The sequence below is a fragment of the Choloepus didactylus genome, chromosome 17, assembly GCF_015220235.1.
Source record: "Choloepus didactylus isolate mChoDid1 chromosome 17, mChoDid1.pri, whole genome shotgun sequence".
Classification (NCBI taxonomy): Eukaryota; Metazoa; Chordata; class Mammalia; order Pilosa; family Megalonychidae; genus Choloepus; species Choloepus didactylus.
Window position 1 is genome coordinate 71,302,459 of NC_051323.1, and position 288,358 is coordinate 71,590,816.

At 41.6% G+C, this 288,358-nt stretch overlaps 2 protein-coding genes, 1 long non-coding RNA gene, 1 other non-coding gene and 1 pseudogene across 5 annotated transcripts; 2 read left to right on the forward strand and 3 right to left on the reverse strand.

The window, feature by feature from the left end:
- The first annotated feature begins 33,970 nt into the window (after positions 1-33,970).
- On the forward strand, positions 33,971-45,775 carry ECRG4 (ECRG4 augurin precursor). Its single transcript, XM_037807194.1, has 4 exons — positions 33,971-34,612; positions 39,201-39,248; positions 41,307-41,464; positions 44,842-45,775. Exons 1-4 carry the CDS (start codon positions 34,534-34,536, stop codon positions 45,001-45,003), a joined length of 447 nt encoding a protein of 148 aa, XP_037663122.1. The 5' UTR covers positions 33,971-34,533; the 3' UTR covers positions 45,004-45,775.
- A 13,989-nt stretch (positions 45,776-59,764) lies between these two features.
- On the reverse strand, positions 59,765-155,720 carry UXS1 (UDP-glucuronate decarboxylase 1). Of its 2 annotated transcripts, none has more exons than XM_037806799.1 (15): positions 155,532-155,720; positions 125,281-125,308; positions 123,884-123,932; positions 122,727-122,770; positions 117,570-117,630; positions 111,932-112,112; positions 97,810-97,914; positions 94,042-94,101; positions 91,391-91,512; positions 80,514-80,633; positions 73,185-73,228; positions 69,383-69,443; positions 65,921-65,978; positions 63,800-63,903; positions 59,765-60,632 (listed from the first exon to the last, which is right to left on the reverse strand). In XM_037806799.1, exons 1-15 carry the CDS (start codon positions 155,623-155,625, stop codon positions 60,501-60,503), a joined length of 1,263 nt encoding a protein of 420 aa, XP_037662727.1. In that variant the 5' UTR covers positions 155,626-155,720; the 3' UTR covers positions 59,765-60,500. The 2 variants fall into 2 exon arrangements, with proteins under 2 accessions (XP_037662727.1, XP_037662726.1); XM_037806798.1 differs by having other exon boundaries at positions 123,884-123,947.
- Positions 155,721-198,640: 42,920 nt separating this feature from the next.
- On the reverse strand, positions 198,641-198,747 carry LOC119513013. The gene has a single exon (XR_005212521.1). It is a non-coding gene; the product is annotated as a U6 spliceosomal RNA (small nuclear RNA).
- Positions 198,748-203,079: 4,332 nt separating this feature from the next.
- LOC119512232 lies at positions 203,080-239,564 on the forward strand. The gene is made up of 3 exons (XR_005212345.1): positions 203,080-203,247; positions 208,737-208,818; positions 239,300-239,564. It is a non-coding gene; the product is annotated as an uncharacterized LOC119512232 (long non-coding RNA).
- A 31,894-nt stretch (positions 239,565-271,458) lies between these two features.
- LOC119512480 lies at positions 271,459-272,268 on the reverse strand (annotated as a pseudogene).
- Between the last annotated feature and the right edge of the window lie 16,090 nt (positions 272,269-288,358).

Genomic DNA, 288,358 nt, shown 5'->3' on the forward strand with positions numbered 1-288,358 from the left:
AGATACTTCTTTTTTAGTTTCTAGTGTTTCAGAACAGCCAGAAGGAAACTCCTGAAATTAAGGAACTGTAACCCATACTATCCTTTGAAATTTGCTCCATAACAACTTGTTAATGTACTTTGAAATTTATCACTTTCCTACGTATGTATTTCACAATAAAAAATGTTTAAAAAATGAACAAAAATGAAATATCACCACACATCTTATTAGAATGCTTAACATATAAAAAAATAACTGACAATACCAAACACTGGTGAGGATGTGGAAAAATAGGAACCCATTCATTGCTGGTGGGAAAGCAAAATGGTACGGCCACTTTGGAAACCAGTTTGGCAGTTTCTTACGAAGCTAAACACAGTCTTACCATATGATCCAACCATGGTGATCCTAGGTATTTATCCAACTGACCTGAAAACTTATGTCCACACAAAAACCTGTGCAAAAATGTTTATAGCAGCTTTATCAATAATTGCCAAAATCTGAAGTGGCCAATATGTCCTTCAATAGGTGGACGGATAAACAGACTATAGTACGTACATGCAATGGAATACTAGTCAGTGATGAAAAGGAATGAACCAAATAACAACATGCATGAATCTTAAATGCATACGGCTAAATGAAAATAGCCAGTCTTGAAAGGGCTGCATACTGTGTGATGCAGTTTATTTGACATTCTGGTAAAGGCAAAATTGTAGAGCTGGAAAACAGATCAGTGGGAATCAGGGGTTAGGGGAGGAAGGAGGGCTGAATGGGGAAGCACCTAGGATTTTTTTAGTCCGTGAAACTCTTGTATAACACTATCGTGGTATAGACATAGCAGTATGCATTTATCAAAACGTTTCTTAAAGACGTACAGGTTAGCAGGTCTGGTCAACTGCTGTACATTGTATACTGAGATAAAAGAAATTAGTAAATCAGTGGTAGATGGTGGGAGCCAGGTTTCTCACAGTTGGACTCGGAGGTTACAGAAAAGCAAGGGGGTGCTGAATGTGGTACTGAATGAGAATACAAAGTTCCCATATACTCTCTCCTAACACTCACACAGTTTTCCCTATTGCTAACTTTTGCATTAGTGTGGTAACTGTTACAATTCATGAAACTGTATTTGTATAACTGTGCTATTAAATTCAGCACATTGTTTATATTGTGTTGTACAGTCTATTATGTGTATGTGTGTGTGTAGTAACTTATATACAACCCCTTTTTCCCTTCTGAATATACAATTCAGCGGTGTTAATTAGATACACAAAGTTGTGCCTCCACCCCTGTCATCCATGGCCAAAACTTTTCCATCTCCCCAAAGAGGAACTCCATACCAATTAAACACTAACCCCCCATTCCCCTCCACCACTCAGCCACTGGTAACTTGTATTCTAGTTTCTGATTTTATGAATGTCTGGTTTGCTAATGCTGCCATTATGCAAAATACCAGAAATGGACTGGCTTTCATAACAGGGATTTATTTGGTTACAAATCTACAGTTCTAAGGCCATAAAGGTATCCAAATTAAGGAATCAACAAGAAGATATCTTCACTGAAGAACCACCAATGGCGTCTGGAAAACCTCTGTTAGCTGGAAGTCACGTGACTGGCGTCTGCTCCGGGGTTCTGGTTTCAAAATGACTTTTTCCAAAATGTTTCTAGGCTTGTCATTCTTAGCTTCTCTGGAGCAAACTGTGGGCTAGCATCTCTTAGCTAAACATCTCTAAATGTCCTTCTGTCTGCATCTCCAAGCTTCTCTAAGTATCAGTGTCAGCAAACATCTCTAAGCATTAGCTCCCAAGCACCCCTCCAAAAGTCTCTCTCAGTTACTCTGGGGCATTTTGTCCTCCCTTAGCTTCTCTGGAGCAAACTCTGGGCTAGCATCTCCAAGCATCAGCAAAAGTCTGGGTCTCCTGTCTTAGCATAGTCCGGGGTGTTTTTCGTCTCTCTGCTCTCTGTGTCAGCCCCCTTTAAAGGACTCCAGTAATCTAATCCAGACCCATGCTGAATGGGTGGGGCCACACCTCCATGGAAATAATCTAATCCAAATTATCACCTACAGTTGGGTGAGTCACATTTCCATGGAAATAGCCTAATCCAGCTATCCCACAAGATTGGATTAAAAGATCATTGCTTTGTGGGGGACCTAAAATATCCAGACCAGCAGCACAATGAATATGCATATGCTGCTTATTTCACATAAGTGAGATCATACAGTATTTGTTCCTTTGTGTCTGGTTTATCTCACTCAACATGATGTCTTCAAGGTTCATCAATGTAGTGCATCAGAACTTCATTCCTTTTTATGGCTGAATAATATTCCATTGTGTGTATATATACACATCACATTTTTTTATCTATTCATGTGTTGATGGACACCTGGGATGCTTCCCCCTTTTGGCAATTGTGAATAATACCACTATGAACATCAGTGTGCAAATATCTATTCAACTTCTTGCTTTTTTTTTTTTTTTTTTTTTTGCCTTTTAACTTCTTGCTTTCAATTCTTTTGGGTATATACCCAGAAGTAGGATTGCCAGGTCATAGGCTAATTCTATACTTAACTTTCTGAGGAACCACTGTACTGTTTGTCATAGTGGCTGCCCATTTTTCATCCCCACCAACAATGTACAGGCACCTATTTCTCCACATCCTCCCCGGCACTTGTTCTTTTCTGTGTTTTTAATAGTGGCCATTCTAGTGGTGTGCCCGCAATCTAGTTTAACAAGCCCTCCAGGTGAGATTCTCATTCGGGTTTGATAACCACTCATTGAGTGACTCCCAGTTCTTCTCCCCAGGTCCAAATAGTGGAGTGGAGTCAAGCCCTGAGCAGCTGTTGCCAAATCTAGTTGCACATTACAATCACCTGGGAACTTAAATAAAATTACCATTGCTCGGGCCCTTTCTCCAGAGGTTCTGATTCATGTTATTTTTTAAAATTTCCCCAGGTCATTTTAATGTAGAGCCAATGCTGAGGACCCCTTCTCCAGGGTCCCACCCAGGTCTTTCCTTATCCTTTTCTCCTAAGGACTGTGGCTGAACGGGCATCAGCATCACATGGAGAGCCTGTTGAAACACGGATGGCTGGACCCTACCCCAGAGTTTCTTGGGGGCCAAGAATGTGCATTTCTAACTTGTTCCCAGGTGACACTACTGATGGTCCAGGGGCCACACTTTGAGAATCACTGCCCTAAAGTTAGGACCTGAGTGTGTTACCGCCACCCCCAAACGCACTGTCATCCACTGCCATTCTGCCTACCCCCACATACATACAGAGGTACTTTTAATGAACACCAGACTGAATTTTCTTTGAAATATGAAAGAGTTGAAATTATAAAATGTATCTGAATGCACTTTCATATGACAGTCTTGACCTGTCCCCTTCCAATCTCCACTTCAGCTCTTCTTCCTTCCTCCATCTCACAGTGCACCCACAACGTGGCAGGCTGACAAATGGCCCCCAAAGAGATCCAGTTCCCATGGCCTGGATCCTGGGAATGTTGTTTTCTGTTTGACACCTACAAGAAATTACTTCCTTTGCCTCCTTCTCCTAAACCATTGGTCATCACTCCACCAGTTGGCAAAAATGCAATCATTGCTGCTCCCAAAATAACTGGACACCTGTTTGCAATCACTGTCCCCAGGGAACCAGATTCTCTGACATTGCGGCCACCCCTCTCCCCAACCATAGAATGCTTTTGGAGACATTTAGGAAAAAAGTTGAGATGAGAGCAGAATGATGAACAAAAGCTGCCTTTCAGAAGCCTTTGCCACTTCAGCCTATTGAGTCCAGGAGTTTTAAACACCTTCTGTCACCACTTAGTCATTGCTTTTCCCACTTTCCTGAATTCAAGAGCCCTTGAGTAGAGAGCAACTTGTCATGGATCAGACAAGGCCATTTCTGCAGTCCAGGCACTTGGATAGAAGACAGGAAGCAAATTACTCTCGAAGGTAAAGTGCTAACATACTTGCTTCCTACAGGGACACGTGTGTCTTATAAGCTGACAGGTTTGGCCACACTGCAAAGTAGAGAAATCCATTTGCCACCACACACTGTTGGAGGCCTTGGCTGAATCTCTGGGGGTCACCTTATGAATGGGGAGATTTTTGCCTGATTGTAGGAACTTGAACTGAGAGTTTGATGGAATCTGGGTGCTGTAAGAACTGTCTTAAGAACAAGAAAGACAAAAAACAAGTTTCTTCTGGGGGATGAGACCACATCACAACACCTTGTGGAGAATGCTTGCAGGCAACCCTTGTACCTAGCTTTGCTTCCCCCTCTAAGGAGCAGCAAGGAGAGAATAATAATAGAAATTCTCTGTGAAAAGGGATACGGAAAATTTTCTACAAGTTTTGCATTGAGGCAACATTTATGTTCAACATGTGGTGTTTCGTAGGCTCTATGCCATTCAAATCTGTTTTAAACTGGCCTTGTAACAGAATGTAATGGATAGAAATGCTACTTGATGGGTGTTTGTCCATCTGGGGGAAGAAAAGTAGGAGACTAAAGCATAGGTATAACAGTCTGGTGTGCTTTGGGAACTGGATTAAATGCAGATACTCTGTGAGGTTTGCTTTTATCATGGAAAGTTTTGATCCCAGGATAATCCTTACTACCAGGAGATACAAATGTGTAGTAGACTTTACATCTATTACTTGTGTTATCCCCCCGACAACCCTATGAGGTAGGTTGATTTTCCTCATTTTGCAGATGAGTTAAAGTTCTTAAGAACTTGCCCAAGATCAAGCAGCTGGTAAATGGTAGGGTCTGGATTTGAACCCCGGGTGTCTGGTTCAGCCTCCTATTTACCCCAATACACCATTTTCCAATAACAGCATAACTTCTTCCTTCTCACAACTTACCTAACCACTTGTCATCTCCCCCTGACAGTTGAGTAAGGAAATTTAGCCTCTCTGCTCACCACCCACCCACTCCCATCACCACTGTCTTTCCATGGGAAATTGTTTGCCTCAGAGAGCTAGGCAAACTAGCTGAGGCTTTGAGAGGTTAGAGAACTTGCCAAAAGTCATACAATGGTGGTCTGGCTCCAAGGCCCATACTCTCAACAGTTTTGCTAAATAAGGGATAAAAATAGAGTCTAATGTTTATTTATGTATTTATTTATTTATTTTAGTTTTAGTGACCAAAATTTATTCAATGTGCTTAGTTTAATGCCTGCCCTCAACGTAATAAGCCCTCAACAAACAACTAGTATAATTACTAGTACTAAATACTAAATGACACAAAATTGCCATGCTGAACATTATTGGGTTTTTCCTATCTTCTATCTTTGCTACATTGTGTCCCTTCTTAGTGCTATCTCTGTGTCCCTGCATTTTAATCTTTTATTTTACACATAATTCAAAGGCCTAATAGAGGAGTCACGTTTTGAGTGGTCTGTTTTAGATCCATGTTGTCTTCACTGAAAACACCCAATAGCCTACTCTGAAGGGTGAGCCTAGAAGGCCATGCTTGTACCCTGTAACCCAGGACACCCTGCCCCTAGCTGTTTGCACCAGGGGTTGACCTCTGATTCAGCCATAAATTGGGCTGAGCCAATCAGATTCTCTCTTTCCTTCTCTCTCTCTCTCTCTCTCTCTCTCTCTGGAGATCAGGATCAGGAATCTGAGACAGTGGGATAAAAATGGTTGCTTGAACTGAGAGTTCCCATAGAATTGGAACTGGAGTCAGCTCCTGGATAACTCAAAGCCACCTTTAAGCTAGTACTATGGTGGACTAGAGAAGCTACCACTCTGTTTGGAAGGCGGGTCTTGGAAAGGCGAAGGAGAAGAGAACAGATGTGGAAACTGCAGAGAAGAGAGGCTATAAGATTCCATTAAAGGTGAGGGGGCAGCTTCAATCCTCAAAGTTCAATTCCAGCCTAGGGGTGGCCTGACTATATTTTCTGTCTCTGGATTTCTGAGAGATTGCCTAGGGTAAATGTTAATGAACTTGTTTTTTGTTTGAGCTAGTTTGCGTGGGTTTCTCTTCTTTGCTATATACCTGACATTAACTGTTCCTCTCCTGCAGTGTAAACTCCTTGAGCTTTGTGATAGCTCTTCTTAGGCTCTTAGCACTTGAAGTTGGGAGGGTTATCTAGTCCACTGGATCTCCAAGAAGTTCTCAAACCTTTCAGGGGTCTGCAAAAGCAAAGCTATTTCCATAATAACACTGGAAACAACTAAACTTGTTACAAAATCATGAATGGGTAAAGATCTATTCAAAGTGCAAGATTAATCAAAGTGACAGAGTATGTAAAGTTTATTGATATGATTTAAGATTTCACGTTGCCACTAACCTTTAAGAAACCACCACTTGAACTTCCATGTACTATCAAAGAAGAATGTCCACAATTTTCTGAAAAGGCTATTAAAATCCTCCTCCCTGGTCTAACTACTTGTCTTGTGAGGCTGGATTTTTTTCTGGCACTTCAATCAAAGCAACATATTGCAACAGATGGAGTAGAGAAGGAAATATGAGAATCCAGTTGTATTCTAGTAAGCCTCATGTTAAAGAGATGTGCGAAAATATAAAACAATGCTGCAAATATGTCTCATAAATGTTATTTATGCTAACATGTAATAGGTTTATTGTTTTTAAATGAATTAGCAAATACTTTAATAATATCAGTTTTAATTTTGAATATGATAAATATTGATAGATTTAGTCTACATAACAAAAGCTCCTTGGGCTTCTCAATAATTTTTAAGAATATAAAGAGGTCCTGAGATGAGGTCACAAAGTTTGAGAACCACTAATAAGCTCCGTTAGACAGCAGTTAGGGGATTGGTTCCTGTCTGAAAATGAGAGCCCTGCTGGAACAAGTTCGATTTGGAAAGAGCAGAGGATAAACAGTGCCCTGGGGTTGGGGGGAGTGGGGGATGGGGGTGGGGGGAGTGGGGGCTGGGGACAAGGGCTTTTCCTGTCCCTCGAGAACAAGGCATGCACATCGCATGGATGTGCAGAGACGGCTGAAAGACAAGTTCCCTATGACCTTATGTTCAGAATTACCTTCTTTACCCTGAAAGACACTATTTTTCCTTCTACACTACTGGACTGAAAAATTCCCATCCCTGACACACTGCAAGGGTAACCTTATGAATTCTCTTTTCTAACTTTTGTGATTCCTGAGATTGCCACAGCCACAGAGGCCAAGCCATTTAAGCTGGATCCAAGACACTGACCTAAAAATAGCCTGTCCCTCCCAGATAGGGATAGAGGGCAAATTCAGGAATATCAGGCCCTTTTAAAGGTATGGATATGTAAAATCAGCAGTTATCACAAAAGGTTAAAAAGGAAGAGGAAGGGCAGAGAGAGTTCAGGGCAAACCCTGTTGTACAAAAATCAAGTCAGGTGTCAAGGAGATGAAAGGTGGCTATGGCCCTAGTAATGATGAGCAAATATTAAAGCATATAGACAGTCACCTAATCCTAAACTGTGAAATCTCTTACTTGCATTTATCAGTTGAGGGGAATCTGGGAACACCCATTTAGTTATTTCCTGTCATTTGCTGTGTCTCTTTTGATTTTCTCCACTTTCCCAGAATTCCATTGTAAACTCACGTCATTTAATGTCAACTAGTCTTAAAGAACAAAAATGGCTCTTATGAGGATTCCATACAAACTGCTAAAAAGAAGTTTCGTGATTGTTTGAGAAACACAAACTGCTCTCCAGGCACCTCACTCCCACCCCACCCCCAGTCTGTGATGTTCTTCCTGCAGAAATTATACTAATGACTACTTAGGCAGTGACAGGAGTGTCATGACATTTTCCTCACGAGAATGAGGGGAAGTCATCACAAACTGACCTTTCAGAAGACTTCAGGCTTGCCTGGGGGAAGAAAGCTACTGTGGCTTCGTAGAGATTGGAATATGATTTATTGTTGTTGTGAATAGGACTGTACGCCTAGTAAATATAACCTAATGTATAAATCTCTCTCCATCTGTGTCTCCTTCTGCTTGTACAATTTCCTTCAGAAAGGCATTAAAGAAGTTTAACGTAATTCAGACTTGGTTCAAAATTATTTGAAAGTTCAAACTGATTTCAAAACATCTTTCTTTATGCAATACTGGAAAAACTTGGAGTTCGAAGACCTGATGGTAATTTATAGGATTTCACTTCCTGTGTTTCTCTGTGCCTCACCTTCTTCATCAGTGAAACAGGGATAATCATGTCTTCCTTGCATAATTACTGGAGAAAGTAAATTAGAGAATATATTTTAAAATGTCTTCCACCATGTGGACACATAGAAGAGATTCTCAGTTCTTTCATTCTCCCTCTCTAAATTGTTTTGTCCTCTCTCTTGCCTTCTTTCCCTCCCTTGATTTTCCTCTTTCTTGCTGGTGATCAAATGATTATATAGCCAGATTGTTATCATTTAATTTAGTCAAACAAATGATTAGTATATCTGCTTTGCACCATGTCATAATAACAATTACTAATATTTAGATCACGCTATTTAGTTTAGAAATTGCCTTCAAATACATTATTTAATATTGAGGGATTTTGCCAAAACTAAACAAGATAAATCTTTGTGTCAATACATGTCAAACCCCATCTCGGGGCTCAGTTATATATACCAGGGTCACCTCTACATCTTGCCAATAAATCCTGTCCATACTACTTCACTAGAGTGAACATCAAACATCCAAATGAATGAGGAGTCCTGCTTCTCAGGTGGTTAATTCATTTTAACAATACCGTGGGTGAAATGTGTCCCTTGGGCCTTCCCTACCCCCCCCCAACTTTTTGAGTGCTCTCTCTCCATTTTAGTGATTAAGGCATGCATGTTATATTATTTTATACTGAACACTTTGTAACTGAATGATTTGTCCTTCCCAGGAGTATCTAAAGTTTTTAAAAAGAACCACTCTCCAGCTCCACCTCATTCTGGGCACTTGACCTTCCACCTAATACCATGTCCCTGGGTGAATTCCTCCACTTCTGTGGAGTCAGAGAGCCCTACGCATGGCAGTTCCCCCAGTCATCTCCAGCCTGGTCTCTCCTGAGCTCCATGCCTACCAATATGTATCCAACTGCCCACCGGGTTCTTCCACTTGGGTGTGGCCCTTCAGTTCAACATATTCAAAGCTTAGTTCAGGCTTCCCCTCATTTCTAACTCTACTTCTGTACCTCCCCTCCAATGAATGTGGCTCCATCCACCCAGCTGCTAAAGCCAGGAAACTAGAAAGCATCTAGCTTCTTCTCTGTACCTCAATCTCTACAACCAACCACCAAGTTTTGTTGATTCTGCCTCCTAAATGTCTCTTGAATTCTGTTCATTTCTCTCCATCCCTACTTACCACCATCCTAACCAGCCTTCCATCATCTCTCACCTGGAATAGTACAGACAAATGATCTACTCACTTCCCAACCAGGCAATTCAAAACACTATAATTTAAAAAAAAAATGCTATTTTTGATACATTTTCTTTATTCCTTTGAACTACATTTATACAGCCTGATTCCTTAGCCTGATTCTCTAGCTCTATTCACTTTTTAGCAGTTTATTTCTGATATATCTAATTAGTTCTTGTTTGAAACATTCCTTTATTACCCTGAAGCTATAAATTATATTCATTTTAAAGCTCTGTTTCATTAACTCAGTTTCCTAAGGTGTACGTTTTTCTGTTACATTTATTGTCTTTCATGGGTGTCAGTCCCTTTCAAGTTTCTAGTAATTCTTAGTGTGGGTGCACCTTTGCACTTGGGAATCTGCTAGGTTGTTTAGCTCCTTTATTCCTGGCAGGAAGGAGGGACAGAGGAATCTGCCAGGGTTTATGCTCCACATTGTTCTCAGTGAAAGCAGAAGAAGGTCAGGCCAGGTTACTGGGCTAGAGCAGCCCATTCCTTGAAGGCTTTGTCAGAAACCAAGCGATTGGCCTGTTTCGCTGATGCAGTTACTACTGGATGTGACAAAAGAACGTCTTTTTGGTGAAGCCTAGCCCTTGGCAGGGTGTGTGATGCCAAGGAGTAGTCTCCTGGTTTCTACCCCTCTGAACATGGAGCCCCCTTGGTGTGCTCCCACCTATTGGTCTGTATCCCTTCCCTTCTGGGACTCTGATTACATGTGTATTGGACAGCTTGATATCGTGCCCCTTTTTGCTGATGTTCATTTTTTTTCAGTCTTTTCTCTCTCTGCTTCAATTTGGATAGATTTATTGCTATGACATCTAGTTCACTGAACTTTTCTTCTCCAGTGCCTAATTTGCTGTTACGTTATACTCACTATACTTTTTTATTTTTGTTATTGTATTTTTCAGCTCTATTTGAGACTTAAATATCTTATATATCCTCTTAATGTTCATGTTTTCCATTATGTTATAAGAGCTGTCTTAAAGACCTAATTTGCCAATGCCATCATCTTCTCTGACATTCTTGGGCCTATTTTTATTGGCTGAATTTTTTCTCCTGGTATAGGTCACATTTTTCCTGCTTGTTCACTTACCTTGTGGCTTTAAATTGATGGTATGTTGTTGAGCATCTGGATTTTGTTGTCTTCCTTTACAGACTGATGCCCTAAAAATTCTAACCTCTTCGTCCTCACCATATTTCAATTTCTGACTCTTCAAATCAGTGATTCTGCTGTCTTCTGCTTAGGTTCCCCCCTTCCTGTTCCACAATCTAGAAAATGTCTTCAAGCAGAAAACCAGGGTGATTGCAGGGTTCATTTCATCTGTTTCCCTTCTCTCAGGGACACTGTCATTTGCGGGTTGTTGTCTAATGTCAGGAAACAATCGTTTCCTATGTTATGGCCAGTTTTCTATTACTTACAGCAGGAGAGTAAGTCCTGTACCAATTACTTCATGTCTGGAAGTGAAGGTACCTGTAGGGTTTTCTAATGTTAGGGGTCATGGATTGAACTGTTGCTGTAGCTCCCACAGCTCCATTCCCAAGGACAGAGAAATATTTGGGATCTTTCCATGTGCAAATCACTATGCCAGGCTCCATGGAACATTAAGTACTTGTGAATTGGTTGTGTTGGGTAAACGCATAAATGTGCAAAATAAGTTCTTTGACTTTACAATTGCTTTAAGCTCCTTAAAATACTAATGGGAATTAGAATTAGATGAATTACGTATATCTCTATGTAATACAGTTACAGCTCACTTCTCAACACCATTCTATACTTCTAACTTCCATTACATAAAAAGTTTTCTTACTAAGAGTTTTTAGTTGTTTTCTTTGTTCCTTTGTATATACATGTGTGTGTGTACGTGTGTGTGTGTGTAGTGCAATTTTATATGTGTGCTGGTGACTACTCCTTCTATGTTAAATCCATAGAATAACAAGTATTTGGTTGAAGTCTTCCCACTCCATCCTCACCACGTTTGGATTTTTGCCTACAACGGTGAAGGTTAAAGTGTTTGAGATCCTGTTTTGGTTCACTTCATAACTGAGGTTTTGATGACAGGCATTTTTCCACCCAGTGCTTATTTACTGGTAATATTCCTGTCCTGTATTTTCCCACTTCTTGAGTCTCTTCCTTGGTTGTTTAGTTTGTTTGGTTGATTGGGGGGAGGGGGGTGTCTTTTGGCTGCTGGTTCTACCTTGTTCCATCATGCTTGGGGATGGACGCTTTTATTTGTCTGTGTACATTCCCTGATCCTCATCCCTATGTCCTTTTGCCCCAGCTCCATCTCACTGTGAGGAAACAGAGAAGAGAAGTTGTACCCACCCATCTACTTGTTAGATACTCTTGTTTCTTGAGAATCCAAATCCTCAGTTCTCCCTGGGCTTCAGATCGCCACCACAGCTTCTAACTGGGCCCGAACAGTCTCCTTTCTCTCCAATCTTTCCCATCTCCTGTCTAGCAAATCTGAACTATTATCTATGCCAGTGATTCCAAGCTGTGCTGTCACCGCAGAAAATCAAACTGAACATAAAGAGTAAGGGAAAAAATTAAAGGATCCATTTTGGAAACTGTTCCTTTCCAGTAGTTTCTCTGTTGCCTTCTTCATCTAGACCTCTTTCAGCCTGGTAGTGATCTCAGAGAACAGTCAGAAGCCCACAGAGTTTACCGAAAGACAAGCAGACTTTTGCCTGAGCAACAACAGCGCATCTGAAAGCTTGAAATGTAGTCCTGGAAGTGGCTATTTTACCACTCTAAAGATTTTGCCACTCTAGTCTGATATGGAGTTGACTATATCAATTCAGAAGCTTTAATGTCTCCCATTTCTACAGGCAGGGAGATGGGGTAGGGGAGTTTTTCTGCAGAACATAGCTTGGATAACTTTAGTAACTGATGTCTAAATAATCTCCCAACTATTTGCATGTCTAATGTATTTGGGGGAAACTGAAAGACTTTGTCTAGTTGGCAGTAATAACTGAATGTGCAGCAACAGGGGATATTCAATGACTAACGTCTTCTTTAGAGGGCTCTGTGCATTTTTGGCATCATCAGGAATTTTGATGAAAAAACAAAATCTGATCTGGAAAAATATATTTTCAGCAAAGCTTTGTACAGATGATTAGTTTCACTCAAATCCGTATTTGGTGGCATTTAATCAGACTCCTTTGCAACAAAATGTTTGACAATTTATCTTGGACCAAACAAACATTCAGCTGATTTAGATATTAGACTTCCATGAGACTGAAACAGATTCTTTATAAACAGAGCAAATTTTAGCCAATGTAGTTTTCTCTAAAATTCCGCCAAAGCTATTTCTGTTAAGTCTCCCTCAGTATCAGAAGCAGGGGTGACTACTTGAGCAGCCTGGGGTTGGAAGGAAGTATTTTTTTCTCTAGATTTATTTTTTTTTTTATTCTTGTGGAGTATCTGAATGCTTATGGTTCTTTTACATGCTGTGCAAAACATGACTTGTTTCATATGAAAAGAAACTAATATAAGAAACCAAAATGCTTGGTATAATCAACATGAGCTGTTTCTACATGGGGTCTTAGAGGAGACTGAACTGCTAATTACATACAAGTCAAGTCTTGAGTGGGCAATGCAGACCTGTCAGTATGTGAGGGGTGAGAAGACAATTGGTGGAAGGAGACCCCCCTGATGTGTATAAAGTACACTAATGTTAAAATTATATGAAGACCCAACCCACTCAATGGGGAGCCTTGTTGCTTCTTATTAAGGGAAATTGATTCTCTTATTTTTCCTGGTCAGATTCCAGCATTCCTGGCTGTATGCTATTCAAAGTATCTGAAACCTCCCAGATGCCAGCCTCTGTGGGTGTGAGACAGGAAATGCACAGTGGTTTCAGCCCAAGGACAAAAATGTGACCCATCACAGAGAATACTCTGTGGGATGAGCTCTATTATTTTTATATCTTTTCAAGCTAGTTGCTGAATCATAAGTAGCCCATCTCTGTGGAAAGTTTGATTGATCAGGCCATTTTGGTCTTAAGTGACAAACTATTGAACGAATTGACACAGCGGCATGAACTTATTGGAAATAGAGTGGGATATCTCACGCAGGCTCAGGAGGAGCCTGGGTGCAGTAGGCTCTCAGGGCCCAACAGATTCTCTAGGATGCCCCAACTCTCATCTCTGCTTTACATCATGAACATCCTTCTTTTCCTTCCCTGCAGCCTGGCTTTCTCCCTCTGATATCTAATATGGCTACCAACACTTCCCGGACTTCATCTCTTATAGCCTCAGCCATAATGACTGATACACTCACTGATCCCAGGCAAGGGACCCATTGGTGCAGCTGGGGCCTGGTGTCCACTCTGGGCCTATCCACTGTGGCCTGAGAGAAGGCCGTCCATGAGGTGGGGGAGCATATGTTTAGAATAAGGCAAGGAGATCAAAATGGATCCATATTTATCAAAAATTGAATCGAATTAAGAGTTCAGAAATAGACCCCCAGGTATATGGTCAAATGATTTTTGATAAGGCCCCCAAATCCACAGAACTGGAACAGAACAGTTCTTCAACAAATGGGGCTGGGAGAACTGGATATCCATAATCAAAAGAATGAAGGAGGATCCCTACCTCATGCCGTATGCAAAAATTAACTCAAAATGAATCAAAGACCTCAATATAAAAGACAGAATATTGAAGCTGTTTCTTATCTTAGAAGATAATATACGGAAACATCTTCAGGACCTAGTAATAGGAGGTAGCTTCTTAGGCCTTACACCCAAAGCACAAGCAGCAGAAGAAAAAATAGATAAATGAGAACTCCTCAAAATCAAAAGCTTCTGTGCCTCAAAAAACCTTGTCAAAAAGGTGAAGAGGCAGCCAACTCAATGAGAGAAAATATTTGGAAATCATATATCTGATAAGAGACTGATATCCTGCATATATAAAGAAATCCTACAGCTCAACAACAGTAGTACAAACAGCCCAATTATAAAATGGGCAAAAGATATAAAAAGGTATTTTTCTGAACAGGGAATACAAATGGCTAAAAAACACATGAATTAATGTTCATCTTCACTAGCTATTAGGGAAATGCAAATCAAAACCACAATGAGATGCCATCTCACACCAATAAGAATGGCTGCCATTAAACAAACAGGAAACAATAAATGCTGGAGAAGATGTGGAGAAATCGGAATTTTTATTCATTGCTGGTGGGAATGTATAATGGTATAGTCACTATGGAAGACAGTTTGGTGGTTTCTCAGAAAACTAGATATCGAATTACCCTACGATCTGGCGATTCCACTTCTTGGTATATACCCAGAAGATTTACAAGCAGTGATACAAACAGACCTTTGTACACCAAAGTTCATAGCAGCATTGTTCACAATCGCCATGAGATGGAAACAATCAAAGTGTCCTTCAATGGACGAGTGGATAAACAAAATGTGGTATATACATACGATGGAATACTATGCAGCAGTGAGAAGGAACAAGGCCCTGAAACATGGCAACATGGATAAGCCTTGAAGCTGTAACGCTGAGTGAAGTAAGTCAGACACAAAAGGAGAGATATTGTATGTCACCACTTCTGTGAACTCTGAATAATGTAGAATCATTGTCTTGTGGTGTGGAGTGTTGGGGACTTGGTAGTGAATGGAAGCTGGTAGGTGGGGGGAATGTTAGTCTGGCATGTTCGGATATGTTGGTGATGGTGGGTTCAAGGGTATGGGAGTGGATGGGGTGATGATTGTTTGTTGGGATTATAGGTATCAGTGCTGTGTTGAAGGCGAATAGCATTGAGGGGGGTTGTTTAAAGGCATGTTTCCCACAGATTAACACCACAAATGTGGATAGGTGCTTGCACAATATACTTCTGGGGTGTGACACTGGTGCTAATTAAAAACAAATAAGGCAAGGAGGGTTCTTGGTAGAAGAGAGAGAGAAAGGGGAATACTAGTGGGTGAGTGCTGGGCACGCAAAGTAACTCTTCACTGCATGTGGAAAGATGGGCATTTGTCTTAGTCTGGGCTATTAATCCAATTCTGGTTGATCACAGATTTTCTATGGTGTTTTTATCACCATAAAAACATATCTCATTCTGATATGGACATCAGTTAATTGGTTTTAAAAAACAAAACAGCAAGCAATTTTCTTCCCCTTCTACAACTTTCTCCAACCATGGAAAGAGAAGGAGTATTTTGTGGTCTTGGTTTTGTGGTTTCCCACCACCCTCCAAAGCAAAGGCATAATAAAATGCATACTAAAGCTCGACTGTGAACTTTGAGGGTAGGGAGCCTGTCTTGTTCACCTTGAGTTCCCTAGCATGCCCTAGAACAGTGCCTTATACACATAGGCACTCAATAAATGCTTAGTAAATTACATGTTTGGAGATTAAAAAAAAAGTTCTACCAATATCGAGAGCGGGAAATCATCAGATCTGCTCCTGGAACCAATGTCCAATGTAGAAATGCTAAATATTGGAATAATGAGTGATACAATAAAATTCCAATATAAAAAGAATGGCATGAACCTCATTTTGCTGCCAGACCAAAGCATTTCAGAGTCAAGGGCCTGGACTCGCGGGGGGATAACCGCTGTAAAACTTCTCGCTGCAAGTCTGGGAGTTGCAAGCACAGCCAGTGGGCATCAGGCAGGCGGCCAGAATTTTGTTGGTGATTTGACTTGCTGCATGACTCTTGGAATTTTATAGAGTTTCTTTGCTTTGCACTTTCCATTACATTACACTAAACTACACGTTATCACAAAACATAATTTTAGAATGCATGAAGATTGCTGAAGGAGCAGGATCTTACAAAGGTAAGTTACCTTAGCCTGGAGGCTAGAAGTGTCTGTTCCATGGGTTGTATAGTTTTTATTTTGTATTTTAAAAATATATTCATCGGCACTAAAACATGAATTTCTGCAATTTGCTGAAGGTTGAGACACTTGAGGCTTTCCCTGGTGTGGACGCTCACACCCTCACTGCATTTCCCTCCATAAATTCTCCAAGTGCCCACGGTCACTCATTCGTTCAACAAACACTTTTCCTCTCCTGCTGCTTTGCTATCCTACCACGTTTATCACCCTTTTTTTTTTTTTTTAATTTTTTAATACATTTTTTATTGTGAAATTTAGCATGTATACGTAACAGTGATATCTTTCAAAATATGTTTTAACGATTAGAGAGCAAATTTCAAAGAAGGTTATGGGTTACAGTTTCACAATTTCAGCTATTTCCTTATTGTAAAATAGAACATATGTACAGAAAGGTGATAATTTTCAAGGTACAATTTAACAAGCAGTTATATAGGTAATTTCAAAGAATGGTACAGGTTACAGTTCCACAGTTTCAATTCTCTCCTTATGTGAAATATAAGATATATCAGAAAGGTGATAACTTTCAAAGTAAAATCTAACAAGTTGCCATGGAGCAAATTTCAAAGAATGTTATGGGTTATAGTGCCACCTTTTCATTATTTCCTTCCTAGTATTCTAATACCCTAGTATCTAAATATATATACTGAGAGAGAGAGAGAGAGAGAGAGAGAGGGATTCAGTATTCGTAGTCCTTTGTTCAATCCTATCTTTTTTTTACACAATTTTATTGAGATATAGTCACATAATAAACAATCCGCCAAATTGTACAGTTGTTCACAAGATCGTCATATAGTTGTGAATTCATCACCTAAATCTTTGAACATTTTCATTACTCCAAAAACTAAAATTAAAATTAAAAAGAATGTCCAAAACATCCCATTCTCCTCCTCCCCCCATTGTTCATTTACTTTTTTAAAAATAGTTTTATTGAGATATATTCACACACCCTACAGTCTTCCACAGGGTACAATCAATTATTCACAGCACCATCATACATTTGTGCGTTCATCACCAGAATCAATTTTTGAACCTTTTCCTTACTCCAAAATAAAAATAAAAGCAAAAAAGAACACCCAAAACTTTCCATCCCCTCCATCCCACTCTATTTTTCATTTAGTTTTTGTCCCTGTTTTTCCACTCATCTGTCCATGCACTGGATAAAGGGAGTGCGAGCCACATGGTTTTCACAATCACACTCTCCCACCGTATCACCCCTTCTTTATCCACGTGTCTTCTAGGCTTTCTCCTGCCGCTCTCCTGCCGTGTTGTGTGTGTCCGCCTCCTCCTTCTCTCCTCCCCAACTCTGCCTTGTAGGTGGCCTCAGTGACCCCCTACCTGCGACACTGCTTAGTTGTGTGGTGGCAGTTAGATCTGAAAGGGTGCTGTTGTGGTTATCCATCGCTGCATAACAAACCACCCCCAACTTAGAGGTGCAAACAATGGCAAGTTATTATTTTTCAAAATTTCTGTGAGTTGGGCAGTTCACCTGAGTGATTCTGTTGCTTTTCCCTCCCGGACTCAATCATGTGGCTTTGTTCAGCTGAGAGCTCAGCTGGGGCAATGTCACCCCAGAGGCCTCCCTGGCAGGGAGCTGGGCGTCCTCCGTGGCAAGAAGAAGGAGAAGGGGAAGCTGCCGGTCTTCTTAAGGCCAGGCCTGGGAAGCCCCAGAACCTCACTTTCACTGCCGTCTATCAGCAGGAAATGGCAAACTTTTTCAGTAATGGACAAGACAGCAAATATTTTAGCTTTGTGGGCCACTCAGCTTTGCCATGTAGGACAAACGCAGACATAGGCAATACATATATAAACGAGTGGTGGCTGTGTTCCAATAAAACTTCATTTACAACAACCGATAGTGGGTCAGATTTGACCTGAGGGGTATGGCTTGCTGAGCCCTGCTATTGGTCAAAACAAGTCACAAGGCCAGCCTGGGTTTAAGGGGAGGAAGGGCAGGTACTTACAGGAAGGAGAGGAAGTGAGATGGCTCTCTTTGGAGGCTAGCTAGCTATTTCGGATTGCTGAAGCTGCCGGAATGCAGTACACCAGGAATGGGTTGGCTTTTATAATGAGGATTTATTAACTTACAATGTACATTTCTTAGGCCATGAAAATGTCTGACTCAAAGCATCAGCAGGATGATATCTGGGCCTGAAGACAGGCTGTTGGCATCCGGGACACCTCTGTTTCACAGGAAGGCACATGGCTGATGTCTGCTGGTCCTTCTCTCCTGGGTTTTGTTGCTTTCAGCTTCTTGCTTCGGTGGCTTCCTCTCTCAGCTTCTGTGGGTGTGTCCCTGTCTCTCAGCTTCTCCTAATTTCATCTCTCTTAAAGGACTCCAATAAAAGGATTAAGACCCACCTTAGGTGGGCTGGGTCACATCTCAATTGAAATAACCTAGCCAAAAGGTCCCACCCACAACAGATCTACACCCACAGGAATGGATTAAAAGAACATGGCCTTTTCTGGGGTGCATAGCTTCAAACCAGCACACTGGCCTAGGGCTAAGCCCAGGGCATTGTGGGATAGTTGGTGAAGGGCAGAGAAGTCAGCAGAGCCCACTATGATGATGAGAGATCAGCAGATGCTCATCAACATGGCTGCAGCTCACAACGTCCGTGCTGGGAGGGAGGGGAGCTGGCATTTGGCCTTCTCGGGAGCTTAGCTCTATTCAGGGCAAAGGGAAGCCAATATGTGCAGAGGCAGTGTCTGCCAGCAGGTCAGGGGCTGTGGTCTTCCCAAGCTTATCCCACTCTGAAAGCCTACAGGTGGTCTCACCTGCAAAAGAATGACTTTCACCTGCCCAGAGTGTTTTGCTGGTAATGACGGCATTCTTTTCTCTAGAGCAATAAAAACCAGCAAAATTGAAACAGAGGTGTTTTCCTTTCATTAATCCTTTCATGAATTTATATTAGTATGGCTAATATTATTAGGACTAATTTATTTTAAATGGAGGAAAGAGAGGAGAAAAATAGGCAAGGCAAAAAGTGATCTGCCATGGCCACTCGGGGACAGACATGTCGGGGAGGGGTGGAAGTCCTTGAAATATAGAATATATTACACTTACCTGCTTTCTGCCAAGATGTGTGGTAAAGGAGGTGGTAGTGAAGAAATAAGGATGGTTCCATAAACGGTAGTCAGCGACTAAAGATCCGGGCATTAGTGGTTGGCGATGGGGCATCTCATGCTGGTGGGAAGAGTACTGACCGAGTGACTCAGGGATGCCTTTAGGAAGGCTGTAGGGTCAAAGGCTGACAGCAACGGTGGAGTGAAAATCAAGACACTACTGGAGGAGAAACCCAGGAATCCTCAGAGGAGGTGAGCCGACAAGGTCACAGACAATGGGGCACAGAGGAAGTCCTCTTGAAACGTTAACACACATGTGGTCTCGGGGTTATCACCAAGAACAGAACGTGGCAAAGAAGACTGGCTAATGCACGTAACGGAGCAAATGAGGGTCTGTCGGGATCATGGACTGGGGGAGGGGGTTGGGCTCACACCAGAAAGTGCTCCTAGATAAGAGAGAAAGGACATCAGAACTTCCTGTGGAAGAACTTTCTAATGATGAGAACTGTTCCAAGATGGAAATGGCTTCTTTATGGAGTAGTGAGTCCCTGATATCAGATATATTCATGGCAAGGGGTGAATGACGTCTGCTAGTGGTGCTCTGCAGACGATTCCTGCACTGAGTAGGTTTAACTACGTGGTTTATAAGAGCCCATTGAACTCACTCACTTTCCTTCCAGGTGATACGGCTGCCTGCTGCACTGCAGGCCCTTGAAGGCAGGGACTCCCTGGTTTTTGCGTTCTGGTGCCAAACATAGTGTTTAGCACATGGTATCTATTCAATATGCATTTGGTGAATGAATAGATGGCTTCACACTCCTATCACTGTGGAGGTTAGAAAAGGTAGGCAAACACTCGTCTATCATCTGACTGAGCCATTGCCTTCTTGGGTATTTATTGAAGAGAAACAAAATGACGTGTATCCAATGTTCACAGCAGCTTTACTTGTAATAGCTCCCAAATGGAAACAACACAAATGCCCATCAACTGGTGAAGAAATAAATCACATTGTATTTGTACAATGGAATACTACTCATCAATAAAAAGGAACATACAACTGAAACACAAAACAAACAGATGGATTTAAGAAACGTTATGCAGAGTAAAAGAACCCAGACATAAAAGAGTACACACTGTATGATTCCATTGGTGTGAAATTCTGAAAAAGGCAAAGCTGTAGTGACGGAAAGCAGGTCAGGGGGTGCTAGAGGCAGAGGATGGGGGAGGGGAATGGCTACAGGAGTGCCACGATCATGTGGTGGTTATGCAAATGTACACTTGTCAAAACTTGCTGGGTTACATACTGTGAATAGGCACAGTTTATTTTACTTCTTTTATACCTCAATAAAGTCATGAAAAACTTTAGATGTTTTTTAGACCCAATTTTCAGGTTTAAGGTAGTGAGAAAAGTAGGAAACAGTTAAATTTAAGTAACTCGGCAGATTATGTGCTGGGGAACAGGGTTCCAATACATTTCCTGTGTATGGCTTGGGTACCCCAGGCCTGTGTTTCCAGTGACTGATTCCCAGGGCCCAGGGGGTGGAGGGAAGGAGGATGACAGTGTTCACCTGCAATGGGAGAACCACCATGGGGCTGTGTCTTGTGGCACCTGCCACTCCTGTATTGGGGCCGGAGAGCCCTGCTCCTGAGACCCTCAGGGTAGAAACAGGACTAAAAGAAGGGCTTCCGGGAGCCACTTCCACTGACAAACCCCTCCAACCCCTAGGCCTGGAGCCTCTCCGACATTCAACTGGGATCCCTCCACCCCTTCCTGCACCACCAGGCAACTCTCCAAGCATGAGGATCACACATTAGACAGCAAACAATGACTCATGAGAATATATCCAAAGCCTGGAGGTTCTGACAACACAAAATGAAAAAATGACTTAAAAATACCCTTTCTCACAAGCACACACACAGGACAAAGAAAAACAAGCCATAGACTAATCTCACAAAGGGAATATTTAAATAATTTCAAACTATATGCTAATATGATACGAATGGCCTTATAACCATCAAGAGGTAAAGGAAATTTCCTGTGTAAATATTTTGGATGAGACAAGATTCTTGAGCAGAATCTTAAAATAGAGGGACGTGTTTTGGCAGAGAGAAATGACCTCATCTTTGAACTATTATTGGGAATAATGAACTCTATGTGAAGGTGTTTTGTAAACCATAAATCACTTCTGCATATCTTTATCATTGTCGTTTCTGATAATACTAATCTTGATCATTTGTAGCTCTTAAAATGCCAGTTCCAAGAAAGTTTTCAAGCAGCTTGAAAATCTAATTGCAGTCTCCTGCCATAATTTTAAATACATTTTATGGTTTTACGTACTGCTTCCCCAACTAGACTACAGCCCCCTGAGGAGGGGAGCTGGGCCTTCAGCCTTCCCATCTCTAGCTCCCAGCACATTGTCTTGTTCTCTGGACAATAAAAAGTTGGAGGCTGGAATGGTAACCTGTAAAGAGTATGGTATGAGAGTCAGAAAACATCAATGCTGATAAAAACTCTACTGATTGGGCAAGTCGCAATCTCCGGCCTTCTTTAATGAAATCTTGTGGGGGCAGATTAATTAGACATCTGATTACAGTGAAACAAACTTTTGATTGTTTCCATGTAGATGCGACTCACCCAACTGTAGGTGATACCTTTGATTAAATTATTTCCATGGAGGTGTGGACCCTACTCATTCAGGGTGGGTCTTGATTAGTTCACTGGACTACTTAAAAGAGCTGAAGAGAAGGAGCTAAGATGGCAGCATAGAGAGGAGTAGAAGACTGTTAGTCCCCCCCAGAACAATTCACAAATGACCAAAAAACTAGTAAATAACCTTGAACAACTGCGGGGAGACAAAAGTGACTGTCCACTCATCATCCACCAACCTGAATTGGGAGGAATGCCTGAGATTGCAGCATAAAATCTGTAAGTAAAACTGCGGCCCCGCGCTGAGAGCCAAGAGCTGAGAGCCCCTCCCTCACGGAAGCCTCACGGTACTAGAGAACAGCACTCTCTCAGCCCAGCTCCAAGTGGGGTTTTAATGTTAACTGCTCAATACAGACAGTGAATCCTCAACAAGTAGACAGAGGCTTTTGGTGACAACTGACCTTGGGAGAGTCAGGGGACATATCTGTCTCAGGATGGGGAGCCCAGAAGATCGGGTGCTATCTCTGGCTGACGGGTGAAACTGGGAGCTTTTCTATCCCTTTGTCTCTCTGTGGAGAAAACCTCAGCCATTTTCAGCCCTCAGCCCTTTGCAGTAAAGACAGCCTCAGCCATTTTAAAATCAAAACACTTTGATCAGCAGAGTCAGAGAAACAAAGAACTTATTGATATGCAGATGACATCTCTGGAGGGGGCATAGCTTCCCAAGAGGAAAGGGAGGGGCCCAGCTCTACTGCCCGCCTTTCCAGAACCAGACCCCAAAGCCTGGGGGAGGAGAGCCACAGGCCACACCCTCTTACATAGGCAGTGACAGGCTGACAGGTGCACCTGCCGGGCAGAAAATCACAGGTGTATCAATCCTCTAAGAAAAGCCATCAGGGAAACCAGATACTGAATATTACCTCCTTCTGTGACCTGAGCCTGTTGTCTTCTGGGAAAACCTGATTGGGGTGGCCTAGGAGGTCAGATGCCTAGACAACAGAAAACTATAACCTACACTAAGAAAAATGAAGTTATGGCCCAGTCAAAGGAACAACCGTACACTTCAACTGAGATATGGGAATTTAAACAACTAATGCTAAATCAATTCAAAAAGTTTAGAGAAAATTTTGCAAAAGAGTTAGAGGCTGTAAAGAAAACACTGGGCATACATAAGGCAGAAATCGAAAGTTAAAAAAAACAACTAGTAGAATCTATGGAAACGAAAGGCACAACACAAGAGACGAAAGACACAATGGAAACATACTAAAGCAGATCTCAAGAGGCAGAAGAAAACACTCAAGAACTGGAGAACAAAACACCTGAAAGCCTACATGCAAAGGAGCAGATGGAGAAAAGAATGAAAAAATATGAGCAACGTCTCCGGGAACTCAAGGATGAAACAAAGTACAATAATGTACGTATCATTGGTGTCCCAGAAGGAGAAGAGAAGGGAAAAGGGGTAGAGGCAATAATAGAGGAAATAATCAATGAAAATTTCCCATCTCTTATAAAAGACATAAAATTACAGATCCAAGAAGCGCAGCGTACTCCAAACAGAATAGATCTGAATAGGCCTACGCCAAGACACTTAATAATCAGATTATCAAATGTCAAAGATAGAGAATCCTGAAGGCAGCAAGAGAAAAGCAATCCATCACATACAAAGGAAGCTTAATAAGACTGTGCAGATCTCTCAGCAGAAACCATGGAGGCAAGAAGGAAGTGGTGTGATATATTTAAGATACTGAAAGAAAAAAACTGCCAACCAAGAATCCTATATCCAGCAAAGCTGTCCTTCAAAGATGAGGGAGAGCTCAAAATATTTTCCGACAAACAGACAATGAGAGACTTTGTGAACAAGACACCCGCCCTACAGCAAATACTAAAGGGAGCACTACAGGGTGATAGAAGACAGGAGTGCATGGTTTGGAACACAATTTTGGGAGATGGTAGCACAACAGTGTAAGTACACTGAACAAAGGTAACTATGAATACAGTTGAGAGAGGAAGGTGGGGAGCATGTGAGACACCAGAAGAAAGGAGAAAAGATAAAGACGGGGACTGTGTAACTCGGTGAAATCTAGAGTGTTCAACAATTGTGATAAAATGTACAAATATGTTCTTTTACGAGGGAGAACAAGCAAATGTCAACCTTGCAAGGTGTTAAAAATGGGGAGGCATTGGGGGAGGGATGCAATCAACGTAAACTAGAGACTGTAACTAACAGAATCATTGTATTATGCTTCTTTTAATGTAACAAAGGCGATATACCAACGTAAATGCAGATAAGAGGGGGTATAGGGGAGGCATGTTAGACACTTGACATTGTTGGTGTTGTCTGACTCTACCCTACTTTGATTTAAGGTTACTTTTCCTTTTGCTACTTCCTAGCTGTCATTTTTTTCCCTCTTTCTTCAGCCTCTCTACCTTCTTTGACTCTCCCTCCTGCCTTGTGGAAGAAATGTAGATGCCCTTATATAGATAGTGGTGAAGGTGGTGAACATATAAATATATGACCACACAGAGAACCATCAATTATTTACTTAGGATGGAATGTATGGTGAGGGAACAAAACAATCTTAAAAAAAAAAAAAAATGGGTTGATGACAAAATCTCAAGGGCAACATACTGAGTGAAATAAGCCAGACACAAAAGGACAAATATTGCAGGGTCTCACTGATAAGAACTAATTATAATATGTAAACTCATGGACATGAAATATAAGGTAGCAAGATATAGGATGAGGCTTAAGAATGGGGAGTGGTTGCTTAGTTTGAGCAGAATGTTCAACTTGGACGAACTTAAATGTTTGGAAATGAACAGAGGTGTCGGTAGCAAGATGTGAGAATAACTAACAGTGCCGAATGGCACGTGAATAAGGTGGAAAGGGGAAGCTCAGAGTCATGTATTTCACCAGAAGGAAAGTTGGAGGTCAAAAGACGGGAATGTATAAAACTGAATCCTATGGTGGGCAATGTCTGTGATCAACTGTACAAATATTAGAAAACTCTTCCATGAACTAGAACAAATGTATGACAATACAACTAGAAGTTAATAATAGAGGGGCATATAGGGAAGAAATATATACCTATTGCAAACTATATAATATAGTTAGTAGTATTTCAACATTCGTTCATGAACAGTAACAAATGTACCATACCAACACTATGAGTCAACAATTGAGGGGGGTTGGTTAGGGATAGGGGAGGATTCGAGTTTCCTTTTCTTTTTTATTTTCTTCTTACATCTTTCACTTTATTTCTTGTCTGGAGTAATGAAAAGGTTCTAAAAATTGAACAAAAATTAAGTGCAGTGATGGATGCACAGCTGTATGACGGTACCAGGGGCAACTGATTGTACACTTTGGATCTTTGGATAATTGTAGGGCATCTGAACAATCTCAATAAAAATTAAAAAAAAAAAAAAAAGAGCTCAAGAGCTGACACAGATGCTTAGGGAGAAACATGCTGGGAGAACAAGCAAGAATGCACAGGAGCTGAGAGAGAGAAGCTAGGAGGGGACCCTCAGATGCTTAGATGTGCAGGAGCTGAAGAAGCTCAGAAAGACAACCTGAGACATTTTGGAGAAAGCCACTTTGAAACCAGAACCCAGGAGCAAAGGACCAGCAGACACCAGCCACATGCCTTCCCAGCTGACAGAGGTGTTCTGGACACCATCGGCCTTTCCTCAGTGAAGGTATCCTCTTGTTGATGCCTTAGTTTGGACACTTCTATGCCCTTTGAACTGTAAATCTTTATAAAAGGCAATCCATTTCTGGTATTTTGCATAACAGCAGCATTAGCAAATGGAAACAGGTCCCTTCTCTGTAAGATGGGGAGCCTATTCCTGCCCCCTCTGCAGAATCTGGGGAGGATCAAACGGGAAACTGTAAGCACCACTTAAACTACAAGGCCTTGATTTTCCTGTGCAGATCAGAGGTGCTGGGAGAACTGCTGAGTGGATAAAACGCTCAGTGTGGGTGACGTTGCCAGCGCTGCTTTACTCCTGTCAGTGAATGGTTGCTATTTTATTGTTACTACCTTATCAAAAATATTTTTGCTTAAACAAAACCTCTTGGAGATACAATGCTTTAACAGAAGGAGGGCATCTCTGATGGTGATATGGGGGGTTGGAAGGGAGAGCCAATTTTAATTACCTTTTCACTCGAACTTAAGGCCAACTCTGCATTTACACGGTTACTTTAAATTTCTGTGCGCAAAATTAACAAAATAAATAAAAAGTGAAAAAGAATATATACACACGAAAGGAAATTTAGAAAGAAAGTGGGAGAAAGAGAGAGAAAAAGAAAGGAAGAGAATGAAAGAAAGAAGGAAGGAAGGAAGGAAGGAAGAAAGGAAGAAAGGAAGGAAGGAAGGAGGGAAGGAAGGAAGGAAGGAAAGAAAACTTAAAAAAAAGTTCCGGGCAGCTCTGCGGATCACTGGGGTGCTATCTGCACTTGGTTGTTGAAAAACTACCTCTACTAGTTGCTGTGAACTAGGTAGGGCCCAGTAACATGCTTAGGTAGAAAACAGCAGTGTCCCAAGATCCACAGGAGCACTGTCACTACAAGATCCCTTTCTTGCCATTTTGGGATTCAAGAGATCTGTCAAAAGCTCAAGGGGTTGTTCTGAGCCGCTGATGAAACAGGAACTAACCCGGTGCTAGGGGCACCTGGTGCTCAACCCGCGTCGCTGCCCGGCTGCAGGCTGGTCTCGCCGGCCCCTGGCCGTGGTGCCCGGGTGCGCCCCAGGGCCGCCCCTCTGACAGCAGCCGTTGGCTTTTGGTCTCGATGCCCAAAGGCTGGTGTCCGTTTCCCGTGGAGCTGCAGGCTCCCTCCAGGACACCTGCCATTTGTGTCTGGTTGGTTGCGTTGCTGCTTTGAGTCTTATGTTAAGAAATCCACTGTGGTCCTCCAACCCACAGGGCAGGAGAATTCTGGAAAATGCAAGTGGGGAATTCCAGGACCGTTCTAACTTGGCGGGGGGCTGTTCCGCTCTTTGACAGAGGCAGTCTGGTGTATGTCTTTGATTTGCCTCAGCCTTTTAGTACCTTTTTTGTTAAAATGCTGCAAATTCAATTTCAGAAGAGACTGGAAACGGGCCTCATTCAACATGTCCATCTGTTTTAACCACATCTTACCATCTCACCAGCGGTCCCTTATGGAGAAGAAGGCCATTTCTTGGGGGCCTCCTTGGCCATCTGCAGGCTGCCCTGGCTGGGGATTCGCCCTCTGCCCCGGCATCCTGGGCACCTCCCGGTGAGCCCTGCACACAGAACCCTTCAGTGAACTGGGGCTGGGTATAATAAAAACTCTGTGCTTCTTAATATTTTTTTAGCCTGAAGGGAAACTTTCCCCCTTTCCCTGCCTTTGGCTTCAGTTCGTTATTTCAAATGGCAAAAGTTATTAAAATTCCGATGTGGCAACTTGCTTAATAAACAGGAAAGGAGGTTTGAGGACCCACCACTGAGCACAAAAATTAACCCTGTGGCTGCTGGTCCTTAGGTTTAAACAGTTTCTACTGCTGCCGTCTGGCAGGGTTCTCCCTGTGCAGTAGGCCTTCATCATTACTGTTGTGGGCAGCTGCTCTGAGTTTTTGTTATGTTTAGCATATATTTTCCTAATATCAAACTTTAAAAAGCAACCCAGGATCATGCAGAGTGATCTCATTTATGCAAGATCTGGGTAGCTCTAGATCCACTTCTTGGATAGCAATGTTTATTTATTCATCAAATATTTATAGAGTGGTTGGTTCTATGGGGTAATACAAAAAGAGAACAAACAAGTTGAGCCACCTAAAAGCTTAAAATCTAAGGGAGAAAAGAAAAATAAAGCCCACAATAAATCTAAGGTAAAATGGGGAGGAATAGAAGGGTTGTGGAAATTCAGAAGTAAGTGAACTCCTGGCCCGAAAGGGGGAAGTAGAGAAGACCTCCTGGGAGGAGGCAGCCTCTGAGTTTGACCTTGAAAGATGGGTAGATGTAGTGGCATAAAGAGGGCCACAATTCTTTGACATCCTCCCATTGAGAAATGGGATCTATGTCCCTTCCACTGAATCCTGGTGGGTTCTGTGACTGGTTTGATCAATAGAATACAATGGGATTGATTCTGTCAGTTTCCAGGTGAGACCTCAAGAGATTGGCAGCTTCCTCTTCTTGTCTTTTGGAACACTTGATCTTGGAACACTCTTTCTGGCTATCCCAGAGCCCTGAGTGGCCATGCTTGAGAGGCCACAGGTAGGGACTTGAATTGAGAATCTCAGTTGTGCCTTGCCTACCAGTGACCCCCACCAGAGCACCAGATTTGGGAGGAGAGCCCTTGTGGACTCTCCAGGCCAGTCCCTCTGTCAGCTGAGTCCCAGTGAGGAGTCTGTCCACACCAGTGGGACAGAAGAACCACCCAGCTGAGCCCCACCCAAAGGCCTGACCCACACACTCATGAGCTATAATAAAAGGTGGTTGTTTTAAACCACTAAGTTTGAGGTTGGTTTTTACTGCATGATAGATACCCAGAGCAGAAGAGTTTTGACTAACAGATCTGAGTGCCCAGTGGCATCCCAGAGAGTGGAAATAGTATGCACAGAGCCATGCAGCTGCAAAGGGGCAGAGTATATATTCAAGAATTGACTTTTGAGGGAAATGGGGGAATATATAAGGAAATATATAAGCCCTCTATTTAAGGGCTAAATAGAGAGTCTGAATATCATGTGATACTAAGATTCTATATATTCTATATTTTTTAAACTTTTGGGTATGAAAGATATTAAATATATGCAAACAGAGAATAGTGTAATGATCCCCCTGTACATGTCACATTTTGGAGGTCAAAAATGTGTAAGTGGCTTCCTAGCAAAAGAATTATCAATGTTTGCCAATCTTTTCCCCTGAAATATTTTAAAGTAAATCCCATAAATCATATCATTTTACCCATAAATACTTCAATATGTAGCTCTAACAGATGAGGGCTTCAAAAAGTAACCAGCATACCATTTTCACATCTGGAAAAATTAGCAGTCTTCATATATAACCCAAGCCATTGTCAAATTCCTCTGATCAAATTTCTCGTTGTCTTCTTATTGTTGGTGTGATTCTGAATGCAAGCCAGGTCCCATACTATGTTGGGCTGATGCAACTCCCTGTTCTCTTTTAATTAGTAACATCTCGAACCCTCCTGCCCTCTTTTGCATGCCATTAGTTGGTTCTGTAGAATTCCCCCCAGTGTGGATCAGGCTGATTGGGCCCCCATGATGAGATGTCACTTAACATGCTCCTCTGTTGCCATATTTCCTGGGTTGGAAGTTAGATCAGGAGGATTGCACTGGTAACTGTGGAATTTTGAGTTGGGGGACCGCATGTCACAGCTGTGTCTGAGAAGGTCAATTTGATAATGCTGTATGGGGAGGATGGGAATCAGTCCAAAATGAGCGCCAATGAGCACCTGGCCCAGGCTGGAGGGCAGAAGGAAAGGGCAAGGGGCAAGTGGATGTCCGAGTACCATAAATGGAGAGGCTGGCTGGGGTTTTTTGATAATGATAACCATTGCTAACATTTGCTGAAGTCTTACTATATGCTGGGCTCTGTACTTGTAATCTATTAACCCGACGTGCTAGATAATATTTCCTTCATCTAACAAAACCAGTTCTAGAGAAGACAGAGGGTTTACATACACAAACTAGTAACCGCAGGACCTGGAATTTGAAGCCTGTGGAAATGAAGCCACTTGGAAGGGGTGGGTTGATATGGTATATGGGGGAGAAAATGTGCATTACCGAAGTGAGTGAAGGCAGCAAAGACCGGGGGAAGCAGGTGAGTTTGGCTTGAGGGCCAAATGAATTTCTCAAAATGTACCCTGAGTACTACTTACTTGAGACCCTCCTAGGAACTGCTTTTAGTTATTAATTTTTTTAGAAAAATTCAGATTCCTGGGCCCCACCCAAGACCCACTAGACCATAATTTCAGGGGGGGATTGACCCAGGAATCTTCATTAACAAGCACCGTGGAATTTTTAGATGAAGTTTGAGACATGCTGGGATAAAGAATCTGGCCAGATTTAGAAAAGGGAGAAAAGAAGGAGGCCTTTGCCACTTGAGGGGGAGGAAAAACTTGAGTGAAGAGAAGAAAGGGCCTTTCCACAGTGCCTCACAAGCAATTGCATTTTATAAGTAAACACTGTTGAACAAATAAATGAATGGAAAGGAAGTTTTTGGCTCCAGGACTTACATACTGTCTCCAGGTAGAATGAGCTTACAGTCCCCTGTGATGGCGGAGGGAATGGGTCCGTGGTACAGGACACTCATTGTTATGACAAGAGCTGTTTCTCATCTTCCATCAAGTCTCATAAACTCTTACTGAAAGAACTGGCTATGAAATCATCACAGGTGTTAATGGCCAACTGGGGCTGATCAAGTAGCCTCTCCTTTCCTGGCTCTGCACTACAATTTAGCTCTTCCATGTTTGTATGGGAGAGAGAGAATAAAACTCCTGATGAGTAGTTTCAAAATAACCATAGACCCAACATGAGTGAAAATGGATAAAAGATTAAATGAGATTGGTCTATCAGAGAGCTCTATACATTGTTTTGTTAGTGGTGGTAAAAATATTGCTAACAATGTATAAAGCAGACAAGAATATTGGAGCTGAAGATATTTCTCTCTGGAATATTTGGGTGGCAAAGAATATCCACTGGGCATTTTGAGGAATAGGTATATACAGGGTTGAATTGAATTGAATAGAACTGGATTACATTGATTATGCTTTTGACACTTTATTAACTAGTATCTTCCAGTCAGTAACCATGAGTCTTTCTTTTTGAGGTTGTTTTCTTTTTAAGGAAATGAAAATAAATTACCAATGAAATGCCAAACTATTATGTTACATGGTGGGGGGGGGGCGTGAGTGATGGAACAGTTCGGGCAGCTGATAATGTTTCTTGATAGCTATGTGGTACACTTGATCTCTGCACTTTTCTGTATTATGTTTTATTTCAATTAAAATATTATATAAAGAGATTGCCTCAACTATTGGCAGAAATGGGAGTGCAGTAATTATTTAGAATGGGTAAACTTCCCCTTAGGGCCAAGGGCTGAAGGGGCACCAGGTCTAGGGTTTTGCAAAATCTGCTGGAAACCATTCTTGTTTCACAACTGAAACTTGACGGTCTTCTGTATTACCAAATGGGCCCTTTAGGTCAAATGGTAATCATTTTTGTCTTCTTAGTGAGACACTGTAAACTTAGCTTCAGAAGAAGATTTATAATCATACACTCTTCTGGCCATGCCTTCAAATCATTGCCCTTCATGTAAAAAAAGCCGCTGCTCTCTTCTCCACCCACCTAAGGGTATCCATGCCTGGAAGGGTGTGTGTGAATGACCCCAACCCCGTCCTCTCCTCGGCAAGAGGAATCAAGGCCTAAGTCTCAAGAAACGTTTTTCTCATCATCTTACTGGAAATTATTTTAAAATCATTTTCTGTAGGATCCTTGATTTTTTCTCCCAACTTTGTACTTAAAAGAATAATCGAGGTATTCTTTTTAAACAGAAACCCATAAACAATTAGGAGTCAATATTTACTTTTTCTTCAGTTCCTACAACTGTATGAGTTGATCAAAGCAGACTTGTTCCCCCTTGGAATCTTTGAATTAAAAATATATATAAAATCTCCACAATGCTTTTTTTTTTTTTTTTTTTTGATTTTTTAAATAATTTTTTTATTAGAGCAGTTGTAGATTTACAGAAAAATAATGCATCAAGTACTGAGTTCCCATTACACACCCACCCCCATCTCACACACAGATTTTTCCATATTATTAACATTCTGCATTAGTGTGGTACATTTGTTTCAATTGATGAAACAATATTATTATAATTATATTATTAACTACAGTCCATAGTTTACATTAGGGTTCATTATTTGTATTGTACATTTCTATGGGGTTTTAATTTTTATTCTGGTAATGCATATACAGCCTAAAATTTCCCATTTTTACCACTTTCAAGTATACTACTCAGTGGTGTTAATTACATTCGCAATTTTGTGCTACCATCACCACTATCCATTATCAAAACTATTACATCACTCCAAATGGAAACTGTTCCAATTAAGCATTAACTCCCTATCTCCCTCTTCCATCCCTGCCCCGTGGTAACCTGTATTTTAATTTCTGATTCCATGAATTTGCATATTCTAATTATTTTATATAAGTGAGATCATACAATATTTATTCTTTTGTGTCTGAGCTTATTTGTCTCAATATGATGTCTTCAAGTTTCATCCATGTTGTCACACATATCAGAACTTCATTCCTTTTATGGCTGACTAATATTCCATTCTATGTATATATCACATTTTGTTTATCCATTTTTCTGTTGATAGACACTTGGGTTGCTTCTACCTTTTGGCTGTTGTGAATAATGCTTCTATGAACATTGATGTACAAATATCTGTTTAAGTCCCTGCTTTCAATTCTTTTGGGTATATACCTAGGAGTGGGATTGCTGGGTCATATGGTAATTCTATACTTGACTTTCTGAGGAACTGTCAAACTGTTTTCCACAACGGCTGCACCATTTTACATTCCCACCAACAATGTACGCAAGTTCCTATTTCCCCACATCCTTGCCAACACTTGTTATTTTCTGTTTTTCTTTCCTTAATTATTCTCGTGGGTGCAAAATGGCATTTCATCATGGTTTTGATTTTCATTTCCCTAATGGCTATTTAATGTTGAGCATCTTTTCATGTGCTTATTGACCATTTGTGGATCTTCTTTGAAGAAATGTCTATTCAGATCCTTTGCCCATTTTTAACTGGGTCTATTTTTGGGGCACAATGCCTTTTTAACTGTAAATGTAAAGGGATGGGTGAAAGGGTGTGACATGTAAATCTGCCAAAAGATGGAAAAAGAAAATTATTCGATGGTTACATGAATTCAGTTCTGATCAGATCCGAGTTCAGTGAAGAGAATTCAAATATTGTATTAAGAGCAAATACTCCTGAAGAGTCAGGTGGACAGGAGTGATCCTCAGAAGATAAATAAGAAATTATAATTAATATGTTTAATTTATGTTCTAAGCCAATCCAAAAGAACATTGGCTTTTCATTTGCTTTGATTTTCTTCCTAATGATAAACTTCTTGTCTGAGCAAAAGTAAATAACTGCCTGGTTGCTTTTTAAAATTCTTTCTCCAATTCTAGTTTCCCTAAGGGTTTACAAGCATCTCCCTAAGGCAACTTGATGTATAACATCTGTCTGATACCCAGTGGTACCTGGCTGCCCAAATCATTGTTATTTTCTCAGTGCCAATTCACACCTTTTTCTTTTCTCAGCAACCATCTGCCTTTTCTCCTTCAATGTTAAAATCATTTTTTTTTTTTCTCACTGCCTGATAAGAGAAATCCAACTGGATTACATGGAGAGCTAATTACATGGTGAGATGGCAAGCACTTAACACTGGAAGGTATAACACGTGAGAAACGGGATCCAGAAAAGAGAGACAATCAGCTGAGTTCAGTTCAGATGAGCTCTTAGAGGGGAAGGGCCCCTGAAGGTAATCTCACATCCCCACCATTTTGTAGAGGAGGTCTAGAGAGATCAGCCGGTGACTCGCTCAAGGTCCGCTCCGCCGGGACCAGCCTGTCTTTTTCCTGATTTACCACACCCTGCTGCTCTCGTGTGTCCTCTGCCCCCTGTATCCCAACTGGCCTCCGTACTGGGGTGGCAGTTTTGTGTTCTCACCAGGCCTCACTTCGGTATGATTTACATGTGCACGGATTACAGGGAGCACCATGGGGAACCGTTTCTTTTCCCAACACCGACAAAGCGCACCCGTTCCTTGGTTTCTGAAAGGCTTTTCTATGGGGGTTATGTGGGGCCAGATGTTTTCCTGGACTGCAGTTCTGAAGCCAGACTGTGGAGCCTTTCAAAGTGGGGCCCAGCACAGCCCTGCCAAAGGCGGCTTGAAGGGCAGTGTGGGGAATTAAGGAAATTCCAAAGGCCGCGGTGTATACGGAGCCAGGCCCCGAGCTGGGGAAGGCGTGGGATGGAGAGAGGAAAGGGAGGGGTACTGAGGCAAACGGGAAGAAAGTGAAGGCAGTAAGGAGAATGGGGTGAGAGGAGGAAGTGGGGTCGAAGGAAGAGAAAGGGGGCTGGAAGCCGGCAAGTCGCCCCCCACCGCCCTCCCGGGGCTGGAAGGCCCTGTCCCCTTTCCTGCATTCCTGCAGCCCTTCCTTGCGCAGCGGGAACCAAGCTTGTCCGCGCTTTCTGCAGCCGGCGGCGCCCGCTCCGCTGCACTGTGTTCCCGGAGATTTTCTGTGCGCTCCAGCGTGGAGAAGGGGCCCCGGGGCGATGCCCCTCTGTTGAGCCGAGGGGCGTGAAGCTGGCGGGGCCCCGGGTGGCCGCGCGTGGCAGGAGGGGCCCAGCGGCGCCCGCCCTTGCGCTCGGCACGGCCGCGCTGGCCGCCTGCCCCCTGGCACCGCGCCGGGGCCGAGAGGAGCGAATTGCGCGGCGCCTGCCGCGGGTGCCGGGGGAGCCCGCGGCGGGGTAGAAAGGGCCGGCCTCCCCGGCGAGCCCGCCACTCCCGCCGCAGCTGCTCGGTGTGCGCGCATCGCGCTCCTGCCCCTCGCGCCCCGTCGAGCCCGCGGCCATGGCCGCCTCCTCCGCGCGGCCCGCCGTCCTGGCCCTGACCGGGCTGGTCCTGCTCCTGCTGCTGTGCCTGGGCCCAGGTGAGTGGGGTGATGCCAGGTTCGGAGCAGGCCCCCTCGGAGCAGGGAGATCGGTGACGGGAGATGGGTTAAGGGCCAAGGATCGAAGCGGCACCAGGTCTAGTGTTTTGCATTTGCACGGGTGCGAAGTGGCCTTGGACTTGTGGGGGCCGAGGCTCCAGCGCATCGTCTCAGGTCTGCAGGGTAACTTTGGGAAAGAACGAGGGCCCGGGTCCGGAGGGTGGCGCAAGAAGTGTTTCGGGCCTTAATTAAGGGGCTAAGGGAAAGCGAGGGCATTTAGCGGGCTGGTGCCCTCCTGGCATAACCCGATTTCCTTGCGGGCAGTATCCAGGCAACAGAGTTGGCGTGGGCTTCCCAGCAGGGTCAGCTCCAGGTCTGCTCCCAGCGAGGCCTTACACCCCAGGTGGGGGAAACGCTTGACAAGGAGTATTTTAGCCTTTTCTGCTTGATGGAGCCCCCTGCCAATCTACTGAAAATTCCCTGTTTGTTCCTGGAAAAAGTGCATATTCACCCTTGCACCCTTGGTGGGCTCCCAGATCTGAACCCTGAGGGTCCACAGACCCCATACCTTAGGAATCCCAATCTGAAATCACTAGCAGGCTTTCTCCTGATAATACCACCTTACGTTTGTTTAATCCTTTGATTAATCCCTGAGCACCTTGGGTCCTTCCATCTATATGAAGCGGATATTACTGTGAAGGGTACTGGTGCTGGAAGGGGTTAAGTGACTTGCTCAAGGAAACTCATTTATGAGGCCACCAGATCCCAAGATTCCTGTTTTTTCCACTCCCAAGGATTTGGGCACTGTATGATGTAAACTGAAGGCAAACTGGGCCTCTCTGCTCCTGTGTTTCTTCTTCTCACATTCCAGCTCAAAGATGATGAGATTTTAAGTTCTTGGTATGAATTTAAGCTTATTCAAAACAGACTTGGAAAACCCAACCTATGCAGCGGGAGCCCTGGGTCCACTTGACAGGCAGGGGGCCTGTTGGGGTGGGGTGGATGGCACAACCACAGGCAATGACAATCAATCATGACCTGCCTAGCCCCCCACCCCCTCCTGCTTTAGGCAGTACATTCACGCAAGCCATATGAGCCTTGGCTGTGAGCTGTTCCTTCCCACGACCCATATTCTATTAGGTTCATACCAAGAACTTAAAATCTCATCATCAGTGAGCTGGAATGTGATAAGTTCCTATGATATAAAATGAAAATCTTTATATCTATGTCGAGTCCCAAAGGCACTCTCTGATACCCAAAAACATTTAATGGAGGAAGATATCACCACCTCTTCTTGATCAGTTTTTAATAGTTGGCATCTACAAAAAGGCATCTTGCAATTCTGCATCTGTTGGGAGATCACACACCAGGTAACCATATTCAGTAAATTAGGCAGTGCCCTGTCATTACAGCCTAAAAATGGTACGAGATGATGTTGGGGTAAAAATCCATAATGCAGAAAAAATGTCACAGCTATTCGCTGGTTCTTGGCTCCTTTACTCAAGCAAATTTAGTTTAGTTTTCAATGATATATATTAATAGCTATAGTTAAGTGTGTAGTAACTGGCACAGTGGCAGCATTAATAATTCATAATTTGGGACTTCCCTATGCTTTCCAGTGGTATAGCTGAGATTTGGTGAGCCTTGCATTTTGGGAGCAGTAGTTACACATATTTGCTGCAAGAAATTGCAGCCTCATCACTGAAGTCTTTGCCTATTTCAACATCAAAACCACACTTTACTCATTAATTGTTAAGCTCTTTTACAGAAGGCGAACAGATGGAGGGATGGTACTTAATTCTGTGTGTGCTACCCTGTGAGTTGTTAGAGATCAGCAAACGTTAAGATATTAGTGAATGCTAATATTAGTGGCAAGGAGCTTATCTTCTTTGGCAAATGTTTATAGATTTCTTCATTGACTCTTAAGGTTTGAAGAAAAGTTAAGAGTAGCTACACCCCCATCTAATTAAACGATCCCCTCTTGTCCAATGCTTCTGTTCAAACACTGCCTGCAAGTCTGGATCAGGAACCTCTTGGGGCGACTCATTTCCTTTTTGGGTGATTGCCCAGCTGTTGGAAACCTTACTTTCATGCCCTAATCTCTGGCCCAATGGCCCCTTAGAGCCAAACTTTCTTCCCAAAAGTTTCATTTCTCTAGGTTAAACACCCAAATTCCTTCAATATTTTTTCTTACATAACAAATGTTTGTGCTCCTGTCCAACATTTGCTCTCTTTTGACCACAACTCCCGTTTTTCTAGGACCTTGTTAAAGTGAATATTGTAAATTGAACAAAGTAGTAGAAGGATAGTCTGTTCAAAGTAGTGTTGGAACAGAGACGGGACAATTGTTTGCTTTCCTTCAAGATGCTGTCCCTTTACTAATGCAGCCTAAGATTGCCGTTGCTTTTCAGGATCTCCATCACCATAGACTGCTGCTGAGCACAGCCCGTGGACACCACTGGCTGCTGCCAACTGCACTAATCTGTCCAGCAGAAACCCAGCCTTTCAATGGAAGCCACCAGTCCTTCAGCGTCTTCACAGAGATCTGGAGGTTCTTCCCAAGTCATTTCTGGCTGTGCCATTTGAACCTCTAAAAATAGGGTTCCCATATAATTTATCATCCAAGCTAGAACACTTCAGAGAAGGAAGGGGCACCATTGTTAATTACACCAGGAAGAGAGGCATAGACTGGGGTTGCCCTGGGAGAACCAGAAAGTGTGGTCACCTGACCCACGAGTCATGAGGGCGGCACTTGAGGGATGGATGCCTAGGCTTGGTGAGTCCTGGCAGGTTTCCTGTCCCATCTCAGAGACGCAGGCCTGCCAGCTCCCTGACCCACACAACTACTCTAAAGGCACTTGGTGAGCACGCAAAGGGGTTGCAAGTTCAAAGCCTCCAGGGGGCTAGGCAAGCAGCTGCTTGTGGGCCATGGGGTATGCTGAGTGGCTCTGGACCAACAGCGTTCAAGTTCATATTTTGTAGACCCTGGGCTCGCTGATAAAAGGCGTCTGTATTAAGCTCAGGTGTGAGTGGCCAGTTTGTGACCCCTGGCGGTGAATGCATTTTCTTTCCCCAACTGCAGAGTAAGGGGTTCTTAATTTTGGTTGGACCACAGGCATTTTGGAGATTTTGGTGAAAGCAATGGCTCCTCTTCCTAAGACATTGTACCTTTACAGATGCAAATACAATTTTCAGTAGCTTTTCAGATCCCCTCAGACTGTCCGTGGACCCAGGGGGTGCCAGCTGACAATTGCCTGCGCCACCTCAATGCATTTCTCCGTCCAGGGGCCAATTCTAGTTCCTGACCTTTGATGCCCAGGGTTTTCCCCAGGGGTTTTGGGCTCACTCTTCATGAGACAAACCTTATGTCTCATTTAGAGGTGGTTCTTCTTCCTTGCGAGTTTTGAGCAAACAAACTAATAGGTCCTCAAACCCAAACATGTTTATTTTCTATTAAACATGTTATTTTCTATTAAAATGATTGGATTGATTAGAAACGCTTTCAGAATTGCATAAAAACAACAGCAAATGGGACAGGATGACCCGGGCAAGCTACGATATTGGGCTGAAATTTTTGAGAGCTAAGATATATTTCTTCCCTTTGGTATATCATCCCCTCGCTTGCTTTCACCCTCACCGGGTGTCTGTAAGCGAGTGTCCCCCCCCCCCACCTTAAAGAGAGGCCCCAGAATCAGCTCTAAGTCTGTGAATGAGGATATTAAAAAAGTTAACCCAGTTTTAACCACTCTAAATGTGAATGAAATGTTCTCAGTATTTGAGCCCACTTTTCAACTGGGAGAGAGTGAGGTGGTGAAAATAGGTAAATATTTTGACAGACAACACCTCTTTAAAGCTTTTGACCCCCCACCCTTGGGTGGCTTAAAACAATAGAAGTTTATTCTCTCACGGTTCTGGAAGCCGGAAGTCTGAGCTCATGTTGTCGGCAGGGCCCACGCTCCCTCCGTAGTCTCTAGGGAAGGATCCTTCCCGGCTCCTCCAGCTTCTGGTGGCCCCAGGTGTTCCTTGGCCTGTGGTGGCAGACTCCAGCCTCTGCCTTCCTCCAGCTCCCCTCTGTATCTGGGTCCCTGCCTCTTCTTATAAGGAAGGACACCAGTCACTGGACTTAAGGGCCCACCCTTGGTCAGCCATGGTCATTGTCACCAGTAGGAGCCACGGGCAGCCTGTATTTTGTTTTCCTGCAGGAAAGAGAATGCAAGCATTATTAAATACTGCATCTTTGATGACTTAGTGCCACACTGTTGCCTTGGTTAGAAAAAAGGGTCATGGGGTGGGGCAAGGCCAAGGCAGGAAGGGTAGTTTTCCATGGAGTCTGAATACAGGAATGAGGGAAGAGTGAAAGGAGAGGATCCCTGCATTAGCTGTGACCTCATCTCTGGGGCTGTTGCAGAGGCCGGGGGCTGCTAATGGGGAACCCAGTCCCTGAGCTCAGTCAGCACTTTGCTGACAGCCAAGTTGCCAAATCAAGGTGGGGACATACAATTGATTTTTTCTGACTCAGATTTATGCACTTGAGAAATTGAAGGCTACAGTGCAACTCTGAAACTGAGTTCCATTTTCATTCCTTTAGGTGGCACAAGTGGAAATAAACTCAAGCTGATGCTTCAAAAGCGGGAAGGTAAATATACCCCAATGTCCACGGGTTGCTTTCTTAACTGAAATGAAAGAGCAAGGTTGAATGCTCCCGATAGAGCCTTGTATTTGGATAATCAACAGTGTTTACTCCTCACAGAGTTTAGCAGGTCTGAAGGGCTTATTCTGTGGGTATGTGGTGGAGTATTTTATTAGGTAAATATTATTACCGGTAAATGTTTGAAGATTATTTTTCTGAAAGCTGAAAGCTGTCAGTGCAGATTCAAAAATGAAAGAAACAGTGTTATAGTGTTAATTGAATGCTGTTTATTTTAGAACGATGAGACACTTCAGAGCCCATCTCTAAATTTAGAGCGCATCCTTTAGAAGACATAAAACCTCAATTGGTGGCTGCTGGGAATGCCATTGTTGAGATACTCTGTATCCAATTAGCTATACACAGAGCCTGGTGGCTTAACCAGAAAAGCCTTGTTGCAAATGGCCCCTGTGCTGAAAATATGCTTCTAAGATAAATGTGGTTAGGCAGCAAAACCAAGTGGAAATAGAACAGTCTGGGAGCCACAAAACCCAGTTTCTGGGCCATCTCTAATGTTAGAGCCACCAGGTCAATTAAGTCAATTGGGAGGGGTCTTGTGAATGCCATTTTCCCCTCTCTGAACTTTGATCTTCATCTGTAAAATGAAGAAGTCATCTTTCCCTTAGAAACTAAAATTTTGGCTGCATTTCTGATGTGAACATTGCAATCACTTATTCTTTCTTCTCCTGGTTAAGGGGGGACCCCAGCAGGCTGAAGTCTTTTCTGCAGAGGGGCCCCCAGCGTGCAGCTAGATCCCCCAATGGATTCCTGGAGCGCAGGCGGCCTCTCTCGGGGGGGAGAGATTTCGGGGGGAGCACCCCCTCCTGTTTCAGAGCCCCTGGCGTCTTTCGCAGTATTTGCAGCCACTCCCGAGGCCTGAACACCCCCCGTCTTGGAGGCAGTCCAGGATGCCCAGGGGTGACCGGAAGCTCTCAGAGGTCCAGCCCGCGCGAGGTGGGGCCCGAGAACAAGCAGTGAGATCACAAGTCCCAGGTGTGCGTCCCTCGGCCTTTACTCAAGAAACATGTAGTGAGCACCTGCTGTGCACAGACCCTTGTAAAGGCCTGAGGGAGGTGCACAAGCAAACCGTGCTTCATCCGGTGATCAGCAAAGACGTCAGGCACTCTACTTACATTGTTCTGTTCATTCTTCCTAATAACACTGAGATCGGGCTCGTCCAGTTTTATAGATGAGAGGACAAAGGCTTGGGGGGTTCAGGAACCTATTCAGCACAGGCAGTGTGGACAAGCCCCACGGCACAGCTGTGGACAGGGCGGGAGCAGCCGTGTGCTCTAAGCACATCCTGAGAAAGCAGTACCTTTTAGTGATAATGGAAAGATGTGAGAAGAAGCATGTCAGAGCAAGGGTCAGTACAGGTCCACGCGTGGCCGGATCAGCTGTAATCAGCCTTGGAGACTTAGGGATGGGAGCCCAAGGTGGTGCCGTGCGTTCCAGCCACTGCAGAAGAGAACTGGGAAATACCACCAGGCTGGGCAAGTCACTACCCTTACAGGGCACATCGTTCCGGGTCTCCCTTCTTTGTCTTCTAAGTAAGCACCATCCTCTCTTATCTCACATGTAATAAACATACGCCCTACACATGGTGGCACCAGCCCTGCTGTTCTGTGTCCTGAATGCGGAGACCATGGGGTGAGCCCCTGCCCCCCTTCCTGGGGCCTGGGGTCTGGCATAGTGAGTGGGCTGCAGGGATGAGCTGACTCTCACTTCTAGCCTGGACTCTAGGAGTTGGAAAGCTGAGCGTTAGCCTGTGCCTTTTTCCATGGCTGTGCCCCAAATAGGAGAGCTTACGACCAAGACACATGGGAAACGTGACGACTTGAGGCTGTGTTTTATTATTGCACATCATGGAAAGAATAAAGCCGAGAGTCAAAACCATCTTACGTGTGGACGGGGAAGGGCAGGATCTATTTATTAGTAGTGCTTCAGTCCAGTAAGAAAAAAATGATAATTCTTTGGGCTTTGGGGATGGGAAATTGATCGTTTCAGCATCGGCTCCAACTAAGACCAAAGTGGCCGTCGACGAGAGCAAAGCAAAAGAGTTTTTAAGCGGCCTGAAGCGCCAGAAGCGCCAGCTGTGGGACCGGAGCCGGCCAGAAGTCCAGCAGTGGTATCAGCAGTTCCTCTACATGGGCTTCGATGAAGCCGTGGGTATCCTCTCCTGCTGGAGAGCTCCCTGTCTGCGGGGCAGCAGGGTGGGCATGGAGGAATGGCTGGGAAATAGGGTCCAGAAAATGTAGGTTTCATTATGCATTTCAAAAGGAAGAGCCCCCATTGTCTGCAAACTGCTACTGGACAGTGGCAATGGTGCAATGCCATCGGTGCATTTTCCTCCCCTCACATTAAGCTCAGCTTGGAATCTCTCTGGGAAGGACATGTTTGGAAGGCAGAATTCCAGAGAAGCCAGAGGCTACAAGAATCTCATTTTCCTAGGAACACTTTTAACTTATCTGTCCATTTTTTTTTCCTGGGTGGCCTTAAACTAACTCAGAAACCTTGAAAATTTTCCAGCTTTACTTTAATACGTTAGAAACAACAAGACTGATGCAAGCATCCATATGATAATGGAAAGAGATGGAAAGTGACTTTTAGAGAGAGACAGGTCTTTGCAGATGTTTCTGAAAAAAAGTTGCAAATGCATTGGAGGAAAAAGATGATTTTTCATTCATGGGCCGAAATAATAGCTTTAATGGACAAATTCATGGAATTAAGGACACAAATGTTTATAATCAGAGACTCCCTCCCAACTGGAGTACAGGTATAGGTAAGGGAGAGGAGGACAGTTAAAATCTTATATTCTGCTGTCCAGGAGTATTTTTAGAGTGACAGGCAGGATGAAAGCAGCGCGTTGTGAGAGCCTCACGTGAGATTGAGCAGAGGCAGCACTTCGTGCCCCAGCCTGAGAGCAACGAGTGCTCCAGGGGCAGCATCTTCAACTGGGGCAGCTGAAGGGTTCTCCGAATGGGCAAGCGATTTGTACTGCGAGTGGAGAGTGCATACAAAATACCGCAATAGGTGGGGGGAAAACCCTCCTCAGAAACAACCGTTTTAATGACTGCATAAAATTAATCATGTGAATGGATCACAATTTCCTTACCATGCCCCACCGTTGGACTTAAATGTTGTTCCCTAATTACCTTTTGCTACTAAAATATGTATGTATTTGCTGCTCAGATAGCTCAACTTACAGCTAAACTCTGTGCCGGGCCTGGTTCTAAGCCTTCGGCAGCATCTGAGTCTGCCAGGGCTGCTGTAACAAATCCCACTGGCTGGCTTCAGCAACAGGGATTTATGGCCTCACAGTTTTGGAGGCGAGAAGTCCAAAATCAGGACTCCTCCCCGTGGTCTATAGCGTTCTGGGGGTGGCTTGCTAGCAATCCATGACCGAATCTGCCTGCGTCACCCGGCCATCTGTCTCCTTCCTTCTGTGCCCTGCTCCTCCACTTATAAGGCCTCCAGTTATATGGGATTAGGGCCCACCCTGATTCAGGTTGGCCCCACTTTAATATCTTTGAAGATCCTATTTAAAAATGGGTTCCCATCCACAGGTTAGGACTTGAACATGCTTTGGTGGGGGACACAATTCAGTCTGTAACAGGAAGGGACAATTATTTGCGTCTTTGTGTGTAGCCAGCGGAATTACTGGGGCAAAAGGTCAAACCCTGTTTAAGGGACTTTAAGTATTTTCAAAGCACATTTTCTCACGTCAGGTGTGAGAACACCAATTTTCTAGCACCTTCAGCAGCATCGGGGTATTCTCATTGAAAACCAAAAAGGTAAATTTACTGCCTTCATAGATGAAAACGATGTGTCGTCTTTTAGTAATTTGTCTTTCTCTGACTAGTAGTATTTGCTGGGTATTAAGTTTAACATGAAGAAATGGCTACAGTAATGTCTGGTGACAAAAACAGAGCAAATATGTATGTAAAATAAGATTTTAACAACAGCATAGTATACAAAACTAGAAGGAAATACAACAAAATGCTACAAGTACTTATCTTTGGTAGTAGATTTATGTGATCCTTCTTTTTCCTTGTTTCCCTCCCAGAAACAGATCTTAAAAATGAGTTTGCATTATTTCTGAATATATAAAATTTTCAAATTTTATTAAAAATATATATTCTAAGCCAAAATCTCAGATAAGTTTAGGAAATAACAAAAGCCAAGGAACAAGATTATTTCACAAGGAAAAAAATGAAGTAATTGTGAGAAAAGGAGGTGGGAATAGTTGTCAGTGTCCTCCTTTCAAAGGCAAAGAAGCAGAGGTCAGAGTTCAGAAGGGTCACCAAAGACCCCAGGTTCAGCAAATGGAGGTGAGGAACTGAACTCGGCTCTTCAGCATAGCACAGGGTGGCTCTCCTTTTTATGTAGCTCACCCAAAGTGGACAGCCATTGTTCCATGCACAGAGTTCTCCAACATTAGGGTTCACTGACAAGCTTATCAAAATAAAAATCCAGATTCCTGGGACCCAACCACGAGACAGCTCGATCCAGGAGGTGCCCATGAATCTGCATTTACAGCATCCTGGTGATTTGGAGGCCAGTGTGCACAGGCCACACTCGGAGAAACACTGGTCTCAGAAGCCCAAAGTCCTTGACACACTCACAATCTCCCCAGTCCGTCTTCGTAGGCTCACACGCAGATGTACTCCACTCCTGTTTGCCTTCACACTAAATCTCTCATCTTGCACCTTCACCACCAATGAAAGAGTAGTCTCAGATTTAAAAAATGGAGTAGTAGCAAAACCAGTTGAACAAGAGATAAATCTGAATGCCATTCTGCACTTCTTCTTAATCTTCAGTCCTTCTCCTCCCATTTGATTAACTGCAACTGTCTGTTTTCATCTCTCTCTCATGAACTATTGGCTTCTTGAAGGCAGGGAAGATGTCTTTCTTATTTTCGGCCATCCACCAGTGCCTAGCACAAAGCCTGATGTGCTGGGCCCCTTGAACCAATGTTTGCAGCATGAATAAACACATCTGTGCGTGTTCTTACCAAGAACACAGGCCTCAGCCACCATTAGGGGTACCCCAAATGTTCTGTCCAGGAGCTGTGAATAATGCAGTGATTGATTTCATTCAGCCAACATTCACTAAGCACCTACTGTGTGCAATGCAGTGCTCCAGGCACAGGAGCGGAATGTGTCTGCCCACAAGAATGCGTGCGGCTCTTGACAGCCAGGTTCAGTTGTTACTGTATCTGGCCAATGTCCATTTTGCCTACTAAAAAATAGAAAATAATGTTTGCATCTGGGGCACAGTTAGAACTCATACGATGTAAGTTTTCAAATGTATGGACATGCATTCCTTTGGAGAAGAGCTTTTACTGGTTTTCTTTAGCTGGCTGATACTGACTTCTAAGCACAGGAATGCTGTGGCAAAGAGTTATTCTTGTAAGGGTTGTTAATTATTGAAGAAAAACCACCACAGAGAAAAGTCTCAGAAGGAAGCCTGTGGTTGGGGAGGGGTTTGGGGGGTGAGGTGTGTCCTTACATCAATTATCATTATTTCTCTTTTCCTTCAGAAATTTGAAGATGACATCACATATTGGCTAAATAGAGATCGAAATGGGCACGAATATTATGGTGATTACTACCAGCGTCACTATGATGAAGACGCAGCCATCGGTCCCCGAAGCTCCTACAGTTTCAGGCACGGAGCCAGCGTCAACTACGATGACTACTAGCTCTCGTTTCCGCACGAGAAGCCAACAGTGATTTTCTCCACGGATCTCACAGAGCTACACACCATTGGGTTTCTGTTTTGCTTTACTTCAGCAAATCTTTTCTACCTACCTTTTTAGAGCCTTCTGTGACCAGAAAGGAAGAGTTAAACAAAGGAGAATATAATAAATGCCTTTTGATGTTTCATGCAGGTACCTAATGGTGCAGTGCATTTCATTTAAAGATAGAAATAAAAGCATTTGGTTAAAAAACAAAACAAAACAAAACAAAACAAAAAAACTCTGTGCAATCATTTGGGTGAAAATTAAGCTGGCAACAATTTTCGTTCCCTGGATGTTTCTGAGGTTGAAGCATGGCCTGAGGGGCAGCTCTCCATTATCATCCCAAACGTTACACCCCAGGCAAAGAACTGTACCAAGCAAGGGGTCTTCAAGTGTGTGAAAATTCAGTCCACACTAAATGCAGGATAAAATCAGGAAGATGATTTAATTGAAAATTATTTAAGGTTACAGTAAGTGCTTTGGAGAATTCTAAACACTTGACAGGTACCTGAGGCCTTTCTGGGTTCTAGGCATTCAGCTGGAGCTGCACATATTTAATATGATCATCCAGGAAATGAAGAGCAAAGGAAAAAAAAAAAGAAGTTTGGTTGATTCCAGAGCCTCAGTCATTTTACAATTAAAACAAAACTTTAATCTCTGAATTCAGAAAGGATTTATAAATATATTTCACATCATATTTAAACAACTTGAGTCATTGGAGGGAGAGAGCAAAGATAGCAAAAAGTTGGTGCTGGGTTGGGGAGATGGAGGCAAGGAAGAAAGGTGGGAGGAGAAGGGGAGGTGGGGGAGGCTGGGAGGGAATGAGGGGCTCTGAGCCATTCCCCACAGTCTGTGGGGTGCTTGCAAGGTGGAGGCAGAACTGCAGAGGGGGTGGGGGAGAGGTGTGTCAGAAAGGCTTTTATGCTTTTGTGGGTCACAGATTCCCCGGAGTCTAAGGAAACTTTGTGTTCTTTGCGTCAGAGAAAGATGACATACAATTTTGCATATAATCTCTGAAAACAAGTCCCCGGTCGCAAACCCTAGGGAATAAATAATTCTGGGCTTAGTAGAAGTACTGGATTCAGGAGAGCAGTGTTTAAATAAAATCATTCCTTTGGAGTTGTTTTAGCATTTTTTTTTTTTTTTTTTTTTTTCCTTTTTTGACTACTACTGCCTTAGTTAGGAACCTAGGGCAGTGTTAAAGAGGAGGTGAGGGAGGGCACCTTGGTCTCGTTCCTAATCTTAACAAGGAGGGCTTGCAATGTTTCTGTATTTGCTGGATGTTTTTGATAGATGTCCTTTAGGAAATTATGAAACTTTTTTTCTAAAAATTTGCTAAGGACAACTTTTTTTTTGGTGGGGTGTGGTTTTTTTTAATTCGGTTTTATTGAGATATATTCACATACCATATAGTCATCCATGGTGTACAATCATCTGTTCACAGTGCCATCATATAGTTGTGCCTTCATCACCCCAACCCATTTTTGAACATTTTCTTTACACCAGAAAGAATAAACATAAGAATAAAAAACAAAAGTAAAAAAGAACACCCAAATCTTCCCCCCATCCCACCCCAATCTTCATTTAGTCCCTGTCCCCATTTTTCTACTTATCCATCCATACACTGAGAAAAGGGTTTCACCATCACATTGTCACCCCTTGTAAGCTACATAGTTACACAATCATCTTCAGGAGTCAAGGCCACTGGGTTGGAGTGTGATAGTTTCAGGTATTTACTTCTAGCTATTCCAATACATTAAAACTTAAAAGTGTTATCTATATAATGCATAAGAATGCCCTTGAGAGTGACCTCTCGACCCCATTTGAAATCTCTCAGCCATTGAAACTTTTTTGTTTCATTTTGCATCCCCCTTTCAGTCAAGAAGATGTTCTCAATCCCATGATGCCGGGTCCAGTTTCATCCCTGGGAGTCATATCCCATGTTGCCAGGGAGATTTACACCCATGGGAGTCAGGTCCCATGTAGGTAGGAGGGCAGTGAGTTCACCTGCTGAGTTGGCCTAGCTTGGGGGAGAGAGAGAGAGAGAGAGAGGGCCACATCTGAGCAACAAAGAGGCTCTCAGGGGGAGACTCTAAGGCACAATTATAAGCAGGTTTAGCCTCTCCTTCGCAGTGACAAGCCTCAAGGGCAAGCCCCAAGGTAGAGGGCAAAGCATACCAAACCCTCAGTCCTCAATGTTTGTGAGAACATCAGCAACAACCCAAGTGAGGAAGTCCGACACTTCTGCATTTTCTCCCAGCTCCTCAGGGGGGCCCTGCATATATATTTTTATTCTCTGCCCAAATTACTCTGGGATGTGTCGCTATTTCACACTAACCTGTGCAAATCTACCAGATCTCACTTCCTGTTCAAAGTTCCATGTAATGGTGGTGATTGAACTAGCTGACTGTACAAGTTAAATTGTTTAGTGTGCTACAGAAAATATAGATCCTGCTCCAGACAACCATCTCTTCTCTTGGTCTCACATGGAAGTTGAAGTTTTAAAACACAGGCAGTATCGTCCTTTACCCTTTGGGCCAATTTGCCCTAGTCCTAACCAGATCTGCTTCATTCATATCTCTAATTGAAGTCGAGACTCTTTTTCAGCTTTTTAAACAGTTGCTGTACGCTAAGCACTATTTTTAATATCATAAACTAATGTTGAATTGTTTTTTTCTTTATCTGTTGAAATAATATAAATTTTCTTCTTTAATCTTTGATTAATGTGGTGAAATCTATTAATAAAAATTCCAGTATTAACCAACATTGAATTCCTCCAGTAAACCTAAGTTGATCATGATGTATTATCTTTTTTATTCGTTGCTGGGTCTGGTTGGTAATATTTGATCAGAATTTTTGCATGGGTAAGGTTGGCCTGTAGTTTCCTTTCTGGTTCTGTTCTAGTCAGTTTGGGAGTCAGGGTTAGACCAGCCTCATAAAACCAGTCGGGAGTGTTTTCTCTTCTCTGTGTAAGAATGCAATTAGCTGTTTCCTCATTGTTTGGTAGCATTCAGATAAAGTCATTTAGAAACGGTGTTTTGGCAGGGGCAGAGGGATTTTCACTATGGCTTGCATTCCTTTTACAGGTAAAGGATTATTCTGATTTTCTGGTTCCCCTTGAGTCTGTTTTGTGAAGTTCTATCTTTCGGGGGAGTCACCCATTATATGTAAGTTTTGAAGTGTGTTGGGGGTTGTTTTTAATATCCTCTTATCCGTTTATACACTCTAGCCTTGATGATTATTTCCTTTTTCCCATTCAATTTCATTTGGGCCTTTTAAAAATATAAATCTTACCAGGGTTTTCTTTTCAAATACACAGCTTTTGCTTTGTTGATCTCGTCTTTTGTATATTTTTATTATTTCATGAATTTCTGTTCTTTTAATTTCCTTCCTTCTCTTTCTGTGGTCCTTTGATTTATATCAGATCTTAGCTCTACTAAATCTTTGCTCTTTTTTTTTTAAAGGCAAGTACTTAATGCTCCAAGTTTCCCTCCAAGTATAGTATCCCATGAAATTTTATGTGAAGTATTTTTCTTCCAATTTCAATTGCGATTTCTCCCATTGACCTATGAGCTGGTTATAAGTGAAAATAGATTTCTTAGGCAATGAATTTATTGGCTGTGTTTTCTAACTTAGTTGCACTGTGGTAAAAAATGTAATTTGGCTGATCCCAATCCTTTCACGTTTACTGGGGCTAGCTCTAAGTCCTAGCATGTGTCAACTCTGGCAAATGTTCCATGTGTGCTTGAAAAAAAGTGTGTCTTCTCCAATGATCATATGCAATGATCATAAGTCCGTGAGTTCAAGCTTGATAGTTGTACTGTTCCTGTTTTCTATTTTCTTACTGACTTTGATAACCTGGATTCGATAATTTCTCCATGAGTTCTATCAGTTTGGCTTTATATTTTATGAGGCTATGTTATTAGGTGGACACAAATTTAGATTTGATATAGCTTCCTGATGAATGGAAGCATTTTATCATTATGTAGTTAATTTCCTGATTTCTAGTAATGCTTTTTACTTTAAGCCTCTTTTGATGTTAACGTGGCTTTCTTCAGCTAGTATCTGCTTGGTGTATATATTCCATTGTTTGGCTCTTAATCTCTCTGTATCTTTATACATTAGATGTATCTTTTGTAAGAAGTACATAGTTAAATTTTGTTTGGAAAATATGGCATAGCAATTAATGTTTTAATTGGAGAATTTAGTCCACTTATTGTTATTGCAATTAGTGATTTGATTTGATTTCTAACATTTTGAACTTTCTATTTGTCTCATTTTCCCTGTTCTTTTCCCCCTATCTTGTCTCCTCTTTCCCATTCATTTGGTCTCTTTTGTTTTCTTCTACTTCCTTCAAAACTATACATTGGGCCTATTCTATCAGTGTCTACCCTATTTAATATGTATTTAACAAGTTACAGGTAATCTATAGTCACATTCTTCTGAATAATACATGGAACTCAGAATCCTGTAATCTCCAATCACCCCCTCCTGATTTATATACTCTTGTAACTTGACATTTTAAATCTAGCCTGCTTTATTCCCCCCACAAATAGACATTATCCCTGTTTCATATTATGGTCATTGATTTTAGATGTAATCACATATTTACTTTTGCTTACAATTTCACCTTGCAACTCAGACAAGATCATTTTCTACATCTGAATTACATCCTTCAGAATGTAATTCAGAATTCTAGGGTCATTTGACGGTAAATGCTCAAGTTTGACAATTTCCCTTGTTTTATTTGGTATTGGATTCTAGGTTGACAGTTATTTAATGAATTCATTGAAGAGATTAGTTTACCATCCACTGTTGATATTGAGATTAGTTGATACTGAACAACTTAATTGCCATTACTTTGCAGGTGATACCACCCTCTCCAACTACTTTTTTAAACCTACTCATTTTCATTGGCATCTCTATCTACATATATGTCTATATATGCTTGCTGCTTGGTTTGCTGAGTTTGTTAATCTGAGGATCATTGTCTTTCAAGTTTGGAAAATTCCCATCCATTATTTCTTTAAATATTGCTTCTTACCTATACTGTTATTTCTTTCCAGAACTTTGATTCAAGTATGTAAATTTCAATTATATTTTTCCTTTCTTTTTGACATATGCTTGGTTATGTTTCTTGTCTGCTCAGATTTTCAAGTTTCTCTTTTATTTCTCTGGGTGTATCAAACACTTCTTTTGTAGTCTTTGTTACTCCCAGTATCTGACGTCTTTCCAGACCTGTTTCTGCTGTCTGTAGTTTCTCACTCATGGTGTCTTCGCTTCTTGGTTTCATGTAATTTCTAGCCATGACTTGCTCATTTTCTTTGGCACTTTATTTCAAAGTTAATTTGAATCCCACCAGGTACCGTTTGTATTACCTTTTGCTAGGGAGGCAGGGACAGGGGATTGGGCGTCTACCAAACTGGGAACAGTTTAAGTTATTGTCCTTTTTTGGATTTATTGACCTCGTAAGGACACTGGTGATTTCTATACCCACAGGTGATGGTGCCACACCACTCATCCACCTACCACTCCAAGTTTGAGTGAAAGAAATCATCTCACAGTCTCTTTCTGTGTGATGGGTTTATCATTGACCCCTACCCAAAGGTGTAGCCTTTTGGGGACCTCAGTCTGATATAGGGTGGAGTGACCCAGGCTTTCCCTCCTGTTCCGAGCTCTGCACAGCCTTCAGAGAAGTTCACGTTCTGCAGGGTTCACCAGAAACTCAGGCAATAGCTGGCTTTCCCGTCATTTGGCACTATGCCGATTCCTTACTTTTGTATCATTTGAGGGATGCATTTAAAAAGGTACTACTGGAAACAAAATTTCTATTTGGTCATTTTTTATTTCAAGAAATATTCACGTCAGACCTTCTTTGCCTTTTCTGTGTCTAGGGATCCCTTCTAAGGAAGTTTTAAATGTGTAAAATAAAGCACAGGAAAGCAAAGGAAACCAATTATATTGAAAAAGTTGTCAACATTTTAAAAGACAAATTTGTGATATAGTAATAAATGTGCCTCTTCATGTAATAAATAAGATTTAGTGGCTGGACTATACAACTAATATAACTTCAAAGCACTGAAAGTAAATGATATTCTGACACATCTGCAACAATGTAACGTGATGAAATACCTGATTTCAATGGGTAACAAAGTCACAGCTAAGAGCTAATTCTATTGCAGTTTTGGGTCTATATTTACAATAGGCAGCAATGCTAAATTTGAGTTAGTTTAGTGAAACTAAAGATGTAATATTTTTCCCATTCAAGAAACCCCTTAAAGGGGTGACAGTGTGATTGTGAAGACCTTGAGGATCACACCCCCTTTATCTAGTGTATGGATGAGTGGAGGAATGGGGATAAAAACTAAAGGACAAATGGGGTGGGATGGGGGGATGATTTGGGTGTTTTTTTTTTCACTTTTCTTTTTTATTCTTGTTCTGGTTCTTTCTGATGTAAGGAAAATGTTCAGAGATAGATTGTGGTGATGAACACATAACTATGTTATCATGCTGTGGACAGTGGATTGTATATCATGGATGATTGTATGGTGTGTGAATGTATTTCAATAAAACTGAATTTAATTAAAAAAAAAAAAAAAAAAGAAACCCCTTAAAGGGAATGCCAGTCAAATCCTTATAATACATCCAGAGTGAAAGCTTCTGATTGTTCTTAGGATAAAGATGAAAATACTTGATGTGTCCTAAAAGGTCTGGCCCTTCCAATCTCTTCAGTCTCCTCTTGTTCCCTGTGCTCCAGTCCCTCCACCCTTTCAATCCCTGCAGCATGCCATGCTAGTCCCTTTCTAGAACGCTCTCTCCACTTCCATTTGCTTAGGCAACTCTCAGCCGTCTTCAGCACTCCGTGTTGTCACTTCCCTTCACAGGCTCTGATATAGCCCTGGAGACCTTCCTTAATAAACTCTAGCATGTGATTATTTGATGAACGTTTTTCTCCCTGCTAGATTGGAAACTTCTGGAGGACAGGGATTGTAACTGCTCAGAACCCAGCACAGAGCCTGTCACAGAGAAACCACTCTTTAATACATGGTGATTGCATCCTGACGACTCTCGGGGTGTTTGGAAAACCGATCCAGTTCATTTGTACATATGAGGAAAACGGCAGCCAGAGAGATTGAACGACAGACGCTTGCTGGACACGAAGTGAGTCAGGAACAGCACAGAGACCTCAACTCAGCCTGGGGGTCCTGCCAGAATTACAGTATTTCTCTCCCTCTTCCCCAGACAGGCCCCACCTCTCTCCTCCAAAGTGTGATTCCTGGGCATAGTGTTTCCTGAGCCCTGCTCGGCTTGGCAAGGGCAAAGTAACCTGTTGTCGCAAATCACCGCTGCCCTGGCAGCCAGCAACCTTCAGAGGAGCCGGGTCAGGTGGAAAGCTTAAGTCTGGTCAGAGGCCCTTTTCCAAGTGCTTTTCAAATCATACGACCTGATCCTCTGAGAGTGTCCCTTTTTAGATGAAGAAACACTGTCTTCCCCTATAGGGCAGGATTAATCTTTATTATGGGTAAGACTAGATACAGGAAGAAAACCAATAGGGATACACTCGATTACAGACAAAGAAATTAGGGCTCAGGGAAGTCAACGGATTTGCTTACAACCAGGCCAATAATTTTTTAGTAGGTTAGTGATCTACTTTGTTTTCTACGTCATGCTGTGGCAGAAAGGAAAAAATCAAACCTTGGATAAATACATCAGGGAATTGGGATTTATAAAAAACTGTGTCTTTCCATTGGAAGCATGTCTTTTCTTGTAAAAACTTAACACACCTGGAGAGATAAAGAAAAACACAAAATGCTGCTGCTGTCATCCATTAAAATGAAATTAAGGAACAGCCTGGGTAAGAAATAGAAGCAGTCGTAAAGTGCAGAATAGACTTTGCTACAATTGATGCGTGGTAAGCCTTTGATGTAATTCAGGTTTTTTTTTTTTTTAATTGCTCTCTCTTGGCCTATTCTTTCATGGTCTCCAGTTCCTTTTCTCTCCTTGCTGAGACACAAATTTAGAGAAAATAAACAGAAAATGTGAAATGGAACATGGTAAGCGTTAATTATTGAAGAAGCCCAAATGCTGAAGGGAACACAATCGAGCAGTTCCTTACTGTGCAGACAACAGACTAATTTTACCTCCCGTCACTGGGTCAGGGAAGATAGGAATGAAAAATTTGTCCATCTGTCACCTTTCTTTCCTCTTGGCCAGCTGACTCAGACATAGTTCTGTTCTGGGAAGTAATAAACACCATTATCAAAGTAGGAAAATCAAATGTTATCATTTTTACACTTTTTTTTTTTTTTTTGCATCTTCAATGACAATATTTTATTTCATCAATATTTAATGCAATTCCATTTCTAGTAAATGATTATTGATTCCTACTTAATCCTTTTTAATGCCTATTCAGTCTTACATGTATTTTCCAGCCCTTTTTTAAAAATAATCTTTCAAATTCAAGTTTTGTCTGAGAGAAGGATGTCATAGGGCATAGAGCAGGCCATGACACAGCTGGAATATTTTAATAGGATTTTTCTGCAACATTTGATATCATGTTGATTTTTTTCTTTAAAAAAGTAATGGACTATGTTGACTGATTTCTGAATACAGAAACAGTTTAACATATTTGGAATAGACTCCACTGGTTCATAAGTATATACTTCTTTTCATATATTACTAAATTCAATTTGTTAATATTTTAAGAATTTTTGCATGTATATTCATGAGGGATATTGGTCTGTAATTTTTCTTTTTTGTACTGTTTGCCTAGTTTGGTATCAGGATAATACTTGTTCACAAAATGAATTGCAAAGCGTTCTGTCCTTTTCTATTTTCTGGAACAGGTTTGGTACAATTTGTGTTAATTCTTATTTAAACCTTTGAAAGGATTCTCTAGTGAAAACTTCTGAGCTTCTTTTTCAGGAGGTTTTTAATTAAAGTCAATTTCCTCAATGGCTATTCAAATTAAACATTCTTTATTGGGTGAGTTGTGATGGCTTGTGATTTTCAAGATAGTGGTCCATTTTATCTAAGTTTTCAAATTTACGTGTGTAAAGTTTTTTTTTTTTGTTTGTTTGTTTTTGCAGTATTCCCTTATTATCCTTAATGGCTACAGGATCTGTACTCATACCCCATTTCATTTCTGAGATCAGTACTCTGCGTATTCTATTTCTTAAGTCAGTCTTTCTGGAGAGGTTTGTCAATTTAATTGCCCTTTTCAAAGAACCAGTTCTTTCTTTCACTGAGTTTCCCTGTTTTTCAGTTCTCAATTTCATAAGATTTCTACTCTTTTATTTTGAATAATTCCTTCCCCTCTTCTTGCTTTGGGTTTATTTTGCTTTTCTTTTCTAAGTTTTCAAGGTAGGAGCTCCAGTTGATGTGAGACCTTTCCTCTTATTTAATGAATGCATTTGGTGCTACACATTTTCATCTCATTGTAATAGATTGTAATTTTGGAGGAACTGGTCCATTTCATAAAAGTTGTCAATTTTATGTGCAGAATTGTTACAGATATTATCCTTTTGATGTCTGCAAGTGAGACCCCTAGTTTCATTCCTGATTATTAGTACCTGTGTCTTCTGTTGTCAGTTTTGCTAGAAGTTTGTGAATTTTATTGATCTCTTTGATGAGCCAAGTTTTTTGTTTTTTGTTTTTTTTCAGATTTTCTCTATTGCTTTTGTTTTTAATGTCATAGGGTATCTAACCTTATCCTTACTATTTCCTTCCTTCTGCTCTTTGCTCTTTTTGTTGTTTTGATTTTTTTTAGTCTCATAAGGTAAGCGTTCAGCCATTGATTTGAGATTTTTCCTTTTTTTTGATATAATCATCTAGTGCTATGCATTTTGCTCTCAGCACAGCTTCAGCTTCATCCATAGATTATGATGTTGGTGTGTTGTTTAGTTTCCAAGTGTTAGCAGATTTTCCTGTTATTGATTTCTAGTTTTATTCCACTGTGATCAGAAACTACACTCTGCTTGGTTCAATTCTTTCAAATGTGTTGAAGTTTGTTTTATGACTCAAGAGATGGTCTATTTTGGAATATGTTCTCTGTGGGCATTTGTAAAGAATATGTATTCTGCTGGAGCTGAGTAGAGTGTCCTATAAATGCCAATTAGATCCTGTTGGTTGATGGTGGTGTTGAATTTTTCTCTACCCTTGTTGATTTTATGTCTAGTTGTCATATCAGTTATTTGAAAGAGTGGTACTCAAGTCTCCTTGATTGGCAAGTTATCTATTTCTCCTTTCCATTCTATCAGTTTTTGCTTTATATATTTTGAGCTCAGTTTTCTGAGCATACAGTTAGGAATGCTATGTTTTCTTGGTGGACTGACAAACACACCCCCCCTTTTTTTAAATGATGTAACATCCCTCTCTGAACTTGGCAATTATTTTTATGTCTACTTCATCTAGTATTAATTTAACTACTCCTGCTCTTTAAATTTTTCATGGTATATCTTTTTCTACCCTTTTACTTTCAGCCTACATGTATCATTATATTTAAAGTGAATTTCTAGTAGATAGCCTGTAGTTAGGCCATGTTTCACATTTACTCAGCCAATCTCTGTTTTTTTAATTGCGATACTTACAACATTTATAGTTAATATAATTATAACAAGTTAATGCTTAAGTCTAACATTTTATATTTTCTGTTCATTCCGTTTTTCATTTCTCTGCTGTCTTTTTTTTCCCTTCTGTCTGTTAAATTTTTTAGAATTCCATTTTACCTATAGTATGTCTGAGTATATTTCTTTATGTAATAACATTTTTAGTGGTTGTTCTAGGTATTACACTATGTATATATATAAAATCAAAAGCTACTGGTGTCAATTTTTATGAGTTTGAGTGAAGCATAGACAGCTTACCTCCCTTTTTATCACTTTATCCTTCCTCCCATTTATAATTGTCTTATTTATTTTCACAGAATATAGGATTCTGGGTTGGCAATTCTCCTTTTCTACAGCACTTAAGAAAAATGTTGTGCCACTTCTTTCTGGCCACCAAGGTTTCTGATGAGAAATCCACTGCCATTCTAATTGTTTCTTCCCCTAGAGGTAATATATCATTTCCCTCTGGCTGCTTTCAAGACTTCTTTGGCTTTAGTTTTTAGTTTGTCTTGGCATGCATTTCTTTGGGTTTCACCCAGCTTCTTGAATCTGTTGGTTTATTTTTTTTTTGCCCAATTTGGGGAAGTCAGCCATTTTTCTGGGAATACTTTTTCAGCTCCATCCTCTTTCTCCTTTCTTTCTGGAATGCTGATGACATGAGTATTAGACATTTTGTTATAGTTCCACATATCCTGAGGCTCTCCATTCTTTTCCTGTTTCAGTTCATTTTCTCTCTGTTGTTCAGACTGAGTAATTTCTATTCTCTCTTCAAGTTCACAGATTTTTTCCTTTGTCCTCTCTATTCTGCTGCTGAACTCAGTCCACAGAACTTTTTATTTCAGCTATTTTTCAGTTCTAAAATGTCCATTTAGTTTTTCTTTATGTCTACCTCATCTTTGCTGAGATTTTATTTTTCTCTTTGCTTCAATTGGGCTTATAATTGCTTATGGCAGTATTATTGTGATTGGCTGTTTCAGAATCCTTGTCAGGTGATCCTGACATCTGTGTCTTCTCAGTGTTGGCATCTGTTGAATGTCTTTTCCCATTCAGTTTGAGATCTCCTTGGTTCGTGGTATGACAAATGAATATCGGCTGAAACCTGGTTGTTTTGAGTGATGTAAGACTCTGGTGTTTTAGTGGGTCTCCTCTCATGATACTTCAATGGAGGGGAAGCACCTGTCGCTGCCACCTCCTGGCAGGTGGGGTTCCCCACTAGACCTCCTCCAACACCCTCGCTGGGAGGGGAGGGGCCCTGCCTCACTGCTCCTCTCATGGGCGGGGCGGGGTGGTTGCCTTGTTGCCGCTGAGTGGGAAAGTGGAAAAAGCTGGCTCTCCACGAGGTCTCCTCTGACACCATCCCAGTGTGGAGGGAGTGGGGGCCTCGTTACCGCTGGGTGGGGGGTGAGGTGACTGTCTGGCTCTGACATGACCCCTGCTGGTGGTGGCGTTGTGGGGTGGGGATGGAGATTGGGTGTCTGTTATAGCCTGGCAAGGATAAAACTCAAGGCTTCACCAGTCTTTGCTGGTTGGGGTGGGGGCTGCAGTTTTTTGTTGTTGTTGTGTTTGGCTGGGGTAGATCCATGACTATTTACAAGTTTTCTGCCTTGTGAGGCTGCCCCTTCCCTGGTAGACTGGCAGGTTTCATGGGGCTCCCGCCACTGGTATTTCCCAGGGAACTCACCACCACATCATCCCTTGGGTCTAAGATCCCTAGCTGGACCATTTCTCTCTCTCACCTTTCAGATTCTTATGTTTGTTTTACATATAATGTTCAGTGTTTTTAATTGTACTTAGTGGGAAGAACCAGGGAAAAGTACATTTATTCTATCCTCTCAAACTTAAGTTTTGCCATTATGTTTTTCCTTGTCTTTGTTTCCTTAAAACTGGCCTCCTATAACCTGGCAAATGTTAGAGCCACGTATTTTGACTCTTACATCCTGAGCCTTCATACTGCATCACATTAGTTTTACTTCAAATAAATTGCATACGAAATACAGAAAAACAAAATTCAAAGATACCAGAATAGCAACACTTTTAAAAAACCTTAAGGTTGATAACAAAAATCCCTTTTTTTTTGTTCCTCCAACAGCTGTAGATAAGAATGACCCTTGTTCCCCAATGTTGCTGAAGTACAAACAGGAAATAATTAAGAATTTTTTATAGAGAAAACACTGGGATTAATTTTGACAATCAGAACAACAGAGCACGACCACTGTCTTTCAAGGCATGCAGATCACCACCCCTAAACACTGTATAACTGTGCTCATGGCATTGCAACTTTCCAATTCCCTACCAAAGAGAAAGTCTAGGTAAAATACAGAAACCACTACAGCATACAGATGGAAACGTTAACATTCCAACTGCTCTGCCCCAGGATGTTGCTGAGAACTTTCCAGAATTTCCAGTCTCTCTTGAGACCACATTGTAATTCACAGTAGTGGCTAGGCCAGCATTTCACTCAATACAACTTCTAGGTTGAGAATTGAGGTCAAGCTCACGCACAACCAAAAACCATTAACCAGAACGGCAGCCTGTCCCGGCCAAGGCCATGATCAAGGGCACCGTCAGGGCTCAAAGGGTTGCCACAAGGCCACGGCTTCCACGTGGGGCCAGCGGCTGGACCTGTATCCAGGAGGGAGTAGTTGAAACCGGCAATTCAGACACTGCTCTGTAGTTTGCACATTGCTTGAACACACCGTGAATGCAGTAAAAACTGAAGTAAAAGTAGTTGTTCCAGTCTTATCCCTGCAACGGTGACACCTTGGTCCAATGCCTATTCTATCCCCTTACCTGTCCCTTTCCCGGCTCCCTCAACTCCCCTCTCCTCTTCCTGGGACAACAATGTACTTACTCAAAGGACATGTATTATTTCCCTGGTTGCAAGGCATCTTTTCTTAGGATGAATTAGACACAACCCGTCTTCTTCCTCTTTTACCCTCCCATGAAAATGCAAATAATTTATGAAAATCGTGGGAAAGACAGTCAAAAGAATTATCCCATGGAAGAATTCCAGATACTCTGTCAAGTAACAAGCTAAGAGAATTCCGACTCCGAGGCCTCTGGGTACTTAACACCACATTGCACAGCTTAGCTCCACAAAACTCCCAGCTCTGCAGGTTTACGTACTTCGTCAATGTCTGTGGTCACTGTTAGTAGTTTCCAAATAAACTTCTCAGGTCTGTCCATCTCCCATTCGTCCCCATCTCTGTAAATGATAAATCACTTGGCTCAGGCAAGAATAAACAATGAAAAAGGAGAAACCATCCTGATTCCTCGTTCTCTCTCACACCATGTCCCATGGAGCACCAAAATTCTCAGCTCTAGGCTGGCTGCATCAGAGTCCTCTGGGGAACGCAGCATAACAAAGAACCAAAACCACAACTTCCTTGGCCCAACCCCTGGAGTGTCTGATTAGAAATACACATCCCATTAAAAAAAAAAAAAAAAAAAAAAACCCCCGAGGTGGTTTTGATGGACAGACAAGTTAGTTTACACTGTAAATAGTAACACGTTATTGATCACATTCTTCTCACAGGGTCTTGCATTTCTAAATGCTTCTGATCCACAGAAACAAGAACCCTGACTACCTTTTCCATGTCTTTATTGCCAAAGGGCAGATTTTTGTCTCTTATCTTGTGGAACCAATCTATTTATTTGGAAAATCTGCTACTTTAACTTACCATGTTGTTCCTCTATTTGTGAGAAAAGGAAAAACAAAATCCTAACACTAAGCCTGGAAAGCATTTTTAATGAAAACAAAAGCCATCAAAAGAAAATTTTCACTCAATGAACCTAGTTCATAATCATTATCAGACAAATGACACTTCTTTTCCCCACCTGGTCTATGTTCAGTGAGGGACATGGCATGCTTCTTGGCCTGAGTAACTTAAGATCCAAAAACTGCTCCACACAGCAGTTAATATTATATGCACAAGTTTGGCCCAAGTAGCAAATGAAAGTTTTAAAGAACCACACATCAAGTTACATATTATATGAACCCAGATGCTTTCAGAATTTTCTTTTAAACTAAATTCTTCAATATTTTTCTTAGCAATCCAATAATGTACCAAGCAAAGGAGGAGGCTAACTTTTAAAACTGAAAACTCCATGACTGGTAAGGTTCAATATTTTATTAAAATAGCATATTCAACCACTGTTAACCAAGAATACTTTAACTTTGTTTTGTTTTTGTTTCCACCAGAATATGAAGTGCAATGAAGTAGTGAGTTCAAATATCCTCAATCATGATAACCAACAGAAATATTTCAAAGTCAAGTGTGGAACTAAAACCTAGACCTTGGAAAACTTCTGAGTTAAAAGGAAACATGAAGCTTGCAAACAGCATTCTTTTATCCACCTGAAGAATAAATGCCGGTATTGCCACCCAGCTGACAATACTGCTAGTTTTTTTTTTTTTCTTTTATGCATAGTATAACGTCTCATTTGTAAGTACCCACTTCTATAAATAAAATTGGCATTTTTCATCCCATTTAATGTTCTTTTTCAGCTTCACAAAGAAACCAGTAAATAAAACTGTCAATGACAGTCACAACATATGCTCTCACAGCAAGATAAAAAACCTGAAAATACGCAAAGATGCATCTACCATATTTTACATAAAAAGACAGATTTAAAAAGTGCAAGGCAAAATCTGCAGTTTGTTGAAGGGAGTTTTTAGGCACATCCATTTCTTTAAAGCAAGCTTCAGAAGGAAATTCCAGTTTGTTCTTCATGACACCAGTTTATAAGTCTCTCTTTAAAAAAATAAAAAGAAAAAAAAACACAAATAAACCCAAAATACATCCCATCAAGTGTAAAACAGGGAGCCTCCTGTCCCAGAAAGTGAGGTTTTCAGTTATGGCGTGTTCGTCCTTTTTTTATTCTTGCAGGTTTGGGTTTGGGGATGTACTGATTATTTGCCTGGTACTCAAGTTCTTTGCGGAAGTAGTGGATTGCTTTATTTAAACCTTCCTCCAGTGGGACCTGTTTAAAGAGAAAGTGAGAATGAGAGACAAGGTCACATTAACAAAAGGTCCTTCTGGAAAAAAAATAGCTGGTCCTTTAGGTCTGGCCTCTCTGCTGGGAACACACACGGCACCACACCCTGGTCATGACAGCATCGCCGCCGGGCTCGGAGAAGCCAAGAGGGCCTTCCGAAGCTGACTTTAAACCATACTGTGCAGTGTAATAAATTATACACTTAGCTGACGCAAAATAAGTTCTGACCTCAAAGGCCCTGAACGGCCTCTTGCTGCTATGGTATCTACTGCAGTTTTAATCATAAAGATCATTTTAAACAAAGAATGAACATGTGCTCCATTCTTTCAGAAGAAGCCAGCAGGGAGGGATGATGCTTTGGGAAGGTGTTTCACCATCACCCCACCAGCCCCACTTCCACCCGCTGACTTGAGAGGAGAGCCCGAGAGGGGACTCACGGCACCACAAGGTAAACTTGAGAGGAGAGCCCGAGAGGGGACTCACGGCACCACAAGGTAAAACCAGCTTAATCTGGAGCTGCACTGCAACAAGCAGAAGTGCAAACCGCTGCCACTGAGAAACAATGACAGGAAAGTACAGAGGCTGTCAGGGGGCACAAGGAAACCTCTGGGGTGAAGACAGGTATGTTCATTATCTTGACTGTCGCATTGGTTTCACAGGTATATAAATGTCGAAACCTATTAAGTTGTACATTTTAAATACGGGTGGGTTGAATGCCAATTATACCTCAACAAAGTGTTAAAAAGTACCCATGGGGAAAAAAGTATGATGATATGACTAAAAGTTTCTTTGGACCAGATTCCTCAAAAATTACTTATGATAACTACTAGTAGGAAGGGAAAGTAGCGGTAGATGTTTTATATTCTGAGAACAGGAGAATATTGTACATCTAAACTCCAGACAGATAAAAATACTGATGATGTGCATACCTCACATAATGTAAAAGCAACAGTTTATATGTAGTAAATGTGTATTTAACTGTTTTTTCCAAAATATTTCATTTAAAATGTAGATTCTATTTACAAAGAAACCAATAGCAAATTCCTTCAAAAAAAAAAACAAAAAAATCTTATCTATGTCTGCTTGTATAATTTGTACAGATGGGATTATTATATATTAGATTTTGCTCAAGTCTGGGCACAATCATATTTTTATTTCTTCCAGCAGATTTCTGTGGCCTCAGGCAAATCACTTAAAACGTGCAGACTGCAGGAAAAAATAAGGATCGGACTTGAATTTCTAAACTCCAACCTTCTAGGACTCTACTTCTCAGCTCCCATTTCCATGTACAATTTTAAGAAATGACCTGAGCATTCGGTTGCCGTCCTGCCTCTCTGTCCTGCTGAGAGCCAGGCAGCCACATCTCGCCTGGCAGACTGGACTGAATAATGTCAATCTGGCAGCTGTGAATGTGACCTTTGTCGGAAATGGGATCATTGTAGATGTAATCAGGATAAAACGAGGTTATACTGGAGTAGAGTGGGCCCTAAATCCAATCATTGGAGTCTGTGATGGTTAGGTTCATGTGTCAACTTGGCCAGTTTACAGTGTCCAGTTTGGCCAAGCAAGCACTATCCTGTTACTGTGAGGATATTTTGTGACTTAAATCATCAGTAAGTTGATTACGTCTATGGCTGATTACATCTACAACCAACTGAGGAGACTGCCTTCATCAATGAGAGAAGCTTCATTCAATAAGCTGACTGCTTTAAAAGGAGAGGGGATGATTTCAGCAGTCAGAAGGGAAAATTTCCATCTCTACTTCAGCCAGCCAGCTTCTTTGGGGGAATTCATCGAAAACCTTCATCAGAGTTGCCAGCTTGCAGCCTAACCTACGGGATGTGGACTTGTCCATCCCCACAGTTAAGTGAGGCAATTCTTATAAAAATCTCATATTATTTACAGATATCTCCTGTCAGTTCTGTCTTCTTAGAGAACCCAGACTGACACGGTGTCCTTAGCAGAAGAGGGAAACTTAGACACAGCACATGGGGGAGAAGGCCATGCGAGGAGTGAGGTGGAGGCTGCTCCACAAGCCAAGGACTGCTGGCAGCCACCAGAAGCTGGAGGAGCTGGGAAGGAATCTCCCCTGCTGACACTGTGACCTTGGACTTCCAGCCTCCGGAACTGTGAGAGAATAAATTCCTGTCGCTCTAAGCCACCCAGTTTGGGGAACTGTGTCACAGCCCCAGGAAACAAAGACCCAGGGTCCCACTGAGGACTAGTCTCCCATTAACTGAGCACCTACTGTGTGCCAGCCACGGCAACAGCTGGCAGGGCTACCGCTGTGCACCACCCCAAGGAGGACAAGCAGAGGGACAAATAAGGGACAGGTGGAGATGTGATCGGGGGTAAATGGGGGTGGGTTTGCTGCTTTAAATGTGGTTGCCCAGAAAGGCCTCTCCAAAGAGACGGCCCATGAATTGAGACCTAAAGGAAAACTATGCACCAGCCATGCAGAGCACAGAGGACGGGTGCCCTGGGCAGAAGGATGAGCAAATGCCCCGAGGCAGGAAGGGATGTGGAGGGTGGAAGGAGCAGAAAGCAGGCTCAGCCAGTAAGGGTGGGGCCACAAGGCAGAGAGAGGGGGAGGCAGTCTCTCCACGGGCGTCTGGCAGGCCTGGCACTGGGTCTGACTTATTCTAGAGCAACAGGAAGGCAGAAGAGGATGGTCACCCACTCGTTCAACATGGTGTTGCATCTGGGGGACTCTCCACTGCGGCAAGGCCTGAGAACGGATGGGTCCTGTGAAGTTGTGCAAACTTCCTGGCCCCAGGTCACACAGAACTTCACCTAATCTTGCATGGCCAGAGACATCTTGAGTTGTCTGGAGACAGGTCACACAGGATGCTCAGGCCCTGAGTGCACGCTGCGATGGCCCTTGAACACTGTGTTCGTGGATTAAGCCATATGTATTGATTTAATTAAAACAGAACCCATTGGAGGCCAAAGCCATTTCCCCGGTAACAGAGAATGAGAGCCCAGCGATACAAGAAAAGTCACTTAATGGTGTGGAGAAAACCTATGTCTGCCTGTAGGGTCTGAGCCCTCCGCACCCCATGGGGAGCTGCTCCGACAATAGCCAATGTCTACAAGGAGACAGAATGCGGAGCTGAGGAGACGATTTCCCACAAGATGGCATTCACACTTACCACAGGCTCCCACCCCAGCATCAGCTTTGCTTTTTTGATATCTGGTTTTCTTTTCTGTGGGTCGTCCTGGGCTTCGGAGAGAAACTGAATTTCACTTCCACTGCCTGAGTTGTTGGGGGAAAAAAAAAATTAAAAAGTAAGAGACAATCATAAACCACGAGGGACATGACATTTTACCATACACGTCCAGATCATCATCTCACACATGGAGTGGATTAAGGGTACAGATTCCAGAGTGTACCTCTCATGAAGCCACTGAGAACCATGGAAGAGACCATCCTGCTCAGAAGTCCAGGGAGCACGTCTGTAATGGCCACAGTCCCTGATCTCACCAGGGGGCAGGTGGCCCAGGATTCCTTCCAGCTCCACAAGAGCTTGGAAAAGGAGGCAAGAAGAGGCCCGAGTTTACCTTCCAGTAAATGAGAGGGCCATCCCACAATACTACGAGCAGCTAACACAGTAAACCACCCCGAAGTCCATGAAAGCGGATCAATGGAGCATGTGGTCATCTGTTACATCAACAGCCCCCCAGTGAACACCTCCTGATGTGCACAGCCTGTGGAATCCCTTCCCCTGGAATCTGGGCTAGCCTTTAACAGGTTTAACCAACAGAAGGTAGCGGAAACAAGCGCCTGCTCTGAGTCCACATCTTAAGACCTGGCCAACTCAAGGCTTCTGCACTCCTGTGAGATGTTTAGCTGCCCTGCTGGGAAAGACTGCATGGAGAAAGAGAAGCCTGCCTGCCCAGCAACTCAGCTGAGCCGGACCCCCGCCAGCCTGCAGGCTGAAAGAGGCCACGCTGGTGACCACAGCCCAGACCCGCAGAAGAAACCCCAGGTGAGGACAGCTCAGCTCACAGGATCTTCCACAAATAAAATGGTTGTTGTTTTAAGCTCTTGCAGCTTGGGGTGGGCTGTAACCCAGCAAGAAACAGCAATGTGGTGGATATACTGCATTCCCCTTAAAGCTTCCCAAGCTTTAATGTGTGCATGGATCAGCTAAGGATCTCGATAAAATGCAGACTCTGATCAGAGATCAGAGATTCCACCTTTCTGACGAGTTCTCAAGTGCTGCTGCTGGTTCACAGGCCTTACTCTGGGTAGCGAGGCTTTCGATCTGCCCAGATGCCATCATAATGTTAGATGGCCACATCCTTTCTTCACTTTGGTAGGGAGAGACAAAGACTCATAATGAAAAAGATGCTGCAATGGACCTGAAAGGGGGTGCTGAGCCAAGCCAAGCCGCATCTTGTGTCTAAAGAATCCCACTGCCTCTACTCTCACAGGGACTAAGGTTCCAGATTTCCAGAGCCTATCAAAACAACGCTGGTGGGCAACAGACCAATTCCAGGAAGGACAGCCTGGTTTTGCACTACCTTGGATGAATAAATTCAGCTAGATGTGGGATTTGGAGAGTCACTCCAGAGTATCCTGCATTGCACTTATCCTTGGCCTGCCCATCTGCAGATCAACTCTGCTTGTGCCCTGGCTTGAATTTCTGGGTCAATCCTGGAAAGCAGACACCCTCCAAGAACCTGACTGCCCAGAGCTCAAGTAAACCTGATGATGTCACAAAGGTCTCCCCCACTCTACATCTGCAAGCCAAGGCTTGGTAAAAATAAATATGTCAACCTCTACGGCTGTATGAGCCCACCGTCGATGAGGCTATAGATGTCTTCTCTACTTCTAACACGTCACAGCTGGGTTGGCCAGAATGGTCAAAGAGAATTTAAACTTGCCAACTGATTCTGCCAAACACCCAGGCTGGGGTTGCTCTCCCTTGTTTAGCTCTCACACGCCAAGCAAACAAGCCAGTATTTGGAAATTGAATAATTTTCCCCTGTTCAGGATGATTTAACCCAGTCACACCTTGAACAATACCAAGCTACTCTTCCCACACCACACAGACATGCAATCATAATGGTGAACAAAACCACCCACCCCCGCCATCTTTATCTTTCCATTAGTTAATTAAAGAATCAAAAAACAATTAAATGTTTCTGATAAAAGTTCTGTTTTTATCCAATTCAATTACTTGTATTAATTACACATTTTCTAGACGAGGTGCTATCAACTGATAAGGTGAGTGCAGGCTGGATTTCACTTGATTTATTGTACTTACCAACAAGGTTTTTAATTAACTGAGCAAATTCTAGAATTGTGTGTTCTTCTGGGTTCCCCTAAGGAAGAAATGGTTTCTGGTTACAAGAGTAATTAAGACGACAACAACCACCACCACCCAAACCACATTCCTGTCTTCAAGGATGTTTGTGGCTGACTCTGACATCAGAAAGTCACCACACTCTCCGGCCCCCTTAAATAATTTCACCTGTGCCTCGAGTTTCATTAGGGTTCTTAATTTATCAAGATGACGCTTAATCAACCTGGCAAAAGGGGTAAACTGTACCTATCATTACCTTTGTTCTCTAGATTGTCGTTTTGGAAGAACACCCTTCTTTGATAGGTTGATAGTATCTAATAAGGACATACATTCTCAGGTTGCATTATCAGGGCAGACAACTTCCATCTCTGAAGTTACTATAATTCAGTGTCACTTTGCTTGAAAGTTTAGACTTGCAAAATTAGCTCTCCTAAGACAATAAAGTTCCCTCTGGGTGCACTACTGTGTTAAAATTTTATAAAGTTATAAAGGACTTGCAAAACTTGCATGTGAAAGCCGTAAAAGAACGAAATGCACTAACAAATGTGTGTTGTGGGGGAAGCCAGGGAGACATAATCCATACATTGCATAAAGTGACCTTTTGTGGGGGGTGGGGGGTGGGGGACAGGTAGGATAGGGGGAACACTAAAGAAAAACATTTTTTTCATTTTTTACTTCCATTAAATATTATAGCAACCACTGCCTCTCTCCCCTTCCCAATGCTGTTTTTATTACCTGTCCCGTCCTCATCCTAAGGGCCCACCATAAAGTGCGGCAACTATATTTCCTAAGTACCCTTCATTCTCAATTTCCTAGTTTAGCCTGAAGCTAGAAGGTCAAAGAGGCAGGAAGGGACCTGGGACCCTGGAACTACTTATAAGCTCCAAGGAAGAACTGACTAGCCACGTGGAAGGGAGGGGAACGGGAGAAAGTAACCCCTTCTTATCAGAGCTCCTGGAGCCACAGCTTCAGGCTTTAGGGAAGGCAGGTTTCTAAAAGAGTTGGGAGCTCTCAAATGTCCCTGTGCAAAGGCCCATTGTGCCAGTTTGAATGTATTGTGTCCCCCAGAAAAGGCCATGTTCTTTGATGCAATCTTGTGGGACAGACTTTTGGTGCTGATTAGATTTGCTTGCAATGTGCCCCACCCAGCTGTGGGTGGTGACTCTGGTGGGATACTCCCATGGAGGCGTGGCCCCACCCATTCTGGGTGGGCCTTGATCAGTGGAGCCATATAAATGAGCTGGCTCAAGGAGAGGAAAACAGAGTGCAGCTGTGAGTGACGTTTTGAAGAAGAGCAAGCTTGCTAGAGAGGAACGACCTGGGAGAAAGCCATTTTGAAACCAGAACTTTGGAGCAGACGCCAGCCACATGCCTTCCCAACTAACAGAGGTTTTCCGGACGCCATTTGCCATCCTCCAGTGAAGGTACCTGATTACTGATGTGTTACCTTGGACACTTTATGGCCTTAAGACTAACTGTATAGCCAAATAAACCCCCTTTTTATAAAAGCCAGTCCATCTCTGGTGTTTTGCATTCTGCAGCATTAGCAAACTAGAACACCCATCAAAAAGAGGACAGAAGGAACGTGGCATCTAAAGAAAATGGTGTGATTGTTCAGAGATCACTGAAAAAAAAATGCACATGTTAAAGAGCATGTAGGAAAAGTATCAAGGGAAGGATAGCTTGGACTTTTAAAAAGTGTTGGGCAGCAGGAAACTAAAATTTATAAGAGACAACAATCTTTCATGCAGACATCATAGATAAGTCTTTTAATGCAAACAAATATGGGAGAAATAGCCCATTGGTTTAAAAGCACATTGAGGTAACAGTGACTTACTTATAGTCCTTTTCCAGAACAGACTTGGATTGAGGAGAAGAAAACATTAACACAATGGGCGCCTAGAGGGGGTTGGAATTGCAACTAAGGGAGAGAAATTCTGTTTTCCCGCATTTCCAGTTTGCTTAAAGTTGGAGTTATTTTTGCCTTTCTTTACTTAAAATGTGAATAATTATATCTACCTTGTGTGGTTATGGTGAAAATCAAATATGAACATTTTTGTGTAAAAAAAAAAAAAAAAGAAGTGTCAGGCAGGCAAATGCTCAAAATAACAAGCATGGTTCTGTTTTTAAATGTGTATTTCCCAGGCCTGAGGCTTGCAGCCAACCACGCAGCTGAGTCGGTCAACATTCCCATCAGGGCATGACCACTTGAGGACCCGTCTTCCTACTTGGCAAGGATTTCCTCCCAACTCGGCAAAAACTTAATGGTAACAATTGTGCTCAAAACCACTGGTTACAAAGAAAATTACAAAGGTTTTTGGCTGAGAGGACTTGCACGAAATAAGCAGGCACGGCCACACCTGTGAACCTGTGAACCCTAAAACACTGCAGGGAGTTTGGGAAGAGCCCCCGGAAACAGACTTCCAGGCTCGGTCACCAACTAGCTCGAGGTGAGGCACAGCGTGAAGGCAGCTCCCTGTGGAACCAACGGGCGCCAGCACTGGTCACCACTGACAGAACATCTTCAATGCTGAGAAGTCCACAATGAACGTCTTTCAGTGTAAAAGAGATGGAGTGAAACAATTCAGACGACAGGGACTGAACCGGTAAAGGGGACCCAAAACCACACGACATGACCCCTGGCTGACGGAGCAAGAGCAGAAGACTCAGGGGGCGAGGACTGCACCCTTCAAACCCCTGGAAGGCTGTCACCTTGCGGAGGAATCTAACTCTAATCGGTTCCCCAGATGGAGAAATAGGCAATGGGTGGGCGGGCAGAGAGCGTTATTTTGGTTCAACACAGAGAAGAATTTTCTGCCCATCAGAACTAACCAAAGACTAGAGAAAGAACTGCTTTGAGGCGAGGTGAGTTCACTTGCGCTAAAAGCACTCAAGACTGGACAAGAAACTGGGCAAAACAACCTTTGTGACCCCTTCTAACATGGAGATTCTGTGACTGCAGGGAGCAATGAATGAAATGAGGCAACGTAGAAATTAATTTATACGGTTGACTTACAGACGTGATCAGTAACTGGAAAGCTTTCTCTTAAAAACCTCCATCTTCTAAAAACTCATTTAACCTAAAGGCTTAAAAAGATTACCTGTACATTAAACAGTGAAGAAAGGAATGCACATGAAAAACATCCATCTCTCCCCTCCAAAGGGCTTTAGGAGATTTTAGACCCGTGCCCTTCAGGTGGAGGGAGTCCATTTAGCATTTTATAATGTCCCTCATCATCATTGTCTTGTGGATATTTTATTTCTTGGTGTACACTTTGTTTTTTTCTCTTTTGTACTCAGCAAGCAACAAACACACAGGCTAAGAGTGCTGATGGCAAATAAAATGTCTGCTACTTTTCATGACTGCAAAATAATCAAACTCTGACTGTGCTGGGGAGTGGAGAGGAGGGAAAAAGCACTCACCAGGTTGACGGGGCTGCTGACGTTACTGTTCATCAGAGCCACGAGTCCGTTCACCAGGTCGCTGCAAGAGAAGGGAAGCCGGGTCACGGCCGCTGGCTCCGACACAGGCGCACCCAGCACCCAACACAGGCCCCGGTTAGCTAGCCCTCCCGGAGCGAAGCAAAGAGGAAAACACAGACTCAAAACTGAACTCAAAATAAAACCCTACAGATGGAGATGGCGCAAATATTTATGGGTGAAATGATATGACATCTGGGATGTGCTTTTAGTGGGTGGGGTAGAGTGAAATAGGATTGAAGTTGAGTCACAGGGGCTCTTTCTCAACTTCTGTGTATTTGCCGAGGGTTTTAACACGTAAAAAATAAAAATAAGTTAAAACAGGCATACACACAAAAAGGACGGAAGCTCTACAAGTTTTGTGAATCTTGTTGGGCCCTACAAAAGCAGATGATTTAAAAATAATAATAGTAAGACAATCCACTAAGATTAAAGAACTTCATATGAAATCTCCATACTGGAAATCACAAAAGAAAGTCAAAATATTGATTGTTGAAATAAACTGGAACACTGTCCCCTACTCCCCCAACCTTCAATTTTCCACCACCCCCAAATCCCCGCATATGAAATGGTCAGGGATATTTGGATGTTTTAAATGGACTGTGATTGGGCCATGAAGGTGAAGAAGAGTAAGCAAATTTTCGCTTACCAAAGTTTGGTTCTTATTTTCAGAAGCTTTAAAGTGTGGCTCTGTTAAAAAAAAGTTACTTCGTAAAAATGACACCTCACTACTATACACAAATACTTTCTTTTAAGTCTATTTTATTCCACTGTATTTCTTAAAAGACTTTCATAGTTCTGTCCTGGTGATTCAAATGAAATGTATTTTAAAATGTCTCCTTTCTCCTCCATCCATCATTACCAGTCAGGAGGTTATTAAGGGTCACGGCAAAATTTCAAAAGACAAACTGAGATAGCTTCTGCTTTCTTTTAATTAAAAAAAAATTTTTTGGAGGGATGTTTAGGAAACAAACTGTTTTTGCTTTTTCATTTCTAATATATGGGTATTTTACATGAAAATGCTTACAGTGTTCTATTCTCATAGAACAATTACAAATGCAAATAACTGCTGACCTTTGATGATTTCTCTTTTATAGAAACTGGCAAAAAGTCACTTCATCACTATGGCAGAAATTATTACATCACAGTATGCTCTCTTATGGCATATGTCTGTGCATATTCATAAAAAGGCATTAAAAGCTACCATCCAGTAACATCCATACCATTTCTTAATATTGAAACTAATTAATTTGAAATCAGAAAACAACTGACTCTTATTGCAGTCATTCTCCCTGGCACAGAGGAGAGGGGACAGATCATGCATCTTTTGTACAATAAACTGGCAACTTTTAAGGTCAAAATGGTACAGATCATGGTCTTTTAACCTGAAGCTCTTTAAAAGTGTCATTTTGACAAAGTGACTTTTAAAAACAACATAGCATGCCTTTATTATGTGAATGAAGACATGATCTGACCATGAAAATATCAAACACAGTCATGCCAAATGCCAACACATACGATCACTCAAGTCTAGAAAACCCCGAATGCCGTTTCAAGGCCGCCACTGATTTGGCAAACAATTAATTTTGTACAGTACAGTACAGTAACTACAGATCCATAAAGTAAAAGTTTCACCATAAAGTACTTTCACCATAAAGTAAAAGTTTCTTGGTTTCTAAAACAGCTTATCATAAGAAGCAAAGATTTGGTTAAGTTAATTGACTTGCCTAAGGTTTGACTAACCAAAAGCCTAAGTCAGGAAAACCCATGACCCAGGTTTGGTCAAGTCATCGAAGGCTCCTTATTTCAGACTCCACCAACCTGAAATATGAGATAATCAGAGTGGGGGAGCACATATGCAGTACATATGAAGAAAGGGTTTTCCAAAAGGGTTGTCGACAACGTTCTCAGGAAGCCAGATTTAGCCTTCTTTCTAATTTGTGTGTTTGCGTATGGGGCAGGATTGCGCATGCAAACTGCATCCATTAAAGCAGGCTGACAGCATGGGTACATTTTGTCCTGAGCTGGGATCGAATGTGGCACATGAGCCACAGTGTTTTTAAAATATTTTAATCATTAGCAAACACACACAAAACCACACACATCTTTGAAGTTATTGTGAGTTTTACATGTGATATCTTTGAAATCATAAAATGGGTTCTAACTAGTACCCCTTTCATAGCACAAAGTCTCATTAGTATTTCACATGATGGTACAAATGGAGAAATTGGGGGGTGGGACACAGGTTAGGAAGTTCGAGGCAATTCCATGTAACTGAAGACTGCTAAGACTGTCTTGAAAAAGCACACAGACTGGGGTGAGTGAAGGAGAGTGGGATGAAAGCGTGTTATTATGGAAAGATGGTATTTGATACACAGCACAGAAGTCCAATTAGTACAGTCCCAGTATAGAAATATGCACAATAGTCAGTTTTCTCACAGCACACAATGTTGCATTAAGTGCTTTGAAACAGGGCAAGGTCTGCCAGAAATAAAAACAATCCTAGAGGAGGGGCAGCAGCCATTTCTTGGTTAAATCACTTCTTAGAATATTATCTACCAATCTGGCCAACAAGGTGGGGCCAGTTATATTATACCTCCAGGCTTTCTGCCTTGCTTTGCAAGATAAACCGACTCCATTAGATATGTATACTCACACCTTTCTTTTGGACTGAAAGTGAAAATTTGCAAACACTTTCAGGAAAAAATTAAGTCTTTGTTTTTAAGTTTATTATTTTTTAATCAGAAGTTTCATTTCTCAAAGGGACTTCTACCCAGAACCCTCACATAATCATACAAAAGGATATGTGGTTGCTCTGACTAAAGAGAGGCTGGGAGGGGGGTCAGCAGCCCGGATCTGCACCCCTGAAGCCACCTCCTCAGCCCTTCGGGGCTCCTGGGATACCACAAGACACCAGGCACAGTATTTCCTGATTATTAGGAGTTCCTGGGTATTTGCACTGAAGAGCAAAAATATATGGCGCCAAAATATACAAGTGGATTTTACAATGATTTAGGGCACCAAGAACTTTTACATAACACGATTACCTGTGAAATGCTGGAAAGTACTCTGGCATATGTAATTGCTCATATGGTAAATAATATTTCAGAACCCAAACCACATTTTAAAATTAGTTACCAACTGAATTAACCAACAAAGCACTAGATTTCTAAGTATTACCAAGAAAACAATAAAAAGCACTGTGTGAATCTATTTTTAAAAGTTCTTTGATTATATTTTTTTCTGCATTTAGCTTCAGCACAAAATCCAAAAATATTAGGACACTCTATCTTATCTTGTACCCTTAATGAGGACAATCTCCTCCACCCCCAGAAAGCCATGTTGAAAACGGCTCAAGTTTTGAGATTTGTAGGCTTGCTGGACTTAGATTAAGGTCATCTCCTAAATCAGCCTTTACTGAAAACAGTCAAGTAGTCCTCAGAGCTGGGCAGAGTTACCCAAAAAACACCAGGTGGCAGTAAAAGACTAACTACGGATCACCGGCTCCCGAACCAGCAACTGCTAAAACCAACCAAGGTTTAGTGTATGACCCTGAATGCAAATTTTAACTTTTAAACACAGAACTGCAAGAGTTTTCCCATCTTAAAACGAACTTGTAACCCAACCAATTAATTAGGTGATACAGCAGATAGTGAACTGCTAGCCTGCGTCCGCCTGCTCGGCATCGCTGCGGAGGCTGAGCTAGCGCCGTCGAGGTCCCGCGCAGCCCGCGCGCTCGTCTCACCTGACGTACTGGAACGCCCGCGTCTGCGACCCGGATCCGTACACCTAGGAGGAAACCGGAAGTTAGGGCTCCCGGAAACGGTCCCGGCACCAGGAAGCGGGGAGTCTCTTAAACCCCCAGGGGACGCAGACTGACCTCCCTGCTTCCCCCAGGGGAGAAGGAACTGCTCCGTCTTCTGCTCTTCCGCCCCTCGCTGCTCATCCCGTCCCCCCCCCAGGCCGCGAGCCCGAGGCCGGGGTCCTGCCCACCTGCCTCTGCGGTCCTGGGACCCAGCAGAGGCCTCGTCCAGAACGGGTGCTCGGTGACGATGTGGTGAACGAGAACCTTGTAAATTCGGTACTTTGTACCTCTGAATGAGAATGCAGAGGCTGAAACGGAAGACTCCTTTGACAGTTCCCTCACATCCTACAGTCACAGAGAACAACAGACACACATGGACTCTGCTTGTTTGCTTGTGGTGGAGACGGGGCAGCCAGAAGGGGGTACTGCCTTCTGGAACAGCCTGATTTCCAAGCCTGGTTCTAATAACACCAGTCCTTCATCCCAGCAGCCAGCCGACAGCCCTGGGGACAGCACGAGCTCCACAGGCCTCACCTCCCATCTCTCCAGATTTGAGGAGAAAAAGGAGAAGGAGCAAGCAAGGGAAGAAAAGCAGGCTGCACGGATCCAGATGCCTTTTTAAAAAAATAAGTTTCTTTTTCTTTTTAATAATCTAAGGTTTCAGAGGCTGTTTTTTGTTAGATCAATTATGGGTGCCAACTTCACAGGTAAACTGGATCAATCTATTTATGTTATGCTCTTAGGTGAAAAGCCTCACAGGGGGAAAAGGCTGCAGAATTCTGGTGGAGGGTGATTTCTGTCCACAAGACACGGAAACTGCAGCAGCAAATCTCAGTAAAAGACAATTTAGGGAAGACCCTCTTAGAAACAGACCTGCATTTCCTTGACAGTCTGTCTGGACCCAATTCTCAGGCCTTCCTGAAGCTTCTGATACATTTGGGCAAGGCAGAAATAAAGCAATGGCCTGATGAAGTAGGGAAAGTTCCATCCATTACTAGAATGCCAGTTCCGCCATTCTTGAAATCCTCCTTCCACTGCTAGTGTTCTGTAGGTGTAACTCTTGTATTACTACTCTTTTTTTTTACAATTATCTTAGAGATGAGTGACCTGCAGCAGAGTGAAACCTAAGCTCAGTTTTCTTTTCCTTACCCCACTGCCTCCATTTCAGAACTGCCTGTAGTGTCAATTGCAGACTATGGCTTGCAAGCTGGCACTGGGTTGTTCACCAACACCACTGTAATGTGGGTATCAGATTTAGGCAAGACCCATAAAAACCCACATTTCAGCAATTCCTAATGATGGGGTGCTGTTATGTCTACTCATTTGCACATATGCCTGTCATTCTTGAGTTTGCCCAGTCAAAGCTGAAAATGTACAGGAACATCTCCATCTACTTTCTCTGGCAAGAGTAGATTAGTAGGTCTGCTGGTATGAATTGGCAACATTCACGGAAAATCCACTGGGTGTACAGGCTGAAGACCTGGTCTCAGTCTGATTTAAAGCTCAGCATTAGCCCTCAGAGTTGTGATGTTCTGGAAAACCCAGAAGTAGCTTATGGTTCCACCCAAACTTGTCAATCCCCTGGTGTCAGAAGGAAAACGACTCAGGCACGATGTGGGGGGCAAGCACAGATTGGGACAGGTTAAACGGGGGCTGCCTGATTTTGATGAATCATACCAAACACCGTTCCATAAAACGAAAAACAGAAAAGTAACATAGATTCTCAGTAGCTTAAGTGTCATAAAATTCCAAAGGGAGGTTCTGAGCTACCAACCAGAAGTTCAAAAAGCTACTGAAGACTGAAATAATCTACAGTTTAACATTATTTCCCATAGCTGCCTTGTTCAAAGTGTCCTCATGGAGGGGGAGAATCATGACCAGGAGCCCAGGGAGTGAAATGCAAGCAACCTCCTCTCCCCGTCTCCTTGAGCACACTCCTCCCCAAGAGGAACCCAACCACGCTTGCGCTGCCTGGGCCATCTCCACAAGGCCTGGGTGGCAGGAACGCTGATGCAGGCACCACACCTGTCAAAGGATGCTCAACCTGGTCCCTTCAAGTCCAGTGGCAAAAGCCCCCTAGCAGGCTCCTCCTCCACCCACCCGTCTGTGGGATACCCCCCTTCGACTGAAGTCCCGACACTTGATGTCCGTGTGGAAACTGGGCTAGGGTATAGGAAGTCTCTATTACCAGAGGAGGCAACGGGGCCATGGCCAGAGAGCGTGGATCCCGGGAACCTCCACTGTGCAACTCCGTGGCTCGGTTTACAACATAGCCAGTGAAGATGTGCTCCAGGACTCACATTTACTCACAAGGCCATGGGAATGGTGCCCCTGGGGTTGTGCACCGAGGACCCTTCCCTTCTGCAGCCTGTTGGATTTCAGTTTCTAGAGTGTACCACCATACCCTTCTCATCTATATTTTAGCTGCCCTATACCAACACAGTATTTTGCAATATGAAGATTTGTAACTTACTATGTATCATGCTCACTCTGTGCTAAATGTGAAAAAGTAAAAAAAAAAAAAAGGGGGTGTATTGTAAGAGAGAAGATGCTACGTCTCCCACCCCCAAATCCCTCCCTGTCCTCTGCAAGGCACCCATGAGCCTCTGTGCAAACCGCAATCACGGCACTTCTCGGGCCACTACAGGGACACACCTTGCCATATAAGAAGTAGCCCGAGGGCAGGGGCCATGTTTTATTTATGGAAGGCACACAAAATAAGTATTCAATAAATGTCAGGACCTGCATCATTATGCAGGGATCTGCTGAAAGTTAGCATTTTGTACAGCTCCCCCAATGCCTTCTTATTTTCTTCCTAAATAAGAGTATGAAATTCAGTACCTTCTGCTTCATGTCACAGAATAAGAGACGCAATATTTACGAAAGTCAAGGTCACTATCAGGGACCTGGGTTGTTAAGGGCTGTGTTTAGTCAAAGCAGCACAGTGACTCAGAAATTACCAAAAAGAGGGAGCACGGCCAGCAGGAAACTAGCTTCTCGCAAGCAGCAACAGATGGAGAGCACGGCGAGCTCTGTTTCTCACCATCGCTACCTTCTACTGTCTCAGGGACCTAGGATGCCATCATTTTGCTCCATGAAGAAAGGCCCAATTTTAGGAATCACTGAAAAGAACAAAAGTGTCTGTAAAGCGGTAAATGTCAACCGACTTTGAATTCAGTGTAACAAAAGTATGGTTTCTCCATGATTTCCCTTTGTAAAAACAGCCAGGCTTTTAAAATGAGATAGACTGGATTCAAACCCCAATTCTGCCATATCCTGGCTGTTTCTGGGCAAATTCATCTCTATTAAGCTGTTCTCTCATCTGTAAACTGTAATAAATGACATAAACGTGGCAAAACAATTAAAACCTGCTGTGAATGTGTGTGTACATGTGTGTATTTTAACTGAACTGTGAACCAAAGTCTCCTCAAAAGTAGACTTAAAAGAGTTAGCTTCACATGAGCCAAACTCACCTATTTTCTAAAGCTACCAACCTGGAACAAAATATTTCCTACACTATTATTTTATTCGACTTAAAGTACAACTTCTGTGAATGACTTATCGAACCTGGGAATAAAGTCCCTAAGTTATCATAACCAGCATCTGATATGGCAGTGACTCAGGACACTGAGACACATCAAAAGAATTATCTTGGCCAAGTGATAAGACGGCAAAGCGTTCTGAAAAAATAAACTGGAAAGTGATTACATTAACCCAGTTTGGAAAAGAGGGAATTTAAGATACCGAGTTCCCCAGCTAGCACAAAGGAGGTCCCTCATCTTAGAAATGACCCACTGGAAATGCAGCAAAGGAAAGAGGGACACGCCTCTTTATGTCTCTTCCTTAATAAACAAAGTGTTCTCAAAGGTGGGCTGGGTTGAAAGCCATTTTCTATGACCCACCCCCCAAGATTTTTCATAGAACCATCTGGCAAAAGCTTGCAAAAGCCAGAAAAGGTATCTCAATTGGACAGAAAAGGATGAAAAAGTTAGCAATTTCGTCAAATTATTTATGGATAATAGTCTGTGTGATAAAAGGGAAAAAAAAAAAAAAACCCCGCTGTATTCTAAAAGGTCTCCTAAGGACTCAGCCCTCCTTCCCCAAGAAGGTTTCTAGAAAAGACTCCACCACGGCAGGTTTGGAAACTAACTGCGTGCACTGACAGCACCAGCGATCTTTTCCCTTCCCTCACTGGCACAGAAGCTCACTCAGCATGAAGACAGCACGTGAGTCATCACTGTCAGCCAGGAACACTTCATTCCCGTGGCAGGCCGGGGATGGCTCTCCTACCTAATGCTGTGGGATCTGGCTGCTGCCAAGGCTGCAATAAATCAAGAAGTTGTTTCCTGGAAGGCTTTTAACAGTTTATTCTACAAACAAAGCAGCTCCAGTCACATGATGGGAGGAAGAGTTACCGAATGTAGGGGCCAAAAATAGCGCCTGGGGCAGCACTGAAGCTGAGAAATTCTCAACAGAGCAGCTGGGTGGGGGCTCGAGGACCCTAAAGCCGCAAATAACAGGCAAAAGGGAAACGTGGAATGATAGTAAATTCTGCCTCATAAGTAACTTACAAACTGCTAGCTTCATGAACGAGTCACAAGTCACTTGTATTCAGAAAGTAAAGCGGCCTTCCATAAACCCGATCGTTAATTCAAACATTTACTGAATGCCTCCTAGTTCCAGCACCATCCTAGGGGTAATGAGGAAAACAAATTACTGATTTTAAAGAGTGTACACTCTAGTTGGCAAAGGGGGCCTTAAAATGACAATTTTAGTTGGTGAGCAGTGCAATAGGAATAATGAAAAGCCTGTCTGAGGAGGGACAGACTGATGGGTCGGCCTATCGGGTCCCGTCCTTTTCCACCCTATCCTATACAGAAAGGCCAAGGAAGCCACCTCTAAGGAGACGGCAACTGAACAGGACCTGGAAAAAGTGAGGAGAAAGCCGTGAGCAGCCCTGCCTGGGTCAGGACAGGTGGAGGTGGGAGGTGGGAGGAGGTGGGCGAGGGCGCGGAGGGAAGAATGGGGGCACTGGGGTCCACTGACAATGGGAAGAAAAGCCACTCAGGTCTTTGACGTCTTTTCAGAAGGGTCACTCCGGCCACTGGGCTGAGAATATACCTGGCAGGGAGAACTGGAACAGCTCGGAGGCCTGGAGCGCGCGGGGAGAGGCTGGCAATGGCCACACGTGGCGGGGGTGGGAGGGGTGAGAAGGGGGCGGATTCCGGATCTGCTCAGGGCAACGTCATCAGGATCTGCGGGTGGATCTGACGTGGGGGCTGTGAGGACGCGAGAATCCGGGTTTGACCACAAGGTGCTTGTCCCGCGGCACTGAAGGAACGGAGCTGACACTTCCTGAGAGGAGGAAGGCGGGAAGGGCAGTCCTGGGGGCACAGGGAATCCAGAGCTGGGGTGCGGGTTCACCCCCACTATAAAGTATTAATAAGCAAAACTCATCTATAAAGTGCGCCTTGCCCTGGGGGAGCCACACCATTTTTTAACAGACTGAGATTTTCATTTTAAATCGGTAGCAGATCAACTGGTTCAGAGTTTCTGCTTAGAGCGATGGAAAAGTTACGGTAACAGATGGTGGTGACGGTAGCACAACACTGGGGATGTACTTAACAGCACTGAATTCTATACCTAGAAGTGTCGGCAAATATGATGTTACCAGAATAGAACTAAGGAACACAGATGAACTCTAATGTGAATCATGGAATCCAGTTAATAACATAATAAAGTGTTTCATCAATTTTAACAAAGGCACCACATTAATGCAAAATGTGAATAACAGGGAAAACTGGGGCAGGGTAGATATTATGGAACTCTACTTTCTGCATGATTTTTCTGTAAAACTGTAAGTGTTCTAATATATATATTTTTTTTTTATAGCAGAGTAGCTAACACATATAAGAACACATAAATACCACAGTGACTAAGAGCATGTGCTATGGGGACAGGCTCTCAAGATCCCAAATTGTGCTAACCACCCTGTGGTCACAGACGCTCAGGCAATTTATTAATTGTGCTTCAATCTCCTCATCTGGAAAATGGGAGAAAGATCACCTATACCCCTTAGATTTGTTGTGAGGATTAAATGAGTTAATAGATACAAAGAGCAGAGAACACAGCCTGGCCTGTAGGAAGCTAGCTAACTCTTTATGTGTGTATGTATGTCGGTGTGGGTGTATATGGGTATAATTAGGATTTTTTCCCTCAGATATGCCTAGTTGATTAGAAAACCATTCTGCAGAATTTTCAGAATAACAGTTTGCTTATCTACTCTGGATACCCAGCAAATGCTGAGCTTTCAGGGACTTCAGACGGCTGTAGGTTGGAAGGGCAAAGAAGTTGAGCCAGACAAGTTGGAAGAGGAGTGGGAAAAGGAGGAGGGAAAAGAAAAGAGGAGAGAGGAGAAAAATAGCGAGGATTCAGCAAAAACTGAAGAAAACAAACAAGAATTAATCAGCACACCCCACTCCCTAAGCGAGCTGAGGATGCTCCTCCTCAAGGAAGGAAGTCCTGCTCTGTCCCGCAGCCATCGGGGGTGAGGGGACACGAGTAGAATGAACAGCCCATCCCGACGCCAGAGACAGCATCTGAGGGCCTGCCTGGAGCCGAATGCGGATCTGATGGCCGGAGCAGTAGCAGCCCATGTGGGGCAGATGTCCTCAACCCTCCCTGTACATGAGAACCACTGACCCCAACCACCTGAAACACAATCTCTGTTGGGGTCCAGAAGCTTCTGCAAGCTGAGAAGGCTTGGCAGAGGAAGAAACGCTTCTCAGCATTGCCAAGATCACTGCCGAGACCCATCCCACACACATCCGTCACTTCCTCCCGACTTGCTGATACTTCTCAGCCATCTGAGGGAGACGCAGAGTGAAGATACACCCCTGGCTACAGCCAGCAGGCCAGGAAAAAGTCAGGCAAGGCCTCTGCAGGCAGGGGCGACGGGGACGAAGCCTGCAGCCAATGGCACCAGGACATCTGTGGGCTCGGAAGCCGCATGGAGACTGAAGTTACATGGCTCGGTCATTCCCTCTTCCGTACTCTACTCCCAGGGCCTCCCCGCCCCTTCGCCAGGGAGGTTACCAGAGGGCAGCAGGCATAAACATAAACATCTCAACAGCGGCAACTTCAGAAATGTTGTTCTCTGACTCAAGATTCCCTCCTCCTTTATCATTTGTGGCGAATTCCCGGTTTGGTTGCCAAGGGGACCCAGAGGCTTGACAAAGACACAATTTGCGCACTGAGGCAGGTACCCACCGTGAGCGGCTCCCCCTGCAGCGCCTGCAGGATGAAGTTGCTGACCACCCGGCCATCGTTCATGTGCATGCGGGGCCCGAAGGTGTTGAATATGCGGGCCACCCGCACTTCCACTCCCTCCTGCAACACAGAGAAGGAAAAGAAAAAACGTGTTTTGCTTTGCAATCGGCACATGTCCTGCACATGAAACACGTCAGAAAACGTTCTGCTTTTCATTCCAAAATGAAAATGACTTTTTTGTTTTCATTATATAATGTGCTCGTTGTAAAGAAATTTAGGGAGACTACACAAGATTATACCAAAGAAAGAAAAACGTGTCCCAGATCTAACTCCCACAAGGCCACCGCTACTGACGTGGAGGTGGAAAACCTTGGAGACAGTTAAACAGTGCAAGGTCAAAAAATGTTTACATCATTTTTTGTCCCCAGTAAATGCCTATTTTCCCCCCATAGGATGTATGCTGTGCATACCCTTTTATTATTTTTTTCATGTAATATATTGTGCAACTTCATCTCTCAGAGATTTAAGTGTCAATGGATGTTGGGGAGCTGATAAAAAGAAAAATGAGTGCTTTATCTTTGGAAAAGGACATACAGGCATTCTCAAAAGAGCTACATCTTACTTCCACCCCCGATTTGTTCTACTTCTCATCTTCCTTAACTCAGTGCCTCCTCATGGCTCGATTGCTACCACTTCCATCAGATTTGCTGACCCCCCTCAGCTCTCCACTGCCTCATTCAATCTTGTCTCTACACATACGAGTGGTCTTTTAAGCATTTCATTGGGCTCCTCTGATCCCCTGCTCAAAACCCTCCGATTCACTTAGTATAAAGACCAAAAATCTCTATCCAAATCTGAGACGGCCCTGACAACTCCTTGTCATTGCCCCGTAGCTCACCGGGCATCACCACACTGGCCCCTTCTGTTGATCAAAGGACGCTCGGCCTTCCCACCTGCAATTCCTTCTGCTGTGACTCCCTCCCCAGGGTCACTCCTTCTCACCTGTCACCTGCCCACCTAAATGCCACCTCTTCAGAGAGAACCCCACCCCTCTCTGTCCATTCCCAACGCTCAGCCCGCTAGTCAGACTGTGAGCCCCTTGGAGACAGGGACCCTGGCTTTCCTTTCAACCTCTCCCACAGGGGCCGGCAAGGTGCCCGACACCGTGGGATGAGCCCACACCCCGTGGCCTGGGATGAGTCGGGAGGAGGGGGCAGTGCCGGAGGCCGCGGACAAACAGGCCCACAGCCTCCTGCCGGATTTTCACCCTTCTTTGGCTTCAGACTTAGGTCCCCTCTTTTTCCTAACATGCTTTCTGGCACTTTCCTCATACCTTTCTTTTTTTAATTAGAGAAGTTGCCAGTTTACAGACAAATCATGCAAAAAGTTCTCATAAACACACACAGTTTTCCCTATTAACACTACCACTTTGCCGCCCCCTTTCTTTCCCTACAGAGCACCTGGGGCCCTACAAGCTCACTTCAGGGGAGCTCAGGGCTCAGCAGCTCTCAATAATGGCACCAAGATCTGTCACCATCAGTTACAAGGTTGTCACAGTAACTTTATTACTAATCATGGTGAAAAGTAGCACCAGTGTTGGGAAATGATTTGTTTTTAAAATGAGAACAGATTCAAGGACACCCTGGACCTCCCCCTCTCTCTGTGTGTGCTAGAATTAGAAACCTAACAGGTGCCCATGTTTGTGTCTCCAGGTGGGAGGCCCCGAGGAGCTCTGTTTCTCCAGCCTATCTACTCAAGGCCATGTCAACAAGAAAGCATCCATATCTAAAAGCAGAACCTGTTTAAAAGGGAAAAACCAAACTCGTTTTAGAAATCTGCTCCACAAAAAGAGCACAAGAGAGGGACAAAGATTTATGGCACATCCACGTTTACCACAGCATAACTTATATGAATGAAATACAAGACATCTTAAGCACCCAATATAGCTAAGTAGGCAGGAAAGATACACACCAATATTGTTTAAAACGGCCATCTCCAGGATGGAATAATAGAAGTACATATACTTCTACGTATTTTGCAAAGGTCCTTTTTTACCACAATACACACGTATTACTTTTGTACTCAGGAAAAACAGGTTTTTAAAATATGTTATCAGGAAAGTATCTTTTTTAAAACCACAAAACCTTCTGCAAACTATCTTATTTAGTTACTGATTTCACAGGCTGCTTTTTCATGGATAAAAATACTACACATTTTTATCACAGATTCTGCATCAGAAGAATTTTACCATGTGCATGTTTATCTGTTTTACCCATTACACTATAAACATTAGGTTCTCAATCAGGATAACGAATTAGAGGATGAGTTGCCAGTGTCCCGAGGTCCCATGTTAGCCATCATAGTGGCTATGTATCATGGCCGGCCACCTCAGGTCACAAGAGCCTTATTGATTTCCCCGGGGTGCCAGACAAGCACAAGCAGTTTTATGTGCATTGTGATACAAAAAAAAGTTGGGAAGCATAGATCCAATGGGCAGTTAACCTTTAGAAACCAGGGTGCTATATTTTTGCTAACTCCTCTCAGCAATATACTGTAATGTCACATGAGCTGTTCATATTCTTAGGTAGATACTCTTAAATTCTCTTCAAACATGAGCTATTAATTCTAAGTCCAGGAATAAACCAACTGTTTTCACTGACTACCCAGAGAATACTAAGGGGTGGGGTGGGGGGCTGGGAACGAAGGAGATGCTGACCTCAGTAGAAAATAACTCAAAAGCAGCCACTCGCATTATACTGATAGGATGACGAAAGAATCAGATGTGGATGAATACAGCCTTATTCTAGGAAGAATCTGGAAAAACATCAGCAAATTTACAATGATCAAACCAACACGGCTGGCAGGAAGCAAGCTCAATGGGCTCTGCAAGGTTTGCAACAAGTCAGATGCTTTTATCCTCCTGACTTTCCCCTTCCTCGGGAACAATGTTCCAGAACAGACTCGGGAAAACCTGAGTTCTGCTGACACTGACTGGCCAACACTCAAAAGGGCCTGCTTTTGTTTTACTCTTTTGGTTTGGATCTGAAACAGGCAGCAGAGGTCAGTGTCTTTGGACAGGTGGACAGGTGCAGCAGTGGGAACAGCAAGGGAGCTTTTCCGAGAACATAAGCTCTCAGGCCTGGTTTATGTCAGCAAGAGCAGCTGCGTATTAAGCCTGAACTCCTTAGGTGAAATGAATAGAAATCTACAGTTCCCTCAAGCTGAGACGTGCTCTCCTTTCACATGCTAGCATATCCTGAACCCTGTACACCGATTCATCTTTCTAAGAAATGTCACCTTGGAACAATGGCCTCCACTGTTCCCCACATCCGGTACATCAGGCCCTGGACGCACACCACCTCTGACCCTTGCGGTGACCTGTCAGAGGGTACACGGATGGGCTGCTTATGGTGGCGGCTGTGCCCCTCACCATACCTTGGAGGAGGGTATAATCACTCCCCAGCTCAGACCTGAAGAAGGTCCAGTATCTGAGCCAAAGCCTCTTTTCCAAGAAGGGTAGAGCCTGAATTAAAACCAAGAGGTGCCAACCATGCCATGATGTCTCATTTAAGAGAGGATCCTCCTCTGAATGACCAATAAGTCAACACACACAAAACTCCTGACTCACTGAAAGCTCCATCTGCAAGTGACAGATCCTTGCCGATGACTACTCTAAGTCTGCTTGAGTTTCCCATCATGGGAGAGATGAAGGGCCTCTGAATTCACAAGGCAGTAATTCAGAAAACCAACTGCTGAATCATTCTTAATAATGACTGTTTTTCACTTTTGTGTTCAGTGGTTTTGTCCCTGTGGTGAACCATGAGTCATTTACATAAGACTGCAAACTTCAAGAAATCCTCATCAAGGACCAGGACAGCTCCTTCAAGTCTGAGTTACATCAGCATAAAGCAGATGGAAACCAAGAAAGGCGAGAAAGGACAGGCACTTTGTACTCCACCTAGGGACCCTTCACATAAAGGCACAAAGTCAGGTACAACATGAATAAGCATTTGAAGGCATCAGGGGGACGTGCACTGGAGTAGGCGTTGGAACACCTTGCAAGTTACCAGTCTCGGTTCTGTAACTCACTAGCCGCGTGGTTCTGGGGAAGTCACTTATGTTTCCAAAGTCTTAAGATCCTAATATTTGCAATGGGGACAATAATGCCCATTAAAAGAAGAAAACATGTGAAACTGCCTTGAAAGCTGTCATCATTATTGTGTATCTCCCAGCGATGATTCTGAATCAACTATTTCCCCCCCCCAGACCTGTGTTCTTGTTGACTGACTAAACTAATCTCATATTGAAGCACCGGTAACCACAGTTGGGGATTGGCTCAGAAACCCCTCCATCAGGCGATGAGGATTACAAGGGAAGGAACTGTGGTCTCTGAAGAGGATTTAGTAACTGGTCTTTGGAAATGGGCACCAGACTACAATGATGTACAACCCCAGCGCGGTGAGCAGGTCAGAACTCCTCCTTTTCCCACCTGTGGCAGCACAGAGAGGGCAGAGGGGGTGGGCGGCAGGTCCGAGACACCGAGCCAGTGAGTTAAGAGCCTGCTGGGGTTTACTGGCGGGCACTGGCCCAAGTGGCATGACGGAGAGATGGGGAGTTTCTCCCTCCTCCTCCTCCTATCTCCCAAGGACAGAAATATCAGCAGCAGGGATTCAATGGGCTTTTCCTCTCCATTTCTCTTCCAAAATGCAACCCCTTCCTGAAGAGCATTCCATCAAGCCACTGAACATGGTAGTGTGAACAATGTCTTCACTGAGGGGGGCAGGAGGAGGGAACAGAGAGGGGCTGTCCAGGGAGAGGGGCTGCTGGCTCGAGAAAGGGGCCTGAGGAGCTTCCCCTTCACCAAGTTTGGCTACTGCCTGTCCTGAAGGAAGTGCCCAGGTCAGGTTTATCTGCAGGGCACGGGACACAGAACTAAGAATGCTACAGAAGCAGTTCAGGAAGAGCTCTTAGGCACAGCAGGCTCAATTCTCTGATGCTTTCTTCATCTTCTGGAGGCTAAAGCAACAGGACATGGACGACCAACGGCCGCACCACTTCGTTCCCCGATGGCACCCTATACATGCATCTTGCCTGGGGCTAAGACTGAGGCTCTCACTGAACACAGAGCACGCTCTGCCGAAGCAAGATTCTCCAAGGTGCCCACCATTCCAGTTGACTTTGAGTGATGGCAGAGGGGGAAGGCCACATGAGACCAGGGGCTGGCAGGCAGAAGTCTGCTTGAAACTTCCTGAACAGCCTAGTTTCTGTACTAACAACCAGGCAGACGTTCCTAAGCATTCGCCAGGTGTCGGGCTGCACTAATCCTCATGGCAAGGCCAGGAGGGGGCAGATGTCACCCTCCCGGATTCCCAGGTGAGGCAAGTGGGGCTAGGAGAGCACAGCTCAGCGAGGGAGCCAGGGAGCAGACCCCCCAGTATCGGGAAGTCCAGAGTCACAGCTGACTTGTGCAGGCTCCTTGCTGAATACTTGTATTGAAGTATGAAAGGTATAGTATATATACCAACTATTTGAGTTTTTTAGAAGTATTTTGATGCTAAAAAATAAAATAAAAACACGCTTAAGATCATCGGACAGGATAATGATCTCTGGGTTTCCTTTCTTTCCACCAGGTCAGCCTCAGAGTTTATGAGTTGTAGCCTGTCTTGCAGGCCAGCCCGGTCAGGGGGTCATAGGACCTGGGAAGTGAAAGCTCCTCTGGGGCCACACACACACACGCACACGAGCACTGACCTCAGACGGGATGGGGTCCCCAGATTTATAAAACCACAGAGGCCAAAAGCACACAGAAGCAGCACTTTAATTCAGCTCTGAAAATTTCAAAATATTCATGAACGATTCTATGCCCTTTGATTCTACCTTCAATCTTATTCCATCCACTGGAAGAAACGACAAAGGAGCTTCTCTTTACTTAACGATGTGTTCTGAAACGTGTATGTTGAGGTGGATTTTTTCAGGAAATTAAATTCCATTTTGAATCCACTGGGATATTCCATTTTTTAAAACTCAGAATGGAATCCTTTGGAAAACGGGAAACTTTTTATAAAAAGATTATTCAGACCTGTATTTAGCTTGCTTGTATCCCCAATTCTTACATATTACATTTATCTAGAGATACACCCATGTACCACATGGGGTCTCAAAAATAAAATGAACATTTATACTTATAAGGGGATATGGTATTATGTATAAAAAATAAGAATTGAAGTTATTAAAATAATAAATTTAAAAAAATACTAAAGGCACATTTTTTCCACTGGGTTCATCCTTCATTCTGATCACTTTTTTAAAAAAATTGTCTCTAAAATAGAATAAATTGCAACCCTTGAAGTTTTGAATTTTGTCCTAAAACTTGCTACCTTCAAAGGCTGCACATTTAGAACTATAAACCAATGTCACAATGCGGCTCCTTGTTGATTAATCTCGCTGCTCTGAGCAGCAACCGATAAGTCCAGAGCCATCCTGCCATGGATTTGTGAGTGCTTCGAAGGAAACCTCAGTTCCCGCAGGCTCAGAGACACACTGGCTCCATTTCCTCTCTCGCTGAGCCAGGCTGCCTCACCCTCCAATGACCCACTGTGGACTGTCTCTAACGCAGTCCTCCTGGGACAGCAGGCACAGGAGAACACGGCACTGCAGGTGGCGAGCCGGGGGTTCAAACCCTACTGACCAGCCAGGTAGCTGGAAACGAGTTTTGGAGCCCATTCTCCCATCTGTAAAACAGGTCTAAGCAGAACCACCTCAAAAGGGGCTGAGGGTGGTTTACCAGGTCCCCCAACACCCACTGTGAGTGCACAGGTTATCCCCAAATAAGTGTCACTTCAGATCGCACCTTCTCAGGACAAGCAAATCAGCAACCTGTCCTGCAGGGCACTGGGTTCAGGACTCAAAATCCGTAAGAGTTACATTCATGGAACTGAAGAGGAATGAGAAGCTGCAAAATTGCAGTCCAAGAAAATAGCAGTTGCTTTTGTCAGAGGCCCAGAGAGATCTGGGAATTTGCCCCAGACCAGGCCATATCCAGAGTCAACCCTGATCCCCAAGACCAGGCCGCTGCCCATGGGCCAACCCAACGTAGGGAGGAGATGCTCAGACCCGCTCTTGCTGGAGCTAAATTATAAAATGCCGAGTAAAAGACTTGAATGTGTTACATCCTTCACAATTCTAAACACAGTGGTTTTAATTTAATTTTATTCTTCTCTCTTACACTTATATCTGGAGGGGATTATGGGTAACAATTTTTCTTCTTTTCTCACTTCTCTGTTTTTTCTTATTTTGCTAAATTTTAGCCAAGCATCTTGCCACAGTAGGAACTCAAACATCTCCTAACTGCCTGGAACCTGTTCCTACAGAGAGGAAAGGGCCCACAGTTGATTTCTTCCTTCGCACTGATTCAGACAAAAGAGGGTGAGGGAGAGAGTGCTCAGGTTCAATTCTTAGAGCCCAGTCGGGTTTCAGTCTTGGACCCCATGGCTGTCCAATAAGGGAGAGCAATCCTTTTATAACATAGAGAAGAGGGGACAGAAGGTGGGAGACTCATCCAATGTCTTTTTTATAAGCTGCCCTGCAGCTCCTGGCCACGTTCATACTCATCCATTAGCCACAACCTCCACCCGCCTGATTGGACAGGACCCTGCCACCCCTATGGACAGAGCATGGTCACTCCCCGACCTAATGGCCACATGGGGGACAGAAGAGAGGACTGTGGGGAAAGGAGCTACATCACACCTGCTTTCTAGGGGCAGGTCGTCCTTGGTGGTATTTCCAGATGACACCATGACAGCACAGTTTACCTGGGTAAACAGTCTCAGGTCAGTGGGCTGAGCAGAGAGATAAGCCCTAACAGAGCAACAAATTACCCAGTGCTACATGTCAGCCTGGGCTCCACGTTTCATGGTCTCCTTCCCAGAGAGCCCTGAGCCTATCTTCTGCATGGTAATTCTTTAATTTAATATTATGATGGAAAGCAATAGACACACTCATAGTTTCAACATCTAGAATCTGCAGCACTCCGATTAGAAGCCTACCACCAACCTGGCAATGGACATGACTCTTCCATCTGTTGAGAGCCCACTATGTCTAAAGCCTGTGCCCAGATTAGAGGTATAATGTCACGTCAGAAACGTCTTCACACAGATGGCTCCTTGCTCTACTGGGAGACCCTCCTGACTGGGCTCTTGTTAGGGACAAATAATAAACCACAGGCATGAGGTACTGGCTGTTCACACGAGGAGCTTCATAACAGGTACATTACTTTATGGTTTTCCAAGCAATTTCAGCCATGCTATTAAACCCCTGAAATCCCAGGAGAGCAGAGATTTAAAAACTAACAGTACCAGAGCCATCGAGTTGTTGCATTCCCAAGCTGAGATTCTATATAATGTGTGCGAGTTCAGAAGCAGGTGTGTGAAATATATGGCCTGCCTAGTCTTCCAGTGTCTAGGACCGTGGCTGGCAGTCAGAGCTCAATCAATGTTAGCCATGTTATTATCAAATGCTGTGATTATTGTGAGTTCATATCTTAAGATATGTATAGTTCTATGATCATTGGGATTACACTAATAATCATTTAATACAACTGAAAAATTCAATAAAAATGTTAAAACTGCCCACCAGCTTTACCTATGTAAAAATTCACTATGACCACAAGACTGAAAGCAAAAGAAAGCAGATGAGAACCATATTACTCCTCAAACTCATTATACAATAAAACACAATTATTTGTCCCTCCCACACTCCAATCAATTTTCATGGAGAGAACACACACCAAGATTGTCATATATCTGGGAGACTGTCTAAAACTTTTGTGTCAAGATATTCTGGCCTCAGAAATGATAAAAGCATGTCCTTTTGAAAATGATGAACGTTTCTTAGAATAAAGAGAAAATATAAGCCAACCTCCCAAAGCCTTTGGTTTTGTTTCTGGTCAAGAAATAAATCAGAGAGCTCTAAATATCTACAACACTGGGAGATTACTTTATGAATCTTTAACGTCAGCATTTCATTAAAAATATGAGAAAAAGCATCCTCTGACAAAATTGCCCAGCCCTCAAAGAAAAACAAAAAACAAGGCAACATGTGCTTGATAGTGCTGCCTATTATCTTTAGTACTCTGCAAAGGAGAGGCATAAATGACTGACTGTGAGGTGTCAGGAGCAGGGCTTCCTGGCTGTGCTGGTTTGGATCTCTTCTGTACCCCAGAAAAGCCTATGTTCTTTTATTCCAATCTTGTGGGACTGTGGGAGGGACCTTTTGATTAAGTTGTCTCCATGGAGATGTGACCCCACCCATTCAAGGTGGGTCTTAATCCCCTTGCTGGAGTCCTCTATGAGAGGATAAAAGGCAGAGACGTTTTGAGGAGAGCTCAAGACACTTAGAAAACACCCCGGAAGACTCACAAGAGAAGCTGAGACAGAAGCCCAGAGACATTTTAGACAAAAACATTCAAACCAGCAGCTACACCCAGGAGAGAAGAATCAGCAGAGCCAGCCATGTGCCTTCCCATGTGACAGAGGAACCCTGGATGCCATCGGCCTTTCCCCCAAGAAAGTATCTACCTCGTGATGCCTTAATTCGGGCATTTTCATGGCCTCAGAACTGTAAATTTGCAACCTGATAAATCCCCATTGAAAAAGCCAACCCAATTCTGGTATACTGCATTCCAGCAGCTTTAGCAAACAGGAACACTGGCCTTCTGCATAGGCTGCCACTGCTGGCTCCTCCCCCTCCGAAGAGGCACCAGCCATAAAAACTCAGAGCTGGACACCCAGAAGCCAGCACGCCCTGTCACAGAGCCGACAACTGGCTACCACACCCGGGCTCACCTGTGGTCCGTGAGCCTCGGGTGGCTACAGAGCTGGACACCCAGAAGCCAGCACGCCCCGTCACAAACCCAACAGCTGGTCACCACACCCGGGCTCGCCTGTAGTCCAGGAGCTTTGGGCAGCCACAGAAACCCACTTGTGGTGACAGAGGCCCTCTCACCTTGAACTACCAAAAAGCAGAGACCAGCTCACGGTATCTGCCCATGGGCTGTCTCAGAGCAGCATTCTGTGCCCACGTTTATTTACCCACATATTTCACACTTTCTATAGTGTGAGCTGAGAGTACTGATCCAAGTACAATAAGACAAATGCACTGAGAAAATGGATGAAATCAGCCAAGCCCATGGCCTGACACTCCTCAGAGGCCTCATCTGCATGAACTAATCTGCTCCCCATGGCTCTCAGAGGCAGACAGGGCAGGAACCATGAGCTCCATGTTACAGACTGACGGTTAGGTCTCCTGGTGACAGATGAGAATGGGAGCCCAGATCTTCCAGCTCTTGGTCTGGGGGCTCTTTCTGCTATACCATGAGGGCACGCAAATCTGTACCCGCAACTATTCCCTGTAAGAGGGCCCCAGTGCAACAACAGACAATTCATAAATTAGGAAACGGTAAATAAGCATAAATAATGCAAAACCTAAAGATAGATTCAAATTAAAGCAATATTGAATTTATTTTATGCCTATTATATTATGGAAAGGAAAGTAAAAAAAAAAAAGATCCACTGATATGGAAAACAGATGCACTTATGAAGTGCTGGTGAGCAGTTTGGCAATAAAGCAGCACACAGATCACATTCATACAACAGTGTTCTAAACCCAAGAATTTCCCCCAGGAAACTACATTTATAAAAGAAAGGAGATACACAGAAGAAGCTACTGATAATAGCATTATCCAGTACACAGCCCCCTAGCAACATTAATCATGGCATGTAATTCCTTTACAGAGCTTTACATTTGATGCTATTAAAAACATCAAATCCGTCCACCCCAGGAACAGGTGCTCTGCGTGCAGAACCCAGTTTGATCCGTACCTGCTTCATGTAGGCATAGCACATGGTCTCGGCAACACGCTTGCCTTCGTCATAACAGGCCCGGGGTCCTATCGGATTCACGTGGCCCCAGTAATCCTCACTTTGAGGGTGAACTTCAGGATCTATGGATGGGGAAAAACATGAATTTGTTTTCACCCTTCCTTTTCCTCAGGCTTATCAACAATGCACATTTATGATGTGTGCCAGTTTGAAATGTACTATGTCCCCCAAAATGACATTATCTTTGATGCAATCTTGTGTGGGCAGACGTTAGTGTTGATTAGGTTGCAATTCTCTGATTGAGCATTTCCATGGAGATGTGACCCACCCAACTGTAGGTGATGATTCTGATTGGATGATTTCCATGGAGGTGTAGCCCCACCCATTCAGCATGGGCCTTGATTAGTTTACTAGAGCACTACATAAGCTCAGACAGAAGGAGCGAGCTTTCTACAGCCAAGAGAGACACTTTGAAGAAAGCACAGGAGCTGCAGATGAGAGACAGTTTGAAGACGGCCGTTGAAAGCAAGCTCTTGCTCCAGAGAAGCTAAGAGAGGACAAACACCCCAAGAGCAACTGGGAGTAACATTTTGAAGAGGAGCTGCAGCCTAGAGAGGAACGTCCTGGGAGAAAGCCATTTTGAAACCAGAACTTGGAGCAGATGCCAGCCACGTGCCTTCTGAGCTAACAGGTTTTCTGGACACCACTGGCCATCCTCCAGTGAAGGTACCCGATTGTTGATGTGTTACCTTGGACACTTTATGGCCTTAAGACTGTAATTGTGTAACCAAATAAACCCCCTTTATAAAAGCCGATCCATTTCTGGTGTTTTGCATCCTGGCAGCATTGGCATACTGGAACATGATGCAAAAGGGAGCTTTGAAAAGACCAAAGCAAGTATTTCATAAATGCTTAAGGAGGGCCCTCAGTGTCCTAAAATCAATGCTCTAATTTCCAGTGGGATGTGGTGTTTTTATCTCTGATAGGAAGTAATGATGGCATTTTACTATTTTACAGAAAAAGAAATGAATTAAGAGATCAAAGTTTCTCAATTTTCAGTCTTCTCTCTCTCATGAATTGTTCTTAACTTTCAGGTTGTTTAGACAAACTATGACTAAATACAATCCATATGAAAAAGATTAATTTTATATTTATAACATATGTAATTTTAGTAAAACATACAGTTATTGAGAATTTAAAAAAAAAACATCTGTATGGAACACAATGACTGTCAAATATGCCATCACCAGAACAAAGCTGAGAACCATAGACGAGAGAATCAGAATACAGTGGTGAGTAAATTCTACAAACTACAACAGAAAATTATTTAAGAACCCTAAAGAAAGCTAGCTGCTGTCAAATTTGCAGATAATAAATCAGGTGGATGGTGGGATAGGGGTGGGAAAGATGTCACTGTGTCCTTTTTGGACAGATAACACAAGCATCTTCATATTTTAGACATCGGAAAAGATTCAGCCCCTCAGACTATGTCAACACTACTTGTTTTGTGACATATTAAGTCAGTCCTCAAAGAGGAACCATCCAATGCCATATAAAGGGAAACCAGCTAATCCTTTTTTGAGCCTTGATGTAGAAAGAGCAGGGAGGGGAGAAAGTAAGAGTCCTCTCAACTGCCTGTTCTAAAGCAACTGAGTAAGCATGCGGTAAGGCAGATACTTCTGCCCTTTTAGCTTCCTAAGATCTCAAAGGAGAAGCATATGATGCTCTGTCTTTTCATAGGGATTACAGAGAATATAAACTGCATTTAGTAGAATTTCTCTGTTTTGATTTTTTTCTTTTGGATTCCTTTATTTTTTTTTTAATGTATCTCCTTAGATTTTACCCCTTTACATCCTTATCTCTACTGTCCACACAATAATGTGAAGTAGAAAAAATACATCACACGTCAGAGAGTCCAGCATCTGCAGAGTCTGCTGAGTGGACTGAACAGTAATCTGAAACACCGCACTCACACTGGTTTTGGGTTTGAGTAGAAATCAATATGAACTGAAAACGGAGCCCACATCACCACTCTGTACAGTGGAGTAGTGCAAAACTGTGTCACTGGTGGACCTGGGAAAGGGGTGATGACAGTGCTGCAGATTGGTAAAACAGGTTCCTAATTTTTCTGGAACCCCCTATTTAAGGTTCTTCCAGAAATCATGGTAAGACACTTGGGGTCATCAGTGCGTGTCCCTTCACTGAGCTTTAAAGGCCAACCTGGTGGGTCAGATATGCAATACGCATTACTCCCACTGGAGAATAACATATGCCAGCTAAACAGTTAAAAAATGCAAATGAATATGATTCCTGGGGTACTTCCAGAGTAGAATGGTAAAAACAGGTTTGTGGATTCATAAACGGTGGGTCCTTCCTTATTCGCAAGGCTACATGAGAAAATACTCCGAGGGTGTGCTCCAGCAGTTCCCAAAATAGTTTCACCCCACCGGGAGGAGGGCCTGGAGACCATGGCCGGCTGAACGGGAAGCCTCTATGCTATTCTGCACGGGAAAATGAAGTGCAGTCCTGGCCTCTTTAGAAAAGGAATCTTGGCATCATCTTTCATGGCTTTTTATTTTACCTAAGACAAGATGAAAACAGTCAAATGTGGCTGGAGCAACCACCCCCAGGCAGGAGCCCCACGCACTCACCTCCATAAACCTCAGAGGTAGAGGCCAGAAGGAGACGTGCTCCCACTCGTTTTGCCAGCCCTACAGAAAGCAAACAATGTCAGAGAAAGTGTGAACTTCAGGAAAACAAAGAAATACATGCATGTGCACATTTTTATGGCCAATTTAAGTATTTTTTTTAACATTAAAGGTATCTGATTATCTATATTACCAATTATTTACTCTTATAGCATCTGCTTTAGAACAAAAATAAAAACCAAATCAATAAGAAAAACACAAATGAATCCCCAGAAGGACAGTATTGAGTTGAATACTTATAGTTGTAAACAGCACCCATTTTTCAGCCAATTTATTGGTTCAATAAGGTAGGATTTGAGGTGTTCTGTTAGGATTCTTTTTGTCCCAGAGCATCACTCATCATTCAGTATTTTATCAGATAACTTTGCTCTAGGCAGAAAGCAAGGCCCCTCTCACCGTAACTTCCACTATTCCCCCAACCCCCAAGTGGTCTACCTGCCCTTCTTGAGTGTGCCCCACTCCCCAATTTCTGACTGTGCCCATGCCACCTCCTGTGTCTGCCCCCCTCCTTCCCCATCCTCCTGCCTTCCCATTTGCATCCTTCAGGGCTCACCCTAAAAACTGCACCTTCTCCACAGCTGCCTGCCACACTCCCTCAATCCTGCTCCGAAGCCTTTTCCAGCATTTATCATTCACTCAGAATGGACTAGCTTCCCCCAATATCTATCTTTTTTAGATTGGTCGATATGTATGGAAAGCACTCCAAACACTCTCACACCGAGTCCCAGTGCACAGCAGTTTACTAAAGGCTCTGTAAAGCCCTGCACAAAAGAAACTCATTTACCTATGTTTAACCCAATGTACCCCCAATGTGTTCCATCCCAGAGTCTTCTGTGCACAGAGCATGGTACACACCCCCTTAGCATTCAGCTCTGCACAATATGTTTGCCCATGAAGTGTTGCTGGAAGGGAGAGACGAGGCGTGTGTGCATAACCTGTAGGCACTTCTGGGGGAGGCTGGGGTGGGACCAGAGAGTCCTAGCATGGCGGTACCAGGGGTGTAGGAGCATTGGGGGAAGGAAGCAGGAAGCCATGGAGACGCCCATCGAGAACGAGATACAATATACAATGGAACTTACAGGCTACCAACAGCAAAGGCGTATCTCCTTCACTCCTGTTTCATCCCATGGAAGTCCATGAGGCTGCTGACCACACCAAATTATCAAGTGGGGACAAGGGTAGCTGCTTCCAAATGAAGGACCCTGCAGTCTTTCTTCCTTAATCAAACTATTTATTTTGAGATAAATGTAGATTTAAATGCAGTCTTAAAAGTAATTGCTAGAGATACACCATGTGCTCTTTACCAGCTCTGCCTGACGGTAAAATCCTACAAAACCACAGAAGGGTATCAAGGCCAGGGTCTTGACCCGGAGCCCATCAAGAGGCACATCATCTCCATCGCTATGAGGGTCCCAACTCCCCTTCCTTCCCCTTCCTTAACCCCTGGCAACCACTAATCTGTTCTCCGTTTCTGTACTTTAGTCATTTCAACAATGACATGTAACTTTTGGGGACTGGATGTTGTCATTCCAATATTCCCTGGAGATTGACCCAGGTTGCTCATGTGTCACGACCTTATTCCTTCACATTGCTGAGAGGGATTCTGCAGCAAGGGGGTAAACAGTTTGTTTAATCATTCACCCATTAGGGGGCATTTTGATGGTTTCCAGGGTTTTGGCTCTTGCAAATAAAGCCACTATATGAACATTCATTACAAGTTGTTGGGTGAATGTAACTCTCCATTTCTCTAGGATAAATGCCCAAGAGTGTTCCCACTGGGTCATGTGGTAGTTGCATGCTCAGGTTTTTAAGAAACTGCCAGGCTGTTTTCCAGAGTAACTGTACCATTTTACATTCCTACCACTTGAGATCTTTGAAGCTTTGTGTTCTTCTCTACTATTTGGAACACTTGCATATGTGATGTGCTGTATTTCAAGAGCAAGTGAGCTTAAAGATTCCAAAACCAAGACTGGATCTGCACCATGTTGGTAGAATGACTTGTGCAGGAGTCATAGAGGTGACAGTCTTGGGGTGAAGCTGGGGAGGCTGTCCTGTGTTGCTGTAGTGACCAGGGGTCTAAGCTGAGGCTGGACAAGAGGTTTCATTAGGTGGAAGAAGTCAAGCATGGGACTGGCTAAGTGGTGAAGTCACAGAGCGGGCAGGGCCAGACTAGGAAGGACTCAGGCAAAGTTCAGTCCATCTTCTGTCAAACACAGAAATGGCCAATCACACCTCCTCTCAGTTCAGAATACGAAGTCCCATCTGGGTCTCTTTCTGGCCCAATGTTCTACCTTCTGCTGTTGTCCATGTCATTCATCCAAGACTTCCATGTCAAAATCTTACTCATAGTTCACGCCCTGGATCAAAAATCCCTTTTCACTGGAGCCTTTTGCTTCCTATTCTGTACCATGAGCTTATGCTCATATATCACCACCCCCCTCCCCCCCGGAGATGCTAAGTTTCCTGGGAGAAGAAGCTGAGTATATTCCTGATCTTGTCCCACCCACTGCAGCAGACCATACAGCACCTCGGGCACAGGAACAGCATTCAACACATAGTAGAATAAATTATATCCTCTTAAGTGTCATGCACTTGAAGTGTCTAGCTCTGATACGAGGGCAGGAGGTGGGGAGGGAGACTGAGGGGCTATCAAAGCCTGCTGGTGTCAATCACAAGAGCAGACTCTAGCTCGCAGCCCCCAAAGCAGAGGGAGAGGCATTCTGTATTGCCTGGAGACCAGGGCAGTGAAGACAACAAAGAGGAAGACAAATTCCCCTTCTAGATGAGAAGAATGGGTTATTTTTCTTCATACAGTTTGACTCCCCCAAATGTTTAGTCTAAGAGACTTAAAAATCAATCTCTGGCTGTCCTTTCAGTTCCTTGTCTCCATGCTTCATCCAAATTCAAATTTAATGCTGTATTTTTTCTCAAATCCATTTATACAGCCTGTTTTATATATTTCTATAATTTAATCCATTTTTACTTGAAATTTTAAAAAGCAGTTCCTTTCTTCTACTTTGCAACTAATAAAAAAACCCTAGTTTTTAAACCTGAGCAAAAAATTAAGCATACCTCACCTCTAATTTTCAACATTAACACTTGCCTATTAATCTATTGCTGTAACTCTAAGACATTATTACTTGTGAATATACACACACAACCACTTCAGTGATGCTCCCTCCATCTTTCACTTCTAATGTGAATCCTGCAGTCAGCCTAGAGCCAGGCCCTGAGTTTTGACACCCCCCCATGAGGACAGCTCCTCCTCCTGCTGCTTTGGGGGGCAATATTAAAACATCCCACTGGGCACGATCCATGCCAATCTATTCTCAGAATTGAAGCCACCAGTGCCTCCTTCCAACACAGATGCATACAACTTGTTCTAAGATTTGGTCAACTGGTTTCAAGAGGGGCAAGTGGCAGAATGAGGGGCAATCGCTCTGAAGAGGAGGCAGTCACTTGAAAAAGAGTTACACGGAGGTACAACAGACGGAGTTACTAAAACGCAGGAGAGTTACAGTGTCCCCCCATGGTGGACGGTAATGACAAACAAAGTCCCATAGAAACAACGGTATGGAATTGCTGAACAGCACAGGATGGGGATGCAAAGACCAAGACCAAAGTCTAAACCAACAGTTAATTAATTATGGTTGGAATTTCCTAAAATACTCCCTACAAGAATAGTTAAGTAAGACAATGACAGAAACTTACCCAACATATTTAACGTCCCAATCGTATTGGTCTTTAACGTCTTGATAGGATTATACATGTAGTTTGGAGGGGAGGCTGGAGATGCAAGATGATATATCTGGTCAACTAAAGGAGACAAAAATGGAAATACATTATTTCCAAGAAAAACACTAAAAATATTCACAACTCCTAGGAATTAAACTGTAATAACAAAAGTGTCAATGTATCCTTCACCAAAATTCTAGTTGTTAACGTGCTTTTATCACAGCAGCTAATTTACATTTAGAATTGGAAGAACTTTAAACAAAAATAGAAAGGCTAATTATCTGGAACCAAAACATGTACTGGGCTAATTATTTGAGCCTTGTTTTCCTCAAACTAGAGTCAATTGGATTACTGACTCAATTTATTTGAAAACAGAAAGAACACTGATTTTCAGATACAGAATAAAGCATGAATATCTAAAGTAAACACTATATTTAATTTGGGAAGCAAATCTGACATAAAAGCAAAGGTACAAAAGTATAAGAGAAAACAGGCTTTCACTTCATTTTTATGCATCTGTATACACAAAAGCAGGCCCTGAGTTAGGGGTATAGGCAGGTGGTTTTTAAGCCATGAATAGCAAAATAATTCAGATTCTGTATAACTCCACTCATGTGCAGAGATTAACTTTAAGACCACCCATCCACAAATCACCTACTCTCCAGGGTTGACTTATACCTACCACACATCAGAGAGGCCAATGTGGACTGAATTTCTTCCTGTGAAATGGCAATGATGGATAAATATCAGGAGAGTTGTTCCTCTAGACCAAGGCTGTGCCATTTCATTCTATTTAAGCTAGATGTGAAAGAGAACATACCCATGGTTCCCAGGAGAGCTAAGGAATAGGGATTTCAAAACACCTCTAGTAAAGTCAATCCTTCCTTGCATACAGCATCTACCCCACTAGAGCCAGCATGAACCTTTCTCAGCCCCTCACCTCTCCCCAGTTCCCAGCTTGTGGCTCCCATGCACGGCCTCCTGCCCTCTTCCCATCCTGGTGACAGGCTCTCCTTCGACGCTGCAGCACACTAGGGGATAGGTGTCAGAGATGACGGGCAAATTTGGGGGGAAAATTTTCCCGTGATGCCCTTCCAGTATAATTTTCTTATAAGCACCCCACACCCACCCTCAAAATAACCTTCCACCCCACCCACTCACCACCTGTCCTTCTGAAAATCTCTTAACCTCTAGGACAGTACCGGGAACTTGTGTCAGTTTGGATGTATTATGTCCCCAAAACGTCATGTTCTTTGATGCAACCTTGTGGGGGCAGATGTATTCATGTCGATTAGATAGGAATTCCTTGATTGTTTCCATGGAGATGTGACTCAATCAACTGTGAGTGAATCACGTTTGATTGGATAATTTCCATGGCGGTGTTACTCCGCCCATTCAGGGTGGGTGTTAATTGGATCACTGGAGTTGTATAAGGGAGTTCACAGACAGAAGGAGTTTGGAGCAACTGAAAGTGACATTTTGAACAGGAGCTGCAGTTAAGAGAGGACAAAACTCCCCAAGAGCAACATTTTGGAGAACGCCATTTTGAAATACAACCTGGGAGCAAGCAGACACCAGCCACGTGCCGTCCCAGCTAACAGAGGTTTTCTGGACGCTAATGGCCACCCTTCAGTGAAGGTTCCCTGTTGTTGGTGCTTTACCTTGGACACTTTATGGCCTTAAGACAGTAACTGTGTAACCAAACAAACCCCCTTTATAAAAGCCAATCCATCTCTGGTATTTTACATAATGGGCAGCATTAGCGAACTGGAACAGAACTGAAACATTGACTTCCAGACCTGACTACCTGACACACACTCGCGATCCTGGTGGTGAGAGCAGGATGACAATTGTATCCTCAGACTAGGGGGCCAAAAGCGCAGCCCCTCACAGAACTCTGGGCCTGTTCTCCGTTTAATTCATTCTACCAATCACGGTATATTCAAGCCTGCACGTGTCTGGGAGACTGAGTGCAGAGAAGCCACTTAAAGCAAGACTTCCCTGCAGGCCTGGGGAGAAAGATGCCAGGTGGGCCCAGGGAGACAGAATCTCTGGGAGTGGGTTATGGGCACTGCCCAGGCCCAGGGACTTGCCAAGCCAGGAACAACACATGAAAGATCAGGGGTCCCTTCTTTTGGGGTCCCGTTTTCTGGGGTCCCATCTTCTGGGGTCCCATCTTCTGGGTATCTCTGAGGCCAGTTTTCCATGACAATTCCAGTGAACTAGATGTGATTTTTAAAAAGCCTTCCTATTTGAAAAATGACACTCATGAAAGGTGAAACCAGATGAAAAAAGATTATTAGTGGAAAGCTGATTTAGAAAGTTGAAATGAAAGATGAATGTAAAACCATTTCTTCAACAGACATTTCTCCAAAGGCATACAAGTGGCCAAAAAGCACATGATGCTCAACATCATTAGCCATCAGGGAAATGCAAATCAAAACCACAATAAGATACCATTTCACATCCACTAGAATGGCTACTATTAAAGTAAAATGAATGCAATACCCCGATACATCCCACAGTATTTCAGGCAGAAAATAAAAATATATTTGCAAAGTCCCCTTGAGGGACTGGGGAAAAATGTGGAAATATTAAACTCCCCCACCTGGAGAATTCCTGATATTCTCACAAGCATTAGGGACTCCCAATTTAATAAGTCAAGCTCTCAATCTTGGGGCTTGCCCTTCTGAAACTTATCCCTGAAAAGGAGAAGCTAAACCTACTTATAATTAGGCCTAAGAATCACCCCCAGAGAACCTCTTTTGTTGTTCAGATGCGGACTCTCTCTAAGCCAACTCAGTAGATAAATTCACTCCCATCCCCTCAGGGGTATTATGTCTCCCTGGCAACGTGGGACATGACTCCCAGGGATGAGCCCGGCCCTGGCATCGTGAGATTGAGAAAGCCTTCTTGACCAAAAGGGGGAAGAGATATGGAACAAAATAAAGTTTCAATGGCTAAGAGAGTTCAAATAGAGTTGAGAGGTCATTCTAGAGGTTATTCGTATGTATTATATAGATATTCCTTTTTAGTTTCTAGTGTAATAGAATAGCTAGAAGGAGATACCTGAACCTGTTGAACTGTAATCCAGTGGACTTGCTTCTTGATAACGATTGCATAACTATATAGCTTTTTATCATGTGGCTGTGTGATTGTGAAAACCTTGTGATTGACACTCCTGCTATCCAGTGTATGGGCAGATGAGTAACAAAATAAAGACAAAAAATATATACAAATAATTGGGGGGATAAGGGGTATGGAATGTTTTAGATGTTCTTTATTATTTTTATTTTTTTCTTTATTTTGGAGTAATGACGATGTTCTAAAATAGATTGTGGTGATGAATGCACAAGTATATGATGATATGGTAAGCCATTGATTGTATAAATTGGATGGATTAAATGGTATGTGATTATATCTCAATGAAATTGCACTTTAAAAAAATAAATTATAAAAAATTTAAAAACCAAAATGGAAAATAAGTGTTGGAGAGAATGTGGAGAAACAGGAACATTCGTTCATTGTTGGTGGGAATGTAGAACCAGGCAGCTGCTGTGGAAAGCAGTTTGGCAGTTCCTCAGAAAGTTACAAATAGAATTATCATATGACCTGGCAATCCTCCTTCTAAGTATATAGCCAAAAGAACTGAAAACAGGGAGTTGAACAGATATTTGCACACCAATGTTCATAGCAGCATTATTCACAACTGCCAAAAGACAGAAGCAACCCAAGTGTTCATCATCAGATGATTAGATAAACAAAATGTGGTATATACATAAAAAGTAATATTATTCAGTTGTAAAAAGGCATGAAGTTGTGATACATGTGATAACATGGATGAACCTTGAAGATATCATGTTGTGTGAAATAAGCCAGACACAAAAGGACAAATGTTGTACGATCTCCTGATAAGCAATATTTAGAATAAGCAAATTCATAGAGTCGGAAAACAGAATATAGGTTACCAGGGGCAGGAATGGAGGTGGAATGGGGAGTTAATGCTTAATTGGTGCAGTTTCTGTTTGGGGTGATGAAAAAGTTGTGGTAATGGATAGTGGTGATGGTAGCACAACATTGTGAATGTAATTAACACCACTGCATTATCTATTTATTTGCATGTGGGTAAAGGGGTTATTTTAGGTTATTTTAGAATAAAAATTGAAACAGAAATCATAGGATTGTAGAAACAGTGAACCCTGATGTAAACTATGGACTACAGTCAATAGCATAATTATAATAATATCATTTCATCAATTGTAACAAAGGTACTACACTAATGTATCGTGTTAATAATAGAGAAAACTGTGTGTAAGAGGGGACAGAGGTATACGGGAACTCTGTATTTTCTTCATGATTCTTCTGTTAACCTACTTCTCTAACTAAAAAAAAAAAAATAGAACCAAATCTTATTGAAAAAAATAACGTTTCCTCAAGAGAACTAAGAAAACACAAAACCTTTTCAAACTGTTTAGTCTGTCAATACACAAATTCATTGAAAGGACCTGTCCAAATGAGAGGAAAATCTTCTAAATGTCCCTACCCCCACAAGTTACTTTAAGTTGATAAACAGTTACAAACAAAAGCAAACAAATTCTATTATGGGAATTGCAAGTTAATGATAGTTTTTTTTTTTAATTAATTTTTGTAGAATCCCATAACTGTTAGGCCATTTTATTTTTTCAGTCTTACAGTTCAACTTACAGATATAACCAGTAAGAAAAATAGATCAGTTCCTGCACACTCTGCTTTAAAGCTCAATGATTTTGTGTTGAAGAGCAGACCATCAACCCCACTAGAGAGCCACCCTGTTTCCTCTTTTCAAAAGCCCCTTTAACATCCGCTTCTGCTCTGGAGCAGGACTGCCAGATGCAAACAGAACAGACCTGGAGAAATTGTCAGGCCCGTGTACTAAACCACAGAACACAGCTAAGTGGTACCGAAAACGTCAGCTTGCTTCCAGCCTGACTTGCAAATCACTAACACTTCTGCTCAGACAAGATGGGGTTGACATAAGTTTCTCAAAGACAGTGTAAGTCAATTTGCATGGGTTGTGATCTTATGGAATAAATATTCAATGCTATTTTCACTCCTGAGGTAACGACATATGCAGGGGAATAAAAAGAAATTGCATTAACAACTAAGAAAAGAAGAGTTTGCCTTGGGAGTGCAGGATGATTCCCTGGTGTCAAACAGAAAGCTGGTCTAACCCTGACCCTTGTCTCCTTCCCATATGCCCAACTCCTGGTTTTTTTCTTCAAGGCTCAGTTCAAATGTCAGTTTCTGTAGGAAGCCTTCCCGCTACCCCTGGTCAGAAAAATTCACTCCCTCAGCTGGGGCCTGTAGCTCCACTTGACACTTACTTGGTTCTGCTTTGCAAAGCGATTCAATTCATAAACGTGTTTTCTTTGCTAAATGATAAGCTTATTGAGCACAAGAAGCAAGGCTCCTCCTTTCTTACAATGTCTAGAGCTTTGCACTCCCTGGGGAGGGCAGAGCTACTCAAAGGGCAGACCCACTTCAGTTACCTGAGAGCACCTGTACTCAGGTGTTTCTGAGTTCACATGCAGATTCCTGGGCAATGCATCAGAATCTCTACATGGCCTGAAAAGAGGCAATTTTTTTTTCCTTTTTTTTTTTATTAAATTCAGTTTTATTGAAATAGATTCACACACCATACAATCATCCATGATATACAATCCACTGTCCACAGTATGATAACATAGTTATGCGTTCATCACCACAATCTATCTCTGAACATTTTCCTTACATCAGAAAGAACCAGAACAAGAATAAAAAATAAAAGTGAAAAAAGAACACCCAAATCATCCCCCCATCCCACCCCATTTGTCCTTTAGTTTTTATCCCCATTCCTCCACTCATCCATACACTAGATAAAGGGGGTGTGATCCACAAGGTCTTCACAATCACACTGTCACCCCTTGTAATCTACATTATTATATAATTGTCTTCAGGAGTCCAGACTGCTGGGTTGGAGTTTGGTAGCTTCAGGTATTTACTTCTAGCTATTCCAATACATTGAAGCCTAAGAGGTGTTATCTATATAGTGCATAAGAATGTCCACCAGAGTGACCTCTCAACTCCATTTGGAATCTCTCAGCCACTGAAACTATTTCGTCTCATTTTGCATCCCCCTTTTGGTCAAGAAGATACTCTCAGTCCCACGATGCTGGGTCCACATTCATCCTCGGGAGTCATACTCTGCGTTGCCAGGGAGATTTACACCCCTGGGAGTCGGGTCCCACATAGGGGAGAGGGCAGCGAGTTCACCTGTCAAGATGGCTCAGTTAGAGAGAGAGAGGGCCACATCTGAGCAACAAAGAGGTACTCAGGGGGAGACTCTTAGGCACCATTACATACAAGTTTAGACTCTCCTTTGTGGTAATGAGCTTCATAAGGGTAAGTCCCATGATCGAGGGCTCAGCACATCAAACCGCCAGTCCCAATGTTTGTGACAACATCAACACCAGTCCAGGGAAGGATGTCCAACACATCCGCACCTTCCCCCAGATCCTCGGGGCTGGGGAGGGGGAGGCTGTAAGTATGTTTTTTATTATCTGTGAAAAGAGGCAATTTTTAACAAATATCCCTACTGTTTTGGCATGGTCCAGTGTGGGCACAACGCTCAAATAAAGTTAGCTGTGTGAAGTGAGGAGCCAAAAATTGGAGTTTTTCCATCCAAAAGGCTGTTCCATCTCATTCCACCCCACCGCCCTCCCTCTACCCCGCTATTTGGTAGTTTAATCTTTTTGCTGCCTCTTCTAGCCAACCTGAGAAGGCTAAGGGATGCCCCACAAAACTACTTTCTGAGGTTTATTTAAATAGCAACTCTAACGCCTCCTATTTAAAAACTTGAAAACACTGAAAGACACAAAGCCCATCTTTCCTACTATAACGAGTCCTGCCTATAACATTAACAAATCGCTGGTCACAGTGATGGCCCCAGTTCCTAGCCTAAACAGGACATTGCACCAGTCTGTTGCTTAATCAGTCTGGTAAGGAATTATGAAGAGGCAAGAAGGGGGCAACTTCAGAGCAAGCACAAATAATCAGCAGTGAGAGGCGCCGTGTAAATACGAAGTGATATTAATAACGACCAGCCCTGGAATGTAAATACAGCAGCAAAGTCAACCCTCAGAGCTCAGGGAAAAAAAGTCCTTAAAAACAGATCAACTGCATAGTTCAAAGAACACCCAAAATGAGCACAACATTCAAAAATGTGCATTGGGGGTGGAGAGAGGAAGGAAAAAGGGGCAAGAACAACGTGCCCGTTCATTTGCTGGATGTGAGCCCTGAGGGGCTAACGCCCCACGAACACCCCACAACCCTTTCCCATTTACAGGCTGGGCACTTAGCTGGAAAAACAGGACCCTGAAGAAGTGAGCCAAAATGAGCTCAAACTAACGACCAAGGAGGAGAAAAACTAAACTGTAAAGCAAGCCAGTGTGTTCCTTTTTCACATAAAATCCTAAAATAGATTCAAAACAGCATTCCCTCCCAGGCACAGGCAAATTACTTTTATGTTGGGAAGAGGATGAGCGAGCAGTGGGATAGCTGAGGCTTGCTCTGCCCTACTGGGAATTCTGGAAAGGAAAACCCGACTGGCCTAACCACAAATGAACTTCTTATGTGTTTTTATGGGGAACTTCATTGTGCCTGAAATCCACATAAATGATACCGAAATTCAGAAGGAAAAAAAAAAAAAAAAAACGTAGCAATTCAGCACCTCCTGGGATAACCCAAAACTACTGTTCAGAGCCCATCGCTAAGAAATCAAGTGTTATCATCTACCAAAGGATAAGTTCATATAAAAACTGACTGCATGTTTTACATCTCCATGTTACATTTTTTTTAACTGTGGTCCCTAATGTAGCCCAGTTTCAAACTCCCAGCCTGGTTTCATGTACACACCCTAATTATTACCACCCTGGTAAGATCTAAGCAAGGATTTTCACCCTGAAATTGAAGATGATGGAAAAACTAAAAACAAAACAAAGGGCTGGTTCTCTCTGTGAACACAGTAAAATCTTATCATAAAGATACTTGCTACAGAGTTCTGTTTCTCTACCGTCCAAGTCAGAGAGGCCTTGGCATAAATTACTGCCCAATAAGATGTCATTCTCTGCAGCTCCCAACACCAGAATTTATGACAGGAAACAGGATTTAACAAGATATAGAATGTTCCAAAGCACAAAGACCAAATTTCTGCTGGGGTAAAGAAAGAAAAGAGTAGGATTTTGCCGTGATTTCCTAACAAATAATATTTACTGAATGTGAAGGCAAGAGTGTACATGCCACAGGTCTGTCTGGACTCCAGGGGAGCAGGGGTTACCTTTCAGTGTTGCCAGCCTGTCGATTTTCTCCATACTGCAGCCAAAACCACAGCTTTTCTGGCAAATACTGAGTGGGTTCACTGGTGATAGCGCCACAGTGAGAAAGCATTTATAATGTCCCCTAGCTGCACTTTAGAAAGCCCTCACTGCTCCAAGTTCAACAGAGGGGGCCTCTGGAATCCAAAGCCTCTGCTTTTCATGTTTCCATTTGCAATATAAGCCATAAATTGAGAAAGAAATGTCCAAATTACAATTCAACAAAAATATGCTAACTGGAGGACAGGACCTCAAACATCTACATGAAATTGGACCCAATATCCTTAGCAGACCCTGTTTCCATCCCACCTTTCCCTTCCTACTGTCAGCTTGAGCGCCTGGCTGCTGAGAGCCTCGGCCTCCCCTTTTTTCTCTCTTTTGGTGTCTGCCCCTGCTGGCCTTTCAGGGGGTCTCAGAACCTGTGTTAAAGGTGGGGACGGAAAGGATGTAGCCTGTGGCTGCCTCACCTATAAAATCAGGGCTCTAGGTGCCTACCTCACACGAGCATTGTGAGAATTACACTTGTTAATCATATAGCGATTAGATAGTGCCTAGAATACAGCAGGTGCTCATCAAATATTAGCTATCACTATCTTTGCTTTTACTTTCCTGGAACGCTCCTAACACAACTGTGACAAGTTCCAGATGTCTGGCTCTCCATGACACAATGGGCATTCCTGCCTTTTTCTGTTCCCTACTGAGATACCTGTTTATGTGGATGGTGGGAAAATAAATTGGGACAGATTTTTTTGGGAGGCGTGGGTTGTACGTATTAGGAGCCCAGACAGGTATCCTAAGATTATGATGACAGAGACATAGATGAGTGTGCTGGGCTGCTTTCTGAAGCAAGGTTTATGACAGCCCAAAACCAGAAACAAAGTAAATATCCAACAACACACAAAAGATGCGATAAGCTACAGTATATTCAACAGTATATTCATACGGAGAATGCGTCATTGTAGAGATCTGCTATAGCCACAACAGAATGGGTAGAACTGTCGGGGGGGGGGGGGGGGTGATTCAGCTCTCTATGTAAAGATCATCCCGATACAGGAAGTGGGAAAAAGTGAGATGCAAAACAATATACAATGTGCTTTCTCTGTAAAAAGGGAGAACTGTGAATAATTATTTGCCTTAGTCATTACATATACAGAAACTCCAAAGACTACAAAGGAGCTATTAAAACCATTTTCCTGAGGGGGCATTGGGAACGGGGAAAACAGGAGATAGAGGTGGGGGGCTTTTCTCTATGTATCTTTTCAATCTTAAACATTAGGTAACTACATTACCTAATAAGCAGGCTTTTAATTTTAAACATCACATTAGCAAAATGACTGGCAGTTAATGTCAATGGTTTATTTCTAGATAGGAAGAAGAAGGATAATTTTCTATTTTTTAAAATACCTTCCCAAATTTTCTTCAACAAGTATGCATTACTTTTATTACCAGGTATTCTTTGGAAAAGAGAAAAAATTTAAGATTCCCGTCCATCTCATTCTTTGTCAAATGAACAAAGCAGGAACCTAATGCTTTCTTTCCCTTAACCAAATGAACAAGCCTCCATTTAAGTCTTTCCCTCCTATTATACTTTATCTACTAAGTGGTGCTTCCGTGTCCCTTTGCTTAGCATCAGTTCTGAAAACCCCTCCAAGGGCCACTGCTTGATGTTCCGTGCTTGACCGATGTGCGTCTCTAAGACCACACTGGTTCTTCCTTCAATTCCTCGCTTCCCAACAGGGGAATCGTGGGGCAAGCATGACCCTCTGACCCCCAGGCTGGAATCGGGCCTGAAGCTGTGGCTCCAATTTGACTTTCCTGATGGTCTGTCATCTCACTCACAGAATCCCACACACCCTGCTCCTGAGCCCCGGCTGCTCAGAAACTTCCCAGTGTCCTTTAAAGATGGGTAGAAGGACAGCAAACTTTACTCCTTTCAGAACTAAATATCTTGCAAAGTAGCTACAACAACTCAGCCTGAAATGCCTTGGCTGGTAAAGCCTAGGGATCTTCTTAAAGTAACGCTCTCCTTTCTCTACGATCCAACCCGAAAACACAGAACCCCTGGGGACCCTTACGACAGTCGGCGACAACAGCCCATCCTGTCTTCGTCATTCTGGTAATTCCTTAGCACTAGGCAGTCCCTGAATTCTATAGTCCCCCTTCTCAATCTTGATCCTAAATGCACTACAACCCCATTTTTCATTTCAATTCTACCACCACATTCTGAGTCCAGATAACAGTAGTTTCCCATTAGAAATGTGAAATTAGAATAATGTGGCTAATCTCTTGCCTTCTGAAACCCAATGGTTAGAACTTGCAAATAACAGGAGGAAATCTGTGCTGAAGGAAAATTAATGACACTCTATGATGCTCCCAAATTAAGTGACAGCACTAAGGGCTTCATTAATCCAAACAATTGCCAGGCCCAGAAAAAAAATAAATAAATAAACCAAAGTAAATTCCACAAAATACTTTTCAAAGTGCAAGACTGTTCCTGCTATGGTGTAAGCATCAGATCAACTGAAGTTTTTTTTTTATTAGAAAAAAGGCAAAGAAGCAAAATAATTTATCAACCTAAATGGGACACCTTCACTTGTTTGTGGCTGCCAAAAGACTGACGTACAGAGGAGAACATATGGTAATCCCATTTAGGACAAGCACAGGTTGTCAAATTCAGTAAGGGGGGAAACGAAGTTGAATGAAATGTTACTGTCACTGCATTGCAGAGCTCAAGACAGTAACATGAGAGTGGAAGGGGCACTAAACTGTTATGTGACCATGCAAAACTGAAGGGGAGGGAGCATATCAAACAAAATTAACCTCATTAGATTCATGTTTGTGTCTGATTCAAGAGGGCAAACAGAAATTATTACCTTTCAAAAGCACAACTGTACCACCCCAGGAGTCAAATTTCTGCATTTAAGAAGTTCAGAGTTTACTGGGCATTGTGGGAGCACAAAGAATGAAGAGATGGGGGGTTTGGGAGGAAAGGGGTGATTATCAAGCACATCAAATAACTTAATGCTAAAGTTTGGAATGCACTGAAGGGAAACAGCTAAAAGCAGACAAGCTTTAAACTACAAAAGTAGAGAAATGTCTTACACTCTCCAAATATAAATGCTACTTCAGGGAATTCATTACTCCAAGGACAGGACAAAAAGTTTTAATCATTTACGGTAAGATTCTATTCATTGTGTGCTGCACACGTGTGTGTGTGTGTGTGTGTGTGTCCCCTACACACAGTCGATAGCCAGAAACAGCAGAAATGGCCTAGAACAGTTATAGGTGTCAAAGCAGAGAAGTGACTTACAAACATACCATTTTTACTAAGTTGGTTTCATGGTGGTACTTAAAATGATATCATCAATAGTTTCATTCAACAAATGTTTGTTGCTATGAGCAAAAAAAAAGGGAGGGGGAAATAACAATAGCTATCATTTGGGGAGTACTTACTTCGGTCAGGCACTGTGCTAAGCCCTGGGATGTTTTCCATTGCTGTCCTAACAAAATACCACCAATTTAAGAGGCTTGAAAACATGCCTTTATTATCTCTCAGTTCTGCAGGTCAGAAGTGCAGGCAGAGCACGACTCGGCTGGTTCCTGACCCCGAGTTTCACAAGGAGCGATCAAGCTGTCAGCAGAGCCGTGTTCCTTTCATCAGGGGATAAAGCCACTTCCAAGCTCATTCGGGTTGTTGGCAAAACTCAGTTCCATGTTGCTATCATGCTGGGATCCCAGTTTCATGGCTGGCTCTTGACAGACTCGTTCTCACCTTCTAGAAGCCGCCTGTGTTCCCCAGCTCAGAGGAACCACCAGCAACAGCAGATCAAGTCTCTCTCACGCTTTGAGTCGCCCCAATTTCCACTTCTGCTTCATCTCTCCAACGCATCTCTTCTGCCGAATCCCACTAACTCCTCTGCCTCCTTCATCTGCTTTTAAAGGCTCATGTGGTAACACTGGGCCCGCCCAGGTAATCCAGGACAATCCCCACAGAATTAGGCCAGGTGATTCATAACCGTAATTCCACCTGCAAAGTCCCTTCGCCGCAGTGCCCACGTCAGCCTCTGACTGTGAAACCGGGAGAAGGGAATCAAGGGATCATCCTGAGACGTGCTTCTCCCAGAGCCCACGGCACGTGCCACCTCAACTCACCCTCACAACCGCCCCGGGAGGAACCGCAGGTGGAAAGTGAGCCAAGGTTTCTGTTATCCAAACGATTTATTTCACTTTATGAAACCACCTTACAAAAATTACAGTCTAACCCAAAAATAAATCCCAGACGGATTAAATGTTTACATGTTTTAAAAGGAAGAAAAGAACAAACACACAAACACCATGTATGAATCTGATCTTCGGATGGTCACAGCATAAAAGAGAAGAAACAGCAAAGGGGAAAAGAACAGATAAGATATATAGAAATTACAAAATTTCAACAAAATTCAAAGGGAAACACTAGATTAGGGGGGAAAAAAGCTAAATATATACCAAATGGTCAGCAACCTTAGAAAGAACTCATACGAAAAGCAAATTTTAAAAACGACTAAAAGAAACCATTTGGATTTCTTTTGAGCATTAACATACTGGAAAGTCTAACCTTTTAAATAACCAAAGAAATGCTCATTGCACCACAGGTTTTCTACAAAATTAGCAAAATATTTTTGATAGTTGTTTTTTAAACGTAATGCTCAATGCCACTAATGCACAGGTGAAATAGGTGTTGCCACACAATGAAGGGGACAGATTAGTATTTGGCACAATTCATATTTGGACTCTTTTAACTGAGGAAATGAAATTCAAACAAAGGTATAATAAAACACCAGAGAACTTCAAATAGTGATAAGATTAAATCAACTATACAGCAAACACCACTCAGCCATTAAATTGGCTTTTCAGAACTTTTTAAAGCATAGGGGAAATGTTCATAATTTGATAATAGTGGAAAAAAGCAGAATGCTACACTGTATGTGCAAGAGAATGGTGCAGGATATTATAACAATGTTGGAGTCAGACAACCAGAGGATGAATTCCGGCTAAGCCACATAATAGCCCTGTAACTTTGGAAAGGTCACAAACTGATTTAAATTTTCCACAGATGTAAAGGGGAGCGATACCACTTACCTCTCAGGGCTATGGCCATATTTAAATGAGAATGAATACAAAGTCTGTGCGATCCTGAGGGCCCCCACTCAAGCATCTGGTGGTAGCCCTCATCAGTACACCTCAAAGGCTCTCAGTGTTAGGGAGACTTCCAAAGTCTACCAAAGGCCCCCAAACCACAACTCCTTTAAAGCAGAAAAGTTATTACAGGGCTTTAAACACTTAACTGTGGAATTGGCTAACTACCCATAAGAAGCTAAAAGGAACTCCATGCAAGCAGTGCAGACATTACTTATTAATCAATGGGAATGTGTCCTACACAAGTCCTATCACGACAGATCCATGAATTTCAAAATCAGAGGTGCCATGTAATAGTGAAGACGTTGTCAAGTTTATAACCACTCTGTTAGGATAACCACTTTTTATTAGGACAGCGTCTTGTACACTGTAAGACCAGTCCAAAAATAAAACATAACATCAAATGTGGCTAATTCAAATGATTTACCCTCGGAACCCCACCTACTCTGGTGAGACCACCTATAAGGTCTAAAATGATAATAATGTACTATTTTTAGTAAAAAAAAAAAACCAAAACAGCCATTTTTACTCACCTTCAATGTAGAGGGGCTCTACAACATCATGGTTAATTAGCTCAAAGTTTTCATGGCCAATCCAGTGTTCTACATTTCTCTTCCTGCCCGTGAAGAAGTTGTCTACCACCGTCACCTCGTGGCCATCCATCATTAATTTGTCAGTTAGATGGGAACCCACAAACCCTGCTCCTCCAGTTATCTGCATAAGGAAAATGTGTGTGAAACATCCCAGAAAACAACACAAGAGAACACAGTAATGACAGACTTCAGAGTCACATCTTGGTGCCTCCACAATTCAAAACTTGGGAGTAGGGAAAGGAAGATGGGAAAAGTATTCTTCTCCAGAGCAAGAAGTCACATTATCACTTCTAAGCAACCTAAAAGTTTAATATGGAAAAACAGTAGTTACAATTTTCTGAATATTTTATTTGATAGAGTATGTTACATTATAAAAAGGTTCTTGTTTTATAATGGACGTGATACGTTAAACATTGTTTACATAGTGCTCATAGTACTAGTGAAAAGTTAAGAGCTACTTTTAAAAAATTGATGACCAAAATGTTGAGATTTGATGAACTACCTAGACAGTATGTGATATTTTAATTGGACTCAAAATCTCATGAGAAAATAGTTTTGTTCAAACTGTTTATAAAAACAAATTAATAAGCAATATGCATGGTTTGTGGACTAGAGCCCCAGATGATTTAAGTTCCATGGTTTGGGTAATGTCTGAACTAGTGATGCCCACATGAAAAGATGCAGCTGGGAGGTGTGGTAGGTTAAATTATGTTCTCCCCAAAACACACAGTCTATGTCCCTGTGGTATGAACCCCTTGTAAACAAGACCTCTTAAAGATGCTATTTTTAGTCAATGTGTGGTCCAATGGAATGAAGGTGGATCTTAATCTGGATTAAGAGGCCTTATAAAGAGAAAGCCATAGGAAGAGTTAAAAGCTAGAAGCCATCAGGAACCCAGAAGAGAAAGGAAACAACATCGCCATATAATGGGAAAGCCAAGAACACCAAGGACTGCCAGCCAGCAGGCCCCAGAATGCTACCAATCCAATCCTGGGGGAAAGCATGGTCTTGCCATCACACCTTGATATGGATGTCTGGACTCTGAAACCGTGAGACAATAAATACCCATTGTTTAAGGCAACCCACTGTGTGGCACTGTCATAGGAGCCAGGCAGACTAAGACGGGGGGCTCACTAAAGGAGTGGACAATAACAGGTTTTCTACAACCTAAACTAAAACAAATGTGTAAAGTCAATTATATTTTAAAAAATACAACACTAATAAAAAGATTTGATGCAAATTATATGTATAATTGGAAGGGACTAGATAAAAAGTACTTCCTTTGTGGGAAAGACAAGGGTGGGAGTGAAAAGAAGTAGCTCAGAAAACAAAGACTACACGTGAAATTACAGTCTATTCTACATTCTTTTCTATTCTATTTCCATTCTCTTCTGTTCTCCTGTTCTATCCTATTCTATTTCTATTCTGCTCTGTTCTTCTCTTCTCTTCATGGTGCCATCTCCTACTTATCAAAATTCAGGTTCACCTACCCTCCTGTTTCATGTTAGAAGAGCACAGAATTAAGAGTATGAAAAAATGGTAATCTTTTAACCCAAAATCAAAACACATACAGAACCCCCAAGGTCTACGGTTTTCCACCATTTAATTCACCACAAAACCCTCTATTCAAACAAAAATCTCACACACTATTCCAATGCGTATAACAGGCAAATGCAAAGCTGTCCTGGGTGAAGAAGGAAGGATACGATGGGGTCTCACCTAGACCTGCTCCAAGAACCATTCGTCAATCACCAGCTAACACTAGACGTGTACATACCCTTTGATGAAAATATTAATGCAATAATTTAAAATGTGAAACACTTGAGAACAGTAATCCTGATTATCAATAACTGTCACCTAGCTAAATTTATTCTTTCTTGAGCACATCTTAGATTTTCTGAATCTGACACCTGGTGTATTAGTTTCCTAAGGCTGCCACCATAAATTATCACAAACTTGTTGCCTTGAAACAACAGAAATTTGTTCTCTCACAGTTCTGGAGGCCAGAGTTCCAAAATCAAGGTGTTGTCAAAGCTGTGCTCTCTTGGATGGCTCAGGAAGAAACTTTCCTTGCCTCCTCCCAGCCTTTGGTGTGGCTGGTCCCCTTGGCAGTCCAAGGCCTCTCTGCCTACATCTTTACATGGCCTTCTCCCTGTCTTGGTGTCTCATCTCCTCTTCTGGACACCAGTCATATTGAATTAAGGGCCCACTCTACTCCAGCATAACTCGTCTTAACTGATTATATCTGCAACGACCCTATGTCCAAATAATGTCACATTCTGAGGTACCGGAAGCTAAGACTTCAAGAGATCTTTTTGGGGGACATTTCAATCCGTAATACCCAGAGAAGTGGAGTTTTTGGCCCATACCCCCAGTAATGATAGAATTAACCTACAGTTTTCCTAATTCTGTGTTCTTCCCACTACCTATCAATTTGTCTGGTTCATGTTTTACCTGTAGCACTCCTCTATTGTGCCTGTAGACCTGAAAAATGACTATGAAAAAGGCTTTTCCAGAACAATAACTAATTCATACTTGGCTCACTACCAGTGCTTAACTCAGGGAGGTGGAATTTCATCTTATTTTAACTTCACTTTATTGCGTTTTTTCAAAATGCCCACTGTTTTTTAATCAGGAAAATACATCTTTTAAAATAAATTTAACTACTTTTAATGTAACTCTGTACCTATATGTATGTTTCTTAAAATAAGTTGTTCCGTAGCACTCTAATTTTACCTCTACACCCAAAATACCCAGCTGACAACTTAGGACTAGTGTATGAAAATATACACAATCGCACTTCCAACATTTCACGAGGTTTAGCAGCGACATAGAATTGTTGGAAATACCTTAGCCTTGACAAAAATGCATTTGAACTGTTTTTTGTTAAGTAGTTCCCGTCTATCTAAAATACTTTAATATTTATGTAACATAGCCGGGTGCTTATAAAATTTTTCTCCTAACCAATTTCAGCCCATGAGGCAAGCATTTCAAATAGAAACAAAACTGGCATAAGCTTGGCACTTACAAAGTTTCCTCAAAAAACTAATCACCAAACACAAGCATACCCTTTGAATAATAAGGAGCTAATACCCAAAAGATGCAAGGAGAGACCATTTATCACGTGGTTTAGAAGAACTTACATAGCTAGGCACAGCTTTGCAATTTGTGAGTTTATCTCAATGTATTTTTACTTTTTGCTCTTTGGGTGCTGAAAAGGCAGCTAAGGTTATCTAGTTCAAGACCAGCATTCAAATTCATGACTGCTCAGCAAATTAGCAAAAAGAATGTATTTTGGAGAAAACCCCTTCTTTGTGGTAAGGCCTCAACATTTACTAAAAAAGCTTTGTGTTTTAGCAATAATATATTCATATACCAGACTCAGGCACTAAATGAGTCTAAAATGTGGCTTAATCTATGAGATGGCAAATGACTAAAAACACTATGTCCATTTGTTGTGGTTATCAGTAAAGTGAAATAAATTCTGTAACATTCAGCAGCAATAAGATGTTTCTCTCATGTGTAAGTATTTTATTATTATAAATATCAGATTTTTCTGATGAATATGACATGTGGTAGCAGAAACATTAACTTTTCTCTGCTACTTGATGCACTGACATATTTCTCCTTCATGCTCAAATGCATACACAATTTTGATGAGATAGAAATAACCCAAAAAAACTCCAGAGTTTGCTCAGGGCAAGACACATGTAAGCATTTTCAAAATGGCAAGAAAATTTGTACAACTTCCAGAAAAGGGAGAATATGTGGGGAAACAGTTTAATTTTGATTCGGGAGAAAGAGCATTATTTTGGTGTTTGGCATGCATGGTCCTACAACCTAGATGATGGTTAAAAGAACAACAATAAAAAGCAACCTTGTATACTACCCATTTACTTATCAAGGACTCAGATAAAAAAGCATCTTGTAGAATGGTGGTATAAGGAGCGCTACAGATCTGGTGCCCAGTGAGAGAACCATTACTGGTAAAAATTATTTTTAAAACTATCATTTAAAGTCTCTGGAAATTGTCCTAAGGGCACACAGCAAATGGAGAAGCATTTATTTCAGAAAATCTACCCAATCTCAGGATAAAAAAAATAAGAGGCAACTGTATACCATCTGCAGGAGACACACTTCAGATTCAAAGATACAACTGGTTGAAAGTAAAAACATGGAAAAAGTTATATCATGCAAACAGCAATCATATAAGAAAGTTGAAGTGGCTATAATAATAGACAAATAGACTTAAAATTAAAAAAAGTCACTAGCGATAATCACATTTAATAATGGCAAAGGGTCAATCCATCAAGAACCTATAACAATTATAAACCTATATGAACCTAACCACAGAGTGCCAAAATACATAAAGGAAAAACTAAAATAATTCAAGGGAGAAAGACAAAGCAAAATGAGAGTCGAGGACTTCACACCCACTTTCAATAATGGACAGAACAAGTCAGAAGATCAACAAGAATGTAAGAGAATTTAACAACACTATAAACCAACAAGATCCAAGGGTCTTTAGACCACTACCCCCAACACCAGCAGAATATGTGTTCTTCTTCTTAAGTGCACATGGAATATTTCCCAGGATAGACCACAGCCCAGGCCATAAAACAAGCCAAAAGATTTAAAAGGATTCAAATAATTCACATTATGCTTTCCAACCACAAAAGAGTGAAATTAGATCCCAATAATAAAAAGGACATTGGGGAAATTTACAATACATAGAAATTAAACAATGCACTCCTAACTAACCAATGGGCCAAAGAGGAAATCACAAGGAAAACTGGATAATACTTTGAGATGAGTGAAAATGAAGAAACAGCAAACCAAAACTTACAGGATACAGTTAAAACAGGGCTTAGAGGGAAATTTATAGATGTCACAAATAGAGTTCAAATCAATAACCTAAATTTCTATCTTAAGATGATGAAAAAAGACCAACCTTAAAGCAAAAAGGAAAGAAATAATAAGGATTAGGACAGAAATTAATGAAACAGAGATAGAAAAACAATAGAGAAAATCAACAAAATGGACAAACTTTATGAGGCTGACCAAGAAAATAAGAGAAGATTCAAATTACTTGGCAAATGAAAGAGAGGAAATTACAACTGATAGAAATAAAAAGGACTAAAAGGGAATACTACAAAAAATTGTACAGCAACAAATTAGACAACATATGAAATGGAAAATTCCTAAACAGATACTGTGATGGTTAATTTCATGTGTCAGCTTGGCTAGGTTATGGTGTACAGTTTTTTGGTCAAGCAAACACTGGCTTGATTTTTAATGTGAGGCTATTTTGTGGATTTAAATCATTAGTCAGGTGATTGTATCTATGGCTCATTACACCTACAACCAACAAAGGAGAAAGCAGAGACTGGGAAGTGTCTGCTAATAGGTATGGGTTTCTTTTTGGATGATGAAAATGTTCTGGAATTAGTGGAGATAGTTGCACAACTCTGTGAACATACTAAAAACCAATAAATTGCACACGTTAAAAGAGTGAATTTTATCTAAAAAAAAAAGAGTTTCTTAACATTACAAATACTAATCAGATGTGCAAACTTACCAAAATTCTTTTACGGTCCTTTTCTGATAAAAACTTGACTGGTGGGTATTTCTGGGTGAAGCTGTATAACATGAAAAGATAAAAAAAAAAAAAAAAAGTCAGACTTCTCACATGAGTTTTTTCTCCACCTACCAGCAAAATGAATGTCCGATTTTGAAACTGTTATTTTTTGCTTCTTTTCTCTACTCTAAATGAGTGCTCTAGGAACCAAGGAATCACAGACTAACTTGAATTCAAGAATACTTAACCTTCCCCTTGTTTGGAATCACTAAGGCTACCAGCAACCACCAAAGCTGAGGAGGCACTAACTCTACTAGTTCAATTAAAAGAGCAAAACAAGAGAGGGAGAGGCATTAGCAACACGCAATTTCAGGGCTTGGAAGAAAGCAAAGAAAGCAAGCACTGAATGAAGTCACAGTTCCCAGGCAGGAGATCATGCTTTGCCAGAGTAAGAAAAGAAGATATTAACAATAGTTCCTTGCCATTTTAGCATTCTTCACTATTCCCCTTCCTGACCAGGACACCTTGGCAAAATGTCTGGCATCAGACCTTCTGTCTCCCGTGATCTTCTCTGAGCCTACCTTAAGTCCTGCCCTATCTTTCAATGCCATCTCAAGTCCTCTAAAGTTTCCAAGGGTTCCCTATCAACAGTGATTGCCCAAGAGCAAGGCAGTGTAATTGGAATATAAATAGTAAATGAAAGCTGATAAATGAAGATTTGAATATCCATTCTTAAAGTGATTCTCGTCGGAACAAAAGTCCTGTAAATAAAGGCAGAGAAATTGGCTTTACAGTTATTATTTTAGTTGGAGAAGTGCTGGGCTAGGAGGCACTGCCCCCTCCCATCCTCTCCACACCCCAGCAGAAGCACAGAGCTAGGACTCAGAACACATCTCCTCAATGGCCGCTGAACTGAACAGAAGAGGATGGGGCATTACACACTGAAGCAGGTGTTTCTCATCTCCAGAAACAGGAGATGCATGCTTAACTAGGGGGTGGGGGGGTGGGGGTGTTCTTTTACCTAATCAACAAATTCCCCTTTTAAGAGCTTCCATATTCTGAAGAGGTCAAGTCACCCCTGCAGACTACAAAAACAAGTGTGCATGTGGGCGAAGGGATGGTGAGAACTCGCCTTCCCCCTTGTTAAGTTGGTGATCCCGGGCAAGACACCCAACAGCTCTTCAATCCTCAGGGCTTCCTCCTCTGCTGAGGTGAGCACAGCAACACCTACTGGATACAGTAGCTGCAGCTCAAGGATGGCAGGTCTCTAACACCATCCCCATACCATGATAAATGCTTAATGAATGTTACAACAGCAGAGCAAGCTCTGCCCTCTGTCAGAGTCAGGGGCAGTGCTGAGGGAGCCTGACACTTTAGATTTGCAAAGTAACACTGCTCATCATTTTGTCTACTGGCTCAGTGAAGGAGAGCAAAGAAACCCTTTTTCTGCAGGCATCCCTCACACCTGTTGCAATTTTCCCCTGACCTTCTCTGAATGGGCCACATTCATGACTCCAGATTGAAAATCTCTTTCTTTCCAGCCCTAACCCTCTCCCCAACTCTCTGTCCTCCCAGCCCTGAGCCTCTCCCCAACATTCCCACTTCTGCCACTCCTCCAGCCTAGCAGGAAATACTGGCACCGTATTCTGATTCGTCACTTTCTTTCACTCACTGTGGAAGTCCTCTACAATTTATATGATTAGAGAAAGTGCCATGGGGAAAGCTGGATGACAGCTGAACACTGGAAAATGAAGTAAAGGGCGAGAAAATGATTCAGTAAAGGGGCAAGGGCACCCGACCAAGACGCAGCTCTCCAAGCCAGGGAGTGTGCCCACGTGGCCACCGAAACACTTTATTCGAAGATATCAGCTGAGAAGAGTACCAGTCTGAAACTTTTAAACGAAATTTCATATGCTATTTATATCAGTGGGAAAACAGCAAACCGTTTGCTAACAGGAAACAGGATTAGAAGAAATAAAACTCATGCAAAAGCCTGATAGATGCCACGTGGTTACATGTGTAGGATGGACTAATACATACTTCCAACTCTACACATAAAAAACTTTAATTTAAAAAAGAAAAACACATTTGGTTTCTCGCTTTGCTTTTCTTCAGTGTGCAGCACCCAAATTTAAATTTAATATTTATTACCAAGTTATTAAACTTTTAGAAAAACTATCCAATAAGCTTCATTTCTTCCTTTAAGGCTAAAACACACAGACACACACATAAAGCTGTAATAGCAAGGGTAAGCCCCTCCAGGGCCTTCCTTGTGTGGAATTCATGCTGTTTTCCCTCTCTGCAGTCTTGGGTGATGGAGCATAGTAATTACAGAAGGTGGTTTTGGCTGTGCCCCTCCTGCAGTGGCCCATTGAGCATTCCTGAGCAGCTCCTGCAAACATGCATGGTGCAGGGCGAAGTGCAGAGATCTGTCTTAAGACCTGAAGGGGCTTAAAATCTTACCCCATTTGTTGACTCTCTCAGGAATTCCTTAATGAAAGAATATTTTATTGAGCACCCCTGCTATCAGACTCTGGGGATATACAGCTACAAGCAAGACAGACACAAGCCCCCGCCCTCACAAGGCCTGCATTTCAAATTGTGAGAAACACAAGCAAGCAAGTGGAGATAGACTGGAGTATGAATTGAAAACTGGATCTTTTCTTACAACCCCTACCCCCCAGAATTCATCCTTTATTGTTTTATGCCATCCCAGACACTAACCTTACTGTCTGGTAGGATAGCCAGTTAAAAAGAACTTTTATTTATAATTTAAATTATCATTACTTGCCATCTAGTCAAAGAACATTTAAAGATAGAAAGACGGAATTAAACTAATGGCATGTAATCAAAGTATTAAGAAATGGGGGTGTAGTAAGGAAGAGAAAAAGGCCACATATAATTCATTACTCAGGCTTCTAGATGGCACACACTGTCCCCGTTTCTTTTCCCATATAATCTTTAACTTTCAAAAATATCTGTTTTTCCTTGGAGGCCACTGCTTATAAACTGACAACCACATCAAGAAAACACATTTCCAGTTATATTCCTATGATGCCAGTGTCAAGATGGTGTTTGATGATCCTTACCACACAATCAGACAGGAAAAATAAAATTAGACATAGCTCCATCAATTTCTACCAAAGTGCCTTTTTTTGTCATGTCAGTACTTGAGTTTTAAGTCAATCAATAACTCTGGCTCAGCTGTCACCTGACTTGCACATCCAACTTGAAGAACAGAATCATCTCAGGATGAGTAACTAGCAAATCACACCCTAGAGGCAAATGTTGATCCCCTACCCTTATTTTCAAGGCAGCTTTCACAGTTTGATGAGAATAAGTTACTGGTAAATTCTTTAAGATTAAATTTGTACTTGTATTTCTCTTGTGAGTTTAAAAAGCCCAAAGAACATCACAAAATATCAAAGAAAATCATACAATTCTCCTATTTTGAGAGATCCTTATTTGTCTGCCTCAGGGAAGTTAACCAATTGATTCACTTATCTTTTCACAAACTAATGAACCTTATTTTCTAAAGAGAATGACTGCAGGTAATCAGACATTTTTTGAACAACACAAAACTTTTGGCATATTATTTTTCACCATAAACAATTTATTTTTAAAAGAGCTTCAATAAAAATCTCTCAAATTTTAATTACTGAAGGCAGAATTTCTGGCTCTCGCCCAATGTTATGTAATCTTTACTGATGTTAAAAAGCAATATAATTTCAGCACAAAATAATGGCAAGAAAATTTTAAAGCAATAACAAAAAAAAAAAACAATCTTACATTACTGAGTGAATTTGTTAAAAATAACTGATAGCTTTCCTTCCAGTAAGAGTTGAAATAGATAGTTTATATGACTATGTGGTTGAGGACAAAAAGAAAGTGAATGACTACATCTTGTTTGATGAATTCTTTCCCATCCTTATTTTCCTTTATCATTTAGTGAAAACATTGAAATCAAAGGTAGAAAAATTACTCTTCATTTCTTCCTTTTTACTCTGGACTTGATAAAAAGTCTCATATAATCCTAAAGCACATCATCCAAACTCATCCCAGGAAAAAAAAAAAATTATGCAAACTTTAATGAATTTTTTCTTGCTTTTCTTTTTTTCTTTTAAACTTCTAAAGGCCCAACTGTTACTCTGGCCACACAAAGTTTTCCACATATTCCCAAGGAAAAAGTTGCAGCGCCTGAGGTTCACTTGTTTCAAAAATGCAAGTGACTGAGCGAATGTTTGTGCACTAAGAGTTGCAAAGTCAAAAGGTGAGGAGGAGGAATTTTCTTTGGAATCTCTGCTTCAAACAAATGTTTCCATCATATAATACAATTCTTCCCTTCTATCCACTTTACCTGGACTAAATTCTGGAAACTTCCTGATGCACTTTGATGACAAAAGGAAACTAAACATGACATTTTACAAGCTCCATATCCATACTTTCTTACAGTGCCTTCATATGGTACTTTATTTTAGGCCCTCCAAATTGTTTTCTTGTTTTGGAACTCTGTTGGTCCAAACAACATACTTTGGAATTCTATTAGACTAACCAATTTATGCTAGAAACCATCTGACGACTTTACAGAAGTTAAAAGAAAGTAAGGCTTAGCCTCAACTTCTATGTTATGTATTTGCAGGAACCTAGAAATTCATAAGGTTTCCCAAAGAAGAAAGGGAAGACGTAGCTTTTCTTCTTCTTTCTGATTATTTGGGTACTAATATTACTCAAATGGGGGAAAAGTCAAACACTCTTATGTAGATATTTATTTAGATTATTATGGTTTGTAGAAAACAAACTGATGTTAGAGAAAGGACTTTTAATTTGGGATCTTTGTGAGTTTTTAATCTAGGATCTTTGTGAAAGTGTGTGTATGTGTGTGTGTATTTAATTTTTTTCTAGAGAGTCCATGACTTTCATCAGAAACAGTTCTTAATAACAAATGGAAAAAAAGGCTTTTAAAAACAATGTATCCAAATCTTTAAAGTAAAAATTTAACTTTTCCTGGAAAAGTTCTTTTTCTTGAGAGTGTGTCACATCTTTCATATTCTAGAATTACTCAGTTGTGGTGCTTACTTACATTAGATATTGACCTTAACCTGACACGTAGCTAAGATATAAACATTTTGCTAAATTCAAAACAAAAAGTACACATACCTTTTTTCCAAATCCCTGATTTTCTCTCTTAGTGGTTCCACAATCTAAAACAATAGTCAAAATCAGCTTTAAAGCAATTTTAGAGTCCTCACCACTCTCACCCCATTCTGAGCTTTCAGACTACATGAGACAATGCAAAACCATTTTTAATTTCTTCTACAATTCATTTCCAACTTGAAATTAAGATTTAGCACTTGAATTACATTTCTAGAATCTAGATGACAAACTGCATGTTGGAACTCTTACTCCACAGATGCCCAGGTCTCTGAGAAAACAAACCTTTTTACTTATCCACCTTAGTAGGAGCAACAAAAAAGGTGCTTTAAACTCATAAAACAGGCAGATAAACACCATCTGTTTCCTTTCAGGAGCTAAAGACTCCCCCAAGTGCTGCCCACAAAAGCCTAACCTCTTCTTTCTGCAATTATATCCATGTTATCAGCTCTAGCACATAAATTATAGGCTGTGAATCAACCCACATCCACATGGGTTAACACATGATCTGACAGAACAAGCAGGAGAAAGCCAAGGTCTTCCCCACAACTCTGCAATTTGGCTTCAAATAAAACCTTCAACAAGGGAGTAACTCCCCACCCCCTCCCATAATTTATGTTACAAGAGTTGACATATCTATATTTATTTCGCCAAAACATAAGCAAATATTTTTAAATAAGAGGCATATTATCAACCAAGTGACAGTCTACAATTAAGCAGGTGTGACCTCCCCATCTGCGGACAGGGATGCTCTTTATGTCAAGTCCTAGCATCTTATTTGGGGCCATTTTCCTTTTAGCATCAGGTGAGAGGCTGCTGGTTTTTGCCTCCATCCCTGGAAAAGGTAATTACTTCCCTATTTCTAAGGCATTCTGGAAACGCTCACCTGAAAACTCATGTAAAAATTTAAATCCATTTTGCCTTTAAGGTAGAATTTGCTTTAATACAACACACATTTATAAAATGGACAAATATTGATACAGAGACTGCATCTACAAGACACAAATAGATAATCTCACCTGAAATGAACACTTTTCGGAGAGATGATTTTGAAATCGTACAACAGCATAAAGATGCACAATAAAGATACCCACACAAGCAAAGGAAATGAAATTGAAAACACATTGATAAAACAGAAGCAAACTATGGAAAAATAAACTCACCTCTTCAATCCTGCTTTCAATTTTTAGTTCACCATTTTCCTGGAGAGACCTGTTGAGAAGAAAGCTACAAAACTGAGATCAATTGAACGGCTTTTTGACTTCAAGATTCATTTCTGAATCAACCACCCTAACACAAACCAAAGGCAGTGGAACATCACCCTCTCCTTCCCCAGTATCAGCCATGTGTACTAAGTTGTCCAGAAAGGGATGCACCTGAGGAAAACAAGACAGTTGGGGGGAGGGAAACTTCTCCTTAAATCAATCTGTGAATGTGCCCAATATCACCTAACATATTGTTTCTATTAAACTAAAATAATCTCACTTCCACATTATATCCAACATGGAATTTTAAATTAAAAGCAGAAAGTGTGTCTATAGGAATCCAAGTTTGTCTGCTGGACTTTCTGGGGATTTAATGCAAACGGAGTTTCTCCAAGTAAAAAAAAAAACAGGCTTCTTTAAACGGGATCCATGCACCCCACCTAGCCACACACAGAAGCCTCTTTGTGGGGGAGACACAGACAGGCCCCTTGGTAAGAATCAGATCAGCAATGCCCCAGACACCCAGAAAAACCAACTCAATATGAGAAACCCCTCGGGGCACAGTAACTGGTTATCCTGACAGCTGGACTTTCCTGCAGCAAATGTTAAAATAACCATACTAACTTAATCATCACAATCTCGATTGTTACTCTTACATTTTTTTAATATCAGGAAATACAAAGTAAGGTGAATTTTTCTTTAAGTGTAAAACTGTACTATTGGCTCCAAGTGTTTCCACAATGAATACTTAACTACTTTCTGTCTGGTTTTTACAAGGCTATTTGTTCTTTGGTAAAAAGAAAATTAACACTGCAATTTTACTTTTACAAGTGCTCCTCCTGACCTGTTATTAAGCACAAATAATGCACACCCGTGCCAGAGGCTTCTCCAGCCTAAACCAAGAGAGGTCTGCACTAGCAGATTCCTCAGGGGAGCCAATTTTCCCCAAGACAGCTGTCTTCTCAAAGGGCTTTGGAAAACCCCCGGTGTTCTTGTGCAAGCCACCCAGCAATGCAATTTACATTTTAGTAGTGTGAAAGTTAGGATCAGACCTCTTATTATCTACAAAAGGAGGGAAACACTATGCACAACACAGAGGAGCAGACCACGGCTGCATCAAGATTTATCTTTACATCTGGACTTTACGTGGGTGAACATTAAAATCAGCCGCATTCCTCAAGACTATCCATAGGAGAATAGAAACAGCCCAGATGTGTGCTAAATTGCAAAAGAAGAATCAGTTTTGTTTTAAAAATACTCTTCAACCAACCTGTGACACATCATGGTGTGTATGTAACACCTGAAATATGCCTATAAAACCCACTTCAATGTCCAAGTCATCAAAAAAAATTTACCTCATGCTAGCGAAGTTGCCCCAAACAGCTGTAAGGGAAAGAAGAAAAAAGTCAGTTTTTAAGTTCATAACATTCCACAATTCTAACTGATAAAATGTTAATCTTTACAATTTTAAGCAGTGTTTGGAAAGTTAACTAAGAAAATGAAATTACAGGTCATCAATACAATAAAATTCCCTTTGTGTATTCAAAAGAATTAAGTCCTAATAAAAAATAAGTGAAAAACATGATCCTACATATCCCTTTGGCACCATGCTGGAATTATGTGTTTTGATAAACAGGAAGTCCTCAACCTCTCGCTGGGGAAGAGCCGGTCACAAAAATCAAAGAAAAGTATTCCCGAAGGAGATTCTAGGGTTCAAATCCAGTCTCTTCCTTGAAATAGTGATGAAATCAAAACACAGATAAATTAAGTTAGCACTGATCACACCTGCCTTACAGGTTCCTATCGGCCTCTCTTGATTACAGGCACCTGGAAGCCATGTCATTCGAGACCACTGTATACCTGGACTTCAATAAGTGTGCATGACACCAGCCCTGCTCCAGCAGTGACATTTTACCACGATGACTTTTAAACATAATGATAGACCATAAGCAGCACTTTAAGTTACTGAGCAGAGTATTATTTCTGGATGTGAACCCCCAAAGGAATGTCATAAAGAAACCTTTACATGAACGTGTGATCCTAATATTTTGTACTATTAAGCCCTTATTTAGCCAATCACCAAATATGCAACAACTACTAAGTGCCAGATACTCTTCTAGGTGCTGGGGATAGGCAGAGTGCAAAGAGAAACTCCCTGCCAGCATGGGGTTGTGATTTTGTGAGCTCATGGAGGCCCTGAGGTTAGGATTTTCAATTTGTCATTGCCTGACACATAGTAGGGTGTTAATAAATGTTTACTGAATAGGATTCAGTGTCCAAAATCAGGCCCCCAAAGAAACTGCCATTGCCAAGAAGGGAAATGTTGTGAAAATAGTACATCCCTCTTCAAAGAGGAGGAGGAAACTATTGATAGAAAAGCCAGCCCCTGCCACATACATACATACATAAATAATACATACATGAAGCAAGCAAGTGAGAAACAAGAGAAATTAAAATAAAGCTAAGGTATATTCTTTATTCACTTTTGAAACCATATAACTTTACAGCTTTGGACTTGGTGATTCTACTTTTGAGTATTATCCTTAGGAAGCAATTATTCATACAGGAAAGTTGCCTTCAACGACATTTATCATGGCCTTATTTATAATAGGAAAAAAAAAAGAAAGAAAATATGGAATAAACCAAATTAGCCAACAATTGGGGAACAGTTGTATAAATTATGATATAGCCATTTGATAAAATCAGGAAGCTATGAAATAAGTATGCAACTGTGTTGCAACATGCTAACAGTTATGACAGTACTAGATGAAAAAATATCTGCAATATGACTTCAGCTATTAATGTAGAGAAAAGAAGACTGTAAAAATGCCAAAATACTGAATTGAGATGGTGATGTGACTCACCATTTTTCTATTCTTGTATTCGTGGACTTACCCACTTATAAAAATGGAGGGAAAAGATTTTTAAACCCTTGGCAAACTCCCCGCCCTCAGCTATCCACTGTTCTGTCTCTCCCTAGAAAACTTTACTTGATTCCTCTACTTGTGAACATCTTTCTCAGTCCGCAGCTCCCTGACATCAGGCATTACTGCTGCCAGTCCATTCAAGCAGAGCCCACAGAGATCGCTGAGGCGGCCGAGAGCACCCCGTCACACAGGCGCTTTCCCTTATCCACCCTATCCCAAATAAAGACACTGTCTCACTGCTGCTTGTCAAGATAGACTAAGAAGTGGGCCATCTTCTTCTGTGCTATGGAACAACGTAAGAGAGGATTATCCATTCCTTAAAGTGCCTTCTAAGTGGACAGTGCCATGTGACAACTTTAAAAATCATTCCCAGGTTATTAGTTTACTCAGTTATGTGTGTGTGTGCTTAAACCTTTTCTCAAGTCAGTTTAAAATTTCTATTTTTGGAGTCATCTCTCAATCCTTATTATCACTTAGACCATTTCAGAGCACCTAAAGCAGCCTCTCTCCTTGGCACTTTCTCCTTCTTTGAATTCAAGACATCATGATCTCACGAATTTCTCTCCCCTGGTTTCACTGATGTTCCTTAAACACCTTTCCCTCACAAAGCTCCCCAGGGATCTGTCCGTGGTCCTCTCCCAGGGGAATGAGGTCCATATCTACAACTTCATAGATGCATAATCCCCCCTTTCATAAATGTATAACTCCTAAATCTACTTCCACGGTCAGACCTCTCCCCTCAGCTCCAGCACCCCATCTTCGATTGCCCCTCCCCACCTGGAAACCCTTCTCCCCAAGTGCTCCTGATGTTCACCCAGGGGAGCCCAGAGAACTTCACAAATCCCTTCCCCTCGGCCCCAACTGGCAGGTCCCTCTCGTAGCTCACCAGGCCTCACAGAAGTACCCCGCCTGCCTCCTCCCTGGGCATCCCATCCAAGGTACTTTCCCCTCCTAACCACTTGACATCCCAAACTTTTGCTCTCTTACATCCCCTGTTCTTTCTGAACACAGGTTGCTTCCTCTGCCACAAACATACTCACATCTCTTCAACACTCCATTCTCTGGAAAGCCTCCTTAATCACCCTTCCCACTCTAGGGCCACCAGGTAGCCCAGGGTCCCCTACAGGCTTTATATTAATTGCCAGTTTACAGGTCTGGTTCATAAGTGGCATCACCAGGCACCAGGGTCCAAGCACCAAAATTAGTTGATGGGTATGAAGGAACTTTTCACATTCTTAAAGCATCTGTCCTCTCTTAGCACTTTATGTCTTCAGAAGTGTTATTAACAATTGTGCTGGTTTTGATATGTCCCCCAGAAAAGCCATATTCTTTATTGCAATCTCATGGGGGGCAGGCTGACTAGTTTGTTGATTAGGGTGGAACTTTTGATTAGATTATTTCCATGGAGGTGTGGCCCCACCCATTCAGGGTGAGTCTTGCTTAGTTCACTGGAGTATTTAAGAGAGAAGCTAAGAGCTGACACATACACAGATGCTTGCTGATGCTTGGAGATGCTTGGAGATGCGGACAGAAGGACATCTGGAGATGTTAAGCTAAGAGATGTAGCCCAGAGTTTGTCCTGGCAAAGCTAAGTGAGGACTCCCAGCTGAGAGAGAAATGCCCTGGGAGAAAGAAGCAAGGACACACAGGAGCTGAGAGAGAGGAGTGAAGACAGAAGCCCAGAGACATTTTGGAGAAACCCATTTTGAAACACAACCCGGGAGCACAGGACGTGCAGACAACAGCCATGTGCCTTCCCAGCTGACAGAGGTGCTGAGAACACTGTTGTCCTTTTTGCAGTGAAAGTATCCTCTTGTTGATGCCTTAGCTTGGACACTTTTATGGCCTTAGAACTGTAAACCTGTAACCCAATAAATCTCCTCTATAAAAGCCAAACCATTTCTGGTATTCCACATAACAGCAGCATTAGCAAACCAAAACACCAATAAATCTTTAAAATGTTTTTATGCCAAGTGTCTTTGGCCTCTATCTTTGGTCTTAATCCTATTTCTGGAGTTCTTTATAAGCAGAGTGAAATTCAGAGAGTGCAAAAGCCACAAGAAGCAAGAAGCTGGACATCAACAGAATGTGGAAGAGAAGGGAGAAACCAGGAGATGCTGCCATGTGCCTTGCCAGGTGACAAGCTAAGGACCAAAGATCACCAGTCTTTGTAAAGACTGGTGTTATCAGACCAAGGTGGTAGATTATTTGCCTGATGCACTCAAATGACCAACTACTGAGATATCGAGGTTTCAAAGAGAGAAGAGTTTATTGCTAGGCATGAAGCAGGAGAGCAGATGGCCTACTGGCCCAGAGTCTGTCTCCCCGAACTGCAGGAATACTAATACTTTTATAATATCAAAAGATTGACATGTTTTAGCAATGGTCCCAGATTATGTAATTAGAAGTGATCTAATTAATCAGCATGTGCAGACTGATTACATGCTTAGTCACAGTATATATATAAGAAAATGGTGGCTTTAATATGATGATGGGTGTGATTTTTAGTATTAAAATGAGGTATAAGTGACTTGTAGGTTAAAGTCTAAGCTACCGCACACGTCAGGTGGGCCCATTTTAGCTAGATCCAGCTTCAGTTATTAAGAAAACTTTGGAATTGGGGTGGGTTAGTTCTGGGCTGACCCAAGACCCTTCATGAATAAACCTTAGGGGCTGTCTTTAGTGACCATAAGACTCTAAAGTCGAAAAACCAGATAAAATCGATACAAGTAAAGGTTAGCCACAAGATTTTTACAATCACAAGTGCACAAGATAACGGCTATACAATTATTATCAAGGCAACTAACTACAGTTCAGAGATTTCAGGTATTTCCTTCTGTCTACTCTAACAGAAAGCAAAAAGGAATAGCTATATAATAATTCAGTAATCATAATCACCCCTAAAATCCTAACTTCTCAGTTACAACTGCATTGCTTTGATGCCTTGATTTGGACTTTTCTTTTAGCTTCAAAACCAGAAGCTTAATAAATTCCCATTGTTCAACCCGACCCACTTTATGGTATTTGCTTGAGCAGCCAAGAAACTAAAACAGCCTCCTTTAGAATTAGCAAAAGCTTCTACCTGTTTTGCTTTGGGGAATGAAAAGTAAATTGGCATCCAGCAAAGACCAGACTCTCACAGCAAACAGGACAAAGCCTCTGCATTGCTGAAAATTTAATCCATGGGAGGAAAACACAAGAAATTTCCAACAATTATGGAGCCTCTACTCCTTTAGTTTTGTGTTTACCTAACTGTGCCAGTTTGAATATACTGTGTCCCCCAAACGCCATTATCTTTGATGTAATCTTGTGTGGGCAGATGTTATCAGTGTTGATTAGATCGAGTGTTTCTGTGGAGATACGCCCCACCCAACTGTGGGTGATGACTCTAATTGGATAATTTCCATGGAGGTGTTGCTCCACCCATTCGGGGTAGGTCTAAATTGATCACTGGAGCCATATAAATGAGCTGACAAAACAGAAGGAAATCAGTGCAGCTGAGAGTGAACTTTTGAAGAGGAGCTACAGCCAAGAGGATGCCCTGAAGAAAGCACAGGAGCTACAGATGAGAGACAGTGTGAAGATGGCTGTTGAAAGCAGACTCCTGATCCAGAGAAGCTAAGAAAGGACAAATACCCCAAGTGCAACTAAGAGTGACATTTCTGAGGAACTGCAGCCTAGAGAGTAATGTCCTGGGAGAAAGCCATTTTGAAACCAGAACTTTGGAGCAAACGCCAGCCACGTACCTTCCCAGCTAACAGAGGTTTTCTGGACACCATTGGCCATACTCCAGTGAAGGTACCTGATTGCTGATGTGTTACCTTGGACACTTTATGGCCTTAAGACAGTAACTGTGTAACCAAATAAACCCCCTTTATAAAAGCCAGTCCATTTCTAGTGTTTTGCATTCCAGCAGCATTAGCAAACTAGAACACTAACCTAGATAATTGCTAAGATTTTAAAAATCAAAACTATTTTAAATTAATGTTGCTTTTAGAATTTTGCAACCTGCTTACTTTGACCTACCTTACAAGGTCTCAACGAGATAGCTGGCAGTTACTAAAGATGTACTCTATAGATATTTAAACTAAATTGAACTGAATTAAATCCATTACATATAATACCAGGGCTCAATATTAAGAAAATACAGAACAAAAAAGAATTATTCACTGTTAATTACAAAGGGCTTAAAACTGAATTCTCTTACACAGATTTCAAGTAATACATTTTAATTTATTTTAATTTTTAATATAAACTTTAAAAATACTTTGTATAGCAAACTGAGGCACACAGGTAACACAATTCTCATTATGTCTGTTATCTAGATCACATAGGATACAGAGAAACCCAGTTGAAGAAAATCCATTAAATAAAAATTTTCACTTAGGGCAAAAAGTGAGTTATTTTTAAGGGTGTCTTAAAATAAATGTCTGTTGCCAATAAAGAAAACATTATAAATGCTAACCAAACACTTTCATAGATTCTACTAGTATAACTTAGTTTCTTAAATATTTATCAGCTATCACTTGAGATAAATCCTTTCAGAACACAATTTCTCAATTTGGGGTCTGTGGATCTCCAAGGGGATTCATGAATGAGTTTCAGCAAGTCTGGGAAAGAAAAAAAAAAAAAAAAAAAAGACTTGAAAGTTCATGCAAAATCGTGTGTCTGTAGCTTTCAAAATGTCTCAAATGAGTTCAAGACCCCAAGCTTTTAAGACCTACTAATTCAGAATCCATAAAAGCCTGGAATTTTAAGACATGCATTTGTTTTAGAATACGGGGAGATTCTGAGTCTTTGAATGACCAGGCCACACAGAAAGTGCAAATTCTTCACCAGGAATCCAGGCCTGAGGCAGCAATTTCAATTACCATATTTTAAATACTGTTATAACCCTGGATCAGACAAAAGCGCCATTTCCATTTTAAATGTGTACATTTTAAATCGCTGCAATCTGCTTTAGCATGTTTTTTACTGGACAGTGCGATCAGTTTTTTCAAATTGCAAAGCATGTGTCCTTTTCCATCAATTCACAGGAGCAGAGGAACTTAGGGACAACGCCCTGCACGTAGGCGCGTGGATGTCCCGCAAGCCCACTGCGAGAAGGCAACCTCCCCAGCCAGCCTGCGAGATGCAAGCCGGCTCACCACAGAGATGTAAGGCAGTGCGGGCTGCAGGCTTTGCCTTCCTTTTCCAGTGTTTACTAAAATCCTTACTCCCTCATCCAACAGCCATTGATTCAGCAGACCATGTACCTGCACACAGCTTCACAATTCGGCTGGCAGCATGGACAAGTTGCAGCGGGGTGGGCGCTAGGGCGCAACTGCAGCATGATGGACAGGGAGTCCCCAAGAGAGGAGGCCGAGCTGCCGGGAGCAGTGGAAGTGCACCTGGCAGACACCTTCATGACCTCTGTGGTGCAGCAAAAGGTTGCCCGGGCCATGCCAGGCACTGGGGGCCTTCCGGATTGGACTGATCACCAAGGGCAAAATGACCTGCCCAGAAAAGGGCTGGGTCTTTTTTCTTTTTAATTCGGACATTTATTTATTGAACCCCTGCTAGGCACCCAGCAATGTGTGAGGTCCTGTGGCAATAGTTTCTAATCCAGGCTGCCCCTTTAACACTGAAAAGACTCTCACAGGCCTAATAATGACTGAGAATGGAGCAGAGGATGGAATTGTGGAGATCTGCACATTCTCTGGTCTCAGCCAATAAAATCCAGTCTTTTCCAGGCCTGCTAAGCCCTACAGGGCAGGCACTTTAGAATCGGAGCCTCAGAGCACCCGAATCAGAAGCTGAGCCCTGCCCTAGGTGACTGCCCCAGGAGAGGGTAGAGACCCACCATGCAATGGGATATGGTTACTTGGCAGGTCACACCTTACCTGTTGCCACCTCTTGGTCCTCACCATCCCAGCTCAAGCCACCCCAGCTCTGTGTGACTTCTTCCACTAGCCAAGCCTGCACCTGCTCAGGGGCCTTTGCAATTTACTCTTCTCCCACCTCCTCTTCTGCCTCCCTCCTTCATATCATTTAGGTCTAACTCAAGTTGCCTCACCAATAGGCCTCCAAACCACTCCACTTGTAACAGCACCCCCACCCCAATCGCTCCCCTCCCCATCCCCACTTAGCCGGCCTTTCTGTCCTTTCCCAGCATTTAGCACCAGCTGATATATTAACTGCTGATCTGTGAATCTGTCTGCCATCTGCTCCCCCTCCCCAAAAAAGTGTAGGCTCCAAGAGAGCAAAGATTTTCCATGTTTTTATCAATACCATTATCTGTGGCACCCAGATACATGCACACATGCATGTATAAAGCATTTGCTGAGAAAAAGAAACAGAGAGGAAGAAGGAAAACTCCCCCAAATGATTGGGAATCATCGCTTGAAGGCAAGTGTCTGCAAACGCTTTCTTTTCCATAAAGGGCCAAATAATAAATATTTTATGTTTTCTGGGCCATAAGATCTGTCACAACTTTACCATTGTAGGGCAATGACAACCATAGGTAATCTGTAAACAAGTGGTGTGGTTGCTCCAACAATACTTGATTTATGGACACTGAAATTTGAATTTCAAATAATTTTCATGTGCCACAAATTCCTCTTCTTCCATTTTTTTTTCAACCACTGAAAAACTTAAAACTTTCTTCGCTCAGGGGGCTTACAAAAAGTGGCAGCAGGTTGGGTTTGGCCCATGGAGGTTGGTGACCTCTACCCCAGGAGATAAAAGAACGAGGCCTGGTTCCAATCCAGGGCTGCGGTGACTATGTACCAGACTTGCCGGCTGAAACAACAGAAATTTATCATCTCACAGTTCTGGAGGCTAGAGGTCCAAAATCAAAGTGTCAGCAGGGCCACACTCCCTCGGAGGTCTTCAGCATTCTGGTGGTGGCTTGCTGGCCATACAAAACTCCATCTCTGCCACCGTCATTATGCCATCTCTCAGTCTCTGCATCCATCATGTCTGTCTGTCTCTCTCTTTCCTTCTGAGGACACCAGTCATATTGCATTAGGACCCACCCACATACAGTTTGGCCTCATCTTTATTAACAACATCTTCAAATATACTATTTACGAATGAGGGCACCTCACAGAACCAGGAGTTAGAACTTGAACATCTCCTTTTGTGGGGAGGCACAATCCAGTCTATGTTGACCCTGAGGAGGAGACAGACAATGGTCAATTACAGTCGGAGAAGTAAAGGGTGTGGGCAACAGAGAGGGATCAGAGGGGGTGCGGTCGTTTCATTGTGAAGGTGGGTGGGAGCAGACCTGAGAGAGGAAGTCTGTTGCTTGCTTTGAAATGAAGGGAGGTGGGGGGCACTAGCAAGGTGAACCTGCAGAAGGCTTTCTGGGGAGTAGAAGATGAGGCTACAGAGTCAATTTGGACGATAATGTTTGTTTTGTTAACAAGCCCCAGGAACCCTCAGGAGATTCTGTAAATGAACCAAATATGGCCCCACTGTTTTGCCTTTTTAGAGTATTGCAAGAAAACTGGGCTCTAGCTTGTAGGCAAATGTTATCATTTAGCGTGAAGAAGAGCTGGGAGATGTGCCCAGCTGTGTCTTAGCATACCTGGAAGCAGCAGTGTGAGGGACAAACAGCCCAGAGAGAAAAATAGCAATTCCAACTTTCCACTTGCTTAGGTCAAAAGCACCAAAAGGAAATCTAGGCAATACTTTGTGGGGATGGAGAGCTGAAAGTTAATAAGCAGAGGGCAGGGCTAGCAGCCCTGGGGATGGGCAATGTCTCAGGGTTAGTGACAGGGGTCACAGAATTCTCTGGGTCTGCCAGTCTGGATGACCAGGAGCACCCTGATGTCACAAGAGAACACCAAAGAGGGAGGAGAACTACTGGAGAAGAGAGTGGTTTAGGAGAAACACACACCAGGCTTGAAGAATCCTACAGCAATCCACGTAAAGATGTCTAATAGGCAAGTAAAAACCGAGGACCAGAGCTGGAGAGGCTGGCACCAGCCAAGATGCAGAAATGGGACCTGCATGAAGCCAACACAGTGAAGGGGCACTAGAACTTGGCACTGACCATTGCCTCCAACTGGGCAGTGACCACAGCCCTGGGGGGAATCTCATGACAGTGCCGAGGTGGACATTCCAATGAGAGCAACCAAATGAGTGAGCACCTACTGCGTGCCAGGCCTTCTACACTCATTTTAATCACAAGGTAATGCTATCACCCCCTTTTCAAAGCCAAGAGGTATTATGTGACTTGCTCGAAGTCATACAGCTAGTGACCACCCAAATCCCTGTGTTACCACTTTCAAGCGTGAGGTCCTCAGGCTAAGGCCCGGTGACCTGCCCAAGGGCTTCCCAACTGAAGAAAGGCATCTTGTTAATTCCCAAACTTGACCAAACTGTCTCTTCCCTGGCCTCTAAGCTAATGCTCGACCCCTGGGCACCACACAGTATGTGCTCAAAATAAAAAAGGGGGTGGGGGAATGGGAACAAAGCTTACTCAAACTTTGAAGATACTCCCCATTTGAGGAGAATTAATAGCAAGTCCAACCTTCCACCTGCTTGGGTCAAAAGCCCTAAAATTTAGTCACATATTCAAAACAGAAATCCTGTCAAAACAGAAAGCACCGTGCATCATTTAAAATGAGTATCACTTACAGATAAAGCTCAAGTAACACTAAAGCACAACACTGCTATACACACTCTGCTGGCCCACTGTTCACGATTCCTCTCACGGTTTTCTGAGTGTCAACTGCAACAAAACGCTTAATCTAGGCTATACTCATATCTGTCTGCCAAGTTTTAACTGCAAAGCCACACAGTTTCATTGTGTGTGTGCGTGTGTGTGTATGTTTTGTTTTTGTTTCTGCTTTTTAACATAAAAGGAGAACTTCATTGTGGCACTTTTGAAACAGTTAAGAATTCCCTGGCACACCCCCCAACAAGAAGTGGGTCTAGGTTTCCCTACCTGTGTAGGGGTGGACATATGACGCTTCAACCAACAGAGATAGTGGAGGGGACACCGTGTGACTTTTGAAGCTGGGTCATCAAGACCACACAGCTTGCACCGTGCTTGGGAACACTGGCTCCCAGGGCCCCGAGGCACCGTGTATGAGGTCAAACTACCCCAGGAGCAGGGCAGGGCGTGTTGTTGCCCGTCCATCAGGTCTCCGACTTCAGAGGGAAGAAGCCATCCCAGAAGTGGATTCCCCAGCCCAAAGAAGCACCATCCTCACCTCAAATCCCTGACCCACAGAATCTGTGAGCATACTAAAAAGGTTGTTGTTTCATACCAAAAAGATTTGAAGTAACTGGCTAAGCAGCAAAGACAACCAGAACAGGCACTACCACCCTTTAATCTATGAATGTTCAGATTTTATGGGCACAGCCCTGAAATCAATCCAGGTGTACAGGGATATATTCTCTCCAAATGATGAATTTCCTACCAAATGCATCTATACCCCCTCCTCAAGCCAAAGAAGCAGCTTTTGCACAGAGACTCACCACCTGGATACAAAACCTGGGTCCAGGCTCAAGGGCTGGAGAAATCCAGAGCCCCTCACCCACCCAGGCCGCCCACCCCAACCTGACCATGCTCTTCCTGTCCCCATCTGAGCAGAAAAACCAACCCATGTTTCAATTAGCCAGTAAAATATTAAATGTGCACAAGAAGGATGCATCCTTACTCACCTCCAAAGAACCTCAACAACTCTAGTACTCTGGGAAAAGCAAATATTTGATTCACCTTGGATAAACTTTGAGGTCACACAACCATGAAGGTTTTTTTTTTCCAAAGCAGATAAGAACATGCATTATTCTTGTAAGAACAAAAGCATTATATATTGTGTTAAAATGATCAGAAGGTTCAACTTGGAAGATACCGTCCTGGTTTTAATTCAAAGAAAGGGGGATGTGCAGAAGTGAGGGGGCTTCCTGATCTGTTCCCATCAAAAGAATAAGAGCCTGAAACAACGAAGAAATGTGGCAGCCACAAAGCTGGAACCTTAGCAATCCTGAACCCAATGAAGCCGTAGACCAAAGCTCCAGGCCTTGCCCAGCTCAAGGAAGCCTTGGTTCAAACTCCAAACTTCGCCAACTCAGATGAAGTCTTAGTTCAAACCCCCAAGCCTGACAAAGCCCACCATCCTCAAGCCTACCAGGCCTTGCTCTTTCTATGTGGCTACACAAGGATGAAAACTGCTCAGACAAAAAGGCTATTTGAAGATAGCCGGCCCTAGAACTGGAGTGTTCCACAGGTCACACGCATTGGGCACCTGCTCTCTCATCAGAACTCCCTCTGGCATTTGCTCTGCTCTCAACACCCCCGGAGGTCAGAATTTCAGGGAAAAGCACCAGAAACAGGCTAAGAGAGAGCTCAGTCCTTTCAACTCACTGCACTGCAGCCACTCAGAGCTACAGCTGTTAAGTCCTGAAATTCGGCATAAAACATTTTTAAGTGACTCGTAGTGTCCCATTAGGCTTACTAATAAAATCATACCTACATTCTCACGAGAAAAAAATTTGCCCAAAGATGTTACTTTTTTTTTTTTAAGGCAGTTGAAAGAGCAAGAAACCCCAGGCTTTGGAGACAACAGCTGGTCTTTTACATGTATAGATGTCAATGTCAGGTGAAGCCAAGGAACTTACAGCATCTACATATAGCATATATACTGTACATATAGCATACACATGCTATAGCGTATATATAGCATTTATAGTGCTCTAGTATACAGATAGTAGAATCAATTTTTTGCTTTTTTAAAACTATACACACTTCATAACCACATACATGTGTATCTGTTCATTCACAGAAGAAACTCTGGGGGGCATGGGGTAAGAACGTTATATATTCTTGTGTTCTTTTAATTTCTACAACTCACAGGTAGAAAGATTTAAATACATATTTTGAGTCTGTAGAGGACACTGACTTTCTCCTAATTAGTCCAGGTAGGACAATATCACAGCTTTCTAAGTATAGGGTGACTGATTAAAAAGCTCCAAACTTGTAAATTACAAAAGCCAGGAAGTCAAAGCCATTTATTTAACTATGATCTCAAGGAAATCTACTACTGTGTTTTAGAAACCTAGGTAGGAGAATCTCCCTCCCATAGGGTCCCTCTGCAGGACAAACAGTCACTTAGACCAGAGTGTGGCCCCATAGCTCAGAACCTATTAGAACTGCACGTTCTCAGACCCCACCCAGACCTGCTGAATCAGAAACCCTGGGAGTGGGTCCCAGCCATCCACATTTTAACAAACGTCCCAGGGTGCTGCTGATGTGTGCTCAAGCTGGGGCACCTGGCTGTCGACAGCCACCTCAGTTCTTCTCCCTTGCTCAGATCCTCTTCAGACAGTCCGTATGTTTTGGTCAGATACCAACCAAGAACAACAGAGTTAAGTACATGTCACCAATAAAATCTTTCCCAACACCCACCTCCTCCCTCACCCCCATCAAAGGCACTGCTGTTCTTCTAAATGTCCCTTCTCCCTTGTCACTGCCCTTCCTTCCCCCAGGCGGTGGGCAGACCCTGAGGATTATTCCTTCAAACTGTGCCTTGGGTGCGTCTCCTCCTCCGTGTGTGCCAGCTCCAGGCCAGGTTCCAGCTGCCACATCACCCGACGGCTTCGGCAGCCACCCTTCTTCCATTTAACCACATCACGCCTCCTGAAACCTGCTCTTCTGTCACTTCCCGCTCAGGAATCTATGACAGCTTCATTTACAACTTCTCCAAACTACTTTGATCATCCATTCCTATTATTAAAGTCTTGAGCATGCACCACCCACCCCCAATATAGGTGTACTTATAAAATAGATGTGCCACTAACCAAATCATGTCCACAACATGTTCATAACACATAGAAAAACAGAAAATTTAAAAGGATGCAGTAAAAACTGTATATAAATAGAAGTTTCAAAATTTCTTTCCACAACACCCAGTGTTCCATGTCCCTTGGGTGCCTCTGCCCCCTCATGCACACGCTGGTGCCCACTGGGTGTCCACTGTCCTACACTGGCCCTCACGCCTCCCCCACCCGGCACCCCTTTGCTTCTACTTCTCCATCACTGGCCCCAGCCTGGTTCTCAGCACACTCACCCCTCCCAAGAACTTCCCAACCCTTCGCCATTTGCATTTTTTTAAATCCAAATATATTTTGCAAACATATAATGCAAAGGAAACTACCCAGATGGCTCATACAAGCAGTACTCAACTGTCACACTGAATGTATGGGAAGGGGAACAAGGCTAGCAGGAAGGGGGAAGAAAAGGGAGAGGGGCTTTCCCTCTGCTTCCATCTCGTTTGAATGTTTACTCAGAAGTTTTTTAAAATTATGACTTAAAACAAAACCCCAAGAATATACACATAAAATATCAATAATCCTTGCACCTTTCTATTCCAAACTATAAACTACCTTTAACACCAAATACCTTGGTTCCTGGGTTCTCCAACTCAACCCAGTTCTCAGCAGTTAAGAATCCTACAGAAAGTTACCTGCAACTAGGTAACGAATTCTTAGAGCCGGAACTGAGATACATTCAGTCCACAAATCTTCACCTGAGAAAACCATGAAATTTCTGCCTTTTTGCAGCAGGACACCAAGAAATACGATAAACACATTCCACTGATACAAATTACCCAACGGTTCGAGTCCATAATATTAATATTTAATAAGTAAACATTCAAAAATCTCTTAACCTGAAATCCTGAAATAATAGTTCTTAATCTGAAACAGCATCCAATGTGGAGAAGGGATGCAAGAGGAAGAGACAGAAAGAAAAATGCCACCACTGCTGATCTCCAGAAAGCAAAAACGTACTTTTAATCTTCAAATTATCGGAGACCAATAGAAATGACAAGGCGTGAACTCTCCTTTCTCCCCTCCTTCCTGCTAGTGTGGCCCCCTCAAATACCAGCAGACAGCTGGCACGGTACCGTAGAAAATGTGGCCCCATTATTTCTCTTTTGTCTCCCACTTAAACAGATACAGGTTCAACCTAAGGAAAGGTGGCAACATTTTCTCTCGTATTATAGAAAATGAAATATATTTCCTCTGAGAGGACCAAACGAACTTATCTCTTCAGTCTTCTGATGAAAAGAACAAATTCATTAAAAAACAAAAAAAAAATAGAGCATCAGAGGAAAAAAGTCCTTCCTAGCCCAGTCCAGCGTCAGACGTGGAGGGCTTCTGGGAAAAGGGCAGCCCAGGCGTGGCTCACACGCTGCCGCAGCAAGGCTCAAGTCACACCGTTTTTTACTGGTACAAACTGAAATCAAGCCGCTGTTCTTCCCCTCTGACGAATCCCTTCCCTGTGGAAACAAATGCACGAAAAGGTGGGAACCTCCGAGCACAGAGCAGGCCATTCAACCGCCTTTTCTTGCCAAGATGATGATGCCTCTGTTGAAAGCTGCTGAAATGGAACGGCCCTGCTATGGACACTTCCTTTTCAGCTTAAATGAACACCGTCCATTAAGGTGGACAATAAAGGTTGATGAACCTATTTTTAGAATGCCTAAAGCAAAGAAGGGGGAGGTTAAAGAAAAAAATGTGGTACTAGTTAGGAAGAAAAGGTAAATTCAACCTTCTCACCACAACTGTTTAAGGGAAGGAGGAACTTACCTAACGAAACACAGAATGCTAAGATACAACTAACATGTAAGGTGGTGCTTCTCTTTAGAAAGCAGAACACTACATTTAAGAACCAGGTGAAAAATGTGTACAGATGAAGGATGAGTGCAAAAGGCCAAGAAGAACTTTGGGGCTTGTTCTAGTTTGCTAATGCTGCAGAATGCAAAACACCAGAGATGGATAGGCTTTTATAAAACGGGGGTTTATTTTACTACACAATTACAGTCTTAAGGCCACAAAGCATCCAAGGTAACACATCAGCAATCGGGTACCCTCACCGGAGGATGGCCAATGGCATCCGGAAAACCTCTGCTAGCTAGGAAGGCAGCTGGCGTCTGCTCCAAAGCTCTGGCCTCAAAACGGCTTTCTCCCAGGACATTCCTCTCCAGCAAGCTTGCTCCTCCCCAAAACGCCACTCCCAGCTGCACTCCGTTCAGTCTCTTTGAGTCAGCACATTTATATGGCTCCACTGATCAAGGCCCACCCCGAATGGGCGGGGCCACACCTCCGTGGAAATATCCCATCAGTTATCATCTACAGTTGCGTGGGGCGTATCTCCGAATCCAAACATTCCAACTTAATCCCCACTATTATGTCTGCCTCACAAGATTGCATCAAAGAATACGGCTTTTTCTGGGGGACATAATACATTCAAACCAGCACAGGGCTCATTTTTCTTCTTGCTGTTGTAAAGCTGTTTTGTTAATAATACATCTGCCACCGGAACTTTACTTAGAATGCTCAAGAGAAACTTGATGGAAATAAACACCATGAAAAATGGACAAAACCTACATGAAAGAAATTACAACACTTGACTGAGAGGCAAAAAGAAGAGAAAACCAAATGAAAAGACAGACTTTTTCTGTATGGGAAGACTCATTATTATAATGTTAAAATTAAGATGACTATATGTTATTTTAACTTCGTTGCACTTCATTCTCTCTTTTTTCCAGTTGAGCACATTTTTACCTTTTCAAATTATTCTGTAATTTTTAAATGAGAGCATTAAGAAATTAACAATAGTTCTAAGTTAGCCTTTTCATTTTGTGTTTTCAAGGGGGTGGTGAGCTGGGGAGGGGTCAAGGACTACGGGCTCAAACCCCAGACGTCACCGGCACGGCAGCCTGCGGCAGTGCTTCAAGACGCAGCCTAAACCCAGGGACGCCCCGTCCAGGGCACAGGCCAGATGCAGGGGCAGGCAAGCCACGCCCCATTATGAAGGCATGGGGAGCTGGGAGCTGCTTTTCCATGGTGAGGCCACACACAGAGAGGGGACTATGTGACATGGCTGTCTGTGGTCGAAATGGTAGAATATCAGAAATTGTACATGGTTCAATAGCAACGACAGTGTCAGACTTCTTACCCACAGCTTTTATGAGAAAGGGCAAAGGCAAAAAGCACAGGAGTTTGTGAGGGAAACCGGGCAGGAGAACGGGGAAAGTGGGGCAGGCAGGTGGGAATGGAGGGAGGAGTGGATGAGAGGGGGAGTGTGAGCATGGGGTGGGGGGTGCAGGGACTGGGGGGTGCAGGTGAGGGGGGGCAATGAGGGGTGGAGGAAGTGGGCAAGAGAGGGAAGAGATGGGAGCAGGGGAGAGGATATATAAGTGGGGGTGTACAGGGTGCAAGAGAGGGGTAAGAAAGGGGGACGAAGGGAGAAAGTGAGAAGGGGAGCCAGGGAGAAGGGACAAGAAAGAAGAGGGTGTGCTGGGTGGGGAAGTGGGAGAGAACACTGCAAAGGTGGGGCATGTGAGGGTGGGGACAGGGTGGCAGGTGCACTGGGAGGCCCCGCGGGAGTGGGCGCAGTGCTGCAGGTGCTGTAGGTGCTTCACTGCCTTGCTGTTCCAGCCCAGAAGGGTGGCAGGGGTGGGAGTGGGGGTGTCGGGGCTGCTACAGGCCCAGCAGGGTTCCTGCCCCCGCATCTCCAGCCTCCAGTGCAGGCCCAAACAAAAGGACTTTCCAAAGGCCTGAGCTGGGAAAACAGGGCTCTGAGGGCCTGAATCCAGGAACACTGGGGCTGAGCCCACTGAAGCCACCACACCCCACCCCATTAACCACATAAAGAAGGGGAGAGGGCCCCCGCTGCCGCACCAAACAGGAGGCAAAGAGGCAGCTCGGCCACCCACAAACAAGACAAGGCAACGCTGCAGGCAGGGGTCAGGGTGGGAGTGTCCACCAAAATACCTCCTGCCTCACTCCACCTTCTAGGTACCCCTCAGGGCTGCCTCAAAGTGCAACATCTTATTTCAGAGCATCTTCAGTTAAAAGCCTACATCCAATGTAAGGAAAATGTTCAGAGATAGACTGTGGTGATGAACGCATAACTATGTTATCATACTGTGGACAGTGGATTGTATACCATGGATGATTGTATGGTGTGTGAATGTATTTCAATAAAACTGAATTTAATTTAAAAAAAAAAGAAAAAAAGCCTACATCCAAGCTAAGAAATAGGTGGGTGCATGCAGCTTTAGGGTACCTTCAGGACCCCCTGTGCCACCAAGGAGTCCCTCTGTATCCGGAATGAAACATGGGGTGGGTTATGTAACCGCTCTGTGCCTCAGTTTCCTCATCTGTAAAATGGAGAGAGGGCCTCTCCGCTCACTTCACTTTGCAGTACAGTAGGGTGAGGGCGGCAGGCCTTTCCCAGTGCCCAAAGGGACGGCTGCATCCTGGTGCCCAAAGGGACGGCTGCATTTCAGCACCTGCATCAGTGGGTTGTGGTGGGGCAAGAAATGCAGGCACGTGGAAGCCAAAGGAGAGCAGAGGAAGTCTAAGTGTGTGGAGGAGGAGGGAGGAAGGCTTACACTGTGTCAAGAACCCGGAACAGAAAGTGTGTCTTTTAAATAATTAAGGTGCACTGGGGGATAAGGAGAACAGGGAATTAGAATTAAATTCGATATAATATCAGTAGGATCTAAACAAGGAAGAAGTAAAGTCCTGATTTGGCTACGTACAAGTTATGCTGCACACCTCCACTTACGAAGACCCCTTATCATCCACAGACAATGACCATTTTCTCAATGACTAACATGGGCACAAAAACTATCATCAGTGCCCTTGATGAGGGTCAGATGAATTTTGTTCTTTTATCTGGTTACAATTGAGCTGTGCTATGGCTTCTGTCTTCTGTTGCTGATATAAATGCAGCTGTCTGATCATGTCTTAAAAAAACAACAACAAATAGATGAAAGCCGGGTCACCTACATTATATGTTTCAACTAAATTCTAAAGAAACTTAGGACCAGAATGTTTTGTTTTTAATTTCTGAAAATATTATAAAAATATTCAAAGACAGTAAGAATAAAATTCCAAGATCTCTCTACCCTAACAAAATTGTTTTCATTCTCTAGAACATTTAGATTTCTTAAAAATATGAGCACTTTAAAAAGGTTCAAATGTTCTCTGTTGCTGTTTTATTTCATTTATCTATTAATTTTGGTTAGAGCCACTCTAAAAAGCTTCACCAAAGTCAAAGAAAATGATGGTTGAACTCAAAATTCACTCCATGCCCTTCTCACTGAAAGAGAGATTAGGAAAACTGTGCCCTCCCCACTGAAGGCCCACTTGCCCGCTGTCACTTTCCTTCCTGGCTGGGAATATTCCCTCCATCACAGCTCACTTTATGACACCTATACCTGGAAGTATCTTTTCTTCCCACATGGCTCATCGGTGGATGCTATCATCTCTTAAAAGAAATGCTTTCAGTTCCTCATAGAATTTTTAAAAATTAGTATTACCTTCAAGGTATAAGAGTATAGAGTATTTCCACTTTATAAGTGGAAAAAAGTGAAACAGCAAGGTTAGAAGACTTGCCCCAAGTTACAGGGTGAGCTGAATCAGGACAAGTGAAACCACCCTTTACAGAAAAGAACCAACCCTGAATTTTTCCTTCCAACATTTATCCTTCAGGTAATTCCCAAGACCCGAGACTTCCGTGGAACATGAGGCTGACATCAAGGTGGTAACGTGGGTTCAGTACTCGAGGAGAATTTATAACAGCCTCCACCAATGAATCTCTACCCATGAAAGCTCTTCGATTTCTCAGCAGGCTCTGGGTGTAAGGGAGGCCCCACACCCTCCTGACGTCATGGCGCATACAGCAGTGCCACGTACCAGGACGGGGCGGATCTACAAAAGGTAGGGAGCGTGGGACAGATGCACACAGCAGAGCACCATCTTCAACTAGACAGGCCATCTCCAAAGCGGAACCTTGATTATACTTTTCCCTACCCTGATGTAAGTTCCCTACCCTGATGTCTGAATACTTAGGGCAATGCCATCAAAACCTCTGCCTCCTCACACTGCATGGATTCTCCATCGTTTACTGCATCTCATGGAATAAAGTTCCTATCAAGACAAAGACGTCCACGTTCTGCCTCTACGTCCCTGCTCATCGCACGTGGCCACCTCCACGCTCCTGCCATGCTGTCAGGCCTCCTTCACCAGCCATCTCCGAATCCGACTGAGCCTCTGAGCACCAGCTCAAGCGCCCCAGGCCTTGAGGGCATCCTTGTTCCTTCCCAGTCCAGTGTCCCTGCTTCTCTTGTGGTACTTGACCTTAAGCAGAGTTTCCTGAACTTGCCTGATGACAAGAACTCCATGGGGAAGTGGGGAAACTGGTGAAACAGAAGACTCACAGGCTTGAGAAAGTAGTTGTGATTCCTATCACAAAAGGGCAGCTAACATCCCCCATATAAAAAAGCTCTTTAAAATGAGGAGAAAAGAAACTCAATGGAAACAGGAACCATTCACAGAAAAAGAACATTTGAAAAGATGCTTAACTTCATTGATAATAAGAAAAATACAAATTAAAAATATAAGGAGATACCAGTTTTCTTCAGATTGGTGAGCATTCAAATACCTGTCAACATACTCTGCTAGTGAAGCTGTGAGGAAAGAGCCGCTTCTCGTAAACTGCTGGTGGAAACAGATGCATAAATTTATTCATTGCAGCATTATTTGAAATAGCAAAATACCTGAAACAACTTCAATGCCCTTCCTTAGGAGACTGGTTAAATAAACTGCAGTACACCCACAAAAGAGGACTATGCAGCTATATAAAAGAATGAAGGGAATCTCTATAAACTGCTGTGAAGTGCTGCCCAGGAAATACTGAGCAGGGGAAAAAGATGCAAAATGGTCTATGCAGGAGTCCACCATTTGGGAAAAAACAAACAGTAAATTAGATATATATGTAATCTGTGTGAGCATCTATGCATGTACACACACACACACACAGGTCACATTTACAAAAGAAACCTAAGACGGATAACACAAACTAAAACAAACATTTCCCCATGGGGGACAGGAAGAGGGCAAATGGGTAAGGAGCCCAGCAAGATGTCTGAGTGTAACTTTGGACATAATTTTGACTTTTGAACCATCTATGTTTGATGAATTTTAAATGATCACAAAGAAGCTCAAAAATTGAGCCCAAACAAAACAGAACCTAGCTGATATAAGGCATAGAAAAAAAATATTTCAGGTAACTTTTGAACACAGTTCCCTAACTGTACATCTTCAGTAGGATATATTCTAAGGACGAAAGGAACTGCAAGGAAACACTGCATTTTCTTAGATTTGCTGTTAGTAGTGGCACAGTTTTTAGTAATTCTGAAACTATTTTGTCTATATGGCAGTACAGAGCAAACAAGCAAAAAAATGGATGTTGGGAACAAGGTTTCCAAGTGGAAAAAAGACGCAACATGGAATGAGGGAAGGTAAGGAAGAAACCTGTGGTGCTAAGATTTAAATTGGGGGTATCAGCATAAACTCATGATTGAAAACCAAGTACATGTCCTGTCTCTGCCTGCTGAAAGGGCCTGGCCGCAGTGACACCCCAAAAGCAAAGAGCACAAGTAATGCTCAGATCTTGGTTTTTAAATAATGTTCTCCACTAAGAGTTATCAGGGCTTCTTGGTAACTGGTTTGGAACAGGGAAAGAACAACATGAGCCTGGCACATCTGGAAATCAAGGAAGAAGGAACTGCTCAAAATCTAAAAGAATCCATGAGTCCACAGTGATCTGGACTCTCAAAAAAGAGAGAGAGGAGTTAGCTGAACAGGAAATCCCCCAAAAGATACATTCACACCCTAATTCCCAGAACCTGTGAATGTGCCCTCATTTAGGCCAAGTCTTTGCAGATGTAACTAATTTAAGGACGTTGAGATGAAGAGATCATCCTGGATTACCTGCAGGGATCCTAAATCCAGTGACAAGTGTCTTCTAAAAGCAAAGAGGAGAAGGCAATGGAAGTGCAGACACAGAGACTGGAGCAATGCAGCCACAAGCCAAGGACCACCCGGAGCCACCAGAGGGGATTATGGAGAAAGCTCAGCTTCAAGGACACTTTGATTTAGGACTTCTAGCCTCCAGAACTGAGAGAGAAGAAACTGCCGCTGTTTAAACCACCTCATTCATGGTCATTTGTTACAGCAGCTAAAGAAAACTAATAGAGAGAATGAAAGATTAACGCAGAAGAATTTATAGAAACAGAAAACCACCATTTTGTAATCTGCAATATAAAAATCAATTCAGGCAAGAACCGTCAATGGATGCTGAAAGCACCGGCTGGAGAACAAGATAGTCATCCAATGTCCAAGTATCACCCCACAGATAGTGTTCCGGGAAAATGTGCCTTTAAAGTGTAAAAATCTGGTGTCTGCCCCTTCCAGAGGATCAAACTTGGCATCACTGATAGTGGGACATGATGCATCTCCTAGTGTAAAGCAAATCAAGAAGAAGTATCACTTAAAATATGTTTAACCTGAATTCAATCATAAGGAAACAATCAGATAAATCCAGAATGTGGAACATTTTACAGGACAACTAGACTGGACTTAAAAAAAAAAAAAAAGTAAATGTCATGAGAAACCAAAAGTCAGGGCTTAAGAGACTTAGAGACATAACAACCAAATGCAATGTGTAAACCCCGACTAGATTTTTAAAACCCCAGATTAAAAAAAAAAAAAAAGAAAAACAAAAAGAAAAAGCTATAAAAGACAACCACGGTATGAGTGGGGAAATTTAAATTTGGACCATGTATTAGATGTTATTTATGTTAATTTTAGGGTGTGATAATGGTAATGAGATTATATAGAAGAATGTCTTTATTCTTAGAAGATGTATGTTAAAGTATTTAAAGGTGACTTATTATTATGTCTGCAACTTTCAAACAGTTCCACAATAAAAGCATATATTAAAACAGAAAGAGAAAAAGAAAATACAAAGAAATGTAAACAACTGGTGAATCTAGGTAGGAGGTACTTGGGTAGTTGCTGAATTATTCTTATGGTCTTCTTACTGGTATGGAGATGATCAAAATAAAAAGTTGGGGGAATCAAAACAATTTCCAGACTGCAGCCCTCAACCCCCAAGAAAGGGAGGGAGGGAAGATTCCCAGGCTCCTACTCAGTAGGTCTCGGGAGGATCCTGGGACTCTGCATTTAACAAGCCAAACTGATTCTTATCATGAGATAAGTTTGAAAAACACTATTTGTAGTATCGTTTTCTTGTTTTTAGCTATTTTTTCTCCCTGGTTTATTGGCATCAGAATGATGTCTAATCCACTTTGTATCCTCCACGGCACCAGGCCAATTAAGTGTTTATTGAGTGAATTTATGAGGACAATCACCAGACACACGGGAGTTGATTTTATCAAGGGCAAACCATGCTCCAACGAAAGCCCCAACCGCAGAGAGGTGTGAAGTCGATTATCATAAATACAAACTTAACAAATATAAAACATTCTTTTATATGGTTTGGGGGGCTTAATTTAGTTATTCTTTTTTCTTAATTTAGTTATTCTTTTCAGTGAAATAACAGTGGCAGGAAAGACAAGAACATTGAAAGGTATCACAAATACAATTTTATTATATAACAAAATCCACAAAACACCAAAAACTAAATGGATACTGCTAGATATCACAACTCTAGTTTTCGGAGCTGAAAGTGACAAGATAATGACTCCTAAACCCCACTAAAATGTCATAAAATAGATTTCTTTTCATAGTCTTGTTGTTTAAGGTATAAACCTACATGGATATGAAAAAAGGGGGAAGGAGAAACAGCAACAAAACATTGCTGGAAATAGAAAGAGGATGGATGGAGGTAGAACTGAGAGAAAACAGAATCCAAGGCAGGGAGTGGGAAAAACCAAGAACCAACAACCTAGAGAGGGTCAAGAACTGGTAACACCTGGCCCATCTGGAAAGGGGCTAACAAAGAAGCTAAGATAGAAAGTTTTACTTTCAAGTGTGTTTAAGAAGCTGTAAGCTGCTAAGATTTCCAGATTCAGTCCCTATTCTGGCAGGACACTGGAGCTTCCATCTCTGGAGAGGGTAAAATAGACGGTCTCAGTACTGGGGAGCCCAGGAATCGGGGTGATTTAGTTACTAAGGTCCCAGGCCCTCAACACCCAGCAACACAACACAACCTAAGAGCAGACCCACCATGCTGAGGTGGGGGGGGGGGGCTCCACCAACCAAAGGCCCAGCTTATAGCCAACAGGCAGCTCAGCAGCTCAGGGGCTATGGGCTCCTGGGTCCCCCACTCTTAAACAGGAGCAGATAACCTAGGGTCCTCAGAAATCTAAGGAAAACCTCCAACAAGAAAGAGAAAAGCAACTTAGAGGAAACAAACTATCCAGTTTATTTCAGTTGAAAAGTAAACAAAATAACACAAACGTTAAATAAAAACTACAATTTCTTTTTCATTCAGAGAAAAAGAACTCATAACTGAAAAATGATGAAAAAAATAAAATTGAAAAATCACTAGAAGGGTTAGAAAACAATGATGAGAAAGTCTCCCAGAAAGTAGAGCAAAACTTCAAAACAAAAGGAAACAAAAGGACTAGTCCAGACGATTCAACATCAGAACAACAGTAGTTCCAGAAAGAGAGAAAAGAGAAAATAGATGGGAGGAAATGAAGAATAATTCAAGAGAATACTCAGAATTGAAGAAGAGTTTCTGTACAGCAAGGTCTCAAAAATATCCAGCACTTCTGGTTAGAAGTAAGGAAGATTAGAATACAGAGTAAAGGATGATATTGTCTTATTTTAAAACTTAAACTTCTGTGTGAGACCAAAGGAAGAGATATTTATTTGGTCCAAAATTTAAATTTTCTGTAGCACAATATCTAATTTAACCTGTCCAGTCAGTTTATTTAAACAACCCAATTGCATGGAACCTAGAATGGGAAATGAGGTCTTGTTATTCTGTACAGGTTAAAGTAACACCCTGATTCATTCCACAGTTTTTGGGGCGGAAAATAAAAAAGTATTGGCAAAGTCCCCTTGAGGGACTGGGAAAAAATGTGGAACTATTAAACTTACCCACTTGAGGAATTCCTGATACTCTCAAACTTTAGGGACTCTCAATTTAATAAGCCAGGTCTTGATCTTGGGGCTTGCTCCTATGAAATTCATTCCTGCAAAGGAGAAGCTAAGCCTATTTATAACTGTGCCTACAAGTCTCCCCCAGAGAATCTCTTTTGTGACTCAGAGGTGGCCTCTCTCTCTAAGCCAATTCTGCAGGTAAACTCACTGCCCTCCCCGCTACATGGGACACGACTCCCAGGTGTGTAAATCTCCCTGGCAATATGGGACATGACTCCCAAGGATAAGCCTGGCCCTGGCATCATGGGACTGAGAAAGCCTTCTTGACTAAGACGGGGGAAAAAATAGAACAAAAAAAGTTTCAGTGGCTAACAGATTTCAAAGAGTCGAGGAGTCATTCTGGAGATTACTTTTATGCACGCTTCAGCCAGATATTGCAAATTGCCACAGTATGCCAAGCCCCAACGAACAAGCCCCAACCAAAAGTATTCCTGAAAATCCTCAAGAATACCCTAGGCTCTAAAGACTCTATAAATATTTTACCTATTTTTTCAGAAACTTAAGGCCCCCAGATTGTTCCTATGCCAAATATGCCCTGAAACCCAGAGATACCAGTCTTTCCAAGAACATCAACCAGTTTCATCCCTCTACCCCATAAGGTCAACACCCCTTTCCACACAAAGAAGTTAAAATGGTTACTGCTCAGATATCCCTGAAGATTCAGAGAATGATTAAATGAGAGGCAGTGTAACAGAAATGTGGATTTAACAAATGATTATGACTACTGACTCATTATACAGATATTTCTTTTTAGTGTCTAGTGTATTAGAATAGCTAGAAGGAAATACTGGAAATTGTTGAGCTGTAATCCAATAGCCCTGATCTTTGATAATGATTGTAGAGCTATATAGAAAGAAAGAAAAAAAAAAGGTTGCCCATGTTTGTATCGATCTATTTCTGGATTTTTATTCTGTTCTTCTGATCTATATATTTATCTCTGACAATACTACACTGTCTTAGTTAACCTACCTCTATTGCAGGTCTTAAAATTTTGGGTAGAGTGCAATAGTAGCAATCAATAAGGTGGGGGACAAGGGGCATGGGATGTCTGGGGTTTTCTTTTTTATTTCTTTTTCTGGAGTAATGCAAATGTTCTAAAATTGATCATGGTGATGAATGAACACTGACTGTATACTTTGGATGGACTGAATGGTATGTGACTATATGTCAATAAAGGTACATTTAAAAAAAAAGAAGGCTAGGGGAAAAAAAGTAAATCAATGTAAATCATTGACCTTGTTAAAAAAAAAAAAAAATCCAGCACAATGAATAAAATTAAGTCAAGGCACATCACTGTAACATTTCTGAACACTGGGGATGTATCAGTCAGGCAGACTTTGTTAAGCCACAGAAACAAGTAATCTGAAACTTTCAGAGGCTTAAAACAACAAGGATTCATTCTCTGAATTTCTCAAGACAATCAGTCAAATGGGGAGGTGCGGCGGGGCGAGCCCTGCACTTGAGCAGTAACATCTTGAACTCTGCTATTTACCAAGACTGAGGGAAAGAAAGCTCAGCAGCAACCTGCCTTCCCAACTAAATGCTGGGCGCAGGAGTGACATGCAGCACACACCCAGTCACCTCCCTGGACAGAGCAGCCTCGGGATACCTCCAACCCACCAGGACCCAGCAGTCAGGTGGTGAACAATGACCGCCGCGGGCAAAAGGAAGATTCTACAATCCTTCCAGGAAGCAAGATCAGGTAGTACATGAAGGATGAGGCCAGACTGGCTTTAAACGCCTCAAAAATACCAGAAGCCAGAAAGAAATGGAACAATGTCTTAAAAATTCTGAAGGAACTTTTATTTCTCAAATTCCACATTACTAATCTATCAATTAAGTGTGAAGGTAGAAAAGACATTTAGGGACATACAGCATCTCAAAAGTCCCCTCCCGTGCACATCAAAACAAAGGAGTATAAAACAAAACAAGGGAAGTCCGGAACCAGGATTGCTGTGGAGGGCATTCCAGAAGACGGGGGCTCAGGGAGTACTGAGCTGGCAGCTGGTCCCCAGGCAACAAAGGGCAGGTCAGAGGCTCTGAGGGAACATCTCCGGGAAGGGGTACCGGCAGAAGCCCAGATGCTTCTCAACGTCTTGGGGTAAGATTTAGCTGACAAAAAGTCTGGAGTTGAATCAGCAATAGGCTGCAGAAAGTAAAGCAAGTAACGATCAAGCCAAATTATTAGCTTCAGGGAAAACAAAAAGATGAGCAAAAAACACAAAAAGTAAGGTACAACACGGTTCACTGTGAATAGTATTTACACAGTCACAAATGTAAACACTAAATGTTGACCTCGAAATTATACCAGATCTACATGGGAGAGGGGGTAGACAGCTGTGTGAGCATGTGCAAGGAGGACAGGAAAGGGAATAAACACCCATCTTCAAAGAAAGTCACTAAAGAATATCTACCACCAAACAATCAAGAAGCATGTGATTTAGCAGCATGACAGTAAATAACAAAATACTCAAAATAACCAGTGAAAAGAAGTTAAAATGTTGTGCCTCTGGGTAGGGGAAATGGTGGGAATGTATGCTGCTTAGCCTAATAAACTTTGCAGAAACTATGTGACTAGAAACTCTGGCTTTTTCTAAACTCTGTGCACATGTAACCTTGACTATTAAAAAACAAAAACAAAACACTAAAGTTAACGAAAAGTCGCACTCTGCCTAGGGAACTACCTAGTAAGTTGGCATGATTTTCAATTCAATCCAACAAGTAGTCACTGAGCTCCTCTGGTGGCGCAAGCGCTACAAGGGCTGAAGACACAGTCCCTGTCCTAAAGGAATTGGATTATTATTGAGGAGAAGACACATACACGGAAAAGAACTCAAGTCATGCAAGTTGGTATAGGACCCTGCCTACGGGTATTAACAAGGGAAAGGAGAAGCTAGAAATCATAGGCATCACCAATGACTTACTGCATTTTCAGTGTCCTCAGAACTCTCGACCAGAAGCCCTGTCATTTTTAACCTGCGCAGCAGCTCAAATGTAGCATCTCTGCTCATTATTAACACTGCCTCCACCCTAGTCTTACATCTTGCAGAGCTAAAACTACCTACTGTGTGCATGTATAGCTTTGAACTGGAACAGGCCTCCCAGGCCCTGCCTCTCTTGCTCCTGTCTGCCTCACCACTTTGTTTCCCCTCTCCAACAACACTAACCTTTGCATTCCTAGAAAGCTCCTTGCTCTTGGTTGCCACAGGACCTCAGCACATGCTGTTCCTTCTGGGACATACTCCCTTCTATGCCTCCCATTAACTCCTACAAATCCTTCAACTCTCAGCTCAAGCCCTGATTGCCCTTAACTCAGGAGTCCCTGCCACGAACTCTCATGCATTCCTTTCCATCATCCCAGTTGGTAATTAAACCCCTCATACGGGAGATTATCCAATTAATGTCTGCCTCACCATCTAGGCCAGTGGTTCTCAAAGTGGGATCCCCAGACCACAGCATGAGCCTCACCAGGGAACCTATCCAAAATCTTCAGTGCAAAACACTCCATGGCCCCCTGGATTTCCTACCTTGTTAATTCTAAACCCTTCTGCCTAACTTTAAAAGCCCCCACCCCCCATTATCAACATTGAACTGACACTGAATACAACCCCAGGCTCAAATCTTGCTCCCCACAGCTTACCACCTGTGTGATCACCCTTAGATTTCTTGATCTCTCTTGACCTTAATTTCCTCATCTCTAAAATGGGAATAATCACAGTATAGATTTCCTACAGTTGTTGAGACATTTGAGGCAGTGGCACTAAGAAACATGCCTGCACATTCACAGTAAGCACTCTACAAATTTAGGCATTACTATTGCTATAATAATAATTATACAGCTTCAAGTGGTCTTTCCTATTGGGTCTCAGCTTTATTTCCAACAAAATGCAGAATGAAGGAATGTACTATAAGGTCCACTGAGCACAGAGATGATTTACCAAGTGCTTGCTTCATGCCATGCATTTTTAAGCACCTCACATATATTATGATATTCCATCCTTACAAAAGCTGTTTTAGGAGGAGCCAAGATTTGAACTCAGTTCTGCTTAACTCCAGAACTTATTATAGCGGATCTGTTTCTCAGAACCTCTGAACTGCTGGGTTTGTCATTCTCCTTAGAGTACTCTCGCTTTACCCAAGGTTGACCATGCACACTTCAGACTAGCACTTCTTCCTTTAGAAACTACTCACATCTAAACACCCACCCCAGGGCCTAAAACCTTCCTTTGCTACCAGGAGCTCTGCTTGAGCTTCCTCTGCTTCAAGCTGGGTCAAAATTACACACTGTCTTCCTAGAGTTCAGCTCAAGTCACTTCTCTGAGTCCCCCCTCACCTCGGGAATTATATCTTAGTAACTCAACCCGTCAGCAGGTGGTTTCATTTCACTTTGTGTCTGTCTGATGGCTACCATTCAAACGGAGCTCACAGTGGAATTATTTCTAGTCCGATTTTGGTACTTGGTAAAGTATTAATAGCAGCAATTTACATATATTCCCATCAAACAGATTTAAAAAACAATAATAAAAGGAGGGTTTCTGCGGTCTCAAGAAGATACAGGGGCCACCACCTGCCTTCGAAGAATGCCGCTCCTGCCATGTCTCAAGGCAGCAGGCTCTGAAGGGATGATAGAAACGAGAACCACAAACACCAACACACGCTCCCCTGGTTCCCTCCCATTGCTTTGCCTCCCTGCTGGACCACCAGCGCTCCAGACAGAAACCGCCTCCCCAGAGACGGCTCAGCCAGGAGCAGGGGGCTTGCGTGGGAGCCGAATCAGCGCTCGCCCTGCCGCCGCGGAGCGCCCCGCGTCCCCAGCACCGGGGACCGCGGCCGGCGCCCACCCCGGACACCTCGGCGCAGCCCGCGGGGAGGCACGATGCTGGTAACATTTCGTCCCAAAATACTTATATGCTGAGTAATTTCCCTGCGGAGTCGGAACAGGGGCTCTGCCAACCCGCAACAGTATTTTTATCCTACTTAATCCACAAGGCGGCCCCGGCTGCGGGTGTCCCCGCGGGCTGCGCCCAGGCACGCGGCACAACTCCGGAATCTCTGAGCCGGCCCCTCGCTGGCTCCCGAGGGCTACGTGGCCGGGCACCCCGGGCGCCGGGCAGAGGCTGCACGTCCCCAGACCCCGTCCACACGCCGCGACAGCAGGGCCGCCGCGGACACCCCTCCAGAACCGCCACCGAGTCCCAAGCGAAATGGGCGGGGAGGTGATTTCGGGGCAACAGGCTGGAGCCACTGAGCGCACAAGGTCTGCCCGACGACGGCGGAAGCCGCGGACAGCTCGGAGCCCCGCGCCGCGGCCGCCGCCTCCCAAGTTCGCAGGTAACTCCGGTCCGGTCACTGGGTGGCTGAGCCGGGGCCTAAACGGTGTCACCGGGTCTGAGCCGAAGTCTGCCGACTGGTTTTTCGCAAGAGTCAAAAAAGAGGGCGAAAGGGTCCAACGCTCCCGGAAAGGGGCTGGGGACGTAGGAAGGGCAGGTACAGCCCCGGGCGGGGAGGACGGCTCCTGGAGGCTGAGAGGAAGACCCCGGGAGTGCGGGGCTGCCCCTGCGGGGGCGCAAACACAGCTCTCAGCGCCAGCGCCCGCAGCCCCGCCACCGCCCGCCCACCCCGGCCGGGCCGCGGGCGCCTGAGAGGAATGAATGGGGGCTTCCCGGCCGGCCCCTCCGGCGCGCACTCACAGGCAACGTAGGCGACCAGGGCGATGCCCAGCAGCAGCTTCATCCTCCTGCGGTTGACGGCAGACACCAGGCGCAGCAGCGCCTTGCTCACCATCCCCAGGAGCCGCGCCAGTCGAGGACTCTGCCGCGCGCCGGCGCCCGCCTGCTGCACAATGCGCGCGGCAGCGGCGGCGGCAGCGGAGGCGGCGGCGGCGACAGCAGCAGCTCCGGCCATGTGCAAGCCCCGCCCCCTGGCTGCCCCGCTCAGGCCCCGCCCCTGCGCGCCAGGCTTCCTGCCGGTGGGACCACTGCGCAAGCGCAACTCCGCCCCAGCCACCGCCTCCGCCATTTCCTCCGCCTCCTTCGCCCGCAGGCGCAGTTGCTGCAGCTGGCACTTCGGTTTTCGAAGAATGTGGCTGGGAGGGGCGGCCGAGCCGCGGGTGCCGCACATGCGCGTTACGAGCTTGTTGTCTCCCGAGCGCGGCGCGGTGCTAAGGGCAGAGATGCTGCGCTGTTTGTGTAGGGAAGGTTGTGCAGGGTAGGTGCCTCCTGCAGGGCAAGGCCGCGGTTTCGGTAGTTTTTGAAGCTAGCAGAGTGGGTGGTGCATACCAGGCACTCGAATGTTGCTATGAAACGAAATATTTGTGCTGGATTTTATCCTTGTAAAACCCTCCACGAATAATTTGGCCATGCCCTTAAAGTTCTCGAATGCCTCCCTCAGAAAGTTGACTGTTTCTCTGGGCTATTTCGTTGGCTTCTTTAGTTGCAATAACGGTACCAAAAATGATAAATCCTCTAAACACTGCCCAAAGTCAAAACCGGATGCATTTTTCTCTGTTATGACCAACTGGACTTTCTCTTAAAATTAAAGGTTTTTTAAAACTATTATTAAAAGAAGCAATGCTGATCATACAAAATTAGGATGAACCAGAAAAAGGAAAGGAGAAAATGAAATTGTGGTTTGCCTGTGCCTAGAGAACACTAAATGTTTCATCATGTTTCATTCCAATCTCTTTTGATGTAGTTGTGGAGGTGAAGTGATTGTATATTTGGTGGCCTGCTGATTGCATTTGTGGTATCCGAATTTATTTCTTTGATAAGCATTTACTGAATACCAGATGGAAGCTAGGAAGTATGTTAAATTATACTCAGATATCAGAAGCTCATAGGATCACAGAGGGAGCGGGTCCCTCAGAGGAGAAAGATGGACACACACAGATGTATGTGAAGCCAAGTCAAGAGTGACTCCATAAGATGTTTGGAAATTGCAGGTTGAAAGTGCTGATCTTCAGCCAAAGGAAGAAGTCACTTCTCTGGGCCCTTTTGCTAAACTGAAAAATAGAATGTCCTTTATTTTTTTGGAGCCTTCCAAGAAAAATATACCACAATGAACAAATCAAAACAATATTATTTTACCTAAATCTTTCAAACTACACAGCGCAAAGGCACAAGATTTTGAAACAACCCTCCCGCATCCCATCCCTCCCTGTAAACACATTGCAGACCCTTGAATTAAAGGAAACATGGTGGGCAAATACTCTAAGACCCGCCCTGCTATCACCTACCACCCCTGGGAGCCTCCTTTCAAGATGCCAGGCTGCTTGTTCCTCAAGTTTCCGAGGAAGCTGCAGGGTGACACTTCCGCTGCAGGGGGACAGCCGCCAAGCTCCCAGCAGCAGACCCAAATCATTTTTTTTGCCCATGAGTCCTGATTTCCTCATGGTTAACCTTTGGTGATTGGGTTAGAAATATGGTTTTTGAAAAGAGAAGTGACTAGAGCAGGTGGGGCTCTGTGTTCTTCGGATTTTAAGGTTCCATGATTTTTAGATTAAAGGTGAAGAGCAGAGATGTGAGAAAAGATTTTGTCAACATCAGATCGAAGCTTGTAGGAAGACTTCAAGCATATTAGGTTGTAGGTGGAATTCAGTTGATAGGTATCTGTCAATTCAAGGAAGCCAGAAATTGTGAGATATATACAATTTCTGTACAGAACGCCTAAAAACCCAGCATTCCTGGTTGAGCCTTTTTTTTCCAACTCTGGACACTATTGCCAACCTTTCCTGCTCTACTGGAATAAGTATATGGAAATACCATCAGCAGCTGCAGCTGAAGTAGCTGCTGTGATGATTGCCACCCTGAAGGCTTGTAGACCCAGGACTCAAATTTCCAGCTCAAGCAAAGCCAGAATTGGGAAGCAAGGAATAGTAGGTGTATGCCCAGCAGGGGCCGGACCTGAGGGACAGGCCTAAGGGAAAAATAGGCGTCACTTCTATGCTTCTATGCGTTCCTCCCGGGAGCTCCCTTTTCTCTTTTCTTCTGCCAGCCAGCCCAGCCCCATTTCCCCACCCCCAGCTTCATCTTGCCTTTGCTATCACCCACTTCCTTCTTTCAATGGATGTGTTAACAATGATATTTTTGAGCAATTACTGTTTACAAAGCAGTGTTCTTGACACTTGGGGTAATTAAAAAATGAATCATAATGTGGCTTCTCTCCTAGAGTATAAAAGCCCAAGGAAGGGTTTATTTATTGAACTTCTACCACAGCCTGGCACTGATACACTAGATGCCTGCACGTGTTATCTCATTTAATTCCTGTGGTACAGGTTTGCTGTTTGTGGTGCTGTTTTAATAGATGAGGAAAATGAAGCTCAAGGAATTTAGGACTTGTTCGAGGTCACATAGCTGTGTGTGGGACTGAGATTTCAACCCAGTCTTTCCCCTAGGAGAGTTAAGGCCTGTAGAAGAGTTAAGGCCTGTGCAGAAACAACTAGAATTCGGGGTAGAAAGGGTTCAGATGAATGGCTAAGCAATTTCACAAGAGGAAGAGAGAGCTTCCAGCAGGAGTGTGTTGTTGCATAGAGGCTTACAAGAGCTGAGTAGTAGCCAGCCACTCTTTCTGGGGGAGTATTTTACACTAACAGAAATCCACAGATGCTACAAGTCAGGGCTTTTATTTATTTATTATTTTTGAGCCAACACATCTCTGCTTCCAGGTGAAACAGTGAGAAGGAAGGCTTTGCAGAGCCGGAACTACATGAACTGAATTTGAAAGAATGTATAGACTTTCTGCTCATGTCAGGGACCTCCCCCGAAACAGCAAAGACAGGGGCACTGGGGAGGGAACTGGGAACAGTGGGTTTCTTTCGTTTGTTGGAAGAGCAGGGACAAGAAGAGAAGGTATAAATAATGTTAGAAAGGAAAGATTCTAAAAGGTCAGAAAGGATTAGTATAAACCAAGTATCCAATTAATGCCCTTTTCAAGGATTACTTTCTTGGCCAGCTCTTCACCAGTTGTCTCTTAGCCTCCATCCGCACTTCCGTTCTCCACTCGGTTCTATGGGACTGGGAGTGTGCACACTGGATTTTCCACGCTTCCAGTTAGACTTTCCTGCTTCTGGCTCTTCCAGTGTGGTTCTTGCTGGTGGTTGCTGGCAGTTGGTCCTGGAAGGAGAGTGGGATAGTTATAGAGTGGAAGTTTCCAGAATGAAGCAGCCATAATCACAGGCTATCTGCTGAGCTCTCCCAGAACTGACCACCCACAAGTATTCACAGCGTCTGCTCTTTGGGCATTGCATCTTTCTTTTTTGCTTCTCCAGAATTATTCTTTCTCCCTTTTGATCTTAACTCTTCCAAAACCTCTGTAATCAAATCCCTATATTAAATTCCCTCTGTGGGAAATACCTAGGATAGTTTTACAGGCTAGACTCTGATTGATGTATCTCCCCTCTGAGAAATTTGAAAAAGGGGCTAGCCTCAGATCGGCTTCTGAGTTGCCTCTCATAGAGCTGCTCCTCCTTGTCTTACCTGGCTCCGCCACGGGCTGCTGTTGTTTTCTGTAATACCAGCACTGGAGTTGAGGCAGAATAGAATAGGGCATCAAGACTGTGGTCTCTGGTCTTCTGTTCAGCTTCAAGAGAGTTTATGCCAACCTGCAAACTTCTCATGGGACAAGAATTTCCTCTAAAACTCCAAAACCTCCCCAAACCATAAACTCTTGTAAAATCATGGGCCCACAACAAATTCATAGTTAATGATAGAAAGCATGGGGTCATAAAGGTTGTTAAACATCTGCCCAAAGACAAATTTTACATAGGCAAGGGCAGGTCACAAGTTCTGATAACTGCAATAACCATCTCCTCCTAGAACAAAGAGTGTTCAAAAGTCGAGATAAGAAGATCCCAGTAAAACCTTCCTATATAACAAACCAACCCACTCCCACTTGACACATGCTTCTCCCTTGAAGATGCCCACATTATCTCTTTTACATGTACCCTTTCTCTCTTTCTTTAATAAACTTTGTTACTTATTCCTACTAGCCCCTCTCATCTCTGAATTCTTTCCGTAGTAAGTGTCCTGAACCTGGAATGGGGTTCTACCTGGCACTGTTGCCAGCAGGGTGCCGGTTTCAGTGTCTCTTCTAGAGGATAGTAATCACTTCCGTGGCTCTCAGGAGGGAGATAAATGGGGGGCAGGCCCCGCTGCCCCATCACTTTGTTCCCCACCCTCCATCACAGCAGGACGAGTGAGTGGTGTGAATGCGCTAGACCTTACCACAGGTTTGGAGAAACAGAAGAGTTTAATATCACAGCAACATAAATAATTTGGATTTACATATTTAATATCCTCATTCCTAGAGTCTTTTTTAAAATGGAGTTCCCGTGTACCCCACCCAGTTTCCCCTATTATCAGCATCTTTTCAGTATGGGCTTTTCATCAGATCATATCAAGGATGTATGCTATCAATATGATTTATTACTGTTGATATTGACCTATACTGTACTTTTTGGAGGAAAATCACTATGTGAAGTCCATACTTAAGAAGTGGGAAGTTATGTTCCACTCCCTTGAAGGTGGAGGATCTGTATAAATTATTTGAAATTCTTCAGCACAGGAGATTTGTCTCTTCCTCATTTATTAATTTAGTCAATAATTTATTTATTTTAATACAGATTCATGGATATTTATTTTATACTTTGAGTTATAATCCAATACTACTTTATTTTGTTGCCCCAAATTTTCCAGCTTAGGCCATTGGTTGCTTTCTCAGTTGCCTCCTGTGCCGCTGTGACATACTCCCATCATTATAGGGTATTTTTTTGTTGTTATTTTGTTTTGTTTTTTTAGCACCTTCTTGCTTTCTGTAAGTACAAGATGCTCCAGGCTCATCTTATGCATTTCCTACCCCAATTCTAGAATCAGCCATTTCTACAAGAAGCCTTGGTTTCTTTTATTGGAGAGTAGTATCGGAAACCAAGATTATGGAGCTCTTTGCTTCTGGAGTGTTTTGCTTTTAGGCCCTCTTAGCTGACAGAGCAAAGAAATATGTGTGTGTATACTACTACTAATATGTGTATATAGATAGTATATGTAGATAGCTATACATATTCTATAGGTAACCATCTGTATCCATATTTACCTAAACATGAGATCTTACTGATGTCTTCTACTCTCATCCATTCCCATGTGGACCATTCTAGCCTCCTCCCCTTGCTTATGTGTAAATTCCCACTCCAGCAGGGAAACTAGTATCATTTGAGAGTCCCTGACTACTCCACCACCAGAAATGGCCATCTGTACAGGCTCCAGCCCCTCTTCCCTCCCCTTACACACACACACACACACACACACACACACACACACACACCTTTCCTCTCCTCTGTCCTCTGCTTTCCCTCCTCCCGGGATTCCTGTTTATTTCTAGACATAGACAGTGCAGTGTGGCTACGTCTTTCTTCCCCTCCAGATAGTCCATATCCTAGAGGCCTCACCTGCCTCATCTAAACCTGCTAATAAAAGTATCTTTCTAAGCAAATACAGTTTCCTCTGGTACTCTGGTCTCACCCCTAAAATATCTTCTTAAACCTGATCAGGATAAAGAATCTGGTCTTTTTTCTATAGACAGTGGGATGTGAATGTCCATATCCCTGCTGCTACCATTTGTTCTGGTGGTATTCGAAGGAATGGCTGGAGTGGGAACAAACTTGGGAGAAGCACAGCTTAGAAGGCTAGTGTAATAGTCCAGGTAAACTGGAATAAGCTGTGGAAAGGTAGAAAGAAATTTCATGATTATTTCAGATATAGAACAATAGAAATTGGCAGTTGGTTAGTTGTAGGCATCAAAGGGGAGAAAGATGAGTCAAACACATATCACTCATGTGTTATATGTCCAGGTGACATGTTGTTGTTCTGAGATGTTACTCAGTGGAGACTGAAGGTGTTTTTCCTCCCAGGTGTTTGCATTTTAATGAGACTCCTGCACTAGAATTTGAAGTTGGCAAATAAGTTTCAAATGTGTGCCAACCACGATAGAAATGTAATGCCTGGAGCTCTGAGTTCGTGAGCGCTCCTGCATCCAGACTCCGTGAAAACAATGTGCTGTGATCTGTGGGTGATGTCTTCATGGTTGGGGAAAGTGGGGAAGGTGCTGTGGGGCGTTTGACTCTCTTTTGATATTCCTCCTTCTCTCTGTAATAAGTTCCATTCCAGTTCAGAAATTTTACAGTGGATTTCAAGCACTGAAACCTGCTAATGGAGGAGATGATTTTGAGCAGAGCCTCCATATCATCTTATGTAAACAGCATCTTTCCATTTCTAGTGTAAGCTAGTCCTATATTCCAGACTGAAATATCCAAGCAGCTGGGAGAGAGCCCAGTAATAATGTGCTCCTTGAAACCGATCTAGTGCTTTGCTCAGAGTACTGTGTGATAAGAAAAGAGTGAACTAATCAGTTGATTGTAGATCAGGTATCTGCCGCTGCCAAGTCATGTTTTACAGATTTCATAATCCCTTAGGTATTATAGAAGGAAGCATAAAATGGCATTATTTTAGACACTGTGATGGTTTGAAGCTGTATATACCCCAGAAAAGATCATGTTCCTAAAGTTAATCCATTCCTGTGGGTGTGGAGCCATTGTAAGTAGGATCTTTCGGGGAGTAGGATCTTAAGTTGAAATGTGACCCACCTCATTCAGGGTGGGTCTTAATCCTCTTACAGGAGTCCTTTATAAGAGGATAAAAGATAGAGAAAAGACCCAGAAAAAAGCCCCAGAGAAGGTCAGAGAGAAAAGCCAGAGAAGCTGAGAGAGGACACACAGAAAATAGCGAAGAAGCAACTGAAGCCAGAAGCTGGAAGCAACAAAACCCGGGAGGGAAGGGAGAGACCCACAGATGCCACCTTGTGCCCGACCACGTGACAGAGGAGCTGAGGATCATCGGTAGCCAGTCTTCGGGGGGAAAGCATTGACTGTTGATGCCTTGATTTGGACATTTTTACAGCCTCAGAATGGTAAACTTGTAAGGTTATAAATCCCCATTGTAAAAGCCAACCCATTTCTGGTATGTTGCATTTCATCAGCTTTAGCAAACTAAAACAGACACAAAGACAGGTAAGGAGAAAAATTCTCTGTGCACGTGCATGTGTGTGTATGTGTACGTGTGCGTGTTCACATACATGCATGCATGGGATCTCCAGGGCAGAGCTGCCTCTAGGCCATATGGCATTTTGGTATGGAGCAGAAAAAGGCTTCTCTTTTTTAATACACTTTACTTCCATCTGGCAGGAAGTTGTCATGAGAAATATATAAATCTGTGTTTTCTACGATATTTTGCTTTGGGGCAGTGCTTAACCTGTACCACTGTACACAGTCACTGTGCCTGACATGGGAATGGGGTGTAGAGATGCAGTGAGGAAAATACCTTCCCTGTGTGCATCTGGGGTTCTGCAGTTACAACAATTAGACTTTCTCTGATTGGGGAATTTGTCTCACAACTAGTTATCACCTGTTAAGGCACTTAGAGCAGGTAAGCATCTGATACGTGAAAAAACTTTCTTGAAACAGTCTTCTTCCTCATATCCTCCACTTCCACCTCAGTTTGGACTGGCAAAGACAGCAGCAGCAGGGAAAGTTGGGATGTGACTGAGTCACCCGGCAAGTATAAAGTAATGAAATTCGTGAAATAGATGTGAAGATAATGCCACAGGCGTTTATAGAAAGTGATCATTTTGAAGGACAATATTCATTTAGATGTATGTGTTAAAACTGTTATTTTACTCTCAATCTTCATGTGCAGTCTTTCAATTGCTTTTAAATTACCAGTAGAAAGGATGGTAGCAAATCTCCATCATAAGGTAATGTGTAGAACTCAAGGCTGAGATGATTCCATTATTATACATGTTAATGGGATAAAACGACAGAGTTTTAGCATAAGAAAACATGGAGTGGGGAGGGAGAAAGGACAGAGAATTCAGTGCAGTTAGATGTCAGTTTATTCATTTTAAAGATAGGTAAACCTAGTTGAACACACAGCTTCAAAGTTAAGCAGGTAGCATTGATGAAACAGAGCTCAAGAAAGCCCAAGGCCTTACCACCTTCACACAACAGGAGAAAGAAGCTGTTCCTGAATGCTCAGTTTGCTTAAGGGAAATTTCCACTGCACCGTAAAAAGAACTTTAAAAGAGATATCCCTAGGTGAATTTCTAAATTTAATTAAAATAAAGTACACTAAAATGTCCACCAAAGATTTTCAAAGGTGTCTGTCAAAATCTCCCAAAGGAAATTGTTCTGAATTCTGTTACATAATGGAGGTGATCATTTACTTTATGCTTTGCTGAAATAAAAGCAATGTTGGCACCATGAATAAACAAGAGCATCGTATAGTAGACTGTGATGCTGTAGCCTTCCATGCACAATTTTGTATGGATTGTTACTTAGAAGATCAATTTAATTGGCTTCATTACCTTTATGAAGCTTTGTAATATAGAATGTAAAGGTGAGTGTATCTGACTGAATTAATTGTGGTCACTTTTATGAGAGGATCAGCCCCAGACTCTTCCTTCACCCTAACTACAGCAACCTTACTTTGGAAAAAAGAGACAGTACAGATCATTGTCACTTATGCCTGTCTTCTGGAAATAAAACAAGTCACAAGTATGAAGCCTAATTCGATGGGTGACAGCCTGCTCCACACAAGGATTTTTTTTGATCTTCCTACTCTTGTGTCCTGTTCTGCTGAGAAGATGGATGTGTTTCTATGTTAGCATGAGAGCACGTTTAAGCCTTCTTTATTAATTTAGACCAATGTTTTCCTATAACAAAACAAACAGAAAACTACTGTATTATCCCACCAAGTGTGAAGAGGAAAGGACATGATATTTAGTATTTGAAGTCATTCCAGATGCCAGTCCTGTCCCAGCAGCTGATGTGGCTCTGGACATGTTGCTTAACTTCCTTGAGCCTCCATCTGTTCGTAAAATAGGTTGAATCAATATATACCTTTCAGAGTTGCTGGGAGGATTAGAGATAATATGTGTACAAAAGTAGAGCTCCTGTCATCTAATGGACACTCAACAAACACTAGTCATTACTACCATTTGTTAGTGTTGTCTTAATTGGAGTTTTTCCTCAGAATAGCTGACTATTATTACAATAAATATGCACTGGCAAAAAAAGTGTGCTTTTTCAAAACTTTGAGATTAATGCTGGGTTGAAAGCAACAAGTCTAACAATTAGCATTATTGTCGATTTCATGGTAACTCTCTTTGACGTTAACTTATACCTCTCTGAACTTTTCTAATAATTTTGTCCTTTTTTTTTTTTGCATTTTCAGAAACAAAATGTTAGCTAGCAAGGCATGCTGATGACTGCCTTCATTTAGTGAAGAAGAAGGAAATATTTATTTTAGAATGTGTCTGTTCTGGTTTGCTAATGCTGCTATTTTGCAAAATACCAGAAAAGGATTGGCTTTTATAAAGGGGGTTTATTTGATTACAAAGTTACAGTCTGAAGGCCATGAAAATGTCCAAATGAAGGTATCAACACTAGTATACCTTCACCAAAGGAAGGCCAATGGCATCCGGGAGACCTCTGTTATCTGGGAAGGCACTTGGCTGGCATCTGCTGATCCCAGGTTGTGTTCCAGCTCTACTCTCAGCTCCTGTGCATTCTTCAAAGTGTCGCTCTTGGCTGCAGCACTTCCTTCTGACTGTGAATACTTTTATAGGACTCCAAGACCCACCCTGAATGGGTGGGGTAACACCTCCATGAAAATTATACAATCAAAGGCTTTGCCCACAGTTGATTGAGTCACATCTCCATGGAAACAATCAAAGGATTCCAACCTAATCAACACTAATGCACCCATAAGGTTGCATCAAAGAACATGGCATTTTGGGGGACACAATACATCCAAACTGGCACAGTGTCCCATCACTTTATAATGACTGTCACAAGCATCAGATGCTATAAAAATACAGGTTGTGACTTAATAATATGTACAATAAGAAAGTCAGTCACAGGGAAAAATGTTGCACTAACCCTCCTCATCCTTTGATCAGATTTTCAGCAGATTTTGATAAGGCAGCCCTAAGGTCTGATGGTGTTAAATTAATGTCTCTTGTACCCTTTGAGAAGCAATCTTTTTTACACAATCTATGATTGCTGGCAACTGATAAACTCAGTTGTCCTGTGAGAACTTTTACAGTTGCAAATGAAAACAAAAACCCTAGTTTGTCCCCATAAAAAAGATAGTGGAATAATTCACAGAATCAAAAGAAGGACAGTAGAAACTGGGCCTCAGGGACTACGATTGGCAGCTCAAAAACCCTTAGAATCTCTCTTGTGCACATGTCCACGCTCTCTCTCTCAGGGGGACACCCACGCAGCTCTGTTTCCCTCTGCATGTTTGTCCTACTTTTCTCCTTTGCTGGATAGAATTTCCCCAAGAGATGGGAAACATGGTCCCAAGTTGTTCTATAATTACCTTATTCAAACTTTAAGACACAAGAATGGCCTGCAGAGCTCCTGTTTATGGTTTGGCCCCCTAGCCAAGAATGGTTTTATGTTTTAAATGGTTGAAAAAATAATAATTCATGACATGGGACAATTAATGACATTCACATTTCATTGTCCATCAGGTTTTCTTGGAACACAACCACACTTGTTCATTTTGGGCGCTACAAAGGCAGAGCTGAGCAGCTGCGACGGAAACGGTGTATGCACTCCCATTGCTTTGCATTGCTGCACCACTAGGCATATCCTTGTTCTCAAACCAGCATAAATCTCAAGATTTTGAAAAAGTGCACTTTTTTGCCAATGCATATTTATTGTTGTAAGAATCATCTCTTTTGAGCAAAAATTCCAACACAACCCTAACAGGAATATTAACTAGCATTTATTGTTCACAGTGAGATAATTCTAACTCAGCAGCATATCATTGACATACTTTAGTTTTTACCTGAGTACATGCATTATGTCAAAATATGAAAAGAAGAAAAAAGTGACTTTCAAATGCCATGTTGTTAAGGCATAGTGGAATATGGATTATTGATTATAGAATTAGATTGCCAAGAATTGTGTTTATTATGCAATGACACCAGACTAAGTACTCAATACAATACACAGGAAAGCCACAGTCAGAAAATTTAGAACAGTATACTGCATCACATCAGAATTTCTTCAAAAAATTTAAAAAGGAAAATCAGGCTGCAAAGTAAGTTTCAAATAGCTCATTTGTTGGCTAAGCAAGGACAGCCATTCACCAATGATAAGTTAATTGAATCATATCTTATTGCAGCAGCTAAAGAAATGTTTCCAGAGAAAATAAACTATATTTTAAATATTGTTTAAAACTATTAGACTTTTAGCAAGACACAGTTGCTTAAAGAGTTCAAAATTTTGGGAGCAACATCAATTTTCAGTTTAAAAGCAAAGCAAATGATTTTGAATGGTTTTCCTTGGCTATTAATCAATGAACAGATGTTACTGATACTGCTGAGTTCTTTTGGGGGAGCCAATGATGAGTTTGAAGCAACAGAAGAATTATCCTCTATAAATAGTCCTTGTGGAACAACTACAGGTGAGAATATTTTCAAAAAGGTTGAGAAAACACTAATTCAGCACAACCTGAAGTGGAATCTGCTAAGATGTGTTCCATCTGATGGTGACAAAAATATGTGTGGAGTAGAAAAAAGGCTTACTTGGACAAATGTATAATGACTGTAAAAATGTAACATGTTTAAAGCTTATGCTTACTCCTCATATTCTTCATCAGCAGGTACTTGATGGAAAATATTTGAATGTATCATTTGCTATTGAACTAGTGGTGTCAACAATGGACTCTGTTTACTCTCTTGGGCTTTTCCATTGTCAGTTCCATGAATTGTTGTCAGGAATAGAAGCTGGTATCCTGACTTGCCCTATCACACAGAAGTTCTATGGTTTCACAATAGTAAGGTTTTATTGCAATTGTATTTTGGCTCAGGGCTGAGATCGGATGGCTGAGCAAGAAGAAATGCACATAACCACCATTATGGAACACTGAATAGCTTTGGAAACTACCTTCTGCTGCAGACTTGATAATGTTTCTTAATGGATTCAACATAAAGTTACAAGGAAAAGTAGCATTTATATGCAAAACTTATACTGCAGTAAAGCCATTTCATAAATAATTAATAACATCTTCAAATACCCTATTTCCAAATAATGTCACATTTACAGGACTGGGGGTAGGATTTGGATGTTTCCTTCTAGGAGATACAACTCAACTCTAATAGAGTATGAGGTTCTTGAGCATTGGGAATATATCTTCATTTTTCTATTTCTCATGGTGCTTTGATCATTGTAGGCACGAAATGAAAGTTTATTTGGCTGGTAGAATAAATGCAGGCAAGAGTGCAGTCATTTGTATGGGTTAATATTACCCAACACTTCAAAAGTAGAGAGTCCATGTGTGTCATAAGGAATTTAACAGGGAGACACCAGATTATGATTACGGCAAAGGAGAGGCTATAGCCTTTTTAGTTCCTAAAGATAAAGGCCCCAGCTCTTCCACTATTGCCTTCTGGTGTCTATATTCCTCTTCTTATGTCTTCCTATTGCTTGGCCCTACTTTGCTACTTGCTTCTGTTGAAATAGAAACTGATGATGATGATTATGATTTCTTAAGATTTTATTTAGATTTCTTTATTTATTAAGATGCTAAGATTTGTAACTATAGTGATTTATATGCATTATTTTATTTAATTCTTACTTCAATCCTGCCAAAGATGTATAAGTATTCCAATATTAAAGATAAATAAAACATTTGGATAGTTTTTTTGAAGTCAGGCAGCTGGTACAAGGCAAAGCTGAAATCTGTTATATCTAATTTCAAAGCCAGTCCTTTCAGCCTCTACAAAATACTGTGATTAGGCTCTAACATCTGTAATTTTGGTAAAAATTTTATGTTGGCCGAATTCCTTAAATCCCTTAAATTGCCCATTAAGGGAAGTTTATCTGATTTGGGTGTGCAACCTGCTAACTAATTCTTATGTGCATTAAACTTGAGACAATTGATATAGTCTGAGGGGGTCTCAACTGAGTGGCATATTAGAATCACCTGGGGCCTTTGTAAAACATATCACACCCCAAAGACCTGGATTCATTTGGTCTGGGTTTGGGCCCAGGCATCACTTCGTGGTTTTAATATGCAATCAGTGTTGAGAACCAGTGAGATTTTAGACTCTTTGGAAGAAACACAAAGTAAATTCCATGGAGCTATAAGGATAAGAGGTATGAAGTCAGAAGACTCCTTGGGTTCAGAGCAAGGATTTTGGACAAATTAAACTTCTATTGCCCGGGTTTCCTATTATTTTAAATTGGATTAATAATAATGCCTGCCTCATAGAGTTGTTTTATAGATTAAATGAGTTAATACATGTAGAACACTTAGAAAAGTGCCTGACACATTATAAATGCTCAATAATATTAGATATTATTTGAAGGCTTCTGTTTTTAAGATAGCTGTCAAATCCCTAGTAATGATTAAATTTATCCTCTTATTATAGAACTTAACTTTTACAACCTTAATAGAGTCTGGTTGTCATTGTGATGATTAAACAAGATTATATGTCATATATTCCCTAATAGAAGGCAAAGTTTCCCCAACCCCTAAAAAATTAGTCTTCAGAAAACAGTCACCTCATTTAAGCCATTTTAAAGATTCATAATATGGAATGCAATCTCTACTTTATTTTGAACATTTAGCCTAGAAGGACCTTAGCTAGTGCTAGTTTTAGATGTTTACATAGGTCACTTAAAGAATCATTAATTTTTTTAAAAAGAGGAAAGACATTTAGCACAGGTTTAATGATTAGTCTGAAGGCAAGGTATTGCAACTATTGAATGTATTGTCCATAAGCTCTTGAAAGATCAATTAGAAAAGGAATAGAGTATTCAAATTATGGAGATCATATGTGAGAAGAATGAAAAATCAAATATCCTAATTAATTATGAGAATGGGTATTTGTAGTTTGCTTACATTTTCCATTAGCAGCACAATGTAGTGATTCAAAAAGTGTTATATCTCAATTTAGTCAAGAAATAGAAGTGATGTGCTCTAGAGAACTGTTAAAGACTCAAAATTAGCTCTAGTAATGACAGAGACCGTTGATGTCAAATATTCACCAGAAGAGTCTGAGGAAATAAAAGAGTGGAAAAATTAGTATTTCTAAATTTATATATTATTTAATATGTGTTTAAAAATATGTATTGTAGCTAAAGTAACAAATGCTCCACATAGACATTTGATCAAATCTGCTACATCCCTGAAAGTTTCTGCTTCAAGTTGTCTATAACAAAATAAAACAAACAAACAAAATACTGGGTAAATGTAGAAAGCATTTAGCACAGGACCTGATCCTTAGCAGGTGGCAATAAATGTTTTCTTGGCTTTTAATAGAAATCTTGCTTCATCAGACCTACACAGAGTCTGGTCTTTGAAAAAAAGGAAGTAGGAACACCTGCTTCCTGCCTTTCCTGAGGCTCCCCTCTGAGCATTATTCTTATGCCTTTGGGCAATAGTTACTCTGCACAGAGGGGATGGGAAGGTGGGAAGTTGGAAAGGTCTTTCAAGTCGGCATGTACATTAAATGCCTGTGTGATGCTTCTCCATCATACTGCCTCCCAGCAGATGTTTGCAGGGAGAACTGGAGGAAAAACAAACAAAAGCCAAAAAAGAAGGTTTTTCACCTCTTGATTTCTGCTTTCTGTTTCCCAGGGCCTTTTTCCTACAGAGACTTCCCCCGGGGTCTAATATCAGGGGAGTAAGGCTGGGGGCGGGAGTTTGGGGAAACAGTTAACAAGCCAACAAAGTCAATATACAATCTTTGGAAATTTGTTGAAAAGGGAACAATTTTAAGGACTAATCAGAGCGTGTAGTTGTACCCCCACCCCCTCAAAACCCACCAGTCCCTTATTGGACATGGAGGGAGTGGGTCAGGGATGGGCTTCCGTGGGGTTGGAGCTGGTGGTGGAGCAGTACAGTTCGCTGAAGACAATGGGGGAATACCAGATAGTCAAGGAAAAGAGAGAGCAGGGTGGGACCAAGGCTGCATAGCTGAGATCCCCTCAAGGCCAGACAACACTTCCAGAGGATGGGTAGAACCAAAAGGATAAGGTGGGGAAATTGGTGACACAGCCAGGAACCCTGGGCCCCAAAGGGTCAACCCTGCAAGTGTGTGCTGGGTAGAGAGGAGCGAGTTCTCAGTAAGGTTCCCTGTTTCCGCCGGTGTTTGTGGTTTGTTTTGATGGGCAAGATGAGGCACTGGAGAGTGTGGCCGAGTGGGATCAGCTTAAGGGGCTCTTACACATTTCACAGAACAGCTTTTCTAGTCAAAATCTCCCCAGTCCACCTTGCTGGCATTCCCTGGAGCGTCGGAACAGAGGATTTCTTTGGCAATAGACTACGACCAACTTCAGAAGTAGACCACTCTAGTGTGACTATTTATTTTTGAGGGGCTTAATTCTAAGCTTCTGTAGAACTTAAAAGATTTACAAGAAGAAAACACTATTTGTTAGTGAGGAGAGGAGTAAAGAAGAAACAACCTGGGGCTGTTTCTTAAGGCTTTCCCTGTTGTATTCTTTCCATCACGAAAGCATGAGCTATGATTTGTGTATCTCACTGGCAACATTGCCCCTCTGTTAGGGCAAAGTTTCTGATGCACAGGTAGTAAATTCTAGTCTTTAATGTGAATCCCAATGCACCTTGTGAATGCTCTGTGAATTCTGATTGACCATCGGATTCTCAGGAAATGTATTATACAAGCAAATTATGCTTTCAATTTGTTATTTTGTGAAGCTTGCATTCACCATTAGAGACAGTGATTTCTCTGGGGTGTGTTGAGGAATTAACTTCCCATCAGTGAAGAAAAAAAGCAGCCGTCAGATGTACGACATCACATTTTCCAGTCTACTTTTGGAAATGGTTATTATTGTCAAGTTTAGAAGCAGACTTCTTCCCGTTTACATAGACACTTTCATCTACTATAAATCTGTTCATTACTGGAAGTCCAATTCATTTTTAAGCATTCTAATTACATGGTTACATAGTGATATCAGACCGTTTCAAGAGTGGAAACTCAAAAGGCTTGCAAAAAAAGTGTTAATAACCCATCTTTGGTACTCCATACTTTTTCCTTGCCCAGGAGGAGAGGAAAAACATATTAGAGATGGAAAGAAATGCTCTGTAGCTGTTTTGAAAAGATGGTCCATTATCTAGCTACTTTAATTAGTGCCTAAACTGGAGACTAGTATTACATATTACTCTTTACATGGGAGTACAGCCTTGGAAAATATGCTTTGTCAAGCAGCCTTGCATAATATCCTCTTCTCTTTCCTTTAACCAAAGTACCAATTATGTTAAGAATAAGCTACTGAAATTGTGCTTCAGAACGTAACTTTAGGTCACCTAGAAACAATTTTGCTTTTTAAATTAAAAACCATAAAAGCACTGTTTTTTCTTTTTCTTTTTTTAAAGATAGTCCCATTATTTTAAAGCAATATCTAGCACTTTGATGAGAAATCAGAAATCATACATTTGTTGGTGGCCTATGTAAAGCTGTGGCTGAATGTTGTTTTCATTCCCACTTCACAATCCTTCAGCAACTGGCATCAGAATTGTCTTCCCATTATGTCCTTGACACAGTGGGGGTGACACTAGAGAAAATCTCCTCGCAAGGAACGTCTCGTCTTACTGGGCAGGCTCAACTGAATACAGCACAAAACCTTAACAACGGGAAATTCATTTGGTAGAAACTAAGTATTTGAGACGTGGAGGGGGCATCCTGAGTGCAGACGCGATTAATCTGAAAGGATTGATCATAAAAGGCTTCCCTTGGGATAAGTTTTGAGGTGGAATTTGAAAAAATTAAAGGGCATGATCTGGTTGAAAGAATAAGGGGTAGAAGTGGAGGCCCTGTTAGAATAAGATACACACAGAGCTGTGCAGGATCAGAGGGCACATTGGTTTTATCTTTCCTAGGATCTTTTTAAAAAAAACAAAAAAAACACAAAACTGCATTCTAAAGAGGAGGGACAAAAGCAAATAATTTTAGACCTTTTAATAAAAAACTAATTACTCTTTATAAAAATTCTGGTCCAGAAGTCATCACTTCCCAGGAGGAATTCATTCTGCATACCCTGTCTGCTTCCCCTCTGCTTTCTCCTGCACAGATGTAGATAACCACATGCATATTTTGTGGCCATCGATGGTTTGTCTCCACTGGCTTGTATTTGGGATTCATAGGGATACCTGTCCCCTAGTTTTGTTATAAATGTTTCCGTGGTTTTTGGTTTTGATATCTATTTGCTCTGCTTTTATGAACGAATTTTGGGAGATCCAAAAGCTATGCTCCTATTACTGCTGACATCTTCCAAGTTCTGTCCCAAAAGTTTTTTAAAAGCAGTTTTTATTACTGAGAATTTCAAATATACACAAAAACTCATCACTCAGCTTTCGACAGTTATCAACTGATGGCCAACCCTGCTTCCTTTTACTGTGCCTACTCTATCCATTCTGAATTATTTTGATGCATATCTCAGACATATCATTTTGTTTATAAATATTTCAAAATACATCTTTAAAAGATAAGGGCTTTTAAAAATAACTACAGTACTATTATCACACTTAAAAATATTAACAATAATCTCTTAATATCATTATACATCCAAGCAGCCATTACTTTTTTTCTCTCCCTAAAAGCACTTGCCACCTTCTTAAATATTTTTTGTTCTGTTTCATTACATAATTAACTGAAACTTATTTAAGGAAAGGTGGTATATCATAATCATTTTTTTGGACAAATGTCTTTTGAATAAATGAAAGCTACTTCACATAATTTTCATTCATTTCTGAAAATTTGTTTTATACTAACCAATCAACCAAACAACCCTTAATGTAGAGTAAAAGAAGACAATTACGTAAGGCAATTTCTATTTCAACTTGACAAATTATAGGAATTTCATCAGACTTAATTTCCAAAAATACATGTAAAGCCATCAGACTTTAGGGAGAGGTATTGACCTACATGATTTTGTATTAAATAAATTTTTTTCTAAATCACTCTGTAAGGTAATTTAGCCCAGGCAGAAATATAGTTTAATCTTTGGTCTGGTTTCTATAGGTTTAGATCAGACTCTTATCACTTACTAAGTTGTTTTCAAGTCCAGGACTTTCATTAGTGACCTGTTTTCATTTATTTTGAAAATTTGGGTGTTAAAAGCTTGTTTATAAATTTCTGTTTCCTTCACTTTGTGCCTGGTTCCTGCATCAAACACAATCAAATTATGTCCAGACAGAGTATCAACATCTAACTTGGCTTCCTTTGGCCCTTGCTTTGTCTAAGGGTGTGTGTGTGTGTGTGTGTGTGTGTGTGTGTGTGTGTGTGTCATGATCAAATTACATTAAAAATTAAACTCTTTTCTTGGGTGTGTAGAATGCCTTTTTTTCCTGAGCATTTGCTATTACAGCATAGAAACTGTTGAGAATGTTTTCCTAGTGGTCTGAGTGTCCACACTGATGAAACAGCTGGTAGGATGTTAGCATATCTTCCTGCACACCTTCAATTTTAACTAAAATGCTGTGAAAATTTCTTGCACACTGTTTTAGTTTCCTAGGCTGCTCAAGCAAATATCATGAAATGGGTTGGGTTAGGCAATGGGAATTTATTCACTTATGGTGTTGAGGCTAAAAGAAAGTCCAAATCAAGTCGTCATCAAGGCGATGCTTTTTTCCCAAAAACTGGTGTCCTGGGGCTGGCTGCTGGCAGTCCTTGGTTCTTTGTCACATGGCAAGGCACATGGCAGTGTCTCCTGGTATGCTGGTTTGGATGTATTATGTCCCCCAAAACACCATGTTCTTTGATGCAGTCTTGTGGGGGCAGATGTATTAGTGTTGATCAGGTTGGAATCTATTGATTGAGTGCTTCCATGGAGATGTCACTCAATCAACCGTGGGTGAGACCTTTGATTGGATAATCTCCATGGATGTATTACCCCACCCATTCAGGGTGGGTCTTAATTAAATCACTGGAGCCATGTAAAAGAGCTGACAAACAGAAGGAACTCTGCTGCTTCAGCCAAGAGGGACATTTTGAAGACAGCCATTAAAAGTAGACTTTTGCTACTCCAGAGTTTGCCTGGGAGAGACTAAAAGAATACCCCCAAACACCTAGAGGGGAGCATCCTGGGAGAAAGCCATTTTGAAATACAACCTGGGAGCAAAGGAAGAAGAGGCCAGCACATGCCTTCCCAGACAACGGAGATGTTCCAGACGCCATTGGCCATTCTTCTGTAAAGGCATCCTAATGTTGACACCTTAGCTTGGACACTTCTATGGCGTTAAGACTGTACCTTTGTAACCAAATAAATCCCCTTTATAAAACCCAATCCATTTCTGGTGTTCTGCAACATGGCAGCATTAGCAAACCGGAACACCTGGTCTCTCCCTTCTCTTTCAGGTTCCGCCTCTTGCTTCCTGTGGCTTTCTCTGTCTCTCTCTATGAATTTCATTTTCTTATGAAGGACTCCAGTAATAGGATTAAAGCCCATCCTGATGGAGATGGGACATACCTTAACTGAAGCAACTCATCGGAAGAGCCTACTTAAAATGAGTTCACACCCACAGAAATAGAATAAATTTAAGAACATGTTTTTCTGGGGTACACACAGCTTCAAACTTCCACCAACCAAAGATATCTCTTTTAGATTTGAGAAAATAAATCAATTTCAGCATATCTACTGGTACTTGAAATTTGGGGTTGTCTTATCTTCCTCTTGTATAGAAACGTCAAAAAGGAGATTTCAGCCTGAGGTGAGGAGGTTATATTTACCAGTAGAAAAGATTGCTATTATGCCTTCTTCAGAGATAGATGTACACTATTCATCATTAATCTCCTGCTCTGAATTACCCTGGACTTGCAGAATATGGAATAAGACAAAATTGAGCAATTCTGAGCTCTAGTCCAGTCTATAATTATTTTTATTTGTTTCTTTATTATATCTGTGCCTGTTTGAAGCTGTTATGGACCCCAGAAGAGCCATGATCTTTTAATCCAATCTTGTGGGGTGGAACCTTTTGATTGAATGTTTCCATGGAGATGTGACCCACCCAACTGTGGGTGAGACCTTTGATTAAATTAATTCCACAGAGGTGTGGACCCCACCCATTCAGGGTGGGTCTTGATTAGTTTACTGGAGACCTTTAAGAGAGCTCACAGAGAGATGGAGCTCAGAGAAGCTGAGAGAGACATTTTGGAGAGAAGCTAAGATACATAATCCAGAGTTTGCCCTGGAGAAGCTAAGAGAGGACTCCCAGATGGTTAGAGAGAAACACCCCAGAAGAACCAAGGAGATAGCTGAGAGAAGCTAAGAAGAGGGACAGAAGCCCAAAAATATTTTGGAGAAAGCCATTTGGAAACACAACCCAAGAGCAAGGGACCAGCATACACTGACCACGTGCCTTCCCAGCTGACAGAGGTGTTCCGGACGCCATTGGCCTTCCTTCAGTGAAGGTATTGTCTTGTTGGTACATAAAGTTTGGGCATGTTTATGGCCCTAGAACTGTAAATTTGTAACCTAATAAATCCCCTTTATAAAAGCCAATCTGTTTCAGGTATTTTGCATAATGGCAGCATTAGCAAACCGAAACAGTCTCACCCCAACTTATTGGTACTCCTCAAATTTCTGCTGGCCTTGCATTGTATTAATTGGAAAATCTGTATAACAAAACTCCAAATTCCCCCAAGCCATGAACAGACTCCCCGAGAGAAAAGTTCCTATTCACAGGTCTGTACTTGGCCCTTGGATCTTCAAACTTGCCCTCAGATCTTTAAGCAACACTCCCTCTGATATCACCATGTTCTTAAAGTGGAAGTGCCAGACTTGAACACAGATAGTTTCAAATTCTAACCTTGCCATTTTTTAGTTGTCTGACCTTGGGTCATTTATTGCATGTTTCTAAACTTTAATAATCCTGATCTCCAAAGGATTTTTGAGACAATTAAAGGACAAATGTGTCTGAAAGCACCCAGCACCCTGTGCATGGTGCACAGAAGCTCTTTACACATAGCCTGACTTGTTTAATTCCAGTGAAGCATACATATCTGATAACATCCCTGCAACCCTCAGAATTCCTAGCACTCAAGGCAGATACTCAAAAAAATAATTGCTAAAGGAACACAGCTGTGAAACCATTGCATGCAAAATTACAACCTATCAGTGCTACCAGTTTTGGAGGGCAAACCACTCTGGTTTCCTCTGTGCCAGTCATCACCTCTACAGGCCTCATTTGTCAATCACCTCCTCTGTCCCTAAGTTTATAGCAGCCATACCTTCCACTTGTAAGGAATTTACAAAGCATTTCCCTGCATCGTCTTTTATCTAATTCTTGCAACAATCCTATGAGGCAAGGATTGTGATCCCAGATTTACAGAGATCACTTTAATCCGAGTGAAGAGAAATTGAGGTGTGGAGAAATTGTATGACGGGCTTAATATCACACAGCAGACCAGAACTTTGGGCCTCTGACTCCAAATCCATTCTCTTCCTTTTGTATAAGAGCTGCCCCACTGTTAGGCGTCTGTTTCCCCTACTTTACCAGGCTGTCTTATCTTAGGGGAAGTTCTGTGCTTGTCAGTAGAGGAAAAATCTGCCTAAATCATATTTGATTTTTAAACAATCCTAAATATATTATATGGCAAGACCATCACTATAATAAATAGATCTCTAACTGTTGCTGTCATTTTTGTAAGTTTTGAACTCAAATATAATAAGACTTTAATTTTTCGAATGTCAGAAAGTTGGCAAATGTTCCATTCCCTAGAATACCACCAGAAATACACAAAATGGAACTCTAAGCCTGACATTATTGGACACCTCCTTGACTCTCACTTTGAGTGTTTTTGAACCACTTAACAGATTCATAGATTTTAGAGCTGGAAACTTCAAGATTCCCTGGACAAACATGAAACGTGGGCTGAGACAGACTGAGTGTGTCATTTAATGACAGAATACTATTCTAAGATTCGGCTGTCTCTCAGCTCATGGGCGATTAGTGGCAGGAAATTAAAGGAAGAGGGGGAGGTTGCTAGGGCAGGCACGTTGACAGCCATGAGGAGTGACAGCTCGACAGCAAGGAGGAACAGCCCTGGAACTACCAGACCCAGAATAGCCTCGAAGTTTGGGGCTATTTTTTTTTTTTCAGGGACAAACAGCTTTAAGGTCCCAGTAACTCCCAAGACATCCCTGTACTCCCAGCTGATCTAAATAATTAATGCTCATAAGAGCCTTCAGTCATCAAGAACACTTAAATTACACTCTATTTACTATGATTCTCAAGGCAAGGAATTACATTATACATTTTGTCAACAACAACAATGATAATTAACATTTGTTGAGTGCTCTGTGCCAGGGTCTGTGCTAAATGTTTTATAGAGATGATCTCATTTTAGAAATATTTCCATCCAAAATGATTTTAATTGATTAATGTTTGGGTACTTGAGGGAGTAAGTTGCAGTTAGCTAAAAAATTCACTTGTATGGAAAAAGTCGTTTGCTAAGGAGGATTTGACTAAATAGGCTCCATGTTCTCTCTCTATAGTATACATATATATATACACAGATACATACAATATATATATGCATACAGTATACATATATAGATATAGCAATACCTATAATTATATATATAAATATAAATCCAAACACACAAAATAGATTCGTGAGGCTAATTCTGCTTCTAAACCAGTCTTCATGCAATTCCTAATTCCACGCTCTAGTCTTTGTAGTTTATCTATGTCTCATGTATCCTCCAGGGGCCATTGGAATTCCAGCCTCCCTGGGGAAGCTTTTCTCAACTGCCTGGTCCCTAGTCCTCTTTCTCTGAACTGGAGCTCTCACTACCTTTAGAGTTCATCTAATATGTTGGGTGCGATCAGATTTTGCTCTTTCTCTCTTTGTGTGCATGGCTTAGAGACGCTGATGTCCACGACCATGACCTTTACTTCTTTGAACAATCACCAAGGAGTGCTCTGAACGCTCTCCGAGCCCATTTGATGCTCGCTATTGATGAAGATAATTACTCCTGTCACAATAGATTCATTCATCCATCCTCTGAGAGCTTCAGTTTTCTCATCTGCACAGTAGAGTTTATACCAACTACCCCTGAGGGTGGTTGTAGGCATTAACTGGAACAAATGAAAGTAATTTTTTGATTTCAACATTGCTGTATAAATGTTAATTCTTTGCAATGCATTTTAAATAGGATTCAAATTACCAAAATGTGTTGCACACACAGGTTTTTAGGAACATGCCTATGTTGGACGACTTTGGGGAAATCTGCTCGGCCCCAGGCTCGGAGAAGCATTCATACCCGCTGCCCCTGGATTTGGAGTCTTAACACTTGAGCTAGCTGTGCCTGGCCACACTTGCTTGATGCCCTCACTCAAGCTGGGCTACTCAGATTTTCCCCCTCGAATTTAGGACTGAGCTACTGAAATGCTAATTATTCTCTATGAAGTGCTTGAAATGTGAAGAAATATAAACCTTGAACCACCTTTAGACAAGTCTATACTGAAGTAAAGACAGAAGCTTTTAGAGATTGAAAAGGAAGCAGACTTTTGAAAATCAGCCAGGTTAAGATCCCACATGACCCTGTAGATATAGATACAAGGACTTCAGTCCTGATTTTTCAGTTTCCACTTTTCTTTCAGAGGCTCAGCTCTTCTTCCTGCTACTAGATTCCACTAGATTTTCTGCTGTCCTGTCTATATGTTATCTATATTTTTCCTAACCTATTTTGAGTGATTTTCTTTTCTTCTTTTTTTTTTTTAAACCCGAAGAGCCTCAATTTAGGCAACACATATTGTTAGGTGTACCTGTCTTCCAGTTTCTAATTAAGCCAGATATTTTGAGCTTTAGAAGGACAATAAATTTCATACCAGTATGAGGCTATTTTTTTTTTTCAACAAATGCCTTTTCATTACAAAGATGCCCTAAAGACTTAAAAAGACCATCAAAATATATTTTCCTTGGAATTTCTTTGCTGAGTTTGAAATTTCAAAAAAGTATATTTTGTTTTTCAATACATACTTCTGCATTTTATAAGTACTAGTAATTAATACTAAAGTATTGTAATGCAAAACTGTTCCAAGATGCGGGTGGGATCTAGGACAAGCCAAGCTCTGCCTTTTCCACCTCCCCATCCAAAATCCCCTATTTGTTTGCATGCTCTTGACCTTTCTGTAATCCTTGATACTGTGTACTAATTATTTTATTCATTAATTCATTCAATGAGATCCATTCTTTTATTCAGAGATCCTGCTATGTGTTACCTTCACTTGAAAAGTCTTCTTTTCCTTCCCACAAAATAATCTTTGCTTGTCTCAATGAATTCTCCTTTGCTGACACCTTAAATATAGGTTTTCCTAAGCTTTATTTTCTTCCCTCTCACCATTCCTTTCTTTCTTTCTTTCTTTCTTTTTTTTTTGTTCCCTTCTTCTTCCAGATTGTCTCTTGAGCAAATCATTCTTCCCACACTTGAAAACTTTTAAGCAAGTTGCTGTGGTCCAGAAATAGGAATCTATACTCTTTACCATGGGATTCAAAGCCCCTTAAGCCCTTCAGAATGGGGTTTCTCCCCTCCATCCACATTCTCCACTGCGTGCACCCCCTATTCCTCCAGGCTAGATTGCCATCTGTTGTCCTGCCATGCATGACGTTCATCCTCTTTACCCAGCCAGCACTGGGCTTTCTCCTTACCTTGGCCTGTCGAAATCCTCTATGATATCCTCCTGGATCCTCTCAGTTGGTTTAATTGTCCTCCATCTGTCCTTCCACAAGACTGTGCTTGCACTACTATGATGGCATTTGTTTCCTTCTACCTTTCTTATTCTGGCTGCCTTCCTCATTAGATTGTTAGTTCTTTCTTGGGAAGGAGAGCATCTCTATCTGTTTATACCCTCCATGGTTCTATCCATTGCTTTGTAAGTAATAGGTGTTCAATACATATTTGCTGAATCTAGGAAGTTGTCAGGTATAATGGTTAAGAAAACTGGGCCCTGAGTCAGACTACAGAGGTCTGGAAACCAGCTTTATGCTGTACTAGGATGAGGCATTTAGCAAATCCCCCCAATCTTGGGCAAATCTCCCAATGTCTCCAAGTTTAAGATTACACATCTGTGAGATGAAAATAATAGTTCTGATGCCATACATTGTTGTGAGGGTTAAATGAGACAATAGAGGGTTTATTACAGGGTCTGGCATGTACAAAATACTCTGTGTTATCTCATTATAATGAATTAATCTGAATGCATAGGGCATCATTGGAAACTAAGTCCCAAAATATTTGTCCCCGGGGGAGTTTGTATAGTGGGAAAGGGTATTACCTTATTGAGGGCTTGGGTGTTTACAGGTTGACTTTAACCTGTCATAATTAATGGTTTTATTTTTGCAGGATCTAAGTCAGCTATTTATTTTCCTGCTGAACCTCACCTTGAGTCATAGCCTACCACCATCTCAGGGGTTCTTAAACTTGAGTGAGCATCAAGGTTCCCTGCACGGCCTGTTAAAACACAGATTGATGGGCCCCACGCACAGTTTCTGATTTAGTAGGTCTGGGTTGGGGCTACAGATTTTGCCTCTCCAACAAGTTCCCAGTTGAGGCTGATGCTGCAGGGCAGGGACCACACTTTGAGAACCACACTATCAGGACTCACCTCCCAAACGTAAGAGCCTCCTTTGCAGTTTTCTAGGGCAGGGTGGCCAGAAAAATGAATGTTTTATAATTCATACGGACAAAAGAAACAGCAGAAAATAGACCATCTTTTGATCTCCAGACTTGATTGAAACATTATGTTAATAATTTGTAGGTTGTTGACTTGCTGGTCTCTAAACATCTTTAAATTATTCAAGTTGGCATCTCAGGTGGAAATATTTCAATGTCACATTAGACAGATGCTGACTTGGAAATCTCAGGTTACCTTATCTCAAATTAGCTCGATTCTTCGATGTTACCGTTGTTTGCCAGGATAACATAACCTAAGTGTGCATCTTCCTGGCATGGGAATTGGCAGACCCTGCTGGAGTGGGGTCCTGAGTTTAGTAACTGTTGGAGTCTGCCCTTGGTTGGTCATGACATCGGCCCCTCTGCTGGGGAATAATAGTCTATAAAGAAACTGCCCCTTCTGGTTATGCTCTCTGTGACAGCCAGAGCAACCAAGAATAATTACTGGTGCCTGCCTTTTGGAATACAGGATTTCTTGAAGCTGAGATCATGATCTTATTTCCACTGTGTGTGTGGGTGGGAGTGTGTGTGTGTGTGTTGTGGGTAGAGCAGAGCAGACATTAATTTGTTTAATCATCACAACAACCCTCTGCAAGACCTTTTGTTGTTATTCTCATCATATAGATGAAGAAACTGGGACTTGGTGAAGATATTCAGTAACATCCCCAAGATCTGACAGTCTAAGTGTCAGAGCCATGTTACAAGCCTGGAATGAGCTTCCAACTAGTAGGCTATGTAGCTAGAAAAGTAATAGCCTTGCCTCTAACTGCCAATGAAGTGTATGGTCAATGGCTTGTCCCTTCATTCGTTCATTCATTCATACATTTATTAAGCACCTACTATATTATATACAAAACATAGTATAAACCATGCTGGGGGTTAAGAAGATGTTAAAAAAGATGTTCCCTTAAGAAATTACAGTCTAGTCTTTTTTTTTTCCCACACAAAAGTTCTCACATATTTACTCTTGAACCAGTCTACTAATGCAGAAGCATAAAAGCAAAGAAAAAAAAAATCAGTGTATTTTCCCAATGAAACTGTTCCAATAATAGTGACTTTTTCAATTTGATATGATACAATACTAGTACCTTGATCCAGCATAAGTATGTGTGCCTTCCATCACATGTATAATTTCTCATAGACCCAGCTTGGTTCGATTCTTCTCCAATATCTCCCTTTTGAGTTGTACCTTATTTTATTATCAGTTTTCATTTGAATCCAATGGAGGATGGATTAAGTTATAAACTAATCATAATACAACAGAACAGAAATATTGGCTAGCACTGTTATTTAATGGAGAAACAAAGAATACAACGTGGAAGTAGAGGTTGGAATGATGGTGAAGCTGGGGTTTAGTATGACATGGTACTATCACCATCATGTAGTTTTATTTAAAAAGGTGATCAGGGTCATAACTGAGGAATTCTAGTAAGAACAGGTTTATCAGGTAAGATGATTTTGGATTCAAATAACAGCAAATCCCAAATCAATTGACCGAAAGCAAGGAACATTTAGTGCTTCAAGTATCTGGAAATCTAGAGTACGGGCTTGGCACACACAGTGGCTCCATAATTTTCTCAGGAGCCATGTTTCTGCCTCGTCTCTGCTTTGCTACCCTAAGGTTGAGCTTCGTTCCCAAGGCTGTTTCCCGACCTGGCTTCAATATGGCATCAGCTGTTATCACAGTCAGACATGACAAGGTCTGGTAGGAGAAGAGGAGCTGTTTTTCCCTTGTGGCCCCTTTTTTTTAATGACTGAGAAAAACCTTTCCAAGAAGCTCCCCAGCAGACATTCCCTCCGGGCTCATTTGGCCACTCCGAAACCAATCCCTGGTAAGGGAAATGGACATGCCAGGTTTGGCTTAGAGCAATCAGAACTTACCTACGTCTTAGAGCAAAACTGGGGCTCTGCCAGCATAGAAAGAAGTGGCTATTGTAGGCAATAAATGTGTCTGCCTCAATTGTCATGTAATTTTGGCTGCCCAAAAGAGGTATATTACAAAATGACATATGCAGTAAATGGTCCTGAGGCTAAGCCCCTGGTGCATTTCTTACTTTGAATGAAAATGACAAGTGTAGCCTACTGTTTTTCCTTGCCACATAATTTACTAATATAGACAATTATGATCATCTGCATATAGCTGGCAGCAGCTTCTACTGATTCATTTGAATAGATGCCCATCAATTTGCTGGAATCTGTTTCTGTTAAACTGAAAATTAAAAGTTGTTAATTAACAGGAACTATGGCCATATTTTTGGTAATTGTGTTAGGAGCAATTTCTCCCAGTTGTGTTTTAAACTTGGGGATTGTATGAATGCTGGGAGTCATGTATGTGGCAACATGGTTTAGTTAGGTACAATATTTCTAAATTCAAACAATATTAAAATCTACATGTTTGTTAGAAAAAAGTGAAATTCCCTGGCTGGATTGCTTGTGGTCAACTTAGTGCCACCACTCCATTGTCATCTAAGGCTGGGGAACCGTTCCCCAGATTTGGAAGATGAATTGAGGCTGAGGTCATTACACTCTTGGGCATTTGTTGGGACCAGACATGCCAGGTTCACAGATCTTTCAACAAGCCCTAACTTCGTGAACACGGCACTTTTGCAGCTCTCTCCAGGAACTCCCACTTTGTGGAGGCGATGGGACTCCAGTTCTCCATCTGCCCCCAAGTGCTTTAGTCTGAGATCTTCTCTGTCAACTTCTCTGATGTTCAGTGGCTGCTTCTCTGACACCCACTCCCCTGGCTCTTTCAATAGTCATGAAGCCCCCAAGTCTCTTAAACTCTTTTTACCTAGAATGCATAGAGTGGTTACTGTTTTCCTTCTCAAACCCTGACAGATCAGATCTCCTTGCATTTCCCTTTCCAAATCCACCCTTCATTACACACACACACACACACACACACACAAATGTACATAGCAGTTTTGCTAATTCAACTTCCTTCTCCAGTGTTAGCCACTGTTATAAGTTTGGTATACATCATTCTTTTAGAAACACACAAGTACCTCACATGTGTAGCTTTTAAGAAATAAACACAAATGAGATCCTCCAATACATATCATTTAGAAATTTTCCTTTTTTCCTTTTATATATCTTGGATATATTTTCATGATAAGAACATTGCCTTCATTATTTTTAACAGCTCAATAGTATGCTTTAAACTATACTGCAATTGATTTAACCATTCTTATATTGATGAGTATGTAGGTTGTTTCCAGTATTTTGCTACTATTATCATCACTGCAGTGATCATTCTTATAAGGTTAACTGTGTGCACATGACAGATGGTTCTGTAGGATAGACTAAAAATGCAATAGCTGGGACAAAGGATGTGCACATTTAAATGATTGATACATGTTGCAAATTGTGCTCTGTTCCGGTTTGCTAATGCTGTCAGGATGCAAAACATCAGAAATGGATTGGCTTTTATAAAGGGGGTTTATTTGGTTACACAGTTACAGTCTTAAGGCCATAAAGCGTCCAAGGTAAGGCATCAACAACAGGGTACCTTCACTGAAGGATGGCTAATGGCATCCAGAAAACTCTGTTAGCTTGCTCCCAGGTTGCGTTTCTAAATGGTGTCATCCAAAATGCCAGCTTTCAACAGCTGTCTTCAAAATGGCTGTCTCAGCTGCAGCAGCAAGTTCCTTCTGTCTAAGCTCTTACATAGTGCGCTAGTAAACTAATCAAGGCCCATGCTGAATGGGTGGGGCCATACCTCCATGGAAATTATCTAATCAGAGTTATCACCTACAGTTGGGTGGGTCACATCTCCATGGAAACAACCTAATCCAAAGGTTTCAACCTAATCAACACTAATATGTCTGCCCCCACAAGACTGCATCAAAGAACATGGCATTTTGGCAGACATAATACATCCAAACCAGCACACCCTCCAAAAGCTTTGGCAATTTTTATCTCAACAACGTCATGCCATGATTATTAATTCCTATTCAATTTGTACAAAACCAAGATAAAGGGGCACCTATTGCTTGTCATAACTCTATATTCTTTCCTAATTCTTTTATATCACTTTATCTCTGTAACTTCTAGTATAGATGTAAACTCTCAGGGTCAAAGACATTGTGATAAAAAAATATTCTTCAAGGGTAATTCTAGAAGGTAAACCCAGGTATCTTAATTGCCAATCTTTACTATTAAACCTATCCTTTTAATTCAGTATTCTTGGCCCATATCCTAGGACTCTTTCAAGAAGGAATTTATAAATAGTTATTAGCAGCTTAGTATTAGATTGAACAATCTAAAATTACTGTTTGTAAAAGTCAAAGATGGGCTAATATGAGCAATATCATTTAGTTCCACCTAATACTGAATCATAGGAAACACTGCACCCCTCTATTTAACAATCATCAGTGATGGACTTATTTTATGTCTACTCTGTACAAAGTGCTACATGGAATTTAAATATAGTGTTAGGGATCTTATAAAGTAATGTTAAGCTTAGTGAATTCATAGTAATGATAGTGAGTGGATTCCTTGGGTGTTGGTGGTTTGAGATTTGGGTTCCTCTCTTCCAACAGGATCACATTACTTTGCGATAATCATCCAATCTTTCTCTTCTTTTGTATTACCTTGTGGGATGGTTTAAAGGGGGTTTATTTGGTTACACACTTACAGTCTTAAGACCATAAAGTTTCCAAGGTAAGGCATCAACAATAGGGTACCTTCACCGAAGGATGGCTAATGGCATCCAGAAAATCTCTGTTAGCTGGGAGGTCACACAAGTAACTTTCTTAAAAAGTGCCTGTACACCTTACATTCTGGTGGAAGATAGATAATAAAAAAATTAACAAGATAATATATACTGTCAGCGAACAGCTCCAAGCTCATAGAGGATGGCACGAATAAATCTGCCATCATTCTACAGGTGCCAAAATAGAACATAAGATTTTATAGACAAAATAGACAAGATGTTTATAACTCACAGCACAGCAAACAGCAGGAGCATCACCACTGTTGTGATGATCCCTTTACCCCAAGTCCTGTGGTGCGAGGCCGTGGGCCCGGGTAGATGCCTGCACACAGTGGGCTGCCCCACGGTTGAGGAACACAGGGCCAAGGGCTCAGCTCCTTTTGCAGCAAAGAAGCCAGACCCCCACTCCCGGGGAAGCAAGCAGTTACAAAATGCAAAACTCCTTCACAATATTCAAAATCAATCATTGTAATTCACCATATTAATAGACCAAGGAAGAAAAAAATGCATGGTTATCTCCATAGAAGCAGAAAAAAGATATGACAAAATTTAACATTCATTCATGATTAAAAACAAACAAACCTCTGAGAAAGCTAGAAGTAGAAGGGAACTTCCTTAATCTGATGAGGGACATCTACAAAACTCAAACACACAGGTAACATTATATTAAACAGTGAAAGACCGAATGAGCTATTTCTGCACCACCCAGTAAATATGGACTACTCTACCATTGCGTATTTTTTTAATTCAATTTTATTGAGATATATTCATATACCATGCAGTCATACAAAGTGTATGATCAATTGTTGACAGTACCATTATATAGTTGTGTGTTCATCACCAAAGTTAATTTTTGAACATTTTCATTATCACACACAAAAGTAATAAGAATAAAAATTAAAGTAAAAAAGAACAATTAAAGTAAAAAAGAACACTGGGTGCCTTTTTTTTCCCCCTTTTTTTCTCCTCATCCATCCATACACTGGACAAAGGGGAGTGTGATCCACATGGCTTTCCCAGTCATATTGTCACCCCTCATAAGCTACATTGTTATACAATCGTCTTCAAGATTCAAGGGTTCTGGGTTGTAGTTTGATGGTTTCAGGTATTTACTGCTAGCTATTCCAATTCATTAGAACCTTAAAAGGGTTATCTATATTGTGCATAAGAGTGCCCACCAGAGTGACCTCTCGGTTCCTTTTGGAATCTCTCAGCCACTGAAACTTATTTCATTTCATTTCACATCCCCCTTTGGTCAAGAAGATGTTCTCCATCCCATGAAGCCAGGTCTAGATTCCTCCCCAGGAGTCATATTCCACATTGCCAGGGAGATTTACACCCCTGGGTGTCAGATCCCACATAGTGGGGAGGGCAGTGATTTCACCTGCCAAGTTGGCTTAGCTAGAGAGAGAGAGCCACATCTGAGCAACAAAGAGGGATTCAGGAGGAGACTCTTAGGCAAACTATAAGCTGGCCTAGCCTCTCCTTTGCAGTAACAGCCTTCCCATTGCATATTAGAGTCCACTTATCCATTCACATATTGAAAGACACCTGGGTTGTTATTAGTTATTGGCAATTAAGATTAAAGCTGATATGAATATAGGTTTTTGTATAAACATAAGATTTCATTGCTCTTAGGTAAATACCTAGGAATAAGATTGCTGAGTCATATGGTAAATGTATATTTAACCTTATAAGAAACAGCTAATCTGTTTTCTACAATGGTTTTTGCACTCCCACCAGCAGCATATGAGGGTTCCAGTTGCTCTATACCCTTGTTGGCCCTTGGGATTGGGATTGGCAGGGGGTTTTGTTTTTGTTTTTGTTTTTTAGTCATTCTAATATATATAGTGGTATTTTGTGGTTAAATTTTCATTTCCCTAATGATGTTGGGCATCTTTTCATATGCTTATTTAACACCCATATACCGTCTCTGTTGAGGTGTCTGTTTAGAATCTTTGCCCATTATATTTTTTATTGATTTATTTTTTTATTGTTGGTTTTTTAAAATTTTAAATTGTTTTGTTCTTTTTATATGAATTGAGATGTTTGATTTGTTTACAATTGTTTTTTAAATTCAGTTTTATTGAGATATATTCACATACCGTACAATCATCCATGGTGCACAATCAGCTGTCACAGCACCACCCTATAGTTGTGCATTCATCACCCCAATCAATTTTTGAACATTTTCCTTACACCAGAAAGAATAAAAATAAGAATAAAAAATAAAAGTAAAAAAGAACACCCAAATCATCCCCCATCCCACCCTATTTTTCATTTAGTTTTTGTTCCCATTTTTCTACTCATCCATCCATACACTGGATAAAGGGAGTGTGAGCCACAGGTTTTCATAATCACACCGTCACCCCATGAAAGCTACATGGTTATTTATTGTAGGTTTTTAAAAGTTCTTTATGTATTCTGGATAAAAGTCCTTTGTCAAAAACATGATTTGAACATATTTTCTTTTCAGTATGTGGCTTGTCTTTTCATTCTCTGTGTCTTTCACAGAGCAAAAGAATTTTTTAAAATTCAATAGGCTTTAAAAAATTAAAAAAGTTTTAAAAATTTAATAGATTTTATTTTTTAGAGCAGTTTTAGATTTATAGAAAAGTTGTATAGAAACTTCAGAGTTCCCATATACTGCCCTCTCCCTTCCCCCCCACCACATACAGTTTCTATTATTAACATTTTACATTAGTGTGGTACATTTGTTATAATTGATGAACCAATATTGATGCATTATTATTAACTACAGTCTATAGATTACATTAGGACTCACTCTTTGTGTTCTACAGTTCTATGGGTTTTCACAGGTGCACAGTGTTATGAATTCACCATTATGGTATCATGAGGAATGGTTTCACTGTGCTAACAATGCCCAGTGTATCACATATTCATTCCTCTCCCAATCTCCCTGTTCTGGTTTGCTAATGCTGCCAGAATGCAAAACACCAGAGATGGATTGGCTTTTATAAAGGGGGTTTATTTGGTTACAAAATTACAGTCTTAAGGCCAAGTCCAAGCTAAGGCATCAACAATAGGGTCCCTTCACAGAAGAATGGCCAATGGCGTCTAGAACACCTCTGTTGTCTGGGAAAGCACATGGCTGGCGTCTGCTCCAAAGTTCTGGTTTCAAAATGGCTTTCTCCCAGGACGTTCCTCTCTAGGCTTCAGTTCCTCAAAAATGTCACTCTTAGTTGCACTTGGGGTATCTGTCCTCTCTTAGCTTCTCCGGAGCAAGAGTCTGCTGTCAAAAGCCGTCCTCAAACTGTCTCTCATCTGTAGCTCCTGTGCTTTCTTCAAAGTGTCCCTCTTGGCTGTAGCTCCTCTTCAAAAGTTCACTCTCAACTGCACTGAGTTCCTTCTGTCTGTTGGCTCATTTATATGGCTCCACTGATCAAGGCCCACCCTGAATGGGTGGGGCCATGCCTCCATGGAAATATCTCATCAGAATTATCACCTACAGTTTGGTGGGGCGCATTTCCTTGCAAATCTAATCAGCACCAAAATGTCTGCCCCACAAGACTGCATCAAAGAATATGGCTTTTTCCGGGGGACATAATACATTCAAACCGGCACACTCCCTGAACCCCTGGCAACTGATCTTTTGACTGTTCTTATAGTTTTGCCTTTTCAAGAATGTCACTTAGTTGGAATCATACAGCATGTAGCCCTTTCAGACTGGCTTCTTTCACTTAGCAAGATGCATCTACTTCCACACCTTTCTGTGGCTTGATCACTCCTTTATTTTGTCATTGAATAATATTCCACTGTATGGCTGTGCCACCTATTGAAGGATATTTTGGTTGCATCCAATTTTTGGCAATTATGAATAAAGCTGCTATAAACATTTGTGTACAGGTTTTTTTTTGTGTGTGTGTGAACATAAGTTTTCAACTCATTTGGGTAAATACTTAGGACCATAATTGCTGGATTGCATACTGAAGCTACGGTTAGCTATGTAAGAAACTGCCAAATTATCTCCCAAAGTAGCTGTACCATTTTGCATTCCCACCAGTAATGAACAAGAGCTCCTGTTGCTCTACAACCTCAAGTCCAATTTGTCAATTTTTTTCTGTTGCGGATCATGCTTGTGACATTGCGGCTAAAAAGTCATTACCTAAATCAATATCATGAAGATTTTGAACTATGTTGGGTTTTTTGTTTGTTTTTTTTTTTTTTTTGAGAAGTTTTATAGTTTTGGGCTTTTCCTTTTGTCTATGATCTATTTTGAATTAATTTGAGTATAAGGTGTAAAGGTATGGTGGAGGTTCTTTTTTTGCATACGGATTTCTTCCAGTTGTTCCATTTGCTGAAAAGACTTTCATTTTCCCATTAAATTCAATTCCCCTTTGCCTTTGACAAAAACCAGTGGACTTTATTTGCACACATCTCTCTGTAGTTCCATGGATTTATGCCTACCCTTTCATGAATGCCACCCTGTCTTGATCACTGTTCCTTTAGAGTAAGTCTTGAAATTGAGTAGTGGGATTCCTCTTATTTTCTTCTGATTTTTCAAAATTGTTTTGGTCATTTTAGTTCCTTTGGCTTTCCATGTAAATTTTAGGATCAACTTGTCTATAGCTACAAATCAGACTTCTGAAAGATTGATTGGAAAGAACTGACACCTTAACAATACTGAATCATCCAGTCCACAAGTATAATATATCTTCTTTCGGAAGGTATAGCCTCTGTGGCAAATCCTTGTTCAAAGATAGGTAAGGATTATTGCAGCCTTCTCGTTCTTAACCTTATTACCCTGTTTATGTTACGATGCAGCAGATCTCAGAACAAACACTGCAATATCCATAATTTCAAGTAGGCATATAGACATACATTGGGTCATTGGGCTCTATCTTGTAGACATACATTGCAACCTTCTCCATGGATTAAAGATGAAGATAATTGTAGTAGTTTCTAGGGTGCGAGCTTTGATTAGAATCTTTAAGCTGCTAATTAACCATCCCATCCCCGGAGTGTGTATTCCTGATTAGCGCACTAATCTTCTAACACCATCTCCCAACACACAGCATGGTTATGTGATTTGAAGAGTTTAAAATATAGTTGTGGCATCTTACTACAAGGAGAATAATTGACCAAAGGTTCCACTTCTGTGCTTGAAATCCATCGGCGTTTCTGCTGAGGCCGCACCTCTGTCGGGCTGCTCACAGCGAGTGATTGAGATCTGTGGTGACCCTTAAGCAGACTTGACCCTGCGAGTCATGGGACCCTTTTGTTGGCTGACTTTCGCTCAAGGACTCCTGAACAATTTTGTCTGAACTTGTGCGCAGCAGTCTAGGATGCTTCCACTCAGTCTTCTCAGAGTCAGGTTTGCATTGTGGTCTCCCAGCTTTTCCTCCTCCCTCCCTATTTCTTTCCTCGCAAGCACTTTCCCTAATGAAATCCTTGCACATTTAATCCTGGTTTGCCATCCACTTTTTGAAAGATCCAGACTAATGCTTTATTACAGATTATTAAAATTTTGGACTACAGTGGTCTGGGCTTGACGATGATTTCAGGGGACATGGGAGAGATTTTCACAAAGGCTTTTCTTTAAGGGATCATCCATTCAGTTACAAATCTGATTCAGTAAAACAGACAGAAAATGACAGAGGTGTGAACGGAGATTCTCCGTGTGAGTCAAATATGAGGTTTTCCTCTCCTTATCTGTCAAGTTCACATCGTGCCAGAATGTAATTAGCCAGTGAGCTGTGGGACCTGTGGGGTGTTGTGAAGCCAATGACATGTGAGGGCATGAGTAATAAATCCATCTGGGAGGTCAGGGGAAGAATTTGAAAAGCGTGCTGGTGATGTTCCTGGGTGCCGGTGGTGGCAGATGTGTTCCTTGAGAACTTCTGCCCACCAGATGGGGTGGTTGTGCTGGTTTTTCTCTGCTTCTTCACATACGTCCGTTCCCTGCCCTGTCCTGCCCACCAGCGTGGCATCTGCACACTGCAGTAACTCAGTTCCCTTGCCTTCTGACTTCTGGTTGGATTAGGATCAAGAGTGAGAGGAGAGAGCAGAGGGCATTTGGGGTATTTATTCCCTTTACTCCCTGCCTTGCTTGGCATGGTTCTGTTCCTCTTCATAGCTCATAACAACGGGTGGCCTCTCCTACAGCCCTAGCTATCTCCAGGTTGTCCCTTCAGGCCTAGGGGAGGTAACAGCTTCCTACTGTGTTCTGGTTTGCTAATGCTGCCATTTTGCAGAACACCAGAAATGGATTGGCTTTTATAAAGGGGGTTTATTTGGTGACAAAGTTACAGTTTGAAGGCCATGAAAATGTCCAAATGAAGGCATCAACACAAGTATACCTTCACCGAAGGAAGGCCAATGGCATCTGGGAAACCTCTGTTATCTGGGAAGGCACATGGCTGGCGTCTGCTGATCCCAGGTTGTGTTCCAGCTCTACTCTCAGCTCCTGTGCATTCTTCAAAGTGTTGCTCTTGGCTGCAGCACCTCCTTCTGTCTGTGAACTTTTTTATAGGACTCCAGTGATTCAATTAAGACCCACCCTGAATGGGTGGGGTAACATCTCCATGGAAATTATCCAGTCAAAGGTCTTATCCACAGTTGATTGAGTCACATCTCCATGGAAACACTCAATCAAAGGTTCTAACCTAATCAACACCAATAAGTCTGTCCGCACAAGATTGCATCAAAGAACATGGCGTTTTGGGGAACATAATACATCCAAACTGGCACACACTGCTTCCAGCCCCTGGGTGCTCCACTAACTTGTTAGTTTCTTCCCTTAGCCTTGCACCCACCTCTGGAAATAGCTCCTTGAATAAACTCTCTTCAGTTAGACTCATTGAATGTGTCATCTGGTTCCTGCTGGGAATGGACAGATGCAGTTGTTAAGAAGGACACTGGCTTAGTGTGCCAGGGCTGCTGTGCCAAACACCACACGGCGGGTCGGCTTAAGCAACAGGAATTTATTGTCTCATGGTTTCAGAGGCTGGAAGTCTAAAAGCAAGGCATCAGCAAGCCCATGCTTTCTCCCCGAAGCTGGTAGCATTCTGGTGCTGGCTTGCTGAAGTCCCTGGGGTTCCCTGGCTTGCCTTACTGACTTCCGGCTCCAGTGGCCTTCTCTGACTAATTCTGACCATATTTCTTCTGCTTATAAATGACTCCAGTAATGCACATTAAGGCCCACCCTGCTTCAGTCAGGTCACACCTAAATAGGATTTTAGAAGACCTGATGCACAAAGGTGTCCACATCTTAGCTGATAATGCATCTTCAAAGGGTCCTATTTATAAATGGGTTCACACCCACAGGATTGTGGATTAAGGTAAAGAACATGTCTTTTGTTGGGGGACAAGATTCAATCTACCACAGCTGTGTAGCATAAGGAACATAAAATAACATGCCAGCAGTGGGGCACTATATCTTTATAGCATTGTTTTCTTATCTACTTATTGAATTACATTTCACAGACTATTTTCATATATCTAATCTTATTTAATCAACAATCTGTGCAATAACTCCATTTAATTCATGAAAAGCCTAAAGCTCTGCAGGATCCTGCCCTGTGTCACAAAGCTACAGGATTATGAAAACTCACATTTTTTTACTCCAAATTTAGTGCTATTTCTGTCACACCACACCACTTTAGGGAGCATACAATTAGAATGTTACTTAAATTGGAAGGCCTATGAATAGAAATAAAGGATTTAATTCCTGATTTCTCCCTAGTAATGGTGTCCAACTGATATTTCACCTACGTAGGCTTCCTTCGAAGGCTTTTGGCTTCAATTCCTGGCCTTCCATAGTTTTTCTTTTCTGCTGTTGAAAAATACAGGATAAATGTTTCCTTCAGGACCAGTATTTCTTGCAAGACTATTTTTGATTTACTATGCATAGTTGTATGTTCTTATTAATGCCTTGCCAAAACATTTGTTCCAGCAAGGAACCCGCCAGGTAACTTCTCTTGGAAAATTCTGCCTTTGTTGTTTTAATGATGAATGATAGGTCTGTCCATAGCTACCTATTCAACCCACTGGGGCTACAGTTTTTCCCCAGCTGAGCATTTTAAAGAAAAAGGAATGATGAGTGAATGAATGAATGAATGAATGCTTATAACATGTCAGTTAATAACACTAGCACTTCTTGTAAACCAAATAAATCTAGTCACTTTAAAAGAGCTCTTAATGATTGATTACTTATATTTTATACCTTAACAATCAGAAACATTACAATGAAAAGAAATATAAGTTTACCCTTTAACTAGAAATCTATAATTTAGTCATCAACTAATTGTTAGCAGTGGTAACAGGATTATAATGTATGCCAATTTGTCTGCTTAATCATTAAGCCATCCCATAATGGATTTTTAAGGGCAAAGCAATTCATCTTAAAATTGATTGCTAGTGTAACATTTCAGCTAATCCTTAATGACACGACACCTATAATTACAGAGGGGAAAAACATTCCTAATCCCTAAAACCTTAAGTAATGAAGCCGGAGTTTTAGTTTAAAAGGACTTCTTCAGTTTTCCCTGGAAAAGACATGCAGGGGAGTACTTTTTTGAATGTGCGTGAAGTTTTCTGCTATTAAATGAATGAGTCTTTTTCAGATGGGGGAAGCTTGAGTTCCATTTGATATTTTGGTTCATTCCATGTGGAACAATGAGATTCTCATCAACATCTGACAACAGACAACTCTTAGAAGAAATTTAGAAATTTAGTTTTTAAAACCCTTCTGAGGGGTGATTATAGGACATTGGTTTTCAAGCAGAGCTGTCCTCCCAGGGGACATTCGGCACTGCCTAGAGTCATTTTTGTCATTTATCATGACTCAGAAGGGGTGCTACTGTCATCTCGTGGGTAGATTCCATGGATGTTGCTTAATAGTCTACAATGTACTGGACAACCCTCCACAACAAAGAATTATCTGGTCCGAAATGTCAATAATGTTGCTGCTGAGAACCCTGCCATAGGGGACTGAGAATGAGGAAAGACTCTGAGCTTTCCTAGAAAATTTCAGGGGACCTCTTGGATCAACTCTGGTCTAGTCTCCTAAGAAAACATCAGAACCTGATTATAACTGAACAGCTGACATGTGGAAACATCAATTTTTACTGCCCTCTCCAGTCTTTACTCAAAGCAACAAAGCAAGCTATACTTGGAGAGCCCCTGATCTGTATTCCAGTTTCAGGAAAACTCACTTGTTTAAACTAAGTTTAAAAAAAAAAAAAAAAAGCTAAATGCTTTGGGCTTCTTTTCCTTTAATTTGCTTGGAAAGATCAAAGCATGTATGTTTATAAATTTTAAGCTGATTAAAGCCAAGGAAGTATTTCCTTTGGGATTTCTAAAAATATTCCTTTCTTCTTTTTTTTTTAAATTGCGCATTTAGCTTCAATGTTTGCCATTTGTCTATTGTATTATAGATACAAAGAAAACAGACTCAGTGGTGGGAAATTTTTCCCAAAAAGAGAAATTCTTAACCACAATAACCTTCCAAAGGAAACAATCACCATTTAAAAATGCTTTTGAGACCCAAACAAATTTAAGGCATATAAAAACCCTGCACTGTATAAGGCATTTGAGCTCGAATTGGCAAAGTCTCTTTTTGTGTAGGAGAAAGACTGAAGAAGAGCAATATCCATGCCCAGGGTAAAGCAAATCTTGACTTAATAAATGGGAATTGAGCTCGGTCTCTCCCTTGACTTTGAACAGCTGTGGCTCCCCCACTTCCTCTTGATGCCTCCAAACCACTGTATCATAACTCTCATCTCACGCTCACCAGAGATGTGAAAATCGATAAGAAAACATTTGTACAGCACTTTGGGCTCCTTGGAGGCAGGGTCTTGGAGAGGGAAACTGTATCATTATTCACCTTAGACCCACACTGTCATAAAATGGAGAGGAAAATGCTGAGCAGAGTGCTTCCTGATGAGGTCATCTTCTTCCCCACTGACAGCTATCAGTAGCCAGGAGAGCTCCATACAGAGAGCTTGTCACATAGCTCATATTACTGACCTAATGATTTTGTCTGGGGTCTCTTTTGAAACTCTAACAGGAAAGACTGGCAAAAGGACATTGCACAACCCTTCATAAATGCCTGGTAAATTTTCAGTTTGATACACTTCACTCAATTGTCAGGATTTGCTGCATTGGCAAGAGCTTAATGCAGAGGTCAGTGGTGTGAAAAATGTTTTAGTGCTCAACAATAGCTGTAACCTTGGAATAGTAGAATTTGCCACTGAAATCTTTGACTGTCTCATTTTACTTAGCCCTTCTATTAGTTAAGTATTTGTTAAACACCTTCCAAACGGAAATGACAAACTGTAAGATTCAAAACACACATTAAACCTAACAAAGTCAAGGAAGCACAGGTAGATCTGAGATAAAATAGACAAATTTTTATATGGAGGAATTTTATAGCAAGCGATATATTTATTTGAGATGTGACAGCTGGGTCAGTGGGATTCTCCTTTGAATAAAGACTTCAATATGAACAGAAAAAGAAGCTGTGCAGATTGCCCCCAAAGAACACTGGAGCTTTGGCCAAAAATGGCAACAACATAAAAGCAGCGAAATAAAAACCTTACCATCCCTCACAGCAGGTGGTGGGTCGTACACACTGGGCAGGGACTTCAAGCCAAGGCAGATGATTTGCTACGCTGGTATGTGCTGGTGGGTGGGGAAAGCAACCACAGTGCCGCCCAAAGGGCAGGGCTGAGAACAAGCGACCTGAGCCAGGATAGAAAAGTGGGGGGACACCAGTGCCTCTCTCAAGAACAGACTTGGCTCTTCATCTCATGCTTCAAGAAAGGGGAACGGGATTGCCCAAGGCATCGAGAGACAGGATTGTGATCATGGCCAACACCAGAAATTTCCTTGGAGATTGGAAGTTTAGATAGAGAAGTATATCATCGTTCAGTAAAAATTCATAATTCTTTCTGTGTGTGTGTATTTTCCCGTCGAGGAAACTACTGTACATCAGGTCTCTGGCTTCTATCATGCAGTGAAGCATTTCTTACTTCTACACACATAACAACTTGAAAGTTAATAATGTATATTGAATTCCTCATTCACTCAGTAGGCTTCCAAGGCAAGACCCCTTGCACTTGAATTCTTAATTAGCCACTTAACAGCTGTGTGTCCTTGGGCAAACTGCTCGACATTCCCGAGTCTTATTAGTTCTCTCATCTTCCTTAAAATATTGTTGTGAGGATTGGAGGACATACATTTTAACGTGGCTAACAAGATGCCTGGAATATAGCAGGAACTTAAAAAAGAAAAAAAAAGGTGTTAGCTCTAATTATTTTAGAACTTATTGTTACCTATTAGCTTGAAAGAATTAATGCGCCGTTTTAAGTATCTAACCATCCAGGACTCCGAGAATGACTTAGCACCCGGAAGAAACGTGTAAGTTGCGTACAGAATGTTTTTGAGAAATTTTCCACCGCGCTCACAGGTCCTTCAGTGTTTTCCGAGTTGCATCCACACGCGTGTTTAGGGGAGGCAGCCGAGAGAACCGCAGGGCTTGAAACAAGCCCGGGGAGCGCTGTGAGCGGCGCTGACGCAGCAGATCACAAACAGCGGGTTCTCACATGCATTTTATGTGCAAAAAGAAGCGCCAAGAGCGCAGGCATGCCTCTCCCCCGGAGCACTTGGTATTTATTATCCCGTTTCCTCTCCCTGCACGTTTAGTTGGATCAGACCTTACTAGCGTGCTTTACAAATGTGGGAACTGTCAGGGGGAGGTGGGGACACCCTCACTGGGATACAGGCGAGGCAGTGGCGAGTCTGTCCCCCATTAGTAAGCACCCCTAGGGCATTCATAATTTAGGCAGATAAAGAGATGTGTTGACATCAGAAAGTGTGTGGTGTCGTCTGATTGCTTTTTTCATCCAGGAAAATGCATATGAGGTTACCCCCAGCCTAGCTTGTTACTTAGCTTACAATCTAGAAACTCCCTGCTATTCCTTCCATTTTGTCAACCCTGAAACTCACTTTTCGATTTCCCAAAGCTGAGAGAAGTAGGCACACTCAGTGTCTGCAGTGTGGAGACCTGAACCCCCTGCTACTTATTTTTAACCTGTCATCCACTTAGTTGCCATTTTTTAAAAATCTTCTAAAAATATTAAACTGAGGACTCCCAAGTTAAGGTGGGAGCAGAAGAAAGCAGGATCATAGATGCTTCATCTTCTAATACCTAATGAATTATTATTTTTTTAAGGATTGATGTTTTTACTGGAAAACTAGATGGATCTTTCTGACCCAGGAGGGGTTGGCGGGTGTTCTCCTCCCGGTCATCATAGGCTCCAGCCCTGCCCTGGCCCGTCTTTGCATTCTTTCTCTTCAAAAATGTAAAATGCTTCACGGATTTGCACATCATCCCTGCGCAGGGGTCATGCTAACCTTCTCTTTGTGCCTCCAATTTTAGTATATATGCCACCAAAATGAGCCCATGGATTTTTTTAAAGTAAATGAACCACAAAGTCAAAACCCAAGAAAACCCCAACCCCCCAAACAAAATATATCTACCAAAAAAGAAATAGCTGCAACCAAAGAAAGCAAATGCAAAACAAACAAAATCTTATAAAAGCCAAGGAAAAAAGTATCTTGTGTAAGAGGCAGCCCAGGGTAGTTCCTGACTTCACTAAATTTTGATGATTGTGAGGAATATTCTCCACCTGGAGTCTCAGAAGCAGACCGAGGTGGTGAGTGAAAAGCCCTGGGAGAAGTTAAGGAAACTAACTCCAGAGCAGAAACTCCTCTCTGGGGTGTGGGGCTTGGCAGAGGCAGGAAAAGCCACCAGGGTTTGCCATTTTCTGGGACATTGAGCCGAGTTGGAGGCTGGGACCGCAGTTCTGTGGGTTCACAGGTTCTGGAATAGGACAGTAATGGGATTCTAGAAGAGGGAGAAAAATGGAGATTCAGTAAGGACAGTACTTAGCCTAGAAAAGCCCCCCCCCCCCCCTTCCCTACATCTGTATCCTTAGAGCTCAGAAGATCAGTTTTGAAAATGCCTCCAAGCACTCACTCCAATTGAACTCAGCCGAGGGTGGCAGGCAGGCGGATTTCATGAAACTGAGACAGGCAGCAAAGAGAACTCACCTTCCTGCAGCAGAGCAGGTTGAAGATCTGAACTGAGCTGCCTGAGTTCAGCATAAGAAAGAGGAGAACAAATTGTTTATATATATATCATATATATTCATACCATGTAAGAAAGACAAGGTAGCACAAAAGAAAACACATCTAGATAACCAGATGCAGTTTATCCATCAATACTTCAAGCTGCAGTGGAACTTAATAATGGATTCAATGAAATATGAGTTCCAAAATGAAATGAAATGGGAATAAGAAGAAAAGGACAATCAAAGAATTAATAAAGCCAACATAACATTATTTTAGACCTAAATAGAAATAATGGAAAAACACAAAGCAATTATTGAAAAGATGACAGAGGTAAAGGGCAAAGACGAGCAAGATAGTGATAATTGGTGTCCCCTAAGATGAGAGGAAAAAAATGGAGTCAAAGAAAGTTATTAGGGTAATAACAAGGAAAATTTCTCAGAAACATAGGAAAAACAGGTTCTGCAGTTCAATAAAAGCACAATGTTTACTATGAAAGAATTAATACAGAGCTATCAACATCAAGGCACATTTATTGAACTTGAAGAATGAAGAAAGACTATTTCAGGCACCCTGGTAGAAAAAGCAAGGCACTACAGGGGCTAAAATCCTGCAAAACCCAGACTTCTACACAGCCAGGAGAAAAGGGACAATGTCTACAAAGTTCTGAAGGGATTAAATTATGAATATTATGAATATTATGCAAAGGAAATTGTTCACACATAAAAACAATAGGCAGAAGTGAAACAATTCTAGAAACATAGCCTCTGTAAACACTTTTTTCTTAAAGTATAACAGTGAACCACACAAATCCTAAGTATCAGCTTGAGAAAAAGTTTTACCAAATGAATATACCTGTGTAACCATCACCCTTCACAAGGTATAGAATAGTACCATTTCCTCAGAAGTCTCCCTTATGTCCCCTTCCATACATAACCAACTTCCCAGAGGTAACCACTATTCTTACTTCAACCCACAGATTCATTTTGCCTCTTTTTAAGCTTTATATAAATGCAATCATATAGTATATACTCTGCGTGTATGTGTCTGGCTTCTTTTGCTTAGTGTTATGCCTATGTGATTCATTCATGCTGTTGCATGAAACTGTGGTTTGTCATGTAATTTTGTATTGTATCCTGGGCATTTTGAATATTATGTTATGAGACCCTGAGAACTGTTAAAAACTTTGAAGAATGTTGAGCATTTTTTATTTTTTTTTTAGCAGCCAGTTGTCTTGTAAATCCTGACCTACTCTGTGAGCTGTGGTTTCAGTGCCAGTTAAGTGTTCAAAATCTTTGCAGCGCTGTCTTGTCCGCCACCTGGGGGCTAGTCTGGGGTCTGAGAAGTGATCTAAACTAGATTTCAGTTCTCCATACTTTTGTTGCCTTGATTTCAGTCAGTTTTATGTATGCTCAGGTTGACAGTAAGCCTAGGGCTTCCTCTATAGATTTGAAGGATCCCTTTCTCCATTTCCTTCTCTCCAACATCTTCCCATACTTTCTGACTCCCAGTGGCCCCCTTTCCAGGAACTCTGGCTATGAAGTCAATGCTTTGAGCTTCCTTTTTGCTGTCAAGTGCATTTCCTGAGTCCAGGTCCATGTGGTGGCAAAGCCGAGAGAGGAAAGAGCCTCTGGTAGTTGCCATCACTGGGGATTGTAGCTTCTTTGCTGGGGCTTGCCAGAGGAGGGGACGGGTATTGCAAGAATTTTGTCCTGCAGGAGACCCCCTTCTTGTCTTCTGAGTAGAGAGGGTTTCCTTGGAGTTTTTTGTCTGCACTCATTCCCAGTTTTGAGAGATTTAAGCTGGGAGATACAAAACCAAACCAAACAAAAATAAAGGGAACTCACTTAAAATGATCATTCTTTGAGGTTTGATTTCCCTACTCTGTTAAGCCTGCTGTTATTTAGTTTGCAGAGCCCACTGATGGTTGCTGTATCAGTCAGAGTTCTCCAGAAAAGCTCATTATTTATGAGATTATTTCAAAGAATTGGTTCTCACCATTCTGGGGACTGGAAAGTAGAAGTTGCTGCAGTCTTAAGGCGGAATTTCTTCTTCTTCCTCAGAGAAATCTCAGTTTTGTTTTTAGGGCCTTTCAATTCGATGAGGCCCAACCACATAATCAAGAATAATCTCCTTTACTTTAAGTAACCACATCAACAAAACACCTCCACAGCAATACTTAGGTTAGTGTTAGATTGAATAACTTGGCACTATAGCCTAGCCAAGCTGACACATAAAACGAATCATTACAACAGTTGCTTTATGTCTTCTGTGCAAGAGTTTTTTGGTTTTTCTTCTTTTCATTTTTTTTTTGTTGCTATTGTTTGTTTGTTTGTTCTGTGTAATCAGTGGGAGATATAAAATGGACTGTGCTTACTCCATCTTAACCAGAACCACAACCTCTCCTGTACATATAATTTTTTTTTCCAATTCAGTTTTATACAGATATATTCACATACCCTGCAATCATCCACTGTGTACAATCAGTTGTTCACAATACCATCATACAGTTGTGCATTCATCACCAAAATCAATTTTTGAACATTTTAAGTACTCCAAAAATAAAAATAAGAATAAAAATACAAGTAAAGAATAACACTAAAACATCCCACTCCCCATACCCCTATTATTCATTTAACTTTTGTTCCCATTGTGCATATACTTTTAGTATTTCAGTTGGGATCATACAGGGAAAGGTTTTGCTCTTAAAAATTATTATGTATGTTATTAAATAGTCTTCTAAAATAATTTAATGTCTGCATGCTGTTAGCTCTTCATTAATTTAATTAATTTCCTAATATTAGGTGCTTTAAATTTTTATTAATGTAAACAATGTTTTTGTGAACAGCTATGTAAGTGTGTCTAATTTATTTCTGAAAATATGATTATTAAGCAGTAGGAACATATCCAAGCCCCATAGTGACACTTTCCTTCCAGTTAATCGTCACACAGCTCCATGTGATAGACATTTTTACCCCGTTTTTCAGGCAAGGCAGGCCCAGAGAGAGAGACTCTTTCCCCCACCAAGTTGCACAGTCAGAAGATGGTGGAGCTGGGATTCCACGCTGGAGGTGCGCGGTCAGCGTTGGTCGGAAGAATGAGTGATGTGGCTGCAGACAACTCTGAAGCCAAAGGCACCTGGGTTTCATTTACATCTGTGTTCCTGCTTTGCTGCATGACTCCAGGAATATTCACTTTGTCTCCTGTGCCTCAGTTTCCTCATCTCTAAAATGAGAGGAATGGCACCTCACTGGATTTAAGAGAGTATGTGACGTCTAATACATACAGCCTGGCAGAGAATGGGTGCTCGACCAACATCAGTCCCAATCTCAGATCAAGTTCAGAACCCTCAACAATAATGAGAATAAGATCACTAAGAGGCTGACACTGTTCTATGCTCAAGCATTAACTTGGAGCATTCTTACAGCCATCTGGGAAGTGTAACCATTAACATTTTATATTTATATTTTTATGTATCTTTAAAGAAATATAATTTCATTTATTTTGATATAAGAATTCCATCTTTGTTTTTCAGTTTTCATAATTATTTTTTCTTTTACTTTCTCATTTTGAAATAATCGCAAATTGAAAGAAAAGCTGCAAGAATACTGGAGATGACTGAGAATTGCTAATATTTTGTCACATTTGCCTTATCATTCTCTTTCTCCATATGTATGGTTTATTTTTTGGGGCACCATTTGAGAGTAGCTGGCATTTCCTAATAACAAAGACATTCTCTTACATTACCACAGTGCAGACTTATTAGCCCCATTTTAAAGATGAGGAAACTGAGGTGCAGAAGCTGATCTCTCCTAGAATCCTTCTTTGAAAGGTAGAAACTTACCTGCCTCCCCCACCCTGCCCTTTTCCAAATATACACAAAGTGGAGAAATGTACAAGGAATCCCCATATACCCATCATCAAGCTTCAGTCACTCGCCACATTTGCCACTCCTGTTTTATCTATATTCTTCTCCACTTCTCCTCCCTTGTGCTGGATTATTTTAATGCAAATTACAGACAACTTATTATTTCATCTGCAAATACTTCAGAATGTCTCTAACAGATGAGGACACTCTTTCTCTTTTTTAATGTAACCACAATGCTGTTTGTTGGGGACAATTAAGGTAGCATATATAATATTCACCTTCAGCGATACCGGTAACATGCAACATGGCCGCCAGGGCTGATGCAAGAACAGCCTAAGCTATAATTAGCTTCTTCTAGGAAGTAACAGTAGTTCCCGCCCAAGCAGTAGCTAGTTCGTGCCTAAACAGTAGCCGCCCATTGGCCATCCACCCCAGCAACAGCTACCACCAATCCCAGACCCCCAGCAACAGCAACCGCCCATCCCCCTACGTTTGCCTTCCACCCTAGCAACAGCAGCAGCCAATCCTAGATCGCCACCCGTCCTTACTAGCCACGCCCTCCACCCTTAGAGTATATATACCCTGCCTCTTCAATAAAATTTTGCAGTTTGATCAGGAACCTGTTTTGCTGTCATTCTTCGTGTCTCTTGTCCCATACCATTCTTCCCTCACAGGACTCGGAGCCTCCGTTGAACGTCCCGCGGGCCGGGACAGCTGTTATCACATCTAAAAACAATTGACACTGATTCCTTAGAGCCATCTAATGTCCTGTCAGTGTTCAAATTCACCCCAATTATCTCATAAATGTCAGTTTATGGGGTGGGTTTTTAAAATCAAGACCCAAAGAAAATCCACACACTTCATTTGGTTAATATGTTCCTTTTTATTTTTCCCTTGCCATTTGTTTGTTGAAGAAATTGGGCTAATCTTGTTTTTGGTAATGTAGCAGGACAATTATAGATGTATTTTTATGACTTTACATAGTTTTCTGAACTCTATGTATATAGTGACTTTTTTCTTCTCTCTTATTGCCAAGTCCCTAAACCCCTGATGCTTTGCTTTGTTCAGCCCAGTCTTCTAGTGGTGGAGTAGACCGTGCTCCACCTGCCTGTGTGGGGTGCTCCCTGGGTCTCTGTCTTATCACCTGCCCACCTTACGTCATAGGTCTCAACTTGGGGACAGCATGCTCAGAGGGGCCTCCCCCAGCTCCCCTGTCTAGGTAAAGTCCCCCATTATATTTCCTCATATCACCAAGTTACACGCACCTGTACCTTCCCCTTATATCACTTCTCGGTTAGTATTTTACTTTTATTAACTTGTGTGAGTCTTTGTTAAATGTCTGTTTCCCTACTACTCTACTCAAGCTCCACGAGGAGAAGGACAGTATCTTCTTTTATCATTGTATTCTCAGTGCTTAGCACCATATGGTGATTGCACAAGGAATATTTTTGGAATGAAGGAATAAATTGGTTTATAAGCTTTAAAAAGTATCTGCACAATCCTGCATATACAAGATAAGGAAATGTAATTTTACATCTCCCCCCACCTCTGCGACTTCCATGTTTAGATTTTTTTTATTTATATTATTTCTACAATGCCAAGTTTTCTAACATTTGCATTTTAAACCATAATTACCACCATTTGTAACTGTGGCTCTATATAAGTGAACTCAGTGCTCAGTTCTTTTCCCTTGGTATTGTTATTATCTCTTAAAAACAAAGGTGGTTCTTCAGGGATGGATATTTAGTACTATGGTCCATGACACATTTGAAAATATCTATCTGTTGTCTTTCTACTTGAATAACGGCTTTGGCTGGGAACAAAAGTTTTAGGTTACATTTGTCAGACAATTGGAAAGAATTTCAGGATTTCATGTTTTGCTTTGTATCACAGGGAAATCCAACATATTTCAAGCAAGCTATAGTAGGCTTTATAATTCAAGATGTTTCTAATCTCATAGTTCTTTACATGGAAACAAGAATTGTTAGTCTTTGTAGTGAATTAAATAAACTCTTGAAAGAAAATGTAATAACAATTTTTCCTCCATTCCATAATAATTATTTTTGTTGATATATAAATAAGTTGAGAGAATTATTGAAAGGGGAGGATTGAAAAATTATGTTGTCTTTTAACTAGGAAATTCCAATCTTAGCTTTGCACCTTAGAAAAACTTTCACATTTAAGCTAAAAGAGGTATATAAAAGAGTGCTTATTTCGACATTATTTGTAAGCGCTTAAAATATGGAAGCAACCTAAATGTTTAACAGCAAGACAATGGTTCATTCATATAATATAATACTACAAATCAGTGAAAAGGAATGACCCAGAGCTAGGCAGAAAAATATAGTAAACCTCAATTATATGTTGCATCAAAAAGAGAAAGTTGCAGTAGGATACATGCAGTATATTGTTTATGTTAAAGCTTACAAACATGGAAAACAATACTATACATTGTATATGGATACACAGAAATGAACGTTAAGGGATAAACACATGCATTGGAATGATAAATGACAATTCCAGAGAGCTAGGAGCAGAGCATGGGGAGGGGAGAAGGGAGAGGGAGAAGAGGAACACTTTCGGGGAGAGGCAAACGGGGCTTCCACTTATGTTTCTTAAGCTGGGTGATGAATCTTCATTCTATTAGTCTTGAAATTTATGCATTTTGGAGTATTGAAATATTTAATAGTAATTGTCTTAGTTTCCCAGCTGCAATCACAAATACCACACAATGGGTTGGCTGAAACAATGGGAATTTATTGATTCACAGTTTTGAGGCTTGAAGTCCAAACTAAGACATCAGCAGGGTGATGTCTATCCAGCCCCCCACCCCCACCCCCAGACTATGGAGCACTGGGGCTGGCTGCTGGTGATCCTTGGTCCTTTGCTTTTCTGTCACATGGCAATGCACATCTTTCTCTTCCAGGTTTCTATGACTTCCAGCTTCTTCTCCTCTGAGTACCTGTGTCTTCATAAAGCCTCCAGTAATGGGATTAAGGTCCAACCTCTTCCAGTTGGACCACACGTTAACTAAAAATGACATCTTAAAAAGATCCTCTTTATACTGGGTTCACACCCCCAGGAAGGGATAGCAATTAAGAACATGTCTTTTTCCAGAGAACCTAATTCAACCTACCCCAGTAATAAAAAAGGAAATTCTGTTGTTGAGTAAAATTTAATCTCTTGTCATTAAAGTGCACCTCATTATTTTTTTACTAAAGCACAGTTGCTCAACCGTTCATAAAACTGCTCCCCGATACGTTTTAGTTTCCTAGACTGCTTAAAGCAAAACACCATGAGATGGTTCAGCTTGAACAATGGGAATTTATTGGCTTATAGTTTTGAGGCTGAGAAAATGTCCAAATCAAGCCATCATCAAGGCTCTCTTCCAAAAGACTGGCTGTCGGCACTCCTGGGCTTCTCTACCACATGGCAAGGCACATGGCAGTGTCTGCTGGTCTCTCCCATCTCCTGGTGGTTTCGTTGATTTCAGTTTCTTGCTTCCATGGCTTCTCTCTCTGTCTGGAATTTATTGTCTAATAAAGGACTCCAGTAAGGATTAAGACCCATTCAGATTGAGGGGGGTCACATCTTAACTGAAGTAGCCTCATCTAAAGGTCCCACCTACAATGGTTCCACACCCACAGGAATGGATTAAATCCAAGAACACTTTTATCTGCAGTACACGCAGCTTCAAAACCAACACACCACCCATAGTAATTTTGTTGCCTCTTTCATACTTTTCTCCAATTCTCTAGATGTATGCCATCTCTCTATCTAGATGGATTATCAGATAGATAGATATATATTGAGAAACAATGATTTGCTCTACTGACTCTAAGTTTGATTTAATCATCTCTGCAATGGAACCAGTTCTAAAAGGCTTTACACTTTGAACTCAGGAAAAGCTCCCCCAAAAAGGAGCAGGTAAAGCGTAATTCAAATATACTTTTTGAAGATACTCAGCACTGGTTACCCATGTGTGTAAGCCTTTGAGTTCTGTTCTGAACAGAGAAGCCCCCAGACATTCCTGTGATTTCCTTTCAGGGTTGCTGTGGTTAAGTCACTGATTGTTATCTTTCACATTGTTATTTGTTGCTTGCTGATCTTTCTTGAAAGAGTTCAACTTCAGTGTTTTTGTTTCAGGCCTCACTTACAGGTTCCACCCCATAATCACTGAGAAGCTGTTCATTTCTCTTACATTTCTCACCTTATGTTTGAAGTAAGATAGAAATCAGATCTGGCAGAAAAAAAAGATGGGAGAAAATTAAATTCAGCACATTGTATGATATTTTTTCCAGGGCCCCCAGAGGACGGCACCTAAATGTTTTAATCTTGCTGTCTTTTAAGGCATTATTAAAGGCAATTGTCTAGGACAAATGGATGGTTACTCTGCTGCTATTTTGAGAAAAGTGAAAACAAAATGTTTGTTTTTTCCCTGTGTTTGAACAAATGAAATGACTGTGCTGATTCGGTGACTCAACTGCTCGGGACATTTTGCAGACTGCTCACGTCCAGGACACAAGATTTAGAGATGAAATAAGTAGGTTAGGATACTACTGTTGTCAGAGCCAATAGCAGCCTTTATCTCAGAACCTTTCCAAATGCGTTTGTCTAGTGCATGTGAATAAATGTACTCAAAGTCTATACAGAGATATAAATCCATGCTGGGGAATGAAAGATCTGGGGATGACCCTGAGCTTTCTCCAAGGCCGAGGAGCCCGTCTTGTCCTCCATTCCCAACACCATCTCTTCAGTTAGTGATTGCGGAATGCCAATTGTTTAGCCATCCATTGGAGAAAACTCGTAGTTTACTAGGGCAGAAACAAAACCTCTTTCTTGTTTTGCAAAAGCTTCAGACTCTACTTCTGTGTTTGGTGTTTCATGTAAATTAGCAACACTGCCCCCATCTTTCATCTCTGTGTTCTAGTCACTCCCCAGTATAGGAAAAAGTCAAGATTTAGATAAAATGCTAAAGCTTCCATGGCGCCCCATTGCTAGTGAAGCAACACATGGCTCTGAAGGCAGGCATCTGAGGCTCTCCGTGGGCCTCAACCTACTCACCCTCGCTTATTTCCTATTACTCTCCTACATAAATTTTTAGGTGGGCTCCTCAGTCCTCCAAAAATGCATCTTGTGTCTGCTTACTTCTACTTCTTTGCTTATGGGCCTCTGCCTTCACCATCCCCTCCCCACCAACCCACTGATCACTTTCCTCCAGCCTTGGGTCCTTCTTTGAAGCATTCCCACACTTCCCTGTGCAGAAGATTTTTCTTCCCTGAAACTCACAGCATTTTGTTCCTAGAATTAAACATGCTCAGCCCTACATCATTTGTAATATTATGAGTAATTTCAACTAATGGTTACTGAATACCTACAATGTGCTTAACACTATTATATATTTCTTGGAATCCCTATAGGAAATAATAATTTTTTTTTCTTTATTTTTACAGATGAGGAAACAGGTTCAGAGAAAGTAGGATCCCTGCCCAAAGCCAGTCAGCTGGGAGGGATTGAGCTGGGATTCAAACAAAGGTTTGTCGAACTTCAAATCCCATGTTATTTCCACCATACCCAAATGTGCTTGCCAATGAACTCCTGTATTGATGTTTGTATATATATTTATATTTTGTCTCTTTTCTATGATTATAAGTTTCTTGAGGGCAGGGATAGGGTCTAAACTGGTTTTGTGTCCCTCTAAGAATCAAGAACAATATTTGTTCAATAAACATTGATTAAAGGATAAGAGCTACATCTTTCAGATTCTAAACTGCAAAGCTGTATCATGAAGCAACGATGATTGAAAAAGTTTAGTGCTGACAAGTGAATAGACAGGCAAATTACTGGAATAGTGTAAAGAGTCCTGAAGTAGCTCCAAATACTTAAGAAAATTAAGTGTTTGATAATTTCAAATCAGTGGAGAAAAGATGGATTATTTAATAAATGTTTGGGGCAATTGAAAAAACACGTTAGAACTCTCATTACACCAAATCCATTCCAGGTTTCTTGGAAATTTAAATGTAAAAAATGAACATCAGCATGGGAGAATTTTTTTAAAAAGGATGTTAAGAGGTGGGACAGTCCTAAGGAATACTCAAAACCTACAAGTAAACATTGGTATGTTTCACTACATTTACAAAAAATTCTGCAAAGCAGAAAATGCAAAAAGCAAAGTTAGAATTCAAATGACAAACTGGAGAACAAAATATTTGCAATGCATATAACAACGACCTAATTTTTCAGTATAAATTCGTTTGCTCACCAATAAGAAAAAGATCTTAGAAAATGTGCAAAGGACATGGATAAACATTATTATTATTATTTTTATTCATTAAATATTCTTTTTATTGAAAAAGAAATCCCAATGGTTTAGCCAAATAAAAGGATGCTCAATCTCACTGAAAATTAAAGAAATAGAAATTAAAATAATGTGATAATATTTTCCATCTATGAGATAGGCAAAGATCAGTAAGTTAGATAGTACACAGGGGGTATTAGGCAATATATAAAAAAAATTGCACATAACCTTTTAATCTGATAATTCAACTCCAAGAAATTTAGTCTACTGATATTTATGCACACAAGTACATAAAGAAACATGGGTATTTATTGTGACACTGTTTGTAATAGCCCAGCACTAGATAAAACATAAAAATTTATCAAATAGGCTAGTTAGATAAGTTATAAAATAAATTATTAAATAAATTATTTTATCTATATAACAGATTTAATATAGCTGTTATAAGTCAAGTAGATCTACATATACCAACATGAAATAATCTCCCAGATACACTATTTAGTTAAAAAAAAGCACCAGACAGTGTTCTCCTATTGAAGGCCTTTCAGTAAGTGGGTAAATGGTGAAATACTCTAAAAATCAAATTGGGCTATTGGCTATCACACAACATGCAAAATATAATTTAATTCCAGAAACAGGAAAGAACTAAACATGTAATAGTAATAAAAAGTAGTTGCTCTTTTTTTTTTAAATTGTAGGAACAAATACACAACATAAACTTTTCATCTCTGCTACTCCCAAGCATACCGTTTAATGGGATTAATGACATTCACTATGTTGCCTTACCCTTACCACCTTTCATTACTAAAACATTCCCATCTCCTCAAACAGACATCCTATTCTCATTTTGTATTAAAACACCCAGTTCTCCCTGCCCCCAACCTTTGGCAACAGGTACTCTAATTTCTGTCACTATGAGCTCACATTTTCTCTGATATTTTCTTTGTTGTTACCATGGGGCTTAAATTTAACATCCTAAATGTGTAACAATCTTGTTTGCTTTGATATCAATTTAACATCAATCGTATGCACAAACTGTTCCTGTACCACTCCATCCCCCACCTTCCTGTTGTTCTCACCACAAATTACATATTTATACATTATGAGTCCAAACCCACTGATTTCTCATTACATTTTATGCATTTCCCTTTCAGATCCTGTAGATGGTAAAGAGTGGAGTTACAAACCAAATTACAATAGTAATGGCATTTATATTTACCCATGTTGTTACTTTCACCAGAGGTCTTTATTTCTTCATGTGGTTTTCATCCTTTCTCTTCAACTTGCAGAACTCTCTTTAGCATCTCCTGTTGGGCTGCTCTTGTGGTGGCAAACTTCCTCAGCTTTTATTTATCTGGAAGTGTCAATCTCTCCCTCAATTTTGAAGAACAGTTTTGCTGGATAAAGAATTCTTGGTATTTTTTTGTTTTCAGCTTTTACAATAGGTCATCCCACTGTCTTCTTGCCTCTATGGTTTCTGATGAGAAATTGGCACTTAATCTTATTGAGGCTCCCGTGTATGCAACCTCTTGTTTTTGTCTTGCAGCTTTCAGAATTCTCTATCTTTGGAATCTGACAGATTATACTATGCCATGGCATGGGTCTATTTGGATTTGTCCTGTTTGGATTTCATTGCATGTCTTGGATGTGTATATTCATGCTGTTCATCACATTTGGGAAGTTTTCAGCCATTATTTCTTTGAATATTCTCTGCCCCTTTCCATCTTTCTTCCCCTTCTAGGATTCCTTCAATGCATTTATCAGTTGTGCCAGTTTGGATGTATTCTATTCCCCAAAACACCATGTTTTTTGATGCAATCTTGTGTAGGCAGACATTATTGGTGTTGATTAGATTGGAATTCTTTGACTGAGTGTTTCCATGGAGATGTGACTCAATCAACTATCAGTGAAAGGTTTGATTGGATAATTTCCATGGAGGTGTTACCCCGCCCATTCAGGGTGGGTGTTAATTGGATCACTAGAGTTGTATGAAGGAATTCACAGACAGAGGGACTCAGAGCAACTGAGAGTGACATTTTGGAGAGAAGCTGCAGCCTAGAGAGGAACGTCCTGGGGGAAAGCCATTTTGAAACCAGAACTCCAGAGCAGACGCCAGCCATGTGCCTTCCCAGCTAACAAAGGTTTTCTGGACACCATTGGCCATCCTCCAGTGAGGGTACCTGACTGTTGATGTGTTACCATGGACACATCAACTTGCAGAACTCTCTTTAGCATCTCCTTTTGGGCTGGTCTTGTGGTGGCAAACTTCCTCAGCTTTTATTTGGTTACACAGTTACAGTCTTAAGGCCATAAAGTGTCCAAGGTAACATATCAGCAATTGGGTACCTTCACTGGAGGATGGCCAACGGTGTCCGGAAAACCTCTGTTAGCTGGGAAGGCACGCGACTGGTGTCTGCTCCAAAGTTCTGGTTTCAAAATGGCTTTCTCCCAGGACGTTCCTCTCTAGGCTGCAGTTCCTCAAAAATATCACTCTTGGTTGCACTTGGGATATTTGTTCTCTCTTAGCTTCTCCAGAGCAAGAGTCTGCTTTCAATGGCCATCTTCAAACTGTCTCTCATCTGCAGCTCCTATGCGTTCTTCAAAGTGTCCCTCTTGGCTGTAGCTCCTCTTCAAAATGTCACTCTCAGCTGCACTGAGTTCCATTTGTCTGCTCATTTATATGGCTCCACTGATCAAGGCCCATCCTGAATGGGTGGAGCCATGCCTCCATGGAAATATCTCATCAGAGTTATCACCTACAGTTGGGTGGGGCACATTTCCAGGCAAACAACCTAATCTAAACATTCCAACTTAATCCCCACTAGTATGTCTGCCCCACAGGATTGCATCAAAGAATATGGCTTTTTTTCTGGGGGACATAATACATTCAAACCAGCACATTGGGTTACTCTAATTGTTCTTCAGGTTAGATAGTTAACTGAGTTCTTTATCTTGTTGTCTATTTATGGTATTCAGATGTCCTTAGGGTTCTGAAGAACATTGTTGCTTGAGGCTTTGCACACCATGGCAGTTTGTGATATCGAGCTGAGACTTTTCTAAGAGCAACCTCCAGAATGACCTCCTGACTCCATTTTACATCTCTGAGTCATAGAAACTCTATTTTGTTTTATTTCTTTTAAGAGTTCATCGTCCACATTTTCCTTTAGCTCTTTGAGCATATTTAGGACCATTTTAAAATAAGTCTTTATCTGGTTATGTCCCGATTCTGGCTTTCCTCACTGATGGTTTCTAATGCTTTAATTTTCTCCTTGCCTAGGCTATCGTTTTCTGTTTCTTTGTATGTTCTGCAATCTTTTGTTGAAACCGGGACATTTTGATATTTTAATGTTTTATTTCTGGAATTTAGACTCTGAGATGTCTGTTCCTCAGCTGTAACCAGCTGATAAAGCTTTCTGGGATGCCAGGAGCTAACATTAGGGGGAAAAAGGAAAAAAAAACCACCCTTTCATTTTCTGCAGATGGACCTGTGTGAGTGCTCTCCTTTAGGGCTTAGCCATACAATGAATTTTGGAGAATAGCCCGAGGACAAAACTTAGGCCTCCCGGGGCCTCCCTGATTTTGTGCATGCGTCTTATCTTGGGCATGCGCTTGTGGCCTCAGGATTTCCTCCACTTATGGGTGTATGTGCGAATGTCCCCTGCTTCTCAGGGAACAGTCTCTTCACTGCTTCCGGCACTGCACGGTGTGTCCTGCAGCCAGCAGTCCCTCGCCCCAGGCAGCACAACTTGACTGTTCTCCCGCAGCGCAGCGTTCTGTAGGAGAGCTCTGACAGCCGCCTTCCAACACAGGGCAAGTTCTGGGGTGTCCAGTCCCTCAGGCCACCCTGGGTAGATTGGGCCAGATAGACATGCTCCCAGGATGTGCATGTGGGTTATTCTACCACCTAGGGAACTGGAGCCAGGCGTCCACACTGGGAGCGGCTGGCTCCACACTGAGCTGGTCAGGGTGGGAGAGGGGCCAGCCAGAGCGCACAATATGACATCCCACTGTTTTTAGTGGCCTTTTTCTTGATAGGGCGGGAGTCCTGTTACCACAGACCTTTACTGTTTTCTGGAGCTTTGAAAAAGATCTTGTTTGCCAGCTTTTGCTGGTTCCTCAAAACTCCTGGGGGTGGAAACAGCCCTGAAGTGTCTTGCGTTTCCATCCTGATTGTTGTGGGGCCCAGTGAATTTAATTTTAAAAGAGCCACAGAACACTGCAGAATGAACACAGCGTGCATCTTTGAACTCTGTTATAGAATTATGGGCAAAGGACGTAAACAGGCCATTCACAGCACAAATGGCCAAAAGAAATCTGAAAATATGTTTAACTTTTCTGAGTCAGAAAAAAGAAAACTGAAATTAGGAGATATAGTTTTTCACCCAACATGTTGGCTGAAATTAAGAAAAATGAGTAATATTGAGTGGCGATAAATTAAAGAAATGGGTGATCATAAACCAAGTCGGTAGGCATTTAAATGTTGGTGATCTTTTTACTGGTCAACATGGTGCACACTCTGTGGTTCAGCAATTCTATTCCGAAGAATTTATTCTCCCAAAATATTGTCACCAGGTACAGATATGCCTGTAGATTCTTTGTTGTATTGCTCTTAATTATGAAAGATTGAAAAAACTCATTCCCTTTGAAAATACAGTTACATTAAATACATTACAGTTAAATTCACACTATGTAATACTGTGCAGCCACCAGAAAGGATGCGTTGGCTCTCTATGGCACTGGAAGCACTCCCAGGTAAATGAAAGGAAAAAATCAAGTTACAAAATAGTACTACCTGTATGATCTCCTCTACGTGCAGTATTATTTGTATATGTTTATATGTGTATATAAATGTGTAGAGAACAATCTGGAAGGCTAAAAGCAACTATTAGTAGTGTGATTGATTGTGGTGGTAGGAAAGTAGTGCTAGGATATTTTTACATTTTTCTTTATATCTGGAGGAGACAAACTTTTCTCCCGATAGTAAAGGCTTTGTGGGCCAAATGGTTTCTGTTGAAACTACTCAAGTCTGCCAATATAGCACAAAAGCATTCATAGAACATACCTCAACGAATGGGTGTGGCTATATTCCAATAAAACCTTATTCATATAAACAGGCAGTGGGCTGGATTTGGCCAAGAGGCCATAGTTTGTCAACTTCTGATTTAGATGCTTTTCTGTCTTTCTTCAGATGTTTATTTCTTTAGATGCTTGAATATTTTAATAATGCAAATGTATTCATATATTTTTGTATTTAACAATCTCTACTCCACCTGCATTTTATTATGGGAAGGCAGAGAAAGTCGCATAAAGTTTTATTCATTTTCAAATGTTGGTATTGAGTTTTCTCAATACCATTCACTGGTCAAATTATCTATTTGTCTACTGGTTTAAAACACCATCTTTATTATGTACTGAATTATTGTATGAAGTTGACTCCATTTTTGGATTCCTTACGTTCCTCCACCAGGACTAAACCTTAAAGATTACCTATTTTTATGTGATAATTCTAGTTCCCATCTCATTGTTCTTCTTTTCCAGAATTTTCATGACAATTCCATAAGTTTGTCTTTCAGGTTAAAATGTTTTAATGTTTCACCCTAAAAAAGTCTTGTTTGGGGTTTTTGTTGGCAATGATATAGGGACAACTGACATCTTTACATTAGTAATTCTTCCTCCTTAAGAACTGGTATATATTTCCATTTACTCAAGACACAGAGCTTTATAGTGTTCTGCATGTACTATACACCGTACTCTTTCCTTGTTAAGCTTATTCACAGGATATGGCAGATGCTGTAAATGGGCTCATTGAACACCTACTCCTCCTTTCTGGCATGCTTCCTGTAAATGTTAAAAAGCTGAAAACCCCATTTTCCAGGTTCCATAGTAGCTGTGGTTCTGCAGGTGACCTACCTTCTATGGAACAGGCACACCCAGGTGATATTTAGCAAGACAGTCATGAGCACCAGGAGGTGGCAGCCAATTGTGAAGATAGATCTTGTGGCAGAGGTGTCGGGTCTTTGGGGGCAGCTGTGCCAGAGGTTTGACTGTCTGGTTCCCTTGTGTCCTGGGTGCTGGGCAGCCACATCAGCGGCACTGCAGTTTTCTCTGGAATGTGTTGCGCTGTGGTTGGGCATTGCTTCTGGCTGTGTTGTCCTTAATGGGCCCTGTCCAAGCTTGTTTTCCCTGCACTTGAACCTCCAAAATACTGTGAACCTCTTAGTTTCTTGTAATAAACCTGTTTCTGCTTAAGCTAGCTAGAGCTGTTTCTGTTGTTTATGATCCTGTCTGAAACCCATGTGTGTTTTCTGTTATTATAAAAAGGATCTTTTATTCCATAATATCTTTTGATTATTGCTTAAATATGAGAAAGCTCTTGTTTTTTTTTGTATATTAATTTTGTAACCAGCTACTGAGCTTAATTCATATTGTTTCTAATAATTTTTAATGGAATTTCTTGTATTTTCCAGTCATAGAATCATATCCCTAAATAATGTTACCTTTCCTCTTTCTTTTCCATATTTATCCTTTATTTCTTTCCCTTACAATATGCATTGACTTACAATAACTTTATGTTACATTGCATTGACTCCAGAGCAATGTTAAATAACAACAGATGTATTGGGCCTCCTTATCTTGAATTTAGTGCTTCTAATGCTTTATCACTAAGAACAATGTTAGGTTTGCTTTGATATTTTGCTTGATTAGTCACATGGAATATCCATCTATCATTATTTTCACATTTTTAAATCATGAAGAGATGTTGAAATTTGTCAAGTGCTTTTCAGCATCTAAGGAAATGATTATATCTTCTTTGCCCTCCCAATATGGTGAATTACATTTAAGATTTCTAAAATATATTTTTTCCTAGATCTGGTAACATTTTAGCTTATAAACTCCCAAAGCTTATTACTTTCTTGCCTCCCCCTCCAATTTCTTCTCATCCCCAGAGAGGGAGAAGAGAAGGAAACGATCACATGGAGTGGGAGAGAGAAGGAACCAATCATATGGAGGGGGAGAAGAGAAGGAACCAATCACATGAAGGGGAGAAGAGCAGGAACCAATCATATGGAGGGGAGAGAGAAGGAACCAATCACATGAAGGGGAGAAGAGAAGGAACCAATCATATGGAGGGGAGAGAGAAGGAACCAATCACATTTTAGGGAGGGAGGTACCACTTCTCAGAGGCCAACATGAAGTACTTTGGGCAGCTCTCATACTAGAAGCGTCACAAATAAAATACAAGATAAATTCTCTGAAGGTCAGTCACCCTTAAGATAACTCTTACTATAGGGAATCAGAGTGGTTTTTTTCCTTAATTTTGTGTCCATGTGAGTTTAAAAGCTTGTAATCTGCTTGTAGCTATATGATCACCTTTGTGACTTTATTGTGTACATTAACATGTCTGTTCTGGGACTAACCAGATATAGACAGTAGTTTTACAACTCTCCCTGATGAAAAATGAAAAAAAATTTTGCCCTTACACTTCCTCATGCATTCTGTCTCACATCTCCAAATTTGTTGTGGGGAGGTAAAAATGTATGACTCAAATGTCCAGAAAATGTAACTTCATTTTAAATAACCAAGATCACTTTGCTCTGGAGCAAAATTTGATAGTAAACAAACAAACAAACAAACAACAACAAAAAACAATACTAATAAAATAAAACCTCCCAAACAGACTATTCCATCCCAGTCTTTCCCACAGAATCTTAAACATATGCATTGCAGGTACCTTAGGCTAACCCCATTTAAAACAATCTCTTTGGAGTAGGCAGATTTGGCGAATAAAAATATTTCATGAGATATATTTGTACTAAAAATAATTTATCTGAAATTCAAATTTAACTGGGCATCCTAAACTTTAGTTGACAACCCTATTTTGGAACAACGAAGTAAATAATTTATCAAGACCCTCCATCCCCATCCTTCCCCTCTTCTTTTTGGATCGTGTCTAGGCATAGGGGAGACTAAATTACATTACGGTGGGGTGAGGGGGAGGCATCTGCTGTTTATGTTTATTCTCTGCTGCCTCCTAGTGATTGAGGAAGGTTCATCTTGGAGCCACCGGGTCTGGGTTTCTGCCTTATCATTCCATCGATGACCTCTGTGTAGCTGCTGGGCCTTGTGATCCATTTTCTTGGTCCCGGCTGTGCAGGGAGTGCTGTGGGCATCTTACCGTAGCTCTCGGATACTGGCACCTCTGCTCTGGCGCTGCACTGGGGCCCAGTTGCATTTTGCATCTTGCCTGTGGCCAGGGTACCAGGGCGGAGAACCATCGCTGGCCAGCCCGGATCGTGTCCCTTCCCTGCAGCCAGCGGTGAGGAAGGCACTGTGATCGACAATCCCACCAAAACCACATGGTCAGAGGGAGCAAAAGAGTTTTCTAAATCTGTGACACAGTTTGCACCAATGTATGACCACATCTGTGGGTTAAGAGACTGAAGAAAACAAAGACGGTGTGTTTGAACAGGTCCTGTGTCAGCCCTGTTTACATTGCCTCTGTCTGTTGTGGATCTCAAGTCTGAGAGAAGTGTTCTCCCTGCTCCTACAGCTGACCCCTGCCCTCATTCGCCACCTTTTCCAGAGGGGAGAATGGGTTCGGTTTTCAGAGCAGTGCACTCATTATAAGAGAATCTCTGCCTTATTATGAAATCTGTAGACATATACATCCAGTCCTAGCACTGGAATAAAAACTCTAATTCTGCAGTCTAACCGGAGTTCCCATAATAATTTTGATGACTACATATTAGTTTATGAAGTTAATTTGGCTTCTAGTCACTGTTTCCTTATTGTTAGACACATGCATATTCTAATTTTTTTTCCTTCAAAATAAAGTTTGTGAACAAAGATGTTTATGGAGTTTTGGGTTTAACATTATTTCCTCATGTTGCATTGCCAGATTTTGAATCACTGTATCAAATAAGAATCTCAAGAGTGATCATGGGACATATAACTAAATCGCTTTATAGAAGTACTGGTCCATGCTTGAAAAAATGGGACATGATTAATGCTTATTGTGATGCTATTTTGCCGAAGGACCAAGGAAGGCTCAAATCCTGCTCTTAGCCGTGAGGACGCCAACCGATGAGGGAGAACAGAGCCAGGAAAGAAATTCTTTGTTGACTGAGATACTGGGCTCAGTGTTGGACTCACAGGGTGCAACCTGATAGGGCTTCCCTTACCTGAAGCCCACATCCTCTCTCGCCATGCTGCTGGGAGGAAGAGCAGTGTCTTCTCACCGAGAGGCAGGAAGAAGAGCTGCAGATTGCGGCTCCGGCACCCAGATGAGGGCAGGCATGGGCCGTCTGTCCCACACCATCCCCACACCATATTCTCAAGCTGGGCCCTGGGTCCTGGACCTGCCTGTCGGGGGAGGCCTGTCCCAGGCTTCACTAAAGGGATCTAGGTGTGCTGTCTGGGGGCCCCATCCCCAAATCAGAAAGCACTTCTTACCCATGAGGACTATCAGAAAGTGCTGCCTTGACTTCACGGGCCTCGTTCCATGTTTTTAGCTCTGCTCCTCTGAGGCTCCTGTTCAGCCTCTCCCAGTCTCTGTGAGAGCTCATTCACACCGTCCAGTAGAACCTCAGAAATAGGACAAGACAGGACGTTTAAGCTTATCCCATTTAAGTCTTACCCATTATGCACTTCAAACTATGCTTACCTATGTGATCTAAGCTATTTCACCAGATAATATAATGCAAACACCTGGCTAGCAATTAAAAGAATCCCTGAAATATGAAATCTGAAAATGGACTCCTACAAGGAAATTAAATCTCTCCTTTACTCTCAGATACAGTAGAAACCCCAGTCTCTCCTTTTGAGCTTTAATTCTGCTCAGGCCTGGCTAGGCAGTGAGGGACATGGGAGTAAGGAGAAGGTTTCGGTTCTTTCTTCAGTAATTGCAGTCTGGGCTGGCTAATTCTGGGCCTGTTATGTCCCCTCAGCATAGTAAGGTGCACAGCTCACGTATTCCACTTCCCCAGAGTTCCAGAACATGCGGAATGTAACAGAACCAGCCTCAGACCCACAAACTTGCATTTCCTAAGCAAGAGGAATTTTCCCAAGACTTGGTAGTTCCCAGTCAGGGACGAGCCATCCCAGAGCTTGTACCAATGGAAAAGGGGAAAAGAAAAGGAAAGGCTTTTTGGTTTCAGCTTCTCCGAAGCTCCTCCAAGATTACTAGGAACATTTTTGCCTTGGAAGAGTCAGGAACATTCATCAGACCCATTCAGCACAGAATTCAGGTAAATTAAGATCTGTTGCAGGACCTTTGACGCTTCCAGTGTTTATTGTATTTTTCTTTTAAGGTGTGATAGTGACTTCCAAGAAGGCTACTGGTGAAGAAAGATTTCTAAACTTCGTTCTTTGAGAAATAATAAATTCGTGATAAAGTCTAATATTTGTTGAACGTTTAGTATATTCCAAGCACTGTTCTCATTTACATATGTCTGAGCTCATTTTCCTTTCCCTAAGAGGCGTTAGAAGGCAGGGTTGCCCCCTTCCCGCAGAGGACCCAGCCCACCCACGGTGCAAGGCGCTGTGGGCAGAGGGGCTCTCTAGGGGATTGTTCTTGTCTCTGCCCACAGCAGTTGTAAGGCAGCAGCCCGGGTGCCTGATACCGAGGCCTGTTTAGTGACACCCCCGGGCCACTTCCTGGGTGCCTGTGGGGTCCGTGGCACAGAGCACATGCTGAGGAATCGGTAGAATATGACACGTCTTCACCATAAGTAATACCCTGTCACTAAAAGTTATTTCCTTGAAGTCAAGGATTGTTCCTTAATTCATCTCTACGTCACCAGCACCTAGTGAGGCAACACACACAGGCAGAGCTGGTTACGTAGTTTGTGTTGATTTAAATGTGAAAAACCGAATGTTAGAAAAATACATGGAAAAAGCACGACACCATATGATATCCACAGAATGGTCATGGTGAAATTATGAATATCCATAGAGTGGAGACTGAAAATATAATATCCCACAATGGTAACTGTAGTTGTGTGTGGGTCACAGGACTAAGGAAGGTTTGGTTTCCTGATTTTTTTCCGTACTTCTAATTTTTCTTTAATGATGATGTACAACTGTTATACTGAAAGTAAAGTAATAAACACAGTTTCTGTAAGGTCCTGCCCCAGGGTGATTTCCTAGGGGCACCATGGTGGTTGAGCAGAGTATAATGGAGTGGGCCTTAGAGGCCTGGGTCTCCTGGAGGATCTTGTGGAGGAGCAGTGCCGAGAGGGGGTATCCATAAGCACCTCTCACAGGTGAGCTGCTGCTGCCCAGAGGGAGCCACGGGCCTTGCCTCCCAGCCATCCAGAAAAGGAGAAGACAGCTGAGAGTAATGCCGCCCGGCCGTGAGCCCCAGCAAAGGGGCTTACCCCTCATGGGAAGCAGTCCTTCCTTCAAAGACCATTGGTTCTCCACGTTGTGTTTTCTTTGGTGACTTTTTTTTTATGGCGATGTGCACTTTGTTGAATGGTTTCTGTTGCTTTTTCCATTTCTTAAACTTCTTGCCAAAACACTGTGCCCACGTGCTGTTGTCCTAAGGTCCAGGTTAATCCTGAGCTGTGTGCAGAAGGGACCCTGCATGGAGTAAGCCGTCAGATGAGAGGAACTCTGAGGTCCCTTCCAGCTCTAAGGTTCTGTAATCCTTAGGTGACAGAAATCTGAGTCTCCAGAATAGGATGTTGGTGTATGGAGCAGGCCTGAGTCAAAAAAAACCTGTGGCGATTCTCATCCTGCCTCTCCCTCACGATGATGATGACTCTTTGTGCTCCGGGCACCTGGGGATGGAGGCTGCAGTGCAGACAGGTGCCCCAGGCTCCCAGGCATGAGATTTCCTTACAGGGTTTCAGGATGAGCTTTCTTCCTGGAACATGATTCCCTTAGGAGAAGCCTTCTAACTCTTTTACACACATTCCTGTCTCATCCCTGGAACCCTATTGAAGTTAAAATGCAAGCCAATTAAGAGTCATTGGAGACTATGGAGACAGAAAAGCTTTGAAGGCTTTTTTTTTTTTTAAACTCACAATTTTGGGGCTCCCTTGGCTTTGAAAGGAGAGACAACATATGGTTTTGATGTGGGTTCACGTTGGCATGTAATCCACATTTCCTCATCTGCTTTGAAGGGCTGCATGAAGATGGTTTCTTGTTCTCTCCTTATCCATGTAATATCTCAGAAAAAAGATCCAAATTGACAATTTTTTTTTTTTTTTTTTTTTTTTTAATGCAAATGTTTTTTTCCATAATGTAACTGAGTAAGGTTTTCATGTTCTCAGGCTAGAATATTGAGAACCCTGATTCTCTGGAAAATGCAATCAGATATATGTGGTCTGAAGTGGTCTGGAATTGGATTAAGTTCTCGTTCTGCAAAGTGCAGAACTTCCATCATCAAGCTTACTGCCTTGGAATTACTGGTAACAGTTATTAACAATGACTCTCTGTTGGCCTGCAGACTTAAGGCCAAAATCTTTATCTAGGTTCAGGAGCTTCCTGAATTAGTCCCTTCCTAATTCTCAACTTTGATCCCAATGCCCTCCAAAGAGCTCTAAGCTAAACTGGCCATATCCACTCTGAATATGCGATTGCCATCACTCCTCTGTTCATTCACATATTCATTCATTTATTCAACAAATTTTTACTGAGTGCCTATTGTTATGAACAAGGCCATCATTGAACCAGATTTCAAGTGCAAGTACACTTCCAAATCTTTTTTTCTCTCAGTGATCTGCTTTTCTCTGAGCCTGAGCCCAATTCAGAGTTCATCTCTTTGTGAGGTTGTTCCTGATTTGTGTCGTTTTAAATTTATAACTACAAATTTCTGTCAATTTTCAGCACCAATCCTACATTTCTCTGGTAATTCACCCCACACCTTCTTGTCTCTTCTCAAATGTTTACCAGCTAATAACCTCATCTTCTAGATTACAGAGGAAACAGAAGCAAGAAGAGAGAACACTACCTTTTCCACCTACAAATATGTCAAGTTACCTATATTTGGATAAATGGTTTCTGCTTTTATCAAGGGCCAAAGATTCCATTCCCTGTCGCCTGCTCAAGGACACTGTTCTGCCAATTCTTCTCTCCCCCAAAAAGCAGTTTACCATTTTGCTAAATCATTACCTTAAGCATTTCAAATATGCTGCAATAACTTCTCAAGACCCCACCTCTGCTTCAACTACAGTCCTATTTCTCTGGTCACCTTTAGAGGAAAAATGCCTGGAATATTAGTCTACTCTGCCTCTACCCCCATTCTCTTGCACAACAATGCAATCAGACTTTTATTCTCCACTCCACCAAAATCTCTCTTGTCAAATCCAAAAGCCAGTTCTCAGTCCTCATGTCACTTGATCTCTCAGCAGCATTTGGCACAGTTTATCACTTCTTATAATTCTTTTCCCCTGACTTCTTGGATACCAAGGTCTCCTGTTTTCCCTCCTGTCTCTTTGCTTCCAACTAAAACTCTTGGTTGGTCCTCCTATTCACTGTCACTTTTATGTGTTGGTGTGTCCCAGGCTTACTTCTCTGTGCTTGTCTGATCATAACCAGGCCTGTGGTTTAAAACATCGTTTGTATTCTGATGACTCTCAAATTTATATCTCTAGCCCTAACTCTGCTCCTACTCCTACATTCCCTGCTGCCTGAGATCTAGACTCATATATTTAATAGCTTATTCAACATATTCACTTGAGTTTTTAATAGATATCTCAAATGTAATATATGCCTAACAGAACTCTTGATTGATTTACCCACACCTGTTTTCTCCAGTTTCCCTCTCATAGTAAATACCAGCATTTACCCGGTGTCTCAAGCCCAAAGCCAAGAGTCATCCTTGATTCTGCTCTTTCTCTAAATGCCTTGGGCCATCCATTGACAAATTCTATCAGTCTTGCTTTCAGAATAGTTATCACATCTGACTACTTGGATCCAAGCCCCCATCTTTGCTTACCAGGATTTCTACAAACTTCCTCTAGCCTTCTTACCACCAGGTCTCTGCAGCTTCCATAGTGATTTCCTAAACTCTGATTCAAATTATGTGATTAAACCATTCAAAATTTTCAATGCCCTGTCTACTCTAGCCATACAAGTTTCTTTTCAGTTCTTCAAACAAGCCATGCTTGATCCTGTCTCAGGGCATTTACACATTCCATTTTCTCTACCCTTGGATATTTTTTCATGGATGTTCATTCACTCCAGTTTATTCAGGTCTTGTCTCTTGTACCTCCTCAGGGGAACTTAATATAATAGCACCCTCCCTGAACCCACATCAAAGTCTATCTCCTTACTTTGCTTTAGTTATTTTCACTGTACATATACTTGTCATTACATGGCCTGTTTATTTGTGGGTTTATTGTCTGTCCCCTGCCCTAGAAAGTAAATTCCATGAGGTCAAGGATTTTATCTTGTTCATCATTGTATCCCTTGTATTTAGAACAGTGTCTGGCACACAGTGGCTCCTCAATAAACACTTGTCGAATGAATTTGTGAATGTTCTGGAATTTAGTGATTTCTCCTTTCCCTACAGAGCTGCTGCATTTTCAGTCTACACTCATTTGATAGGAAGTGCTGCCTTGCATTAGTATATCTCCTTTGTCTCTGTTATATTCTGCCAATTCAGCTGCAGAGAGCTCAAGGGCAGAGACTGCTTTATACTCTTCTCAGGCTATTGCTGAACACAATGCTCTGCACCCAGTAAGCATTAAATATGTGTATGTTGGTAGTGGTGGTACTTAGGTTTTCCTTCTGATGGCAGAATTTCTAAAGGAAGTTTTAGCAAACTTAAACCAAATGCTGGTCTATTGGAACACAAATCTAGCCCTGCTTTGTCAGTGGAAGTTTGTTCTTAAAACACCAACAGTGTGAGAGGGGCTCTCCCAAGAGACAAAGTGAAGATAACTGTGAAATCAGATTGCAACGTGTTCAGCCTCTGCTCTCTCCCGGGCACAGCAGATCAGTGGTTCTCAAAGTGTGATCTGTGGACCACCTTCAGTGGGTCTAGGAGGTTGGAACTGTTTTCATAATAATACCAAGTTGTTATGTGCCTTTTTCATTGTTTGGACATTTGCATTTATATTGTAGGTAAAACTGCTGCAGCTTAGTACCAATCATAGTGGCGGCACCCAATTGTACTCTTTGTTGTCATAATCTTTGCATTAAAAAAAAGAAGAAAGTTTCTTAAGAAGGTCTTTGATGAAGCCGTAAACATTATTAATTTTATTAAATTTCTGCCCTTTAGTACTTTTCTTTTTAGTACTTTGTATGATGAAATGGGAAGTGCGCATAAGACATTTCTGCTGCCCTGAAGGAGATTGTTGCTTCCAAGAAAAGCACTTGTGCAGTTGGTTTATATGCCAAAGTAGCAGCTTTTTTTTTCATAGAACACCATTTTTGTTTCAGTGAAGAACTGATAGACAAACTATAGTTATTAAAAAATTGGGTATTTGGCAGATTTTTTCTCAAAATAAAGAGCCTGTCATTTCAAGAGAATTGGGTGGCAGTGTTTGTTGTCAATAATGACATTCACACTCTTAAGTGAAAGTTAGAAGTCTGGGAAACTTGAATAGCTTTGCAATACTTAAATTTTGATGAGATCAGTGGTGATATTAACAAATGTGATTTTTTGATATTGTAAAATGAAATAAGTCAGAGAGAACCTAAGATGGCGGCTAGGAGAGACGGCAAAAAAACACCTCCATGAAAAATACTAGATGAAAGCCAGAAAGTGACCCAGAACAGTTCCAGTGATGCACCAGCTGGACAAAGTCTGCTAAATCCACAGGGACCGTGTACTTGGTGAAACTCGGAGTCTGCATTCTGAAACGAGTGAGTAAGCCACTGAATATCCTGCAGCCACGCTGTGGTGTGGGGAAACCAAGGGTTGGTGTTTGGACGCGGACTGGTTCTCTTTTAAAAACTCAAAAGTGGCTACAGACATGGCAGCAAGAATTGCATGGTGAAGCGCGGCAGGAATGGGCTGTGCGAACACCTCAATATCTGGCATGGAACATAGCCTTTCACACACCCACTGCTAATTGTCTTGGAGTGAGGAAGGCAGAGGTTAGCCAAAAGAGGAAAAAAACCACGCCGCTTGCAGCCATCTTCCCGGCGGGCTGGGAATGCTCCTGCCCGGCGCCGGAGCCACAGCCCAGAGCCGCGCCAAGGGACCCAGTGTGATGGGAAGTGTTTCCAGCAACACGCACACATGCCACAGTATCAGGCGTGGACAATAGCCTTTTGCGCACTCACAGCTAATTGTCCCGGAGCTGGGAAGATGGAACAGTGTGAAAAGAGGGAAATTAACACACCCCATACAGCCATCCTTACAGTAGGCTGGGAATGCACCTACACGGCCTGGCGGCCCAGAACTTCCCTTGAGGGACTGGTGTGCACTCGTGACATAGCACAACCTTCCCTCAGCACAGGCCCTAGAAGGGCATGGCTTGGAAGAGGGACCCACTTGGAAATCCCAGGGAGCCTACGCCAATACCTAGGACTTGTGGGTCAGTGGCAGAGACACTCTGTGGTGAGACTGAAATGAAGGTTTAGACTCTTGCAAAAGCCTTAAATCTCCAGGAACACCTGTGAGGTTTCATTATTAAAGCTGCCCTCCCTCCCTAACCACTCAGACACACGCCCCACATTCACGGCAGACAGCACCAACAACACACCCAAACTTGATGCACCAATTGGACCCCACAAGAATCAGACTCCCACACACCACAAAGACAAAGTTGGGAACTGACTTGAGGGGAATAGGTGACTCATGGACGCCATCTGCGGGTTAGTTAGAGAAAGTGTACGCCACCAAGCTGTAGATCTGACAAATCAGAGATTAGTCTTTGAATAATCCTACATATCCTAAAAGAACCCTATCAAGTAAAGCAAATGCCAGGAGGCCCAAAACAACAGAAAATTTTAAAGCATGGGAAAAAACCAGACCATATGGATAACCCAAACTCAAACACCCAAATCAAAAGATCAGAGGAGACACAGTACTTGGAGCAATTAATCAAAGAACTAAAGAGAAGCAACGAGAGCATGGCACAGGATATAAAGGACATGAAGAAGACCCTAGAAGAGCATAAAGAAGAAATTGCAAGAGTAAATAAAAAAAAAACAGATAATCTTATGGAAATAAAAGAAACTGTTGACCAAATTAAAAAAATTCTGGATACTCATAGTACAAGACTGGAGGAAGCTGAACAATGAATCAGCGACCTCAAGGACCGCAGAACAGAAAATGAAAGCATAAAAGAAAGAATGGTGAAAAAAATTGAAAAAATCGAAATGGACCTCAGGGATATGATAGATAAAATAAAACATCCAAATATAAGACTCATTGGTGTCCCAGAAGGAGAAGAGAAGGGTAAAGGTCTAGAAAGAGTATTCATAGAAATTGTTGGGGAAAACTTCCCAAACCTTCTACACAATATAAATACACAAAGCATAAATGCCCAGCGAACTCCAAATAGAATAAATCCAAATAAACCCACTCCGAGACATATTCTGATCAGACTGTCAAATACTGAAGAGAAGGAGCAAGTTCTGAAAGCAGCAAGAGAAAAGCAATTCACCACATACAAAGGAAACAACATGAGACTAAGTAGTGACTACTCAGCGGCCACCATGGAGGCGAGAAGGCAGTGGCATGGCATATTTAAAATTCTGAGAGAGAAAAATTTCCAACCAAAGATACTTTATCCAGCAAAGCTCTCCTTCAGATTTGAGGGAGTGCTTAAATTTTTCACAGACAAACAAATGTTGAGAGATTTTGCTAATAAAAGAACCTGCCCTTCTTCATATACTAAAGGGAGCCCTACCAACAGAGAAACAAAGAAAGGAGAGAGAGATATAGAGAAAGGTTCAGTACTAAAGAGATTGAATATTGGTTCATTAAAGGACAATAAGAGAGAGAGGGAAAAAATATATTCGACAAACATAAACCAAAGGATAGGATAGCTAATTCAAGAAATGCCTTCACAGTAATAACGTTGAATGAAAATGGATTAAACTCCCCAATTAAAAGATATAGATTGGCAGAATGGATCAAAAAATATGAACTATCAATATGTTGCATGCAACAGACTCATCTGAGACACAGGGACACAAAGAAATTGAAAGTGAAAGGATGGAAAAAATATTTCATGCAAGCTACAGCCAAAAGAAAGCAGGAGTAGCAATATTAATCTCAGATAAAATAGACTTTGAATGCAAGGATGTTATGAGAGACAAAGAAGGCCACTACATACTAATAAAAGGGGCAATTCAACAAGAAGAAATAACAATCATAAATGTATATGCACCCAATCATGTTGCCACGAAATACATGAGACAAACACCGGCAAAACTAAAGGATGAAGTGGATGTTTCCACAATAATTGTGGGAGACTTCAACACATCATTCTCTCCTATAGATAGATCAACCAGACAGAAGACCAATAAGGAAATTGGAAACCTAAACAATCTGATAAATAAATTGGATTTAACAGGCATATATAGAACATTACATTCCAAATCACCAGGATACACATTCTTCTCTAGTGATCACGGAACTTTCTCCAGAATAGACCATATGCTGGGACATAAAACAAGCCTCAATAAATTAAAAAAAAAAAAATCAAAATTATTCAAAGCACATTCTCTGACCACAATGGAATACAATTAGAAGTCAATAACCATCAGAGACTTACAAAATTCACAAAAACCTGGAAATTAAACAACAGACTCCTAAAATAAATGGTTTATAATGTAGAATGTAGGGGAACTAGCGATAGAGAGCAATTATTGAAGGTAGAAAGATAACCCAGTAAGAACAGATAAGCTATTGTGGGTAAATTTAACATTCTGGGAATGCCCAGGAATGACTATGGTTTGTTAATTTCTGATGGGTATAGTAGGAACAAGTTCACAGAAATGTTGCTATATAAGGTTATTTTCTTGGGGTAGAGTAGGAACATGTTGGAGGTAAAGTAGTAGTTATTTTAGGTTAGTTGTCTTTTTCTTACTCCTTTGTTATGGTTTGTTTGAAATGTTTTTTTATTGTATATCTTTAAAAAATTTTTTTTGATATTGTTAATTAAAAAAAAAGAGTTAATAAAAAGAAAAAAGAAAAAAATATGCAGAGCCCCCTTGAGGAGCTGGTGGAGAATGCAGGGATTTTGGGCTTCCCCACCTCAATGGTTGCTGATGTGCTCACAGACAGGGGACTGGTGGTTTGATGGGCTGAGCCCTCTACCACGGGACTTGCCCTTGGCAAGACTGTTGCTGCAAACGAGAGACTAGGCCTGCCTATAATTGTGCCTAAGAGCCTGCTCCCGAATGCCTCTTTGTTGCTCAGATGTGGCACTCTCTCTTTAGCTAAGCCAACTTGGCAGGTGAAATCACTGCCCTCTCCCCTATGTGGGATCAGACACCCAGGGGAATGAATCTCCCTGGGAACGTGGAATACGACTCCCACGGAGGAATCTAGACCTGGCATCGTGGGATGGAGAACATCTTCTTAACCAAAAGGGGGATGTGAAATGAAATGAAATAAGCTTCAGTGGCAGAGAGATTCCAAAAGGAGCCGAGAGGTCACTCTGGTGGGCACTCTTACACACAATATAGATGACCCTTTGTAGGTTCTAATGAATTGGAATAGCTAGCAGTAAATACCTGAAACTATCAAACTATAACCCAGAACTCATGAATCTTGTAGAAGATTATATAAAAATGTAGTATATGAGGGGTGACAATGTGATTGGGAAAGCCAGATGGACCACACTCCCCTTTGTCTAGTTTATGGATGGAGGAGTAGAAAAATGAGGGGGGGGGGGGGAGTAGGAAAAAAAAGGAAAAGGAAGGCACCCAGTGTTCTTTTTTATTTTGGTTGTTCTTTTTCACTTTGGTTTTTATTCTTATTGTTTTTTATATGGTAATGAAAATGTCAAAAATTAATTTTGGTGATGAATGCACAACTATATAATGGTACTGTAAACAATTGAATGTACACTTTTTTTTGTATGACTGCATGGTATGTGAATATATCTCAATAAAAATGAATAAAAAAATGAAATAAGTCAATATCTAGAAGATCTACATAACTCTGTGAACCGATATTTTCCAAATGAACAATTCATGGTATTACAAATCATCCATGAGTTTTGAAAGATCCATTTGAAGTACAAGACAGACCAATAGATTTTAATGTAATGGACTATAGCATTTGGTTCACATGGTTTCAGATTCCACATTGCAACTAAAACTACCTGTTCTGGTTTGCTAAAACTGCCATTATGCAAAATACCAGAAATGGATTGACTTTTATAAAGGAGATTTGTTAGGTTAGAAATTTCAGTACTAAGGCCATAAAAGTGTTCATACTAAGGCATTAACAAAAGGATACCTTGACTGGAGAAAGGCCAATGGCATCTGGAATACCCCTGTCAGCTGGGAAGACACGTCACTGGTGTCTGCTGGTTCTTTGCTCCCAGGTTCTGGTTTCAGAATGGCTTTCTCCAAAATGTCTCTGGGCTTCTGTCTCTCTTAGCTTTTGTCTGTCAGCTCCTGTGCATCCTTGTTTGTCCTCCCAGGGCATTTCTCTCTAAGTGTCTGGGGGTCCTCTCTTAGCTTCTCTGTGGCAGACTTTGGGCTTCATCTCTTAGTTTAGCATCTCCAGAGATCTTTCTGTCTGCATCTCCAAGCATCTCCAAACATCTGGGTCTGTGTGCACTCTTAGCTCTCTTAAGGACTCTAGTGGTCTAATTAAGGCCTACCTTGAATGGGTGGGGTCACATATCCATGGAAATAATCTAATCAAAGGCCCCGCCCTCAGTTTCATGTGTCACATCTCCATGGAAACACCTAATCAAAAGGTTCCACTGTAATAAGTCTGCCCCCACAAGATTGCATTAAAGAACATAGTCTTTCTTGGGGTATATAACAGTTTCAAATCGGCACACTACCACTTCTTGAGTTTTAATGTAGCAGCAACAAAGAATATCCATATATTTTAAAGGCTATTAAAATACTCCTACCTTTTCCAACAACATATTTTTGTAAGCCTGGATTTTATTAATCTACTTCAGCCAAAAAAGTATATTGTAACAGATTAAATACAGGAGCAGATATGAGAATCCTAACATTAAAGAGATTGTAAAAATACAAAACAATACCATTCTTCTCACTAACTTTTTTTGTTTTGAAAAGATGTAGTTACTTTCATAAAAATGTCTTTTATATTAACATGTAGTAGGTTGATTATTTTTTAAATGAATTAATCATGCATACTTTAAAAATTTACCAGTTTTAACTTCTAATATGGTTAATATCAGTAGATATACTCCGTATAAACAAAAGCTCTTTGGAGTACTGGCTAATTTTTGAGAGTAGAAAGGGTTCCCTAGACTAAGATGTTTGGGAACTGCTGTGATAGGTAAAGGAGGGATGGGAACAGGAAGTAAGCTGTATCTCACACCCTCCAGGGGATGGCAGTTTAGAGGCGATGCACCAGTTTGAATGGCAGTTCCTAAGGAAGAGGAATAAACTACTGAGGAGAGATGCATTTTCTGAATGGTCCAAGAAAGACTCTAATGTTATGAGTAAAAATAGGCTTATTAGAGTTAGAGTGCTCCTTTTTTGTTCAAGTACTTTAGGTTGCTGACAAAATATAAGTGCACATTCTAGCTGTACACTGTCTAACTGTAGAACAGAGAGAACGTTCCTTCTCTGATCTGATGTCTTTTCCTTCTCCCTTCACTGATTACTAAATGCACTTGCTTCTTTGTGCTTCACAAACAATATGTTTTACTTAGAAATTTGATGGTGTGATGCTTCCGGAGGTGTGTGTGCACACGCGTGTGTGTCTCTTTAGTCCTCTGTCCACATTAGGGTGTGGTTGCAGAATGGCAGGTCCCACGACGGTCTGAACATACCTCAGCAGTGCCGCCCACCGCACCCAGCCTGGCACATCAAAGTTTGTTGACCGAATGAATAAATATGGAAATGTAATGCTGTTGAGGATGAGGATGAAGATGTCAGGTGGGCTTGTTACTTCACAGCTCATACCGCCTGCCATTTCCTCTCACTTGGGGGCAGTGGCTTTGTGGAAGGCAGGTGCTGTCTTCCACAAGCAGGGAAGCAGCTTGGGATTGCTGATCCAGCCCAGGGCTGGGAATTAGGAGGCTTGATGACTAGTCCAGACTCTGCTTCTAACTAGCTGTGTGCCTTAAGGCCCACTGATGCCTTCCCCTGTATTGTGTACAAATAGACAATCACATGGACACCTGTTCTCTGGATAGAGAAACAGTCACATGGACAAACATTTCTGACCTCTCACTTATCTGAAGGTTTAAAGCTCCAGAGATATGAATTTGCCCTGAGAAGGGCTTCTATTTCAAAGTTGGAAGTCAGGATGCATTTAAAATACCATTCGATGTCAGCCTGCTTTCTTTAAGCAATAAATCACTATCACTAAGAAGCAAAAACAGATATATAGAGGGACTGAGGAATTCATCTCTTTGTGCCTTCAACCAATGAGATTTATGCATTTATTCAACAACTATTCATTGAACACTCTGTTTGTATGTGCCAGGTTCTGTTGTAGGTTCTGGAGTGATCACAGAGGTGATTGAGGCAGGTTGTACAAGTTCTGCCCCATTTTTGGGATTCAGTTTCCTTATTTCTAAAATGAAAATTTACAATAATTGTTCTTAACCTTTCCAGGTTGAAATTTATGTATCTTAATCAGACAAAGAAACATTCCCCTGCTTGGTTCTCCTTTATGTATCTATTAAAATCTTAATAACTGATTTTTTTTTTTTTTGAAATTTAACCAGATTTAAACCCTGCAAAACTTCAGAGTTTCTGAGGAGATGAATAAGGAGATATTTCAATGATAGGGATAAGAAGAACGTATGTCCTGGGAAATTTGAACTTCTGTATGTCTGCATGATTCTCTTTCATTTAGTATTAGCAGTTTCTAAATAGGAATATGTCACATCCTTTCTGCTCATTTCTGAGACTCACCCATTTCACATATGAGACTCATACCATCTTTACATATAGCTTCATTTGATAGACTGTTTAATTTTTCATGCTTGTAATTCCCCGATTCAGCCCCATGAAATTACATGACTGCTAAAGGCATGTTGAAAATCCAATTACTTTTTATAAGTCCTACTACCATATGAGCAGCTGGGACTCCATGCAAGGTGCTGCTCATTAGTTCTGAAAGCAGAGCAAAGAAAAGCTTTTGGGGTTGTACGGACCCTTTCCTTCCCCTTACTTCTTCAGTAAGTTTGCCATGTTCTACCCTTCTTAGCATGCTCATTAAAATCCAAGGTCAAAACATTTTTTAAACTAGGATAAGCATTTGTGAACCAGGACAAGATAGCAAAGGGCTCCTGACTTGATAGGAACAGGGAGGAATCCAGTTTCAGAAGATGGGTTTAGCACTAGATTCCCAGGGTTCGCCTTGTCTGTCAGCTGAAGTAGCTGAGTTTTCAAGGGCTCAGCAGGAAGAGAGCCCTGCAGACCTGAACTGTATCACTCTGTTTTGAAAGGAGGATGCAGATCCCTGAGGCTGGCAGATGTCATGGGAAATGTGCTCTGCTTTGAAAAATTGTTGCTCCTTTGAACAAATGTGTGAGATCTTGAGGCCTCAGTTCCCTTAGTTCAGTGTCAACATTTTTCTTGTGTTTATTTTCTTTTCTGTCTCTTAAGTTTAGGTGTAAAACGTGCAAGTGAAGGACATGAGGTGGTGCTTATCCATCTGTCTCCTGTTCTTAGCCCAGTACATAGTACATAGAAAGCCATTAATAAACGTTGAATGAATGTCTGGCTCTGCTTTCTAACATGGTGGCCTTGTCATTACCATGCTGAAAGGAAAACGCTTATTTTTACAGTCTGGGATTTAGGTGCAAGTATACTCCTCCTTGTTATTCCCAGGTGCTAGTCAAAGAGCAAAAACTACCCACCCAAGTTACTGGAGTCAATAAAAGAAATATAGCTAGCCTGACAATCAAATCCCTTCATTCTCACAACAGTGAAACAATTAAAGTTGCCCAGTGGTGGGAGGTACTGCCTGTCATGGATCTATTTTCTCCTCAACCACTTATCAAAGATATATTGAGCACCAGTTTATGGGAGGGGGACACTGCTGGGTTCTGGGGATATAAGATTAAGTAAGACATGGTCATTCCTCTCATCTAGTGGAGTTTACACATGAGGGCTGCCAGATTTGGGGGAAAAAAAAAACAAGTAAAAGCAACTTCAGTTAAATTTGAATTTCAGATAAATGAGGAATAATTTTTAGTATATTTTTAGTACATGTCCCATATATATTTTAGATATGTCCCAGTATCATATGATATTTGGGACATACTTATACTAAAAATTATTCCTTATTTATCTGAATTTCAGATTAAACTGAGCATCCTGTATTTTATTCCTTATCACAGTGGCACACATTCTAATGTCATATGAATGGAATGTTGTTTGAGATCAGGGGAGAGAACCCAAATTCTGCCTGAACAAGCCAGGGAATACTTTTCGGTGACATTCAAACAGTAGATATTAACTCATTTAATCTCTCACAACCCACAGGATAGATGAATCCATTATCTCCATTTTTCAGATGAGGAAACCGAGAGCCAGGGGTTGAGTAACTTGCCAAGGTCACATAGCTAGTAAGCCCTTAGCCCGTACTTAATCCCGATGCCCCGCTGTCAGTGATGCGGTGTCCCGGCCTTCAGGTGGGTCAAAGCAGAGAAGAATCAGGGGCCATTTCTTTCCACTGCTGGCTGAGTTGGCTGAAACATGCCTGGAGCTCTGTACTCCAGTTATTTGTTATCAGCCTCAACCTCTGGTGACCGCTAAGCATTTCCAGACACACTTCAGCCCCAAGTAAAGCATCAAAAGGGAGAGCTTTTGTTTCCACACCCCTTTCTTGTCACCAGATTGTTCCTGATCGATCAGCACCTTTCACATTCCCTGTTTGTCAAGGACTCTGCTTTTTCTTCATTACAAAACAATTGGTCTTGCATTTATTAATGGTGACACACATTGTGTTATGGAGCAGATGTTTCTGAGAGATATCATGGAGTTTCTCCTACCAGGACACAGATCTTCCCAGCCTCCATCAGCTTCCTCTTCTTCGGCAGTGCTCCACATCACCACGCCACATCTTTCTCCATGGAATGCTAGAATTTCCCCCCCAAATTTGGCCTCTCATTTTATTATTTGTTGAACTAAGGTGTATGTATATGTGTATCTTTACATTTTTTTTTTTTTTTTGTGAGCAATAGTGTATACTTCACATTTGTGATTCTTCTTCATACTTCTAGGTGAGTCAACATTATCTGTATTTTACAGAATAAGAAACTGAAGTTCAGAGAGGTTAAAAATATCTCCAGTGTTACAGTGGTCAGGTTAAGATCATTATGGGTAGTGTGCATTTAAGGATTTATAAAGCCACATAAAACAGTGCTCGACACCTAATATGTGTAAAATAAATAGTTGCGGTGGTAGCCGTGAGAATGGGCTTAGCAGACCTGCAACTCAAGGGAACTTACTTGACCAAGGGCCCCAGTTGCTGCACTCTGGATTTGCACTAAGTCCACCCTTTCCGTGGGCTGTTCCCATCCAGTGGTGAGATATTAAGGCAGTCCCATTCTTGGGAGGTACAGAATACACTGATGGCCAGTTTTGGTTCAAGGGCTCCCCAACAGCCTTGCCAGACCTTCTTTAGACAACACAACAGTCTAGGATGTTCCCACTCTTCCTTTCTCCCTCTCGCCTTCACTCAGGGTCTGTAGTACCCTCAAAAGTGACCCCAGAGATCTCCACCTGCTGGCATTCACGCCCTTGCATTGTCCCCTCCAGTACTGTACCAGGGACAATCTGTGACCACTGATGGGACATCTGAGATTAGGTAGTAAAAGACGGCAGCTTCTGCCTTCCTCTCCCCCTCCCTCTGGTAAGTCAGCCACCATGTTTTGAGGACACTCAAATAGCCTTGTGAAGAAGAAACTGAAACCTGCCAAAAACCACGTGAGTAAGCTTGGAAGAGGATCCAGCAGCCTTCAGATAACTGCAGTCCCATCTGAGAGCTTGACTGTAACCTCACGAATCACTGCTCTTTCTTGCTTCCATCCCCCCACCCTCCCTCCCTTCCTTCTCTCTTTCTTTTCTTCTTTCTATCAGTTCTATGCTTTTATGTCAGAATAGATTTGGTTTTGGCATTGTGATACAATCCAAAGTTTTATTTTGCTAATTAAGTCCATTCCATTTTATAAATGATGATATTTGGTCTTAGTTCTATCTATAATTTGTTATATATGTATTTTTCACTCATACAGCTATTCTTTAGGTTGTTTACCATGTCGTTGGTTTTCTTTGTTCTTTCATATATAGTTTTTATTTTTAGGATGTTTGTGTTTTTGTTGTGGTAGTTACCATTATTTTACTGTTGGACATTTAGGTTGTTTCCAGTATTCACTGTTATCATTGTTACTGTGAACGTTCTTGTCCGTGTGTTTTAGTGCAAATGTCGTGTTGTTCTACATAGATTCCAAGGGGAGGAACTGCTGGGTCATGGTGTATGTTTCTTCACCTTTAGTAGATAGTGTAAACCAAACAGTTTCCCACAGTGGCTGTGCCCATTTACACTCCCCTCAGCAGCAAATGAAAGGCCCTGCTGTGCAGCATCTTTACCAACTCTTGGCATTGTCAGTGTTTTTCACTTCAGCAATTCTGATCTGAATTATGGTCTAGTTTGCATTTCTCCTGCTACCAGAGAGCCACATCTGTATCTGTATTTGGTGTTCTAGGTATCCGCTCTTAAGAATTGCCTATTCAGATCTTTAGTCTAGTTTTCTAATGGGTTGTCTGTCTTTTTTCTATTTTATTTGTAGAAATTCTTGGTGTATTCTGGATATGAGTCTTTTTTTTCAGTTATAATTATTGCAAATATCTTCTCCCACTCTATGGTTTGACTTTTAACTCTCAAATTAGTCATTTGATAAACAGAGGTTTGAATTTTGATGTAAGAAATATATTGATGTAATCATCAATTTTTTTTTAATGTTTCCCATTTAAGGCATGTGGTTTACCCAAGGTCTTGAAGATGTTATCCTATGTTATCTTCTAGAAGCTTCAATGTTTTAGTTTTTGCATTTAGATCTACAATCTATCTAGAATTGACTTTGATGTATCACTTGAGGTAAAAGTCCAATTTAAGTTTTTTCCATTTGGATACCCAGTTGTCCAGCATTATGTAAAAAAAAAAAAAACCTCCCCCAAAAATCATGCTTTCTACAGTGCTCTGCAGAAACATGTTTACATAAATCAATTATTTGTTTATTTGTGGATTCTGTATTGCATCCCATATTGATCTATTAGTCTCTTCGTGCACCAATACCATGCTGTCTTAGTTATAGAGATTTTACAGTAAGTCTTGATATCAAATAGTGTAAGTCCTTCAATTTTGTTCTTGTTTTCAGTGTGGACTTGGATATTCTTGTCCTTTTGCCTTGTGTGTAAATTTTAGAATCAATTTATCAATTTCCTAAAAAAATATTTTAAAACAGCCCCTGAAATTTTGAGCAGGATTGCATGGACTCTATAGATTAATTTGGAGAGAATTGAAATCTTATAATGATAATATCATGAACATGATATGTCCTTCCATTGACTTAGTTATTCTTTAATTTCTGCTAATAATATTCTGTCAATAAGTAAAACTTTATTTATTGTTCAGTATGATAAAGATACTGAAAAAGTCAGGAAAGCTTACTAGCCATTATAGAAGATTTAGGTTGCCTAAACTCAGAGCTCTACTCCTATAATTATGCATGTGCAGGTGCCATCTGGCACTATTTGTGTTGCCCTTTGGAAATCGGGGCTTGAGAAACCAGCCCAGATGCTCATTCTGAGGCTACTGTATTACTGTGAGTATTAAGCCATCAGTTTGTCTCTGACCCAATAGTCTTGTGTCTTCTGCCAGCATCCATAAAATTGTGACAGGTTAACTTGTTAGCTTGCACATTGGGTAAATTCTCAGATCCTTTGACACCGCAGAGAGGTACTGTACATCTTTTATTAGATTTACTCCCATGTTATTGATTTCTTGATGCTATTGTAAATTTTATCACTTTAAAATTTTCATTTTCTAATTGTTTGTTGAGGGTAAATACAGTTGATTTTTTTTTTTTTTACATTGTCTTGTAGCTAGGAGCTTTGCTCAATTTACTCATTTATTTGAATAATTCATTTCTGTAGATTCTCTTGGATTTTCTGTGTGCATAATCATGCCATATGTGAACAGTGACAGCTGTATTTCTTCCTTTCAAATTGTTATATATTTTATTTGTTTATCATACTTTATTAGACTTCTCAGAGCCTCTAGTAAAAATTATATAGATGAGGGTATAGCTAAAGTCTTTATCTCAGAGAAATACTTTCAGTATAGATCCATTATGTATGAAAATCTCTTTCAGTGACAGTTTGTTCCTCTTAATTTTCAGTCTGTATCTGTCTTTTTGTGTGCTTGGTTATTTTGACATAAATACTGAATATTCTGTATGTGTAATTATAGTTAATTTGAGGTTCTGTTTTATCTTGCTCAAGAGAGGATTTACTTTTGCTTCTCACAGGTGGGTGGGTCCCTTCATTTAATCAGCGATTAAGCTGATTTGAAGCTGGGCTTCATTCTTCGTGAGGGCAGGCTAAGTCTGGCACCCCTATCCCTAAGGTGTAACCCTTCTGGGGTCCAAATAGGAGTGTTTAGGTATTTACTTGAGCCCCTCATTTTTGCGGGACTCAACCTCAGTTGTTTCCCCCCAGTTCCTTGGGACTGTGTCAGGCTGATTAGTTTCTCAGCCACTATTCTCCACCCTGAATGCATCTCTCAGTTTCTGCTCTCTAAATGGAAGATGTCTCAAGGAGAAAAAGTCAGATCAACTGTCAGGCTCAGTTCTCTGGGTTTACTGTCTCCCTGGGATTTTCACACACTTGTTTATTTTATTTTGTCCAGCTTGTCTAGTTATTTGCAATGAAAGGTTTGGTCTGAAACAAGACACTCAACCATTTCCAGAAGTGAACATCATAAATAATGTCTTGAATAAAAGCATGAGGGAAAGGTGCCTTTTCTTTACTAAGTGCTCCTGTTTTTCTTAATAGCGTAAAACTTAACAGCCTTGGGGAAAAATGGATTTGAGCCCTATAATTTCAGCTTTCACCTTGGGTAATACAAATTCTAAACAATGAGAAAAACGGTATCGATTGGGAGAAAAAGAATATGCTTATCAAAAAACTGGAATCATTCCTTCTAGCATGATAAGAAGCAATAGCTGAATTTATCATGAGCAATAACAAGTTGGTATCAAGCACTTTACTCATTATTTACTCTTTACTTTTGTAGACAGAGTTTTACTTCTCAAAATATACCCTGGAACAGTTGGAGCAAAAGTCAAAACAAATCCAAAAATCCTGATGTAAAAAATGAATCATATACCAGCTGGTAGCTGTGTTTTTGTTGACAGGAATCTGGTTATACGCATTGTGGTTTTACTTCCTAAATAACTTCGTGCCTTTTTTTAGATATAAAAATAATGTCAATAAACAGCAACTTCAGAGCACGAAACTTTTGATTGTTTTTAGCAGTACTGATGAGTTTATTTTTACCCATTTGCTCTCACGTGTTCAGCTTTATAGAGTATGTAACAGATTTTTTTTTTTTTTTAGTTTACCATCAAGTGATGTTGGGCAACATAATTAAATAACGAAAAGATGTGTTCCAGCCCATGAATTCCAACTCCTCTTAACACAAAATCTCTGACTAGCAAACTGAAAAGGGGAGATGAAGACAGGAAAGAAAAGAAAAAGAGTAAGAAAAGAACTGCCTCTTGTCCAGTGAAAAGAAACAAGCATCATTCCTCTTTCACCCGATCTTTTTCACTTACATCCTCAAATGTAGAGAAAACAAGTTTGGAAGGAAAAAATAATAATAAAGTGCAAATTAAAAAGGATAAAACGTGTGTTTTAGACAATCAAACAAAGAGTTAGAATTTTACACAAGTAAAGTGGTAGAGATAAATGTTTAAAAATGCTACAGGCATTTATGGGATGGGTTTCTAGTGTTATGCATTGACTCTACAGCCTCAATCAGCAGTCTTAGATTTCCAGATGTAACTTTGTTTTCCCCACTGAGCTAATAGGCCCACCTCACATAAAACAGATGCTTTCATGTCATCAGTAAAGATTGAAATGTTATTACAAGTTGTTTATGATGAATCCTGCAAACATTCAAATCAAAGTTGTTTATACTCTTTGTAAGGTAATAGCTACCATAACTCAAGCTACAAGAGCTTGAATTAGTTTCTTGGACACCTATATTATCCTTAACAGAATGAACTTCAGTAAAAGGGAAGAAAATGAGCTTATTTTGTACTTTAATGATTTAAACACATTGCTCTTTAATTGATGTTAAGTCTAACATTCATTTAAAAGGAGACAGATCTCCTCATATATATCTTTCTTGACCGCTGTAACAAAATGATGATTAGTGTGATTCCAAAATTAACTGTGAATTCAATGTAAAAATTCTTAATAATATTAATATTTTGAGCCCTTCTGAATCATGTAGATAAAGTGCTTGCTTAATGAAAGAGATGTGTCCTTTAAAACTGTGCTGTCCATTACAGGAGCCAGTCGTCAGTGAGTGACTGTTGAGTACTTGAAATGTGAGTAAACTTAGAGGTCTCAGTAAATGAAAGCCACAGTTATCTTCCTTTCGCTTCACTGAGGAAAGCCCCCTCAGGAAAAGCAATCAAATCTCAAATCAATAGCTAACTTTTTAAATTGAAAACTTTGTAGTTTCCATTAAGAGGCTTTTCTAATATAACACTTAAGAAAAAGGAAGAAAGTAGTAAAATCAGAGACCTAATGGCACATCAGGAGGAACTAGATAAAGAATGGCAAACTATTTCCAAAGCAAGCAGGTGGAAAGAAATAACAAAGATTAGGGCAGAAATAAATGAAATTGAGAATAAAAAAACAATAGAGAATGAACAAAACCAAAATCAGTTTCTTTGAGAAGATCAGTAAAATTGACAAATCCTTAGCTAGAATGGCAAAGAAAAAAAAGAGAAGATGCAAATAAATTAAGTCAGAAATGAGAGGGAGGACATTACTACTGAACCCACAGAAGTAAAATGTATCATAAGAGGATACTATGAACTGTGTGCCAACAAATTAGACAGCTTAGATGACATTGACAAATTCCTAGGAACATACAAACAACTTACACTGACTCTAGAAGAAATAGAAGACTGCAAGAGACTAATTATAAGTAAAGAGATTGAATCAGTCATCAAAAATCTCCTAACAAAGAAAAGCCCGGGACCAGATGGCTTCACAGGTGCAGGCTACCAATCATTCCAACAAGAATGAATACCAGTCTTGCGCACACTCTTACAAAAACCTGAAGAGGAAGAAGAGGAAACACTAACTAACTCATTCTATGAGTCCAACATCACCCTAACGTTAAAACCAGAAAAACATACTACAAGAAAAGAAAATTACAGACCAATTCTTAAAATAAATATAGATGCAAAAATCGTCAACAAAATACTTGCAAATTGAATCCAACAACATATCAAAAGAATTATATATCATGATCAAGTGGGTTTTATCCCAGGTGTGCAACAGTGATTCAACACAAGAAAATAAATTAATGCAATACACCAGATTAATGAATTGAAGGGGGAAAACCACATGATCATCTTGATTAATGCAGAAAAGGAATTTGACAAAAGCCAGCATCTTTTCTGTATAAAAACACTTTGAAAGATAGGAATAGAAGGACACTTCCTCAGTGAGATAAAGGGCATATATGAAAAACCTATAGCTAACATCATACTCAATGGTGAAAGACTGAAAGCTTTATCTCTAAGATCTGGAACAAGACAAGGATGACCACTATCACCACTGTTGTTCAACATTGTGTTAGACGTTCTAGCTAGAGCAGTTAGGCAAGGAAAAAAAGGCATCCAAATTGGAAGGGAAGAATAAAACGTTCACTATTTGCGGATGTCATGATCCTATATATAGAAAGTCCCGAAAAACTACAACAAAGCTACTAGAGCACATAAACCAGTTCAATAAGGTGGTGAGATAAAAGATCAACATGCAAAAATCAATGGTGTTTCTATACACTAGAAATGAGCATTATGAGGAAGAAATCAAGAAAAAAAAATCCATTTATAATAGCAACTAAAAAATCAAATATCTAAGAATAAATTTAACCAAGGATGTAAAGGACCTGTACACAGAAAACTACAAAACATTGTTAAAAGAAATCAAAGAGGACCTAAATAAATGGAAGGACATTTGTGTTTATTGGATTGGAAGACTAAATATCATTAAGATGTCAGTTCTACTCAAATTGATTTACAGAGTCAATGCAATCACAAAGTTCCAGCAGCCCACTTTGCAAAAATGAAAAAGCCAGTTATCAAATTTATTTGGAAGAGTAACGGGCCCCGAATAGCCAAAAATCATGTTGAAAAAGAAGAATGACATTGGAGGACTTGCACTTCCTGGCTTTAAAGCATATTATAAAGCAAAAGTGGTCAAAACAGCATGGTACTGGCATAAAGATAGAATTGAAAGTTCAGGAATAGACCCTCACATCTATGGCCAGTTGATGTTGGACAAGGCTACCAAACTACTCAACTGGGACAGAAAAGTCTCTTCAACAAATGTTGCTGGGAGAAATGAATAGCCATGTACGAAAGAAAGAAAGAAGACTCCTATCTCACACTTTATGCAAAAAAGAAAGAGGACCCCTGTCTCATATCCTATAAAAAATTAACTCAAAATGAATCAAAGACGTAAATTTAAGAACCAGGACCATAAATGAGGAAAATGTAGGGAAGTGTCTTCAAGATCTCATGGTAGGCAACAGTTTCTGAGACTTTACACTGAAAGCCCAAACAATGAAGGAGAAAAACAGATAAATGGGCCTTCTCAAAATTAAAAAATTTGGGCTTCAAAGGATTTTGTCAAGAAGTGAAAAGGCAACCTACTTAATGGGAAAAAATATTTGGAAAGCACATATCTGATAAGGACTTAATATCCAGAATATATAAAGAAATTCTACATCTCAATGATAAAAAGACAAAACAACCCAATTTAAAAATGGCCAAAAGACTTGAATAGACTTTTTTGCAAAGAGGAAATACTAGTGGCTAAAAAGCACATGACAGAATGCTCAAGATCACTAGCTATTAGGGAAATGCAAATCAAAACCACAATGAGATAATCATTTCACACTTACTAGAATAGCCACTATTTTAAAAACAGAAAACTGCAAATACTGGAGAAGGTGTGGAGAAATAGGAACACTCATTCATTGCTGGTGGGAATGTAAAGTGGTACAACTGCTGTGGAAGAGAGTTTGGCGTTTCCTTAGGAAGCAAAGTGTAGAACTGTCATATGATCTGGCTATCCTACTACTAGATATATACACAGAAGAACTTGAAAGCAGGGATTTGAACAGACGTTTGTACACTGATGTTCCTAGTGCATTATTCACAATTGTCAAAAGATGGAAGCAATCCAAGTGTCCTCCAACAGATGAATGGGTAAACAATATGTGGTATATACATACAATGAGATATTATTCAGCTGTAAAAAGGAATGAATTCCTGATGCATGCACCAAAATGGATGAACCTTGAGGACATCATATTGAGTGAAATAAACCAGACACAAAAGGACAAATACTATATGATCTCAGTGATATGGACTAATTATAATAAGCAAACTCATAGAGTTAGAACCTAGAATACAAGTTACTGGGAGATAGAATGGGGATAGAGAATTGGGTGCTTATGGTTAATTTGTGCAGAATTTCTATTTAGGTTAATTGTAAATGTTTGAGAAATGGATAGTAGTGATGGTAGCACATCACTGTGAGTGTAATTAGCGCTGAATTATGTTGGTGAATGTGGTTGAAAGGGGAAGTTTGGGGTTGTGTATGTTGCTAGAAGGAAAGTTAGAAGATAAAACATTGGATTATATAACACAGTGAACCCTGTTGAGGATGATAGACTGTGGTTAATAGTACAAATATAAATATGTTCTTTCATGAATTATAACAAATGTATGACACTATTACAAATTATTAATTTTAGGGTGGGTATACAGGAAAAAATATACCTAACATAAACCAAGGTCAATAGTTAACAGTAATTTTTTTATTGTTTTTATACACATTTATTCAGCAGTGTGGATTTTGTACATATTCAATGACATGATGAATGTAAAGCCTCTAGTTCAATTTATGGCATGTGGGGACTTCATAACATATCTGTTATAGATTTACTGTTGTCACCACAAATTTTTTAGGTCTCCCCAGCCTGTGGGTACAAATGAAGTCATGTGAGAGTAATCACTTGATCACAGGCCTATTGCAGTACAAGTATTTTTTTCTCTTTTGTAATTTCATTTTTTTAATTCAGTTTTATTGAGATGTGTTCATATACCACACAATCATCCATGGCATACAATCAGCTGTTCACAGTATCATCACATAGCTGTGCATTCATCACCCCATCTAATTTTGAACAGTTTCTTTACACCAGAAAGAATCAGAATAAGAATAAAAACTTAAAATAAAAAAGAACACCCAAATCATCCCCCCCCATCCCACCCTATTTTTCATTTAGTTTTTGTCCCCATTTTTCTACTCATCCATCCATACACTGGATAAAGGGAGTGCGATCCACAGAGTTTTCACAATCACACTGTCACCCCTTGTAAGCTACATTGTTATACAATCGTCTTCAAGAGTCAAGGCTACTGGGTTGGAGTTTGGTAGTTTCAGGTATTTACTTCTAGCTATTCCAGTACATTAAAACCTAAAAAGTATTACCTGTATAGTGTGTAAGAATGTCCACCAGAGTGACCTCTCGACTCCATTTGAAATCTCTCAGCCACTGAAGCTCTATTTTGCTTCATTTTGCATCTCCCTTTTGGTCAAGAAGATGTTCTCAATCCCAGGATGTCGGGTCCAGATTCATCCCTGGGAGTCATATCCTGCGTTACCAGGGAGATTTACACCCCTGGGAGTCAGGTCCCACATAGGGGGGAGGGCAGCAAGATCATCTGCGAAGGTGGCTTAGTTAGAGAGAGAGGACCACATCTGAGCAACAAAGAGGCACTCAGGAGGAGACTCTTAGGCACAATTATAAGCAGGTTTAGCCTCTCCTTTGCAGCAGCAAGCTTCACAGGGGCAAGCCCCAAAACAGAGGGCTCAGCTTGTCAAGTGTCAGTCCCCAATGTTTGTGAGAACATCAGCAACAATCCAGGTGAGGAAGTCCAACACCTCTGCATCCTCCCCCAGCTCCTCAGGGGGGCCCCTAATATATATTTTTATTCTCCGCCCAAATTACTTTGGGGTGTGTTGCTGTTTCACTCTTAACCTATACAGACCTACCATATCTCACTTCCTATTCAAAGTTCCATGTAATTGTGGTGTTCGAACAAACTGACTGTATTTTTACATTTTTATATTGTTTAGCAAATATAGATCCTACACCAAAGAAACATTTTTTCTCTTGGCCTCACATGGAAGTTGAAGTTTGAACACACAGTCAGTTTCAAACTTTACCCTTTGGCTCAATTTGCCCTACTCTTAACCAGATCTGCTTCATTAATATCTCTAATTGAAGTCTGGGCCCTTTTTCAGCTTTTTTTAACAGTAATATATTTTTTTTCATTCCTTTTTTTTTTAATTTAATAAATTTTATTTTGAAATAAATTAAATCTTACAGAAGCAATTGCAAAAACAGTACAAACCCCATACATAGAACTCCATCATACCCCGACCCCCCTCCCCTGATATCCCGAACCACCTCCTTTAACATCCTTAACAGTAATATTTTAATATTCTTTCATCATTTGTAACAAAGGGACCACACTAATGCAAAATGGCAACAATAGGAGGGTATATTGGAACATATTTTTTACATGACTTTTCTGTATACCTGCAACTTCTCTAATTTAAAAAAATAGCAATACTTTAATAAAACATTATGTTAAGTGAAAGGAACCAGACACAAAATACTATATATTGTATGAGTCCAGTTATATAAAATGTAAATATAAATAAATCTGTAGAGACAGAATTAGATTAGGGGTTATGTAGGGCTGGGGAAGGATAGAGGGATTGAGAGGTGACTGCTAAGGGGTCTGGCGTTTTTCTTCTCGGAGTAATGAAAACATTCTAAAATTGATGGTGGTGATGAATGCACAACTCTATGATTCTACTAAAAGCCACTGATTGTACACCTTGGATGGATTGTATGGAATGTGAATATATTGCAATAAAACTGCTTAAGAAAAAGAAAAAGAAAGCTGTCTTTCCCTTATGAGCAGGTAGGAGGAGAATGACTTTTGAAACAATGTTGTAAAAGAGATGGATTTTAATATTAAGTGATTTCTGCATTCATGACTCTGAATTCAGAAGTGAAGGTTATGTGAGGAAATATTCTTAAAGAATTGGTGCCAAAGGTTGCTGGAAGCCATGGTGGGCCTCATTACCCAGAATTTATGCCACATTCTGTTAACTCTTCATAAGACACATAGAGAATGACAAGTGGTTCTCAAATACATTACAAATTTTGTAGCTCAATCAGTTGAGTGTTGCATTAATGAGTCCACATTAAAGGCTGAATTTCTATATGTCAGATGGTATTATATGGTTCTCTGGTTACAAACTACTTCCCAAATTCTGAGAATCTGTTCAACCCCTGCAAATTGATGTTAAGTCAGGGTGAGGGGTATATTTTCTTTCAAGTCTCTTCCCTTCCTTTCCTTAACTGGTCCTTCTTTTCATTTCTCTTCTCTACATTTTCCTCTTTTCTTTTTTTCTTTTCTTTCTTCACCTTCTGTTTAGGTTACTTCATCTATTCCTGTGGCTTCAGCTACCACCCAATACCAGAGATCCCTGGACATGTCTCTATCCAGGTCTCTCTCCTGATTGTCGCTGGAAGTCCCTTCTGGCATGTGTGATTTGCTCCTTATGCTCAACTGATCTAAAGCTCAATGGGTTATATTTTCCACCAAACCTCCTTCTCTTGTATTTCTTAGCTCAACAAGAAGCATCACCAGGCAATCAGTTGCTCACATCTGACTCCTGGGGGAGGGGGTGGGGGTGGGTATCCCTGACTCCTTCATCTCCTCAACCTTGTGCTAGCACAACTGTCCCCCAGCCACTGGCCTTGTCTGCTCCAGCAGCTTCTCCACAGCTTTGGGGTGCTGTTCAAGGCCCTCATGATTTGGCACTTTCTCTTTGGTTCATGTTTTCTCTTGTCCTCTGTTCTAGTTTGCTAATGCTGCTAGAACACCAGAGATGGATTGGCTTTTATAAAAGGGGGTTTATTTGGTTACAGTTACAGTCTTAAGGCCATAAAGTGTCCAAGGTAACACATCAGCAATTGGGTACCTTCACTGGAGGATGGCCAATGGTGTCTGGAAAACCTCTGTTAGCTGAGAAGGTACGTGGCTGGTGTCTGCTCCAAAGTTCTGGTTTCAAAATGGCTTTCTCCCAGGACGTTCCTCTCTAGGCTGCAGTTCCTCAAAAATGTCACTCTTAGTTGCACTTGAGATATCTGTCCTCTCTCAACTTCTCCAGAGCACGAGTCTGCTTTCAACAGCCATCTTCAAACTGTCTCTCATCTGCAGCTCCTGTGTTTTCTTCAAAGTGTCCCTCTTGGCTGTAGCTCCTCTTCAAAACATCACTCACAGCTGCACTGAGTTCCCTTTGCCTGTCAGCTCATTTATATAGTTCCACTGATCAAGGTCCACCCTGAATGGGTGGGGCCACGACTCCACGGAAATATCTAATCCTAGTTATCACCTACAGTTGGGTGGGGCACATCTCCATGGAAACATTCAAAGAATTCCAATCTAATCAGCACTAAAATGTCTGCCCCACAAGATTGCATGAAAGATAATGGCATTTGGGGGACACAATACATTCAAACTTGCACATCCTCCTACTCACATCCTATTTTGTAGCTTTGAAGGCATATTTGCAGTTACTGGGTAGTTTCTTGTTTAGGACCCTTGCTTGTGTTTGTGCTCTGTGCCAATAATGACTTTCCTTCACTATAGTGCCTGGCAAAGGTCTTTCTACTGTTCTATAAAGCTGGTGCTCACCCACAGCCCTCTAACCAGTAGAATGCCAACAGCAGCCTTCTGCTTCTGCTCTACCTCGGCAGGATCTCCGGCTGCCTGGGCTCATCTTCGGCCACCACAGTGCCACTCCTGGCTGTTGGTGCCCAGTGTCCTCTCAGACTGGTGAGCATCTTCCCTGGCTACAGTCCTTCACCACACCTACCGGCCTACATGTGTCTCTGCTCTACAGTAGGATCATGTCTTATCCTGTAGCTCTGGGGACCATGGCAACACCTGGCAGATGGGGGTTGCTCAGTGGAAGAATAGTGAAGTCATCTGAACCGTGTGTTACAGAGGTTTATCACTAAAAGAAAGGACAGTGCAGATGTGAATGTTTTGAATACTTGCCCTCTAACATTAAATTTCTCTAGAAATATGAGACCACATGAACAGCACACACACACACACACACACACACACATTTTATGGAGAAACACAACTCTCTTTAAAATGTGTGAGGTTAACATGCATTTAAATGGCAAAACAAAGTTGTAGAAAAATGACAGAAACCAGATTACTAATCATTTTCAATAAAGTCACTCAACAAAGAAATATTTCAGGGAGGGATTTTTCTTTTCCTTCTTTTTAAACTTTTTTTTTAAATTATGGAAATGTTCAAACATAAAAAAAGAGGAGAGAAGTGTATAATGTACCCCTATATATCCACAATCTTGCTTCAACAATTACCAACGGATTGCCAATTCTAATTCATTTATCCGCACACCTTTATTTTGTTTTCTGTCTTTTACCTAGTGGTTTTCTTGTTGGTTGGCTTTGTTCTCTGGCCTCTGTTATTCAGTTCAACTTATTCTAGACCTCTAACTTAGGTTCTATTTAGTTGATCAGAATTTTTCTCCTCTTGTTTTTTCTGTTTCTTGCTCTGCCTCTATGTAACCTTTTTGTGAGTGGGTCTCCTCAGATATGATCGACCCTAGTCAGATTTTCCCAGTCTAGTGAGGCCCAGGTCTCATTGGGAGGCTATGGAGTTTTCCTGAGAATGAGACCCTCCTATGAGGCCTTTAGAATTGGTGCTTTTCCTCTCCTGTCCAGCAGGTGGCACTGGCCAGCCCGCAGCTCCCCCACCAGTGTAAGGAGGTGTGGAGCCTTTAGTTCTCCTGGTGACTCTGATCCTGTCAGGGGCGTGGCTGACTGAAGCTGGAATCTGAATTCCAGCCCTGGGGTCTGAATTCCCAGAAGGAGGACTGCCAGTTGAGCTGGACCTCCCTCCACTCTCCCAATCCTCAGAACTCCAGTTGTCTCTCAGGGGCACTATTCCCTTCTCCCCTCTCCTCTTTGGGGCCTCTCCAGGTAGATTCCTTGGTCAGCCTGAGTTGCCAATTAAAGACGGGGGTGGAGGCCTTCAGTAGTGAATATGGAATTCAAAGACACTGTGGGTACTCTGTCTCCCCCAAGCCCAGCCTAGTCCCTCAACCTGGGCTTTCCGATAGAAAATAACCACGTATATTACTTTTAGATTTAAAAAAAAAAAAAAAAAGAAAAAGTAGAAAAGGAATCAAGAAAAAGCAAAAAGGAAAAAAGAAAAAAAAAAAAAGAGTCTCTTTTAAAAGTCTTTCCCCAGCCTGGAAGTTTTGTCAGTGTCAGAATAGAGCATTTAAAGATATGCTTTGGGCTATTGTCTGATAATTACTCTCCAACCGCTTCAGTTCCACCCCTGCCGGGGGCTATTGAAATGCAAAAAGATAAGGGATCAGTGAGAAGCCAGAAGGGACAAAATGTAGGGGAAAAAAAAATGGCTTTTTTGGAGTCTGGGAATGGGTGCCGGCTTTAAGGTGCCCCACTTCTCGGAGCCCAGCCCTTCTTTAGCACCCCAGCTCCCAAAGTTAGTTAATTAATTTGTTAATTAATTCTGCAGTTGAGGCTGGGTTGAGCCTCCCTTCTTGCCCTCAGCAGATTGCTGTTTTTTGGTGTTTCCCCCCCCCCCTTTCAGGGAGCCGGCAGCGAGACAGTCTGTGAGGTCTGGGTGGGGAGGGGCGCCAGACCCCTGGTCCGGGGAACTTACAATGTTCGCTGCGATCTCAGCTTTTCCTCCAATTCCAAACTTGTGTCCAATGTGTGACTGGTTACTGGAGACCCCGAAAGCACTGTTTCATATAGTTCTTGGGTAATTGCCAGCTGCTCTAGGGGAGAGACGAAATTCTGCTCCTCACCACTCCGCCATCTTGCCCCGCCTCTCCCCACACCTTTATTTTGTTCTGGAATATTTTAAAGTAACCCCAGATATTATATCATTTAATCTGTAAATATTTCAGAATGTACCTCTAATAAATATTGAGTTTTAAGAACAATTCCATTATTACACTTAACAAAATAAACAGTAATTCCTTGACATCATAAATACCTAGCTCATGTTCAATCTTTCCTGATTGTATCAAAAATATCTTTTTAGAGTTGGTTTGCTTCAATAAGGATCAAAACAAGGCATACACATTGCATTTATTGGCATTTTTCTAATAGTATCTTTCTCTTCTTGAACATTCACTTTGAAATCATTTCAAACTTACAGAAAAGTTGCAAGTATAGTTCAAAGGACACTTGTGTCCCCTTCACCTAGATTCACAAATTAATGTTTTCCTACATTTGCTTTATCAGTTTGTGTTTGTATTATTTTTCTGAACCATTTGAGAGTAAGTTGTCCCTCTACCTCTACACACTTCAGTGTATTATTTCCAATGAATAAGGACGTTATCCTGTGTAACCACCATATAGTTATCAAAATAAAAATCACAAAAGTTAGCGTTATACAATACTGTAATTTAATCCACAGCCCATATTCAAATTCTGTCAGTAGTCCCAGTAATGTTCTTTATAGCTACTATTTTTCCCAGTCCAGGATGCAATCCAGAATTATGCATTGCATTTTGTTGTCATATCTTTTCAGTCTTCTTTGATCTGGAAAAGCTTTTCTTTGTGTTTCCTGACCTTGACAGTTCAATTATTTGATAAAATATCTCTCAATTTGGGTTTGTCTGACATACTCACATAATTAGATTCAAGTTGCACATTTTCAACAATTATACCCCAGAAGTGATGTTATGACCTTTTCAGAGCAGTTTATCAATAGGCACATAATGCCAGTTTGTTCTAGTATTGGTGATTTTAGCTTTGATCATGTGGTTAAAAGTTGTCTGCCAGTTTTTTTGCACTATAAAGTAACTATTTTTGCTTTGTGATTAACAAGTAATTCTGGAGAGATACTTCGAGACTATGTCAATAACCTGTTCCTCATTAAGCTTTCATCTGCTGGTTTTAGTTTTAGTATCTATTGATGATTTTCTACTTCTATTATTCCTTCCATATTTGTTAGTTGACATTCTGTTGTAAGGACAAGCTTTTCCATTTCCATTTTCTGTCTCTCTTTCTATCAATGTGAACTCCTGGGTTGTTATTTTATTCAGTGGGTTATATTCCATTATACTTACCATTGATTTTAATGCTAAACTTGTCCGTGATCTGGCCAGTGGGAATCTCTTCAAACTGACTATGTTGTCTTATGCCACGTCCCCATTGTTCTTTGAACACTATTTTACTTTCTGACACAATAAGACATTCCAGGCTCATCTTGTACTTTCCATGCTCCAGTGCTGGATTTGGCCATTTTCTACAAGGAATCTTGATGGATGGCTTAATTTTAACAACCAGTTTTATAATAATAATCTGTACATCTAACCTTTTCAAACTGATAAAATATCAAAATTAAGCAAAATATTCAACTTCACAATTAAACAAAACAATTTGAGTTGAGTTAAAAATGAACTGAGGAAACCCCCTTCAGATTAACTGTGTCTGTCAATTGATAATATATAAAATACAAATATTTTTTAAAGCCCTGGTCACCAGCTTAAAAACTTTTACAATGTAAATAATCCTGGGTGACCTTTACAAACTTTTAATTTCTGTTGCATTTACCATAATGAATGGGCACTTGTTTTCCTCATAAAAATAATCTACCACCTTCTCTGAAAGAGTCCATTGTCCTACGTGTACTGCCCAACTGTAAATGATCATGATCATCCCTGAAAATGGGTGTGAAGCCTCAAATGTGCCTTCACTTAGATCTGCCCCTCTTTTCCTTTGTAAGCTCTCATCTCTGTTTCCCAAAAAATAAGATGAGATTTAGTTGATTGGATCATGGCAAACTTTCATGTGCATAAAAGTCCATTGGAGCACTAATAAAAACTATAGATTCCTGGGCCCCACACTACAAATATTCAGAAGCCAGGGTGGGATGCATTTCCCCTGCTGGAAATTCTTAGGTAAGTGATCTGGAAATCACAGTTTGAGGACCATCCTAGAATAGCTTAGTTTGCCAAATATTATGGGAGACATTTGGTCAAGGTCAATGTGAAAGAGTAATTCTGAACAATTAAACATTTTATATGGTGGCTATTTGAGATTAACTAGTTATGTCCGCATCAATCATATGTGGATAATATCCAAGGGGAAAGGACTTTTCAGATAAAAGCAGCTAGTGATTTTCTAAAACTTGATTTGAAAATGGTGTGAATCAGTTTGGTTAAAGAATAGAATGAATACATTGATCACAGTGATGCTATGTGATCTTATGCCATAGGATGCAGGATTAATTTTTCTGTTATATTACATCAGTGCTTCTCAAACCAAAGATTGGGTAAATATTGAGGAGAGATGGTGAGACTGAACTCCAGGTTTTCTAATCAGCAAACTGGATGAAAAGTATAAGCTCTCATCATTCCACTTGCCTCCAGTTTTTAACATCTATTCTCTGAGATCTTATATGAAGTCCAGATTGAAGAGGACTCTTTTTTTTCTTCCTTTTTTAATTGAACGATAATCTGTGGTATAAAATGTGGTAGTGGAAAGCAGGTCATTAAAATTAAAATGTTTAAGAACTACGGGATTACACCACATTAAATATGGAATTCTTCCTCAAGAACTGTTCCGGATTGAATTGTGTCCCCCGGCAGCTATGTTGAAGTCCTGTCCCCCAGTATCTCAGAATGTGAGCTCACTTGGAAATAGGGTGGTTGCGATGTGATTAGATAAATTGAGATGAGGTCATACTGGAGTAGGCTGGGTTCTTAATCCAATTGGATTCATGTCCATGTAAGACGTGGAGAAGAGACACAAAGGCAGAGACCCACATGGGAGAAGGCCGTGTGAAGACAGAGGCAGAGTGGGGTTAGGCAGCTGCAAGCCATGGCATGCCCAGGATTTCAGGTTGCCACCAGAAGCTAGGAGGGGGCAGAGGAAGATTCCTCGCCCTAGAGCTGTTGGAGACTCCAGTACTGTGAGAGAATAAGTTTAGCAGGCACTGAAAGGTTAGTCTCTTTAGGTGGAGATTGGATGGCGGGCTCTTTAGGGCAGACTGGAGGTCTGTTATTTAAGTTGCCAAGTTGTGGCATTTGTTATAGCATCCCTAGAAAATTAATACAAGTACCTTGTAATCTGCCTTTGGAAAGTCCCATTATCCCATGTCCTGTAACCACAGAACAAGTATTAATATTGTTGTGTTAGTCATTGGTCTATTCACCAAAATATTCCTGGTTCTTCTACTTTCAGGCACGTGGTAGGATTATACCCCACACCCTTGGAGTTAGTGGTGGCCATGTGACTTGCTTTGGCTGTGATGTGTACCAATTCCAGGTGGAGCCTTTAAGAACCAGTGCATAATTCACCATGACCTCCCTCTGTCTGCTATGGCAAATGAAAATGCTTCAGATGGTGGCTAATCCATCAGCCACCTGATGTGGAGTAGAGTCCCCAGCCAATCGCAATGGATATGTAGCATGAGGCAGTGATTATTTTACATCCCTGAGATTTGGGGGTAGTTTGTTACTGCAGCCTGACCTGGTGCATCCTAACTGATTCAGTGGTTAACAGCAGTGGTTCATAACCTTTCCGATAATGAGGACCACTTTTTTTTTTTTTTTGCTTTAGAACAATTCTCAAAACATATTTATTATATGCCCATATGTCTTAACTAAATTTTTCTTCAAAATATAACTTAAAAGAAGAGAATTTTTATTTAATTTATACATATTCAAAAACAGAACTCATCCATTTTCTCCCATTTTCCATGGAGGGAAAAATTGGTCCAACCAGATATAGCAAAAATGGTGTTTCCTATTTTGGCTTTTCTGTGTTAATGACCAGAGAAAATCCACTGTTGTTTTCATGTTGCTTTCAACATAATAGTATCAATATCCTTTTCTTCCTCTGAATCTTGATCTGGTATCCAACTACTCCTAGGCTGACAGCATGTTCTTTGACTTCAACCTCACTGTGCAAGGACCACTTTTTAATTCAATATCCGTTGACTAAGAAAATACATATTGTCTGAAAGCTACTCTTTATGTGGTAATGTTTTTAACTACATTTTAACTTTATTAAGCATAACCTCCAATATATTTGAAAACTAGTAGCAAATCCATAAATTGAACAGTGTGTACTCAGTGGTAGGCAATTCCTAGTGAACGTATAGACTGGCGGCTCTTTGCAATGACTTTTTGTTGTTGTTGTTGTTGACTTAAAACAAGAACAATCATTTTATTGACTCTTAGAGTTTCTATGGGTCAGGAATTAAGGAGGGGCTTAGCTGGATGCTTCTGGCTGAGCGTTTGTCAAGCAGTTGCAGTTGAAGAGGGAACAGTGGGGAGCTGGAGCAGCGTGGGGCTGCCAGGCATCTGAGGTCTGAGGGCTTCTCCATGTGGCCTCTCTGCGTGGGCTGGCTTGGGCCTCCCCTCGGTACGCGGCCTCAGGGCACTGGACTGTTGACAGGGAGGCTCAGGGTCCCACCGGCACCACTGTTCCAGCAACAGGGCAAAGGTGGAGTTTTTATGACTGAGGCGTGGAGGTTATGCTCTGACATTTCTGCAGCATTTTATTGGTTACAAGCACATCACAAATACACAAATACAGATTCAAGGAGAATGGAATTAGCCTCTACCTCCTGATGAAGTATCACAGTACTAGAAAGGCATGTGGGAAGGGAGATACATCTGCAACCGTCTTTGGAAGATACAGTCCGCCACAGTCTCTCAATATGCTGTGTTGCTCCAAAAAGAGTAGGTGGGACTTAGCATCGTCCTAGCACTTGGTAGAGAAATGAGTTAGGAACAATGGACCGTGCACTGTTTGTAACTTTAAATGATCTTTTCTTGGCTTTGTGGTAAAAACTGGTTATGGATTAAGCTCTATAATCTCAATATAAACCCTTGCTACTATTAGTATCTGAATCTAATTACTAAAGAAAGGGCAAGAATTGAAAGGAACATGCGTCTCTTGACACATTATATAGCAATTTTGAGTGGATAAAAACGATATGTTTTCACCATTTACTCTGTGCCTTTTAAGCTTGTATCTTAATGACTTAATACATTTGGAATAAATGAATGCTCTGCCATAGAGAGCAGAAAATCAAAAGTTCCCCTGTGGTGCTGATGGTTTATTTATTTATTTATTTATTTATTTATTTATTTATTTTTTTAGTTTTCTAGAAATTCATTTTTTATTATCCTTGTAGCATTTGTGGTTGATATTATAATACTGATGATATAAGTTAATTATTGCTCTAAGGATTTCAAGCATGAGAAAAGGTTATACTCCTTTGAATCCTTATTATTATTATTATTATTTTAATTAAATTCAGTTTTATTGAAATACATTCACACACCATACAATCATCCATGGTATACAATCCACTGTCCACAGTATGATAACATAGTTATGCGTTCATCACCACAGTCTATCTCTGAACATTTTCCTTACTTCAGAAAGAACCAGAACAAGAATAAAAAATAAAAGTGAAAAAAAGAACACCCAAATCATCCCCCCATCCCACCCCATTTGTCCTTTAGTTTTTATCCCCATTTTTCTACTCATCCATACACTAGATAAAGGGGGTGTGATCCACAAGGTCTTCACAATCACACTGTCACCCCTTGTAATCTACATTATTATATAATTGTCTTCAGGAGTCCAGACTGCTGGGTTGGAGTTTGGTAGTTTCAGGTATTTACTTCTAGCTATTCCAATACATTAAAACCTAAGAGGTGTTATCTATATAGTGCATAAGAATGTCCACCAGAGTGACCTCTCGACTCCATTTGAAATCTCTCAGCCACTGAAACTATTTCGTCTCATTTTGCATCCCCCTTTTGGTCAAGAAGATACTCTCAGTCCCACGATGCTGGGTCCACATTCATCCCCAGGAGTCATATTCTGCATTGCCAGGGAGATTTACACCCCTGGGAGTCGGGTCCCATGTAGGGGGGAGGGCAGCGAGTTCACCTGTCGAGATGGCTCAGAGAGAGAGAGAGAGGGCCACATCTGAGCAACAAAGAGGTACTCAGGGGGAGACTCTTAGGCACCATTACATGCAAGTTTAGACTCTCCTTTGTGGTAATGAGCTTCATAAGGGCAAGTCCCATGCTCGAGGGCTCAGCACATCAAACCACCAGTCCCAATGTTTGTGACAACATCAACACCAGTCCAGGTGAGGATGTCCAACACATCCGCACCTTCCCCCAGATCCTCGGGGCTAGGGAGGGGGAGGCTGTAAATATATTTTTTATTATCTGCCCAAATTACTCTGGGATGTGTCACTATTTCACTCCAGCCTATACTAACCTACCGTATCTCACTTCCTATTCAAAGTTCCATGCAGTTGTGGTGTTTGAACAAATCGACTGTAGAGTTGTACCGTTTGAAAAATTTAGATCCTCTACCAAATAGATATCTATTCCCTTGGTCTCATATGGAAGTTGAAGTTTTAAAACACAATCAGTTTCAACCTTTACTCTTTGGCCTGGCTTTGCAATGACTTTTTGATGCCTCAGAGGTCGGGTAAAATAAACCTTACTCTGGGAGAGAAAAGCCAGTCGTTTTTGGAAAGTACAGCTCTGCCATTATATAACTGTATAACTTTGGGTTGGGCAATTCCCTTCCCTTATGGACATCAATTGTTTTAAATACAAAGCAAAGATATGCCAAATTGCCGTTGTGATAGTAAGTAAAAAAGTGCTTTGAAAAGAATAAAAAAGAATAAAAAAGAATAAATAAAAAAAGTATTTTAAAGTACATTATGTTATTTGCAGTCCCAAATTTGCATATCCTCAAATGCCATTTAATTCTTGCCCTAAAATTTGCAGAAAGCAAATTTGGTTTGATTGTTATGTTACTATAGATTATCTTTATGAGGAGAATTAGATTGAAGTTGATCTGTCCCCTCAAAATGTTGCCTCATGCATCCAAAATGAGTATCTCAACTTTTGAGATGCAAGTGGGTAAAGAAAGAGGGAAAATTATTTCAGTAAATGAAGAAAGAAAAACAACACAAAGCACAGGATATGTTTCTAGGACTGTGATGGTTAGGTTCATGTGTCAACTTGGCCAGGTGATGATACCCTGCTGTCTGATCAAGCAAACACTGGCCTAATCATTGCTGTGAGGAGGTTTGTGGCTAGTTAATAAACTAACAGGCTGGTTTATTAAATCATCAGTCAATTGACTGCAGCTGTGACTGATGACCCACTGAAGGGCGTGTCTTCCACATTGAGAGAATGCAGTTGGCTGAATTTAATCCAATCAATCAGTTGAAGACTTTTAAGCAAGACAGATAGAGAACCTTCACTTCTTCTTCGGCTGCCCAGCGAAGCATTTCCTGAGGAGTTCGTCGAAGTTGTGAGTTCGTTTCCTGAGGAGTTCTTCGAACACATTCGTCAAAGATCCCAGTTCATTTCCTGAGGAGTTCGTCGAAGTTGCCAGTTCGTTTCCTGAGTTCATTGAACATCTTCATTGGAGCTGCCAGTTTGCTTACTGCCCTGTGGAATTTGGACTCATGCATACCCAAAGTTGCGTGAGTCACTTTTATAAATCTTATGTTCGTAGATATCTCTCATTGATTCTGTTTCCCTAGAGACCCCTAACTAATACGAGGACCAAAGCAAAATAATCAAGACATAAACTTAAGAGAATATATAAAATCTCAAGAAGTATTACCCTGAAAAGAAGAGAAGGAGAATTTGTTGTAATTGATTGATCAAATACATTTTTTCAATTCAGTTTTAGATGTATTCACTTACCCTACAATCATCCACAGTGTACAATCATTTGTTCATGGTACCATCATATAGTTGTGCATTCACCACAATCAATTTTTGAGCATTTTCATTACTCCAAAAAAAAAAAAAAAAAGAATGAAACACAAGTAAACAGGAACACCCAAACATCCCATTCCCCCCAACCCCTCTATTATTCATTTGATTTTTGTTCCCATCAAATGTATTTTAAAGGCAACAGTTTTAAGTATTTAATCTTTACAAGAGTGGAAATTGTAAGTTGAAAATGTTAATGTGTTAACAGAGTAAGAAATTAAACTATAAGTGGAAATGATCTGGGAAAAAATAAACTTTCCTAGTGCAAAACTTTAAGTTCCTAGTCCTTTAAATTCTGCTTAACAGATTTGACCAGCATTAGGGCAGGGACAATGTAAGGAGCGCAGGGTTGCTTGGAGGACTCGGAATGTGGAAGACGGTGCAGGAGTACCCATTCCTTTCCTTTCTGAATCTCTTCTGACTGTGTTCTCCATGTGTCTTCCTCCACGAAACCTATCTGTCTGGTGTCCCATATCCTTAGGGACTCCCTGATAACAAACCAATTCATGCTAAAGAGTTACTGACACATTTCATTGAACCCACACCTGGACATACATTTAGAAAATTGATGGAAGAAAAAAAAAATGTATGAAAAGTCAAATTTCACAATTTGGGAAATGGAACCAAAGAAAAGAGAGGGTCATTTTATACGTGCCCGAACTTGTGACAGCTGTTTTCGGCTGTTGCTCTGGTTTAGCTTTCCAAGAGGCACTGTAGTGCTACTTTCTCCCTCAGTGCCATAATAAAACCAGAAAGGGCAGATGGTATGGCGCCAGCTCTCCCTCATGATATTCTCCTAGAGCTGAGCACTAATAAGTGTGAATGGCCATCACCCAAATTAGAGACACTTCAGGGGAAGTCTGAATCTCAAGCTTTTTCCTTGACAAAAAAATGCACTGATTTTTGGCCTCTTCCCTCTTTTAATATGCTCATTTGGGTTGATGTTAGGGGAGGCAATATCATCTAGCATGTGCAATTTGTTTATCGTTTTTTGTAAATTTTTGGGTCCAGAAAAATAATCCTTTGTATCCATGAGGCACCTTTCCTTTGCTGAGCTTGAAAGGCTTCCCCCTTTAATCCCTCCATCATCCCTGAGAGGCAGTTAGCTCACCCGGCTGTCCTCATTTCCACCCAAGGGGTTAATTTTCTCTAAGGCTGGTGTTTCTAGTTCCAGTCTGGTGCCCGCACAGCCAACAGATGGCACTGCTGGGGGTTGCATAACCATGTTTTCAAGAACTCTGAGAACATGATGACGTGATGCAGCCCCAGCAGAAGGGTTTATTGCTTCTTCACTCCCTTCCACCTCTGCGTGTGAACCAGTCACACGTCTCAGATACAACATCACACAGCCGTGACTGATGCAGGGACAGCCTTCACTGTTCCAGAAGCAGAATGTCTGTTTTTGAAGAATTGGTTCCACATTCTGCCCTATCTGATAGTATGAATTACCCTAGGAGGAGGGTAGAGTGGATTTCCTTTTGAACATGACTCATTATTTTACAGATTTGGGGGAATTTCAGGTCAAACAACACCCTTTGAAATTAGAGTAATTGACTTTTTTTTTTTTAATGAGGCAAAATTCACATATAAAATTCACCATTTTAACCATTTTAAAGTGTGCAATTCAGTTCCAAAACATTCTCAAAGCTGTGCAACCACTACCACTACTTTGTTCTGGGACATTTCAGTATTTATATGTGGAATTGTGGTGCCAGCTTGAACCATATTTTGATCCAGTCCTTGTTCCTCAGACATGTCTCTACATGTCCTGCATGAACACCAGAAATCTGCGTGTAGAGTCGGAATGTTCCTGCGGAAGAACTTGGCTTACAGAAACAAAAGTCAGCTGGGCAAATGGTCCCGGGACCAAAGCCAAAGTCAAAATTTGGGGAAAGCACGGGGGGCTGCTGCAGCCTGAATACAGCATGGCATTTCCAATCCTTGTAAGGCCTGTCCTGGACCCAGGGACTCAGATCTGAGTCCTTTCTCTGTTAGCAGTGAGGAATGGGAAAGGGGAGGTGAGGGGGGAGGAGAGAGGAAGGCTCCACGTAAAAACTGAAAATAGGGTTTCACTGGAGACCTGAAGCAAAGCACCTGTGCTCTAGAATCTGCACCCCCAGGGTAGAAACAAAACGAGAGGGCCGCCCTCCTCCAACCTCAGTGTTGGTCCTCTGAGGGCTGCCGTACGGGAGCAGATACAGAAGCAGGAAATGGTCTCACTGAACCCGGCAGACTCTAGAGAGGGCTCTGAAGCAGAAGCGGAGGATCTAAGCCCTGCGCCCCAAGAGGCAGCTGACCAGTTGTAGACCAGGGCACTGAGACTCTGATCCTATTGGGACGGGGAGACCTTTCCTAGACCACGAGCTTCTCTACAGGAGGCACCACCTCCTGCTCATTTTGTTGTTGTTACTGTTCTTAATGAACAGAGTAGTCCGTAGTAGGGATGAACAAACGTTGGAGGCATAAATGTTTGAAGGAATGAATCACTTAGCAATTTTTCAGAGGCTAAGTGCTGTCATGGGTTGAATTTTGTCTCCCAAAAGGTTATGTTCAAGTCCTAACCCTGAGTGCTGTGAACGTGACCCTACTTGGAAATAGGATCTTTGAAGATATGATTAGTTAAGATGAGGCCACGCTGAATTAGGTTGGGTCCAAATCCAGTATAACAGGTGTTCTCATAAAAGGGGACAATTGGACACAGATAGTCAGACAGACACAGGGGAGAAGGCCACGGGGTGACTGAGGCAGGGATTAAAGCCCAAGGATTGCTGGCAACCCACCAGAAGCTAGGAAGAGGCAAGGAAGGATTTTGCGCTACAGATTTCGGACGTCTAGTGTGACATCTAGCCTCCAGACCTGAGAGAAAAGAAATCTTGGTTGTATTAAGTCATTCAGTTTGTGGTACTTGGTTACGGTAGCCCTAGGCACCCATGAGGTGAGTGAGCCTTTTGTGTCCCCATTTTAAGGTGAGAAACCCCCTCACAAGTATGTGTGTATTGATGGATATAGGTAGGGAAGGAAGGGGAGAGAGGAACACAGCAGTAGACAGCTGTGGATCACACCTCGACTTCTAAGCATTGCTAGGCTTGTAAGTGTGTCGGAAATAAAGCGGTACCTGTCAGGGAATAAATGCTCTCTCGGTTCTGGAGGAGAAAAGAATTTATTTACTATCTTGCAAGATAGGGCGTCCAGCCAAACACGTGGCAGGCTGGCGCGCCAGAGGAAGAGAATGGCGATCTTTAAATCTCCTACTCCTAATTTGCAAGTCCCTCCCCGGTTTCCCCAGTGACTGGGTACTACAGAGGTTACAGCCTATCCGAGAACACTAACTAATTCATCTTTTGAGATTTTAATTTGTACAGCCAATCCCAGAGAGCCAACTAGCTCATTACTGAGATTTTGAACTGATCAGCCAATCCCAGAGAGCCAACTAGCTCATTATTGAGATTTTGAACTGATCAGCCTATCCCCCTCAAATTTTTATTTTTTTTTGCTGTGAATTCCCGCCTCTGATATTACCTCATATCTCTTTACATTCCAGTAACTATGGTTACTTTTCCATATAAGGAGCAGGCAGATTCTCTCTTCTCTTTGTCTGGGGCTTGTTTAAACTGGTTTTGCCTCCATTTCCCTTATTCCATGCTGTCTCTATGTGAAAACGAAACTTATTCCTTTCTTACAAGTGTACATTGAAGGCTGAAGAATTCATATTATCTTGTGAAGACAGGGACACAAAGAAAGGGCCTAACTGCTTGTATACCACTCATTTGGACAGATTGGGAACTTCTGAGTAGGCCAGTAAGGATTTTGTTTGCATGAGGCCCACGAGCCTCTGGGAAGAAACCATGGGCCTTATTTAGCCTCTGCGTAGAGCAAGTACCTACGTAAGTAGACTGCTTCTGTCTTATGGGATCTGGCCCAGGAGAAGGTTTGGAGGAAGAGGACCAACTTAGGCTTTGAGTCTAAACTGCAATGGAAAAACCTAGTTCAACTGGAGTTTTGCATTGGGGCATCATATAAAAACAAAAAACAAACCAAAAAGCAGTGGCTGCCGCTGGCTCCAGGGCTGTGATAGAGAAGGTACGTGTGTAATGGTTAAGCATATGACCCAACAGCCAGAAGTCCTCCATTCTGATCCCTGCTCTGACCCTACCAGTTTTGTAACTTAAGCAAATTGCTTAATCTCTCTGAGCCTGTTTTCTCATCTGTAAAATGAGGATTTATAAGAGTTGTGAAGATTAAAGAAGTTTATATATATACAAAGGGTTTAGATATGTGGGACATATAATGGGTGCTACATAAGAATTAGCTATTATTATTATTATTGCTATTTGTGACAGTTTGAATCTATTATGTCCCCCCACAAAGACCATGTTCTTTGCTGCAGTCTTGTGGGGGCAGGCTTATTAGTCTTGATTAGGGTGGAACATTTTGATTGAGTGTTTCCATGGAGATGTGACTCACCCAACTGTGGGTGACACCTTTGATTGGGTTATTTCCATGGAGGTGTGGACCCCGCTCATTCGAGCTGGGTGTTGATTGGTTCACTGGAATACTTAAGAGAGCTCAGGAGCTGACACAGACACTGAAGTCTGGAGATGCTTGGAGATGCAAACAGAAAGATGTTTGGAGATGCTAAGCTAAGAGATGAAGCCTGGAGTTTGCCTCAGGGAAGCTAAGAGAGGATCCCCAGAAGCTTAGAGAGAAATGCCTTGGGATAACAACCGAGCATGCACAGAGAGAAAAGCTAAGAGAGGACCCCCAGATGCTTAGATGCACGGAGCTGAAGCTAGAAGAGACAGATGTTCAGAAACATTTTGGAGAAAGCCATTTTGAACCAGAATCCAGGAGCAAAGGACCAGCAGATGCCTGCCATGTGCTTTCCCAGCAGACAGAGGTGTTCCGGATGCCATCAGCTGTTCTTCAGTGAAGGTATCATCCTGTTGCTACCTTAGCTTGGACACTTCTATGGCCTAAGAACTGTAACTTTGTAACCTAATAAGTCCCCTTTATAAAAGCCAATCCATTTCTGGTATTTTGCATAATGGTAGCTCTAGCAAATTGGAGCACTATTATTATTCATAATGGTTACCTTTAAACATGGGATGGTCATGAAAAGGGAAGAGGCAAATTGATTTTTTTATTTTTTATTTTTTATTTTTTTACAGTTTTATTCACCCACCATACATTCCCTCCTAAGTAAACAATCAATGGTTTCCGGTATAATCATATAGGTACCCATTCACTACCACAATCTATATGAGCATATTTCCATTTCTTCCACAAAGAAAGAGAAAGGAGAGAAAAGAAAAAAGAAAAAAAAAGAAAAATAAAGAAAAAATGATGAATAAAATAAAAATAAAAATAAAATAAAATAAAAAGGTCAGAGACAACACCAATGCCAAGAATCCCATACCCCTCCTTTATATCCCCCTGTTATAGACATTTAACTTTGGCATATTGCCTTTTTTACAATTAGTGGAAGCCTATTATAATGTTACTGTTAACTATAGACTCTAGTTTGCATTGGTTATATTTTTTCCCCAATACTATCTCATTTTCAGTACCTTGCAATGTTGACATTCATTTGTTCTCCCTCATGTAAAAACATTCTTATATTTGTACATTTAATCACCATCACTGACCACTGTAAGTTTCACTAAGTTATATAGTCCCAGTCTTTATCATCTATCTTTCCTTCTGGTGTCATATATGCCTCTAGCCTTCTTGTTTTAACAGTACTCAGAGTCATCTTTGTTCAGTGTACTCACAATACTTTGCCACTATCACACAGTATTGTGCTATCTATTTCTGGATCTATGCAGTCAGTCCTGTTGAACGTTCTGTACTTCTTCAGCATCAAATGCCCAGTCTCTACCCTCTTTCTATCTCTTGATGTCTTCATTTCTACACTCTTCTCCAAACCTCTCTCTCCTGTCTTTTCCTATCTGTCTGTAGCATTCCCTTTAATATCTCTTAGAGTGGAGATCTCCTGTTTATGAACTCCCTCAGTGTCTCTTTATTTGTAAATATTTTAAACTCTCCGTCATTTTAGAAGGGCAGTTTTGCCAGATGTAGGATTCTTGGTTGGTGGTTTTTCTCTTTCAGTATCTTGAATATATCATACCACTGCCTTCTCGCCTCCATGGTTTCTGCTGAGAGATCTACACTTACTCTTACTGAGCTTCCCTTGTATGTGATGGATTGCTTTTCTCTAGTTACTTTCAGAATTCTCTCTTTGTCTTGACATTTGACAGTCTGATTAGTAAGTGTCTTCATATAGGTCTATTTGGATCAATTCTGTTTGGGGTTTGCTGTACTTGTTGGACCTGTAATTTTATGTCTTTTGTAAGAGTTGGGAAATTTTCATTGATTATTTCCTCAGTTATTCTTTCTGCCCCTTTTCCCTTCTCTGCTCCATCTGGGACACCTGTAACATGTATATTCACGTGCTTCTTATTGTCATTCAGTTCCCTGAGACCCTGCTGATATTCTTCCATTCTTTTCCCATTTCTGTTCTTTTGTGTATAGGATTTCAGATGATCTTTCTGTCCTCTAGTTCACTAATCCTTTCTTCTGCCTCTCCAAGTCAGCTATTGTATGTCTCCATTGTGTTTTTCATCTCTTTTATTGTGCCTTTCATTCCCATAAGTTCTGTTATTTGTTTTTTCAAGATTTTGAGTTCTTCAATATGGTTTCATGGTGTCTTCTTTATATCCTTCATTTCTTTTGTCACATTTTCTTTCAACTCAATTTGATTTAGAAGATTTTTTTGAACATCTTTAAATAGTTGTTTCAACTCCTGGACCTCAGCTGAGGTGTTAGTTTGTTTCTTTGACTGGGCCATGTCTTCGTGTTTTCTGGTGTAGCTTGTGATTTTTTGCTGTCTAGGCATCTGATTTTCTTGATTAGTTTATTCTGGAGGTCATTTTCTCTCTTTTGCGTAGGGTTTTCTTGTTGGTTGTCTTTGATCTCTACCTGTTCTTTGTTTTTCTAGCTGGCCAGTTGTCAGATTGGTTCTGCCCCCCACCCCAGCCTTCCCCCTAAAATCAGGTGCTCATGTGGCCTGCCACAAGGATGGGAGGTAGGCACTGAGCACTCCAACAAGTTCACCATGTGTAGTAATACAAATCTGCTGATGTCCATTGGTGCTCTGTTTTCCACTGGCTAGCACCTGGGTTTGTTTTAGAGCCCTGCTTTAACATTTGGGTCTTCCATATTTCTCAGCCAAAACAGGTCCAGGTTTCCATACAAGGCATGTAGACCAGCTCCTGTGCTCCTAAGAAAGGGTCTGGGCCATCTTTTTAAGTGTTTCAATTCCCTTGCACTTTCTTGACCATCCAGCAGACGGTGCTGTTTGGTGGCATAGTCATCCTCAAAAACTACTTTGCCTCCACTCTGTCTACACAGGTGAGCTTAAACTGTGGATTCCTATGCCTTCACTTTGCTGGCCAAAATCTGGCTCGATGTGGGGATCTACCTGTGGTAGAGGACTCCCTCAGCTTACCCATTAGTCCAGCCACCCCCCAGGCAAGGAAATGGCTGCCAGCTGCCATGTCCCTCAAAAGTGGGGGAAGGGCTTTCAGACCTAGGGCTGGAAACACAGTCTCTGTCCATGTTTTCTCAGTCTCTTTGCCCCTCACTGACCTGGGTCTTGAAATGTCCTCCCCTGTACACCAGGTCTTCAAATGGTGGGGGTATGTCTCACCGCTATGAGAGATTTGATAGTCTGTGATCCTGGTGGAAAGGGCCCTGTCTGCTGATTCTGTGCCTTTCTCACATGAGACTGAGTGAGGGGGAGGGGAGAAGCCTGGCTGGTCCAGGATGGAATATTTCTAGCTGATATTTCTTCTCTTTCTTCAATTCAGCATTTGCAGGGTCCTTCTGCAGTCTAGCTCCTCCTCCAGAGTTTCAAACAATTTAGAATTGTCCTTTTTTCATTGAATCTCTGGAGAGTTTTCAGTAGCTGTTTACATTACCATGTTGATGACATCACCCTTGCAAACTGATTTTTGACAAGTGTTCCAATTTCATTCAATGGGGAAAGAATAGTGCCTTCAACAAATGGTGCTGGGGAAAACTGACTATCCATAGGCAAAAGAATGAAGATGGACCCCTACCTCACACCATATACAAAAATTAACTCAAAATGGATCAAAGACCTAAATAGAAGAATTAAAACTATAAAACTCCTAGAAGGAAACATAGGAAAGCATCTTCAGGGCCTTGCGTTAAGTTGTGTTTTCTTAGGCTTTATACCAAATGCATAAGCAATGAAAGAAAAAATAGATAAGCAGAACTTCATCAAAACTAAAAACTTTTTTGCATCCAAGGACGTTGTCAAGGAAGTGAAAAGACTACCTACTCAATGGAGAAAACATTCAGAAACCACATTTCCAATAAGGGTTTAATATCCAGAATATAAAAAGAAATTCTACAACTCAACAACAAAAGGGCAGCCCAATTAAAAAATGGGCAAAAGATGTGAATAGACATTTTTCCAAAGAAAATATACAAATGGCAAATAAGCACATGAAAACGTGCTCAACTTCATTAGCCATTAAGGAAATGTAAATCAAAACCACAATGAAATACCATTTCACACAAAATAGAATAGTCACTATTAAAAAAATGAAAAATAACAAGTGCTGACAAGTTGTGAAAAAATAGGAATCCTTGTACATTGTTAGTGGGCATGTAAAATGGTGCAGCCATTGTGGAAAACAGTTTGGTAGAATTACCATATGACGTGGTAATCCCACTTGTGGGTATCTACCCCAAAGAATTAAAAACAGAGACTTCAACAAGTATTTGCACATCGATGTTCACAGCATCATTATTCACAGTTCCCAAAAGGTAGAATCAACCCAAGTGTTCATCAATGGAAGAATGGATAAACAAAATGTGGTATATACATATAATGGGATATTATTCAGCCATAAAAAGATATGAAGTTCTGATATATGCTACAAGATGAATGAACTTTGAAGGCATTGAGTGAAATAAGCCAGACACAAAAAAATAAATATTGTATGATCTTGATTATATGAAATTAGAATATGCAAATTCATAGAAGTCAGAAATTAGAATACAAGAGGTTACCAGAGGTAGGGTTGGGGGTGGGGAATGGGTAGTTAATGCTTGATTGGTATAGAGTTTCTGTTTGGGGTCATGGAAAAGTTTTGGCAATGAATGGTGGTGATGGTAGCACAACCTTGTGAATATAATTAACACTACTGAATGGTATACTTGGAAATGATTAAAATGGGAAATTTTAGGTTGTATAGTGTTACCAGTATAGAACTATACAACACAAAGGGTGAACCCCAATGTAAATTATGGACTGTAGTTAATAATATTATTATAGTAATGTTTCTTCAGTTGTAACAAAGTTACCACACTAAATGCAACATGTTAATATTAGAGGAATCTGTGTGTGTTGAGGGGAGAGGGGTTGGATATGGGAACTCGGTACTTTCTACATAATTTTTCTATAAACCTACAACTGCTCTAATAAAAAAAAATTATTTTTTTGAAGGGAAGAAGGAAAGAAAGGTCAGAGGGAATCTACCAAGGATCCTAAGGAATCAGGGATGAAGAAAGGAGTCCGCTAAGTCACTGCTCTTGTTTCCCCATCCAGATTTTTGGGGTGCTTGCGTTCCATTCAGAGGAAAGAGAAGGGAGGGGTAGGGACCTAGTAAAGTAAGTGTGATAAGAAGGAGAGGTCTTAGGGCCAGAGGCTTGTCTGAGCCTAATGAAGCAGTGGGCGGCTTTAGGGAGGGGCGCGCCCTTCCTCCCTCCTGTCAGCTAGGGTGCAGCCCCTTGCGGGCTTTGACTCTCCGGGAGACAGTGAGTCCATGTCAGGGAGGGCACGAGTTATTCGGCTGCCAGTTGATGGGGGAAGAGGGCAGGTTCCATCAGCCAGCAAAGGAGATGGGGAAATACTCCGGGATCCCTGGACAAGGCAGGAGGCAGCTGAGTGCCGAATCTTTAGTTTCCCTCGTGGGGGCTTTGAAGCAAGGATTATTGGTGGTGATACAGCCTAAATAAATTAACTGTATCCCTCAAGCTGGTGAAGCCTTGAGAAACCCAAATGGCTATGCTGCTAAGCTGGGTTCCTTAAGCTTCTGGGGCAGGAGACAGGGCAGGGCTGATGTTACAGACAGAGGAGAAGGGGCGAGCTGTGCGAGGTGATGGGCACGGAGGTGGGGCGCCGGATCTGGTACCCTCCATCTCGTGTCTTTCCAGCCTTTCCTAACCAACCACCAAGGCCATCACTTGTAAAGGACACCCGTGATTGAAGAGACCCATGAGATCTTCAAGAATCCAGATCACTTTATAATGCCAGGCATATGTTAAATGAATTGACCCATTATTTATCATAAATTTATGACAGTTTCCCTCAGTGGCAACAGTTACAGCAAAACAGGCATGAAAATTTACTCTGTGAGTCTGTATGCTTTTTGTATACAGAAAGCTTTGATCAGCCTGAAAGGTGCTGTTTAAACACTCAAATAGGAGAGAGACAGAGCATTATTATTAACTTAATTAATTATTCAAGAACCCAGTGCTCATTAACTTCTACTTTGGTGACTTCCAGTTTGGTGTTTGAGGATCTAAAAAGGCATTTCCTGGTTGAAAGCGTAATTTGGGAAAACTTTTCTCTTGTGTCTGGGGGAAGCAGCCCAGGTGTCGTACTTTCTGGGCACTCTGTTCTCTCTTTACCTACTACAATCCAAGATGGTGAAGAAAAACTACTTTCCTGAGATGCAGGCTGTTCCTGTAGAGCTGGGTTTTTAACTGCCAAGCTGACACTAGATGTAGATAAAATGCAGGCCATTTCCTAGTACCGCCATTGCAGGAACTTGTCCCTCTGTCCAGTTACAGTTTCCACCAGTAGGTCTGGATGGGAGGTTTACAGGAGCAAGTTCTGTGCTGCTTCAGAGCGTATCTCGTTTCAGAATCTTGGCGCACGTTACAGATTTTTTACTTCATTTTTGAAGGTCTGAATACAGCAGTGAGATGAGTCCCACTTCCCTGCTCCCTCTGGACTCTCGTTTTTTTCATGGCTTTACATGGCAAACAAGGAATATTAATCAATGTATGACACATAAACCTCACCCATCAGTTAGTTGATTTCACTGACAGAAATTCCTAGCAAATTCCAAACCCAAGGAGAACCTTTCACAGTCACCGTGGAGGGGGGTGCAAAGGCCCAGGCGTCCTCCACTGTCACCGGACGGTTCGTGCCGAGTTTGCAGCTGACCTGACTTGATGCTCTTTCCTGATGTGTGCATAATCTCTGGATACATTGAGTCACAATTCGATAACACCACTGGCAGGTTTTACAGTTGTATGCACTTTAGTGAAGTTGTTTTTAAAACACTTTATTTTGAAACTTTCAAACTTACAGGATAGTTACAAAAATAATACAAACCACATACAGAGAACTCCAACGTACCCATATCACCCCAGATACCCAGTTTTAACATTTTGCCACATTTGCCATATCATTCTATCTGTGTCTGTCTGTCTGTCTGTCTATCTATCTATCTCATCTATCTATATGTACCCTATTTATCACTCCATTTTCTGAATATCTGAGTGTAGGTTGTATAGATCATGTTCCCTGAACACTTATTACTGCTATGTACATTTCCTAAGAACAAGGATATTCATTTATGTAGCCACCTTAAGTGCAATTACCAAGTTTAAGAAATTTAACATTGATATAAAGCTTACGGTCTATGTTCCAATTTTTTCTTATGTCCCATAACAATCCTTTGAAACTCTTCTTCCTTGTTAGATCCCATCCAGTATCATGTATTGCACTTAATGGTCATTGTTTCTTTTTTTGTTCTTTCTTCCTTTCTTTTTTTGATTGTGGGAACATATATATAACTTAAACTTTCTCATCTCAATTACTCCCAAGCATATCATTCAGTGGGATTAATCACATTCATGATATTACAATATCCTCACCACCTTCCATTATTAAAACTTTCCCAACTTCCCAAACAGAAATCCTACACCTATTATGCATTAACCCCCCATTCCCCCTGCTCCCTGCCCCTGGAAACCTGTATTCTAATTTCTGTCTCTATGAGCTTGCATATTTTTGGATATTTTCTTTGTAGTTACCATAGAGCATAAGTTTAACCTCCTGAATTTATAAAAACTCATTTGCTTTGGTACCAACTTAACTTCAATAGGATATGCATACTATGGTACTATACCCCTCACCTTAAGTAGTTCTTGTCACAAATTACATGTTTCTACATTATGAGTTCAAAACCATGGATTTCTTATTACATTTTATGCATTTACCTTTTAGATCCTGTAGAAAGTAGGAAGTGGAGTTACAAACCAAAAATACAATAGAGCTGGTGTTTATATTTGCTCATGTCATTTCCCTCACTAGAGATCTTGACTTCTTCATGTGGCTTCAGTCTATTGTGTACTGTCCTTTCCTTTCAACTTGCAGAACTCTCTTTAGCATCGCCTGTAGGTCAAGTCTAGTGGTGGTGAACTCCCTCGGCTTTTGTTTATTTGGAAATGTCTTAATCTCTCCCTCATTTTTGAAAGACAGTTTTGCCAGATATAGAGTTCTTGGTTGGCAATTTTTGGCTTTCAGTATTTTAACTATGTCATCCCATGGCCTTCTTGCCTCCATTATTTCCAGTGAGAAATGGACACATAATCTTATTGACTCTTCCTTGTACATGACTTGTTGCTTCTCTTTTTTGGCTTTCGGAATCCTCTCTATCTTTGGCGTTTGACAGTTGGATTATAACATGGTGTAGTGTGCGTCTCTTTGAATTTATCCTGTTTGGAGTCCACTGAGTGACTTGGATATGTGTATTTTTGTCTTTCATTAAATTTGGGAGGTTTCTGACTATTATTTCTTTGAATATTCTCTCTACCCCTTTCTCCCTTCTCCTTCTGAGACTCCCACAATGCATGTATTGGTGTGCTTGATGATGTCTCACCACAGGCTCCTCAGGCTCTGTTCACTTTTCTTCATTCTTTCTTCTCTCTGCTCCTCAGACTGGATGATTTCAATTGTCGTATCTTCAGGTTCACTGATTCTGTCTTCTGCCAGCTCCAATCTGCTGTTGAACCTCTCTAGGGAATTTTTCATTTCTGTCCCTGTGGTCTTTGGCTCCGTTTGGTTCCTTTTCATAATTTGCATCTCTCAGTTGATATTCTCTTTGTGATCATCTATCATTTTCCTGGTTTCCTTTAGTTTTTTGTCCATGTTTTCCTTTAGCTCTTTGAGCATATTTATGACCATTTTTTAAGTCTTTGTTTGGTTTGTCCCAGCTCTGGTCCTCCTCATTGATGGTTTCTAATACTTTAATCCTCTCCTTTGCCTGGGTTATCACTTCCTGTTTCTTTATGTTTGGTAATCTATTGTTGAAACAAGATATTTTGATATTTAATATGTTATCACTGCAATTTAGACTCTGAGGCATCTGTTCTTTTTTTTTTTTTTTTTTTTTAATTTGAAAGCAATCACTGTTTATTAACTGACCAGATTATAAAAGTAATCATAGTAGACACCTTAGTTCATCCTTCTAATAAGCCTATTGATCTGGTCTTCCCTGTTGCCAGCATCTCCCCCTTCTACAAAATGGGTGGTCTTTTTCTTCATCCCCCCTCTGGGAGAAGATAATTTGAAGGGTCACAGGAAGTTGTTTGCTTCTTTGAAGCATTTCCCAACAGTATAGATCTCATGAATCAGGTCTTCCATGCAGATGATGCCATATTTACCAAGCGATCGTGCAATCAAAGAGTTATCTGTCAAGGCAATCCGCTTCTTATTGATTTTGCCGTAACCACGCTTATAGATTAGTTCGTTTACTGACTTCAGGTTCGGGTACCCCCATGCAATATATGGTTCCACAATCCTCAGCATGTTAATTGAGGCCTTGTTGAGCTTAACAAAGGTGCCATTGAAGATTTGGCGAAGGCGAAGAAGTTGCAACACTTTTTGGACCTTTGGGCTCACGCCATTGATACCTCTGATCCTAATGACAAATGCCAATTTGGGTTCCACAGGTACATAGAAGTTGCCAGCTTTTCTTGCCATTCTAGCCATTCGAATCTCAGTTCTGTACATTTGCCTATATTCCTTGTGATAGTGCTTGGCTTTTTCATAGATAAGCTTCCTCCTTGCCTTTCGGAGCATCTTTTGGGCAAACTTCTTTCTCAAGCGCTTGATCTTCAGTTCGGCAAAATTCCTTCACTTTTTCTTGAGGGTTTCCAGCACAGCCTTCACCTTCTTCTTCTTCTTCTCTTCGACACCCTCCATGGTTCCAGCCGGAAAAGAGGGCATCTGTTCTTTAAGCTTGTATCCAGGTTTTCCTTGAATGCCAGGAGCTAACAAAAAAGAAGAAGGGAGAGGAGAAGGGGGAGAGGAGAAGGAGAAGAAAGAAGAGAAGGAAGAAGAAGAAAGAAGATGCAGAAGAAGAAGATGAAGATGTAGATGAAGATGAAGAAGAGGAAGAAGAAGAAGAGGAAGAAGAAAGAAGAAGAAAGAGGACAGCTCTCCCAGTCTGCAGATTGACTTGTGCAATTGCTCTCCTTCAGAGCTTATCCATACAGTGATTTTAGAGAATAGTCATAGGCCAAAGAATAGGGGCCTCCCTGATCCATTTTTTTAAAAAAATTCAGTTTTGTTGAGATATATTCACATAACATACAATCATCCACAGTGTACAATTGGTTGTTTACAGTACCATCATATAGTTGTGCATTCATCACCACAATTAATTTTTGAACATTTTCATTATTCCAAAAAAATAAAAATAGGAATAAAAATAAAAGTAAAAAAGAACATCTAAAGCATCCCACCCTTCCCCCCCATCCCACCCTATTTTTCATTTAATTTTTGTCCCCATTTTTCTACTCATCTGCTTCCTGGTCCTTTTTTGTGCATGCGTCTTTTCTGGAGCATACACATGTGGCCCTAGGAATTTCCCCATTTACACGGATATGAATGTCCCCTCCCTCCCCCACCGACATGAGACGGGACCAGACTGCACTGGGCTCCACTGCTGTTTGCTGGGTGCTTCTCTGGCTGCCCCCGCATGAGGGAGCATAGGTCTATGTCAGGTGGACTTTCCTCACAGTGACGGGCACTAGACTGCATGTCCTACAGCCAGCTATCCCTTGCCCCGGGCAGCTTGACTGCTGTCCCACAGCATTCTGCAGGGGAGTCCTATGAGCCTCCTACACTAAGGGCAAGTTCTGGAAGTGTGAGTCCTTCAGACCACCAGTAGGCAGACTGGGCCAGAAATACAAGCTCCCAGTGCGTGCGTAAGGGTTACTTTACTCCCTCTGTTACTGGGAGTAGGGATCTGCACTGGGAGTGAGCCAGCTCCGTGCTGGGCTGGTGAGGGGTCGGGGAGGGCCCAGCCAGGAGCTCCTGCTCCTTCTGAGTGGCCTTTCTCTTGACCCAGTGCTTGCTCTGTGACTGCAGTCCTTGAACCGTTACCTGGAGCTTTGAGAAGGTGTTTCTGCCAGTGCTTCCTAGTTGTTCAAATCTTCTTCAGTGTAAGTTTTAATGTTGTCTTTATATCTCAAGGAAGTGACTGTGAATGATACTATTAAATAACTAAATGAAAAGGTAAAATACATGAATATTGCTTTCTGGATGGGCTATATATAGCAATGCAGTTTCTCTACTATTGTTGTTTTCCAACCTACTGGCACTTATTAATGAAATCCAAAGCTCTTTTCTGAGCCTCTACCTTTTTTAGACCTTTGGGCACTTATTTTTTGGAGTACTTATGTGCCACAGTCATGAGCCTAAATATATAACATACATACATACTTAAAATGACGTGAGAATTAAAAAAAAAAATGGCCTAGTTGAACCAATTGAATTAAAGTTTCAATTTTGAATGATGCTTCTTTGCCAGGCTTTCTTCAATATTCATTATTTAGAGTATTTCGTATCCTGGTTTCCATCTATCTTTTCTGGCTCATCTCTTTTGCTGCTGAGTCTCAAACATCAATCAGGATTTTCCTTAATTCCTCTTAACATATTAGACACCAGGTTATGTTTGGCAAGACTTTATTGAGGGTTCGAGGGTAATAGATGGGAAGCATATTGCAGAGAATAACTTTTATTGGCAGATGTGGCCTGACCCAGAGCTTCCCTAACTTGCTCCCAGCTAAACACCCATAGCAGCAACCATGTTCTGAACTCCACACCCTGGAGTCCAAGACACCACCCAGCTACACCCAGGCCCAGGGACAGGAGAATCCTCCCAGCCCCCTTAGTATAAAGCATATTTTCTGTATCATTATTTCCTGACTCATCATTGACTTATCTGGATGTTTGATAGTGGGGATATTTGCTCCTTTAGGGGAAAACCTATTCCCCTTCACTGGGATATGGTTTTACCCTATGGCTCCAATAAGATAAATTACATCAGGATGATATACACCAATGTCAGCATGAGCTTAGAACATTCTAATTCCAAACACCCCCTCCCATGTTACATGTTATTTTTTCCTAAATTCTAGTTCTTCCTTGATTTTACACTCCCAAATTAAGTTGTTTTGTTATTCTATACACTAATTGCCTGCTTAGATTTTTCTGAGGTTTGACAGAATTAGATGGGACTTAATTATCAGAAAAAATAATAAAGTAAGAGTTAGCAGATAGAGACCAAAATATGACATTCATTATTGATAAGATGGATGTTGGCGAATGTGATTTGGATGTGCATGAGCCCAGGGATTCTTACATGCAGTCCTAAGACCACCACAGCCTCGCTTTGTGAGGGCCTCGCCCTGAGAGTCAGACAGCCGGGAGGACCACGGCACTCCCCAGAGGAAGGTGGGGAAGGAGGAGGTGATTAGGCTACACCTAAACTGTTCTTTTGAAGTCACCAAGCAGATAAATTGCAGAAAAGAGAGTCTGAGAATGTGGAGGAAAGCCTGGAGTTTTATGTGTGGTAGGGGGTGACCAACCGCTCTGGGTTGCTCAGGACCGAGGGGGTTTCCAGGACATGGGACTTTCCGTTTGAAAACCAGGACAGTCCTGAGAAAATTGGGACAAGTTGTTCACTCTGGTTCTGGAGCTTCCTTCATACAAAGGTAGGAGTAAGAAACAGAGAAAGAGCTTTCCTCGCCTAATTTTCCCTGTATCTTAATTACCTAATATAGAAGTTCTCCAACTTGAGAATGCAGTGGTCTCATCTGGAGGGCTGGTTGGAACATCCATCCCTGGGCCCTGCCCCGGAGCTTCTGATTCACTTGGTCTGCGGTGGGACCTGGGGATTTGTATTTCCAGCAAGTTCCCATGTGCTGCTGCTGCTGCTTGCCTGGGCCTCACTTTGAGAATCACTGCTCCATTGCATTTGGAGTAACATCAGTCCCACGGCTGTCCCGTCAGGGGAGACAAGCAGGAGCTCTTCAGGGCAGTCCTTCCCCGCCTTCATGAAGCTGCTCCCCAGTTCTTGCTCCTGTTCACCTTTCTGGACCTGCTGGTAAGCAATGCAGGGTTTACCTGCAGAAGGCTCCAGAATGTGTCAGGACAGCTAAACAATTAAATTTATGGCTCTTCTCACGAATTCCTTCAGGGGCTTAGAAGCTGAATTAATTCAACACTGTCTCTATGTCTATACTTTTAAAAGAGCCAAAGAGCCAATAGGACGCACAAGATTATCACAGCACTGACATCACTCACACCTTTAGAAAAACCGATTCCTGTCTCTTACATTACAATGTAAAGCTAAAATCTTAAACATGAGTGTCCTGTGGCAAATATAGAACTTAGTTTCTATTTAAGTTCTAAGTTCTGGACTGGAGACTGGACTGAAAAACACAGTAAAATGTAGCCAGTAGGTTTTCTGACCCTCTAATGCTAACAGGCCTAAATGCAGAAAGACTACCTTTTCCCTTTAATTGAATTCTTGCATCAGCTGTACCTTTGGGTCAGAGCTCCAGGCCAGGCAGCTTGCCCTCCAAGGCCTTCCACGGTGCCTTTACTGAGCCCTTTTGTGAAGGCTCACCTGCCTGAAAAAGAAAGCAGCCACTCACCGTGGACAAACACCCTAACCTGCAGTCACATCAAGCCCAAAACACCAGGCCATCTAACGCTTCAAGTCGCTCGCCCAGGCTGCCCAATAGAAACTGCCAGGTGCATTCCATACAGCTGCAGCAAAGCCCTTGTGTAAAGTGTCATGAAAAGCCTTTCTCCCCATATTCCACTCTTTATTTCTTTAGATTGTTGCTCCAATGTGCTTTTTGTGGAAATTTGATATGCTGAATAAACCATTTCCATCCCAGTTTGGAAACAACTGGGAGATAAGACAAAAGAGTGAAGTATAAATTATTCCTTTATTATTGAGAAAGCAGATAGTGGAGAACATGACTTAACATATGGTCAGAGCAGGCATCCTAACACCAATCCCCAGGATTAGACAGACGGCTGGACGCTGCAGGCCTGTCCATATAGTATCCATGTCTGGGGCACTTACAGTGCAGAGAAGCAAAGCAGAATGCAGCTGACCACCAGGAAAGAGGGAGAAGAGGCACCTGCTCATGCCTAGTCTTTCTTTCCAAACTCAACCGGGAAGTCACTCCTGCTCTTCAGAAGACAGTGCAGGAGGGCGGGTCCCCCAGTGGGGCTCCCTGCACACTCCTGGAGACATGGAGTGGAAAACACTGTTTTTTGCATCCAGCCTCCCCCCCCAGGCTCGGTTTCTTCTCACTGCAGTGCATCCTTTGGGGAGAATCTGGAAGTGCAAATATTCTTGGTGTTGGTGTGTCTGGAAGTGTCCTGAACGATGTTTTAGGCAGGTAAATATTCTCAGCTCAGGGATTCCAGGGCAGAGTGGGGAGCGTAAATGTGAACCCCAAAAGTGTGTGGCACAGGCTTGGGGTTTCAGCTCCTCACAGGCTCTGTACACCCCCATCCCAGACCCCAAGATCAGGCAGAAACAAGCTTTCCTAGCTTTTCCCTGTAATAATGGGTAAATAGATATGTTTTTTCTAGTTGACTATTCCTTGCTGGTGCAGCACTTGAAGACTTTACGTAGGGGTCTCCATTTAACTCTCTGTTTCATGTGGGTTCCAGGCCTTGGCTCCTGTCACTTTTAATGCCATGGACATTAAAATCTAAGCTGCTGAGTGCCTGGGGCTGACAACCATGTCCCCAGAGAAGCTGAGCATTGCAGAGCCACTGTCCTTGCTTCTTCCCACTGCTCTGATTTTCAGTACCGTCCTCATTTCTGCCATCCGAGAATTTCTCTTTCTTTCTTATAATTTAGCTCTTAAAAAAACACAAAACTTGCTATACTTTACCCAACATTTCTTAGAATCTGTAACAGAAGGTTTTCTGGGGCATCTTGCTGGAGTCAGATTCTCCTGAGATTGGAATAGATGTAGATATATTTCCAGCCTAAGAATTTATATTGTAAAAAGTATTTCTAGAGATACATATCATCATGGTAAATATTCTTTCTGAGATTTGTTAGTATTTGTCTCAGTTTGGATTCTCTGGGAAATGGTTGAGGAAGTTTGAAAAGATGAAGAGAGAATATTCTCTATAATTCATGCTTTTTTATCAAATAAAAAGAGCTCTATTGCCTGCAGCACAGCTTAGTAACAGTGGTCTATATCGATTAATGTCATCCTTTATTGTAAATGAATTAAGAGGTGAGAATGTTTTGAGATAGGAAAAAAAAAAAACAGACCCTCAGATACATATCACAACCGCCGAAATTGATTGTAATGTTGAGTACCTTTTTGTTACAGTATTATTAGTTTTTATTAGATATCACTGATAGCTCTTTGATTCTGTTATTCTTAATTTTTGACTCTTGTAAAAGGTATTTGCTTTGCAATATTGCTTTTTTTCCCCCCAAAATGGATGAAATTTAAAGGAACACATTTCAGTTCAATTTCATCCTTCTGTTGTTCATTCTTCTTGCTGTCAGTGTGATCATTTCTCTGCCACAAGATGGGGATATGACTGACCTGGGGTGAAACTCTAAACTGGGAAAGTTTGTCAGCTTTGCCCTATCTCCTTTTTACACATCTTCATTCTATTCTGGCTCATAAATTCTCCCATTGGCCCCAACAACAGGGCTCCTTTCCCTGGAAATGACCTTGTTCAAGTTTTGAATAGGAAAAGGCACTTCTATTCCAGGCATAGAGTATTGTGGGGAAGGACAGCTCCCTCGTTGACAAGATGTCTTGTCGGGGGGAGGGGCACCAATTAGGTGGTTTTTACCTTGGCCCAGGAGCTGTCCCTAGGCTGGCAGATTCCAACACTAGATTTTGACAGTAGTTAGAGAGATGATGCAACTTGATGAGTCAGTAGTCCTGCAATCTCAGATGAGAAAAACTCAACCCAAACAGTTTAAGCAGAAAGGTAACTTTGGGGTCCATATAACTTCTATCAAGAGTAGATGGAGGGGCTCAGACAACATCAGAGGGCTCTGTATCTCCGCCTCAGAGTTGCTTGTCTCTCTGAATTAATTTAAACTTTCCAGCAGGTTCTGTTTGTGTAGCAGGTCAGGTGTCCTGCAACAGCCATAGCCTCCTATCCTACCAGTTGAGCACCCTCAGTGGATACTAAGTAATTCCTTTGTTTGCTGGGGTTTCCTCTACAACAAATACTATTGCCCAGGAAGGGGTGAAATTATTGGCTCAGGATTTAATACAGCCACTTCTATATTTAATAGTATATATTTTTCAACCTTTTACTTTCAACTTAGATGTATCTTTATGTTTTTAGATGTGAGTATATACTTGATTTTGTTAAACAATCTTTGTTTTGTAAGTGGATTTGAAAAATTAATTTATATTAATTATGTATTATGTATTAATTGCTAATGATTAAGGTTTAAATATATCTCCTTATTTTGTGCTTTCTATTTATCCTGCTGTTCCGTCTTTCCTTATCTCTCCTTTTCTGCTACCTTTTGGATTTATTTTTTATCTGCTTCCCCACTCCCTAATCCCTCTAGCTTGGAATTTAGGTAACCCCTAATCCCACTAGTTTGGATTTTAGATAATCTATAGAGCCATCGGTGATGGCACTTGGAAATTGGTTTGGCATGCACAAAATGGCAAGATTGACAAGATATGTGTGGTGTATGCATCGAATGTGCAATCAAAAATAAACTTTATTCTCTTGTAGCTGCAGATGAGGCCTGGATGGAGCCTAAAATTAGACATAGAACCTGATTCAATGGGTCCCTGATTTATAATGTAGTTGCATTTATAGTCTTGATAAGTTTCTTAGGTGAAAGAGCACTGATTATTAAAGAGAGGAATCCAGAGTATTTGAATGGTGACATTTGGTAAGATCAGGTGAGTCATATTATCCTGAATACCTCAACCCCATTGAACCCTCCTTGCCAGGAAAAGTAGATCAACTTCCAGCCAGTTGAGGCTGGTCCTCCCTGGCTGGAAGACCCTGTAGCAGTCACCTGGCATGGTTACTGCAGGGATGTTAACTCGCCCACCACACCTTATTGTCTGTGGGCCATTCGGAGAGTCAGATCCCAGCTTGCCTCAGGGGCTAATTATATCATCACATCCAGGATCTGAATGCTTGCATACTAAAAATATTTATAAGGTTTAAAATCTTATAGTACAACAGATCTGGAGGAATATGTGTGTGATGGATTCCAAGGGAGCTAAATATTTTTGGTCTTACTAAATTTATCAATATGGATCAATTTTTCAAAGATTCTGCACCTGATGAGCTATCTGCTACACCTCGGAATGGTTTCAACTGTTTGCTTTTCTGCTGCCCGAAAGGCAGACACACCAAAGCATGGAGAAATTCACTGTTGAGGGAAGCACTAGCATCTCCAGAAAGAGATAGAGCGCCCGCCCATTCTCTGTAAGTCAGAGATGAAGGGATAGTTGGTGCCATTGAAATGGGCTCTCAAATACAGCAGGGATAATGGGATTCCCTGGAGCCCAAATCACATGGTCACACATAATCACTAACAGCAGTGTGGGCCTGGGTGCCACAACTGACAGCAGTGCTAGAATGGTAATTAGCATATTTTGACCCACTTTTGGTTTGCTGTTGGGCTCTGGTAGGAATTGACCATTGGACACCAGGTGACCATTTAACCTGAATTTCTTATCATTGGTTGGTATTATCTGAACTAAAGCCATTAAGTTGGGTATAGGATTAGCACTCCATCATCACTGGGAGTGATTTGGGTAGGGGGCTGGGCTCAAGTAGGTCTTACAGGCATAAATAAGTTGAAGCACATGTGTCTCACTGTCCACACTGGTGCTTACTCTTGAAGTACCATCTTATTCTCAACCCACACCTAATTTCTCATGGGGAGTTCCTATGACCAGTCTAATTTGGAGGGAAAAAACTGAACTTGATTTACAAATGCTGTCATAGGTATTCTGGCACCAGGGAGAAGTGGTTGACTGTGGCTTCATATTCTTAGTCAGGTGTAGCCTAGGAGGAAAGCAGAGAAGGGAATATCTCCCACTGAGCAGAATTATTATTCAAGAAATCAATTTCTGGTTTCTTTGTGCTTCCGAGTTCTTTCCTCAGCTTACCCCTTTCCTCTCTCATTTCGCTATAAGCTGCAAAGAGAAACCAGGATGCACTCTCCACATTTAGCTTGGAAACCTCCTCAGCTAAGTATCCAAGGTCATCACTTACAAGTTCTGCCTTTCATCCAACACCTGAACTCAATTTTGCCAAGTTCTCTGCCACTTTAAAACAAGGGTCACCTCTCGTTTATTTTCCAATAACATATTCATCATTTCCTTCTAAGGCCTCATCGGAAGTACCTTTTAACATCCATATTTTTACCAACAGTCTCTTCAAAGCAATCTAAGCTTTTTCTATTAAGCACCTCACAATTCTTCCAGAACTGTTTCCACATTTTTTGGTATTTGCAATAGTGGCATCCTACTCTCCTGGTACCAAAAACCGTTTTAGCTTCCTGACTGCTAAATTAAATACCACACAATGCATCAGCTTAAACAATGGGAATGTATTGGCTCATGTTTTTGAGGCTAGGAGAAGTCCAAAATCAACCTGTCATCAAGGTGATGTTTTCTCCTGGAAGACTGTGGCATTCTGGGGCTGGCTGCTGGTGAACCTTGGTCCTTGGCTTTTCTGTCACATGGCAGCCTCCCTGGCTTCTCCTTTCTCTTATGGGTTCCACTGACTTCCAGCTTTTGGCTGTTCCCTGTGGCTTTCCCTCTCTCTTTGACCTTCCCTATGAGGCCTTTAGTAATGGGATTAGGACCCACGCTGATTCAGCTGGGCCACACTTTCACTGAAATAACCTCATCAAAAGGTCCTAATTACAAGTATTCATACCCACAAGAATAGGTTAAGTTCAAGAATATGTTTTTATGGGGTGCATAGCTTCAGGCTACCATAGTGGCACATCTTGACTATTTTCTGGAAGGAAATATAACCTGAGGTGAGAATTTACACTCATTCATGAGCTGTGGCTTATTAGTTGACCAGATGGACAGGAATTTGGAAAGAACAAGATTCGAAACTAGATGACAAAAAGTTTGCAAAGGAGAATGTGGATAGGCCTTTCAAAATGGGTGGGAATGTGAAAATATTTGTGGCCCATGTGATTTTTCACTAAGAGGGCTCTACTTTGGAAGAAGCACCTTAAAATCAGGTAGACAAATGACTTTCCCTGATAACATCAATCAGTCCCTTTACACAACCATCCCAGTGGTTTCTCAGTGGAGAAACGATGAACAAAGGGGACAAAGTGTTCTTGATGGTAGGATTTGGAATATGAGGGCTCAGCATCATGGACATCCTTGGGCAAGGCTGGCATGACTACTGTCAATGCTGGGTGCCCAATTTGCCAGCATCAGTGACCAACTCCCTGATTCAGCACCAAATCCTGGGGTGAGGAGAAACTAGACAGCCACTTGGCAGCAATTAGATTACAACTGAACCTTTCTGTAATGGAGCAGTGATTCATACTCCCTGAAGGAGACACTAATACTGGATAGAATACTTCTGCAGTACCAAGAGAGAACTCACTGTATGCCTTGTTCACGATGCAAAACATTGCTTCTGAACAAGGAAAATTATTTCATACCCCTCCTTCTCCTTGCCAAGCTCAGGGGATTCACAGATATTCAAAAGGTACCTGTGATGGTTAGGTTCATGTGTCATCTTGGCCAGGTGATGGTGTCCAGGTGTCTGGTCAAGCAAGCACTGGCCTAACCATTGCTGTGAGGATGTTTGTGGCTGCTTGATAAACGAGAAGGCTGGTTTGTTAAATCATCAGTCAAGTGGCTGCAGCTGTGACTGATGACCGTCAATGAAGGGCATATCTTCACAATGAGAGAACGCAGTCAGCTGGATTTAATCCACTCAGTTGAAGACTTTTAAGCAAGACAGATAGAGGCCCTTCACTACTTCTTCAGCTCACCAGTGAAGTGTTTCCTGAGGAGTTCATGGAAGTTGCCAGTTCACTGCCTAAGGAGTTCATCGAACATCTCAATTGGAGTTGCCAGTCTGCTGCCTGCTGTATGGGTTTGGACTCGTGCATACCCACACTTGCGTGAGACGCTTTTATAAATCTTATATTTATAGATCTCTCTTGTTGATTCTGTTTCCCTAGAGAACCCTAACTAATAAAGTGTCTCATCATTCATAAGCAGTTGACCTTTTATAATGGAGAAATAACCTACTGGATACTCAGTTATGGCATCAGTTGGGAGCCAACACTTTGGGAGGTTGAGCTGGTATCTTACAAGATGCGGTATATTCTCTTCATCAGTGAACAACATATAGTGGTGATTTTCCACAGCCAAATATCAAGCATCCAGAAACAAATTGGTAGTCATAGAAGTAGAGCCTCTCACTGTTATACCTAACAACACTAGTATACCTAATGGTTAAGGCCTGGAGGGGGAGATTTACATTATTCAAGATGAGGTTTTCCCACCTACTTACACTTGGATGGTTACTGCTGTCATCCCAGGTTCCTCTTCTCTTTGCTTAGATCCTAAGGCCCTTTCAGTTTTCATCCCTCCCATCAGCATTCCAGTCCAGTGATAACAGCCAGTACATAACTTTGAAAATATGCTCCCCTCACCGATCTCCTCCTTAAGGCTTGGATGAAGGAAAGTGCTTTGGAGAGTAGGGTGTGGGTGCGTGTGTGGGTAGAACAAACAAGTTTAGTCCCGCCTGGCATTCCTGTCTCCCAAGGTCTTTGATTTCCTTCGTTTCCATTATAGCAAGGAATTTGTGGCCTTTTGATGTCATTTTTCACAGACCAGTTTTCAGTCCAGGTTTACATCAGCCAACCCAGCAAACTGTTAGATCTCCAGCCTGCTACGAACCCTTGCAGACTGAATGAAGCCTTTTTTGTTGGTAAATGTACCCACAACATAATCCAAAATTATGTTCCATCCCATTTGATTGAATATTCTCAAAAGCCACCTCCACAAATATCTCCGATTCTGGATGTGGAAGAAGCACATTTTGATATTTACTTTTGTAACCAAGAAATTAAGAATTAACAAATGATTATGATTACTGAATCATTATATAGATGTTTTTCTTTCTATATGGTAGAATAGGCAGAAGTTAGTACCTGAAATTACTGAAACTCAACTAGTCTCACCCTTCTTTATACTTTCTTTTGTAGTGGTTGTTAGGCTCAGAGCCGTTCAAGAATCCACACAAACGCAGCGAGTCATGGTTTAAGTAGAGAATTTAAGGTTTATTAGAGGAAGAAAGCAGAAGAAAGCAGGTGGGAGCCATCAGAAAAGAAAGAAAGGAAAAAATGGCTCTGGCCCTCTTTCTGAGAGCAGCATTTTTTAAAGGAAAAACCCATGTGGGGAGGGAAGGGTGTTGGGGGAGAAGGGTGTCTGATGAGTGCATCCTGTGCCTCGATTGGGTGGGTGTCTGTCAACTTCTAGGCTGATAGGTTGTTAGGATACTAGCCCATTATTCTTCTCAGAAAAGCAGCTACATTATCTATCTAGGGAGAGCAGGCCTTTTCAGTTGTTTGTCCTACAGAAATATCTGATCTTGCTTTTACCCGCCTTTTGGGGTTGGGGCACCACTGTGACGGGGACAGCCTTAAACAGCCTTCATTCTTTAGTTTAGGGGGTGCCTGTTTTCTGTGAGATAACCTGCAGGGCCTCTGGGTTAGAAACTCCTACATGTTAGTTCCTTTCTTTCTGGAATCTAACAGTGGTTATGATAGCCTAATCTCAGCCCTGATTGTTCTTGATACTGTAACAGGAACAACTCCATCTCCCCTTGCTTGAATCCATGAAAATCCTGAACTTCTTGGACTCGGAGAGACAGATTTTTGGGCCAATAGACTATCTGATTTGCTTTGTGTGTAACATTCAACTCTTTCTCTCTTTGAAACCCCGGTGTCGTGTATTGGCTGTTACGTACATCAGGCAGAGAACCAACTGCTTTTGTTCGGGATCACTTTTAGACTCCCTGTCCTTGAAATTTGAATCTTGATCAGAAGCCCCTAAAGTCAGGTTGCTGGAGCTGAGTTATTCAATTGTCCTGATCTTGAGAGGCTTTTGAGAGCCCTGGTTTCTGAACATCCTGAGTCCCAGATGTTCGATTTTGTAATCTAAACAGTAGCCTCCTTATACATTCCTTTTTAATGAAGTTAGTTAAAACTCAAACTAATAAAAAAAATTGGCACTACAGAATAAGCAGCCAGCAACAGACCATCAGAGAAATGTGGAATTGTTTGGAATCAGTTATCTGTCAGTAAGACTCTCAATCATTCTCCAAGATGTGGAGTACGCCCACGAGATGTATAGTGGCAAATTACTAATTAAATTATTGTCTGTAGTCACATGGGATGAGCAGCCCATTGTGGAGGGTAAAACCCTGGGGAATCAAGGAACTTCTGCTGGAGACCAAGTGAATAGTGATGAGGTTCACCAAGCATTGCCTGCTCCTGACATCGTGGACTTAAACCTCAAGTCTTTCCTCAAGGAAAATGCTGAAAGAATCTGTTACTGGCTGTCATTACAGAGCCAAGAGTGAGAAAAACTAGCTGTAAGTTGTGATTCTGAATTTTAAGACCAGTTGAGTTCACAGCCATGCTCAATCCCTCATATAAAAGTTAGCCCTGATTAGGAAAGAGTGGGATCTCAGTAAGTGGAACAAGAAATCTTGGGGTTTGGATTTAGAGGACAGTGAATTCCCAACACTTCAAAACTCCATCCCCCAGCGATCCCCTTGCCTGAGGAGCTGGCCTCCCTTGCAGGAGACAGCCAACACTTTGTCATGTCCGGCTCTCATTGTTGCTTATCTAAGAATTTGAGCCCAGCTTGGCCTGGGGGAGTGAGGGAGTAGGGAAGGGTAGCAGAGGGAAGAAGAGAAGGGAAAAGAAGAGTTAAAGCTGAAGAGCAAATGTAGAAACTTTCCCTTTATTCACCTGAAATCTGGTTGTCTTTGTGTGGGTCACAGAGCTTATCCCATCTGTGAAGGGGGGTGATTCTGTTATCGACAGCCTGGCAGCATCACAATGAGCAAGGTGGGACGTTCCCCCAAAGGAAGGGCTTCTGGGAAGGAAAACATGAACAATGATCTCCTCAGGGAACCAGCACTGGGATGTGGTGTCCACAGATGACCACTAGCCCCTGACCACAAGGTGGCCAATTCTGAATTTGCCTGGACCGATATGAAGACTAAGTACTTACAGCTAATGTTCACTGGACACTTACAGGTGCAGCCCCACACTGGGTGCTTTACACAAATTACTCATAACAGCTCTGGGATGTGGGTAGTCACGGGAATCCCAGTTTACGGAACGGGAGCCTTTCATGGTGGAGCAGGAGGTGCCTCAGGCAGTGTGACTCCACAGTGCCCTAGCTGAGGTGGCCCTGAGGCTGCTGCACAAGGGGGAGGTGGTAAATTAACTAATAGCCTGTAATCTAGAACCTTCACTGGAGCATTCACTGGAAAGAAATACAAGTCAGTGGAGAGAAGAGAGCAAAGCAGACGTACAGAAAGAAAGAGAGAGAGAGAGATGAGGAGACTTTAAGGGTCCTGAGTGAGATGGGAGGGAGAGGGGGAGGGAGAGGAGAGATGGAGAGGTGGGAGGGGGAGGGGGAGGGAGAGGAGAGATGGAGAGGTGGGAGGGGGAGGGGGAGGGGAGAGGAGAATGGAGGGTGGAGGTGGGAGCGGAGGAGGAGCGATGGAGAGAGGTGGGAGGAGGGAGGGGGAGGGGAGAGGAGAGATGGAGATGGGGGAGGGGCCGGGAAAGAGGAGAGATGGAGAGAGGTGGAGGGGGAGGGGGTTGGGAGAGGAGAGATGGAGAGGTGGGAGGGTGGAGGAGAGGTAGAGATGAGAGGGGGAGGGGGAGGGGAAGGGAGAGAAGAGATGGAGAGGTGGGAGGGAGAGGGGGAGGGGGAGGGAAAGGAGAGATGGAGAGATGGGAGGGGGAGGGTGAGGGAAAGGAGAGATGGAGAGATGGGAGGGGGAGGGGAAGGGAGACGAGAGATGGAGAGGTGGGAGGGAGAGGGGAAGGGAGAGGAGAGATGGAGAGGTGGGAGGGGGAGGGTGAGGGAGAGGAGAGATGGAGAGGTGGGAGGGAGGGGGAGGGAGAGGAGAGATGGAGAGGTGGGAGGGAGGGGGAGGGAGAGGAGAGATGGAGAGATGGGAGGGGGAGGGTGAGGGAAGGAGAGATGGAGAGATGGGAGGGGGAGGGGAGAGGGAGAGGGAATGAGAGAGAGGATAGGATGGAGGGGAGGGGGAGGAGAGAGGAGAGGGAGGGGAGGTGAGAAAGGAGAGATGGAGAGATGGGAGGGAGGGGGAGGGAGAGGAGAGATGGAGAGGTGGGAGGGGGAGGGTGAGGGAAAGGAGAGATGGAGAGATGGGAGCGGGAGGGGAAGGGAGAGGAGAGATGGAGAGATGGGAGCGGGAGGGGAAGGGAGAGGAGAGATGGAGAGGTGGGAGGGGAAGGGGGAGGGAAAGGAGAGATGGAGAGGTGGGAGGGAGGGGGAGGGAGAGGAGAGATGGAGAGGTGGGAGGGGGAGGGGGAGGGAGAGGAGAGATGGAGAGGTGGGAGGGAGGGGGGAAGGGAGAGGAGAGACGGAGAGGGTAGGGTCCTGACAGAGACTCGAGTTCAAGTCCACTTATAACCTTACAATAAATTAGCCAAAAGAAAGAAAAAGAACATGGACATCAACAAAACCAAAAAATAGATTGCTTCAAACTGCAGGTGGCTTGATAGAATTCTGTTCCTCGTAATTGAAAAGCAACCCTGAGGCATAATACGTTAGGTTGTTGTCGATGCTTACCACCTCTGAGAGAGACTTAGTGGTAAATCTGACCGGAGGAGAGAGGCGGCCAGCCCCAGTGTGGCGCAGATGGAGAACTCCAGGCTCCTAGGGCCCAGAGCTGACACATTCGACAATTTAAGGGGCTGGAAGGCTACGCCGTGACACTGCCACCTGGAGGCGCTGCTGCCCTTTCATGCGGGTGGCAACAGGTTTGATGCTGCTTCAACATCACAAAAGCTCCAGAGGGTGTATGAGCTGGAGTTCAAAATACTCACATAGAATATGTGTCTTTAAAGTCCAGAAACTTTGTTGAGATGTAATGTCTTTACTGAATGTCCCAATAGGGCATTTTGAAAGATGCATTATTCCCCCTTCCTTTCCATTTGTATTCTCACAGTGCCTGGACATTTCTCCAGGGACGGTCACTGTAGGGGGCACGTCGGGCTCTAAACATGAACACATTTAAAATTTAAAGTGGAAGAATACTCCCAAACTGCTGACACATTCCATCAGAGGGGTCGGGGCTGTGTTTGTTTGCTGAGGGCCAGCAGTGCCATCATCTTAGAGAAAAGACCTATTTTACAGATATAGAAATAAAGCTCTACAGAAATAGTCTACCTTTCAAAAAAGCCCTTACACAGTAAATTGAAGGTGCTTGACCAGGGGAGGAATGAGTTTCCTACCAGCTGTTACAGATTTTAAATATTTGAATATTACGGAACATTTACAAAACAGAGAAAAAAATCACCCATAATTCCATTACCATAATACAATTTAAAAAATTCTTAAGTGTTCCTTTCTGCCTTTGTTACCATGCATTGGTATATATTATTTTTATATAGCTGCATAAAGCTTTTCTGCTTTTCTCCACTCAATAGCCAAGCTGGACATTTTCCTATATTGGTATTTGATAGTCATAATTATTTTGATCCCAACTCTAACATTCTAAAGCTCGTAAGTGACTTTAGTTCACTAGATTCCAGGTCATTATTTGGGTATTGATTGCTGGGGGAGATTTCCCAGACTTATACCAAATGGACTCTAGAATCTTACTGTTATGTGAGTTTGCTGGATTGATTATAACAAGAAAACGAATGGGAAGAATGAAATTCATATGGAATATTAAG

Coding starts and splice junctions, on each gene's coding strand:
- UXS1 (XM_037806798.1), bottom strand. CDS start 155,625: ATGGTGAGCAAGGCGCTGCTGCGCCTGGTGTCTGCCGTCAACCGCAGG. Junction 122,771..123,883: donor TTGAAAGCAGGATTGAAGAG/GTGAGTTTATTT, acceptor CTATTGTTTTAG/ATTGTGGAACCACTAAGAGA. Junction 65,979..69,382: donor TCAGCAGCCCCGTCAACCTG/GTGAGTGCTTTT, acceptor TTTCTTCCTTAG/GGGAACCCAGAAGAACACAC.
- ECRG4 (XM_037807194.1), top strand. CDS start 34,534: ATGGCCGCCTCCTCCGCGCGGCCCGCCGTCCTGGCCCTGACCGGGCTG. Junction 39,249..41,306: donor GATGCTTCAAAAGCGGGAAG/GTAAATATACCC, acceptor TGATCGTTTCAG/CATCGGCTCCAACTAAGACC. Junction 41,465..44,841: donor ACATGGGCTTCGATGAAGCC/GTGGGTATCCTC, acceptor CTTTTCCTTCAG/AAATTTGAAGATGACATCAC.